Source organism: Colias croceus, chromosome 1 (assembly GCF_905220415.1).
Source record: "Colias croceus chromosome 1, ilColCroc2.1".
Taxonomy (NCBI): Eukaryota; Metazoa; Arthropoda; class Insecta; order Lepidoptera; family Pieridae; genus Colias; species Colias croceus.
In genome coordinates, this window is record NC_059537.1 from 13,152,528 (window position 1) to 13,440,885 (window position 288,358).

At 34.4% G+C, this 288,358-nt stretch overlaps 30 protein-coding genes, 3 long non-coding RNA genes and 2 other non-coding genes across 43 annotated transcripts in view; 21 read left to right on the forward strand and 14 right to left on the reverse strand.

The window, feature by feature from the left end:
* The first annotated feature begins 17,578 nt into the window (after positions 1-17,578).
* On the forward strand, positions 17,579-19,228 carry LOC123701150. The gene is made up of 3 exons (XM_045648565.1): positions 17,579-17,770; positions 18,153-18,416; positions 18,973-19,228. Exons 1-3 carry the CDS (start codon positions 17,666-17,668, stop codon positions 19,087-19,089), a joined length of 486 nt encoding a protein of 161 aa, XP_045504521.1. The 5' UTR covers positions 17,579-17,665; the 3' UTR covers positions 19,090-19,228.
* Positions 19,229-19,644: 416 nt separating this feature from the next.
* On the forward strand, positions 19,645-20,436 carry LOC123701225. The gene is made up of 2 exons (XM_045648666.1): positions 19,645-19,904; positions 20,144-20,436. Exons 1-2 carry the CDS (start codon positions 19,777-19,779, stop codon positions 20,406-20,408), a joined length of 393 nt encoding a protein of 130 aa, XP_045504622.1. The 5' UTR covers positions 19,645-19,776; the 3' UTR covers positions 20,409-20,436.
* Positions 20,437-20,521: 85 nt separating this feature from the next.
* Positions 20,522-21,412, reverse strand: LOC123701053 (pre-rRNA-processing protein esf2-like). Its single transcript, XM_045648496.1, has 2 exons — positions 21,044-21,412; positions 20,522-20,963 (listed from the first exon to the last, which is right to left on the reverse strand). Exons 1-2 carry the CDS (start codon positions 21,276-21,278, stop codon positions 20,617-20,619), a joined length of 582 nt encoding a protein of 193 aa, XP_045504452.1. The 5' UTR covers positions 21,279-21,412; the 3' UTR covers positions 20,522-20,616.
* Positions 21,413-22,161: 749 nt separating this feature from the next.
* LOC123700983 (replication termination factor 2) lies at positions 22,162-25,937 on the forward strand. The gene is made up of 4 exons (XM_045648415.1): positions 22,162-22,392; positions 22,466-22,645; positions 22,959-23,168; positions 25,232-25,937. Exons 1-4 carry the CDS (start codon positions 22,324-22,326, stop codon positions 25,730-25,732), a joined length of 960 nt encoding a protein of 319 aa, XP_045504371.1. The 5' UTR covers positions 22,162-22,323; the 3' UTR covers positions 25,733-25,937.
* Positions 25,938-25,940: 3 nt separating this feature from the next.
* Positions 25,941-45,928, reverse strand: LOC123700900 (protein pigeon). Its single transcript, XM_045648305.1, has 14 exons — positions 45,721-45,928; positions 45,217-45,633; positions 44,929-45,068; positions 43,602-43,733; positions 41,406-41,579; positions 40,759-40,936; positions 40,109-40,413; positions 39,630-39,806; positions 37,448-37,660; positions 36,484-36,633; positions 34,405-34,601; positions 33,446-33,660; positions 31,786-31,992; positions 25,941-27,225 (listed from the first exon to the last, which is right to left on the reverse strand). Exons 1-14 carry the CDS (start codon positions 45,779-45,781, stop codon positions 27,077-27,079), a joined length of 2,715 nt encoding a protein of 904 aa, XP_045504261.1. The 5' UTR covers positions 45,782-45,928; the 3' UTR covers positions 25,941-27,076.
* Positions 45,929-46,480: 552 nt separating this feature from the next.
* LOC123694855 (G1/S-specific cyclin-E) lies at positions 46,481-62,414 on the forward strand. Of its 2 annotated transcripts, none has more exons than XM_045640456.1 (9): positions 46,481-46,692; positions 47,462-47,510; positions 47,585-47,651; positions 47,721-47,998; positions 48,495-48,696; positions 54,000-54,111; positions 54,496-54,927; positions 57,672-57,877; positions 58,908-62,414. In XM_045640456.1, the coding sequence occupies exons 2-9, from the start codon at positions 47,497-47,499 to the stop codon at positions 59,073-59,075; spliced, it is 1,479 nt and encodes a 492-aa protein (XP_045496412.1). In that variant the 5' UTR covers positions 46,481-46,692; positions 47,462-47,496; the 3' UTR covers positions 59,076-62,414. The 2 variants fall into 2 exon arrangements, with proteins under 2 accessions (XP_045496412.1, XP_045496418.1); XM_045640462.1 differs by lacking the exon at positions 46,481-46,692 and adding an exon at positions 46,912-47,255.
* Positions 62,415-68,414: 6,000 nt separating this feature from the next.
* Positions 68,415-84,755, reverse strand: LOC123706188 (structural maintenance of chromosomes protein 6). Its single transcript, XM_045655358.1, has 19 exons — positions 84,695-84,755; positions 83,388-83,663; positions 83,146-83,304; positions 82,472-82,713; positions 81,408-81,658; positions 80,649-80,846; positions 80,021-80,214; positions 79,092-79,229; positions 78,663-78,790; positions 78,279-78,474; positions 77,044-77,209; positions 75,833-76,052; positions 75,110-75,280; positions 74,081-74,268; positions 73,711-73,879; positions 72,638-72,748; positions 71,780-72,016; positions 71,201-71,334; positions 68,415-68,531 (listed from the first exon to the last, which is right to left on the reverse strand). The coding sequence occupies exons 2-19, from the start codon at positions 83,602-83,604 to the stop codon at positions 68,510-68,512; spliced, it is 3,141 nt and encodes a 1,046-aa protein (XP_045511314.1). The 5' UTR covers positions 83,605-83,663; positions 84,695-84,755; the 3' UTR covers positions 68,415-68,509.
* Positions 74,589-74,661, forward strand: Trnaf-gaa. Its single transcript has one exon. It is a non-coding gene; the product is annotated as a tRNA-Phe (tRNA).
* A 422-nt stretch (positions 84,756-85,177) lies between the features above and the next one.
* LOC123706198 (COP9 signalosome complex subunit 2) lies at positions 85,178-91,175 on the forward strand. 2 transcript variants are annotated; one of them, XM_045655376.1, is made up of 8 exons: positions 85,178-85,401; positions 85,740-85,934; positions 86,373-86,498; positions 87,025-87,189; positions 87,580-87,754; positions 88,287-88,425; positions 88,635-88,967; positions 90,144-91,175. In XM_045655376.1, exons 1-8 carry the CDS (start codon positions 85,348-85,350, stop codon positions 90,286-90,288), a joined length of 1,332 nt encoding a protein of 443 aa, XP_045511332.1. In that variant the 5' UTR covers positions 85,178-85,347; the 3' UTR covers positions 90,289-91,175. The 2 variants fall into 2 exon arrangements, with proteins under 2 accessions (XP_045511332.1, XP_045511324.1); XM_045655368.1 differs by having other exon boundaries at positions 85,180-85,401; positions 87,022-87,189.
* Positions 91,176-92,484: 1,309 nt separating this feature from the next.
* Positions 92,485-94,003, forward strand: LOC123706212. The gene is made up of 2 exons (XR_006753384.1): positions 92,485-92,682; positions 93,545-94,003. It is a non-coding gene; the product is annotated as an uncharacterized LOC123706212 (long non-coding RNA).
* A 1,351-nt stretch (positions 94,004-95,354) lies between these two features.
* On the reverse strand, positions 95,355-100,747 carry LOC123706218 (arrestin domain-containing protein 4). Its single transcript, XM_045655393.1, has 6 exons — positions 100,203-100,747; positions 99,656-99,772; positions 98,347-98,564; positions 96,979-97,161; positions 96,020-96,202; positions 95,355-95,642 (listed from the first exon to the last, which is right to left on the reverse strand). The coding sequence occupies exons 1-6, from the start codon at positions 100,321-100,323 to the stop codon at positions 95,475-95,477; spliced, it is 990 nt and encodes a 329-aa protein (XP_045511349.1). The 5' UTR covers positions 100,324-100,747; the 3' UTR covers positions 95,355-95,474.
* An 885-nt stretch (positions 100,748-101,632) lies between these two features.
* LOC123706226 lies at positions 101,633-102,423 on the forward strand. The gene is made up of 2 exons (XR_006753385.1): positions 101,633-101,941; positions 102,327-102,423. It is a non-coding gene; the product is annotated as an uncharacterized LOC123706226 (long non-coding RNA).
* Positions 102,424-105,081: 2,658 nt separating this feature from the next.
* On the forward strand, positions 105,082-110,668 carry LOC123706233 (tubulin gamma-2 chain-like). The gene is made up of 10 exons (XM_045655412.1): positions 105,082-105,238; positions 105,310-105,512; positions 105,766-105,912; positions 106,197-106,333; positions 106,780-106,974; positions 107,277-107,397; positions 107,635-107,766; positions 108,841-109,023; positions 109,527-110,001; positions 110,275-110,668. The coding sequence occupies exons 1-9, from the start codon at positions 105,190-105,192 to the stop codon at positions 109,725-109,727; spliced, it is 1,368 nt and encodes a 455-aa protein (XP_045511368.1). The 5' UTR covers positions 105,082-105,189; the 3' UTR covers positions 109,728-110,001; positions 110,275-110,668.
* LOC123706240 (alpha-endosulfine) lies at positions 110,663-114,347 on the reverse strand. Of its 2 annotated transcripts, none has more exons than XM_045655432.1 (4): positions 114,249-114,347; positions 113,670-113,717; positions 112,433-112,549; positions 110,663-112,237 (listed from the first exon to the last, which is right to left on the reverse strand). In XM_045655432.1, the coding sequence occupies exons 2-4, from the start codon at positions 113,706-113,708 to the stop codon at positions 112,046-112,048; spliced, it is 348 nt and encodes a 115-aa protein (XP_045511388.1). In that variant the 5' UTR covers positions 113,709-113,717; positions 114,249-114,347; the 3' UTR covers positions 110,663-112,045. The 2 variants fall into 2 exon arrangements, with proteins under 2 accessions (XP_045511388.1, XP_045511380.1); XM_045655424.1 differs by having other exon boundaries at positions 114,134-114,325.
* A 1,456-nt stretch (positions 114,348-115,803) lies between these two features.
* LOC123706256 (ribonucleoside-diphosphate reductase subunit M2) lies at positions 115,804-120,635 on the forward strand. The gene is made up of 6 exons (XM_045655442.1): positions 115,804-115,988; positions 116,059-116,283; positions 116,456-116,691; positions 116,967-117,195; positions 119,259-119,477; positions 120,161-120,635. Exons 1-6 carry the CDS (start codon positions 115,929-115,931, stop codon positions 120,311-120,313), a joined length of 1,122 nt encoding a protein of 373 aa, XP_045511398.1. The 5' UTR covers positions 115,804-115,928; the 3' UTR covers positions 120,314-120,635.
* Positions 120,636-122,259: 1,624 nt separating this feature from the next.
* LOC123706267 (dolichyl-diphosphooligosaccharide--protein glycosyltransferase subunit 2) lies at positions 122,260-129,058 on the reverse strand. The gene is made up of 10 exons (XM_045655453.1): positions 128,900-129,058; positions 128,379-128,557; positions 128,017-128,285; positions 127,465-127,626; positions 126,961-127,108; positions 126,188-126,624; positions 125,285-125,432; positions 123,610-123,754; positions 122,786-123,016; positions 122,260-122,436 (listed from the first exon to the last, which is right to left on the reverse strand). Exons 1-10 carry the CDS (start codon positions 128,910-128,912, stop codon positions 122,297-122,299), a joined length of 1,872 nt encoding a protein of 623 aa, XP_045511409.1. The 5' UTR covers positions 128,913-129,058; the 3' UTR covers positions 122,260-122,296.
* A 298-nt stretch (positions 129,059-129,356) lies between these two features.
* LOC123706275 (ATP synthase subunit g, mitochondrial) lies at positions 129,357-129,979 on the forward strand. Its single transcript, XM_045655466.1, has 2 exons — positions 129,357-129,526; positions 129,664-129,979. The coding sequence occupies exons 1-2, from the start codon at positions 129,487-129,489 to the stop codon at positions 129,921-129,923; spliced, it is 300 nt and encodes a 99-aa protein (XP_045511422.1). The 5' UTR covers positions 129,357-129,486; the 3' UTR covers positions 129,924-129,979.
* A 285-nt stretch (positions 129,980-130,264) lies between these two features.
* Positions 130,265-132,660, reverse strand: LOC123706282 (28S ribosomal protein S29, mitochondrial). Its single transcript, XM_045655478.1, has 8 exons — positions 132,530-132,660; positions 132,174-132,387; positions 131,849-131,941; positions 131,549-131,694; positions 131,147-131,307; positions 130,835-130,976; positions 130,580-130,672; positions 130,265-130,491 (listed from the first exon to the last, which is right to left on the reverse strand). Exons 1-8 carry the CDS (start codon positions 132,605-132,607, stop codon positions 130,303-130,305), a joined length of 1,116 nt encoding a protein of 371 aa, XP_045511434.1. The 5' UTR covers positions 132,608-132,660; the 3' UTR covers positions 130,265-130,302.
* A 670-nt stretch (positions 132,661-133,330) lies between these two features.
* Positions 133,331-159,466, reverse strand: LOC123706292 (neuroblastoma-amplified sequence-like). 2 transcript variants are annotated; one of them, XM_045655490.1, is made up of 41 exons: positions 159,302-159,466; positions 159,118-159,215; positions 158,870-159,003; positions 158,361-158,494; positions 157,750-157,844; positions 157,260-157,437; positions 156,555-156,710; positions 155,290-155,514; positions 154,711-154,815; positions 154,518-154,604; positions 154,070-154,264; positions 153,706-153,831; positions 153,305-153,428; positions 152,693-152,832; positions 152,123-152,436; positions 151,596-151,905; positions 148,623-148,778; positions 147,508-147,644; positions 146,916-147,110; positions 146,389-146,491; positions 145,649-145,848; positions 145,129-145,241; positions 144,835-144,967; positions 144,126-144,374; positions 143,128-143,236; positions 142,949-143,049; positions 142,609-142,838; positions 141,656-141,912; positions 141,157-141,344; positions 140,046-140,210; positions 139,492-139,652; positions 138,724-138,911; positions 138,011-138,147; positions 137,583-137,672; positions 136,923-137,045; positions 135,723-135,899; positions 135,261-135,508; positions 134,789-134,918; positions 134,077-134,194; positions 133,752-133,874; positions 133,331-133,677 (listed from the first exon to the last, which is right to left on the reverse strand). In XM_045655490.1, exons 1-41 carry the CDS (start codon positions 159,371-159,373, stop codon positions 133,378-133,380), a joined length of 6,624 nt encoding a protein of 2,207 aa, XP_045511446.1. In that variant the 5' UTR covers positions 159,374-159,466; the 3' UTR covers positions 133,331-133,377. The 2 variants fall into 2 exon arrangements, with proteins under 2 accessions (XP_045511446.1, XP_045511453.1); XM_045655497.1 differs by lacking the exon at positions 158,870-159,003 and having other exon boundaries at positions 159,302-159,318.
* Trnaf-gaa lies at positions 140,789-140,861 on the forward strand. Its single transcript has one exon. It is a non-coding gene; the product is annotated as a tRNA-Phe (tRNA).
* Positions 159,467-160,888: 1,422 nt separating the features above from the next.
* LOC123690831 (unconventional prefoldin RPB5 interactor 1) lies at positions 160,889-162,883 on the forward strand. Its single transcript, XM_045634912.1, has 4 exons — positions 160,889-161,003; positions 161,074-161,317; positions 161,496-162,120; positions 162,381-162,883. The coding sequence occupies exons 1-4, from the start codon at positions 160,974-160,976 to the stop codon at positions 162,829-162,831; spliced, it is 1,350 nt and encodes a 449-aa protein (XP_045490868.1). The 5' UTR covers positions 160,889-160,973; the 3' UTR covers positions 162,832-162,883.
* A 593-nt stretch (positions 162,884-163,476) lies between these two features.
* LOC123696838 (28S ribosomal protein S11, mitochondrial) lies at positions 163,477-165,090 on the forward strand. The gene is made up of 4 exons (XM_045643220.1): positions 163,477-163,756; positions 163,869-164,100; positions 164,496-164,561; positions 164,917-165,090. Exons 1-4 carry the CDS (start codon positions 163,587-163,589, stop codon positions 165,022-165,024), a joined length of 576 nt encoding a protein of 191 aa, XP_045499176.1. The 5' UTR covers positions 163,477-163,586; the 3' UTR covers positions 165,025-165,090.
* Positions 165,086-167,066, reverse strand: LOC123696759 (proline-rich protein PRCC). The gene is made up of 6 exons (XM_045643128.1): positions 166,811-167,066; positions 166,531-166,727; positions 166,407-166,460; positions 165,865-166,332; positions 165,426-165,641; positions 165,086-165,223 (listed from the first exon to the last, which is right to left on the reverse strand). The coding sequence occupies exons 1-6, from the start codon at positions 166,914-166,916 to the stop codon at positions 165,137-165,139; spliced, it is 1,128 nt and encodes a 375-aa protein (XP_045499084.1). The 5' UTR covers positions 166,917-167,066; the 3' UTR covers positions 165,086-165,136.
* A 541-nt stretch (positions 167,067-167,607) lies between these two features.
* Positions 167,608-171,044, reverse strand: LOC123696938. The gene is made up of 2 exons (XR_006752153.1): positions 170,684-171,044; positions 167,608-167,790 (listed from the first exon to the last, which is right to left on the reverse strand). It is a non-coding gene; the product is annotated as an uncharacterized LOC123696938 (long non-coding RNA).
* Positions 171,045-171,718: 674 nt separating this feature from the next.
* LOC123696829 (coiled-coil domain-containing protein 124) lies at positions 171,719-174,072 on the forward strand. The gene is made up of 5 exons (XM_045643208.1): positions 171,719-171,838; positions 172,209-172,392; positions 172,620-172,799; positions 173,143-173,249; positions 173,655-174,072. Exons 2-5 carry the CDS (start codon positions 172,234-172,236, stop codon positions 173,836-173,838), a joined length of 630 nt encoding a protein of 209 aa, XP_045499164.1. The 5' UTR covers positions 171,719-171,838; positions 172,209-172,233; the 3' UTR covers positions 173,839-174,072.
* Positions 174,006-176,986, reverse strand: LOC123696734 (2-(3-amino-3-carboxypropyl)histidine synthase subunit 2). Of its 2 annotated transcripts, none has more exons than XM_045643106.1 (6): positions 176,696-176,986; positions 176,499-176,611; positions 176,252-176,430; positions 175,705-175,914; positions 175,021-175,280; positions 174,006-174,520 (listed from the first exon to the last, which is right to left on the reverse strand). In XM_045643106.1, exons 1-6 carry the CDS (start codon positions 176,837-176,839, stop codon positions 174,089-174,091), a joined length of 1,338 nt encoding a protein of 445 aa, XP_045499062.1. In that variant the 5' UTR covers positions 176,840-176,986; the 3' UTR covers positions 174,006-174,088. The 2 variants fall into 2 exon arrangements, with proteins under 2 accessions (XP_045499062.1, XP_045499054.1); XM_045643098.1 differs by having other exon boundaries at positions 176,210-176,430; positions 176,696-176,984.
* A 640-nt stretch (positions 176,987-177,626) lies between these two features.
* Positions 177,627-179,209, reverse strand: LOC123696848 (14 kDa phosphohistidine phosphatase-like). 2 transcript variants are annotated; one of them, XM_045643228.1, is made up of 3 exons: positions 179,030-179,209; positions 178,304-178,491; positions 177,627-178,075 (listed from the first exon to the last, which is right to left on the reverse strand). In XM_045643228.1, the coding sequence occupies exons 1-3, from the start codon at positions 179,106-179,108 to the stop codon at positions 177,881-177,883; spliced, it is 462 nt and encodes a 153-aa protein (XP_045499184.1). In that variant the 5' UTR covers positions 179,109-179,209; the 3' UTR covers positions 177,627-177,880. The 2 variants fall into 2 exon arrangements, with proteins under 2 accessions (XP_045499184.1, XP_045499191.1); XM_045643235.1 differs by having other exon boundaries at positions 178,304-178,508; positions 178,974-179,063.
* Positions 179,210-179,994: 785 nt separating this feature from the next.
* On the forward strand, positions 179,995-184,500 carry LOC123696780 (uncharacterized protein C19orf47). The gene is made up of 6 exons (XM_045643149.1): positions 179,995-180,034; positions 180,259-180,430; positions 180,589-180,710; positions 181,125-181,221; positions 182,111-182,196; positions 182,665-184,500. The coding sequence occupies exons 1-6, from the start codon at positions 179,995-179,997 to the stop codon at positions 183,174-183,176; spliced, it is 1,029 nt and encodes a 342-aa protein (XP_045499105.1). The 3' UTR covers positions 183,177-184,500.
* Positions 184,501-188,804: 4,304 nt separating this feature from the next.
* LOC123696667 (transcription factor mef2A-like) lies at positions 188,805-192,044 on the forward strand. Its single transcript, XM_045643016.1, has 2 exons — positions 188,805-188,885; positions 189,125-192,044. The coding sequence occupies exons 1-2, from the start codon at positions 188,874-188,876 to the stop codon at positions 191,972-191,974; spliced, it is 2,862 nt and encodes a 953-aa protein (XP_045498972.1). The 5' UTR covers positions 188,805-188,873; the 3' UTR covers positions 191,975-192,044.
* A 649-nt stretch (positions 192,045-192,693) lies between these two features.
* LOC123696689 (insulin-like growth factor-binding protein complex acid labile subunit) lies at positions 192,694-220,250 on the reverse strand. 2 transcript variants are annotated; one of them, XM_045643049.1, is made up of 3 exons: positions 220,234-220,250; positions 195,730-196,187; positions 192,694-194,780 (listed from the first exon to the last, which is right to left on the reverse strand). In XM_045643049.1, exons 2-3 carry the CDS (start codon positions 196,110-196,112, stop codon positions 192,929-192,931), a joined length of 2,235 nt encoding a protein of 744 aa, XP_045499005.1. In that variant the 5' UTR covers positions 196,113-196,187; positions 220,234-220,250; the 3' UTR covers positions 192,694-192,928. The 2 variants fall into 2 exon arrangements, with proteins under 2 accessions (XP_045499005.1, XP_045498999.1); XM_045643043.1 differs by lacking the exon at positions 220,234-220,250 and adding an exon at positions 202,259-202,342.
* Positions 205,103-206,367, reverse strand: LOC123706025. The gene is made up of 3 exons (XM_045655154.1): positions 206,258-206,367; positions 205,910-206,169; positions 205,103-205,536 (listed from the first exon to the last, which is right to left on the reverse strand). The coding sequence occupies exons 1-3, from the start codon at positions 206,365-206,367 to the stop codon at positions 205,103-205,105; spliced, it is 804 nt and encodes a 267-aa protein (XP_045511110.1).
* Positions 206,916-211,675, forward strand: LOC123706031. Its single transcript, XM_045655159.1, has 7 exons — positions 206,916-207,241; positions 207,337-207,622; positions 207,902-207,982; positions 208,855-209,535; positions 209,865-210,111; positions 210,367-210,555; positions 210,849-211,675. Exons 1-7 carry the CDS (start codon positions 207,135-207,137, stop codon positions 211,673-211,675), a joined length of 2,418 nt encoding a protein of 805 aa, XP_045511115.1. The 5' UTR covers positions 206,916-207,134.
* Positions 213,251-218,326, forward strand: LOC123696791 (immunoglobulin-binding protein 1). Of its 2 annotated transcripts, XR_006752126.1 has the most exons (8): positions 213,251-213,569; positions 213,867-214,075; positions 214,539-214,659; positions 215,019-215,244; positions 216,886-217,039; positions 217,538-217,619; positions 217,967-218,182; positions 218,213-218,326. XR_006752126.1 is itself a non-coding variant. In XM_045643161.1 (7 exons), the coding sequence occupies exons 1-7, from the start codon at positions 213,447-213,449 to the stop codon at positions 218,075-218,077; spliced, it is 1,026 nt and encodes a 341-aa protein (XP_045499117.1). In that variant the 5' UTR covers positions 213,251-213,446; the 3' UTR covers positions 218,078-218,326. The 2 variants fall into 2 exon arrangements, 1 of the variants encoding a protein (XP_045499117.1); XM_045643161.1 differs by having other exon boundaries at positions 217,967-218,326.
* Positions 220,251-249,693: 29,443 nt separating the features above from the next.
* LOC123696702 (rho GTPase-activating protein conundrum) overlaps positions 249,694-288,358 on the forward strand; it is a 69,639-nt gene continuing 30,974 nt past the window's right edge. The window contains exons 1-2 of the mRNA XM_045643059.1: positions 249,694-250,039; positions 269,047-269,191. Of these exons, the coding sequence (XP_045499015.1) occupies positions 250,028-250,039; positions 269,047-269,191 (157 nt within the window). The 5' untranslated portion in view covers positions 249,694-250,027. The remainder of the gene's footprint in view (positions 250,040-269,046; positions 269,192-288,358) is intronic.
* Positions 260,486-262,238, forward strand: LOC123696724. Its single transcript, XM_045643087.1, has one exon. It carries the CDS (start codon positions 260,558-260,560, stop codon positions 262,016-262,018), a length of 1,461 nt encoding a protein of 486 aa, XP_045499043.1. The 5' UTR covers positions 260,486-260,557; the 3' UTR covers positions 262,019-262,238.

A 288,358-nucleotide genomic window follows, 5' to 3' on the forward strand; every position in this document is an offset into this window, starting at 1 on the left:
CACTGATTGCTGCTTTTGCCAAACGATCAGCCTCCTCATTCCCTGCTAAGCCAATATGGGAAGGTATCCACTGTAGTTTTACATTTATACTATTCTCAATTGCCTTAATAAACTTGCTTATAATAACGTATGCAATAGGATAGCCTCTAAAAGTCCCATTCAAACAATGTAATAAATGTTGTATACCGCTTTTGCTATCACTTATTATTACAACACTATCTTGTGCCTTATAATTATATAAAATATTGGATAAAGCAGCTGATATAGCAAACAACTCCAGAGTCATAATACAAACAGGCGACGAATTTTTATAACAATCTTCTACTTTAGAAGTAACATCGATATAAGCACAACCAGAGGGCAGCCCGGTGCCCTTTGATCCATCCGTAAATATTTTAAAACAATGACTATACTTAATATCAATTTCACGAACAACTTCATTTTTTAAAACCAACAAATTATAATTTTTTTTTGAATCCCGTATACAATCCAAGTAATCACATATATATTCTTTAATATTTACACCAGGGACCCAATTTTTAAACCGAAACAATTCTAAAGTGTGAGAGGTAAAAAGCCTCTCATCTTTAATTTCTATGTAAGTTGACGCCAACAGTGGCTGCTTTTTTCTAGACCAATAATTATTCGTACAAAGAGCACCGAGCTTGTCCAAAAGAATAGTAGCGGGATTATTACAAAAAGATTTGGCTTTAAGATAATATTTGTAAGCTAAATATTTGCGACGTATAGCTAGCGGAGGTATACAAATTTCACTCTCCATTACGTGCACTGGCGTGGATTTAATAAAGCCACCAATTATTCTTAACGCTTGATTTTGTATTTTATCAAGTTTAGAAACATGACATTGTGCACTGTTGTCGTATAAAAAGCTCCCAAAATCAATTCTACTCCTAATGATACTTATATATAGCCTTCTTAAGTGCTTAGGATGAGCTCCCCATCCGCTACCAGCTAAGACTTTCAAAATATTGATGAATTTTTGAGTTTTTCCGCAGACTTCATTTATGTGCCTACCCCAACGTAAAGAGCGATCCAACCAAACACCCAAATATCTAATATTTTCATTATATTTTAAATCTAAATTATTGATTTTAAGAGTTATATTATGTTGTCTTCGTCCCCTGCTAAATAGACAAAAATTAGTTTTATCTACCGATACCTGTAAACCTATATCATAAAGTAAAGATACTAAAGTATTTAATGCATTTTGAATATCCTGAACGCTATTATTAATAACGGGATTACTCGAATATATTACAAAATCGTCAGCGTACTGACCTATTCCTACACTAATGGTTTTACTAATCTCAGCAGTAACCAAATTAAAAAGAAGAGGAGATATTGGATCGCCTTGGCACAAACCGTTAGACGCCCATCTAACCAAAAGATTACTTCTACTACTACTATTACTATCATCATTACAGGAATCAGAATTATTAATTATAAGATGTCTCTCAATTAAAAACTCTCAAAAATAATTGCACATTTTATAACCCACATTCAAAAGGTCTAATTTTTTAACTACGGCTTCCGTAAGAACATTGTTATACGCCCCTTCTACATCAATGAAACAAGCCAACGTCGGTATATTTTTAGTAAGGCCAATCTGAATTGACGAGACAAGGCAAGCTACTGAGTCTAGACAAGAACGTGATTTTCTAAACCCTGTTGTATGAACAGACAAAATACCATTTCTTTCCACATACCATTCTAATCTTTTACCAATCATATTATGAAATATCTTACATATATACACGATATTAAGGAAATAGGCCTCAATTTGACTTCACTACTTAAATTTGAATTTAACTTAGGTATAGGTACAATTTTTATATCCCTCCATTGTTTAGGAATATAGCCAGTATCGAATATATCGTTAAAAATTTTAAGCAAATGGCGTTTACCTATTTTCGGAAGATTAAATATCATAGAATAAGTAATACTATCATTTCCTGGACATGTGTCTTTCTTTTTGAGGCACACCTCTAACTCTTCTAAACTGAAAGATGAATCAAGTAAATTATTTACCGATGATAATTCTGGCTTACGTGCTTTGACAAAATCAGGAGCTAATTTACATAATAATTCTTGTAAATCACGAGTCGGAGCCCTAAATCGGGAATTCCGACTACCTTTGATCCATTTAATTTTATGCCACATATCTGATAACGTAGTACTTTCGTTAATAGAATCGCAAAATTTCTGCCAATCAATAGACCTAGCTTTTCTTAATTCAGATTTAAATAATTCATTTTTACTTTCCAATATTGTAAGATTATGTGGAGTCGGATTTCGTCGAAATATGCCTAGAGCTAATCTACGTTGGGCAACTAAATGAGAAAGAGATGGGTTCCAGTATGACTTAGGCTTGAATTTATTCTCTGGGTCAATGCTTACTTTTACAAATGGAATATGTTTGTCAGCAGCTTCATTGATCATTTCAACAAATCTATCGTAAGCAGCTTGAATACTTTCAAATTCTATACTATATTCTAGTAACGAGAGTTCAAGAGTCCTAGAAAAATCTGCCCAATTAGCTTTTTTAAAATTTCTCTTTTTGACAAAGTGGCTTACATCCTCAAAATTTACAGAAACTTTAATTATCATGTGGTCACTACCGAGATTTTCATTCATTACACCCCACGTAAAATTTGCAATAACGTCAGACGTAACAAATGTAATATCCGGAGAAGTCTCTTGTACAAGGTTATTAACCAATTTAACTCTTGTTGCGGTTCCTGTATTCATAGCAATAAAGTCATTATGTAGTGAAGCGTCTAACACCTGAGTACCCCTAACATCACTTTTAGAAGACCAATTTGTATGATGCGCGTTAAAGTCTCCGGCTATTATGGTTTTATATCTATACAAAGAAAAAAGTTCATCCCAATCTGATTGAGTTGTTCTAACTGATGACGGACAATAAATGGAAACTATATTTTTAAGAAATTTACAATTTAGTACTTTTACGGCTACTGCTTCTATTCCAGGATTATTAATGTTAACATGATTTACTTCAGTTATGATTGATTTGTGAATTAAAATTGCGACCCCCCCGTATGAATCAATTCTATCCTTTCTATGCATATTATAATTAGTCATATTTATATTTATTTCCTCATTCAACCAAGTCTCGCTTAAGATGGCTATATGTATCTTATTCTGTATTAACAAACATTCTAACTCTAGCAATTTTGGTTTGATGCTTTGCGAATTCCACTGGACTATGTTAATGAAGCGCTGCTTAACAGGAACGCTATCCATGACCGAAAATAGATAGAAGATTAGAGAAGAATTCTCCCCTTCTAAATAAATCCGCTACCAATGGGTAGCACTCCTCAAACATTACGCTTAACACGTCCGTGAATTTCTCGCTCAGCATTTTTCTTGATAAAATAATGTCTCTTAATCTATTAAGTAACCTAATAAAACTAAAGTTATGCTTCTCTCTGGGTTCATCATCTTCTCCATTACACTCACTTATTTCCTGATCTACAGTTACCTCTCTATCATCACGGTTTTTCTTGGGTTTATTTTTCACTTTTTTTCTAACTTCTTGTCCCTCTTTCACTGAAATGTTCTCCGACTCCTTATTTGAAAATTGATCGTTTGTGTATCCCTTATCTATATGTTTTTTATTCTGGTTTAATACCGCTCCACTGTAAGTTCCAACATTCCTATCGACACCCATATCATTCGGTATACTTATACTTGTATTCTCCACTATTGTATTCTGACTTCCTAAAGATTCTGTTTTCATCTTCTCTGTATACAACATCAATGCTTTTTTATATGAACAGTTCTCCGCGCTCATTATACATCTTAACTCTTTTTCTTTTTTAAATTCCGGACATTTACTTCTTTCAATCGCCATATGTGGACCGCCACAATTTACACATTTGAAAAATTTTGTGTCACAATTCTCGTGGTTAAGACCACACTTAGGGCACACACTTTTTTTATGTGGACATAATTTTTTCAAATGACTAAAGCGCCAGCAATTCGCACACTGCGAGACTGGGAATGTATACGGTTCCACTATAAAACAACAACCGTATGCAGAAACATAAGGCGGTATAGCGGTACTCTTAAAACAAATGCGAATAGTTTCACTGTCAACCCATTTTTTTTTTTTTTTTTTTTTTTTTTAACGTGAGGAAATTCTTCATGAATACCGGCTGCTTCGGGGGCAGCAGCACGGTTATGTCAGACTTCTACTGACTAAAACCTCACGGTGGCCTACTTTCGCGCAGGTAAAGAGGGGATCCCGGGATCTCCGGTGGGAACGCTCACGGTACCCCTCGCGCGCCTGCCATTGGCAATCCACTCGCATGTAGTCGCGGACTACCCTACGCGCATGCCTAACACTACGACAGACTGCAGCCACAACGGTCTGTCGCCCTCCTCACGTTGCCTATTGAATGTGAGCAGCCCCCGCCGCACACACTCTGCAACGATAAAGGCAAGAGCTCGTCGGGTCTATGAAGTGACCCGACGTCCCCTGCGGCGTGCTCTGCGACGCACGGGATTCCTACGTTCCCGGTCGCGCTCAGCACTTTCTTTCTGTGACATCACTGCATCACAGAAAGACAGCACTGCCATCCACACGTCCTCTCTTTCACACATGGCACCAACTACGATCGGAAGTGAAAGGTCTGATCCAACCATAGCACGTAGTGCATCGCGTTCCGCTGTCCACGCTGGACACGACTCTAAGGTGTGCTGAGCCGTGTCCTCCTCACAGTCACAATGGTGACAAGCAGCATTTGGCCGTTTTCCTATTCGACACAGATACTTACCGAAGCAACCATGCCCCGTCAGAATCTGTGTCGTGCGGAATGAGAGCGAGCCGTGGCGCCTAGTCATCCATTCCTGAAATACAGGCAAAATGGCATGGATAGACATCATGCCATATTGCGCGTTCGCTAGCCGTCTGGCCCATGCCTCCGTTGCCTGTCTTCGGAGTCTGGCCCTACGCCTGTCCATGTCTCTTGGAGATATGCTCCGATGCATGCCTACTTCTTCTCGCCAGTGGAACATGGTTGAAAGAATCTCCGCTTCCAAGTCCCAGGGGAGACATCTAGCAAGTAAGCAGGCTGCGTCATAAGAGACTGTACGGTATGCCCGGGCGACTCTGATCGCCATCATCCTCTGAGGCTTACGTAAGAGGCTGATATTTCGGCTCGTCAGCGAATCAGCCCAGACAGGAGCTCCATAAAGAGCCATCGACCGCACAATCCCCTCATACAGCTTGCGACATGATTCATTCGGTCCCCTAATATTCGGCAGTAAACCACTGAGAGCGCCCGCTACTCTAAGAAGTTTGGGCGCCAGACACTTAAAATGCGGATAGAAGGTCCATTTGCCATCCAACATGAGTCCCAGATACCTCATCGACGGCTGGATGGCAATGGACACACCTCCCACATTTAAACAAGACCCAGGTGGAGGACCTCGTCGTGAACCACGGAAACATATGGCTTCCGATTTAGATGGAGCAACCTCTAGACCTATTTGACGGATCCGTGCGATTACCTGGGCTGTTCCAGTCTCAGCCAGCAAGACTGCCTCAGCAAAAGTCTTCGCTCCAGCAGTTATCAGAGTGTCGTCGGCATAACATGTCACCTCAGTCCCCTCGACATTGGTACCTCGCAGCACCCAATCATAACCAATGTTCCACAGAAGTGGTCCCAAAACCGACCCCTGTGGAACACCACATGTGATTGCTCGGCGCTGCCAGCCAAGCCTCCCAGGATATTCAACCCACCTCTCAGATAAGTACGATTTCACGATATGGCACAGGTAAGGAGGCACCCCGTGAAACCGTAATGCTTCCCTGATCGTAGCCCAGGGAAGGGTGTTGAATGCGTTTGCTATATCCAAAGACACCGCGATGACGAACTTGCCACGGCGAACTGCTTGCTCCACTATATTCTTAACACGCAATATTGCGTGGAGAGTCGAGCGCCGCCTCCTGAAACCAAACTGGCAGTCGGCTAGATCGGGACCAACACCCTCCAAGTGTTGAACCAGCCGACCAGCAATTACTCGCTCGAAAAGCTTGCTTACTTCGTCCAATAAGACTATTGGCCTATATGCCGAAGGAGAGTCCATTGGACGGCCTTCTTTTCGTAGCAACACAAGCCTTCCTATCTTCCATTGGCGTGGGAAAGTACCGTCAAGAAGACATTGAGTAAAGAGTTTCTTCAGTCTTCCACCCAACCAATCCATTGTCATTACCAGTACTCTTCCGGGTACACCGTCAGGACCAGGGGCTGTATTCTTACCCCGAAGTCGTATCAGTGCCTTATGAAACTCTGTTTCCGTAACAGTTGGCACATCGGTAAGATGTTGCGCTGACAACGGCTGAGCCATTACAGGCGGCACAACTGCAGCATCCCCGATTGGAAACAGGGTCCCCACTACTCTGTCCAGGAACTCAGGCTCCAACGTCCTCGTCAATGGTGGACCCCTGGGGCGCAACTTGCACAGCGCCAACCTGTACGGCCTGCCCCATGGATCCCTGGAAAGAGATTCTAAGAAATCTTCCCGGGCTTTTGCCTTTGCCCTCTCAATGGCTCTCTTCAATTCGTTAATCGCCTCGCGATATTCTGCATAGCGCTGATTCTCCAACTCCCTATCACGGAAGCGGCGTCGACGTAACCGGCTGTATCGGCGCCTGGCCCTAACGCAGGCGCTACGCAGTGTTGACTGTCAACCCATATCCCTTCACTATTTTGACGACGTAAACGCCGCAAAGAGGCTATCTCACTCTCACATACAAAAATCTTTTGTAACTCTTCTATACTTGTGTCTAAATCTATTTGCCTCACTATACCATAACAAAATTTCAGCTCATCAGTTCTATAACATCTCCAATCTCTTTTAATTAACTCTTCGCATTGTATTAAGAAGTCAGCATTCTCTTTATCTCCAAAAGCAATCGATACTTTATAATTACTTTTAAATTTAATTCTTACAATATTCTTAATGTTCAAGTCCCTTAACAATTTTGCGAAAGCGATTTGTTTAGGAAGTTGATCTTTTGACGTCAAAGTAACCTCATATATTATATCCGAACTTTGAGAATGAATCGAACTATTGTTCGTTGCCTGGTTGTCGTTTACTGCATTTCTTTTCGACTGCTTCTTAATTAACCGCTTCGATTTTCTATTTACCTCAATAAAATCATCATTGTCTAAATCACTATAATCTCTCACCCGTTTACGATGTATTGATTCATCAGAAGACATAACCGCAGACATAGGGTGTAAACCAAATAGTTCGCCACCCGATTCTTCGTTAAAAACACCGCCGCATGGATCGATCGCACACGCATTGTCAGACATTTTAAACGAGTAACGACGTTAAGCGCCTGCGCGTAAACAACACGTACAGCTCACACGGCTGGCGCCGAGCGACTGTACTAATTACCTTATGAATAGTGATTACTTAGCACTTAATTATAATAATTTCAAAAGGAATTTTTTTGTTATAATGTATTGGATGAACATAATATGTATATCATTATCATAATATAATGTCTTCATTCCACATATTGATGAAAATTTTTTCTTAAAGAACCTTAATTTTTTTTATTTACGGTAATAGCTTTCCTTCCAATCGTTACCTGATAAATAGTGTTATTATTTAATGTGTATATAATCTCAAAAACCTTTATTTTTATGATTATTTATACTAATATCATAAAGAGGAAAGGTTTGTATGTATGTATGTAAGGTTTTCACGCATAAACTACTGAACCGATTACAATGAAATTTAGCACATATATAGAGGGTAACTTGGATTAACACATAGGATAGGTTTTATCGCGGAAATTCCACGGGAATGGGAACTATGCGGGTTTTCCTTTGAAAAGGCGGGCGAAGCCGCAGGCGGAAATCTAGTATATTATATACGAACACGTGTGATTTTTTTAAACAACAGTAATTTTTTAACCTTGTTAATCACTTTTCTTTACAATTACAGTTAATTCTTGTAAATTAATTTACCTATATTTAAGTCGTGACCACAAATGGTTGTGAGACCGCAACCAGCCTCTGAGTAATTAAGGTCCTAGCCTGGTTTATTATTTCTCTTAATAATACTCTTGAAAGATTGAAAATTGTTATTTTAAATGATATTACTACTGGCATTGAGAGGTTAACAGAAGACCATCATTGGTGCCAAATTTTACGACTCTATGATATACTAATTTTACTTTTTTTGTTAGTATACCTGTTTATATTTTAACAATTTTATCATATTAAATACAGAAATACCTAATAATATTAACAAATTAAATGCATGGATGCTATACAAAAAGCTAAAATATGAACAACTAGCGGTCCGCCCCGGCTTCGCCCGTGGTACATTTTTACGTTTTCTCTCCATAAGAACCATCCTCGTACTTCAAGAAATGTAATAAAAAAAGAATTGACGAAATCGGTTCAGTTGTTCTCGAGTTATGCGCTTACCAACACATTTTGCGATTCATTTTTATCTTTTAATATATATAAATCTCGTGTCACAATTGCAATGTTTGTCCTCAATGGACTCCTAAACCACTTAACCGATTATAATAAAATTCGCACACTATGTGCAGTTCGATCTAACTTGAGAGATAGGATAGTTTAAACATGTAGGTACCACGGGCGAAGCCGGGGCGGATCACTAGTATTATATAGATATTGAGTAAGAGGCCTGCGATTGTCAAACGTCTAATTAATGTTATTTCAGAAATTTTCTTGGGAAATACGAGGTTCGTAGAAATGAACTTCGTATTTCACATTCAACATTAGAAGGTAAATGGTTCTCTTTGATAGTGAAACATTTATCTTATGCCTTTACTAAAATAATAGTTATGATATATTTGTATTCAATATACAATTTTCTCTCCGATAATTCGAAGTGGTTTGCAAAGTTATTAGATGGTCAGTATCAAGTATATTCACTGTCTTTTTGACAATCAAATAGAGTTAAGTAAAGGTTTTATTAAAAAAACAATAACTCTTTTCTCCTTTATCCTCCTTCCTTACATAACAACAAACATTTTTACATTGATCTATTTTGTCTTTTTCTACATCTAATACAGCGAATATTCATAATGTCATGGTATTCAATAAATCAAATAAAAGTTTGAGCACCTCTATCTCCAAAATACGTTACCTGTACGAGCCCATTTACGCTAAGTCCAACTTTATACCATAACACATTAATTGCCGCGATCTCAGTTTTTTTTTTTCAACTTTTTTATCGAACGAGCACCTGTGCCCAAACGGACCCACGATGATTTCGATGACTGGTTACTTTTTGGACAAATAAAAGCAACTACCTCTTCACCAATACATTTTATACTTTACAACATACAGTTAAGGTTAATTTTCAAATGGTTGCTATAGACAGGCTGTGTTTTTTTAATGTCTTCTTTTTAGATAGAGGGTGAGAAGATGAGTTTACTGACAAGCCAAAAGCAAGCAGGTAGAAAATCGATTGTTGATTCCCGCCAAGAATAATAATAAGAAATCTGCAGACGAACGTTACAAAGATGTTTTTATGCCATCATAAATAGAATTGATATCGCCATAAATCTATCAAGATACTTGTAGGGACTAGTATGTATTAAGGTTTTTTATAATGTTTTTCACAAGGTATACATTGTACGATCTGTGAGGAAAAAGAAGCAATATATATTATACTAGATTTCCGCCCGCGGCTTCGCCCGCGTTTTCAAAGGAAAACCCGCATAGTTCCCGTTCCCGTGGGATTTCCGGGATAAAACCTATCCTATGTGTTATTCTGATGTATAAGCTATATTGTGGTAAAGTTTCATTCAAATCCATTCAGTAGTTTTTACGTGAAAGAGTAACAAACATCCATACATCCATACATCCATACCTACTTACAAATTTTCGCCTTTATAATATTAGTAGGATATCACATGCTTTTTTTCATTTGTTATTTTACACGTATTCTCACGGATATTAAAATTGATTGATAGTTAATTTAAATGATTTACTTTTATAATTCCAAAATAAAGCTGTTTAAACTTAGTCACTATAAATAACCCTATAATAACCCGGAACTGTGTCCATGATATGTCAGTCAAAAGGTTTACAATGCTAATCAAAGATAATTTTATCAAAGGACATATTATTTAAATGAAAATATTCCTTTAATACCCCTTTTAGTTATAAAGAGACGTTTTTTACTTAATGCCCTCATTCTATACTATAAAATATATTAATGTAGTAGTTAACGTAGGTATAACTAACGTAACGTATCAATAACCTTGATATGTTTATAATATTTTTCTGTTAAATCTATATTCCACTTCTTTCACGTAATTATATTAAATATTTAAAAGAAATTAATATAATTTTCATGTAAAATCAACAAACATAATCTAACACATATCATTTTTTGTTTAAATTTAAATCTTTCTTCATAATAAAAAATATTAATCATCCCCAGTTTTAATAAAAAAAATTCATATTCATAGTATAGAAAGGAACGACACCGAGTCTACGAGTATAACACTTGATATATAGGACATCGCAGTCTAGCTTAACTCAGATACCAACCCACGAACGTAGAAAATTACTGGTATTAAATGAAAATCGCTCGAAATTGCACCGGTGTTCGCATAAATTGCAATTAGCCGTGATCCACTGACGCCTGCAGAGAACACGAAATTAATTTTATTACATATTATAGTGAAATATCGATACCACCAAAATTACTTTATCTTACCCCTTGTGTATCGATAAATTTACTCTCAGTAATTGCTTTTTCCGGGAATTATAAGTGGATAGATAAAGATAGTAATTTCATTTTTGATGCAATTCTGTAGTATACGATACATAAAGCTGCGTTCTGTACAGATTGTTAAATACATAACTTTTATTTATGGTATATTTAAGATAGCACTATATATAATCAATATGAGATTTATGGTTTATCTGTGCTTTTATCCAAGCTATTTTATGGAAGTAGTTAGCTTGGGAGCAACAACTTTATTTTCGACATCTATACATATAATAAATCTGTAGAAGGGTCAATTCTGTACATTGAAAATATTGAAAAAATAAATAGCAGGGGGTGTTACTGGATCGATACCAAACCCAAATATGTGATTAAAAAAATTTTTGTCTGTCTGTCTGTCTGTCTGTCTGTCTGTCTGTCTGTCTGTATGTGAAGGCATCACGTGAAAAGTAGCGGTTCGATTTCGATGAAACTTGGTATAATATTTTATACCTTATTATCCTGGGCGTAAAATAGGATACTTTTTATCCTGGAAAAATACGTAGAAAAAAATTAATCTTAATTTTTCAGTTTTATCCATAGACGTTGTTCCGTAGAACCGCGAACACACGTTGCGTATTATTATAGGCCTAGCCGTATTTGGGAATTGGGTCCAATAGATATTTATAAGATTTTATTGTCAGAGGTACCTACTCAAAGTGGAGAAATAAACCATCCACGCGAAGACCAACATCCGCGCGGACGGAGTCGCGGGCGGAAGCTAGTATTAAATAAAATAACAGTTATATTCCAATCAATATAACAATGTTGATATTCACTTAGAACGTTTTTTCCATTGGCGAAAACCACATGATAGTCAGTGTGATTATTTCATAAGACTTAGGCAGATTCTTATGTTTGTACCAAATAAACTCCATAACCGAAATTATGATAAGTAATTCTTTCATAAGCAGAAATATACATTATTCGTGAGTAATGTTAAATTTATTTTTTTATAGAAATTAAATTACTTTCTGTTAAAACAAGACTTCACTCATCGTGAATCAACCCAGGTAGAGTCGGGACGTGTTTCTAGTACCTATAACACACACGTATGATGAATTTAACAATATAAGCTAATAGGTTTTGTCTTAAGATAAGCTCAGGGGAGCGATAGTCAATATGAATTATGAAGTTCTTGGCTCCTAATAGTTATTAGCAGCTTAGGCTTAAGTCTATACTTGTGGCCCGGAATAGTTGGCCGTTTAGCCTAATCTCTGTCTGTGATAATACGGAATTAGTCGGAACTTTGTTTTAGCCTAATTGATGTCTATTTTGGGTATACAGTGATTCCCATATACCTACTTATATGATAATATTATATGAAAACTTTTACTTTAGTAGGTAGAGTTTATTTACAGTTTTTAAATCTTACAATTAACTCTTTTAAACATTTAATTTGATAACACTGTGTGCTTTCACATTCTGTTCTAAATGTTATACCTTCTTTTGATTTTATACCAAAGTAAAAGGTTGCGTCAAAAAATCTATGGCTAAATAATTTTTTCTCATAATAACCTTCAAATAAAATCGTTCACAATAATTTCCCACTAAGTTCCCACTACGTTATTACTTTCGCAGTGAGCATTTATGGGAATAAATTGGCGTCCAAAATAAAGAGTTAATTTAAATATTAACTACTGATGTTTAACTAACTCACTAAACAGGGACACGCCATGTTAATCGAATGAATAATTGTTTCGTTAACGATATCTAGTCGAATTTCCTTGATCACATCATATGAAAACAGCTCTTATGTACATAAGTTTAAGTATTAATATCGCCTGGGCTGTATATAATGGCTCTACATTGACAGTATCGAGTTTGCTCTTAGCAATGGCTCGGGCTATGGGTGCCGCGTGCGCGATCCAGCTCGCCTATAAAATGCATTTCTTTTCTGGAAATTTATTTTATTATTTATTTTTATAAACTTTGTTTGTATGTACCTAAATAACTTTTCAAAATAACCTTGAATTTTTTAAATTCTAATAAATATAACTTAAAATTTAAAACTTAAAGAAAAAATGTGTGCGTGTACTAGTGTACACACGTAAGAAGTGAAACTTCTTTATGACATTATTTAAAAAAAAATACTACAATATGCAACTTCACAGAAATACGTCGCATCACGCGTGGTAGGGATAAGAAAAAGATGGCGCGTAACGGAAAAATGTTACGCGTAACGAAAAAATGTTACACTGATTTTTTTTCCAACCCCGATAAAGAAGTTTCACTTCAAAATACAGTAGAACAAAAATAATTATAACATTCACCTCATGATAATTTCAAGCTCATGTTATGTCACTAAAAAATTCAGTAATTGTAGATCAATGTGAAATGATATTCATTTATTTATTATTTATTTATTTCATAGATATTAGAGAGGTATATAATCCAATATGATAATTCACTCAAACAAAAAAAAAATGTGATTTGGAAAGCTGTTTGGAATAGTTGATAATTCACAAGTTTTACCTCTTTTGACTGACAGTTACTTCAAGTTATAATGAAATACGTATTAAATACTACCTAATACACATGACATAATGTACTAATTCCCTTTTATTTACATTTTCTGCGTTCCCTCAAAACGACAAACAACCAACTCGAGACAAAATATTTTCCCTCCAAAACGATAAAATAAGTACAAAACGCTAGCTGGAACGCGCACCGATCAGACAGAAGAAAGTCTGGCAAGATGATAGCGGGAGGCTGCGACCGACCGGACCGGTTATGCTAAACCCCATTGTGGTCAGTTTTTGTAGCGACGCCCGTCCCCCGCTCGAACCCTTCACGTGCTCCGCGATCGATTTGCCAAAATTTAACTTTAATTTTATCAATTGAGAACGGAACTTATCGCGCCAAACTTTAATTTCATCAATTGAGAACAGAACTTAAAGCGATTGTAATGCATTATGATAATGTAGATTTTTATGAAATGCAATTTTTTTTATAGGGGTTTTTTTATGATTAAATTTGTGGTTATAACCTAACGGCTAACCGATTCATTGAATTACATAGTCTAGGAATATTTTAACGTAATATTTTGTTTTCATTTCAATACCAAACATTATATTAAGTGTAAATGATTCTTTATCTTAAAAGTTACCTATAGTTTCATTCCAAAAACTTATACCTACTTCAACACGTTCGTAGATATTGTAAAATTTTTGACAAAGGTTATAATTATACAGTTATTGTCTATTATCTACAGTATTGCCTATATTATCTACTTGCTTTTTAATTCTTTCGTAAACGTTTTTTTTATATATTTAAGTTAACACCTTGTCGTCACAACTTTTGTTCACAATTCTGATAAACATTAGCTTAAATTAATTTGAGCTTGAAATTAATAGTATTTTCTATATAAATCATCACAATGTAGTAGAGGATTTCAACCACAGATTTCAACCATTTTATCAACAAAGTACCTAGTTGACAAAAAGATAATAACAAATTATACATAACTAGCTGCTCCGCGCGGTTTCACCCCCGTGGCTCCACTCCTGTTGCCCGTAGCGTGATGAAATATAGCCTATAACCTTCCTCGATATATGGGCTATCTAATACCGAAAGAATTTTTCAAATCGAACCAGTTGTTCACGAGATCAAACAGACAGACAAACAAACAACCAAACAAACAAACTCTTCAGCTAGTTACGGCCCTGCCTTCATACAAAACTGCTGAATACGCCATTCGCACGGGAATAGAATGTGGGTGCGATTTCCCTTAGTTAGCATCCAAGCTTACGTCTTTATAATTATTATAATGTATAAATTCATTCTTTGACTCCGGTCTGCATCGTGCAGACATGGGTGTAAAAGTCTCACTTTAGTAATTAAATGTAGTTTCTAAGTATATCTGAGTTTCTTTTGGGCCCTCCGGCTGCGGGACATGTAATTGGCGCAGTCGGTAGGATCCTCAAAAAACGTGGCATAGATAGTAGCCTTGCTATCGCTACGGAGCTGAGGATCCAGAATCTACGGTTTCTGCGGCCTGGAGGTTAAATCAAACATCGATCCCGAAAAGTAACCAGATTGGTAAGTACATAGAATAGTTCTGTGTTGCTTCCTTTTACTAGTTTATACCTATTTTTTAGTCCTAGTTTCCTTTCCAAGATTTTCCATCCGTGAAAGTCTAATTCCCGAGAGCACTACATTGAGTTAGGCTGTTCGTGGACTAGTTTTAGATGATAGTAGAGATTTACTTTAAAATTAATTATATTATTAACTAGATTAGATACTTATTAACTAGACTATAAAGTTATATAATTACTACTGAAGGTAGTGAATAGCTTAATTTCTTAATCAATGATAAATTGAATAAAATTACCTAATTTCATGACTTACATTTCGCTTCATGATTCAGTAGTAATCACCATAGAGGCAAAACATACATTTTATATAAAAAAATATATAATAATTCTACTTAAGATTTTATTCGCGGTTCATAGGAGGCCTTAGGTTCAAGAATTCAATGTATCCGATTTCAATTGAAAAAAAACGTTTAAAAACTGTGATAAATAAATTTTTCATTTAGTTTAATTTAATTTCATCATTAGAATTTATGTACGAAGAATTAAATGCATCTTATTTAAAGAATAAAAATAATTTTAATAATTAGTAACAAATATAGAAAAGAATTTAATTCGAAACCCGTTAGAAGTTTACCTTTAACACAAAATTATTCTAAAATGTGTGAAATGAATATGCACGAATTATATCCACCTGAGTACGGCCCTGACTTTTATTCCGAGAATTATTTGTATTAAAATTATAGTGAATCGCCTTATCGGTATATACTATACAATACATATGATCCGAACTTTACACACTATGCTTTACTGACTGTGAAGATTAGGAGCGATCATTATAGGTATTACAGGTATTATTTTGGATTAAGTAGGTACAATGATGTTATAAAATATATCAATTTCATTTAAGCTTTTCAAAAAAATCAGCATTCAGTTTATATATTATCATCTAGTGATTTTTCAAAGGCCATCATAGTATTCTTTCTCAGATAGTGGAAAATCAATAGAAAATTAATTTCATATTAATTCAATTCTTTAAAAAAAAATTAAATGACAATTATTACATATGTTAAGTTAGTTAATCATCATTCAATGTAAGTTATGGAAACAGTTAGGGAGATGATTAAGAAATTAGGTAACATTTATAATTAGAATAAAATATAAGAATTAATAGATAGGGAATATTATAATATACTTAAGCCTGGATACTACTTTTCAAATAAGCAAATTGTAAATAATTTTTAAATTTCCATTAGTTTCTACAGATATTCTTGATTTATTTCATTTAGCTATTTTTCCAAATAAGAATAGGCAGGCCCTCATCCCTTCCTATCCCTATAAAGCAACTAACAGTAACTCATTCTTGTACATAGAGGCTGAATGCCCGAAGTATAATACATTACTTACTATATTTACCACGCTCATTTAAAATCTCACTATAAATGCAACAAGAGGACTTCATGATACTCCAAGGTACATTCTTATTAACTATACCTACTGGATGTATGTTCGAGTCGGAGAATTTTAACATCTATAATGTAAATGACAAAATTAAGGATCAGCCACTGACTGAAGATACGCAGTGCATATATCAAGGACATTAGAAATAAATATACAAGATACGCAATTCTCAACTCAGTTAATTTGGAAGAAACCCCTATCGCTATAGAAAAGGATCCTGCAATATATCAAACAACTATCCCTATATACATAATTCTGGTTGGTGCAGTCTTAATTTTGGCCATTTGGTACACGATGTGACGCAGATCGACACATACTTTATAGAGGACCACAGATGAGCAGATGAGGAAGCAGATGAGCCCCAGCTTCCAGCAACATTTTTTCACAATATTCAAAAATGGTCGCTGAACTTCGGCGGGAGGAGTTACGGCCCTGCCTTCATACAAAACTGCTGAATACGCCATTCGCACGGGAATAGAATGTGGGTGCGATTTCCCTTAGTTAGCATCCAAGCTTACGTCTTTATAATTATTATAATGTATAAATTCATTCTTTGACTCCGGTCTGCATCGTGCAGACATGGGTGTAAAAGTCTCACTTTAGTAATTAAATGTAGTTTCTAAGTATATCTGAGTTTCTTTTGGGCCCTCCGGCTGCGGGACATGTAATTAGCTTAATAATATTAATATAGATATAAATTATCCTCGCTTTATTGTTACTTAATAATATGCTTTGCTGATGTTATATTTTTAAATATCGCTAAAAGTGATGAATATATTCAAATCGTTAAAAAAATAACTAGCCGCTTGTGCCGTTTCCATCCGCGTTGACCCAGGATAAAAAATAAAACAAAATTTAGCCACATAGGCTGCTTACTAATAATATAGTGGAAAAATATTAATATCGATCCAGTATTATTAGAATGGGGGCCTTTTCTATATAAAAATTAAAAAAAAGGTCTTTCCTCTTCGTAATATTAGTGTAGATTGCAGTTAGGTTTACAACGCCATCTATTCTTATATGAACGTACTACTATGATAAAGGAAAATTTATAAAATTAAAATTCATACAAATGCACTCGTAGCACGTAAGTAATATAAATATTCTTTCACGATTGCAAAGTTTATGTTAATGATAATTTACTAATTGATAATAGCATTACCAGACATGTCTAAAATACCCTTGATATTTATACCCGTGTGTGTACCCCTTAATCATAGACAACAATATTTTCTTCAGTACTCAGAAATGTCAAAAATTTATCCTTCATCCCTAATTCCGTGTCAATAATGTCTTTTTGACGCGATTTGCCGATTATTTATCCGAAATTTTTGCTTTTTTTAATTATGGGAGGTTCGCAAAGTACTCGAAAACTGAGTGTAGATAACGATAATGCTATACAAGTGTCCCAAGAAGCATTAGATCGAATACAAGCTCAATTATCCGCAAAAGTAAATATTTAAGTGAATTACATAATTTAAATCAATGTCAAGTGTAATATACAAAATATAAATCATTTTCCACTATCGCACATTTAAATTTATCGATATAATTTTTGTCACATAATTGGTGAAGCATTGGGTAAAGCAAATTTGACCCTCTCGTGATCACACAAATAGATGTTAAAATCGACGGTGATATCATAAAAAATTACATGTTTATGAATACGGCTGTGTAAAAAAGCATATGATTATTTATCGTGATAATCTTATCTATTATAAGTAATCAAATCATTCAATTTGCATAGACAGAAGGAAATATTTGCAAATAGTCAATGTTTATTTTGTTATAACTTAATGCAATTTATTCATTGAACATTTTTTAACGTTCCAGCAACCGGAGCCAGCACCCCAACCTACCCCGCAGTATGCCCCTCCACCCCCAAACTACGATTCTAGTAGGCGGCAAGAAGCAGCTGCCGAGGAAGCTTACTGGGCTCGTAGAATCGAAAACTTAAAACGAGCACATGAAAAAATTAACAGCGGTATGATTGTTGAGTATCAAAAGACATTGAAGGAAGCAAATGAGCTATTTGAATTGGTTCAAGCTGATAAAATTGCTAACAAACTGCCTCCGTGCCAGGAAGAGAAAGCTAAGGTATTTATTTTGTATTTATCTGTCCGTCTGAGAAGTGAGAAATGATATAATACAGTGCAGTATACAGTTCATGGGAAAATAATTCTGTTGGATAAAAAACTTAACATCTAATTTTGTAAAAGATAACCTTCCACATAAATGAGAGTTCAAAGTACAATATTTTGTAGTTGTATTATTCAAGACATTTATCATATCATACAATTAACCCATTGAGCACCGAGCGGCCCGATCGGCCCGATCGGGCCACGACACAATAGATTTTCTATTGTGTCTGTGATTCCGGGGGCTGAGTTATTAATATAAATTCAAATATTAATTAGCAATTAAATATAACTTCTTGCAATTCTTTATCTCAATATTCTTATTAAACCCTAATAATTAATGTGCATGATTTAATTAGATTACATACTGCCTAGATTTAGTATTAAAAAAAATCAATTATTCTTAAATTTTAAACAAGCTCTGGGAGTAGTTATATGTATTGGTATAAATAATGTATGTATAAATTGTTAGTTTTACATTTTTGTTCTATTTTTATAACAATTATATATTTCAGGTACTTGAATGCTACAGTACAAATCCCGACAAATCACTCTTGTGTTCAGTGCTCGTAAGTGAATTTAATGACTGTGTATGCAAGAGCAGAATCGCGGCGGTTACAGCAAGTTCTTGAACAACTGTACATATTTAATAATTTATAGAAACAAATGGATCCATGCAATAAGTACCATGATCAGTGTTTAATGTTTGGGCAACACGCTCTGAGTAGTTATATTGCTATTATTGATGTATGAATAAACTGTTAATTTATAGATTTTGTTTTATTTTTTAGTGGGAACTGAAGATGTTGGTTTTTAATGTTTATGCGAATGCGATATCTCAGTAGATGGAGTAAATGGATAATGACTTTCAAGAAAACAAAGTTAGTTAGTTATGCATGTATTGTTATAGAATTGTTCATATTCATGTCAGGTTATACTGTTTACTTATTAATCAACATAAGTATGGATTTATAAATATAATATGTAATTTACTCATTTTCTAAAGAATGAGGTCACCTAAAATAAAATTTGTGTTATGACTTATGAATACATTACCTAGGTTTTACTGATGATTAATCTATTGCAAGCAGATGAACTCATCCTTTCCTGTTTTTTTTTTTTTTTTATAGACTTAACAATTCAAAACATAAAACTTTTTATCCATGGCACTAGAAATCATAGTGACATCAGATATGACTTCATAGTTCATATCACAGCTTCATATTAGCTTCCTGTAATGTTTCCATAGCAACAGTGCTACCAATGTAATCAAAATAAATTTTGCCTTTCCTTGGCATATCCATATTTAATAAATCTCAATGGCTCATAAAGAAGAGAAACCTCCAGAAGAACAGAAACGTAGAGTCCCTCTGTACCCAGGATATCCGGAATTAGCCCGCTCTGATGTCAGCATTTATCCAAGTTATACAAAACTAGGTTTGGCATAGTAAGTAATAAAAATTCTTGTAAATTATGATGTTTTTGCGTACCTACTTGATAATAATTAAGAAATTATTTCTCTTCCATATTATGCAATTTATTTAATTCTATGTTTAATTATTGTATTAAGTACTATCTTTCATATAGAAGTATGAATAAATAACTAGAGATATTTGCAGGAGCTTGAATTAATAATAATATTATAGTCATTTCTTTAATATCTAAACTAAATTATAATTTTTTTAGCCGCGTCGTTTGCCGCCATCGATACCACTGGGCGAAAGTTGCACAGCGCAAACAATTCATGAAAGAACTACACAGCTTTGAGAAGCTCCAATCTAATGCCCTGGATGGTGTGAGGGTTCACAGAGAGTTCTCTCAAGGTATACTCTCCCATAAGATACCGCCAAGGCGCTATATAAACAAACTTACTCCTGACCCACTTACTATGAAGCAAAGGATGAGAGTGGAAGAAATTATAAGTGGTAGAGTTAATTATGGCAAAAAATAGTTCCGTCAGTTTTTTGAAAGTACATAGGTATGTACCTTCATCTATTATTTAACAAAACATGTGATCTAGAGTATAATTAACTAGATTACTGTGACATAATTAATAAAATAAAATTGTTACTTTATGTGTTTTATTATTTAACAAACAAAGTATGTACAAAAGTTCCCTAGGTATTAAGTTTTGAAACTTGGGAAAAGTTAACAAATATTTATTCCGTAGCACTATTTTCTGCAGCTTTCCTCTTCTTCATTTTCTTACTTTTCTCGACATTACTCTGTAAGTAGTGCGCCTCCTTCTTAGCTTGTGATATTTCAGCTCTAAGTCTCTGTTTCATTGCCGCCTTCTCATACGCCAGTCTTTCACTTAAATGAATCCATTTGAATCTTGGAATGTATTTAATGTTCCATATCATATCATAGTACCGGGATTTTTTTCTTGTACCGATTTTAGTATTGTTCAAACTTGCCGCGACAGCCTTAGCTATTTTTTTCCTTTTAAATTCCACCCAGCCCTCTGTGAACTGATTGGGAACACGTTTTCGTTTCTCTCCAGGTTCTAGAACAAGGAAAGTGTAAGAATTAAATATGTACGGAGATAATAATAATAAACATGTCGCCTAACCTCAAAATACTCACTTGCACTGGATTGTAAGTAAATCCTACCAACTTCGCCAAATTCGGTAAATATTTCTCTAATTTTTGCAACGTTCATATATGGAGGTATGGTAGAAAGATAAATAATTCCACGTTTCCTTTTCTTCTTTAAAGAATTACTATTTGTATCAGAACCTACTGTGCTGTCCAGACTATTTTCATTGTTAACATATTCAGAACCATTCTCTGGCACTCTATCAATATCTTCGGATGGCATGATTTATAATTTTTTCAACTTTGATTACTAAATAATATAGAACAAATCCAGAATTATTATTATAATAATTTACTAATTTCGAAATTAAATTTAAAAACACACCACCACATGACTTTGACAGCCGATCAATCACACTTCACAGATTATTAAGGAAGTTGGAGTTCTACGTACATTTGCCACACAGAGTACGTAATCAACATACCTTTTTTTTTTTAAATATTTAATGGCAATCAACCTGTGCAATCAACATACCGATCAATGGTCCCGTCCGATTAGTGCCCTTCTGGCCTCCTCCACTCAAGCGACAGTCCAAGCCGAGGTTCGAGATCCCCGTCAAGGGGGGACGCCCTTGTGCATGTCGCTACCAGGGTGAACCTTCAGTTCACCCCCGCGTCCGCGTTAAAATGTAGAAGCTCTTCTGGCTAACATTGAGAAACACCTTACAAAAAAAAAAAAAAAAAACCGATCAATGGTTACCTACTGTCCTGTTATGTCGCAAACGTACAACAATTAATAGGCCGCCTGTCCATCTGCAAGAAAACTTCTGCAAGAAATATCCGACAGTCTGTCTGATAGCAGCTTGCAAGTCTAATTACTCTAATTCCGTGTTTCCACCTGCAAGTAGACTTGCAAGTTGCTGTCAGACAGACTGTCGGACATTTCTTGTGGAAGTTTTCTTGCAGATAGAAACGCGGCCTTACTCAGATTCCTTATAATTTTTGTCCTGCGACCGTCAAATAAATTTTCCGCTAGATACATATTATAGAGTAGAATAAATTATCTTAGTCTATATGCACTTTTATCTATCTGTGTTCAATGCTTATGTCAAGTTGACATTGTCAAGCTCGTGTCAAATGTGTCATTTGACAGTTGACACTATTATTGTCACATATTGTATTGCTTCGTTGCTGAATGTTGTGGATTTGTGAAATTATTGTATTTTCTATTAATTAATGCGTTTGCGTTGTTGCTTATTATTGATATCATACCAACCAGTCCTCAATACCGATCAGTCTCTACATTTTTGTAATTTGTTGCTTAAATAATGGGTTGTGATGGTGGTACTATTCCTCGTCGTGATGAACTTGTGAGATTAAAAAAGAAACCAGAACAGGTAGGAGCATTTTAAACGATGTATTTTCACACTATTTACATTGGACATATTTATTGTTTTATTTCTTTTTCAGAAAGATAAAGATGCTGAACGATCGTTCAAATGGCGTAACTGTGCATTATCTCAACAACCCTTACAAGAACCTGTTGTTGCTTGTGGCCTTGGACGTTTGTACAGTAAGAGCTCAGTGTTGGAAGCTTTACTAGATAAGGAATCCAAGCCAGAGTCCATCAACCATATTAAGAATCTGAAGGTAATATTATACAGCTTGAAACAAAACTTCCTGAATGATGTTTCAGTGTTAAACAGTAATAACAATTATTTACTGCTTTATATTCTTTTTTTTTTGAAATATTTGTGCCTTTTTTAATTACGTTATCATCACAATTAAAATACCTATCAAATAAAATGCAATAGGCCAATCACAAGTACGGCTTATTACATGTCTTTACTTCTTCTTTAGGTTCTTGCATTCATTAGCAAGATAAACAAAAATATTTTAGTCTCCTCACACAACAGTTTTTTTTTTTCCTTTTATCTTTTATATTAATATGTTTACATTGCAGGATATCAAAGACTTGAAACTCACAAAGAACCCAGCATACAAGAAGACAGAACACACAGATGGGGCTGTCGGTGAAGGCAGTGCACCCTACATCTGTCCCATCAGTGGTCTGGAAATGACCGGAAAGTTCCGGTTCATTTTCCTGTGGAGTTGTGGTTGTGTGCTTGCTGAGAGAGCTTTGAAAGAAGTTCGACAGAATTTGTGCCATATGGTAAGATTTGCATAGTGTTAAATTTATAAAAGTTCACTTCTACTTGAGAAGTTTTGATCAAAAGTTTAAAAGAAGTAAATTTTTTTTCAAAGTTTCAAAACTTATATTGAAACATTGAGTTTATCTACAAAAGATTATCTCTATATAGCTATTACATTTATACATCTTTAAGTATTAATCATAACTATCTTTTACTTTATTTTGCAATATAAACCCAATAGCTGGGTCCACACCGGACGATCCACCGCGATCCGATCGCGCGCGGCAGGCGCGCGATCCAAAGATGCGGGCGGTGTGGACGTGCCGCGCGCGATCTATGCACGCGTTTTGCCGCGCGCGATCCCTACCTCGTGCGATCCGTTAGCGGGCGGTTTTTGTACCCGCTTCAAAGGTGCCTCAGTTGCGTGATGTGCGCGGTGTGGACGGTTGTGTTTTGGTTCGCGCGATCCACCTCACCTCAGAAAGTCATGGATATCTCGGAAAGTCGCCGTCTGATATCGTTGTACAAAAAATTTCCATGTTTATGGGATCCCAAGGATTCGAATTACACAAATAGAGGTGTCAGGGATGACGCATGGCGTCATATTTCTTGCGAAATGGGGAAGTCGGTCGAAAATCTGAAGAAAATATAATTTGTATCATTCTTTCTTAGCTTGTTATCCAATAATTAACACAATATCTCAAATTGATTAGCATTCATTCTTGCAAAATTGTGTTCCACTTCATCTGAAACTAACTCTGCGTACAGCTGAGTCCCAGATTCCTTTCGATTTTTGTAAAGTTGTTTCACCCAAAACCGTCGATTTCTTTTTTTTTGATTTTTTTCGCAAACATTTCAGTATAATAAAAGTTACTGCTGCAACGGCAAGACGCCGCCGTTGTACGTGTGACTCCATATCGTACAAGAGTTAGACTGGCTGAATCACGGATCGCCTTAGGATCACTTGGAGCGCATATTTTGGATCGCAAGTTTTTAAAGTGGATCGGCCTAACATGATCCACGATCCATGCTCCGCGATCCTGGATCGCGGATCGCGGGATCACTGGATCGTCCGGTGTGGACCCAGCTATTATGAACCATACATAGTATAGGTAAACCAGAATCTGATGGCAATTAGGGAAATCAAAATTTTGAGTGTACAACCCTAGGGAAAATGGACTGAACGATCTTGATACTGCTTATTTTTTAGTTTGTTCTCAATATCATTAGTCACATTACATAAGTGGACAATACTGTACTTAATAATGAGATATCCACTTAATATTATGTAGGTACATACTTACATGTATAATGCATATTACTTTTATACAGGTAAAACATATTATTATTTACACATACCTATATTTGTATGTTCATTATCATTATGCCATGTGAAAATATCGATGTTATATCGATAGAAAACTAGACTGCTTATAATTTTTTATAAAATAAAATAAAAATAAAATAAAACTATGTTTATTTTCGTAAGTATATAACAGATACACACATTATAAAATTGACTTGGACAGCTTGGACTTGACGAATAGCCGTATTGGAAACTCCTGTAATAAGTTTTCATAAAATTATATTCCAATCAACAAACAATATTATAGTTACCTACATATAATATTTTTTAATTGAAAGTATCAAAGCGCGTAAGTCCAATTTACCAATAAAATCTTCTAAATTGAAAATTGTGATGTGTTTGAACCTTCTTCATCAAATATTTTTCTATACACATTATAAACAACACCTCGTGCTTGTGATCACAGCGGCTTTTTCGACATTTTCTAAGATTTTTTAGACAAAATCCTAAAAATTATTTATCAACTGCAAAAAAGACAAATAATTTGACAACCAATTTGATAGTTGTCAAATAAGTTGCCACATGAAAATCTTTTATTTCTTAAATATAAATATGCCATCAGATTCTGGTAGACCTTTACACACATTATTCAACAAACCCATGTTCAACAACAAAGTTCTTCAATTAATTAATATAGTTAATTAATCATACCACAACTCATTATCTCATAAACTTATTTCCTTATTTGTATAAACAAAATTAAATTTTATTTTACAGTGCCAGCAGCCATTCACAGAAAATGATGTTGTTGTCTTAAATGGAACAGATGAAGATTTAGAGAAGCTGAAAGAGAAAATGGCTATCCGTGTTGCTAGTAGAAAGACTAAGAAATCCAAAGCCGATAAGGTAGAAATCAAGACAGAACCAGCTGAAGCTTCCTCATCCAAAACAAAGGAACCTGAACCTTGCAGTAGTGAAGTTAAAAGTGAAGATTGCAAACCTGGTAGTAGTCAAGTTAAGAAAGAAACAGAAACAATACCTTTGTCTTTACCAAAATTCAATCCAAATAAACAAGCCAGAGGACACTTTGGGTCCTCCAAAAGGGCATTTGCAAATGGTCTGCAGGAAGACCCATCTTATAAGAAGGCAAAGAAAGATTACAGTATAGCCAAAGATCCACAGACTAGTGAAGTGTACAAATCGCTATTTACTTCTCATAAAAGTGATCAGGAACAGAAGAGAGCTCATTGGGTTACATATAACCCATTTTATAACTAAATTCCAATAGATCAATTCAGAGATAATCTGAGTACAACAGTGTACACTTATTTTTATTTTCCTGTTAGAATTTTTGAATAAATTCTCATTTTAAAGATGTTATATATTTCCACCACTGTTGTCAATGACAAGATAAAAAATACAATACAATTGATAATGAAATAGGAACCTTAAAATTATGAATTAAATAAAAACTACAACACAGTATCATTTTTTTATTTTATCAATAAATATTGCAATCACAATGGAATGTTAAAAATTAAATCTACAATAATTATAATTTAAACATCAGTATATAATAAATTATTTGTGCTGACACAAACTATTAAGACAAATTATGGTTAACATTGACCTTAATTTTGTATTCACTAATGTTAAGGTAAAAATGCATTTATCCTAAAACTAATCACGCAGTAAAAAAACTTGCGCATTGCACTTTGTTGAAACAAAAAAAAACAACATTAACCTTTTGGCTTTAGTCTTTATGAAATTAATAGTACTGGGTCACGAGTGGCCGAGTTGGTCAAGCATTTGCCCCGGAATGGCGCGAAAGGATGCGGGTTCGAGTCCCGCCTCGTGATCGAATTTTTTATATTAGTTATAAATTTATATAAATTAATAGTAGTCAAATTAACGCTTAAAAATAATACCAGCATGAAAAATACTGCACTTTTTTTTTAATTGTGTTAACCTTTGTATGTTTGTATGGCCGCCACATTTCTCATAAATGCAATATGTTAACATATTGCATGCTATAATACTTATAAGATCTGTAATAATACTTTTTAATTTTGATTCTGTCACCTTGATTTGCAGATTAAGTGGGAATACTATTACCTCACGAGAAATTTTTAAAGTGCATTGTTGTGCCAATAAATGATATTATATTTGTTTTATGAAATATATAAAACATTTTTTTTTAATTAAACCATTTTATTGTGAAAAAAATTCCTTAACTTCCTATAAATAGTTTAAAAGAGATCAATAGCCTAATTCTAAAACTTTGAACTTTAAAAATTATATTAAGTAAGGGCTAAAAATCACTTAGTACTAAGATTGCAATAAGTTAAAATATTTTCAAAAATTACTACATTTACTTTTTACCTTACCGTAACATAGTTACAACATTTTAAAATTAAAATAAATAATTTTTTGACATTAAAATCATAGATAACAGAGTAAACTACTAAAATAACTTTTGTACAGCAAAATAAAATTAACAATAAACAATACTTCTTATGTAACAATAATGGATTCAAATGAAAAAAATCGTAAATAGTTAAAATACAGATTATTTATCTGAATGTAAAATAGTACAGATAAAACAACAATACTGACTGCAATCTAAACAGTTACGTCTTGCTGCACAGACGCTAAAGTGGCCTCTATGATCAGATTAAAGTCCAATTCGTTGAGGCTCGCTTTGGCTGTGAGGAGATCCAGGAATGTATCTAATGGAGATAGACGTTCACCTGATGGAAGAGCTGCTATACCTGTGAAGTGAGATAGACAGTTAATACAAAGATAAATAACAATAATAATAGACAAGTTGTTCTAATTGTTATAGTCTTTTTAGGGTTCCGAGCCACAAAAGGAAAAATCAAAATGATCCTATAAGAGTGCTTTTCCATTTGGTCCAATAATGTGCGAGGATGTGTACCGAGGAATGCGTTTGTAAATAAATAACCAATACTATCGCTTCAAACGCTAAATGAAGCGATATAATTGGTTTTTATTTACCCTTATAGGATCGTTTCGATATTCAAATATTGTAGAGTAAGATCCCAGAGCGATAAGACATAACTTATTTTCTAAAAGATGAAACTTTAAGTTCTCAGTAGTGTCTCATGTACTTTGTATACCTGCGTGTTTGTGAAGTTTGCCCAGTGACACCTGGGCAGGTACCAGGTGAGAAAGGTGACTAAAAATAAGAGTTACTTTACTTAAATTTAGATGGCTGATTTTTAGATATATTTTATAGAATATCATTCACTTTTCATGGACCAAAACTTTTGTCAGACGCTTTAAAGCTCCATCCATCCATCCATCCATCCATTCAGCCCGGATAAGTCCACTGTTGGACGTAGGCCTCCCCCATACTGTGCCACAGTTGCCGATCTTTGGCTTTGCTTAACCATCTGCGCCCAGCTGTCTTAACTATATCATCCGTCCATCTAGTGGGAGGGCGTCCAACAGTGCGCCGTCCGGTTCTTGGTCGCCATTCAAGGACCTGTATTCCCCAACGAGCATCGGTCCTGCGGGCTATGTGGCCTGCCCACTGCCATTTTAGTTTGGAGATTCTGAGAGCAATGTCAGTTACCTTCGTTCGTCTGCGAATTTCCGTATTGCGGATCTTGTCGCGCAGCGAAATTCCGAGCATTGCTCTCTCCATAGCTCGTTGGGTCACTCTTAATTTATTTATCAGGCCCTTTGTAAACGACCATGTCTCTGCGCCATATGTTATAACTGGCAACACACACTGGTTGTATACTTTTGTTTTTAGGCATTGCGGTATGTTTGACGAGAAGATCGTGCGTAGCTTCCCGTAAGCTGCCCATCCTAGTTGGATTCGGCGGTTTATCTCCTTCTCGAAATTGGATTTACCTAGCTGGATCGTTTGTCCCAGGTATATATATTCCTTGACAATTTCGAGTTCACAGCATCCCAGAGAGACAGGTTTAGCTTCGATGTGGGCATTGAACATAATCTTTGTTTTATCCATATTCATCTTTAGGCCTACCTGTTGAGATACTTTATGGAGGTCTTCTAGCATTTTCTTCAGGTCATCAAGAGATTCCGCCATGAGAACTATATCGTCTGCAAACCGAAGATGAGAGAGATATCGCCCATTGATGTTTATCCCTGATTCTTTCCAATCCAGAAGCTTGAAGATGTCTTCTAAGGTGGCAGTGAAGAGCTTGGGTGAGATCACGTCTCCTTGTCGTACGCCTTTTCGTATAGGGATTGATTTTGTGTTCTGGTCTTGGAGACGGACTGTCATATTGGCCTTGTTATATAATCCTCTCAGTACTTCGATATACCTACTATCTATTCTGCATCGTTGAAGAGCCTGAAGTACAGCCCAGGTTTCCACCGAATCAAACGCTTTCTCGTAGTCCACGAATGCTAAACAGAGCGGCAGATTATACTCTTCGTACTTCTGTATAATCTGCCGCAGCGTGTGGATATGATCCATGGTACTAAATGATTTGCGGAAACCGGCTTGCTCGGGAGGCTGGGAGTCATCCAATTTTCGTGTTATGCGGTTTGTCAAAATTCTGGAAAAAAGCTTGTATATGTGGCTCAAAAGTGAGATAGGTCTATAATTTTTTAGGAGTGTCTTATCACCCTTCTTGAAAAACAACACTACGCTTTTGCTCCACGACTCTGGTGGGGTAGCGTTCAGGATAACGGAATTGAATAACCTTTGTAGGACTTGTAGTATTGGTTTTCCACCAGCTTTAAGTAGTTCAGTTGTAATACCGTCTTCCCCTGGGGCTTTGTTGTTTTTCATTTGTTTGAGAGCTGATCTAATTTCATACAAGCTAACATCTGGGATATCATCGGTATGATGGCGAGTAAGCTTGGCTCTTTTATCTTTTTCATTCGTTGGCGGCTGGACCTGTGAAGCATATAGATTGCTGTAATATCTTTCGATTACTCCTAGCATCTCTGACTTGGACGAGACAAGAACATTGCTTTCGGTCTTCAGCTGAGTCATCTGGCTATGTCCGATGCGGAGATCCCTTGCAAATACTTTGGAGCCTTTATTTCGCTCAATTGTATCTTGTATGTGGATCGTGTTAGCTTTCCTAATATCATATCTCAGTGACTTGGAGTCTGGAGATCTGCTTGTTAAGTTGTGAGTAATGTTCTTTGTCCGTCGACGTTTGTAACCTCATTTGGCGACGTTCTTCCATGAGTTTTAGAGTTGCTTCCGAGATCTTTTGGTTTTTAGTTTTGCGGGGCGCCTTGAAATGCGTCAAACCAGCTGAATATATAGTTTTTACTATGGAGTCATTTAGGTCGTCGACAGAATCAAGGTCTTGTAGCGCTTCGAATTTATTATGAAGTTCGAGCTGAAAGCTTTCTTGTTTTTGGAAACTTGGATTTAAACGACGAAAAGTGGGTCTGACTAGTTGCGATCTTTCCATCCGAACATTGATATTTAACGTTCCTCTAACCAAACGATGATCGCTACCAGTTTTAAGCCTACTAATCACTGAGACGTTGTTAAATATATGTCGTTTGGTGGAAAGAATAAAATCAATTTCGTTCTTAATAGATCCGTCTGGACTAATCCAGGTCCACTTTCGTTGCTTCGGTTTTTTAAAGAATGAGTTCATCAGGTACAGGCCCTCTCTCTCCATAAAATCCAAAAGCATTTGTCCTCTGGGGTTCCTGACTCCCGTTCCAAAAAGTCCAATCCTTGTCTCGCCTGCATTCTTTGTGCCCACTTTCGCATTGAAATCGCCCATGATCACAGTATAATGTGTTTTAGCAAATTTAATGGCTTTAGCGATATCTTCATACATGGATTCTACTTCTTCATCTGGATAAGCTGTCGTCGGTGCATATACTTGTATTACTTTCAGGGAATACCGTTTGGTCATTTTGAGTGTAAGATATGCTACCCTAGCCGACACGCTTCCTATCTCAGAAATATTGTTCGCAAGCGACTTATTAACAAGGAATCCAATCCCTCCTTGGGACTTTTGGTCACCCTCACGATGGTAGAATAAGTTTCCAGATTTAAGAATCAATGTGTCCTCTCCCTCTCTTCGGACCTCCGACAATCCAATAATATCCCATTTCAAACCGCTTATTTCTTCTTCCAGTTCGTATATTTTCTCGTCATTCCGCAGAGTACGTGTGTTATAACTTATACGTTGCCAGGTCAAGTCGTCGTCGTTGATAGCCGTATCTCTTCCGGAGATTCTTAGCACCCCCTGCCCCGCCGTGACCATGGCCGCTATCGTAGCCAGGAATAGCGGGGCTGCCGGGTACTGGGGGCCGGGGGTTTAGAGTTGTACTTGTCATGGTTTTTATTTTTGATTCACATTATGGGGGGAATTTGCCATAATCACCACGCTTGACAGGCGTGTTGGTGATCGCAGTATGGTGGTATGATTCTCAAGAGGCGCTGCTGCCCGCCTCTCGGTAGAGGTCCCTTAGTCGGCTTTTACGACATCCACGGGAAGAGATGGAGTAGTGCTATTCGTGAGCGGCACTACACGCCATAAATAGCTCATATAAAGCTCCACCAAAAATAAAATATAAACTTTACTTATTTTTTAATGTCTGATTTTTTAATATGTTATCAACATAACTATTACAAAATTATATTTAATCAGTCAGACAAATTGGAATGACCAAAAATCCACTAAATCTTGATTATAATAATGATATTCTATAAAATATATCTAAAAATCAGCCATCTAAATTTAAGTAAAGTAACTCTTATTTTTAGTCACCTTTCTCACCTGGTACCTGCCCAGGTGTCACTGGGCAAACTTCAAAAACACGCAGGTATACAAAGTACATGAGACACTACTGAGAACTTAAAGTTTCATCTTTTAGAAAATAAGTTATGTCTTATCGCTCTGGGATCTTGGACTATTGAAATATGGTGCGAAGCAACGTCTTAAAACACAGATAAGGGAAAAATTGTGAAAAGGGTAAATTTACAGCTACAACATATAAAAAAAGGTTTATACGGACCCTCTGTGCTTGAATTCGACTCGCACTTGACCACTTTTCTTTCAAAATAGTTTTTAAGGTTTCTTGGTTATACAACTTTATTGGTGTGTTAAATAAATAAATCTATACGAATATTATAAAGGTGAAGAGTTAGTTTGTTTGAACGCGCTAATCTCAGGAACTACTGTTCCGATTTGAAAAATTCTTTCGGTGTTAGATACCTAGCTCATTTATCGAGGCTATCCTATAGCTTATCATCACGCTAAGACCAACAGGATCGGAGCAATGCGGGTAAAACCGCGGGGCACAGCTAGTTAACAAATAAAGTTATTTTCATTTCTCCAATAACTTACCAGTATCCTTAATAGGTCGATGCGGGTGATGGTCCCGCGCAGGCGCAGTGACTCCACTCAATAGCGCAGCCGCATGGTCTCTCGCACGCAGCACAAGTGCAGCTTTGTTCGGCCAAGACGCTAGTGCCCTACGACCACGCCCCTCCCCCACTAGTTGTATCAGACGCAGCTTGTTGTTCACTGTGCATGTGCTGTCGTCGTCTTTACCTATGTAGTTGTTTTAATAGAGATGACATAGCTGTTTTAAATCATAGTTTTAATTTTTTTGCTTGGAAATCGAGTTTTCATCTGGTGATTGCTACTTTCTATCTATACATATAATAAATCTGTAGAAGGGTATATTCTGTACATTGAAAATATTGAAAAAATAAATAGCAGGGGGTGTTACTGGATCGATACCAAACCCAAATATGTGATTAAAAAAATTTTTGTCTGTCTGTCTGTCTGTCTGTCTGTCTGTCTGTCTGTATGTGAAGGCATCACGTGAAAACTAGCGGTTCGATTTCGATGAAACTTGGTATAATTATACCTTATTATCCTGGGCGTAAAATAGGATACTTTTTATCCTGGAAAAATACGTAGAAAAAAATTAATCTTAATTTTTCAGTTTTATCCATAGACGTTGTTCCGTAGAACCGCGAACACACGTTGCGTATTATTATAGGCCTAGCCGTATTTGGGAATTGGGTCCAATAGGTATTTATAAGATGTTATTGACAGAGGTACTCAAAATGGAGAAATAACCATCCACGCGAAGACCGACATCCGCGCGGACGGAGTCGCGGGCGGAAGCTAGTATGTAATATGCGTGAAATGAATGAAACACAAAAAGCGTCCTGTGTTGAGACACTTCATAATAATTGTCTGCACACTGTTATCTTTTCAAACATCACCACAGAATACATAATAGTAGCTAAACGCTACAGAACGGACACTCTCCGCCTCCCGCCAAAATTAAACACTTACCTCACCCCGCACGATCAGACATGTTATGGTACCCATTTCCCCGCAAGGACGATACCAACGACGTCTTAGACGAAACGCAACGAAGATTGACAACATTAATCAAATTGACATAAAGTAATTTTATTATTTTGGATTTGTGATTATCGTTTTTCGTAGAAAATGGTTAAATATTGTGCTGTTTACGGATGTATTTCATCAGAAAAACGCGAATTTTTTTTTACGCTAGTCACAAATGTGCCAACCATAAAGCGTTAACACACACATTTGCAGTCTCTACAGTGTGACTGTCAAAACAATCATTTTGTATGGAGTGTCCGGGGTGTGACATCACCATAAGATATATGTTAGATGCATATGCGTGTAATGTCACACTGACAGATATAATTATAACTTTTAGACCATATCACAAAAACATTCTAAGTTTAAAATTACTGTTTTCATCATAAAAAAAAGAGTGTGTGTACTTATGTACACGCGTTAGAAGTTATACTTCTTTGGCGTATGGAAAAAGAAATACTAGAATATACAACTTGAACATAGTTATCAATTTTCATACCACCTAGAACTAACTTCATGCTGTTAAATTTAGGTGTCGGTGTGCGCGCGCATCGTAAAAATTCACTCTCATCATTTTTCTCCATCGCGCCAAAAGAAGTATAACTTCAACAACCATAACATAAACTATCATACTCACTGGCAATAATAGCCTTCAGCACGTCAATCTGCAACTCAAACACGTTCCGATGTACGTACTGCGCGAACGCATGGAACCGTAGCGTCTTATATCCGAGATACGTGAAGAACGAACTGAAGCCCTGCGGCAGTGGGAACGCGAGCGAGTCCGTAGACACGTAGTACTGTTCTAGCAGCTTGAAGAGAATCAACGCGTGACTCGGTTCTAGCTCATCTCTGTATGGATATAAAAAAGTAAATGGGTACCTAGGGTGAAAATTTTGTACTTTTCAATGGTTTTTTTATTGATCTGAGAATAAAATTTGGTTAAAGGGAGGTATTGTTTTTTTAGCATAGACAAATGAGCATTATTTAAAATTGATGAATAGTTATCACAACAACACAAAACGAAATAACTTGTACAGAATAAATAAATAAATATTTCTGGACAATTTTCACACACGGCACAGTCTGATCCCATACTAAGCTTTCGCTTGTGTTATGGAAACCAGATGGCTGATAAACATACATATATAATTTTAAATAAATACTTATATAGATAATTAACACCCAGACACAGAGCATACATCTATGTTCATCACACAAATATTTGCCCCGGGTGGGAATCGAACCCACGACCCGAAGAAAGAATGATTTCTAGTTCGATAGAATTCATTACACATGGTTTTTTTTTCAATCTGATTGGATACTTATGTTATAATACGGACACTGACATTAAGATTTGCCTTACACTAATATGAAACAAAAAAAAAACTGCAAAAAAACACGCACACCGTGAACAAAATCAAAACCAAACAAAACAATAACCTCCTCCTTTTTTTGAAGTCGGTTAAAAATGAAAATGAATGACAGCTGAAACAAAAAACTTAGCGAAACCAAATAACCAACAAAACCAAGCGACCAAAAAAAAAACAACAAATGAAAATGAAAACCCAAAACAACAGATCACACAAATCATACACGTATGCAAAACCGCGCGGTTGGTGCGGAAGCGGTATCGCAGCTGCCGCTTTCAGCGCTGCACGGCAGAGCGCTCTAGACGCGTCCAGTTGTGCAGCGGCCCAGCGGGTTGCGAGCGCGTGGATTCCGCTTTCAAGCGCTCCAGCGCTGCCGTTGTTGCTTTCGCGCATCAGGTGCACGCTTACGGCGCGTAAATTCTAAATTTTAATTTAAACAATGGAATGACAGTTATTTTTTTTTTTCACTTTAATGTAACGAAATGATTATTCTTGCTATAAACATACAAAAAACAGTTTATTAGGCTGGTTGCAGAGCTTGACCGACCATCAGTGCGTACGTCAGTCGCGCTTGTCATATGTATGGAAATTCATGACACCGTTCATAGCTATAACGACCATACGCACGCGTATTAGTGTCATAGTCATAAACACAGACTAATAATAATATACTACGTATACAAGTCATAAACAGAGGCGGCTCGCCCTAAGGAGCGCTGGTGCAGTGAACTCCCATAAATAATTATAATAAAATCATACTCCTTAATTTCATTATTAATATTAATTATTACTATTTAAAATCAATCGTAATCGTAAAAAACTACTGGCAATACCAATGAATATATCCATCATTCCATCATTCCATACACCTGTAGTTATAATACTATAATAATAACGCGCGTAGCGGAGCGCTGATGATTGCGCTCCAATGAAAAAATATTTAGTACATTTTCTAATACGAAATCCAATAGGAGTGAAAGAGATAGTTTTGTCAGAGTCCTGCGCGTGAAACAGAAGATTTTCTATGAAAAAATAGCAAAATTCGGAGCGCCGCTCCCGCAAACGTTGCCGGTTCGTTTTTACCGCGCGCCACAAGACAGCGATTGCGCGCGAGGTTGCCACTCAAACTATATAAACAAACACTCTAGTCAACTTGCACGCGCGCGAATGTATATTCGGGAATTTTCTTATTAAAATCATAAGATACGTGTTGACTGTTGAAATAGCCTGTAGTTATCAGTATTACTTGTGAGTGTTAAAATGGACAATTATAATGGGGCGTTCATTAAAAAGTGTGTTAAAACGTTACAAATTCGGCTTGAATTGAAAGCTAAGGGACCGCCACGGCCTGGACTTGACCTTACGCAAAAATGTACGACAAAAACGAAAACATATACGCGTGTGTTTAAATCCGAATAATATGTGAAAACACCGTGGTTGTGTGGTTGTGATGAACATGAAAGCAACAAAATATTTTGTTTTCCGTGTCTTTTATTTGAAGCGGGCGCGGCCGGCGGAGGTGAGAGTGCTTGGACTGAAACGGGCGTTGACGACTTAGCTCATCTTTCAATCAAGATGAAAAAACATTCACAATCTCGGTAGGTACCATTTCAATGAACTGCAATTGGCGTCTATCGAACGACAAGACATTCGTAAAGCAGATTCCGCGTACCGAAAGTCAATACGCGAGTTCAATGACCGTGTCGATAAAAACAGACATATTTTACGAAGGCTATTAGATTGTGTCAAGTTATAGATATTATTGCACACCAAAAAGAAAGACGTACCTATGCATTTCCTTTATAAGTAATTTTTTAATTACTTAAACCATGTAGGTATTTTCAGTGTTTTATTTCAAGTGAACACCCATAAAATTTTGTCACGAGCCGCCTCTGGTCATAAACATTGTTGATGCGTATCGTCAGGACCGACGGTACTCACTGATGGTCGGTCAAGTTCTGCAACCAGCCTTAGAATATAATATAATACAAGATATTCTGTCGATTTCTCTGCAGACTGCACGTAAACTAGAATTATAATAATGTTAGTATGTAACGCAACAGCAACAACCCAGACGAAGAACTACACCGAGAAACGTGGTTATAATTCGATTATAAACATTCATACCACGTTTCACTTTTTTGTACCCATACATTCTAATAACAAAGTAACTCACAAAATACCATCCAACTACTTTTATAAAAAATTTACATTTTGATGACGTCATAAAGACAATTATTGAGTAGCGTAAAATTAGTCTTTTTTTAAATTATCAATTTTATCATATAAGTTAATAACTCACAGCAGCTATAACATGCTCCTGCTTGCTGGCCGTGCACACGTCCAGCTCGACGAAGGGGAAGGCGTCCTGCGCCGCGAACGACGCGCGGCGCGGGGCCAGCGGGGCCGCAGTGGGGGACAGCGGCGTGCTGCTGCGGGACAGCGCTTCCGGCTGTGGATGCGTATTAGTGAACTTGGAATATGTAAACGAGTAGCACGTGTAAGGGCATGAATTTGGCAAGTTCGCACCGAGAAAGATGGATCCCCACAGAAAATCGGTGTGAAATATGACGACGTGAACATTACGTGACAGCAACGCGACGTGAAGCCTGTGAATATTACTACAGTTCTCGCGAGTGAGTGTGTGAATGAGTGAGTGAGTGTGGACTAGCGTCCGTATACTTTTCTTCCTTCTTTGCAGTCAATTCGTTTCTCTATCTCTTACCCCTTTGAAATTCACTTCAATAAATTTTCATTGGTGGTGGTGGTCGCTTACCACTACGCGACTCACCAGCTCAGTTACCCGCTATAAAATAAAAAGTAGGTATTTACAGTACTAATCATTCCAGAATATTATAATTTAAAATCTACAATTACAAAAAAATTGGTTGCCTGTAAAGTCGGTATACGGGCGAAAGTTTTACGTGACAACGACTTTTTATGTCTGTCTCTCTCGCTCTTAGGCGGGCTAACCATGCCCGAGTGGAAGGGACGCGTGCCTCTCACTCGCTCTCATTGTGAGCGCATAACGTGAGCGGAGCGTAACGCAGTTTCTTGAAGTGTCACCCGGCAAACCAATTTATAAGACGTTGTCACGTCAAAAAAACGACGTGTGGCACTCGAGGACTGCCGCGGTAAAGCTATTGCATGCTATGCCTTCAAGCCACACTTCCACCCGTCGGAGTGGGGAGCGTGAGGTTTTTTCGTTACGGTATTTCTTGATTCGCTGTCCCCGCGCTGGCGCGCACTGGCGCGGCGCAGCTCACCTGGTAGCAGTGCAGGCTCACACGCAGGCGCTCCAGCACGGCGGCGGGCTGCAGGCGCGCGCGCGGCGCGGCCAGCGCGCACAGCGCGGCCCACAGGCGCGTCCACGCGTCCTCCGCGAACTGGCTCACGCGCTGGCGCGGCGACAGCACCACGGCCGCCACCGCGCTGCGCCACAGCGCCGCCTGCGACACCGACACGCACACCGCGCCCGCCTGCACAGGACACATGCATAAAAAATAAAAATGTGTGCGTGTACTAGAGTACACACGTAAGAAGTGAAACTTCTTTATGTCCTTATTTTTCAAAAAATAATTTACTATATACAATATTACAGAAATACGTTAGTCACACGCTCGTCGCTTCGCTCCTCGCTACCTATTTAAATATTTACACCGGCCGCTGCTGCAACTCGCTCGCTTCGCTCGCTCGGCTCGTGCGGTAGTTCAAAAGTTAATCTAAGATGCTCGTCGCTTCGCTCCTCGCTACCTTTTTGAATATTTACGCCGGCCACTGCCGCGACTCGCTCGCTTCGCTCACTCGGCTCGTGCGGTAGTTCAAAAGTTAATCTAAGATGCTCGTCGCTTCGCTCCTCGCTACCTTTTTGAATATTTACGCCGGCCACTGCCGCGACTCGCTCGCTTCGCTCACTCGGCTCGTGCGGTAGTTCAAAAGTTAACCTTTAGATGCTCGTCGCTTCGCTCCTCAATACCTATTTAAATATTTACACCGGCCGCTGCTGCAACTCGCTCGCTTCGTTCGCTCGGCTCGTGCGGTAGTTCAAAATATTAACCTAAGATGCTCATCGCTTCGCTCCTCACTACCTATTTAAATATTTACCGGCCGCTGCTGCAACACGCTCGCTCCGCTCGTGCATTAGTTCAAAAGTTAACCTAAAACGCTCGTCGCTATAGGGATAAGAAAAAAATGGCGCGTAACGGGAAAATGTCACGCGTAACGAAAAAATGTTACACTAATTTTTTTCCAACCCCGATAAAAAACTTTCACTTCAATAATTTATCAATTTACAAAAAATATATGTATATACAGTAGAACCACTATAAGTCGAATACCAAGGGAGACGCCAAAAAATTCGAGTTATAGAGTTTTAAGGATTTCGACTTAGGCGGATTTTGATTGGACGTAAAGAGTTTGAGGTTTATTCTTATAAATTTTGAATTCACAAAATTATAATTGAACACCTGACACCAATCAAGCAAACACGTGTTTACGTGAGTCACAGATTTATTATCGTATACTCCTAAAATGTTTTCTAATCCCTCAGCCCCCGGAATCATAGATACAATAGAAAATCTATTGTGTCGCGGTCGGATCCGGCAAGGCTCGGTCAATGGGCTAAGAAACAATAGTGTACTTACATTGTCGGCACGTTCTTAAAGTCGGTAACTTATTTTTGTTTGAACAATAGAGGTAATAAATTCCTAATGATCAAGTTGTAAAGGTTGTAAAATAAAAAAAAATATGGCGCGTAATGCAAAAACGTTACACTAAATTTTTGTCTAGCCCCGATAAAGAAGTTTCACTTCAAAAAGACGTGAGACCGGAGTTACTAAACTGACTTGCTTTCAGAGAAACACGCGCACGCTAAACGGCTTACAACTAGCAAAAAGTGTCGTTACAACTTTTTGTCTTAACGTTTTACGTCTCGCCCCCTTTCACAACGCGCGATAAGAAACTTCGTTCCAATAAACAATGTTACTGAATACTGACGCAGCTACGGTATGAGGCGTGCGCCCACGAAGAGGGCGATATGACACAGGGCTTTGTTTTGCTATAACATGCATTCGCACTTCAACCGTACCACTCTACGTACTTTAAATTGTCTCTCAATTTTATAATTGGAAAAATATACATTTGAAAAAATAATAATATCTTTTATTTCAAAAATTTAGTAATTCATTACCATACATCCCGGTCCTTTAAAAAAGGCATAATAAAAAAATTTGTTGTTTGTAAAGTAGGTTTACGATCGAGATGTTTACGTGATAACGTCTTATTCGTGGCAGCGCTCGAGATGAGACGGGAGATCGGTCCGTCTCTCTCTCGTTTTACCTGCGGTCGCGCTCGTGAGGTTTTGGTGTGACACAAGTTTCTGAACATGTCACCCGACTAAAACGATTTTAAAAACGTTATCACGTTAAAAAAGAAAACAATTATACTCACCTTAACATCACCAAACTTCAAGTGCAAAGTGAACGGCAGCCAGTTCATAAGAGTAGCGGCGGCGGCGGGCAGCGAGCGGCGCGTCACTGCGTATGTAGTGCCTACTAAATACTCCTGCATTACTTTTTGTAGACCGCCTAGACCGTCATTTTGGTTCACGCAGAGCCAGGATATTAGCTAGAAAATCGTTTTTGTAAAATTAGTTTCACAAGTGAAAAAAGATAAATGTTACCTGTTTTATGTAAAAGACAGGAGCAAACAAATAAAAAATTACGAAACAACAATATTAAATATTTATTTTTTGATTGTCGATCGTGTATGGATTCATCATTCCAAAAAAAAATATTCTAAAGTGTCAAATATTTACATTATTCTAGAACCAAATCAAAGTTCGAAAAAATAATATTTATAATACCGACATGATACAATTTATCCCTCACAAAAATAAAAACATAAAATCTCACTAAATTAACACTTACATCTTCCGCCAGATCCGTGTTGCCCTCATGCTGCACTAAATAATGCAGGACACCCAATCTATTCTCCACCACCGTATCGCTCTTGAACGTAGCAGCCAAGTCCTTCTCCGCTACGTTCATAGTAACAATATCTAAAGTGTTCAAGTCCACCATAGTGTGTGGCCCCCAGCCCACAAGTGGGGCAAGACTGGGCCCACTCTCTGTACTCTCTGAGGGCATGACTATGTGGCAGCATGGTTCGTGGTGTGGGCTTATGTCGATTAGGTGCGTGAACAGCATTGGTATGTGTACGAGCAAGTGGTTCTCTGTGAAGAGAATGTTTTCATCAATACTAATGTAACTAAACTGAAAGGATAGTTTGTTAGTTTGGACAGGCAAATCTCTGGAACTATTACAGTAGGCATTTTTTTAATAGTGTCAATTGCAATAAGTGGAATGACACTTCTGAAATTTAAAAATATAAATTGCAGAAAGATTAAGAAAAAAAATTACGTCTCGAGTTAAAAAAATTCATATGTTACAGATGTTTTCAAGCTTTTCATAATGATATCGTATGAAACATATAAAATACTTATTTACTTTTATACATAGAGAAGAAGAGAATTCCTTAAAAATATGACACATTTCAATATTATTATTTTTTCACTTACCAGCATACAATGTATACGAAGGTCGTAAAGACTTGGCCAAAGACCAGGGCAGATCAGGCACCACATTGTGCACCACGCAACCGTGGTGTAATAGCGTCACAGAGTATGCGAAGTTCACACCCGAGTCTTTCAGATCCACGTCATCCAGCACAAGAGAACTAGTCGAGTCGTCTAGTGGCTGGAAATAATAGCTACATTAAAATATTAAATTAAAACTACCGGAAATGAAATATTAACCAATTCTTTCAAAATTTATTGATTTAACGTTTTTAACTATGTATTTTAATTGACCAATACGTCAATTACAAAGTTGAAAACGTTAAAGCAAAAGGCGCAATTCCGATCCTGAAACAATTATAATATGAAACAAAAAATTAACACACACGAAACAGAAATATAGCAAATCGAATCGAATCACTTTTGGCTCTTTTGTAATTAAGTTAATTAAACCTTGTAAAGTTAAAGATGTAAAACGCACAGCAGTACCCGCTGGTTAGAGATAATATTCAACTCGAAACTATCGTTTTTTGGTCCATGCCATGACTATATAGTCATGTACTTGCAGAGGTACAGCCTTATCTGTATACGACCTGCAAACTGACGCAACGAGACAGGGGAATATTTAGCTGTAAAGTTCACACTCATACCTTGTAAAGATAATGATGACAAACGCACAGCATCCCTCGCTGATCGCAAATGATATATAGGTCGAGGCTACAGTCATGTACCCGTAAAGGTACAGGGTCATCTTCATACGACCCGCAGGCAGACGCCGCGCCATGCGCTCCCGGCATGTGCGGCAGAGACAGGGGAATGTTAAGCTGAAAAGTTTTTTTTTATTTCATAAAATAAAATAAAATATTTTTTACCCATTGAAACGAATGATGGTAACAATCGTTCGGCAGTTAAGTAGTACATAATTATGTATTGCTAAATATTATTAATGCTAAAGTGAAGAAGTATATTTAATAACTTGAGTTCAGTGGAATAATTTCACGACCAAAGTACAACAACAACAGTTAGATATATCATATACCTTAAACAACATATTGATGAAAATTCTCACCCACGATTGGAATACATACATATATTTTGGAAATTGGACTGAATAAAATATTATGACGAGGTCAATGGGAGGCGCAGGCGCAGGTGAACTCATCGTCATGCCATAATCTTTCAAATAATTCAAATATGATCGGATAAATCACGCTGTCCGAAATATTAGCAAGGGTAATACAAGAGTGGATGTATTTTTAGAGCCTAGGACAAAAAAAAATCCCTTGTCCAAATAAATAACTCTTTCTTACTCTCTCTTTTATAATAAATGTAATTGCTAAAAATTCCAAAATGCACGTTTAAGTATTTTTTTTTTTGTTTAATGAAAAAAAAAAATTATGAATATGCTAAATTGGATCGCTCGGAACTTCGGAAGGTTTAATCGTCCTTCAATTCATTTTCGCAAAAATGATGTCACCTGATATTAAATAAATATTTTTATAGGTGGCACTATTAGTATATAATTAATGACGTCATAAAGAATACCGTTAATAACGTATTTAATTAATTAACCGATTAAACAAATAATTATCATGATCGTGACTTTGAAAAAAATATGTTCATATTAAAATGAGTCAGTTTATAATTACTCTGCATACAGTAATTTTAGTTTTTACGCAAACACGTTTGCATTAGAATTCTACAATATCAGATATCACAAAAAACTTGTCAAAGTATTCTAAACAAAACAGTCATAAGGTGATGCGTTGGGTTCTGGTATAATTTTTTATTTCTTATTTTATAGACATTATATTTATTTTATAAGTAGAAAGAAACGATATAATAGGATTATCATAAATAATTTACAATGACAATTATGTATTTGCGATAGTAAATAATGTTTTATTGGAATTTGACAAAATGTGTTCTTTAGGAAAAGTTGTTCAGTTTTATGGGCTCATTACGTGTATTATGGGGATTTTGTTGCATTCTGTATCCGTTACAAATATGATAATTCATATAAATACACAAATACCATAACAAAAAAGTTTGTCAATAAACAATTTAAAATAATTAATTTTATTTTATTTTTTACTGACTCTACCATATGTCAGTGTCAGCTTTGAACGCCATTGAAGATTCGTTTCTTTATTGAAACGCGTTTTACCTACCTACTTCTATGCCTACGTGACTCCATCTTCTAAGAACAGTTCTACATTATAATTCCTGAAAAACTACAGAACCCGCAACGGATAAGAACTGTCTAGTACAAACATCTACCCAACATCAAAATCAACATAATATATGGAGCTGATTCTAACGCTCTCATTTTTTATTATAACGCATCATTTATCACAAAACGTGAATGACATTGTCTACTCATCTCAGTCTTTAAAGTATGTATTCAAATGTATTCCGTCTGCCTGAGATTATAATATCAACTTGAAACAATTTTATTTTTTTAGGAAAATTTCATCAATTCTGTTTACGGGCATGATAATTATGGGCTTTCATGGGCCTCTCAAGATTAAATAATATCTTTCATATATTTGGCCTTGCCAGAGTAAATAAAATTAGTAAATTACGCTATTATTCATTAGTTTTAAGAAAATTATGTCTATGACGTAGGTAGTTCATAACACACACACACACACACATTTAAGATTTACACAAATACATTTAAGGAACATCAATAATTTTCTGGTAATGGTGAAAATGAATATAATACACACACAGGGAATAAGGGATATATTATTATGTGCAAAACTACTTGAATATTTTACACAAAAAATTCTGAAGTTCTAGGGTTATTGCAAAACAAAGGCTATTAGAATTATTTTTCTTACCACAGTCTCATGAGGCAAATCAGCGTGAAACTGTAATGCTGATAGTGTTGGCGTCAGTTCAGTTGGAGATTTCTCTTCTTCGTCCTCAGCAAAGCTTTGAGTTGGCGCTCGATAGTGGATGTAGAATAGAACCTATAAAAAACGTAGAATGCTTTTAATGTAAATAAAAATAAAGCCTTTTTCACTCAGGCATATGAATTATCTAAAAAAAACTAGCTGATGAATACTCATGTAAAGTACATATATCTCACAAGTTTAAGAAAAGACAAAATAAAAATGTTGATTATTTTTTGAAAATTAATAAATCCATCACAAAAATATTATTCATAAATGATAATGGATTCCTAATGATAAGTTGAAAAGGTAATAATGACCTGCCAATGATATGTCAACAAGTATAGTACATAACTAACACAACTGTATTGAATGTTAATGTTTAATTATTTTTAAAATATTTTTTTCGGCATTAACACTTTCTTTAGCCATTAATATTTAGCCAAATTTATGCAATCACTCTTTTAGTTTGTAAAAAGTTTTACGAAACTGGTGTAAAAATAACACGAAGAATTTTGATTTTGTTAATATTTTAATTATTTATTTTATTTTATTATAATCTAAAAAATAAAGTAAGTATACAAATACATATTTATGATTGACTGCTCACAAGATGTCAACATCAATATAATTCTCATAATTTAATTATATCCAGGAAGCATACAATTAGAAGTAAATAAGGTCGTTATGAAGACATTGTAGGTATTTAATTAATTTATTGCATTCAAGGATAACAGCTTCAGACATCCACAATTTGAAAACTTGATATATTAAATAATTATAAAAGCAAAGAGCTATAATATATTTTTATATATATATATATAGATTAGTATAGTCAGATATTAATTCTTCCTGTTGAGTTTAAATTTTTGCAATCATTAATTGATGTTCTACCAGTGTTTGAATAAAATAAACATAAAAAATACATCAAATCTACTTCAATATCAATATATTGGTATTCAAATGTAAAACTATATGTTTGATAAAGTTAGAAGGAAAGATTCTGGATTTACTTTGTTATTGGTACTTTATTATTATTTTTATGACCACCATAATAACCTATCCATACTGATTCTATTATAATTTAACTAGCTGTGCTCTGCGGTTGCACCCGCATTGCATGATTATATATATATAAATTATAAATGGGCTATTTAACACGGAAAGAATTTTTCAAAACGGACAAGTAGTTCCTGAGATTAGCGCGTTCAAACAAACTCTCCAGCTTTATAAATTATAATATTAGTATAGATTAAATGTATACCATACTTACTTGATTGACACAATCCCATTGGGCCCAAGAAAAAACATGAACAATTGTCTCTGGCTCCGGATAAATACCATCGAAACCCCACTTGTCTGTGCCATCATCACATTCATTTAGAAACATTGGTGTCCTGTATATTTTAATACCTAAAAACATATTAATATAAAAATGTGTAATAGATTGAAAACTGAATACCTAGGTACAGTTTTATATAGCTAAATTACTCACTATAATTTATATACGAGAGAATTAAAATACTTGGATTTAAAGGTTTGTTACACATTAAAAACTTACATTCTAAATGCTTGAACAATATGAATCTGTCATTTCTTATGCCAGGACTGTACTTATTGCTCTTTCCATACACATATTGCACCATTATTTGTTTCGTGGATTGTTCTTCTACCTCTTCAGGTCCAGTCACCTTGTCAGGAAGGATTGCAACCAGATATGGTCGATAAATGGGCTCTTCATTCGCAACTGTAGGAATGTCTTTGACCACATAAACAACCAAACTATGCGACGAATTTACAGAAGCCTGTATTATGTTTAGTTTCTCCTCAAAGGTATAAAGGGTCTTCAAACTTTTTGTCTTATTCGTATACACGCCTATATTTAATACGTCTTTGCTTTCGCGTGTCGATATCCATGTCAAAATTTGTGACCCATCTTGTTCTTGGCCCACTAGACGCCACTCGCGAGCTGTTACTTCTGGAATTGTGTGTTTGAAGTGATTAATAACTCAGAATAAGTTGTTTTTGCCGACAAAAATGGGTAAACATTGAAACAGTAACATACCTTCATCGCTTTGTGATTGTAAGACACCGCAAAGCTTTACGGCTAAATTATGAGAAGTCATTATTACAATGTTTGAGAAAATTATCTCACTTCACTTCACAGTATTATTATAACGATAACCGTAAGTATTTAATAATACTTCATAATCAGAACCTTTTCTCGTCAACAGATATCGACTTTTCCTGACTTAATTTTCTATCAGCTGGTGCCCAGCTGTGCATTGGAGTGAAGATAGTTGCAGCAGTACAGCCAACATAAAAACAAAACAAAATTATAACAAGCAGTCGACACCATTGCCAATCGCATTAATCGACCAATCACAAAACTTTATTTGGCTGTAGAATTATTTTTCATTCTACGGAATTATTATCTGTAATATAAACCTTGTACGAACAAATTTATTTAAAATTTCACACAATAAGAAACATTATAACATTTTGAAGAGAATATACAAAATATACTAATAAAATTCAAAATAAATGTTTAAAAAATATTTTTTACTGAATTGTTCGTAACATTTGTTATATTTTTGAAAACCTTAACCTTAATTCACTCTAAAATATATAGAGCATTTTTATTTATAAAATAAACCAAATATTTTTTAACTATTTTCAGTAAATATAAAATGAACGAAAATTTAAAAAAACGGAACGTACTCATCTTGACATACATTTTCAGAAGAAACAAACATGAAGTTAGGTAACGGTTAGCTTGTAGAAGACCAAAGTTTTACCGCGACATTTTCGCGCGGAAAGCCGGGCGTTATCGATCCGTGGAAAGCTTAAAAATAGGAATTTAGTGTGAGAAATTGCATTATATCTATCATTTCTTCAAATATTTTATCAAGGTTTAGTTAAGGTGTTAAAAAACAATACAAAAAGTTGTGATTTTGTGATATAAGTAATAGCATCAACAGGTAGTGCACAAGGAAATCTTAGTTTATGGAATTTCATACAATTTGTGAATGACCAGGTATGTTATTACATTAGAATTAGAATCTTCAGGATATAGTTTATCATTTAGTGCAAGCAAAGAATTATAATTTTTAGCCTTTGATGCATAATTAGGTTATAAATCTGAGGCGGGTGATTTATCAAGCCAATTATGCTTGAGACATTTACGCATATCTTGGTGTAAATTTGCGTTTTTAAATGGTATTAAATTACTAGTAGGTACTCCTATGATCAGATATTGTCATGTACGTTCTATTTTTATCAATTTCCATAAGTGGATGGCTACAGAAACCCAAGCTAGCGACGTGTCTAATGGCGCTGACGGGAGGATTTCGCGCGCGATTGTGACGGATTCGTGGCATTTTTTACGCCAGCTGATTCATAAGATTTCACATTTTGGTGATCTTAAATTCACAATCAAGTATCGTAGTGACTATAAAACACAAAATATATTGAATTTTAATCGTAAATATGCATTTAAATGACTCTTGAAAAAAATTCTCCCGCCAACCTGCAGGGGGCACGCTGCCCGTACACCCTCGTAGAGCTCTCATTTTTCTTGTGATTTCGTCGATATTTTAGGTAATGGGTTTTTCTGTTATATGCGTAGTATAGTATAGTTCAACAATAATTAGCGATATGTCCTCAATTTCGGTTGTCAACTGACATAACCCTATTTTTAATTTGATCATGACATGCGGTAAATTTTGACCTATTATTTCAAGATGTACATATTATTACCTTACATACTATTAGAAGATTAATAATGTATGATATTTTTTACGCAGTGGAAGCATTTCCAGTTCTATAATCGCCCTCTACAATGGCTCAGGCAGGGTATGTACACCTGACTATATTTTTGCACTTTTTGACCTTGATGTGCATTGTTTACTTATCACAAATACTTGCAGTTCCTCCTGTGAAACCGGTGATAAGAGATTGAACCTGAAGAGGAAGAGAAACTCCACAGATGATGAGGTATAATTTATATCTCTCTCATGTTTATATGATAGGAATACATTTTAGTAATATGTTGATAACTTATAGGTTGAGAACATGCCCCCAGCGAAGATTTCACAAAAATTAGAAGATGAATTACATGATCAGGCAGCTCATAATGTAGTTGTTGAATCATCATCTTGCTCCAGTGATGATGAAGTGTACACAAGCAGTGAACAACCAAGGAGTGTTTATACAGACATAGATTATAATGCAGATAGTTTTCTAAGCCCACCGAGTATACCTGAACTACCAAACTGTGTTCTTAGTCCCTTGGAAAATGTGGTGAGAGGTGACTCTACACCACACTCTAACAAAAGGCCCAGGTATCTATTCTTCTTATTACAATCAATATTTAAGAATAACATGAGAAATTTAAATAACTATACCTTGAAATAGCAATTTATGAATGTATCAAAAATTTCTAATAATAGTAGATAACATACAACAACATTTTAATTGTAACTTAAGAAGTTTGATAATGTCATGACCTATTTAAGAACCTGTTGATAAACTTTGCCACTTTCAAAGTGCTTTGGCATAGCATATACCTAACTAATAAAATAGTGACTATATGAATCACTTCATAATACATTATATTATACTCTAACAAAACAATAACATATACATTTACCTAGTGGATATCTAACTTATAAAATACTGACTGTTGTTGCTGTATCCCTTCATTTATTGTACATTATATACTCGTTTAAAAACAAATACATTTTTTTATCTAGTGGATCTTATTACTTTATATACTAGATTAAAAACAACTTCGCATATATTTATGAACCTAATTGTTAACCACATATAATTTTGTAGCACCACTAAGCCCCAATGCCCATCGCCTCCCAAACGCAAGTGTCCCCTCCCCGGGCTGTCCTGGGCAGACCCAGCGGATGTGTGGCGGAGTATGTGTGAATGTGATGCTCTGTCCAGCATGAAGAAGAACCCCAATATGTTTGATAATCACCCCAATTTGCAACCGAGAATGAGAGCCATTTTATTGGACTGGTTGAACGAGGTAAGTTTAGTTTTAAATTGTTATTGGATTTGTTTTAAATTTTAATTCATTTGGATAACAATTTAAAATAAGAGACAGTTAATGTTAAATATGTATTGAATAGTTGTTTGAAATTAACTTTCCTGTAGCAGGATTTTAGTGCATTTGCTTGGTTATTAGCTTTTAAGATTTTTTCAAAGAATAGTCAGCTGATAATATATAATTAAATAATTTTAATTATTATGCAGTGCAGTTTCTAATTTCTATGTTTACAATATATTTAATTAGGTAATTGTTTTGCAAACAAAAATGTCTAGTGTTTATAAAAAACATATTTTTCTGCAAATCCCAAATTATATACATATTAAGAACATTTACTTTAAAAATATCATTTTTCATGCTGCATTTCCCAGAAATGATAAGGTAAGTCATACATTAACAAGTTTTGCAAATGCACAAAACATTATCTATCAAATCACAAATGTATACCAAGCCTTATCTAGATGTCTTTGGAATATCTAGATTTCATACATTTCCCAATTAAAATAGGTTCTTATCTATAGAATCTCAGGTGGGTGTCCTACAGATAAAAAAAACTCCAGAATTCGTCACACAGTACATTTTATTTATAGCACTGAAAATAGAAAAACTTTACGTGACGCTAAATACGACGAAAGTGGGTTCTTAGCATTTCTATACAATTATCGCAATTACGCATTCAAAGCAAATTTATTTGGCGCGCGTATTTTTAATCTACACCTGGAATATTTAATTTCGTATTAGAAATTTTGAAATGTTTTCGAAAATTATGCCTTCTTTAAAAAAATACGTAGTTAGAATGCTATAAGAATGTGCATAGTAAGAGAGTTCGTTTGAACACATTTAGTAAGTTAGATATGCATAAAACGCATACTTTAACTAACTAACAAACCACAGAGTTTTTTGAAAAACCTCATCATATGTTATTTTCTGAGGTCAGTCGTATTTTATTGCCAAAAATCCAAAACTAAAGTAAATAGTTTTTTTAATGGCCGTATCTCGATAACCTGATTCAGCACGCCACTAGGACATCGTAGCACCCTGTAGAACAATATATTAAGAAAAAAGAATAACCAGGAGACATTGTAAAATAAATTTTGGGACGGTTTCATGCAATAATTGTAGGATACCCGCGGGCGATGACCCCTTTTTGCGGCGTTCAATGACCTCAAGCACAAGATGGTTTTACGTATGCTATTGTACCTATTTGCAATCTTTTATTTCTATTTCATCTGCTCGAACTATTTCTTGTGACGTTTCTCAAGTTAGAGAAATGATTTAACGATAATTGCTGCATCATTCCCTCGTTTTACTTTTGACGGTTCGCAATCGTGAGGCACGGTGGTGACCTCTTGAATTAAATAATATCGCACTTTTAAAGACCATAAAATATTGTGTAGTGTTCTTGATAGGTTCTTGGATGCAGAATTTGTCACGGATCAGAACTCGATTCATTAACCATCATTAATAAAGGCGAAAAAACGGTTTCTTGGTAGAAGAAATGCGCGAAAATTATTAATTAAACTGAATTTATTCGTACCTATTTAGTTTATTAACCACTCTCATCATCCTTTTTTAACCACTTTGACTAAGACTAGATAACTTATTGTGCAGAAAACTTATTATAATAAGGCGAAATCGCAAAATATTATACCAAATATATTTCGTACTAGCTTCCGCCCGCGACTCCGTCCGCGCGGAAAAATTAAGAAAAATAAAGATTCATTTTTTTCTACGTATTTTTCCGGGATAAAAAGTATCCTATTTTATGCCCAGGATAATAAGGTACAATTATACCAAGTTTCATCAAAATCGAACCGTTAGTTTTTACGTGATGCCTTCACATACAGACAGACAGACAGAAAGACAGACAGACAGACAAAAAATTTTTAATCACATATTTGGGTTTGGTATCGATCCAGTAACACCCCCTGCTATTTATTTTATCAATATTTTCAATGTACAGAATTGACCCTTCTACAGATTTATTATATGTATAGATGATATAAGAATGGTACTTACGTCATTAATTAATTACATACGTACTTCAAATTTGGTGTAAACATTGATGATGTCTTGACATGATTTTGTGTGCTAGCTTAGCAAATACGAATTAAGATCAACTTCGTAAGTGCAATGTACCTGCAATGCAATGTTTTTAAGAATTGATTCATACGTCCTCATTAGAAATTACTGAATAGTAATTACATAATATTGACAATCATACTGCTGATAATTTAATATTAAAATTTAAAATTAATTCGATATTTTGTTTATTTTTGTTTAACTGACGAAAATTATGTATAAAAACTGCCGTTTCATACCTATACGAATTTTGAGTAAGTAAAGTTTATAATTTTCCATGAATTTTTCATTTTATTGCATCTCAATAGGTGAAAAGGTGCAGGAAAACACCGTGAGGAAACGGACATGTCGAAGAAATAAAAGTTTGACGACATGTGACATCCGTCAACCCGCACTTAGCCAGCGTGGTGGATTTATGACCTTACCCTTAAAGGCCCGTGTTCCTGAAGTAGGAACATTTATGGGCTGATGATAATGAAGTGCAATGAGATTAAAATACTTTGCAAGACTAAAGTTGCTCTATTAATTTCAATTGAATGAGCTACTAATCTAATGAGCCGTTGAAAGAAACCCAGCAGATATATTTGTACAGGGGTGAAAATTATTACGGTTCCCTTGTTGTTATGATAATAGAATTAGAATTTGACTGGTATAGCAACGTGATATACGCTGCAACGTTTTTCTGTGTTATATTTCGTGTTCCATGCTCGGTTAAGATTTTCGTGATATTTCTGGTATAGTCACGAAGAATCGAAATAGTTAACTTTTATAATTGATAAAACGTAGTGAGAACGTTGTTGTTCCCTGCGAAGGTTCTCTGTTTAAAAATAAAGCTCCATATTCACACGAATAATAACTCGATCAACTCACTCGAATCAATAAGCTTTAAAGTAAGGGACAAGAAATAATATCGTCGGTAGTTCATTAACGCTCATTTTAATTATATTAAGAAAATTCGTGAACCGTAGCATACTCAGGGTGGTCACCCCTCTTACTAGATATAGATCTTACGGAATAGCATATGTTTAACGTACTAATAATTCTTAAAAATGTCATAAATTTTCCCAAATAATACTGATCTACATAATCAAAAGATAATTTACGAGTATAATCTTTGTTTATCTTTAAAATTTACTGCCACACTATAGCTGTAATTTTGTTTACATTCATCGCAACAGATTACGAACGCCACCTTGCGTGGCAACTTTCATCCGGTTTCGAACAATGGGGTGGTAGAGCAAGGGTTGATATGTAAACGCATTTATGTCGTCCCTACACAATGCAGCATGACATGCGTTACGTGGTGTCTTGCAAACCACGTGCAGCTAGCTAGATTAGTGAAGCTTTCTAGTTTTATATCCTGAAAGTTAGACTGACGCAGCATGATCCTTTAGATCGGTTGCTGTCATCCAAAAGCCTAGAGCATTTTTTTATCTTATGAATTTAAATAAGGCTGGACGCGAAATGTATAAAAATGCATAATTTTATATTTTTAAATGCTCATGCCAATTCACGTAAACGCTTGTCACGCTTGCATTACCGTCTAGGGACCACTTTAGAGTCGATATAAAATAAAAGTTTAAAGTGAGGCGACGTTTAAATGTGTGATATGAAATTCACGCCTCCCGGCGCCGCCGGCGGGCCCCTCAATTTGAATAAAATTTAGATTCCCTTCGGTTACACTTGAAAACAGTAACGTATTGGGACATATTGTGCGCGATGAATTATTCGGTTTATGAATTTTAGCTTTCTGTTTTCTTACTGGAAATTTTGGCATCATAGTTTAAACAATCGCTTCATAGTTACTGACTACAAACTATAACCGCAATAACCATATTTATTAGCGAAAAATTAGAGATATAAAATTTATAAAATTAAATATCTGTGAACAAACAGGGCTTACAAAACTGAAAGCTTTCGTGTGTTGGCCTAACTTTCAAATTTTACGCATTTGAACGTTATATTATTATTTGATGAAATCCTACTCGAGGGACCAATATAAAAGGTTCGCATTTATTGCTATTGTCCCATACAACTTATATGCAATTATCTATTTACTATTGTTTATAATTAAAATCGTCAGTAAATTTCGCCAATCGCCTCATTGCTTGAAACGTAAAACTTTGACCTTGACGTTATTTATGGATTACCTGCCACTATCAACATAATTCGCTAACACTTCGTCGATAATAGTTCCACATGTCGTTCGAATTAAAATAAATTTATTTTAAACGTTCAATAAAATCTGAAGAATAGTATATAACGATGCTGAGAATATATTGTACACACAATCAAAATTATTTATTTCGATTTAGACCCCAAAGAGAATCGAACTTATATGCAACTTTTTATTATGAAATTGAACTGTTCTATAATTCTGATGTATTTAATACACAACAGCTATGAAAAACACGGGTAATAATATAATTTTTAATAGACTTTTAAAATCATTAACTTCAAAAAGACTAGTAAGTATAGTATTGTAATTGAATTAAATACAAGTGTGAAATTGCGGTTCGAAAGCGTGTGAGCGGACAAATGTGCGGTTTCCTTTATCGGTATATAAATATACAACTTTATCTCGTTGCTAGTTTTTACAACTGATGTAAATAACTAAATTACAATAAAATGTCTATGTTGATATGACCCATTTTCTACAGTAGAAGCGCGAGCTACGATTGTAGCAGCGTAGCCGAGATTTCGTAGCAAATACCTTAAACTTATACAAATATAATATTTTGATATTTACGTCTTATATACTTGCAATAAATAAAAAATATTTTCATGTTTGTAACATACTCTTTTACATTAGCGTATTTTAAATTCTATTTCAATAACAGTAACTGACAAGAAGATGATTAGCTTGTTGGGATATCCTAACTCTGTAGTAAGTGCTGCTACAAACACTGCTATAACCACGTACTTTGTAATGAGTACCTACCTACTGTTTATTATGTACAGATCATAATTGTGCACGTGATTTTCACACATAAATTTCCACACACACACACAAATAAAGTTTGTATTATTCAACCTTAATACCAAACATCAGGCCCAAATCATCTTTTAGGTTTAACTACTGGCCAATCCAGTAGACTGGTAGAAATAGCCTTAGCCCCAAAAATATCTTTAGGAAACTGTTCCTCAACGAATAAATAAGGTATGTTATAGATAATTAAAACTTTTATTTTGCTCTATAGGTATGTGAAGTATACAAACTGCATAGAGAAACGTTTCACCTGACCGTGGACTACGTCGACCGATACCTGTCCAACACTGACGATGTGCAGAAGGGCTGCTTGCAGCTTATCGGTGAGAACCTGTTTTTATGTACTATTTAAGAATATAGTCAATAACTATAGGTTATATTTTTAACTTTCTGTTAACACGACTGCCAAAAAATTGGCGTAATCATTCCAAGTGGCATTGTTTTTTGTATTTCGACGTAATATTTGGTATTGAATGATACTTCAGAGTTCTATTAATGACCTCGACTTAGTTAAAATTGGCAGCCATTGTTTCTTTTTATAATTAAATTATATTCGTTTTTATAAAATTATAGTTTGACTTACTAAAATGTTCATGGTTAATAATTTTTAGGTATATAAAACAACTTAATTCCTCTGTATATTATTAAAGAAGCATACAACACTTTTAAGTGTTTATAGAATTTCTAGAAAAATTTAATTATTTCAGGTATAACATGCCTCTTCATAGCAGCAAAAGTGGAAGAGGTATACCCGCCTAAGATCGGTGAATTCGCGTACGTAACCGATGGCGCATGTACCACAGACGAGATCCTTTTAGAAGAGCAACTAATCCTGAAAGTTCTATCCTGGAGTATAACACCCATAACGATAAACAGCTGGTTGAACATATACATGCAATTGGCCAGTGAGGGTAGAAGTGCAAAAAGAAGACTGCTCGGTGAAAGGGATGTGGGAGCGAATGCGTTAAGAGGATATACGTTCGTGTTTCCCCAATATTCGTCGCTGGAGTTCGTGGTGTGTGGCCAGTTGGTGGATCTTGCCGTGTTACATGTTGACGTGAACCAGTTCGCGTATAGTGCGGTCGCGGCCGCGGCTATAGCGCACGCGTTTAATAAGGATCTGGCTATGCGCGTGTCGGGTGAGTTGAATTTTTATTATGTTTATAATTTATCGGAAAGGTATATTATTTGTAAGGGATGAATACTATGTTAATTATGTATCGCTCAGTATTGCTCCTTTGGAAAGAGCAATTTGGTTGTACATTTTCGGCATTTTTATAAATCTATACGGATGATTCAAACGCAAAAAATATGTGTTTTATTCAGTTAGATTATTGTAATTAGTTTTTAACCGACTTCAAAAAAGGAGGAGGAGGAGGTTCTCAATTCGACCGTATATATTTTTTTTTTCTTAATTTTTGTTGATGCTTGATGATGATATTGTTTTGGTTGGACGTAGGTACGTCATTAAAAATTGTTCTTTGTAAGTATAGTCAAATCGTCCTTTGTTGCTGATTGTTAAAAATTGACTTATGATTGAAATAAGGCTCTCAAAATTGACCTCTAATATGTGCATAGTGACCTATAGCTGTTGGACGTATAAACCTAATTTGTAGAAACGAATTGTTCGATAAGGAGCAAATTTAGCAATTAGCATTCGCATTCTAAAAATTATGTATTAAAAGTATAGTATAAATAAGCACTGTAGTACTATCGTCTAGTTCATTGGTATAGTTATAAATTTATCATATAAATTAATTAATGTATTAGCTTTCATCCCGCATCTTGATTTGCGTATTTATGCACGATAACAGTTTTACAATAAAAGCTACTATTTCTCCGATAACTTACTATTTTCTCTCTCTCTGGAGCGCAACCTACCTTAATATGAATTGGCTTGACAACAACAACATGATGAATTCCACATGAATTCATGAAGATACATATATAGAAAATAATTTTCTCATTTTAAATAAAATATCCGAATAACTAGTTGTTTCTTGTTATGTTATTTTAACATGGTCAAGTTATGTGGTCCACCTACTCCTTTTCTTGCAAAAACTCAAGCCACAAATATTGTCCAGGCTACAGCTGGGAAGCCCTGTCCCCCAACTAAATGTGGCTTAACCCGTTTGTCTACAGGTTTTAAATAATAAACGCTAAAACATTGTCCAGGCTACAGCTGGGAAGCGCTATCACCCAGCTACACGTTTACCCGTTTGTCTACAACCTTTTTTCAATAATAAACGCTATAATATTGTCCAGGCTACAGCTGGGAAGCCCTATCACCCAGCTACACATATACCCGTTTGTCTACCAGCTTTTTTTTAAATAATAAACGCTATAACATTGTCCAGGCTACAGCTGGGAAGCGCTATCACCCAGCTACACGTTTATCCGTTTGTCTACAACCTTTTTTCAATAATAAACGCTATAATATTGTCCATGCTACAGCTGGGAAGCCCTACCCAGCTACACGTTTACCCGTTTGTCTACAAGCTTTTTTTAAATAATAAACTCTATATTGTCCAGGCTACAGCTGGGAAGCGTTATCACCCAGCTACACGTTTACCCGTTTGTCTACAACCTTTTTTCAAAAATAAACGCTATAACATTGTCCAGGCTACAGCTGGGAAGCCCTATCTCCCAGCTACACGTTTACCCGTTTGTCTACAAACTTTTTTCAATAATAAACGCTATAACATTGTCCAGGCTACAGCTGGGAAGCCCTATCACCCAGCTACACGGTTACCCGTTTGTCTACAACCTTTTTTCAAAAATAAACGCTAAAACATTGTCCAGGCTACAGCTGGGAAGCTCTATCTCCCAGCTACACGTATACCCGTTTGTCTACAAGCTTTTTTTTAAATAATAAACGCTATATAACATTGTCCAGGCTACAGCTGGGAAGCCCTATCCCCAGCTACACGTGGCTTTACCCGTTTGTCTACAGGTTTTTTTTTAAATAATAATAAGTATTAATATCGTACAGGCTACAGCTGGGAATCCCTACCCAGTTACACGTTTACCCGTTTGTCTACAAGCTTTTTTCAATAATAAACGCTAATATTGTCCAGGCTACAGCTGGGAAGCGCTATCCCCCAGCTACACGTTTACCCGTTTGTCTACAAACTTTTTTCAATAATAAACGCTATAACATTGTCCAGGCTACAGCTGGGAAGCCCTATCACCCAGCTACACGGTTACCCGTTTGTCTACAACCTTTTTTCAAAAATAAACGCTATAACATTGTCCAGGCTACAGCTGGGAAGCTCTATCTCCCAGCTACACGTATACCCGTTTGTCTACAAGCTTTTTTTTAAATAATAAACGCTATATAACATTGTCCAGGCTACAGCTGGGAAGCCCTATCCCCAGCTACACGTGGCTTTACCCGTTTGTCTACAGGTTTTTTTTTAAATAATAATAAGTATTAATATCGTACAGGCTACAGCTGGGAATCCCTACCCAGTTACACGTTTACCCGTTTGTCTACAAGCTTTTTTCAATAATAAACGCTAATATTGTCCAGGCTACAGCTGGGAAGCGCTATCCCCCAGCTACACGTTTACCCGTTTGTCTACAAACTTTTTTCAATAATAAACGCTATAACATTGTCCAGGCTACAGCTGGGAAGCGCTATCCCCCAGCTACACGTTTACCCGTTTGTCTACAAACTTTTTTCAATAATAAACTCTATATTGTCCAGGCTACAGCTGGGAAGCGCTATCCCCCAGCTACACGTTTACCCGTTTGTCTACAAACTTTTTTCAATAATAAACTCTATATTGTCCAGGCTACAGCTGGGAAGCGCTATCCCCCAGCTACACGTTTACCCGTTTGTCTACAAACTTTTTTCAATAATAAACTCTATATTGTCCAGGCTACAGCTGGGAAGCGCTATCCCCCAGCTACGCGTGGCTGCAGCCGTTCGCGCTTGTAGTGCAGCGGGCGGGCGGGGTGCGCGTGGTGCGCGGCGCGGACGGCGAGCACGTGCAGCGCGCCGCCGGCCTGCAGCTCATCTGCCCCGACCTCAACCTGGACGAGAGCCACCGCATACAGGCGCACAACGTCACGCTGGACATGTTTGTGAGTAGCTAGAACATATACTAATATTATAAAGCTGAACAGTTTATTTGTTTGAACGCGCTAATCTCGGGAACTACTGGTCCGATTTGAAAAATTCTTTCGCTGTTATGTAGCCCACTAGGTTTCCGCCCGCGGCTTCGCCCGCGCAGTCAAAGAAAAACCTTCATAGTTCCCGTTCCCGTGGGATTTCCGGGATTGCGTGATTTTCCCGGGATAAAAAGTATCCTATGTCCTTCCTCGGGTATCAAAAAATATCCATACCAAATTTAATGAAAATTAGTTCAGTAAATTACTGATTGAGTAACAGACAGACAGAGTTACTTTCGCATTTATAATATTAGTATGGATTTATCGAGGAAAGTTATAGGCTATGTGTCATCACGTTATGACCAACAGGGGTGGAGCTACGGGGGTGAAACCGCGCGGAGCAGCTAGTAAATTTATAAAATTCGATCACGAGGCGGGTCTCGTCGAACCCGCATCCGTTCGCGCCATTCCGGGGCGGATGCCTGACCAACTCGGACACTCGTGACCACGAGGGTCCATTTTTTCTATTCTTTATAAATTTATATTTATAAATCATTTGAATGCCATAAAACCATAATTATTAATTAAACTAGAACATTCATTTATTCAACTAAATAAAAATACTAAATAATTTAACTCCCGTTTGGAACCCGACAATTATGTGCTCATATGATACTCTATTACTCTCGTATATCGTATAACGCAGCATAGCGACGATTCTAAAGACATTCATTTCATTTGCCGGGGAACTTGCACAGCTTACATAAAAATTATAAAAAAGAACGGTATTTTTTTTCCATTTAAAAGCAAAACATTCAGGTTCATTTAGATTCCGAAAAAAGTGAATGTGTGTGGCCAGCTTGGTTCGAAAACAAAACATTGCGCCCGACATAAGAATAATAATATGTACCATACATTGATTTGTATTATCAAACAATGTACATACTTTGCCCTCGGAATTTCTTAAAAAGTAAATAATGTTTAACACCACATTTATTCCCAGGATAAAGTCTACGAGCTGATGCTAGAGAGCAGCAGCCAGGACTCCGCCCCGCAGCACGTGTACCCGCCCACGCCGCCGCAGTCCGACCACAAGAGCCCTAAGACCCCCTCCGCTACACCCTCCACAAGACTGTCTCCGCTACCTGAAATGAGGCTCGGAGAAGTCTGATGAAGCCAGTGAAAGTGACTAGTGTTGTGAATAAACTGTAGATTATTGTGTTTATAGTGATGGGACAGTTAGAACTGTGAAGTATAATAATGATAAAAAATGATGGTCATATACTATAGTATAACGATGTTAAATGTGGAAACTGTACCATAACTTTTATTGGTTAAATTGATAGAATACACAGGTATTCAGTAAGGGAAAGACTGACCTAAGTGATGCATGTCACTGATAACTGTAAAGTGATATGTAATGTCTGATTTGTGTAAACTCGTTTCTCCTAAAGGTTGGCGATTATATTTTTTGAGATAGATGAACTACTATTAGAAATGAACCCAGACAACTAGAATGGGTTCATTTCAAATTATAGTACGATTCAAACTTAATGGCGGCTCGGAACATCGTACGATCCGATGCGCACAAAACAATTTTAGGTATTAGCGGGACATTAAGTGACCAGAGCACGTATCACGATACACGTATCTCCAGCTTACGTCAATCTCACACATTCATAATCGATTCTATTAAACTTTACGCTCACAGAAAGCCACTTGTCTAGGGGGGCTGTGCGCACCCGCACTCGCACCTGCACCTAACTTCCGAACCGCCATTAAGTTTGAATCGAACTGTAATAAACATTTTATTCTAAGGTAATCAAGACTTAATGCTATGCATTACAGGAATGTGATAATGAATTCAAATGGAGTTAATGATTTAAGAGTACTTTAAACTCAATAAAAAATCCATATGTTACTAGGAAAAAATAAACATTAACTGTTTATAAAAATTAATTGAAGCTGTCTTAGAAAATCTTTATCTACTACTTTTGCTCTGAGAAAGGCTGAGAAAGGAAACAAGGTATAAGTGAATAAATCTAATACAATGTCTTCAAGTTATGGCACTAACATTGTTTATAAAGAAAAGTTTTTACATCTTTCTCATCATCAAACCATTAGAATTTACATAAAGTTTTTTTTTTTTTTTTTGCTACCATTATTGCATGCAGAAAAAATGAAATGTTTATTTAAATAAAAAACATTTTTCGGTATGAAATCGTAAAAAAATAAATAAATGAATTTTTCCTTTTCGTAAGGCTAACATTTAAAATCATCTAGGAAGGCATATTAAAATATTATTTTCAGCTAGCAATTTATTGTTGTAAAAACAAAATTAAATGTTGAAGATATTAGGGCTAATAGACGGCCTAGTTGAAGAAATTTTCGGTATTTTAAAGGAAATATAAAAATTTATTTAAATAACGGTAAATCAGAACTTGCTCACGATTAAAATTTCAAAATTAACTTATGCTAGATGCTTTGTCCAAAACTGAATATGTGTGTATTTATTTTTCAATTTTTTTTTTATGGAAATGGTACCTAAATTTGTAAATAGCCAAAGCATAATACCTTAATATATTATATTATGTAATTACAAAACTACTTATAATTGTAAATATTAGTTTAAACTTCTTTCTTTGTCAATAACAGGAACATCTGTCTCCTATCACATATGTTATGTGAAGCACTAATTTATTATATAAACTTATCAATATAAAATTTGTTAACATAAGTAAATGATTTATCCAGATTAAAAAAATATTACTTGAAATAAAATATAATTTGGTACAGAATTTCAGTAAAAAACGACCTCATATTACTAACTTTATACTAAAGTGTGGTTTGGCAAATTAATATACTAAAATACTAATGCCTGATTGTGCATGTTACTAACACATATTATGAGGTCGGTCAAATTATAAAAAATACTTTCGAAAAAATTAATTCAACTGAAAAAATTATAGTTTAATAATAGGTTCGTGTACAAAAATTAATCTCGACGTAAGATTCATTAATCTTTCTTACATTCCAATTTCATATTCACAAATTGCAAATATATTTTTATAAAACAGATCATAGTAATAAGAATCAATGCAACTACTTACTTGCATGCCTTTTATTAAGAAATAATAAAAAATCATTTATGGTTTATTACATCAAGCCCTCCTTTTTCCAATGCAATGTTAACATTATTAGCCAAAGACTTCTGGATAAGAGCTTTAACCAGATGTTAAATTAGTAGCGAAATATTTATCGTAAATTAATTCAAATTTATATAAATTATCTCGGTAATAGACTAAGTAGGTCCAAATTATAATTGAAATAATATTTCGATTAACATGGAAAATAATATCTATAAAATTAAATAAGAAGCTTATATACTGATTATTTTTAATTTGTTTAAATTCCATGAAACAAATCACATCATTTTCGTATTTTAAGTCGCTTATTGCTTTATTATTTATACAATTTTCTAACTGTATATATTTCTAAATGTTAACTTTCAATAGCACTGATGCTATGTTGAATAGAACTGACTTAATGTTATTTTGACTCACTTAAAATTAGTGAACAACTTGTTATAGAAATGTGTTATAATTTAAAAAATGTTCAGTACATAGCATGTATTTGAAACGTTGTATGCTTACAAAACTGCATGTTCTTTATTTAATTTACTTAATAATTGATGTTACATAAAAAATAAAATCAGTTGTACAACTGAGAAAAATAGAAATTGAGTTTGTAGTTCAAGTTTGAACAATTATCCGGGTATTGGGGTTCTATCGGACGCACAGAATATATTATTTTATTATTTATATGACATACTTGTTTCGAGTGATTCTTATGTAAAACTGACATCTGTATATTTTAGAGCGAAAAATGCAGAATTATCACAATTTAGCAAAATTTGCGGTGCCGATAGATGCTCATTTAGTAAATAAAAATTGTAGGAATAAGTCCAACGATTACGCTTATAACCCAAGGCGGGCTCGCCTTATAAATAAGACTTAGATTGTTAATATATAAAAATTTAACCATATTCATAGCGAATAGGAATAAGTTATTTTATATCAATTTATTTGTAACTTTGTCTCTGGACTTTGGTCACTGGCGTTCACGAGCGATTGTATAGCGGCGATTTGAAATGCTTCCAATAAAATCTACTAATACTTGAATAAAAAAACCTTTATGCAAATAAGATGCATATAATGTTCCTATTAACATTTCCAGCAATTTTTTAAAAGCCTTTTCGCACACGTAAATTCCTCAAGACACATTTTTTTTTGTACATAGAACTGACTAAATTTTTCAATAAGTTTACGTGTGTGAAAGGCCCTAGTGTAAGGCGCCGTCATACAAACGCTCGCAGTTTTGCCAAAGCGTGTGTGATCTCATAGTGGAAGTGTTTGTATAGTGCAATAGTACATCGTTCCACTCGTTTTGATGTAATTTTGAATGGCGAATAGTATTAAATAAATGGTGTTGATGATCTTTTTCAATCAAACGACAGTGTTTTATTTTAAAAACAATACCTATATTAAAACGATACAAAATACTAAATTACAATGTAATATCACTGGTGCTTGATGGCAGCTATTCATAACTGGTATTCACTGGCGTGGGTTCGCCATTCTGTAACAAAAAACAATCCCATTAGGCTGCAGTTAGACGACGAGCGCGGTCACCGCGCGGCCGCCGCGCGGCGACCGCGCGGTGGCTGTTCAGTTATAGCAAATTTATGTTACGTTCAACTGGAAATGGTCCGGGTTCGCAGTGGCGTGGCTGAGCGCGCGGCCGCCGCGCGGTCACCGTACTTTCGCCGCGCGGTAACATTCCATGTCATATAAACGCGCCCTTAGTCACACTATTTTCCTTACAAACTTATGAAATCAAGATATTAATATAATGAAATGCTGGACAGTGAAGATTGCAGTGAATGGCTTGCGAAACTATTGAACCAAATTATTTTACGATGAGAAATATCTTTCATCACCGAATAGGCTTTATTAATAAACTAGATTTCCGCCCGCGGCTTCGCCCACGTTTGCAAAGGAAAACCCGCATAGTTCCCGTTCCCGTGGGATTTCCGGGATAAAAACTATCCTATGTGTTAATCCAAGTTACCCTCTATATGTGTGCTAAATTTCATTGTAATCGGTTCAGTAGTTTTTACGTGAAAGAGTAACAAACATCCATACTTATAAACTTTCGCCTTTATAATATTAGTAGGAAGTGTCTCAGGCCAGATCTCAAGCGAACAGGTTTTATTATATCTAATAGCACAGACTAATAATAATATACTACGTATACAACTAATAGCTTAAAATTATAAAACTTAAGCTAAATAATAAATTGACATTTGATCCACTCCTCTCAATTGAAATCTCAGTATAATATTTTATACTAGCTTCCGCCCGCGACTCCGTCCGCGCGGAAAAAGTAAGAAATATTAAGATTTATTTTTTTTTACGTATTTTTCCGGGGTAAAAAGTATCCTATTTTATGCCCAGGATAATAAGGTAATACCAAGTTTCATCGAAATCGAACCGTTAGTTTTCACGTGATGCCTTCACATACAGACAGACAGACAAAAAATTTTTTAATCACATATTTGGGTTTGGTATCGATGCAGTAACACCCCCTGCTATTTATTTTTTCAATATTTTCAATGTACAGAATTGACCCTTCTACAGATTTATTATATGTACTAGCTTCCGCCCGCGACTCCGTCCGCGCGGATGTCGGTCTTCGCGTGGATGGTTTATTTCTCCATTTTGAGTAACTCTGATAATGACATCTTATAAATATCTATTGGACCCAAATACGGCTAGGCCTATAATAATACGAAACGTGTGTTCGCGGTTCTATAACAGAACCAAGAAGCTTATATCTTATACACTGGAGATTGCACTATGACCATTAACTTGTCACAAGAAAATATAACCTTGAATGACGTCAGTGTTGTTTTTTGTCTCTTTCTGTGGGTGACCACACTGGTTTGTATATTCAGGATTTTTCGAAATAGAAAAAACTAAAAATCATGGTCTTTAAATAATAACGACATATATTTTTAACAGTATTTATATTATAATATTACTGGACATACTGTATTGGTAGAGAATGATAGTTTTAAATAACTTTTGGATACAATAAGCTTGGATATGAACCGATATATTATAGCATTATAATCCTTTGTAAATAGAGGAAAGTTGTGTTTTGCATCAGATGCTATTTACCAAATTGTAAAGCTACTCAGATCTTCTTTTTAAACGCGTTGCCTCGACGGGTCAACTTCAAGCCAAAAACATCAAAGTAAAACTGTTTATAGCAGCCTTGCAAAAATTTCAGATAACTTTACAAAGTTTATTTTTCAAAAGGTATTTTTTCTGGGTCGTAATCCTCAGTAATTTTACCCTTGATGGGCACATATATTTCTTTTTATTTTACTTTTTGGAAAGCTGAAATACCTAAAACAAAAAATATGAGGTAAGTTAAAAAAGTCTAAATTTCAATGTAAAAACGAACAATCTTATAACTACATGTGAGTGCAATACCGATGTCGAGTGTTGTTTCATTACTAGTAAAAATCTTGAAAATGGTGTTCTAAATTTCATCATAATATTGTTATTACAATATATTCTCTTCACTATCCATATAAACTCGTCATCATGGTTACCTTACTTGTTAATTTTGTTTATTGAAAACTTGTTGAAAAATGATAAAGTATTAGGAAAATAACAAATTTAACATGACTGCTTTCTAAAATGATGCAAAATTTTACAATTTTTGCCATTGAAATGATTCTAAACAGGTAAATGCAGGAGTATTGAGGAATATTGTAAATAACGTAAATATACACTTGCCTGTGAAATTCTATGCCAGAATTTGGTGTCCAAACACTTCTGCAATTTTTCACAATGCAATACATTATTTATATTCGGAAAATATTTATTAAATACGCAACAATATTAACTTAAATATTCGAAGCGACGCAATTTTTTTGACACTTATGCCATATTTTCAAAGTGAGAGTTGCTACAATTTTATTATGGTAACTACCCATAATCAGGGAGTATCGCTTTTTAATAATTGGTCCAGATACTTATTTCATTTAGCATAAATAATAATTGTCTCATCCAACAATGCTTCTGAATGACGTTGTTGGCAATTTATCAACAAACTCATGTACAAAAACTAACCTTTTGCACAGAATATTACGGCATACATAGTAGCCTTGGGAAAACTTCGTATTAACAGTGGCAATACCAAGTTAGATGTGAAAGTGATAAAACACAACAATTTTCTTGTTACACGTCAAATGTTCATACCGAAATCTCCAGTGTATAAGATATAAGCTTCTTGAACAGAACAGACGTTCTGTAGAACCGCGAACACACGAACACGTCCATAGACATGGACGTCTATGGATAAAACTGAAAAATTAAGATTAATTTTTTTCTACGTATTTTTTCAGGATAAAAAGTATCCTATTTTACGCCCAGGATAATAAGGTATAATTATACCAAGTTTCATCGAAATCGAACCGTTAGTTTTCACGTGATGCCTGAACATACAGAGACAGACAAAAATTTTTTTAAGCACATATTTGGGTTTGGTATCGATCCAGTAACACCCCCTGGTATTTATGTTTTCAATATTTTCAATGTACAGAATTGACCCTTCTACAGATTTATTATATGTATAGATATAGATTTATTTCTTAGAATCGTAAGTTCCTTCTTTAGCTACCGGTCCAGATAAGTTTATGACTGATATGATCATTACACATAAAATGAAAATTGAAGTGATCAGTCGTCTGAGCGACAGGATGAAAGAGACAGGTTCGAATTCCGCCTCATACTCTGAGTTTTCTACTCTCAAAATTTTAAAATAAAAGCAAAACCCATCAATATAATATTATGCATTCAAATGACGCTATAAAACCGTTAACAAAATCCAAATCTCTATACATATAAAAATGAATCCCTATTTTCCTTGGTCACTGCATCACGCGTGAACGAATAAACCGATTTCGATACTTCTTATTTTGGTGTTCGTTTGGGTTTGGTATCGATCCAGTAACACCCCCTGGTATTTATTTTTTCAATACTTTCAATGTACAGAATTGACCCTTCTACAGATTTATTATATGTATAGATATAGATTTATTTGGAGTTTGCTTAAAAATAAATGAGTAAACTTAACGACTAGGTACTTAAAATTCACGGGTAGTAGTACTAGATCCCACAGCAGGATCAGTGCGTTCATAGTTGATGAAACAAAAATTTTATGGATATTTATAATTAAGAGAATATATTATATAATCTTAGATTACAAAATAAAGTACAGATGGAGCATGACAACCGCCCGTCGCCCTTGTCAAAGAAAATACGAAATCAAAAACAAATACGTCGCTGCACCAGTGCTATAGCGCATATAGTGTCATGCAATACGTCAAAAAGGGTTTGCAATTTTAGTAAAAAAAATGCCGTCTTGTGATAATAAAACGCTGTAAAATTTGTTCCCGAAAACAAAAAAAAAGATAAAACATCGTTTCACAGGTTTTCTGTAGATTATTTGGCTGATTTATTTCTTTAATACGAATAATAATTTTACAGATATGAAGGAATACAAAACTTCAACGTATGTTGCCAGTATTTTGAAAATGAATTTGCCATTTTTATTGGTAAAACGGTAAAATGGTTAAAAGATCTTCAGGGTAATGCTGTTGGATTTTTCGATCGTGAATGTGATTATTTGTATAGTGCACTAAAGGTTCATGATAATTATTAGATTATTTTAATAAGCATAATACATTATTTTGTTACTTTTATAAAGCTTAAAAACGTCATAGTCGTTTTCGCTAGCGATTCAATTTATGTGAACTCCATGATGGATATGATGAAAATAAAATGTCCCGTATTCTCGACTAAAAACTACCGCTATTCGTATTCATATATTATGAAAAATAAAAAATAGTATAATTATTATAGTTAATATTGAAACTTTTTTTATGTAATTTATTTAATAAAAAATTGAATACAATTTTTTTGTCCATATATAACTTTAGTAGGCAGGTACTTTATGTAATAAAAGAATTTAAATAAAAATTAAAACTTGACTTCTCATTTATGTATATAGCCTACGTCACTACCGCCACTAACATAATAATTCAGGTCATTGCAATGAAACCTCACAACTCAAAATCGGTCCAATGGTTTATACTGCAGGGCGTGTCAAAGAAATATTATACATACATCCATAAACTCGAAAAACATAACCCTCTTTTTTGCGTAGTCGGGGAAAAATTTGGGAAATTTTTCAATATCTGGCAACATTACACGCACACAAAAGCACCGTGTACGTACAGTGCAGCGGCGAAATGACAGCACACATAGCTTTATTGAAAATGACGATAAATTATTCGGTTTAGTTCGGCAACGCTCCATCTGTCTTTTATTTTGTAATCTAAGTATATAATATTATATCGACTAGGTTGACAGTCAAAATTTGGCATCAAGCATGTTTAATTAAATTTTTTCTAATCAATTTTTGTGAAAAAATTTCGTTCACTTGTTTTTTATATAAAATGTAGTCTACATCACGGCAAATGATATAAAGATTCAAAAAATTCACGGTTGCCGCTTTTCACCTGGCTGCCTGGTGCAAACAGGTGTGATTTCGATTCATTTATACGTTCATAACGCATATTTATGAATCATATATCAAATTAAATCTAATTTTTTTCTATTAATTAAGTATCATAATTATATATCCTAATTTTTATTATTCATTTATTATAATCCTAATTAAATCCAGCCGCTAATAAGGGTTGCCAAAGATGGTGAATATTTAAGGTTATCTCTATCGTCTATCGGGCACAGCTACTTAGTTATATTTATAAAATACTAGCGGTCCGCCCCGGCTTCGCCCGTGGTACATATTAACGTTTTCTCTACATAAGAACCATCCTCGTACTTCAAGGAATATAATAAAAAAAGAATTATCGAAATCGGTTCAGCCGTTCTCGAGTTATGGAATTACAACGAAAAGTGGCATTGATTTTTATATATTAGATATGCACACGTATATGTGATGTGCAATTATTGTATTAGGACGATTTAAAATTCTTCCTTTAAAATCTACTAATACTTGAAATAAGAAGCGTACAATGTTCCTATTAACCACAGAACAGTAAAAACTGTTAACATTACCTACCAGCAATTTTTTAAAGGACTTTTCACACACGTACATATCTCGAGACACATTTTTTTTTGTACATAGAACTTGACAAAATTTTTCCATAAGTTTACGTGTGTGAAAGGCTCTAGTGTAAGGCGCCGTCATACAAACGCTCGTAGTTTTGCCAAAGCGTGTGTGATCTTATAGTGGAAGTGTTTGTATAGTGCAATAGTACATCGTTCCACTCAGTTTGATGTAATTTTGAATGGCAAATAGTATTAAATAAATGGTGTTGATGATCTTTTTCAATCAAACGACTGTGTTTTATTTTAAAAACAATATATTTAAAACGATACAAAATACAAAATTACAATGTAATATCACTGGTGCTTGATGGCAACTATTCATAACTGGGATTCACGGGCGTGGGTTCGCCATTCTGTAACAAAAAACATCCCATTAGTCATTCCCATCCCAGTAGTCTATTTTCCTTAGAAACATAATCTATAACGAGATATTATGATATACAGGACAGTGAAAAATCTGCTTGAAAAATAAGCTCCCGAAACGATTGAACCAATTTGAAAAATTATTTTACTATTAGCATATCTGAATCATCTCCGAGTAAAATAGATAAAAAATGTATCTGGTCACAGCTAGAGCGAATATCTATTACGAAGTATCTCATTAAAGCTTAATTAAAAGAGCAACTATGGAGTTTCTTGCCGATTCTTCTCCATAGATACTGCTTTCCGAATCGGTGGTAAATGATAAAAATATGTATTGACGTTTCAAAAGTGCTTCTCGAAGAAGTCTAATTGAATAAATAAATGTTTGAGTTTGAGTTTGAGTTTGACCCTCCCTCTCTATTGAATACTAAATACAACATGTAAATTTCATACATATACTTATAAAAATTTGTATTTTTTAAGTTCTAATCTAGATGGAGTAGTAAGTTTCTTTGGCTACTGGTCCTAGTACGGGAGCTAGCAACGTTTAAAAAAAAGTCATTTTAGTATAGTTGGGTTTTTGATATACTGTTTCTCTTGCTATTTCGGTTAGAGTCCGGGCTGTCTGGCTGGCCGCAGTGGTTGCGTTTATTAGTGCGCATCTTATCTGCACAGGAAAATATCCTTAATTTAAAGTCATTTTTTAACGCGTAATTTTTAATCTTTTGCCTTTAGATAGATCCATCAGACATAATTTTTTTATTGCAAGACGTTTTTTTCGTTGTAAAATAGGTGCCATACGCAATTTTTATTTCAATATAACTAAAATGTCATCGAAATAAGTGAAATTACATCAACATGAGTCCGCTTAAAAGGTAAGTAATAACTTTATTATTTATATTATATTATCCTTTTTTAATACTTATATTGAATAATTAGTAAACTAATATTTTTAATAGATGGTTTCATATTTATTACACTTTTGGGTATAAATATGAATTTGATGATATTTGTATTTTCTAGTGTTTGATTTTACGCGAGTATTATACATTTTGAAATTTAAAGACTTGGGAAAATAATACAATGAATAAATCGCGTTTAAAATCCGTTAAAAAGTCTTTAATTTCTTGATGAAATTTGGTTTTTATCAAGTTTACATTAACGTCCTATTTGAGGTTCGTTGGGAAAAAGGAGGCGATATGGTAGATTGTTGCAAAAAACTGTAAATAGTAAAATGAATATTATATATAGTATAAGTAACACAGTGATTACTTATCCTTCACTGGGACTCATGTTGATGGAATTTCACTTATTTCGATGATATTTTAATTATATTGAAATAAAAATTGCGTCTGGCACCTATTTAACAACGAAAAAAACGTCTTGCAATAAAAAATGTATGTCTAATGGATCTATCTAAAGGCAAAAGATTAAAAATTACGCGTTAAAAAATGACTTTAAATTAAGGATATTTTCCTGTGCAGATAAGATGCGCACTATTAAACGCAACCACTGCGGCCAGCCAGACAGCCCGGACTGTAACCGAAATAGCAAGAGGAACAGCATATCAAAGAACCAACTATACTAAAATGCTCACTTGTCAACGTTGCTACCTCCTAGAATATCCAGATATGTTTGTGGCAGTGTACAATATTTTATTAGCATATATAATATTAGAAATTGAAAAAAAAGGAATGATCATTGATCAGTCGTCTGAAGGACACGACGAAAATGCAGGCTCGAATCCCGCCTCATTGTCAAATTTTCTACTTTTTTTTTTAAATATACGCAAATCCCAATATATGCATCCTTATCAATAAAATCAAAAGCTAGTACTGTACATATTAAGATACTATAAAATTTAAAATCTATAAGAATATTATAAAGATGAAGAGTTTGTTTGAACGCGCAAATCTCGGGAACTACTGGTCCGATTTGAAAAATTATTTCGGTGTTAGATAGCTCATTCATCGAGGAAGGCCATAGGCTATATATCATCTCGCTAAGACCAATAGGAGCGGAGCACTGCGAGTTATAATACTGCCGGCGTTAGGGGGGGGCGAGGGGGCGATGGCCCAGGGCGACAAATTCTGGGGGGCGCCAAGGTCTGAAGTTGCCTCTCCTGGTACAAACCTTTAGAACACCTCAAGTGGGCGCCACAATATTTTCGCCCGGGGTGTCAGTGGCCCTTACACCGGCACTGGCTTATAAATATAGGTATACGTACACGTGTATAGTGATGTGCGGGCTGGCGGTGACCGCGGACGTGTCCTGCGGCGTGAGGAACACGAACTGGCGGTTCGTCTCCATATGTATATCTCAATGGTATACGTACACGTGTATAGTGATGTGCGGGCTGGCGGTGACCGCGGACGTGTCCTGCGGCGTGAGGAACACGAACTGGCGGTTCGTCTCCATATGTATATCTCAATGGTATACTTACACGTGTATAGTGATGTGCGGGCTGGCGGTGACCGCGGACGTGTCCTGCGGCGTGAGGAACACGAACTGGCGGTTCGTCTCCATATGTATATCTCAATGGTATACTTACACGTGTATAGTGATGTGCGGGCTGGCGGTGACCGCGGACGTGTCCTGCGGCGTGAGGAACACGAACTGGCGGTTCGTCTCCATATGTATATCTCAATGGTATACTTACACGTGTATAGTGATGTGCGGGCTGGCGGTGACCGCGGACGTGTCCTGCGGCGTGAGGAACACGAACTGTCGGTTCTTGTTCTTGAGCGCGTGGTCGATCAGCAGGTCCATCACTATGCGACGGTTCACGTTGTCCTGGTGGAGTTTTGGAAATAAATGTATAATTTGTATTGTTATTTTATTTATTCTTTGTGTATATTAGACATTAGTATAATAAATGTATAATTTGTACTATGCTGTTTTAATTATTCCTTGTATATCAGTAATTACAAACTCAATATACATGAATGCATTACACAAGATAGACATTGGAAAAAAATAGTAATAGTCTTGTAGTTTCTATGTAAACTTTGTCCACAAAAAGATAAATATGCAGCCTAAATTACTTTAAAAAACTTAAAGCTTTTAGTTTGTTAAAAGTTTGGAACTAAAAAATTTAACTTTGTACTAATTTCTGATCAAATTGATAAAATAATTTTTATAACACAGTTACTATGATGCACAACATTGACGTAACACCTTTTTTTTAGCAAAATTTGTTGACAAATTTTTTCCATACAAAAAAAACCACCCAACTCACCATAAACACATCAAACTCGTCCATAAAGTAGAACGGCAGCTCCACGCAGTCCCACAGCGCCATCATGAAGGCCACAGTGGAGTAGGAGCGCTCGCCCCCCGACAGCGACGACGTGGAGGAGGCCGCGCCCCCCGCCCCGCTCCCCCGCGAGCTAGCCCCGCCCCCCGTGCCGCCCCGCTCACGGCCCGCGCATACGATTTGCAGTGTGCCACGCGCGTTGTCTATTTCTATGCGACCCTAGTACACAAAATTGGAAAGTTCAATTATTCCACGTTAATAGAGCCACAAAAATGTCGATTCCTATGCGATATAATAACATTGGAATCTAGTCCCACTCCCCCCTAGATGTTAAAGTGACGAGGTGGAGCCGTGGAGGACAGGGCGGCTGCACTAGCCCTGCCCCCGGTGGCGCCCCGCTCACGCCAGCACATAGTATTCCAGTTCATATAAAAGAAACTCAAGAATTCAAAATAAGATCGCACGAATTTGGAAATTTGCATTGTATGAAGTCATTGTGTGTTTACATTTTCGCGCCATGATAACACATTTAAAATTTAAAACTACAAAAATGGGACATAAAAATTTAAAAATTCTATAGAAAGTACAAAAAAATGTGTGCGTGTACTAGTGTACACACGTAAGAAATGAAACTTCTTTATGACCTTATTTTTCAAAAAATAATTTACTATATGCAACTTTACAGAAATACGTCGAATCACGCATGGTAGGGATAAGAAAAAGATGGCGCGTAACGGAGAAATGTCACGCGTAATGAAAAAATGTTACACTACATTTTTTTCCAACCCCGATAAGGAAGTTACACTTCAAAAATTAATTTTATTTCGTTTTCTTACTCACCGAATATTCTCTGAGAGTCAATATCGACTGGAAGCAGTACTGCACGCGCTTCGCGATGAACGTCTGCACTTGCTGGCAGAATTTCAAATGCTTGTTTGATGTGGCTTCAATCTGTTGATGATTTATTTTGTTAAATTTTATTCCCTTTGAAATTTTTCAGAACGCGTCACGGCTTTTCTGAAGAAATGCCATAATGCGTTTTATATGAAAAATTTACATGTAGCGTTTCTTTTATTGTCACAACGTGTTGTAAGCGTTTTCTTTGAGGCCATAACAGGAATTCCGCGATATGAATCTGTTATTGCAACCACAACGCGTAGTAAGCTATTTTTTCGTTCAATGGGAGTTTTCTGTCTTTGAGCGTAACCATTTTCATGTAAACACGTGCGGCTGAGCTCCACGTTCGACATAAAACTAGCACGCACACACATTCGCACGCACGCACACACATTCGTACGCACGCACACACACACATACACACACACGTGCAGCAGCCGCTCCGCCACCTGCGCGCGGCTCAGCCCCACACACACACACACACACTCACGTCCGCAATGAGCGCGCTGAGGCGCTGCAGCGCGAGGCGCGCGCGCCGGTAGCCGCGCTCCACGTGCAGCAGCCGCTCCGCCACCTGCGCGCGGCTCAGCCCCACACACACACACACACACACACACTCACGTCCGCAATGAGCGCGCTGAGGCGCTGCAGCGCGAGGCGCGCGCGCCGGTAGCCGCGCTCCACGTGCAGCAGCCGCTCCGCCACCTGCGCGCGGCTCAGCCCCACACACACACACACACACACACACTCACGTCCGCAATGAGCGCGCTGAGGCGCTGCAGCGCGAGGCGCGCGCGCCGGTAGCCGCGCTCCACGTGCAGCAGCCGCTCCGCCACCTGCGCGCGGCTCAGCCCCACACACACACACACACACACACACTCACGTCCGCAATGAGCGCGCTGAGGCGCTGCAGCGCGAGGCGCGCGCGCCGGTAGCCGCGCTCCACGTGCAGCAGCCGCTCCGCCACCTGCGCGCGGCTCAGCCCCACACACACACACACACACACACACACTCACGTCCGCAATGAGCGCGCTGAGGCGCTGCAGCGCGAGGCGCGCGCGCCGGTAGCCGCGCTCCACGTGCAGCAGCCGCTCCGCCACCTGCGCGCGGCTCAGCCCCACGCTCGACATCGAGCTCAGCTTCAGCTGCGTCTTCTTCAGCTCGCTCGTCACCGTCGCCTTGTCCCTGCATATAATCAAACTCGAGTCACACAAACGATACAAAAAATTCACATATCTTCACTATAACTAAATATAAGAACTTAAACACGCTCACAAATACGCGCACGCACACACATATACGCTCACACACCGGCCTACACGCGCATACACATATGCACACGTAACGCGCCCGTACCCGCCCACACTCACACACACGCACACCCACCTCGGGTTGTCCACCCTGGCGCAGAGCATGAGCGCCTCCTGCACCTTCTGCTGCACGAGCGCCTGCTTCTCGGCGAGGATCTGCTCCACGCTGCGCAGCTTGCCCTCGCCCTCGCGCAGCCGCTGCTCCAGGTTCACACGCTCGGTAGCGCCTTGCTCCACTTTCAGTTGCTCTTGCTCTATCTCCTCCTGTCGGGGTGTATAGAGGTAGAGTGGTTGTTGTTTTATATTTAACGCGAATATCACTATTTTTTTTTGTTTAAAAAATATAATGGATAATGCGTGTTTTATTCATTTCATCCGTTATAAGGTATCAAATTTGCAATTACTTTTTTGCAAAATAAGGATCAAGAAATCGGGGAACATAAGTACTTAAAAAATATTCCTGCTGATAGCTACAGCGCCTCAGCGCGCTCATTCCAACGAATAGATAACCTCCTTTTTTTAATCAGTTAAATATTCTGAATTCAACGTTGAACGCGACTTGTTATTTTGATATAACCTTCACCGCCGAAATAGCTCAGTTGGGAGAGCGTTAGACTGAAGATCTAAAGGTCCCTGGTTCGATCCCGGGTTTCGGCAATAACTTTCTTTTTTTATTGCGGAATATTTTTGAACAACTTTTATCATAATTGGAAATTTATATTCCAGTTAATTAGTACAAAAAAACTGAGGTACATAAATCTATAATATAAAAATGAATCCCAAAATACGTTGGTAAGCGCATAACTTGAGAACGGCTGAACCGATTTCGTTAATTCTTTTTTTATTATATTCCTTGAAGTACGAGGATGGTTCTTATGTAGAGAAAACGTAAATATGTAGGTACCACGGGCGAAGCCGGGGCGGACTGCTAGTTAATTATATTTTTTCGTTTTTCACCTCCCTATGTTTCTGACTAAGTTTTATAACCAAATGATTACTTCTAAGGTTTATAGTGTACTTAGTTTTTTATATTTAAATATTAAAACAAAACAAAAAAATGTGGAACGAACTATTTCAACTGCTTACAGTAATAATATATACTCACACTAAGCCCTCTGCAATTAACAGCGAGTTTCGCAATCTGTGCCTTAATCTTTCGAATATTTTCTTCAATTTCGTCCACTCTCTCTTTACATTTGTTCTCTTCCGCTGTCTGACTCTCCACTTGCTGAGCTAGTGATTGTACTTTTTCTTTGGTAATATTTAATTCGTCCACCTAAATAAATAAATATTTTTTTTAATCTATACTAATATTATAAAGCTAAAGAGTTTGTTTGTTTGAACGCGCTAATCTCGGGAACTACTTGTCCGATTTGAAAAATTCTTTCAGTGTTAGATAGCTCATTTATCGTGGAAGGCTATATAATATCATCACGCTAAGACCAACAGGAGTGGAGCAATGTGGGTGAAACCGCGGAGCACAGCTAGTAAAACATAAGTTTTATTTTTATGAGCACTAACAAGGAAATTCAGCGATTAAAATTATAAAATTTAACTCTCATTTCATTAATGAGCTATGGGAATTTTGTGTGAAATTTTTAATTGTAAAAAAAAATATCCAACTTTACCGAAAATAAAATACGTGTGTCACTCGGGGACTGCCGCGGTAAAGCTATTGCATGCTATGCCTTCAAGCCACACCTCCGCCCGTCGGAGTGGGGGAGCGTGAGGTTTTTTCGTTACGGAATTTCTCGATTCGGTCCCCGCGCTCAAGGCCCGCGATAGAAGCTATGCAATAGCTTTAAAAAAATAATTTTGAATAACTAACCAGCACAGCATAATGCGGCGCTTGCTGCTGATCCAGCGCTGAAGCCGCTTCCCTCGCCTCCTCCTCCTTCCTGTGCAAGTTGACGAGCAGCGCTTGAAGCGCTTTAGCCGCGCTGCGTTCCGCGTCACGTGCTTGTGCCGCCTCTGAGTTGAGCCTTTCCGCTTCTGCTTCTAGTGAGCGGAGTGTAGCTTCCGCTTCTGCTATTTCTGCTTCCACTTGCCTGTATTGTAGTAAATAATATATTATGTTCATTGAATAAATGTCAAATCTATACTAATATTATAAAGCTGAAGAGTTTAGTTGTTTGAATGCGCAAATCTCGGGAACTACTGGTCCGATTTGAAAAATTATTTCAGTGTTAGATAGCCAAACCAATAAGAGCGGAGCAATGCGGGTAAAACCGCGGGACACAGCTATTGTTGATATGTTCAGGATATTTCAAATAACTAAAGTATTTTTTCCTGGTAGGGTCGAACGTTACTTGCGTGTGAAAAAGTATGTGAGGTGGGTGTGGAGTGGGTAAGACACGGGCAGCAATCGATATAATATGTATAAGCATTAGCTAGATTTTGATCTCGCGAGTCAGAAGAAGACGTTTGCAGAGCGCGTCATCTCAAAAATAAAACCGGCCAAGTGCGAGTCGGACTCGCGCACGAAGAGTTCCGTACTGTGGCGTACCCTTAATATTTTACTTTTTTTAATTTTTAGTATAATATGTTGTTATAGCGGTAACGGACATACATCATTTGTGAAAATTTCAGCTTTCTAGCTATCACGGTTTATGAGATGCAGCCTGGAGACAGACAGACAGACAACGAAGTCTCAGTAATAGGGTCCCGATTTACCCTTTGGGTACGGAACCCGGTAGGACTAAAGCAAAGGGGGCGCAGGACTTAAAAAAAATTTGATGGAGTTGGTGTCATTATAACACCTATTTATTATTGCTTTATCGTAAATATTACGCTAAAATAAGCATGTTTTATAGGAACAATTTTTCTCTCTAATCAATAGTTACGTTAGATTAGGTTTAGGTTAGGTTAGGTTAGGTTAGGTTAATCTACAGCTTACGTCAATCTCATACATTAGATAAACGTATCTACAGCTTACGTCAATCTCATACATTCGTAGTCTATTCTATTGAACGCTACGCTAACAGAAAGCCACTTGGCTAGGGGGGCAGGAACCCTAATGAATGAAATGATTGGATTTACTTCTTGCGCTGCGCAGTGCTGAGGTGCAGGTAGCGCGGGCTCCTCGCGGCCCCGCCGTAGCAGCGGTAGCCGGGCGCCGGGTGGTACTCCGTGCCGTCCACCGTCACCACCTTCGCGCACTGCTCCGGCACGTTCTCCACCGTGTCCGACAGGCGGATCGCGTCCTCTGAAATAAATAAAAAAATTGCTTGTCTGTAAACTCGGTTCACTGACGATAGTTGACCGATTAGGCCACATGGAACGCCTCAGAGCGAGGTAACGCTACATGAGTCATGTTTTTTCGTGCGTGCAGCCGGCTTTATCGAATTATAAGACGTTGTCACGTCAAAAGACGATGTGTGTCACTCGGGGACTGGGGCGGTTGCGCTATTGCATGCTATGCCTTCAAGCCACACCTCCGCCCGTCGGAGTGGGGAGCGTGAGGTTTTTTCGTTACGGAATTTCTCGATTCGATCCCCGCGCTCAACGCCCGCGATAGAAGCTATGCAATAGCTTAAAATATATAAGGTCGAATTGAGATCCTCCTCCTTTATTTGAAGTCGGTTAAAAAGCATTACATGAAGGTACCGCAAGAGAAAAAAAGTCTTCTAACCTAACACAGGAATCATGATTTTAGTGTCATAATGAGCGGCAGCTGGCAGCTCCATAATAATTCGTTATAGTATCGTCCTAACCACTTCGATTTTGATTTTCACGACTTGCTACGATTAATTAAAAATAGAAATTAAATAAAGTGCACGGACGCGTCTCCCCGAAGCAGTCCGCGCGGAGAGCTCCGCATACATGTTCGCGTGGGCATGCGTCATGCGGACGGTTGCAAGGTTATCCGCGCGGACGGTCGTCCGTACCTACCCGTCCGCATTACTCTAAAACGCTCCCTAGCCCTAGGCCGGTTGCAGACTTGACCGACCATCAGTGCGTACGTCAGTCGCGCTTGTCATATGTATGGAAATTCATAAAACCGTTCATAGCTAGACCGACCATACACACGCGTATTTCCATACATATGACGTACGCACTGATGGTCGGTGAAGCTCTGCAACCGGCCTAAATTTAATACCGACCGATCTGACGGTCCGCGTGACACTAAAACCAGCTAAAAACAATTTCCAAAAACTGCAATAATGTAAATTGTATCCGATCATAAAAAAGCTTCAATGATAATCCCAATCCAACATACTCCAACACAGTTTCCCTAAAAAAAATCCTATTTTAATTCCAACCAATTTTCTCACCATGCTCCGGCACCAACAGGATCTTCTCCAATCCTATATTATCTATGAGATAATTGGCCACAACAGTGTCGGATATATCGAGGGCTTCCAACGCGGAACAATATCCAGCCGCGCGAACTGTGTTGCGTCGCACATCGTGCACTTTTGGTAGAAACTTGCTGCATGTTACCGCTGGCTTTGGATTCTTGCCGTATACCTAAAAAAAAAAAGGTGAGTAAACTTGACAGAACAATAAATAATAATGGATGGAAACTTCTTTTGTATTTAAATACATCGTATGTTTTCTCTTTTCATTTTTTTGGAAAACAATAAAAAATCTTTGAAAGCATGCGAAAATTTTAATGAAAAAAAAAACAATTAAAAATAAAAATGAATTCTGGATACCTTGCCCATAATGGTGAACAGTTTTCTCGAATCTTCAGGCGAATTAACGCAAAAAGTTTGAAGTGATCCGCCAATAATGTGCTCCAGAGCACCACCCCATTTTTTATCCTTGACTTTTAAGTAGTGTCCTAAAAAAGAAATAAGTTATTGAGTGTTTAACTTTAATTATGATTTGAACATTTTACTACTGGATTTAATTAAAATGGTCTAAATAAACATTGTAAACGATATGTTTGTAAAGTGCTTTAATCATCTTATCTAATATATCAAACTCAAAAATTTATTTATTCAATTAGACTTCTTATAAAAGCAAGTTTGAATCGTTATATCATTTTTTTAATTTACCACCGATTCGGAAAGCAGTATCTATGGAGAAGAACCGGCAAGAAACTCCATAGTTGTATATTCTACATGTTCCAGTGTACCCACCTACAGGCCCCCGTGGTGGAGCGCTAAAGTCCCCGCAGGTCTTCAACTTGTGGCACAGCTCCACCATGTTGCTCCCGTACACGGCTAACGAGTCACCGCCGCGCGACTGCAGCTCGCGGAGTTGCTGCTTCAGTTGTTCTATCGTAATATTGTGGGTTAGCCTCGAAGGACCAATTTGTATGAATAATATTATATAAAAAACGCATAGCGTTACTTGTATTAATTTCATACACATACTTGTAAAGTTGACCTATTAGGAATATGCATAGCGTTGTTAGCGTGTTAGTACAACAAAATAAAAAGATTTAAGATATCGCAAGAAAAATGCTGCATTGTAGAAAAAACACATATACAAAGTAACTCTGTCTGTCTGTCTGTTACGCTTTCCCGCTTAAACCTCTCAACTGATTTTGATGAAATTTGGCACAGACCATCTTTAGACCCTGAGAAAGAACATAGGCTACCTTTTATCAAAACATCACGCGGGTGAAGCCGCGGGCGAAAGCTAGTACTTTATAATTTTTTTTTTTTTTAATAGGTCCACCAAACTGGACATAGCACTACAAAAATAATAGATATGGTTATTCTATGATACATCACAAGTAATAGGTGCTAGACCTTCTAGAGGTGAACACAGCCTGCAATAATGTACGCGAATACATATAATTTAGAAAAATAACATTATGGAACAATTTAAATACAATATTTATGTAATTTTGGAAACTAATTTTGATTTTATATACCTTTCTATATAAATCACGATATTTGTATAAAATTAAGAAGAATATTGATCGCAGGAACATTTTTTATGAACCATAAAGTGTATGCATGAAAATATTTTAACAATTTAGAAAGATAAAAATTAAAAAAATAGAGCTTTTACTAAAATCTATTTTTTTATGATCAGAGCCCAACTCATCCCCACTCACTAAGTTTATCCCTCTGCTGCTGTGCCCTGCCCACAGCGCGATCAGCCAATGGCTGCGCGTGCGCCGCATTAGCTCGTGCTTGTGACGTATCATTCTGTTGCGTCTCGTATCTCGCACGAGCTGTTTTGGCCGCTTCTTCTGCGGCTTGCGCGTGCGCTTCTAACTCCGCGCGTTGAGAGGCCGCGCTGCCTGATCTTGGTGTGAAATGGTAGAATATTAGGATAGTAGTAATTAACGTACACAAAAGAACTTTTATTTAAAAAAAATATTAATTTATAGTTATACAACAAATAGCTGCTTGCACCGGATTGAAATTATAAAACCTCTCTGGTTCATATATGGAAAAAAACCTTTTTTCTTTATAATATTATGAAGTGTTGGGGGTTGGGGTAAATTATTATAAGATATGAGATTGAGATATATTAAGATATTTATTATTAATTCACTGTTATCCGACTGCGAACTGACTAGTTATGTTAAAATAATTAATTATTTTAACATGAGGAAATACAATAAAGAAAAATAATTTAATATACTTGTAGAATTTCGGATAGAGCGAAAATTAACTTTCGTAGTATTAAATGTAGTACGACACATGTTTAAAGAAATCATCACAATAAAAACTCACTGTATATTCTGTATCTCTCGCTCCAAATCCGTGACCTTCCTGTTCTCCCTGGCCAGCAACTCGTTCAGCTTGTGACTCGCCCGCTGCGTGTTGCGGTGTGCGCCCTGCGCCTCTCGCAACGCATCCTCGAGCTCCCGTAGCTCTGTTTCTAGCGCACACTTTTCTTTGTTCTTTTCCTTGAGACTTTTCTTTAATGAACTGAAAGATTTTGGGAATTGATTTTTTATTCGCTTTTTTATAAAATGCATAAAAGATGTATTTTGGTTTGGAGAAAGCTCAAGACTAATAAGCTCAAAACTTATATGTACATAAAATACAATACAACATTAAATATACAATAAAAATATAAAATGACACCAATAAGAAGTAAAATACTTATTATTTACATGACTGACTGTCAATGGGTCAACTGATAACAGTTACAGCGGAAGTTGTATTAAAAATTCACAAATTGTTGGATTGTAGATAATAATTAAATATAATGTAATTATTTTGTCTTTTGCAGGCAAAATAGATACAACTAGCTGTGCCCTGTGGTTTTACCTACAGTGCTCCACTCTTTTTAGAGTGATGATATAGCCTATAGCCTTCCTCAATAAATGGGCTATCTAACACTGAAAGAATTTTTCAAATCAGACCATGAGAGAGCGCGTCTTTTCCTGAGATTAGCGCGTTCAAACAAACAAACTCTTCAGCTTTATAATATTAGTATAGATTATCTTGTCTTTTGCAGGCAAAATAGATACAATTTAAACTTACTCTATAGCAGATGTATTACTTCCATAATTCTCTTCCATATTCTTCAACTTTTCCACAAGTTTCTCACATTTAATCCTTTGTTTTTCACATTCTTTTTGTATGGTTGCAGTTTCGTGCTCAAACTCGGCTATTTCACTCCAGTAGTATTCATTTTGTAGGGCTTGTTTCTGTATTTCAATTTCATCTCTGGACTGCATTTGGTCATGTATATTCTTCCATTTTTTGTATTCTTTTTCTAGTTCTTGACAAGCCTGAAAACATATATGGGTTACTAGGTTTTCGCCTGCGGCTTCGCCCGCTCAGTCAAAGAAAAACCCGCATAGTTCCCGTTCCCGTGGTATTTCCGGGATTGCGTCATTTTCCCGGGATAAAACGTAGCCTATGTCCTTTGTCAGGTATCAAAATATCTCCATACTAAATTTCATGAAAATTGGTTCAGTAGTTTTAAGGTGTGATTGACAGACAGACAGACAGAGTTACTTTCGCATTTATAATATTAGTAAGTGTGGATTTCATATACATGGTATTTCCTTGAAGAGGGAAAAAATGTTTTGGACATATTTGGAATTGTTTTAAAAGTGTTTTGGAACTACAAGTGTATTTTCCTTTACTTTTCCTGTTTGCAATAGCTTTGCTACAGATAAAGTACAGTATGGCCGGTTGCAGAGCTTCACCGACCATCAGTGCGTACATCAGTCGTGCTTGTCATATGTATGGAAATTCGTGTGCGTATGGTCGGTCTAGCTATGAACGGTTTTATGAATTTCCATACATATGACAAGCGCGACTGACGTACGCACTGATGGTCGGTCAAGCTCTGCAACCAGCCTAAAGGTATGAATTGTACGTTTTGTTCCAGCTTTTTTTTTTTTTTTTTTTTTTTTTTGGCAATAGGGAAGCGCTTGACCACAATCTCGCCTGATGTTAAGCTGAGATGCGGTCTAAGATGGAACGCGCTTCCCTAGAAGGTACCTGTTCACTCTACGCTTGAAGCTATTTATGTTTCATATGCAGGAATAAATACTTGTGTGTAAAGTGTGTAAAATTAATTTGATGTCTCTTACCTCATTTTTTCTGTTCCAAATAGCAACAGCCTTTTTACAGTTTTCCAATGCCTTGACATAATTAGTTTCTGTTTGATCAAAATTAGTCGCTTTCCTAAACAGCATATACTTTTTCTTCGCATCAGACGCATGGAAACTTCTTGCATCATCTTGATTCAAGACCGAGATTGGATTATTCACTTGGATATCATGCGTTAAAATAATTGCATTCACTTCTTCAAATTTTGTTGAGATAATCTCACCTAAAATAGTTTAATAATATAATTAGGAATAAGGTATTATTGTTTCTTATAAGATTAATGAAACTAAAATGTAGTTGTGCTTACTACATCTCAAATTATAAAAGAAATTGTAAATTCTATCAAGGTATGATATTCAAAACTATGTATTAGCATATAAATGTAAAATGGACTGAAAACTTCAAAATACATATTTATAACTAGCTTACCGCCCGCGGATTCGCCCGCTTTGTCTAAAACCTAATAAATTATATACTTAAACCTTCCTCTTGAATAACTCTACCTATTAAAAAAACCCCATCAAAATCCGTTGCATAGTTTTAAATATTTAAGCATACAAAGGAACTAGGGACAGAGAAAGCAACTTTGTTTTATACTATGTAGGGATATGCAAAATAAATGTTTATATAACAACACTAGGAAAAAGTGTCATACCTGTTGCTGATTTAACCTTATAACTGGATCCACCGGAAGCATTGATATTTCTTACTATTGTAATATAATCACCATAAACATCATGCTTATAAGCTCTTGGACTGCTATTTCTGATTTTAATCTCAATTGTTGCTGAATTAGCACCTTTTTTAATAAATGCTGCAAAACATATCAGAACACAAATAAACAAATATGTCATGAATATTCATAAAAATTCTGAAATAACAATGAATGTCTCTTACAATGAAGATTGCTTCCCCTATTCGTAGCAGCAGCTCTGCCTCCTAAACCAACTATGAGAGCTGTTAAAATAGCACTTTTCCCGCTACCGTTCCTTCCAACTATAAAGTTAACATTTCTATTAAAACTTATTTCTAAATTATCGTGACAAAAAAAGTTCCGCACATGTACACTATGGATGGATCCATCAATCTCTTCATAAGCATCGTCTACTTCCATGATTAATAAGTAAAACTGATGTGCATATTAAATACGACACATTTTCCGCGTATTCGTAATAGCGGCAGTACACATGGGGCCAAGGCGTTGGGCCAACGTGTTGGGAAAAAATGAAGGATATCAAGATTCCTGTTCACACATTGGCGTACTGATCATTCTGCATTGGCGCTTCAAAGATGGACGTAGTCCGTAGAAGTTCTTGCAGCCGCGGCAATTTATTTATACAGTGCGTTTAATAATTAATTATTACGTACATGTGCACCAATAACTCTTGAGTGTACTCTGCCGTCTGCGATGATACCATTTTCCAATCTCTATTTTCCTTTTTTTTATTTCTGTATAAATGAAACATTATTAAAAAATATGTTTAGATTTTTTCAAATGTTTAAAATGTGTACCTACATTTTACATTTAATTTAATTTTAACTACCTATAAAACGAAACTTTAAAGATTACGGACGGATGTATTGATTGGTGATATTTGATAATATTATTTATGTAATAAAGCACATTTTGATCAAAATCATGCTCATTGTATATTGTTATTTAATTTTTAAGAACAAGTAACTGTTTCATACTATTTTACTCATTTTTAATATATTCATTTTTTTATCGCAAATGTATGAAAGTGAGTTATGAAAAACATCTAGAATAATATAATACTTAAATAGAAAATAAAACATCTAATTTATTGAGTCATATGGTTTTTATTTTTGTGTAGTTCATGCAGTGGATTCCAAATTATTCCTTCATGTCGATACAATTCTACGAATTGTAAAACCTCATTGCTTGTCCACATCGGCGCCGCCATCGCTATCGGAACATGGAAACGTAAATTTCATTGACGCGCAACGATACTGTCTCCACTGACGAGTAACAATAAACTGAACAAGACACCAACGTGTGAACGCTGTTTGCGGAGCGCGCCAAGATCCTTTGAAGTGTGCACAAAAAACCGACAACATTCGGTTGGCCTGCCAATATTGGCGCCAACTAGGTTAATGAAGCCAACATACCGCCAAGTAGCTCTCTACACGTTGGCCCAACCCATTGGCCCAACACGTTGGCCCCATGTGTACTGCCACCATAAAACGCCGAAAAAAATTGTTGTTTAAATTTAACTGACATTTGACACCCATTGACCATTGTAGACATTGACATTGACACTACAGAGTAAATTGACACTAAGGTCTTCGACACACTAGACGGAAATGTATCGTATTTGGTCACGGAACAGTAAAAACAAAATAAAAACAAATAGTTGTTGTTGTTTTTTTTACTGTTTTGTGTATTTGGTAATAATATATTATTTATATCGGCGTTTCGTCGTGGATCTTCCAATTGAAGCATACATAAACTTAGCGGGCACACTACACGGAACAAAAATGTTTCGCGTAATTGCATTTATTATTTGCATTTCATTGTGCATTATATTTAAATGAATTGGACAACGCGTCTTCATTATAGAATAATTTTTTGCCTTATAATAAGTTATCTGTAACAGTCGTAACAACGTGCTGTACCCGCTGTACCTCAGTGCTGTACTCTGCTGTACTATATTACTTGCTCTGTGGCTGCTGTCAACGTCATATTTTTGGCATTTTTGCTACATTGAGCCAACGTTTTCGAAAAGAAGACAATGCAATAAAAACAATCAATTATCTGCCAACCTTTAATTAGAGCCTGTTTTATAAATTGAATTTGTAAAAGTACTATCCCTGCTGTAAGCAGTTCAACGATAAAATGTCTGATAACGATGATGATTATATGTGCGAAGAAGAAGAAGATTATGGCCTGGTACGATATTATTTCGCATTTTTCAATGTTAATACACTCAGATAAGTTGAATATAACGTAATTGTTGTAAATTTGATCTTTACTTATCAGTATGCATTAATAGTTTTATGTTTTAAACATATAAATCACATGAGTATCAGAATCGTGGGTATCCATCCACCTGGATCCGTACGAATTTGATTCATGCCGGTTGGAAGAACTGATTCCTGAATCTGATACTTCTTATCAATACTCTACATTACATCTTATTTTGACTCTATCTTATATTGTTTGAGCTATTTTCTTTATACAAATACATTTATTGTGAATATGGATTCATATTGTATTTAAAATTTTAGGAGTATTCTGAAGACAGTAATTCAGAGCCAGATGTGGACCTTGAGAACCAGTACTATAACAGCAAAGCATTAAAGGAAGATGAGCCAGCAGCTGCTCTACTCAGTTTTCAAAAAGTGCTGGAGCTTGAAGGTGGTGATAAAGGAGAATGGGGCTTCAAAGCACTTAAACAAATGATCAAGATTAACTTTAAACTGGTACTTTACTTACTTAATTATCTTTAACTAGCTTTCCACCCGCAGCTTCTCCCGCGCAGTCAAAGAAAAACCTGCATAGTTCCTGTTCCCGTGGTATTTCCGGGATAAAACCTATCCTATTTCCAGGGGTCAAAAGTAGCCTATGTCCTTTTAAAATATCAAAATATCTCTATACCAAATTTCATGCAAATTGGTTCAGTAGTTAAGGCGTGATTGAGTAACAGACAGACAGACAGAGTTACTTTCGCATTTATAATATTAGTATGGATTGTATCTGGGAAAGCTTTTTGACTTTTATCTTACAAGAATGCTTGGGTCAAGCTTTTGTATTGTGAAATATCACCAACCGTTCTCTACCTAAGATAATAAGAAGTTTTTCCTTAAATTATGTGTTATAGAAACTATTATATTATTGAGTAAATAACTTCTTCATTTTAGGGCAACTTCACGGAAATGATGACGAGGTATAAGCAACTATTAACATATATTAAAAGTGCTGTTACGAGGAACCACTCAGAGAAGTCCATTAATTCCATCCTGGATTACATATCAACATCTAGAAATGTAAGTTTATAAAAAACATTGAAATTAATTAATCTAAATTTAATTATTTGCTTTTACTATCAATAAACATTATTTCTGTCAATTCTAATTGGACATTTTACAATCTATCTTCGTTACATTTTCAATTTTGTGATGAATTGATTTATTGTAATGTTATAATGTAATTCTTTGTGATTTTTTCAAATTCAAAATTCAAATTCATTTATTGATTACTTGAACACATACATTAGATGTTTTATATTACAAACTAGCTTAACGCCCATTGCTTCGCCCGCTTTGTCTAAAACCAAATAAATTATATACTAAAATCTTCCTCTTGATTCACTCTATGTATTACAAAAAAACGCATCAAAATCCGTTGCGTAGTTTGAAAGATTTAAGCATACAAAGGGACATAGGTCAGAGAAAGTGACTTTGTTTTATACTATGTAGTTAAGTATTGCATAACAGTGTTCGGCATGTAAACTGGCATGCAATCCATTATCCATTACATTATTTTGTTTGAAATTTTTATAATTCCCAGATGGAGCTCCTTCAAGACTTCTATGAAACTACATTAGAAGCACTGAAAGACGCTAAGAATGACAGGCTGTGGTTCAAAACTAACACTAAATTAGGAAAGCTCTACTACGATAGGGGAGATTTTAATAAATTAGCAAAGATACTGAAGCAGTTGCATCAGAGCTGTCAGGTATATTTCTCAATATTTTTAAGCTGGATATTAGGTACTAATTTCGACAAACATTTACTATTTATTTTAATTTATATTTACTTTTTACTTACTATTATAAAAAAGAGTGTATGCCGAGCATACGTGTCAGAAGTGAAACTTCTTTGGCAAGTTTCAGAGATACCAAATCGTCGCCTTACTCTATGACGTGTCGGTATTGCCATGGCGTGACCTTGAAATTTGACTCTCAATGTGCCTAAATAAGTTTTACTTCAAAATGTAAATCATGTTCTAACCAAGGTGAAATAATAATATGTAATTTACCATATTTATTATCATTCAATAATACAAATATTTTGTTGAAACATTTATGTCATTTGCCTTTTATTAAAATTACTTTATTATTTTTAGACGGATGATGGCGAAGATGACCTCAAAAAAGGCACACAATTGCTAGAAATCTATGCTCTAGAAATTCAAATGTACACCGCACAAAAGAATAATAAGAAATTAAAAGCATTGTATGAACAATCACTTCATATTAAATCAGCAATACCACATCCTCTAATTATGGGTGTTATCAGAGGTAAGAACAAGTTTATCTTTTTGTGAAGTTGAATCATTATATAACATGTAGAGTTGTGCTCACACTGCTGCATTGATATACTGAGTCTTCGTTTTGGAAAAAATTGAGATTATTTATTAAAAAGACACCAGAATCGTGCAAATGCATTGACAAAAATGTTTTTTATTTATAATTTCTTATTAGTATTTTAACAAAGCCGCATATATGATACATAATAATAAAGATTTCAGGACAATTTTCACACAAGGCACAATCTGATCCCATACTAAGCTTTTGCTTGTGTTATGAAAACCAGATGGCTGATAAACATACATAAAATTTTAAATAAATATAAAATTTTATACAGATAATTAACACCCAGACACAGAGCAAACATCTATGTTCATCACACAAATATTTGTGATGAACATAGATGTTTTTTGCCCCGGATGGGAATCAAACCCACAATCTCTGGCTTGGAAGGTAGGGACACTACCAACAGGGTCAGTGATGATGTATTTATTTTTGTTATATTATTCCTTGTAATTTCCAGAATGCGGAGGCAAAATGCACTTACGAGAGGGAGAGTTTGAGAAGGCGCACACAGACTTCTTTGAAGCTTTCAAAAATTACGATGAGTCTGGTAGTCCACGGAGGACAACTTGTTTGAAATACCTGGTTTTGGCTAATATGTGAGTGAAAATTTTGTAATACTTTATCTCTATTTGAAATTCATTGATAATCTATTTGAATTGGATTTTAATTTTAAATAAATTTTAATTTTATTTTACCCAATTTTTTGGGAAATTTTTGTTTTCCTCTCTAAATACATAAAACTATGTTTAACATAGGTTCAGGTTTATAAAATTTTATCAAATTATTATTATATTTTTCTTTTTAGGCTAATGAAATCAGGAATAAACCCATTTGACTCCCAAGAAGCAAAACCATACAAAAACGATCCAGAAATCTTAGCAATGACAAACTTAGTTATGGCGTACCAAAATAATGATATTAACGAATTTGAATCAATTCTCAAGCACAATAGAAACAATATTATGGACGACCCCTTTATTAGAGAACATATTGAAGATTTGTTAAGAAATATAAGGACACAAGTTCTCATCAAACTAATTGGCCCTTACACTAGAATTCATATTCCATTTATATCGAAAGAATTGAACATCGACGAGAAGGAAGTGGAGAATCTTCTTGTCACCTGTATACTTGATAAGTATGTACACTATAATTTATAGTAATTTGGTTATACAACTTTTGAATGACTTTTTGCATTTTTATTATTGTACTAGCTTCCGCCCGCGACTCCGTTCGCGCGGATGTCGGATGTGTGTGTTATTTCTCCATTTTGAGTAACTCTGACAATGACATCTTATAAATATCTATTGGACCCAAATACGGCTAGGCCTACCTATAATAATACGCAACGTGTGTTCGCGGTTCTACAGAACAACGTCTATGGATAAAACTGAAAAATTAAAAAAAAAAATTCTATGTATTTTTCCGGGATAAAAAGTATCCTATTTTACGCCCAGGATAATAAGGTATAATTATACCAAGTTTCATCGAAATCGAACCGTTAGTTTTTACGTGATGCCTTCACATACAGACAGACAGACAGACAGACAGACAAAAATTTATTTAATCACATATTTGGGTTTGGTATCGATCCAGTAACGGCCCCTGCTATTTATTTTTTCAATATTTTCAATGTACAGAATTGACCCTTCTACAGATTTATTATATGTATAGATACAACTTTTCAATTAATTTGTTTGCTAAAGAGATCACATCTCATATCGTATTCCTAAGTGATTTTTGACACAATTTTATAAAATTACTGTTTTGTGGCATTTACTTATCTCTAAATTAGTCGAAACAGAATATTTCATTGCTTTGTTTTATTTATCTCAAATTAAGAAAAGCGACAGCAGAATAGAAGTAACAATCCACACTCAGACTAATAAATGTAAACCTATGTACTAATGTATGTTTCCTTTTCGTTTTGTATATTTGTAATTCTTATTAAATATTATATTATATTTATGGTACACTAGCGGTGTCCTGTCCATCCTGCGGAAAAGTATGTCGATCCCGCATTGGATTGTTCGGACACCAAAAGCATTGCTCAGGCATAGCACCATAAACCGTCTGTAATAGACGTACAGGCCAACGACACTAGCGGTCCGCCCCGGGTTCGCCCGTGGTCCATATTTTGCAATAAAATGTAGCCTATGTTCTTTCTCAGGGTCAAAATATCTGTGCCGAATTTCATCAAAATCGTTCCAGTAGTTTATGAGCCTATTCATTACAATCAAACAAACAAAGTTTTCCTCTATATAATATTAGTGTAGATAAAATTATTTAATAAATGAATAAATTTTGATTCCAGCACGATATCCGGTCGCATAGACCAAGTGAACGCGGTGCTAGAGCTAGCGGGCGGTGCGCAGGGCGCGGCGCGCTACTCCGCGCTCGACAAGTGGACCTCGCAGCTCGCGGGCCTGCACCAAGCGCTCGCCAACAAGATGGCCTGACCGCTGCGACCCTGAGCCAACGAGCTGTAGCCATACGAAGACTCCATACAAAACGCTTCCAAACGAACATCGACCGGCATGAACAAGACTGTTAAACTATTGAGCCCCCAGCGGCCCGATCAATCCACGACACAATAGATTTTCTATTGTGTCTGTGATTCCAGGGGCTGAGTTATTACACGGTTGTCCGCTAGCAGTTTAGTTATACGTGTTTGTGATCTGTTTCAAAAGCCGTCCCTAGACGGTCATGTAACATGATGTTACTTGCTTATATGTATGAATAATCGTTTTAAGAAGTCCCTTGGTGGTCATGCAGCATGATATTACGTGCGTCGGTTAAAAAAATGCAAGATTTTATGTTTTTAGTTACTGATGTAGTATGACAGTTTACGTAAAAGTATGTCATGCTTGCATTGCCGTGTAGGGACTGCTTTCGAAACGGTTCACTCCTACAAGCATACGCATTGACGAGACTCCTATAGGTAAAGCGGATGACCATTTGAAAGTGTTGTTGATGAATCTGTATGTTTGTGTGAGTGAGCCGTTTCAAACGTTTAATAGGGAGTTTCGCTTCGTATTCTGTTGTTATAGTGCTCGTTCAAGACTGGCAATAGTGTGGGGGGATTTGAGGGCATAGGTCTCTCCCCCTCTGAGGTCGAATGAATTACAAATTAATATATTGCCCAAATGAAGTTATGAAAATTTCTCCAGCTTCCTTGCTTTCATAAAATCAATAATAAAATTGTACAGCTCAATGTAAAAAACGATTAATACTAATAAAATTGTTATTGTTCAGTTCTTAAATGATATGAAAACGTTTTCATATGCATGTTTAATGTATGCCAATCATTGAGGATACTGCTCTGTAATAAAGTCTTTCGAGATTATAATTTATTTTTAATTAATTATCCTTACTTCCTCATCCTTGACAACTTTCTAATGAATACTCTAACGATTCTAAGACGACACTATCTGACTCAGAATCGTAATGATTTAGAAATTAAAAAAGAGCGTGTGTGCCGACGCCGAGCACGTGTGCGTTACCCAGGCAAAATGTTTTGCTTTAGAGAGATGAGACTTAAACAAATAATTAGTGTATCATGAGGAGCAATTTGTTTACTAATAGCAAAATTTGTTTGAATTGTAGTTTTTAAGTTATTTAAGAAAAACAAATTTTGCTGGAGTAACGTTTGAAACGTTACCCAGGCAAAATCGTCTTTCAAAAATTAGTTTCAGCACGGAACCAAATACATGAATAGATAGCTTTTGTTGAGTAGTAAATGTTTATAAATAGCAAAATTTGTGTGTGGTATAGTTCTTTAGTTATTTAAGATTTTGCTGCGGTAACGTTTTGGGATTTCCCAGATCTCGAAAACGGCTCAACGCAGAAGTTTGAAAAAAATACCAATAAAAGACCTTAATTTGTTTAAATTTGTTTAATCATTAGTTTTTGATTTGGTTGACGTAAACCAATGTAATTAAATGCTTTCAAAAATCAGAAGAAGCGGGTTTACATGTAAACCAATACACTTATAACCAAATAAACAGCTGTAAAAAATACCCGTGGTTCGACGCTTGTTTACAGCACAGTTACAGCAGACATTTTAGATTTCATACTTTACACGTTAAGAAGATAAAAACAAATTTGATTTATTTTAGACTGGTCGTACTTTAGCGATCGAATACGCAGTTCCCATAACATTAAGAAACATGGCATACTTTAAACAAATTAAAATGATTCATGAAAATTCTTTCCTGTTAATTTCAGCCTTGAATTACGGCTCTAATGAAAGTTATCTCAAAAACAAGAATATGTCAGCAATTCTCTAATAAGCCGACCAAATTGAAAAGGTCACGTAAAAGCGACTGCACCGTACGTACGGGTAATCTTCGCAAATTAGCAGCTTGGTAACCGATGTTTTGTACAGTTAAGCAGAAAAACGTTATTCGTGAAGCCGATTTTTTAATATTTTTTAAGTGCAGTACCATATTACACAATTATTACTAGTTAATAAAAGTGTAATATCATAGTGTATAATTTATAGTGTGATTTAAAACAATACAAACATATATACATGTAGCTATATTTTTAGTACTTAATTTGTTGTTTCTGTTAAACCAAATGTTTTATTTTGATACCACAACGCAAAGCCACGCTAAAAACGTTTTAACGTTCTTGATGCTAGTCAAGCAGCGCGCATCGCTGTGTGCAATGCAACGCAACAGCTATATGCCTTGTCTTACTTACTCTTTAGCTGTGAGTAGTTGAGTACGCTCTATCTATGGGTACGCTAGCTCCGACCGAACCAATGAAACAATCAGTCGTGAACCAAGTGTTTTGGAGAGAAGTGCTTGTGGTTTATGTGTGTGTGTACGACGACGTCTTTGAACGATGTGAGTATTAAATGTTTTTATTTTACAGTACAGTTGTGTTTCAGTATGAAGTAAAAATAATTAAAAATCATTAAAAAATAAACGATTTATTTTCAAAATTAAAATAAATTAAAATATTCAAGTTAGACCATAGGAAACGTTATATTCCAATTAGACCTTTTACCCTTACCCTTTTCTATTAAGTATTACACTTAATAATACGACTTAGGTACGAATCTGTGATTATGAGTGATATTAGTAGTTATTAATGATAAAAACTGTACTGTTTCCTATATTTTTAAATAGGTACATAAGTGTAAAAGTTGTTTATTTTTTATATAATTGTTGGAAGATTTTTATTATATTGTTGTTTTCTCATTTAAAAGTTTTGTGATTATATACATTTTTTATAGAATATGCTCGAAACCGTCCCTCATAAGGGCAAGAAATATAGGCAAGCCGATAATACATATTTTGTAAAAAAAAACATTAAATGTGCTTTGCACATTACACACACAACGCCGACTCAATTCCAACTCAAGTCACACTGTGGTATTGAAATATGAGCTTTATGTCGTGTTACTTAGAGTGGATATTTCAACATTAAGTTAAAAGAAGGTTACGACGCTTTGACAATGATTGGTTCACGGGTTATCCACCTGTGGCAGTCACATGTAATGTTAAAATATTCACTCTAAGTAACACGTAACAAAACTCAAAAATGTTGATGCTAAGGCAAAGCAATACATATAATTTGTATGAGACTGATTTTTTAAATAAAAATAATGAATCTTAACCATTTTATTATTTTAACTAACCTGACCAGAAAACTTTTGTATTCAACTGTACTAACAAAACATCTATATTATCCTGTTCATTTCAGATGGTTGCGCTTATGTATGGTGCGGTCGCTTTTATGTGACCTTTTCAATTTGGTCGGCTCATTAGAGAATTGCTGACATAATCTTGTTTTTGAGATAACTTTCATTAGAGCCGTAATTCAAAGCTGCAATTAACAGGAAGGAATTTTCAGGAATCATTTTAATTTGTTTAAAGTATGCCATGTTTCTTAATGTTATGGGAACTGCGTATTTGATCGCTAAAGTACGACCAGTCTAAAATAAATCAAATTTGTTTTTATCTTCTTAATGTGTAAAGTATGAAATCTAATATTTCTGATGTAAACAAGCGTCGAACCACGGGTATTTTTTACAGCTGTTTATTTGGTTATAAGTGTATTGGTTTACATGTAAACCCGCTTCTTCTGATTTTTGAAACCATTTAATTACATTGGTTTACGTCAACCAAATCAAAAACTAATGATTAAACAAATTTAAACAAATTGAGGTCTTTTATTGGTATTTTTTTCAAACTTCTGCGTTGAGCCGTTTTCGAGATCTGGGAAATCCCAAAACGTTACCGCAGCAAAATCTTAAATAACTAAAGAACTATACCACACACAAATTTTGCTATTTATAAACATTTACTACTCAACAAAAGCTATCTATTCATGTATTTGGTTCCGTGCTGAAACTAATTTTTGAAAGACGATTTTGCCTGGGTAACGTTTCAAACGTTACTCCAGCAAAATTTGTTTTTCTTAAATAACTTAAAAACTACAATTCAAACAAATTTTGCTATTAGTAAACAAATTGCTCCTCATGATACACTAATTATTTGTTTAAGTCTCATCTCTCTAAAGCAAAACATTTTGCCTGGGTAACGCACACGCCGAGCACACGTGTCTAAAATGTACTTCTTCTATATTAATTGAAGGTACCGAAATTTCGAAAACTTGGTCGACGGAAACATGATTTGGTTCATATTATAAAGGTGTAAATAAAACACAATATTACATTGCTATATTTATTATTGTATACATTTCTTAAAAGTATGAAAAAAAGTTAAGTAACAATAATATAATTCATTTCAATAAAGAATTGGAATGCAAAAGCAACCCTGATATTAATTATCCAATAAGAATAACATAGCTACAGGCTATTAGCACCTATACAGTAGATATAAGCCAATATCAAATACATCTTTATTGAAAAAATAAAAGAATACTACATTAAAATGGACGGATTGTCATATCACAGGTTAATATTAAAATCATTAAAAACCTATTAAATTCTATAAAATACGCAATCGATACAATAGTACATCTAAAAATATCCCTAAATTCTCATTTAATGTAAATGTTTAATGGCACAAGTTATTAGATTAGTGTGTATATAAAGAGTTAATTTTTTGACGTTGTGTAAAATTGATATGTAAAGACTGAACACAACAATGTTATAATTATACAAATATAGCAGCATTAACATTTACATTTCAAATTTGTATAGAATAATAATCACAAATTTTCAATAGCAATATGCAATTCGTGTATTTGAAGGTAGATTGAAAAAAAAATGTGTGCGTGTAGTGTACACACGTAAGAAGTGAAACTTCTTTATGACCTTATTTTTCAAAAAATAATTTACTACATATATGCAACTTTACAGAAATACGTCGAATCACGCGTGGTAGGGATAAGAAAAAGATGGCGCGTAACGGAAAAATATCACGCGTAACGCAAAAATGTTACACTAAATTTTTTCCAACCTCGATAAAAAAGTTTCACTTCATTAAGTAATTTTCGATCAATTAATACCTATTCAAATACAATTCAATTCGGTACATACGCACTGCGTATATTTACAAAAATGCGCATACAGAGTTCGAAAATCGAACACCATTCAATTTTTTTTCTTTTTTTTTTTTTAATTCGTTCTGTCAAAAGCTATTCGAACTCCTTGTATATGTCATGTCTAATGCGTCTGTTTCTCATGTAACCACGGTCTGAATATCGGCAGTGTGCTCGGATAGTGCGTGGGCGGGTGCGTCTCGTCGTCGTCGTCGCGGAACGGATACGTACCTAGCAGTATTGGCAGTTGGAGCTTCACTTCCTTTTCCAGACTCTTCGGTTCGATTACGAACTGTGTGAAATAAAATATTGATAGAATTAAAATAGATGTTATTTTATTGGTATCAACAGTCTGCATTATCGGAGTAGTAAGTAAATTACCGGCAAAATGATTTTCTTGGAAGAAAATGTCTGCGGGCTGCGTCCTAAACTCAAAATACAATTTCTGTATTGGAACTTAAAGACATAATTTTTTAAAGATTTCCACAAGGGACGTCGGTAAAAGCCACATAGAAATCCATCAAATAAGAGTTCATTTTAACGCGCTTAAAAAAGCTTAATACGATTTATGTCGTTTATTTAGAACCATTGTTGATTGACGCTTCATTCGTATGGATAGTAAGGTACCTTTAGGACACGAAACCCTATATAAAGTACTGATGCACTCACAAACACGTCGTACTGCACGGAGATGAGGTGGCACCCGCGCAGGTTGGTGGGCGGCAGCGGCGGCACGTACAGCAGCTCGCGCCAGCGGTCGGCGCCGCCCGCGCGGCACTTGCCGTGCGCCAGCCGCGCCAGCGACCGCACCTCGCGCGCCGCCACGCGCCCGTGCGCCGTGTACTGGATCGTCTGCGACACAACAACGTACGTTATAGTCCGGGAGCCAGCAACAGATTTTCATGACCAAGTTCCTCTCAAGCGGTAATTAGTAAAATGCATCAAAGTATAGTATTATGAAGCCTCGTGAACGTCAGCTGGCGCTCGGTTTGGGGGATGAGCGGTTGTAACCTCCTGAAGTATAATACACCATGTTGTAACCAGCTGATTATTTTTTTTCGTTGAGATATTGGGTTAGCTACAATTTGACAAATTTTAGCTGAGAGGAAATGAATGAATGTATTTTTTTTTACTACGTGCGTGGGAGGCTACAACCGCTCACCCCTCAATCGTGCGCCAGCTGACGTTCACGAGGCTTTATAATACTATACTCTGATGAGTCTGACGAATTATCTCTCGAGAGGAAATAATTAACCAAATTTGCACCTGGCTCCCGGACTATTACATTTTTATACGTCCGTTTCAAAAAGTTATTTGCCTCATCCAACTTATACACCCATAATACGGCATAAAAATTATAATTTTAATAAAATCTCGATACTCTGAACTAGTTGATTGATTGATAGAGATCATGAGATGAAATAAATAGATAAAGTTTTAAAGTATTATAATGAAGCCTATCGCTGTTTCAGATGTTACACAAATTATTTAACTAACTCTATTTTAATAAAATGCGACAATAACTACCAAAAGATAGTAAACACTTTTCCAACACATAATAGAAACTGGAAAAAAAATTTACTCGTAAATAAGTCCACCAAACAAATTGACAAACTATCCTAAGTTACCTCGGTAAGCGACGCTCTCGTGCACTTTAGAGCGGTTCGCGAATTGTTCGCAATGTGCGCGGTGAGCGCGATGCTCTGGCCGGGCACGTACGCGCCGCGGTCGAGCGACACGCGGCAGCTCACCGAACCTCCACCCACGCACCCCACGCCGAGCTTGTGCTCGACGTTTAGCTCGAATTCTTGCTGCAATTTGAGGAAAACATTGTTTTGGGAATATCTGCTGCAAGAAACAGATATGTTTACAAGACTTCCATTGCACCTAGACATGGACTTCCTTAAAATTAACGAACACGGCAGCTAACCGAGCCGCTTCCCATGCACACCACTCCACCCCAATTACAAATTAATTCTGGGAAAAGTCACAGGAAGAACTGATATTGATATCTGTTATAGGACTTCCAATTCTACTAATCAGGGACGTAATCTTAAATTAAAATGGAAGCAATTTTTTTTTTAATTTATATCAGGTTAATTAATTTGCACGATTTAAGTACCTATTCTATAATAGTTATAGTAGATACATCATACACGCCGCAACGCGCGCGTTGGAATTCGGGTGAAATAAATTAGCTTGCAGCATTTTTCAACTATGTAATTTTAATTAATTACTCGTATTAATACACGCACTAAAAATTCCGAAGAGGCACTGTCGATATTACTTAAAGTCTAGTATACTGTATAGTTATTAGTATTGGAATCAATTTACAATGGAATCACAGTAATTAGTATTAGCTGTGTTAAAGCCACACCACGGTTCATTGGCATCATTATTATTTCATGAGAGCATTGAAAATTCTACTTTCAAAAATGAAATATATTGTATTATTTATTGGCTCTTTATGCTCAATAAAAATCTTTAAAAACCCAAACTATTGAATAGCTCTTAACAAAAAAATGACAATCAATTCAATCATGTCTAGACGCTATTAATAACAATAGAATGGTGACTAAGAACGTTGCTTAGTGCAATAACGACTGAACGTACTAAGGCTTAAATGACATGCAACACAGAGTCAAATGACTTTCACTGTTTCCTCAAGCAGGTGTGCATTAATGTTATATAATCAGCATAATGTTCAGTGGAATAGCTTCCTTGAAACTCTGAAAGCAATAAAAAGTATGCAAAAAATGTTTTGGAGAATGCACGTCGGGCGACTAGCTACTATACTATATCTGAGGTAGGCTTTTCGATGAACATAATAATAACATAACATAACGTAAACATTATGTTAATGTGTTAAATCAAACACTAACAACATCTATCTAATAATAATATCTATGATATAAGCTTAATACCTATAAGATACCGAAGGCACAACACAACACTTATTAAAATCCCTCATATAAAAAAGCAACATTTATACTCACTGAAAGCACAGGCGGCTCCAAATTAAGATCAATCGGGTTCATAACAATGAACACTTGCTGGTTCTTGTGCGTCAAGCCGTTGGGTTCCCGCAGCGCTGCCTTACAGTAGTACTGGACCCAGCCGTGAGTTCCGAGAAATGTGGACGGTAAGCCCATTGGTAGGCCTAATTTGAAGGGAAAGCTGTGGATGCCTGGCGACAGGACTGATGCGCTGTGACCTATTCGAATGGAGTTTAAATATGTAATATGTTTCAGAATATTGTACGCTCAAAGATCGAAGCGCCCATTGAACGAAAAATTAGCTTACAAGTTACAACACGTCGTGGGCACAAAGATCCACAACGCGAAGTGCGTTTTATGCCCGAAATCTAACATGCCGCGTTGTAACAATCATTGAAAGAACACGGCGAAATCGTGTCGTGTCGACCTAGCGTTCGTTGGATCGTGAACATTTTCATGAGAGCCATAACACAAATTTAGCGTTGTGCAGTGTTTTACTGTGACCACAATGTGTTCTGCGCTATTTGCTATTTTCGCTTTTATGTGATAACGATTTTCTAGCAGAACAATGAATACCTACAACAACTGCAATGTAATAATTTTATTTTAACTTCCTGAAATAGTATACAGTTGCATGTCCTTCATGGAATTGCAATGGTATTGTTCTCGATACAAATTTTAATCTACTATTATAATTCCTTGCCATCCATACTAAATGTAAAAATCAGTTCAGACAGACAATGTTTCATACTTCTTGGAACAATTACAAAATAATGTGCTTGAATAATAGAGGAAAAGTATCATATACTAGTGTTATTATAAAATGCTTCATGAAATAACTCCCTCTAAGATCATTAAACCACTGAGCATAACATATTATGTACAGTTATGAATAATGTTTGAAATTTTTCAGTTCTCAGGAAAATATGTCTTATTAAAATTTATTTGCTTATTGTTCTCACATAATGTTCACACATAATATAATTCATAAATGTGAACAAGAAATCAAAAGTAAATTAATGCCCATTTTGCTTTCCAGATTTAATTCTCTAGCATTATTGTTAGATATTATCTAGCGTTATACTACCAATAGTATCTTATTTTATTATTAAAATTTACCAATTTTTTTCTGATTTGTGTTGATAAAAATACAATAACAATTTCCCTGTCGATTTCTTAAATCTGATTGTCTGTTACCTACATAATTATATAACCATTAATAACTAGTGATTATTATTTATTATACAATCTTAGTTAGTAGTCATTAACTTTTATATAAAAGAGTTATATTTTTATAAATAAATATTACCAGGTTCTCCCAAAAGTCTCATTCTGAAGTCTATGTAGTTCTCTTTATCAAAGAGCCTCTCGTGCCGACCAGACCCCACCCTAACCACACCTTCGCCAATTACATGGAAGTGGAGCCCTGGAAGTAAAATTGTTTTCATGTAAATCAATTATATATCTGCATATAGACATATATTATAATTTTCTTGCCTTAACTAATCTCATAAATAGGTTACTTTTAATACTTTGTTAAAACAAACTAAATTAAAGTTTTAAACATCATCACAAACTTTTTCTTTTCTTATAAGAATCCTTTTACAAAAAACTATCTAAGTAGTAATTATTTAACGTACTACATATTCTAGCATATTGAGCCCATAAGTTAATTATATTTTATGGCCAATCTCTAAACTAGTTAGCCTTCTTCCGCCCACATTACAAGAGTTGAAAGAAGTTTAGCAAAATCAATTATAATTATTTTCTATACCCTATTAAAGTTATCTACTATATACACACACATTTAAAAATGATAATTTGAATGTAGTGTCATTAATTATTAGTTTTCTTACCCAAAACAGGAGTGTCATCTTGCAATTCCATTAGCACCTTTCCTGATAAGAACTGACCAGGAAAATATAACAAAGAAGTATTATCAAACACTATCAAAAACTTTAACAATTTTCTCGGCATTTTTACGTTTTATAATTATAAGCTCACAGAAAGTTTAATTCACTTATTTATTTTATTAATATTAATTGTATAAATGCATTACAATGCTTTGTATAATAACACTATCGTTTTTAAGAAGTATTTGTTAAGAAACACTTTTTAGGAGAAACTTAAATTATTATCTCATGCACGTACGATGACATTATTTAAATTAAACATCTCAAGTCCACTTGTAGGTGGGAATTGAGAAACACTGAGTGAATAGTGAAGGCCAACCAAATACCAATTCTTATGTAAATTACTCGAAGAAGTATGGTTTTTGAAATTCTTTAATATTTTATTGTAGTAATTTCGATTAAGAACGACTATATCGGCACTTCACTTAAATATAAAAAAAAGTTTATAAAACTTTTAATAAACTTCGAAGAGACTCGCAAGTCGCGAACTTGTTTAACTCGTCAATGTCAGATGTCACGGTGACTTTTTTGACTTGAATGCAGAATGACATAGTCACACCCCGCAGACGTCAGACTCCAAAATAAACTCAGAAAAAAAATCAGCGTATTAGAGCAAGTAATGGCGTACCATAAAGTATAATATACTAGCGGTCCGCCCCGGCTTCGCCCGTGGTACATTTTTACGTTTTCTCTCCATAAGAACCATCCTCGTACTTGAAGAAATGTAATAAAAAAGAATTAACGAAATCGGTTCAGTTGTTCTCGAGTTATGCGCTTACCAACACATTTTGCGATTCATTTTTATTTTATAGATTTAAGTGGCGTACGATAGAAATCAGAAGCTGCTGCATCATGCGCCGGTTGAAACTGAAAGTAGCTAGAGTTAAATGAAGACGTGAAGGGTTATCGTTAATAAAACAATAATTTTAATCAGATACTATTCTCAAGCTGTTAGCTGATGCAGCTTGTACAACAAATTATTTAGGCAGCTTGTCATTTTAAATCACATTTTAAATATGTCTAGATTTATGAAGAATTGATATAAAAATGTACTAAAACTTGATGCGCAAACTTCTCACACCACTACTTTACTTTTTGGCCAAGAAGTTTGCCGGGCGCACTTGCTCTGAGCCGTTGGTTTAATGCTCTAAGGCTGTTTTCCAATTACAGAGCATAATGCGACTCAGTGGCGCACAATGTCGAATTATGCTGATGCTTAATTGGAACATGAAACGCACCAGCAAGTTGCGCTAAGTTCAGTGTTGAAAAAAAAATATTCATAGAGTTAGCAATAACCTCATTATTTTAAGTAATTTGGATTTTGATTATTTCATTAACATTTTTTTCAATGTTTGTACCTTCATCCATACTTACAGTGCGACATAAAAGAGATGAAATTAATTAATTTGGAACTAATTTTTTTTCATTATCTGGCAACCCTGAATTATCAATGCAGCTGTCAAGTTGAATAAAAATTTGTTGTTTATTTGGTGAAGTTGAGATAAAATTGTTATTTTAAACAAGAAATTTACTAAAAAAAGGAGAAATCATGAAAAAGGTTAAACGTAGCGGTGTCCGTGATGCCATATATAAAGTTTTCATTCGGTGTTTCTCATAATTTCAAGCTGAAAAACGAGAAAAATATTTGGAAAACGTTTACAGACGTACAGCAGATTATACCGGTGAGATTCTATTTATTTTTGCTCAGTATTATGTAAAATAGAATATTCCATTAGTGACGAGTGTTTAATGTACGTATCTATGGCGATTATTACGTTTTTGAAATTTAATTTGAGGTTATTTGTATGTAAACAAAAACTAGTTTTTATAGTGCGACCAGCACAATTTGAGTCAAGAAGTTATATCCAATCCAACCAGCCTTAAATAGCATAGTGATAACTATTTTCATACAGCTATCTATGAATCCTTACTTGCTACTTACTAGAGTGGACGCAGGGATCCAAAGTGAGTCTTGGCCTCCGACATAAAAAAAAATAGTTTTAAGCTACTAAATAAATATGTTAAATGTACTATTTGATTTTATTCATCTTAATTCGTTTGTTATAGGGGTTTCTGAAAGCACAGTACGCAGGATAGTGGAGCAAGGGAGTAAAAATGAAGGAGAATATCTACAAAAAATAAATAAAAATATGTAGTTTTCAAATCACCTTGTTTTTTTTACCTGACGGACCCAGAAGGAGCGTAATGTGTTTGAGCCTTAGGTTTGAGCTGTATGTATGTATGTTTGTTTGTTCGTATGTTTGATTCTATGTGCGCCTCTGCAGTCTAAATGGCTTGACCGATTTCTATAAACTAATTCCAAATACATTTAAGTAAAATTTGACCTAGGTAGGTCATTTAAAATACTAATGTATTTTTGTCTTAAATTTACACGATGATGAATGAAACAACTTTAAATCGCGGTATTTATTACTTTTTATTTTTTTGATTTTTATTCTATAGTATCAAGATTGCTTGCGTCGCAGTATCAGTGTTGCTATATGAGCGGCGCCCTCATTTTTTGTCATCTCTTTTGTGTCGCACTGTATATTTATTTTTTACACAATTTTAATTAACTTTGATTATTTCGAAAAAACTACAATGAAACGAAAGCTTTAAATTTTTTTCCAACAATTAATAATTACTAACGATAAATCGATTGCACGCATCAATTCACGCGCTGCATTACTTTTGAGTGCTCGATTGTGCGAAGCGTTGCTGTCTCACAGGTTGCTGTAGTTGGAACATTAATGCGCTCTAGTCTGTGGCTCTAGTGCTGTAATTGGAAAATACCTAAGAGCAATAAACCTATAGAGTACTTGTATCGAGCGTATACAATTTACATATATTTGTTTCTCTCTATCTAAAGAAAACGTCGTATGAAAGAATGAGACAGCTATAGACAACAAGCTACGTTTCAACATAGTCATGGCACCATTTTTACTATAGGTACGTATTTAGATAGATAGAAGGTGATAGTGATGGGATGTGCTTCAATCGATAAAATCGTGAATGTATTTTGCATTTACGGTTTCATGAAATAATAAATAATAAAAAAACAAAACTTATAATTAATTTCAGTTGAATACATTATTTGTTTAATCCTACGTATATAATAAATGCGAAATTATGTGAGAAGGGATGTTACTCTTTCACTGCGGAACCGATTACAATGAAATTTTGTACATACACACATAGGTTAGGTTTTATCCCGGAAATCCCACGTGAACGGGAACTGTGCAGGATTTTCTTTAAAAACGCGGGCGGAAAGTTAGTACATTATAAAAGAAATTTTAAAACTTGAAATGTAATTTAAAATAAAGAAGGAAATGATGATAAAGTTAAAGGAGTGAGGAGAAAGGCACAGTCAGCATGAAGGAATCATGCAGCATTTTAACAAGTTAATAAAAGGACAGTCTTAGTGAAAACATTTTCCTAACATCCTACTAATAAAGCGAAAGTTTGTGAGGATGAATGTTTGTTACTCTTTCACGCGAATACTACTAAACCGATTACAATGAAATTTGGAAAAATTACTTTTGATCCCGTAAATCCAACAGGAATGGGAACTATGCGGGTTTTTCTTTGAAAACGCATGTATATTAAGTATGTATTTCAATAGTAGTTTCTCATCTATGAGAACTGTCATTTAATCAACCGTTTAATTTTCACATAGTTACACATTTAAAGTAACTTATGTGTAAAAAATGTCAAAATAAAAATTCACTCTCTTTAATCAAATGTATTTATTATCTAACTACAGGAACAAAAAAAACGTAAGCGTAAGATTGCACAATTCTTCTAGAGTATCCATCTTGATAACACGCAGGCTCGAAATGCAGTGAACACAATATAACAAATTGTGGCGGCGTCCAATCAACTCATGTCTCATGTTTTATACCCATTTTTTATTTAGCTCTGGAAATCTAAAACAAAATGAATTCATTAATAATCTGAAAGAGAAATTAATAAACAAAAAACGAAAACTAAAACACATAACGCAAATAAAACAACCACGTGGCCGTTTTATTTTCCTGCGGTAAAAAATTTACATCTATTATTTGCAACAACAACTACATAATATAAATCTGATATAAGAAACAAAATAAATAAATCAACGTTAATATGAAATAGATTTTTTGTCATAAATCGATAATATACGCTAGATGTGTTACAACACTACGGTGGTAAACAAAATGCCAAACGTGATATTATTGTGACATTTTTTAAAAATTATTTCATTATTCTATATAACACAACCCCATAAAGTGGGTAAATGTTACAGTTACAACATAAAATTACAAAAAAGCGCTTGATAAAACCTTCAAATAGGTTTAAAACATAAATATTTATCAATTTGCTGAAAATCACTTACCGATGGAAAGATATTTGCACATTGTTTTTATCCAAAACTCCCATTCGACTAGTGATAGCCGGTTGATAAACATACAATAGTTATTTTAGCACACTGACAAATAAAAAGAAGCACTGTACACTTTATATTTTCTAAATATTTCGTTAAAAACACTTGACACACTGAGCCCACCAGCTGGTTGGAAAACAAACTGACTGCCGGCGCGCTACGTTTGAAGACAGTGCAGATACTCTATCGCTATCTCAATCTGGCTTATGCTGTTATTGACTAAGAGTAAGTAGATTAGAAAATATGTATTTTGTTCTGTCTCAATATAAGAACTCTATAGGTTTATTGCTCTTAGGAAAATACGGTAAGTCTGTGCCTGTGCTCTGTGCGCAGTAGTTATGATGTCAAAGCGACATTGACACACGAACTTATGTTTTGAATTTTGACGGCACTTCATGACATATATTGGAATTAATCTGGAATTAATGTTTGACGGTTAATTTGTTTACTTGTGTTTTTCGTTTTGTCGTTAAAAATTCTGCGATACAAATATTATATACCATCACAATGCCGAGTGAAATGATAACGCTTCAGCTTGGCCAATGCGGCAATCAAAGTAATATTATATTTTTATTTGCGAATGTTCGTTTCGCTCCAATGTGTTCAAATTTGAAATTTTATTTGCAGTCGGTTTCGAGTTTTGGAAGCAACTATGTATAGAACACGGTATATCCCCGGAAGGCATATTGGAAGAGTTTGCTTCGGCTGGTTCTGATCGTAAAGATGTATTCTTCTACCAAGCTGACGACGACCACTACATACCCAGAGCAGTACTTTTGGATCTGGAACCTCGTGTTATCCATACTATTATGAATTCACCGTATGCTAAGGTATGCTATCAATTAAACTAATACTGCATCACTGCCATGCAAATCTTTGATATAAAATTGACGAGGATCTGATTGATCAACACTTTATGTTTGTGTCGAGTTCTTTATTTAACTTTATATAAAACTGATTGGTGATACAATAAAAAGACTTATTTTCAAGACAGAAGAAACAGAATCCTGTACAAAATCAAATCACTGAATTTTATTAATAATTCTGATTCTGATGTATAGATATTATACACATTTATTTCAGTTATACAATCCAGAAAATGTATACCTATCAAAGCATGGTGGTGGAGCTGGTAACAACTGGGCATCTGGATATGCTCAAGGAGAGAAGCTGAATGAAGAAGTGTTTGATATTATCAATAGAGAGGCAGATGGCAGTGATAATTTAGAGGTATAATGACTAAAGCAAATATCTGAGTATAATTTAAAAAACCAACAATTTTTAAATATATGTATAAAAATACATGACATGGACATAATACCAAACAAATCACAAGCTCTGCAAAAATATTAACTCTTCCCGCAATTTATAAACTTAACATACAATCTTGCACGCCAGTTTCATTATGATAGATTAACTTAAAACATAAAATTACATAAAAATAAAAATACATTAAATTTTAGATGGTTTTCCTGCCTGCAAAATGTCTCATATAGAAATGTCTTCTTCAACAGGGCTTTGTATTATGTCACTCAATAGCTGGTGGCACAGGGTCTGGAATGGGATCAAATATATTGGAGCATCTCTCAGACAGATTTCCCAAGAAACTAGTCCAAACATACAGTGTCTTCCCAAATTTGGATGAAATAAGGTATAATAAATTGCATTCAATTAAATATTGTAGCTAGTTTAAAGTTGATAAATTTACCAAAATAACAATTTTTCCACTATTTATTAAAACTATTTTCTAAATATAAAAAAATGTGTATGTGTACTAGTGTACACACGTAAGAAGTGAAACTTCTTTATGACCTTATTTTTCAAAATATAATTTACTATATGCAACTTTACAGAAATATGTCGAATCACGCGTGGTAGGGATAAGAAAAAGATGGCGCATAAAGGAAAAATGTCATGCGTAACGAAAAAATTTTACACTAAATTTTTTTCCAACCCCGATAAAGAAGTTTCACTTCAAATATTGTAGAGATTTAATATTACAATGTATATACCTTGACTGAAAATGATATTTTTTCATGATATCATGTGAACTATAAAAAAATATTGTCTATAAAATTTAAAAAAAAATTATTCCAGTGATGTAGTAGTACAGCCATACAACTCACTCCTCACGCTCAAGAGGCTAACAGAGAGCGCAGATTGTGTGATGGTACTGGACAACACTGCGCTCAATCGTATCGCTAGTGACCGATTGCATATACAGAACCCGTCTTTTGCACAAATAAACACTCTTGTATCTACGATTATGAGCGCCAGCACAGCTACGTTGAGGTATGTTGTAATAGCATTTTATATTTAAGGCTTAGACTTAGTCTTTATTTGGCACCTAAAAATAGATATAGTAAAAAAGCATTGTAACATGATATGCTGTACAACATTTTTATTTTTTTTCTAAAAAGGTTAAATTTAAAAGTTCTTATCTTTGTGTTTAAAAAAAAATGTAAATCTATCTGTATACAACTTCTCAACATTGTCCGTCAATGCTTTACGAAAACCATATTTATTATTATAAGAAGAACACCTCTCCACATATATTAAAAAATTACCAATTCAAATTTCATTGTTTTTTTCAGGTATCCATCATACATGAACAATGATCTGATCAGTCTAGTCGCGCCTCTGATTCCGACACCGAGACTGCACTTCTTAATGACTGGCTACACTCCACTGTCTGCAGACCATGAACTGAACACTGTAAGTTGATATCAAAAACATGTGTTTTTTTTTCTATTTGAAAAAATAGTAATTAAAATGTCGATATAGTCTTTTATAATAAGAGTTCAAGTTAAAGTTCTACTGTTCTTTGTATTAGTAAGAAGTAAAAAAAAATTAGAAGTACATTTAAATGTCCCCAAGAGCAACTAAAAAACTATCAAATATATATTTAAGGTACTTAATTAAACAGAAAAATAATTTTATTTCTCTCATTAGGCGCCGAAAATCCGCAAAACCACAGTCCTAGATGTGATGCAGCGCCTCCTCCAGCCCAAGAACATGATGGTGTCCCTCAGTCCTGACCGCGCTAATCAACACTGCTATATCTCTATTTTAAACATCATTCAGGTATTATTTGCAAATTACCTATGTCTTTTTTTTTAATCGGATCTTTCTTTGGATAAAAAATAACTTGCGAAACTGACTTTTAATCTTAAACAGTTATATCCACAGTATTACAATATTATTTCCTACAGTAAGGAAACGCCTTTGATGTCGCGCGATGCCGCCGCCAGCGTAGGTACTTACGCTGCCACACGAAAATACGCTAGGGTTGCAACAAATGGGAAATAAAAAAATTGTGATTATTAATATTATGATGAAATCATTTATTCATATGTACATTCAAAATAATTGCGATTATTAAATCTGATGTAATTATTTGTTCATAAATATATAATTACAGATATTGCACTGCTAAATATTATTTACGTGGACACTTTATTTTTGGATGTTCTTAATTGTACATTATACCATTTAACTAAGTATTGCATGCGCATTGGGATGTACAATACAATCTGATTAAAAAATAATGAGGACAACATATACATAGCTTTGATTTTAATTCAACAGATACAATTAATACAATCTTTCTGAAATATTGTTTCCTTCTGGAATTTCAATGTAGATTTACATCCGAAAACGGAACAGTTTTTGCGCGCCATAATAGAATATGTTAGTACCTATGTATAATAAAATTATTACACATAAAATACGACTGCGTCGTCCTTTCGCGATAGTTAATGCAAACTCAGCGTGATTGCATTAAGCGGCCCGCGTCGCCCGACCCCCCGCCATTTCCCCTCCGTTTCTCTGCACAAGTACATTCGTCGCCATACTGTAGAAAATATGGTAATACTGTGGTTATATCACTTATACTTAACATCTAGGTCTAATGTGTCAATATGGTTTTAAAACTTCAAAACTTTAAAACTTTAAAACTTCTAGGTCTAATTGGCCAAAATCGCTTATGGGTCTCATTTAGTTGTTGGTTTTAAGGTAAACTAGTCATAATCACTTAAAAAAACTCTTAGGACAATTTTTCCAATATCATTTAAAATAGGTTGAAGCTGACTGAGGGGGGCCTTTGCCCAGTAGTGGGATAGTTATGGCTGATAATAATAACTATTTAAAATATCGCAGGGTGAAGTGGACCCGTCGCAAGTGCACAAGTCCCTTCAACGGATCCGTGAACGCAAGCTAGCGTCGTTCATCCCGTGGGGCCCCGCATCCATACAAGTGGCACTGTCTCGCCGCTCGCCCTACGTCACCTCCTCGCACAAGGTCTCCGGCCTGCTGCTAGCCAACCACACTAATATATCTTCCGTGAGTTACTTGTTTAGTAGTTTAAACCCATTGAGCCCCGAGCAGCCTGATCGGGCCACGACACAATAGATTTTCTATTGTGTCTGTGATTCCGGGGGCTAAGTTATTACACTATTTTTAATTTATTAGTTTGTTCAACTAAGAATAGGTCGGTTATGTGTGAAATGTAATTTTTTCAATTTTATTTTGAAATCCTTTTTGCATTTGAATAATGGTTTATTTTCCTGACTCGGTCGTATGATTTATAAATTAATTTTAATATAATTTCGGAAACTGTTGTAAATATAAATTGCTGTACCGCTTTTATTTACAAATTCATACTATTTATTAATTTATAATGTTAATTTTATGAATTTCACATATATTTATTCTGTATGTGCCAAGAAAAAAACAAATGATGTCTTAATATGGCGCAAATTCGATCCTATTCTTAGTTGTATCGGATAATAATTTTAATACTTTTTTTAAGTATCTCATAATAATACAACTGTTATATCCCGCAGCTGTTCGACCGGTGCCTGCAGCAGTTCGACAAGCTGCGCAAGCGCGAGGCGTTCATCGACGTGTTCCGCAAGGAGCCGATGTTCAAGGATTCGCTGGAGGAGTTCGACGAGTCGCGCGCGGTGGTGGACGAGCTCGTGCGCGAGTACCAGGCGGCCGCCACGCCGGACTACGTGCACTGGAACCCGGGTGAGTGCACGTAGTGTGTGTTGCACGTACAGCCCATGTTCGAGCACTCGCTGGAGGAGTTCGACGAGTCGCGCGCGGTGGTGGACGAGCTCGTGCGCGAGTACCAGGCGGCCGCCACGCCGGACTACGTGCACTGGAACCCGGGTGAGTGCACGTAGTGTGTGTTGCACGTACAGCCCATGTTCGAGCACTCGCTGGAGGAGTTCGACGAGTCGCGCGCGGTGGTGGACGAGCTCGTGCGCGAGTACCAGGCGGCCGCCACGCCGGACTACGTGCACTGGAACCCGGGTGAGTGCACGTAGTGTGTGTTGCACGTACAGCCCATGTTCGAGGCCTGTGAAGGCTCGAACATGGGCTAGTGTGTGTTCATAGACAAAGACCGAGTTGGCTGGCTACAGTAGTATGATGAGTAGATAAAATGTAAATGAGTAGAAACAAAGCTTCTTAAGAATGAGCAAAATTCTTACCTATTTCGACAGGGTTGTTCGTTATTTCCTTGTCATATTATGGTAAATAAGCATTTCATAGTGAAAATATTTGAAATATGTATTTTCTTTACAGAGAGCAGTCAGATATAATATTGACTTCTGAAGCCAAGGACACAAAGCTTCCATGAAGGCATTCCAAAGGAGACTGATGCCGAAGTATTCTCAGTTGTGAAGAAGTGCCATTGTGTTGTTTATTATTCTCGAATTTGTTAACCCCGCTCTCGCCTGTAGTTGTAAAAAATAAGTATTTTATTGCCATTAGTTGTGTTATTCACTAACATGACACTAGTTTTTAATTAAAGCATATCAATTTATTAAGGCTTAGGTTTAGGACAACCTTAAAAACAAGTAATGGATCCCTAAAAAATAAGTATTAAAGATCTGGACATTTTAAATGTACATAACTTCATGTGAATATTTATGTTATGTTATGATTTGGATCACAAAATAAAAGCCATAAATTTTTACCAAGTATTTATTTTTTAAGTCTTCATAAGTCTAAATCTCAACATTCCTTTCATCTCCTGTGCCAAGTGATAGCATCCAATCCTGATACATAACACACTAGTGATGCACTTTGTTTCAAAATTCTACCGCTGTGATATTGTCATTTTCGAAACAAATAGCTAGGTGCGAAACATTAGCTAACTGAATTTATCAAAAACTTAACTTGGTACAATTAATTAGAAGTAAAAATTACAATTCTTTAGGCTTAGTACCTCATTTCACAGCATTTGTGTTCAACAACTGTATCAAAACATATAACAATTTTTTTCACAGCAGACCTTAAATCCAATTCTTGTCAATATCACTACATTTCTCACTATTGTTACACTAAACATTTGAAGCATTCTGTAAAACATGATGATACATGATACGTCTAAGAGCTAGCGCGCAAGAGCAACTATTGTCTCTGCAACTATTTAGTCTCTCCCATCAACTCTATGGGAGTTGCGTCGCTACGTGCGCGCACTTTCTTACTAGCCCATAGAGTTGATGGGAGAGACAAAATAGTTGCGGAGACAAAAGTTGCTCTTGCGCGCTAGCTCTAAGCTTACAAGTTCACAATCCATATTTTCTAGTCTACAATATTTTTCCCATTATACATGTTGATATATTAATATATACTATTAACTACAAAAACTGTTAATGGTAAAAATAATATAGTGATGTTTAAGAACCTATAGGATATGACATGGTATCAGTAGCATTAAAAATTAGAGCAATATTGTAACATGAAACTTTAGATATAAAACCATGGTTATTTCTAAACATTTGTTATAGGGCATAAAATATACTAACACTAGTTGATATAATATGCAGGAGGAACAAAATATTTGCAGCACAATAATCACTCATTCACTCATGCAATGTTTTAACCTAATTTTTATACATAAATATAACAGTTGTTCTTATAAAAATTTGTTTTATTACCAACATCACAATATATAAGAACCCAAAAATACAATTAGTGCAATGTGTTTGGCAACTAATGTTGGAAAAAATGTGCCAACATCCAAAGCGTAAGGTAAGAAATTATGGTCTTCAATGTAAACCAATAAATGTAAGTTGGCCCTAAGAAACTATTCATCAAAATATGAGATTTTTGAAAATTTATTAAAATCATTGAGTTCCAAAAAATTTAAAAAATTATTAAATTGAAAATACAATTAAGTGTAAGGATATTAAAATGTAGTATGATACATTGCATTAACAAAATTTCAGATAATAATTCTAGTAATAAAAATTATAATAATGAAAAAACAGTGCGACCGACCACAACATAGTTACAATGCAAGTTACACATTATCTATGAGGCCACGGTTTTTAGTCTGCTGGCAAGGCTAGGAGGTCTGGCTAGATTGCTGGAATTTTGGCTGGATGATGGACGTCTTCCGCAGCGGCACAGTGTCTGGGGTTGGAATGGCGTCCCCAGTGGGCAATTTGGCCGGAGCTGCAGGAGCTTTGAAAGGCGCCGCTAAGTTCGCAGGCCTTTGTTTCGCCATTTGATAGTCACCGGAGTCAAAAAACTTTTGCTGAAATAAAATATTTGCAGGTATTAAAATGGGCCACTCAATATAGGCTATATGTTAGATTAAATCAGCTAATTGTATCCATTTGAATGTAGATTTATTAACTAGTTAAGAAATTAAATTATATGCACATTAATTATAATTATATTATAAAATATGAATATGATAAGATAACAAATTAAAATGTATATTACTTACTCCTTTAGCAAGTCTCTTCTGAAGGAAAGCTGAATGCCCTCCAGGCCCCCTTCCTAGCATGGCATTGGGAAACTTAGCTTTAAGTTTTGCTTCTTCCAATTTTTCCAATTCTTTCGGCTAATAACAAAAAAAAATAAGTATGAGAATAGAAGATCAATGATCATAGAAGGGTTTAATCTGTTTCACAAAAATTTTCCATCTTCCACTCCTTTAATAAAAGAAAATAGTTTGGAAAATCCAAAAGTGCACGCCTCATAATCTCATCCTTTACAATAAAATTGATTATTTATAAAGAGTACACTATAAATATAAAAAAGAAATAAAATAAAACAGTTGGAAAAGTAAAGAAAGCGGTACCGTAACAATTGAGATATTTTTCTTGTGGCCCCACCTAGATGTGAAACTGCGCAGGTTTATGGGACTGACTACCAACTTATTTTTTTAAACCTTGGCTTATAGTATAAACTATAAAGAATCGAATTTATAATGGTGAATTTTGAGTACACTATAAATATAAAAAAAAATAAATAAAATAAAGAATATATATAGATAAATACTAAAATTATGGAGAACAGTCGATATTTTTTTTTTTGTTTATTTAATAATAATTAAACCACATCGAATCAGACCCTGAAAAATGAAAGGGTTCTATTCCTGAGCATACTCAAGCGTAAGAGAAAAAAAAGACTCGATTAGTAAAGTATTTCGGTCGCTATCGTGTTAACAAGAAAATCCTCCGCACATACAGACACACGGACGTCCAAGACAGAACTTTTTTAAACTGTTTTTTAACTAGTTTAAATAACAAAAATGACATCAAAAATATCATGAATGTTAAAAATAGTGTTTTTTTCTTAATATGTGTGTGTATGTATTATCTTACAAGTGCAATGTATGATACATAAAGACATTTTAAGTTTGAAAAATCAGATGTTTTGCGCGAAGTGACAGTAGTACTCACCTCAACGCTTCGCTTATGAGGCGTGCAATAACTACTGTACTTACTATAAATTTAGTGAATAGTTTTATAAGCTACTAGCTGCTCCGCGCGGTTTCACCCCCGTGGCTCCACTTCTGTTACCCGTAGCGTGAGGAAATATAGCCTATAACCTTCCTCAATAAATGGGCTATCTAACACCGAAAGAATTTTTCAAATCGGACCAGTAGTTCTCGAGATTAGTGCGTTCAAACAAACAAACAAACTCTTCAGCTTTATAATATTAGTATAGATACTCACATCCTTTGGTGGATCGTTCTGGTCTGGAGAATCACTCATTGTGACAAGCTGAAAAATAAAGGGAGTATGATAATGATTCGAAATTTATCGAAACTTCGAAGGAATCAACGTTATAGCGAAAAGTATACAGAATTGAATAGAACTCAGACCAAAAACATAGAATGGTCGAAAGAGTGTTCAGAAAATCATGAATATTGAAACAGAAATGTGTAAATATATGTTTTTTACAAATTTAAGCCGCGACCTTGATAACTTCCGAAATACAGACAAAAACACCGAATGGACAAAAGATTGTTGTTTACCCTCGGTTCTGGATATATATGATCAAGCAAATCTAAGTTTAGTATACAATACACACATCGCAAACACTTAAATTTTATTAAAACAATCTAAAAATAAAAAGCAACGCACGCGTGATGGTAAATAAAAGAAAAATCACGATGTTATCGTGCTAAGTTGTTTACCTTGATGGGCCAGAAGATTTAGACACCAAAAAGGAAATAATACATTCATACAATAAGAAAAATTGAGATAAGCAGTAAAACTTAGATAAGAAGAATAACAATTAGAATCAATTACCAACAAATCAAAATTATCATGAAAATCGTTCGCTCGTGATTCAACTGTACAGTAAAACAAAAAAATGGCGTTTCATAACACTCTTGCCATATATAAAAATGTGTAATAATTCCCGTTTTAAAATACATAATATTAGACATCTAGATTTTTAAATATTTGATACCTACATACGCTTTAATGTTAAGCATTGTTTTATTTTTGTAAATAACATAAAATGTAAACAGAATTTAAATTGTTGTACTTACAGTAATTTTGGTAAATGACTATTCTGTGAGGAAGATGAGCAGTGAGCAATCGTCAGTCGTTAAATGATGCCTCTGTGAATGATGCGTTAATCGTTATTTATTATTCAAAGCTGAAAGTCGCAGCCTGTGGCAGCCACAGGTCGCAGCCGTGAGCCAACTTGTTTATGCTGTTAAACTAATAGCCTAGTAGCCTCTCTATCACGTTCAGGCCATATTATGTTAATTAACACCTAATATGTCCAAATAGCAAGATGATTATCAATGCGAATAACGAATGTAACGCATATTATGAAAACATTGCACTCACTATTCGCATTGAGGTACCCTTACTGCTCTGTGGAGGTACCCGTATTCGCGATATAAGATACTGTCTATTTTAGAAAATGTACACAAACAAATGGTTTGCGACTAAACTCAAATCAAGTCAGTTTTACAAATAATATTTACTTCTCCTCCTAGTTAACTTCAAGATATCTATCTATAAATAAAATTAATCGTATTCAATCAAACGACGCGGTGTGTATTTTTGAATTAAGTATTTATCTATTTTTCACCATATAACATTTAACTCTGACGCTAAAATCCACCTTTCACTAGAGTCAGGCATTGTAAAAAGTGACATTTATTAAAGCTATTTTTTCCGTGGTGAAACAAGCACAGAAACAACTCATTCCAATGGAAGTTTCATCGCCACAGGTGGAAACACGGAAACTTATCTTAAACTTATAGACTACATAAACTCTGTGTTATATACTTAAAAGACTTGTATTTCTTAGGCTCGATGATAATAAAAAAGAAACTTAAATGCTTATGATTGGTCTTACAAATAACCAATAGAAATATATTATTAATTGGCGGGAACTAATAATAACAATAACACGCTTTACGGAATTCAATAAATGTGCGAAATTTATTAAACAATATGCAAAAAACTATTTTGAACAATAATTTTTGCAATGATTTAAAAATATTTTACATTTGTTACAAACAATACAATAGATACAATTTCCCGCCCAAAAAAGGTAAACGACCGCAAAAGATTATAAGAAATGGTAAACTTAGTTCAGAAACATTTACTATACATTTTTTGATAGTGAAAAAATATTAAAATTACATTCAAATAATATTTGAGCGAATTGACTTTTACTTTATAAACCGTTATTTTTATTTATATTAGTATATTTTTGTTTAATGTTTTAATAATCGGTTATATTGATCAATATTACAATCAAAAGTCATAAATTCGTGTAAAATTCTGAACGTTACTTTGTTCCCGCCAAATTTGTATAAATGAAATGTGTCATCTCGTTTGTTTTCACGACCGCTGGTTGGAAATAGCGCGCATTTGCAAGGAGATTCTCGTTTAGTATAGCTGCTGTACTGTTCCAAGTAACATATTTCTTTATTTGAACAACTAAAGCTTATAAATTTCACAATGTCTTACATAGACGGCAAAGAAAACCTTAATAATGGATTAAACAACGTGCATATCAAGGTAGGTTTTAAAATATAAAGTTTTAACCTAGTTTTAAAAGACTAGGTCTTTATTCATGATTTATCTTTAGTCCCCAGTGAAGAACGTTCTATCAGAGCGCAGCAATAATAAGACTGAAGAGAAAATGGAAGTTGAAAAGGTGTCAAATGTTGAGTTTGACCCTCAGCTCGAACCCCTGCTGCGAGACAATCCTCGACGTTTCGTCATTTTCCCTATTCAGTACCCGGATATCTGGAAGATGTACAAAAAGGCAGAAGCTTCATTCTGGACAGTCGAAGAAGTGGATTTATCAAAGGTTTGATATTTCATAATTCATACATTTGTTTACATCACGATCAAATCAAAAAACATCATATTATGTACCTATCTAGATAAAATATTTTTTTATTTGAAGTGTTATGTACTCTAACACCATTTGTTGTTCTTTCATTACATTAGGAATTAGTATTGATTTAAATATATTACAGGATTTATCAGACTGGGAGAGTCTAAAGGACTGTGAGAGGCATTTCATAAAACATGTCTTGGCATTTTTTGCTGCATCTGATGGAATTGTGAATGAGAATCTTGTTGAACGCTTCTCTCAAGAAGTGCAAGTGACAGAAGCTAGATTTTTTTATGGCTTTCAAATTGCAATGGAAAATGTACATTCTGAAATGTATTCACTTCTCATTGAGACATACATCAGAGACCCAAAGGAAAGGTATGATTTGTTTTGTTCATAATGTTTTTGATTTAATTAAAGAAATCTATAATATAAAAATGAATCCCAAAATGTGTTGGTAAGCGCATAACTTGAGAACGGCTGAACCAATTTCGTTAATTCTTTTTTTATTATATTCCTTGAAGTACGAGGATGGTTCTTATGTAGAGAAAACGTAAATATGTACCACGGGCGAAGCCGGGGCGGACTGCTAGTAAAATATAAAAATAGCTTGTCTAAATACATTTTATTCAAGATTTTCACTTATTTAACAGGGACTTCTTGTTCAATGCAATTGAAACACTCCCCTGTGTAAAGAAGAAGGCAGACTGGGCACTGCAGTGGATCGGGAGCAAAACTGCCACATTTGGTGAAAGAATTATTGCATTTGCTGCTGTAGAAGGGATATTCTTTTCTGGAAGCTTTGCTTCCATCTTCTGGCTGAAAAAGCGAGGTCTCATGCCTGGACTTACATTCAGTAATGAACTGATCTCTAGAGATGAGGTTTGTATGATTAATATTAATTTAAATTATTTATTTTTTTGTATATCAGTATTAATGATTCCATTATTGTTAGAAAACACAAGGTACAATGATAGGTACAAAATTAATTCTTAAATAGATGTGAATCTATTTTTGGATCAATTTTGTCTTGATATTTCTTTTCATGAAAGTAACCTACTTCTAAATTCAGGTCATCTTAATAGATTGTAGGGTTGCAAAGTTCAATGGAATATGTGCTATATGTGCTATTGTGATATCTTTAAAATGTAACTAAATAATAATTAAAATTATCTGTATATTATTAATACTAATAATCCTATTCTATGAACTTGTGAATATATAACATTTGTATAATTTACTTGTAAAATTTGATAATTAACATAAAAGGATGTATGCCTCCACCCTTTTACAGTTGGTCACACCTGGCTTCACTAACTCATTATAAACATCTGGCTTACAGTTGTTAGTGATAAAACTGTTTACTTTAACGTTTTTTTATGAATATAACATGCTATCAACTTTTTAGTTTTTACTGCATTTTAAATACTTATATGTAGGTACCTACTAACATCTTATTAACAAACTAGCTTTCCGCCAGCGGCCTCGCCCGCGTTTTCAAAGAAAAACCCGCATAGTTCCCGTTCCCGTGGGATTTCCGGGATAAAACCTAGCCTATGTTGCTCAGTGAAGATGCAGCTTTCTAATGGTGAAAGAATTTTTAAAATCGGTCCAGTAGTTTATGCATGAAAACCTTACATACATACATACATAATTACAAACCTTTCCTCTTTATAATATTTGTATAGAAAACATGGTGTAATTTTCGAAAAGTAATGGTATTAGCTTATTTCCCTTATCTTTGCATGCTATCATGCATGTACAATTTAATTTAAATGAAAGCTGGTGATGTTAATCAATAATGTTATCAGTATCTAATGTATTTCAAAGTAATTTCCTATTTTCACTATAAATTACTATATCTTATATTTTGTTCATAATACATAAACTCAAACATTTATTCATTATAGAAGCATTTTTGTATTGTCATAACATAGTTTTATCAATTATTTTTTTAAAATAACCATAATCATTGAAGTAGTTATGCATTTTAATCTAGATTTATCCAGATGCATGTTTACAAAACACTTGTTTTTTTCAGTCACATTCTTAAAAAAATGGATTTGCATATAGAAATTATTTAAGATATAGCAATGATTATATAGTTATAGATAGACTAACAGTTCCTGGATTTTCCTGTTTCAATATTACAGATCAATATAGAGTAATTGATACAATGCACTACTCAAGTGTGACACAAGAGAGTAAACAGTCTCATTGAACACCAATAACATCCTACACCTCATAATTTGCATCAACAATCCTCACTGTACCTTATTCTGTATTCTTATTTATAATTCTTTAAATTTATTTCCTAGTCACCATGGATTATAATTTGTGTGATATAATATATTCAACTAGCTTTCCGTCCACGTGTTTTAATGCAATTCACATGGGAATAAGATTTTTCTCTCCGGAAAATAATAATTATAATATAATGACTACTTTTCCCGCCAGGGCTTCGCCCTCGTTTTCAAAGAAAAACCCGCATATTTCCCGTTCCTGTGGGATTTCCTCGACAATTGTTTAGCCTATTCATATTCTGGGTCTTCAGCTACCTTCTTACCTTATTCCATTGTAAGCGGTTCAGTAGTTTTTACGTCAAAGAATAACAAACATCTGGACAATTTTGCATTTAAAATATAAGTAATATTAGTAAAGATTTAATATTCCCCTAACTAGGTCTTTACAAGATATTTAATTTATTTATAGCCTTTATTGCCAATATTACAGATTACATTTTTACTTATTAACTAAAATGAAATTGTTTTGTGGGTGTTAGCGTGTCCTTGCGATACAAAAGCCTATTCCACTCGCCACATTCTGTCGCCTTCCGTTGCCAGAGCGGGCCCGCTACTCTCCTTATCTCATCTGACCACCTTTCTCTTTAAGCATCAGCAACAAGGTGCTTATTTCCACTTAAATAATCTTTATATTGTCCTCAGGGCCTCCACACAGACTTCGCGTGTCTCATGTTCAAGCACCTAGTACAGAAGCCCAGCAGAGAACGTGTGCTACACATAGTGTGTGAAGCGGTATCCATTGAACAGGAGTTCCTCACAGATGCACTGCCTGTGCGCCTGCTGGGCATGAACTGTGAGCTGATGTCGCAGTATATCGAGTTTGTGGCTGATAGACTGTTGGTGGAGCTTATTGGAGAGAAGGTAACTATCATAATAACCTAAGTATTTATTTAAAATTATGTATGTTTATAAACCATTTGGTTTCCATAACACAAGCAAAAGTTTGTGTGGGATCAGATTGTGTGAAAAATGTCCTGAAATACATATTTATTTATTTATATATTATTGAAATAAAAGGTGGTTAACCTCTTGGCAATGTCCCTGATAAACCAAAGCTAAAGCTCTCATGATCAGGTTCAATTTTAATAGTATGGTAGCTATAAGCATTGATATTATATTATGATAAATACAGGCACATGTTCATTCATGTGTTGGATTCAAGGTTACGCGCTCTATGCACGTGATTGCATGTTTCCCTGGTTAATCATTTCTAAATTATTCTGCATCATAATATGCGCTTTGAACCCTTCTAATCAATAAAAAAAAAAACAAAACACAAAAAAGTGCGTGTGTACCGAGCACACGTGTCAGAAGTGAAACTTCTTTGGCAAGACCAAAATCATCGCCCTACCGCATATCGTGACGGTATTGCTATGACGTGACCTAAAATTTTTACTCTCAAGTCGCCTAAAGAAGTTTAACTTCATCAAAAAATTCTACACACTCCATTTGGTATCCATATAAAAAACTTCGAATATTATTCATTTTTTAACTTGGTTCAAATTTGCAAAGAAGTTTATTCTAACAATTTTTATATTTTGCAGCATTACAACACAAAGAATCCATTTGACTTCATGAACCTCATCTCCTTGGAGGGCAAGACAAACTTCTTCGAGAAGAAAGTCGGCGAGTACCAGAAGTGGGGTGTCATGGCCAACCCTATGGACAATGTCTTTACATTAGACGCTGAATTTTGATGCGATCTTTATAAGATCTAGTACAGTATTAGAGACAAGATATTCCTTACGCAGAAATTACCAGTCGATCTGGTATAGCACGAATCAATAATATAAGCTTAGATGTATATTTATATTGACTTTAAGAACTATAGACTTAATTGTGTACCTACTTTATATATTATTAAGAACATAGATTGTAAGACGAATCGTATCTCAAACAGTGCTTTGAAGTGATTGTGTTAGTTTTAACTTTTAAGGAAAGAGAATGTTATATGAAGTGTGACTAATGATTTTGTGATATATTGTAATATGGATTTTTAATAAAAATATTACACAATAACACTATTATTTTTATTTCTTTAAAACCTGCCTAAACAATGTTTCCGATTGTACCGGAAAAAAAAAGTATGTTAAGAGAATTTTCAAAACTATCTCAATTTTCTATAAAGCCCTAAGCTACTTGTAATATTTCACCCGCTTATTTACCGTTCGCATGGATTTTTTCCCAATAAAAGTACCTCGGTACCTATTTTTTTAGGATCTCCGACACTATTGATACCAAATTTCTTTTGAATCGGCCCTGAGGCCTGAGTGGTGATTTTAAATTACTACTTATATAAAATTTGTATATACATTATACTAAAGAACTCGAAATCTAAACTAAAAACTGTCAATAATTGATAAAAAACTGAATTACCTACCTAAATCACAGAATAATAACTAGTAGCTAGCCTAAACGTAAAGTATATAGTGTACAGAATACACGCATAGTGCCATAGTTCAATAAAATTCTGAAGGTTCATAAACGCACGATGCACCTGTGTTCATCAAAAAATATTAATATGATTAATTAATTAATTATAATCCTTTGCGTTGTCAGTCTGACACCAAGTCCCGCAGTGTACTGTATAGTGCCAAGTAGCAGCGAACGGCAAATCGACATGAAACGCTTGAGTGCGTAAAAGAACCGCATGATGAAACAGATGCGTGCGCACAGAACATAATATAATATACTCAGGTGCGTTGCGCGCGTTCACAGAGTACCTTTTTATATACAGCGCGCGTTGACACGCAATATGGTGTGTTATGCGGGACATTGTGCCAATCTAATCGCCTCCAACGCAGCGTACAAGGAAAAATGCATGAATTATTTAGAGATAATGATATAATTTGTCGTCTCTGAGCTAGCATATTTTATGACCAATTCCTGATAAAATGAATTCGATCTGATTGACGAAATTAGGACTGCTTTGCAGATATGTACTGCTACTGTTTAGCTTCTATTAATTAATTAAAAATGTTTCCAATTATAATAACTTCGGGGTTGAATTGGCTTACTCGGCGAAATAATTTTTCAATTCCCGTAATTTTTAATTTACAAAAAAAAATAGATTTATCCTCTTATTTTTAAAATTAGTTTAGACACATTAAATTCAGGGAAGTTCATAAAAAAAAAACAAGTTTTGTCTTTGTTGTACCTATTTATTAAAATAAAAACATTCACTCATAATATACAAAGAATTCTTGAAGGTTGTGACAAAAATCATATACATAATTAAATACAATAAGAACAATGAACTAGGACCTTAACATAAAAATTAATGATTTTCAAAAGTAAAGTTTTGGTTGAAAATTATGTAGACCTGTAAATATTGATCAACGTGTATTTTTTACTTAACTTTTATAAATAAATCATACTGTATTTTATCGGCAGTTTTAAAATAGATTAACGACATGCCTTATTCTTATGTATCGAAGAGAACGTGGGAAGTGTGAAAACATTAAACAGCTATGAAATATAAAAAGGTGTATTTCCCTTTAATTTGTATTTCAAAAAACTGAACCACTGAACAAATTACTTGGAGATGGAAACAAAACACCCAGTCATAGGCTATGACTCATAGCACGTTAAACTATTGCTCTCAAATATTAAAAAAAAGGAATCCACAGATTAAAACACCATAGACAATGTATAATTTATTAAGCTACATGTACACTACACTAGGCGCGCTTCTTGTCAGCGAGACGGCGCAGCAGGCGGTGGCCCGACAGGAACGTGAGCGCGCCCAGCGGCAGCAGGTAGCGCAGTGTCGCGAACATCGACAGTTGCAGCCAGAACAGCGCGTATAGACCGAGAGATGCTGTAATAAATGTTGTCATTTAGTAATCGGATACATGCACGTGTTTTCTTTAGATTTGTAGAAACATGCAATTCGTTAGAATATTTGGTATTATATTGATTATATGATGATGATTAGTTTCAAAGTGATCAAAACTACCTACATGAAAATATTTATGATTTAAAGCGATTGATGGTGAATAGAAACTAATGATGATATACGTTGATCTAAAAGAAGATTTACTTAGAAATCTAATCAATGGACCTTTATAAAAAGATAAGTTTTTTTTATTTATTTCAGACCTGATTACCATAAATGGTACTTTAATCAAATATCACGTGTTTAACAAGTGGCAGCTAATAATACACACCTCCCAACGCCAAATGGAACACGAGCGCCGCGGGCGTCACGGGGAAGTTTCCAAAGTTGAGTCCCAATCTCGCCCAGAGCACGAGCAGCAGCAGCAGCGGCGCAGCGCACGCAGCCGCGAACACGTCCGACACGAGCCGCGGCGGGCGCGCGTCTGGCGCGCGGAACGTGTGCGCCAGCTCGGGCAGCGCCGCGCGGGGCGGGGCGGGGGGAGATGTACTGCGCTCTATCGCTAGAAAAAAAAAAACGTTGTATATGGGCTTGTTCACACAGCGATATTTTTCCGCGAGGTATGATGTGAAACTTTTTAGGTGCGTTAAAAGTAAAATTTCAAGGATTTGCTCTTGGCACGAGTGTTGGGCACACACGCTCTTTTTATTATTGCGTATTAAATCCCGCAATCAGAATTGTACCAAGTACAGAGTAATTACTTGCGGCGTGATACCTATGTCACCCAACTACCCTCACTTTTTAATAATAATCTTTGTATCTGGTTGTGATTTGTTAACAACTGACTACATTAATTAAGCAGCTATATAAAATAGCATTATGTATTTTTATACTAGTACCGCCCGCGGCTTTGCCCGCTTTCTCTAAAACGATTTGAGATTTAAACTATCCTATCTCTCAAATTGGATCAAACTGCACATGGTGTGCGAATTTTATTATAATCGGTTAAGTGGTTTAGGAGTCCATTGAAGACAAACATTGTGACATGAGATTTATATATATTAAGATTAAGATTAAGATTAGTTCAAGCTATTTATAAGAGAATTCGATTACACTATATATAATATTGATATTGTACAGTGCATAGCCACTCACCAAGAGCGGAGTCCTTCCCGAAGTTGAACGCCACGGTGCCGACGTCCCACCGCAGCGGCGCGGCGGCCGCACTGTCGCCCACCACCACGCTCACTGCGTACGAGCCCGACACACCGCCCACGTGTTTGGCGATTGAGCCCACGTTCTACAATGAGAAATTGAAAAATAGTCCATTAATTATAGGAAGACATGGACACAGTTGACAGATATATACTACGTACATACAGTTAGGAAACTAAGCCCCTGCGATGAAATTATGACGTATAGCTATAGGGCTGTTACCTTTTTGATATTTAACCGACTTCAAAAATGGAGGAGGTTATCAATTCGGCCTGTATATTTCCGTTTGCTTTTTTTCACAGTTGACTTTGTGGTAATTTTGAGATTAAAACCCGTTAAAATTAAAAAATGGTGTAGCCTAAATATAAATTTACAAGAAGAAACAATCTCAATAAAATATATACCTTGTAAAAGTAAATAGGTACGTTTTTTTCAGTGCTATATTTCGAAATCTTGTCTTTTTGGACGCCGAAGGCTATTTTAATGTAGGTACCTACCTAAATTATTTATAATGCTTGATATTTGTATGATACATATAAGTATTCAATAATTATTTTAAACCAGAATTAACAATACTTGTATGTAGGTATACCTACTAAATTATTTTTAAAACGATAAATTAAATTAAATTAAAAAACACAAAATATGCAAAAATAAATTAAAATTATTATTATACGAACATAGAACCTCCTTTTATATAACCTTTTTGTTTTAGGATGAAAAAGAAAATAGTTTGACAGGCTTAGTGCTTGACAAAGTGGTAAAGTCACGTATCGATAAAAATACAATAATTATTATAATATCTATCTTTTTCTTCCCTAATATTTACGTAATTATGCACATAAATTTAAACAAGATTTTTTAAGGTTTCCATTTTTTAGATTTTCGTGCTCTTCTAGATTGCGTAAAAAATAGATGCGGTCTTTAAACAGACTGGACTCCTAATAGGTACTATTTGTAGCTATCATTTTGGTAGAAAATATGTCAACATAATTTAAAACTCATACTGCCATATCTATAGAAATTAAAAAATAGTCTCTTTTTAACTTGTAGTCAGATACGATACAGATATATATTTATTGAAAGGGCTACAAACTGAAACAATCGATATTTATTTAATGTGAAATGACATCACTTTAAACTTTTTTCCATACTATATTCAAAATCTGTGGATGTGTCACCCGCTACTATCGATCCCCCTCAATACCCTCGAAAACACGCTTTATGGGGGGGGGGAGCCATTTCGAACATTTTGTATGAAGTTTCCTTACTGTATGTATCTGTATATTGTGACATGGACGAGGGGAAGAGAGGCCTTTGCCCAGCAGTGGGACAGCCATGGCTGAATAATAATAAAAATAATTATAGTATGTTCCACAGATTAGATATCAACAGATAATCTATATAATCTAACTTGTGTTACAATTTTACGGTGACATATTCATTCATAAATAAAAATATAATAAGAATTTAATTATATGGTGTTGAAGTAAAAACATATTTAACTTATTATTTAAATTATGATAAAATTCAATCGCAAAATACTGAAAAACATTCCAATATAAACAAAGAAGTAATTTAGTTTAAATTAAAACCAAAATCAGTTAACACTTACTAAGTCCACCTTATATGCCTTCATATTATCAGGCTCTGCAACGAACAGTGCCTCAGTGGTGTCGTCGATGGGTGCGATTCTCACAAACGCTTGCTGCACCACAACCGCCTTGTTCCACTTGTCCTTTACCGTGAACTTGAGCGACACCCTGAAGGAAATAATACACATTTTAAAAGTTATTTATATTTTACATTATATTATAGACCCGATTTAACCCACTTTAAATAGACAGATTCTATTCATTCTTATCAAGCAACAGTAACGGTAAATTAATTTAATGATTTTATTTTATTAAAGCATGTTTTACTTTTTTATATATTTATAGACAATCTATACTGTATATAATAAATCTGTAGAAGGGTCAATTCTGTACATTTAAAAAATAAATAGCAGGGGGTGTTACTGGATCGATACCAAACCCAAATATGTGATTAAAAATTTTTTTGTCTGTCTGTCTGTCTGTATGTGAAGGCATCACGTGAAAACTAACGGTTCGATTTCGATGAAACTTGGTATAATTATACCTTATTATCCTGGTCGTAAAATAGGATACTTTTTATCCTGGAAAAATACGTAGAAAAAAATTAATCTTAATTTTTCAGTTTTATCCATAGACGTTGTTCGGTAGAACCGCGAACACACGTTGAGTATTATGTATTATAGGCCTAGCCGCATTTGGGTCCAATAGATATTTATAAGATGTCATTGTCAGAGTTACTCAAAATGGAGAAATAAATCATCCACGTGAAGACCGACATCCACGGACGGAGTCGCGGGCGGAAGCTAGTAAAGAATATATTATACAAAGATGATGATAAACTATGATATTTTAACAAATTGGATAGATTCTTGAGTAGCACTCAATCAAATAACATACACATAGAAAGCATAAATTCAACTCACTTCTGCAAATGATCAGCCTGCAGCACATCAGTCAACTTATTGGGGTATGTCAGTGTTGTCAATTTCGGGCTAGTAGTACCGTCCACATCACCGATACCAACTTCCAAGCTGTTCACTTGAATTTCTCCCAACACCGCTACGACAAAGTTCGCCGATTTAGATCCAGTTGCAAGGGAGATCTTGTACATGCCATATTGAGTCTTAATCTTGCTCAAGTTAAGGACGAAAGTCGTCGGATCGTTGGCTTTCTGCGTGAGCGGTTGTTTGGATAGGACAACTACGTCATCAGCGAGTCTGGTTCCTGATTGGGCGACAACTTCTTCCGGCTTGAGGTAGGGGATCGGTCTCGCGATCAGATCAGTGACGGAGAACTCAATTGTGTCTATTTCTGATGTGATGTACTTTCTGTCTTTGAAGGACACACTGATTGGAGTTGGCTGGGGAATATAACATGATTGATTTACGTCTTAATGCAATGTGGGATGTTTTATTGAATACACTTATAATAAAGGTGGTATACATATACATTTTATCATACAATGGAATATTGTATTGTTATTTAGCTTATCACATAAATAAAATCACAAGCAGCATAATTATAATATTATAGAAATAAAATCAATATTACTGAATACCAATGATATTATAATAAAAAATAAGATTCAGAATATTTTCTTTTTTGATCCTTATACTTATTTAAAGACTAAATTATAAGGCAGTAATATAATTGAAAACCTTGCCCCTAAATAATTCAAAAACAAACAAACACACACCTGATCATCAGCAATAGCGTACGCAGCTTCCAACAGTAAAGCAGCGGCTCTAGGTGTAGTAGCGGAGCGGCGCGACACGAGGTATGCTGCGAACTTGTGTCTCTGCTCGTCAGATAGCGGGGACGACTTCTTGAGCGATTTGAATGTTCTGTGGGGTGATATAATGGTTATTCAAAAGTATGTACTAATGTCATTATAGTATTATATTAACCACAATTATGAAAAACAACAGTAGTTTCAACTTTGCTAATCAATATTTTTTTTTTGGTTTATTTAAATAAAAGTTTTTTTTAATTCTATTCTATTCTACAAGCTTCATAATTTCAAAAGGCTTCATTGTAAATTTGTTATTAAAAGTTCAGCAGTTTCAGTCCATGTTTAAGTAACATAAATTAAATAAAATAACTTTGTAACAAAATGTAATGTAATACAGCAACTTCTACGACATCCACAAATTAGGAAATAATTTAATTAATTAGGAATTAGGTAATAAACCTTTTTTACCTTAGAATAGTAGTCAGCAGGAAGGAAGTGACAGGCAGGCCTCCCTCAAACTGCAGACTCTTTCCATCACTCTCATCAGCTGATAGCAAGATGCCCTCAGAATGCTGAGCGGTCCACGCACCACATCCCATGTGTTCACAAAGGGCAAATACATAGCCATAGCTGGGGGATGGAAATACAATTTATAAATATTTTATATAAACAAAAAAATTGAAGACCTCATTGTCAATTTAACAAGCTCTTGTTGTAAGCAAGCAAAGTATATATTTATAAGTATAAGGAAAGCATATTATATCATCTTATAAATTAACTTCATATACCTCACTTCTGGATATTGTATGAATTTTAAATGTTATTCTCAAACAATATTTAGGGTACTTTTAGGCATCAGTTTGTATTGTATTATCAAAGTTTAATAAATTGCTGACAAAGATTTACCCGTTGATACTGTATCTATGCAATTTTTCTGAAGTAGACAGTATACAAAGAAGACAGGGTTTATAATTACTATGTACCTAATAGTTAATTGATAACAATAAACAATTTACTTACTTAATTGGTGTGTCATCTTTCTTCAATAATTGAATAAGATTCTTCAGTGCATCTTCTTTATCATAGATGGTAGCTTTCTTATATACTTTCATAGAATAAACTGCATGATATAACTCAGCAAGAGTGGGATCCTTCTTGTCCAATATCTGAGATGTCCCACTCAACACATTTGGTGTCAGGAAATTTTGGCAGCCAGATAGTTCAGCAGCATTCGTAAGGTAGAAAACTTGTTCAATATTCTTGGGATCATACTGTGCTGATTTTAAATCCTGAAATTAAGAAAAAGGTTTCATTAGTTAGATATTTGGATTTGATAATGTTTACTTTAAATTCATAACACAAAGTACATATATGGTACATACCTGGCAAATATCAGGAATTTTAGCATTGAGTACTTTTAAACCTCTAAGGGAATAGTACACTGAGCTCAATTCTTTGCTTTTTATTCCTTCTTCAAGTATACCTTGCAACCGTTTCACGTCGATTGTACCTTGTAGTATTGCACTGCATAATACTATGGTGCATAATAACACCGACAATTCTGAAAATGTAAACAATGAGTTATTGTGAACACCGTGAGGTCGTAAGTGACATATTATTATTGAAATAGGCTAGATTAGACATAATGTATAAGAAATAACCTTAGATAAAAACAAGCTAGTATAAGCGCCGGCCTATACAGCACCATGACGTGTCCCTAAACATTTACAGGACTTGGATAATGTTGAACTATTATGAAATAGTATAGTGTTTAATTGTGATCCATAACTGTTTTGCTATAAAATACGTGTTGTTTATCATTTAAACATAATAAAATCATCAATGAAACAAAACCCGGAGAAAATGTAAATAGCGTTTTTTGACAGCGATGATGATAACTTACCCCTAAAAAACATATTTTTATATTAGAATCACAATGTGCTTGATTGATTATTTAATTATTTATTCAATATAACTAATAAATCTTAATTTAAAATCTCTTCATATCAATAAATGCTGCCGGTACCACCTTCGCAATTTGACGTAAAACGACGACGTAGCATTCAATGTTGCTATTTCTTAAATTTTCGGATTCTCACTTGGTTAAATCTAAATGAAGAAAATTGTTTGGATGCTACTCTTGTAAATCTATCCAGTCATTGAATAAAATAAAAACAAAATTCTAGACAAATTTTAGAAAATAAAGTTTTCTTTTGAATAAAAATAATGAGATTCCCGCGGATCAATCTTTCCTTCTTTTTCTCAAGTGGCAATCAATCTTTCTGCGTATATCTGTATAGATAGGTATAGATTAAAAAAAGCATTGACATTGAATACCTAATATATAGGTAGTTATCTGTGACATTGAAGTTTGACATTTACTAAAGTCTAAAATTGCGATTTTAGTCCATTCCAAAATCAAAAAGGGCTCGCTTTCGAGACACAAAATCTAGAGTTCTTTTGTTTCAATTAACATAATATCTCGAAAATATGGCTGGCGCAGTAGCTAAAATACCGTCGTTGATTAACAGTACGTAAAATGTTTATAAAGTAGTCAATAAATTTAAGTTATGTAATATTATGTCGCAGGTTATATTGCCTACTGGAATTTTAATCTACTCACTTTATTTTTGAATTATTTCAATTTTTGGCATATTTACCTTGCAGCGGCGATTGCTGACTTCAGGCCCAAGTTTGCCATTTTCATGAAGTACGCTAAGGTCGAACTGGCTCCTCCCAAGCCCAGCGAGATTCCACAGATCCGGGCTGGAATAGCCAAACTGTTGTCAAGTGCCAAGTCTGGTGCATGGAAGCAACAAACTGTGAAGCAGGCCACATTAAACACCCTTGTCGGAGCTGAAGTGCTTTTCTGGTTCTATGTCGGAGAATGTATTGGAAAGCGCCACATTGTTGGATACAACGTCTAATTTAATCACACCTAATGCTCTGTAGTTATAATGTTCAATAAAATCGATAAATTATATATATTTGTTTTATTTTTATGTCCTAAAAATATTTAATGAAAGACAATAGATTTACTAGTTATTATTATGTGTGTGTGTGTAACAGTTAAGATGAACACTACTAATGAATTAAAGCTACCTGCATCATAGCTAACCATCATGAAAACCATATTATTGTTTTTTTTAGTTTTTATTATGATAGCCAAATCTTTCATATAGTTATTCTTGTAACTCTTAATTTGTTTCAGCAATGTTCTTTCAATAGGGTAGGTAGTAAAGGACAGAAAATTAAAGAAAAACACTCATAATAATAGACTACTTTATTGACTAGTTAATTCATAATTTACAATGGCGCACACAGTTCCATAAATCTAAAAGGATTGCATGCGCTTGTGAGTTTGAGTTCTGTTTCAGTTTCAGGGGGTCCTCTCAGCCATAACCTGTCCCTGTAGTAGTTGGAGCATGTTAGGAATTCCCTGTCAGTGTAGCGATCAACTCTGATTGGCACAAATGGGTCCAAGTGGTCAAATCCCTGAAAAATATTAACATTGATATATGACATCTAAATAAAGAAAATTTGTGTGTGTCATTTAAAAGTATAAATAAGTTAATAAACAAACCTTTCGAAACAGTAATTGTTTAGGTAAATACGTTCCTCTTTCGCCATCTGGATTGGCAATTGCATCTGCAGTTACCACCATCACTCCATTGCTCTGAAAAATTGTAAATATGTACTACCTACAATAAATACAATTTTTAATTTTAAAAAAATTTATAATGTTATTGGTTACTAACTTTTTCAGTCAGTTTACATAAACTGACTGAAAAAGTCATAAGTGATAAAACCTTTATCCACATAGTGAAATAAACATTACCCAGTCATTTTTAGTGAGCTCCAAAAATGATGTAGTAAGAGTGACTTCTTCAGGTGCCACCTTCTTTTTTGTTGGTGTTTGTAACGGAGTGGTGGGGTTGAAGAAACCATTACACCCATCAATCGCAACAAAGGTCTTGCATCTATATTTTAATAATAATAAAATGAACATAATTGATGAGAATGAATGAGAAATAAATAAATAAGTAATTTCATATTTATTATTTAGCCTGGGGGTTCTCATTTATTTCTTTTTTAATTTTTATCAGTATTAAAATTATGAAAAATATTAAGGAACTTCATAGGAACTTACACTTTTTGATTTGACAGCTGCTTAACCTCATGTACAATGGCATCAACAACATCACAAGCATATTTGACTCTCGTTATCCCATGCTCAACCAGCTCTAATAGAGGCGCTCCAGCTTCAGTCTTCTCACGTTTACTCCAGACATACTCTTTCGTTACTTTTAACTAAAAGTGTAAAAGGAAAATTAATTAAATAGGTAGGTACATTGTATTTGTTTTCTTTTTTTATTGTGTTTAAATCAAAATAGATAACAGATTTTTAACGGAATTTATTTTGTTATATTACTTATACCGAGATTTCAAACACTAACTGTAAGATAGATAATAATATAATGAAGAAATAACATTTAAAATCTGTTTAAGCATTTAATTTAATTTCTGAAAATACCTAGAAACCAAATTTTACCTCAGGTGTTTTCAGTAAGTGTTGGTTCTGTGTCTTGAAATGCAACAACCAGGCAGCTGCGTCAAGCGGCAGATCAACAAAACCCTCACGAGTGGTTGAGTTCGACATTTCCTTGGTACGGGGCACACGTCGTAGCCAGTCAGATACTATACAAAATGAAAAAAAAAAAAATCAACACACTTTACCAAGTAGGCCATCACAATAACATTATAATAACATGAATATCTGTATAAATCATTTATTATACCATTTGTTTAAATAAAATAAAGTTTTAACAGTTTTGAATTTACAAATACATACCCCAAGGAACATGTACAATCAGATATCCTTCTTCAAATGCATAGTGAAGCAGATGTGCAATGGTCATTGACTTTCCTGTTCCTTCCTCACCATCTTAAGTTATTTAGTTAAGGGAATTGGATAATTCTTATAAAATAATAAACATAGCATGCACATGACAATTTTTTTGATACTGGACTACTTTTAAAAAAGTGTTGTATAGAACAGAATTGAACAGACAAACATAAATTAACTACAAATTAACTTAAACTTAGTTCACATTTTCACACATTTATCTAGAAAACTTAAAAGAATCCTGTGAAACAACCTTATTGAAAAAGGATACATAATACGTATCTAATAGCAGGCTTGTTGAAATCAGAAGCTCTAATACATTCAATTATATCCAAACTTGGTTGACGGACCATTATTGATGTTTCAGCAAATGTTTTTGTTTGCTTCTTGAAAGACTTTGGTAGTCCTCCATGGCCGTATAATTGTTTGCACAAATCTTTGTCAACTGTGTAAAATAAGCCGATTTGATTTTCATTGTGCTGTGTCTGGAAAAATAGAAATTGACATAGAATAATACGCTATACTATACTTAAGTTTTTACAAACAATTGTTGTACCAAGAGTATGTTCATATTATTATATTCAAATATTGCATAAAGTTTGTAAAATTCGTAGCCCTAATACTTACAGGTGATGCCTCATTTGTTCTAAATGTAACAGCTTGACTGTACCGACGACATACATAACGTATGTTGCGGGAAAGCATTTTAATGATTGTATAAATACTACTATATATTTAATTTATATCGTTTCTCTTAATTTTTTTATGAATTAGATTATAAACAATCACAACAGGAACTTAACCTATAAAGTCATGTGACAGTGACATCTATGTCATAATAAAAGACAGATGACAGCATAGAGTATACAAACTAGAGCGTGTGTAATGTAGGTAATAAATTATTAGTCGCCGTTGTCCGGCGTCTCAGCTGTAATATCGAGCTTTATGGCAACAACTGCTGGATAAAGATTTCCAGACCTGCATTTGAAAAGGAAAACACGGTCGCACTCTTAGTCTTGGTTGGTGTTACGTAGTTTACCCAGATTTAATTTATTTATGTGCAAGAAAGACAATACCTATGGATGATTTTCTATAATGATCCTCCATTATTACTAACTTTTGTGCTTATGCCGAGTTATTCCACACTAAGAAAAACTATTAACATGGCTGGCTTATTCCCAAACGTTGAAATTGGAACAATAATAACGCCAGCATCTCCATAAAATATATTTTTAGTATGTTTAGATAACGATTATAGATATCGTTTTAAAAGATTATTGTAATATTGAAGAATATATTGTTGTATGATTAATGATCATTAATTTTGAATGTTTCATTAATAGGGGTTTAAGTCATAGTAAATTACATCTCGCAAGGAATTTGTCAAGGATAAAAATAAAACACGTCTGTCGTCTTGCTGCAGAGATAATTTAATAACTTAATAATATACAATTTGCGCGAATAAATATATTGATTTACTTAAATACATTTTTAAAATATAGTACAGATTGAGAGAAACCACGTAATGGTGTAGGTACACCCATATACATTAACTTGAGATGTCCTGCTTCCGCTATGAAGTTGGCTTTGTTCAATTCATCCACTGCTCTATTCACAGTGTAGGAGCACGTTGGCTCGCCACTCGACACCTCACTACCAAGAATGTAATTAATAATAGACGAATAAAGAGGACTAGATACTAATTTAATAAACAATCCTTGATCTAGGACTTCCTTGATCAGGTCTTCTTCAATTTCTTCATTCTGAATTGTTTCCTGAAAAAAAAAGAATTAAATTATTTGAATCGTAAATTTGATTAATTGGGTTTTTAATATTTATATTAAAGTACCTTGTGATCAGCAAGCAGTTTACACAACATATCCTCGTAGTTGTCACACTTGCTCATCAACAGAACCCAGACGGCGTTCATCACCGCCCTTCCCTCTATATCGGTAAGTAAGTATTGCACTTCCTGAAAATATTAAAAACATTATTTTGAACTTTACTAGAAACTACTGTCTATGACGTGACTGACGGTCAGTGAACAAATAAATAATATTTACTTAAACCAGAAACAAAAAAGTAATTAAATATTGTTTAGCGGACAGACACACAGATGTTTATCTGCTCCACTTCACGCGCCACGTAAAGTACGAAAAATATATAATAAAAACCTGTTCAGTAAGCACGGGCCTCCTCAGCAGCATTTTGATGAGGACCAAGTTCTCCGCGTGACCGCTCGACTCGAGCAGCATGTGGCGAATGTATTCGCAGTGCAGGCTGTGCGATGTACTGCAATCGAAACGAAGCATTAAAATAGTGTGTGGAGGAAGAAAGGTGGAATTCCACCATCGAAAAAGGGAGGATCTTCGACCAGTGTACTCGAAGGGCCGACCGATATGCCTCCGATTCATTAATCGGAGGCATGCCGGAAAGTTATAAATTATAATATGCTTTGTTGCAAAAACATTTTGCTTGCGCAATTCATAGTGAAGTGTAGGTTAGCGTAGCGTAGTGTACTGTAGCGTAGTGTAGTGTAGCGTAGCGTAATGTAGTGTAGCGTAGTGCAGTTTAACGTAGCGTCGTGTAGCATAGTGTAGCGTAGCGTAGTGTAGTGTAGTGTAGCGAAGCGTAGTATAGCGTAGCGTAGTAAAGAGTAGCGTCGTTTAGTGTAGTGTAGCGAAGTGTAGTATAGCATAGCGTAGGTAGCGTAGTGTAGCGCAGCGTCGTGTAGCGAAGCGTAGTATATCGTAGCGTAATATAGCGTAGAGTCGTAAAGCGTAGCGTAATATAGCGTAGCGTCGTATAGCGTAGCGTAATATAGCTTAGCGTAATGTAGCGTAGCGTAGCGTAGTAAAGTGTGTAGTATAGTGTGTGCGCACTCACGTGGCGCAGGGCGTGTGCGGCCAGCAATGCAGCGCGTCGGCGAGCGCGCGGCGCCGCGCCCACGTGTCGCTGCGCGGGACCAGCGCGCGGAACACTTGCGATCTGCCCTCTTCAGATAGCACCATGTCCTCTGTTACACGAAACATAGTTATTTCGTTATGAGAGGTGTGGGACACCCGGATGGAACGAAGTTACTAAAATAACTGGCTTGAGAGAGAGAAAAAGACCCACAGAAAAACATGCGAACGCCACACGGCTTACAACTATAGCAAAAAATGTCGTTACACACTTTTGGTTTTAATTCCATATAGCCCCCTTTTACAACGCACGATAAGGAACTTCGTACCAAAAAGTTAATCATTAATCGCGTGAAAGAAACAGCGTGAATAGACTGAACCGTATGTGCCCACCACGGGTTCAAAATATTTCTCCCCTCAACCAGCTCCCCCCCCCCTCTCCCCAAAACACTTACCATTTAACCCAGCCACGTACTCATCGTCCGCCCACTCCGTCTTGAACAAATCCACAGTGGAATCGGCTACCGTCATTAAGTCAGCGCCCTGTGGCCTCGCACCAGCTAGAGCCAACAAGCCGAGCCGCTTGTGAGGCGCTAGACCACGCTCGCTCGCCACTTGTAGCACTTTCTCTACAAGATCTTCTGGGAATTTGATGCCCTCCTTGTGATATTGCGTCATGCGGGTCACGAGCGTTTGGGTGGACCTGGAAATTATGGGTTTATTTAGTTTTATTTAGTTTGTATGGAATAGGAAAATACGAATTCCCAATAATGCGCATATTATGTGCAAATAATTTTGCGATAACAGCTGATTTCAAAAGACAAGATAATTAAGCAATTTAAAGACAGAATAAAAAAAAATTGGCAGTAGCTGGCTGGCTATCAGTAGCCCCCCCTCTACAAACTGTCCCCACTCACTCCACATCGTGCAGCAGCTGGTCAGCGGCGAAGTGGAACAGCTGCGGCAGGTCGAGCCGCAGGTTGAGGCAGTGCAGCAGCGAGTCCAGCGCGCTGGCTCGCAGCACCGGGCTCAGCAAAAGCTGGCTGACTATCGGCAGTACTTTGTCCACGTCGCCGTGAGTCATTTCCAGCTCGCTGCAGAAATCAAATATTGATTAGTAATTCCAGTCATATCAAGTATGTACATATGCACGTGCTGCAATAATCATTTAGTATGCATGCATGATGGGTGTAGCGTCTCAGGGAGCATCATAATTATATACAACAGCATCTCTGCAGGCGTGCGTGCGACGTTGCCTCTTTACGAGCGCGCAGTTTCTGCTCTTAGTAGATACAGTTGTTCGTGTGTGGCCCTCGAGTTCACGCGCCTGTATAACGAAGCGGCAACGTCGCACACACGTTATACGCAACCGGTTCTAGCAAACATTACAACTGCTGCGTGCAATCACCACGTTACACCACACATCAAGCGTGCAGCGCACTTTAAGGTTATTTTGAATGCTGTTAAACAAATTTTCACTTTTTGTGTACTTGCAACATTAATCTTATTGTATCAAGCGGTTATGCATTTTTCAACTTTACATGTACTCTGTGACTTATATGCTTACTTTTAAAGTAATTAAGTGCTTTTAAAAAAAATATGTACGTGTACTAGTGTACACACGTAAGACCTTATTTTTCCAAAAAATAATTTACTATACGCAACTTTACAGAAATACGTCGAATCACGCGTGGTAGGGATAAGAAGAAGATGGCGCGTACGGCGTAACGGAAAAATGTCACGCGTATCGAAAAAATGTTACACTAAATTTTTTTCCAACCCCGATAAAGAACAACAGATAAAGAAGAACATCTGGACAGCTGGCGATCAACAACAGTTCGCTTTAAAAGAAGCTTTTTGCCTCGTGCTACGGAAATTTGGAATCTGCTCCCGCCGGCAGTGTTTCCAATGAGTTACGATTTGGGGACCTTTAAGAAAAGAGCGTACACCCACCTTAAAGGCCGGCAACACGCCATACCCCTGGTATTGTGGGTGCAAGTGGGCGACGATGTTCACTTAACATCAGATGACCCGTCTGCTCGTTTGCCTGCTATTAACATTAAAAAAAAAAAAAAAAGAAGTTTCACTTCAACAAAACAACATAATATTACACTTACGTCCACAATTGTGGTGGGGGATCGCAAGCTTGACGAATATTTTGTACCGCCTCCGAGTGGAAGTTCTCCAGGAACCGCGCCCATCGGCTCAGCTCTTGGCCCACGCTTGACCACGCTGCTGACCTGACACGATTAGAATATATTTAATTAAATATTAAATAAATATAGGAAATTAATTACGTATTTATCTCTATATATATAAAACTCAAAGGTGACTGATATAGTGAATAGTGATCTATCAACGCACAGCCCAAACCACTGGAAGGATCGGGCAGAAATTTGGCATGCAGGTAGATGTTAGGACAGAGGCGTCCCCTAAGAAAGGATTTTGATCAAATCTACCCCCAAGGGGATAAAACAGGGGATGGAAATTTGTATTTATCTTTTCCACGCAGGCGAAGCTGCGGGCAACAGCTAGTTTTAAATATAAATTAATAACACAAATACTCAACATGCAATAGAAAATTTATAATAAAATGACATATAAGAGATAAATCATAATTCACTATTCTTTCAAATCACATATCAGATCTAACATTAAATACTGTCAATAATTCAGGTCAAATCGCCATACTACTCAAAACTCGCATTTGTGCAGTCCTCAGTATCTATCTGTAGATTATTTACCCGGGGTTGACAGTATTTATCTGTATTATTTACCCGGGGTTGATCTTGGCGTCATTTTCGTGTTCGAGCTGGCAGTAGTCCGCCGCTTGTGCTACCATTAGCTGTCGAGTGGAGCCGCCCACACTGAAAGTTTTATAATTTTATGTACTTATAATTGTAGATACATACATAATACAAACAAATTGTAGATTTTTACTGAAAAATTTTTTCCAATTTTTTTTAAACAGATATTTTTTTTTAATTTTTTAATTATTTTAACATACTTAGTATGTTAAAATAATTTGTGACAAATAACGATATTATTGCACTTTGTAAATATTTTTGTTTATTTTTCGTATCCTCTTTAGTTACAACAAAAAGGACACTGTTGACAAACAGTTGAAATTTACTGGCTTTAAATTTATACTACATTTTTTTTTAAATAAAATAATCATATTAGACTAATTTAAAAAGTAGATTACCGTTCTATAGCTTCTTGCGAGAAGCACGTATTCTCAACGAAGGTAAGTATATCCTCTTTGGACAGCTTGTTGAAGTAGCTCACGCACTCGCGGTACTGCTGCATCCATTTCTTGTTGTTCGCTGATGATTGTGGCACCTGGCACAAATGTAATATATTGTTAACTAGCTTTCCGCCTGCGGCTTCGCCCGCGTTTTCAATGAAAATCCCGCATAGTTCCCATTCCCGTGGGATTTCCGGGATTGCTTCATTTTCCCGGGATAAAAAGTAACCTATGTCCTTTCTCGGGTATCAAAATATCTTCATACCAAATATCATGAATATTGGTTCAGTAGTTTAGGCGTGATTGAGTAACAGACAGACAGAGTTACTTTCGCATTTATAATATTAGTATGGATTTGATGTACTAATTTGGGTAAAGAATAACATTTTAATGCAGCAGAACAGGACACTATCCTAAGTAAAATTAGAAAGTATCTAAGGTTAAACTGAAAGGTTCATAATAAGAGAGGAGAAATACGAGAATAAGATTCTAACTCTTTTCCAATGAAATCAGTCAGAAAACCAATCAATTTGAGCCCTCGGTCAGCTGTCTACAATTCAGCAGCTTCACAGATTAGCTCAAAATAGTATTTAGCGCGTAATATAACGTACACCAGGGCGAATATACGAAGATTTCCATTTCTTAATAGAGGTAATCCACAACAAACTCACGTCAAAGAAGAACTTGGTGAGCCAGCGCGTGTATATCGTATTGACGGGCACCGGGATGCGGAAGGAAGGTGGCAAAGTGCGCAGGAACTTGGTTAACAGCGCTACGTTTTCTGGCTTGATGATGGATAATATATGGGCCATGAAGCGCTCTTCTGATGGCTGTTCCAAGAGCAGTTTGTAGTCCAGATCTGGGGGGTTTATTAATCGTGTGTAAGTTTGTCGGTCTGCACTAGAGGTAGGATGAAGAAGGATTTAGAAGCGGCAGAATTTTTTCAAATTTTGCAAATATTTATGATAAACTAGCTGTGCCGCGCGGTTTCACCCGCGTGGCTCCGCTCCTGTTGTCCTATATTACTCGTGGATAATGTAGCTTTCGAATGGTGAAGGAATTTTTAAAATCGGTCCAGTAGTTTATGAGCCTATTCATTACAATCAAACAAACAAACAAAGTTTTCCTCTTTATAATATTAGTGTAGATTAAAGTAAAAAAAATAACTATAGTGTTATGAATTTAATTATGATACATTTTGTATTACGTTGGAATGCATCTATGCACTTTTCTAATAGCAAAAACAAAAAAAATCTATTCTGGTTTTACACAATTGCCTGTGTATGTGTGAACGTGAGTTATAGGCCAGGTTATCCTTATTTTTGTTATTCTTTTTTGTGTTTGTAAATGTAAAGAAAATAATAGTATGTAGGAAAGCGTTTTTAAATTGTATCACAAAGTGTATTTTAAATGTTATTACAAATGATGTGGTATCTCACCAGGCGAAGCAGCTTTAGCCTTCTTCAATAGCTTGATATGTTCAGTAGCCGTCAATCCGTACACCGGCGGCTTCTCATCCACTTTGTTCAGTAGAGAGAAGAAATTTATCAGCGCTGTGTAGTTTGTGCCCTCTACCTCTGGCCATAGGACTTCAAGAGTGCTGTTTGATGGTAATAATATTTGTGTTCAAATATCTATTCGTATTAAAATCTTATTAAAATACTTTATAAGTTTAGTTTTCATTTTAATGATTGTAATGATATTTGTTAAATTTTCTCCACACTGAATATTGAAATAACTAAAACATCCGACTCTACATAAAAAAGTAAAATAAATTATTGAATTTAAGTTGCATAAAATAAATGTTCTCATTTTCGAAGTGAAACTTCTTTAGGTGCCTTGAGAGTAGAATTTCAAGGTCAACGTCATTGCGTCACGGCAATTGCTATCTTTGAATCTTGCAAAAGAGGTTTCACTTCTGACACGTGTGCTCGGCACGCACGCTCTTTTTTATTTCGTTTTTTTTTGTGTGAAGTAATTCCTTGATATTTACCGCGCATGCGCATTTGGGCTGCGCGCGATATCCTCAATAGCCTCCGGCGCGATGTGCGACAGCGTCCTGTCCGAGGCCACGTGGTACAGCCACACGTCCAGCAGATCCAGCCCGTACTTGAGAGCCAGCGAGCAGGCCATTCTTGCGTGCTCTTTTGAGTTCGCTCTGGTAGATCAGAATATGTTATGTATCAAAAAATCATAATTGCAATTGGCTAAACAATAGATGATATTGTTCGGGATGGGGGTAGTTTGATATGGAAATTGAATTAATGTAAAGATATGAATCTTATGATTTATATCTATAAAGGGATTGATCCAAAAGATTGTTCAGTATCAAAAGAATGGGAAGAAAAAAACTGGTATGTATGGCAAACTAAATAAAACACCAAAACGTATAAGATATTAATTATATATCAGCATTTCTTTTCTTGAAAATGTTGGCAGAATTAATTCATTTATATTTTGTGTTTGTACAGGTATATCTCAGTTTTTCTCAAATTAAAAAGTACAATATACTTAATAGGTGAAGGTAAGACATTAATAGCTTTGAAAAGAAGTGAAATAATTTTAGTCCCGTTTTATGGGCACTCCACACAATGGGCCCTAATGTCTATGATCGGCCGTCATTTTAGATGTCTAATCATAATCGGCGTACTGAGATCGACGATCATTTGTTGGGCCAACGCTGCCTATCGTGTGGAGGGGCCATTACGATTACTTTTTTCAAAAGAAAGTGTATTCGCCGAAATAGCTCAGTTGGGAGAGCGTTAGACTGAAGATCTAAAGGTCCCTGGTTCGATCCCGGGTTTCGGCAATCTTTTTGTTTTTTGAAATTTAATCAGAAAAGTTTAGTATAAACATATTTTCTATAGATGCATAACAACTCAATTTTATGCACAGCATCACGTCAGCGTTTTTTAGTGTTTGCAATAATGAAGATAAAAATCCCGCGGGTATTGGTTGAAATCCTACGTTGTGTTTGTGACTACTGTCAGTAATAATGGATGGCTAATAGGAAATGTAAATTGATTGAAAATCAAATAGGAGAAGCCGTTTAAAAAACGATCACAATTAGCAAACATTTTATAAAAAAAAGCACTGTAACTCACTTGGCCAGCCGGTATATGACCTGTTGTCGGTAGTCGCTGTCCGCGTTGAACAGGAGCGCGTCGACGCTGACGCCGAGCGCGCGCACTGCGGTCAGCTCGCGCAGCGCCGCCAGCTGCGCCAGGCACCGCACGATCGCGCGCACTTGCGCCTCCGTGCCGTTGTTGTCCTTTAGCGTTGTTATCGCCATCTTTGTTTACGTAAATAAATATTTTTTGCTATAAAACTCGATTGTTCACATCACACATCGCAATTTTGGCTATAAAACACAGATATTCAAATCACGTGTTGAAATTATCAAAATGACCATTATAAACGCTGAATTAATCATCATTAGTGTATACTAGCCAGTCATATACGTTTAATTAGCGAATAATGCTATAAAATCATACCATTTACTTTTTTTTTCTCTACTTTATAATTGTAAATTATTCAATCTGTCACAAAATATTTCATGCTTTCTAATATATTTGCAAATTGCAATAATATTAAGCCGTTTACCTCAGCAGGTCTCGCGAGGTACACATTATCGCGCAATGTGGGCGCATTACACCGCAGCAGCTGCGCGTACAGGCTCGCACTGAGCGCCGGCACCGAGTGGCCCACACTCGCCACGACCCCGTCACCCCCTGAACCCACAACCCCCTCCCCCACCTCCGACCCCTCAACCCCCAAACCCCTCGGCGTGCCGGCTAGCAAGCACGCCACGCTGAGCGCCGTGTCCTTGTATAGGAGGTCCTCCGCGACCTTTTGTACCACTGGTGGAGAGAATTTTAAAGTTGTAATCGATTTAGTTTAGAAAACACAAATACTTCTAACTTTAAAAGCGATATAAAATGACGCATTGATTATTCACTTACTTTTTTAAATAACAATTCTTTATTTTAATACAAAAGGAACTATTGAATAATTACAATTTGAATAAACATATTGGGCTGAAAGAATACAAATTATATCATCTCCTCGTCATAACAACATTACATTATTACATACATACAAACATTACATATTTCATTGTCAGATATAAAAAAATCTATACAGAATATACAATACTCAAAGTAAACACGAGATAATAAGCAGAATTAAAAGTCCGCTACGTTATAGATTTTTTATTATCTGAATAGAACCGATATTAAATATTTTTTTAAATCAGGAAGTTAATATACATGGCACTGCATGACAATTTTTGGCGTAAAAAGTATTATTAGTACTTTCTTACATACAATAATACAGTTGCATTGCAGGACATATTATAATAAGCATTTATATAACAGTTATTTAAATATACAAAACCCCGTACTGATTTGATATCATAAATTCAACTTTCATGAGGATTTGAAATTACAAGTTATTTTTTTATGAATGTGTATTCGCAATTCACATATAGAATATAATTTTCAAAAAAAAATCGCACTCCAACGTCCGTTTCTAACCAGCTAAACCAAAACCAATACCTTCGGTCTCATTCTCTCCCGCAACTCGATCGTCTTCCAGACAGCTCTGAATGTAGTACCGCTTGAGGCGCGAGTGCGGCGAGTCGCGTGCGACTTGCGAGTCGATCGAGAACTTGTCGTAGCGGTAGAAGTTGTTCGTCACTTCGAGCTGCGGGTACAGGCTCGAGTAGAACTCTTGGCAGTGCACTTTCTGTTGGATCAAGTCCGCTTCCGTTTCCGGTGTGCGTTCCCTGAAGGTTAATAAGTTCGAATTTAACAATAATGACATTTAAATAAATAATGTAAAAAGCAGTTTGCAATTAGACTGAAAGTATATGTATCAGTTTTTTTTTTATCTTACCCAGCAACAAATTTATTTTGAATAGTGTCCACTAGGTAATTGAGCAATGGCTTCTTTTCAGACTGCGCTGGTGTCAGGATATCTTTCCTCTCTGTAACGGGCTGAAAACAATAAATATATTTGAAGATTTCCCATTCAAAAAGTAAAATTAAACTTTCATTAATAGATAATTTACACACCGTGCTAACTGCATCAGAGAATTCGTCATCCGTAGAGGGCCAGCGGTACCCATGTCGGTAGTCAGGTTGGACTGGCTTCGGTTGTAGACTCTCGAGCTCTAATTTTAATCTGAAAATCAAAATGAATTAAATGGTTTGTAGCAGTACGTTTTATAGGAGAATTTCTAATGGGCGGTCCCAATATCGTATCTATCTTCGGTTTGACATACTAAAGATAGTAAATGCTATCTATCTTTTGTTTTGGCGTCCCAATAACAGCCAGTAATGGCCGTTCCCAATATCTTTTCTATCTTACGATAGATAGAACCTTACTAGCTATCGGAGATAGCTGATATCTATAACCGTAGTTTGAATATTGGGAACGGCCAGCACACCGTAGCGTAGCGTAGTGCGGCATGTGGAGGGGCAGCTCTAGCACACCAGCTACATGTGCTGTGCGAGACCGCAACATGCGCTCGACATAGTGAAGTAGAGTAAAAATGTGTGCGTGTACTAGTGTACACACGTAAGAAGTGAAACTTCTTTATGACCTTATTTTTCAAAAAATAATTTACTATATGCAACTTTACAAAAATACGTCGAATCACGCGTGGTAGGGATAAGAAAAAGATGGCGCGTAACGGAAAAATGTCACGCGTAACGAAAAAATGTTACACTACATTTTTTTCCAACCCCGATAAAGAAGTTTCACTTCAAAAACGCTCCATACATAGAGTGCAACACCTCCTTCAGTAGGTCTGGCGGGAAGAACGCCAGCGATGTGACTAGTACGACCACGTGTACGTGTGCTCTACATCTATGAAGTATACATACCTAGAGTGCAGCACCTCCTCTAGCTCTTCCGACGGACAGAACGCTAGAGCAGCCGCAAATAAACCAGCCTGCACTTGCGAGGCAGTATGTGGAGGGGCAGCTCTAGCCACACTAGCCAGGACATGTGCTGCGAGACCAGGACAGAACCACTAGAACCACCGCTCTATATAGAGCAGCATACATACCTAGAGTGCAGCACCTCTTCCAGCTCTTCCGACGGGCAGAACGCAAGAGCCGCTGCGAACAGATCAGCCCGCACTTGCGGAGCAGTGTGCGGTGGAGCAGCTCTAGCCACACCAGCCAGGACGTGCGCTGCTTGGGACCAGCGCAGAGCAGCAAGCCGCCGAGCGCCGGACAGAGCTGTAGCCCCGCCCCCCGCCCCGCAACCCGCGCCCAGCGCTTGTTGGCACACTTGCGTGAGCACCATGCCCTCCCTGACAACAATTATTGTATGTCAAATTTTTGATGTTAAATATGCCATATTTTTATTGAATCGGTCTAAACTTAATACATGCAAATATTATAAATACAATGAAATCAATAAATAAAATACATACATACGACATAAACAACAATTTTAGATAAAAATTCTAATATAAATTATTTTACCTGTTCGCGGTTTTTAGTTTTTTATTAAAAAGAATTATGCAAATCAGTTCATAATTCAATAAATCAAATTTTAATTTTACTTAAAAGAATTATGCAAATCAGTTCATAATTCTTTTTAATAAAAAACTAAAAACCGCAACAGCTTTCAAATAATAAAGAATTATCAAAATCAGTTCACCCAGCGAAACGTCTTACAAACCCAAAAAAAAACACAGTTGAATTGAGAATCCCCACCTTTTTTAAAGTTGATGGAAAACAAAAATTTAGATTAATTTGATGTTTTACCTAGCCTCATCATCATCGCCCGCAACTCTTAACATCTTGGCCACTTGCAGTAATTTCTCACTTGCGAGGAACGAGCTCGACTCAGATTTCAGACAATCTTCAATCAACTTCATACGATCTTCGCAGAGGCGAACTGAAAATTGAAATGTTTTAATCCAGTTAATAAACATTTTCTATGCTCAATAATGAAAACAAAATTTGAATTAACTAATAAAATAAAATAGACTCTAATTAGATAACACTTTGTGTACAAATAAATAATCCTTTTGGTAATAATTTTCACACTCAACTCACTTTGAATAGGCAAAAGTTTAATCCTGAACGCATTAAGTATGGGCAGGGCTTCTATCAGATCAATTTCTTCTTCCACTTCAGGATGTCCTCGCTCGATTAAATTTAAACAGGATCTACACAAATAAAAAATTCAATTTACAGAAGAATTCTGTCTTATGAAGTAATAGAAAATATAAGTTACAATTTCTTCCTGGCCCTTATAAAAACACTAAATTATTATTTTGATGAATACTTTTTAACAAAAAAAAAAATCCCAAGAATTGATAACCTCCTTTTGACGTGACAACGTCTTAAATTAGGTTGCGGCTGGGAGTCACTTATGAAAAAGTGTAACGCTCGGTAACGTTACGATGAGTCACCGAAAGAGGCACGCGGGCATGGTTAGCCCGCCTAAGAGCGAGAGAGACAGACATAAAAAGTCGTTGTCACGTAAAACTTTCGCCCGTATACCGACTTTACAGGCAACCAATTTTTTTGAAGTCAGTTTAATAGAAACAACAACAATTATTAGCACTCTCACCTAGCCAATTGCAGGGAAGGGTCTGTAAGCGAAGACGCCGAGTTAAAATACTCCCTAGCGGCTTCAAGCACTAACTTGACCGTATTCTCATAATCTATCACGTGGGAACCATAGCGCATGTGTGGATTGCAAGTTAGTACATCTGCAGCCATGCGGATGCTGTCCATGTCACCTGATGTTAGGAGGGCTGATGCGTAGATCTAGAACATTCCAGAAAATATAGGTTAGGTTAGGTTAGGTTAGCGGTTCGCCCAGGCTTCGCCCGTTGTACCTACATGTTTACGTTTTTTTTCATAAAAACTATCCTATCTCTCAAGTTGGATCGAACTGCACATGGAGTGCGAATTTTATTATAATCGGTTAAGTGGTTAAGGAGTCCATTGAGGACAAACATTGTGACACAAGATTTATATATTATGTATATTAAGATATTCTTACGTTGATGCATTTTGGATTATTTTAGAAAGAAAAATGTTGAGTTCGAGCTAAAAAAAATGGTTCGATAGTTTGTGCTTGCCCATCCAATTATAAAAAATAAAATGCACTGATTTCACTACATTAAATGACCAGCATTTCGAAACATGATATAAAAAGAAGTGGAACTAAAGGAGAATTATTATTTTTTATAATCTAATAATGGCAAATTTAACTGACTGACATAGAATGTTAATATTGTTAATTGAGTTATAATTTTAACAACTAAACGAGTTGCATGCTAGAAATAAAAGAGATAAACTTACTTCGTGACACTCCTCGCGAGTGATACAATCGAATATTGTATGCTGCAGATCCAACATGTCCTTGAGAATGCTATTCCATTCACGTTGTTTTGCTTTTTCGCTCCTGAAAATAATAATAGCACCGTCATGTTGACTGTACGTAATTCATGTTTTTGGTTTTGTTCAATATGAAAGTCAAATATATGACGGACTGTAGCAGCTCGTAAGTTGTGGAGCGCGCGCGGAGCAAAAAAATGTCTATGCCGCCGTTCGTAATTGGAATTCCCAACGCTTACCATACAATATACACATATGCGGATCCAGTGTACGATCAGACGCGCCAATTTCCTTGGATACGGCTGCCGTTCGAAATTCAAAAACCTCACATTACTAACACACGTGCATAACAAAAGATCGCGAGCGCGTGACGCACCAATCTTCATGGAAACCGCCGCGTTTCAAATCCAAAAAGTCCCGACATACACGTGCGGCTACACGACGCACTAATCTCCATGGCAACAGCCGCGTTCCAAATTCAAAACACATACACGTGCGGCTCGACGTCGTGCGAGCGGGCGAGGCGCGCGAGCAGGCGCACGCAGTGGGCGCGCTCGGGCAGCACGTCGCGCAGCTCGCGCGGCGCCACCGCCACGCCGCGCCACGTCAGCTTGCTGCACCCGGCCACTATGCGCTCCAGCTCCGACACGCGCTGCACCACGTAGTTCGACGGGACCGCGCCGTCGCTGCAAAATAAAAACAAAAAATACGTGTGGCACTCGGGGACTTCCGCGGTAAAGCTATTGCATGCTATGCCTTCAAGCCACACCTCCGCCTGTCGGAGTGGGGAGCGTGAGGTTTTTTCTTTACGGAATTTCTCGATTCGGTCCCCACGCTCAAGGCTCGCGATAGAAGCTATGCAATAGCTTAAAATCGGACCAAAATACCTATTAACGTGGATAAAAAGTATGGCAAAATCTTCTGTTGCAAGAAGCGTGCTTCTGCTGCGTGAAAGAATCGAAAAAAATCGAATTCGAACGTACTTTTTATATTTTGAAACTGCATACAAATACAATAAAAATAATCCGACAACAACTAAGCCTCGTACGACGATAAATATTTCGCAGGATACATTAAACTCACCTCTCCTTCAGCATGCAGTGCAGCAGATCGCACGCCATGCTGAGCTGGTGCGTGTGCGCGTGCGCGAGAATGCACCGCTCCGCCAGCTCTAGAAGCATGTCTCTTTCAAGCGCAAACTCGCGCTTGTTGCGGAATACCTGTTTCCAATGAGGGGATTGAATTTTTCCAATTCGCTTTACAAATATAGTAAACTGCATTTTTAACGAAAATTTTTAACTTTAATATTGTTGTTGTATTAATTTTTTAGCATAGATTAAGTAAGTTAAACGAAAGTTTTCCAGAAAATAAAAATGCACCTTATCAATTTCTCATAATTTTTAACCCGTTTAACACGTATTCGCTAGTGTATATTTTATCATTTAAATAAATAAATTATGAAATTGATGTCCCGATTTAATTTGTCTGAAAAACTTTTGTTATCATAGGCCTCTATAGTCTATTGTCTCACTATTTGGTTTGATCTTTCAGTTTTAATAATATTAAATCATTTCCATTATCGACTTTTGTTTATCGATACTTTCCTCACTAGTAGAATAATCCCAAACGATGTAAGTTTTGCAGGAACGTAAAGTCAGATTGAAATAATTTCTCGTACCTAAATGTTTAGAATTGTTATAATTCCAACGGAATGTCATCATAATGGCATAAAACTATTTAAAAAGTAATAAATGCCCTTAATAGACGCCTCCAACAAGTTTCTAATTTAATGGTGTCGCCATTACAAGGTTTTGTCTTGGGAATAACTGTCAATGTCACATGGATCATGTTTCGCCGTGCCGACTATAGGTACATTTTTATACCGTGAAATTTACCTAATATTATAATATACGATGATGCTATAGAACAGGGAGGTTACCCTAATGTCTTATATTGCTATTCTCTCCAGTAAGGGTAAGTGATGGTATTAAGCGACCTATAAAGCGCTGTCATTTATCCACACTAGAAATAATACTCCATTACGATGTCATGGCACGGAGACCAGGCGTTTTTTAATTCATTTAATTCATTTATAAGCCATTAAACACGGTACACAAAGAAGTTACAATTCACTTTTTCAGCAGGTTGAGCCTTCATTAACAGCATGCAAATTATTTTCTTCAATCATATACACTCACCTCAAGCACAAGTGTTAGGTCGTCCTCACTAAGCTTCTCCAGGAAGTTGATCAGGTTGGATACAGCAAGTCCCTCCTGGCGCAAGATCGACTCGTGCCGCTTGAGGAACGGCATCACGAAGTTGCGCAGGTCCGCTAGGAACGTCTCTGTTGTCGACTGGAAAATAAAAACTTATGTTAATCACGAGATTTAGTGTATTGGCAATAAAAATATTTGCAGGACAAATATTTCGGGACAATTTTCACACACGGCACGATCTGATCCCATACTAAGCTTTCGCTTGTGTTATGGAGACCAGATGGCTGATAAACATACATATATAATTTTAAATAAATACTTATATACAGGGTGTCCCAAAAAGTAGTGATGAACGGAAGCTGGGAGGTAGAGGACCTAGAGGGCTATCCGAATCACCCCCATGTATGTTATGCGATTTTTCGTATTTTCGGAGTTATGACATTTTTTTCAATTTTTCATCTATCGCCGAGTACGATGAGATTTTTAACCGACTTCAAAAAAAAGGAGGAGGTTATCAATTCGGCCGGTATATTTTTTTTATTTTTTTTTTTTTTTTATGTATGTACACCGATTACTCCGAGGTTTCTGAACCGATTTACGTGATTCTTTTTTTGTTCGATGCGGGATGGTGTCGAATTGGTCCCATAAAAATTTTATTCGGCTAGGCCTAGTAGTTTTTATTTTATGAGCATTTTTGTCTGTACTCGATGACTTAATTTCAATGTAGCAAGTAACTTTAATTCACTTCCCGGTAACCGATTGAGCTGAAATTTTGTATACGAATGTAAATTGGATAGCGATGAAACATTATCATGACATGGAGCTGATCTGATGATGGAATCGGAAGGTGGCCATAGGAACTCAGTAATATATTGACTCAACTTTATCGAGTTTGGGCTCGTTTGATTCGTGTTGAAAAATACACTAAAAAGTATTAAATAAAAATAACTGCGTTAAAAACAACCGACTTCAAAAACGGAAAAGTAAGAAATAAAAAAGATTTGATATTATTAATTACTACATATTATTTTTATGTGCTATTTATTAAATAGGTTTGAAGTCGGTGCCAAACACTAAGCACTTAGTATTAAGCCCATGCACCGACATCAAACCTTTTTAGTAAATAGCACATAAAAATAATATGTAGTAATTAATAATATCAAATCTTTTTTATTTCTTACTTTTCCGTTTTTGAAGTCGGTTGTTTTTAACGCAGTTATTTTTATTATTTATGGTGACGTGAATTATTGCGCTAGATGCTTGATTTTTTTTGTGTGCTAAGCTGAAAAATAGGCCAAATCAGTATGGTAACATTTACTATCGTTAGATCTTCGAATGGAATAAAAAAAAGAATTAAATGCCAAGAAAGATAAAATTACCCATTATGTTCACCACTTCAAGGGCCCGTTAAAAAATAAAATCACATAAAAAAAGTTTTCCATTTGGCTTTTAAAAACTTACTCTATCTATCAGGTAACTACCCTAAAAATTTCATTTTATTATTCAGAAAGCTTCAATCGAAAAATTGAAATCTAAATGTGGTAAGTGCAAAAATTGAATTAACATGATGGTTAATAAAAACAAATTAAAATAACCCGGAAATTCATAGTAGCAAAAGAAACCATTAAAAATGATAAAAGGGCATTCAGACATTTTAAAAAACAAATTTTTACGGTGATGTCTCACTTGCACTGAGCAACAGCGGGGTCATTTTAAAAATTTCTGGTAATTAAACACCTATTTATTGGTTTTAATTTGTTTTTATTAATCATCATGTTAATTCAATTTTTGCACTTACCACATTTAGATTTCAATTTTTCGATTGAAGCCTTCTGAATAATAAAATGAAATTTTTAGGGTAGCTACCTGATGAATACAGCAAGTTTTTAAAAGCCAAATGGAAAACTTCTTTTATGTGATTTTATTTTTTTACGGGCCCTTGAAGTGGTGAACATACTGGGTAATTTTATCTTTCTTGGCATTTAATTCTTTTTTTTATTCCATTCAAAGATCTAACGATAGTAAATGTTACCATACTGATTTGGCCTATTTTTCAGCTTAGCACACAAAAAAAATCAAACATCTAGCGCAATAATTCACGTCACCATAAATAAAAATCTCATCGTACTCGGCGATTGATGAAAAATTGAAAAAAATGTCATAACTCCGAAAATACGAAAAATCGCATAACATACATGGGGGTGATTCGGATAGCCCTCTAGGTCCTCTACCTCCCAGCTTCCGTTCATCACTACTTTTTGGGACACCCTGTAGATAATTAACACCCAGACACAGAGCAAACATCTATGTTCATCACACAAATATTTGCCCCGGGTGGAGATCGAACCCACGACCTCTGGCTTTGAAGACAGGGCCACTACAAACCAAGCCAACCGGCCAGTCCAGTCAGTAAAAAGATTTTTCTTTCTTGCGAATGTTTTATAATTTTAATGTTACGTCGTTAAAAGCAACTCATAATAAAAATTCGATTATAAAGCGGAATGGAAACTTGTGCCTTTCGCCTTACCATGCCTACAGATAGTGTTCCTATAACTTTATAGTAATTATTTCGGTTTTTTTTTGTCTTGAAAATGAGGAATAAGATTGATTTTTTTAAAACAAAATTTCGAGTTTGAATCCTCTCTTGTGAAATTGATTATACGTTTCAAAAGTAAACAATTTTGCCGTACCTACTTCAAATTTAAAGTGAAGCGAAAAAAAATATCTTTAACTCTTATGACATTTATAGTTTTCAACTTACACAGGCTTTAGTTTCCCCAAAATTTTAAATTTATTAATTTAAACTTTTTCAATAAAGATTTTTATACTTTATACTTATACTTATTTAACCCATTGAGCCCCAAGCGGCCCGATCGGTCCAAGACACAATAGATTATCTAATGTGTCTGTGGTTCCGGGGCCTGAGTTATTAAAAAACATGAAAAATAAACTCACAAATTTCGTCAACAACTTGCAAACATCCAGCACATCCATTTTCTCCAGATCAGCCAGCGTCACATTTTCCACATTGAGCTCATACAGAAGCGTGGCCAGGGTCAGTAAATGGAACAGTATAGTCTCCATGCCCTTGGCCCTGCCCCCTACAGTGGCGATAGTGATAAGTGTAAGTGCATGAGAGGCTAGACCACTGCGCTCTTCGATTTCACGCGCACGTCGTTGGTACCATTCTGAGATATCCTCTTCCGATAGAGTGTTTTCGGATTCGGGTGTCATGTCTTCTGACCAATTCGAATTCCAGATTGGTCTAAGAAAATACACATAGCAAAGTTTAATGTTCGGATTGCACTAAATATTTCAAAAAAATAATGCGTATAAGATAATTTTACTCTAACATTTAAAAATTGTAAATCACATTTTAAATCAAGTCATTTTTTTTATTGGAGGTCAATTAGGCATAATAATATTTTGGGTACATGATTCAAATTGAAGTTTAGTTAAAAAGTTTGAATAATCAAAATTACCTGAAAATCTCTTTCCTGCACCAATCATGCTCATGCTCAGATGGCTTTATTTTAATCGGCGATTTCTTTTCGAACCAAACTATAGGTTCCTTAGTTGGCAATAAATGCTGATAATTCATTGGATTAGCTGACTCTGGTATCTTGTCCAATACAGCCAATTGCATGGACAAGCTCTTTATATACGGCCATAGACAAGTGAGAGCTTCTATGCGACCTTCTTTCGCAATTTCCAACGCGCTATAAACTAGGCTGTTGCTACGAAGTCTATGGTATTCGTCTTTTATGTACGTAGACTTTTCGCATTGGAGGATTGCCTGAAAGAAATATACAAAATTAATGAAAAGTTTTTTTTATTGAATTTTATACTAGAGTTTAAGCAAAAACAGTCAAAATTAATAAAAAATAGCGCGTGTGCCGAGTACACATGTCAGAAGTGAAACTTCTTTGGCAATTCAAATATACCAAAATCGTCGCCTTACTCCATGACGTGAAGGTATTGCCAGGACGTGACCTTGAAATTTTACCCGTGCCTAAAGACACTTTAACTTCAAAAATCATATATTATTATACCTCATATAGGTTAAGTCTCTCCTTATAGAATATCATCACATGCCGACAACGCAACAGTTCACTGGTGTAGGTATTCAGATCCTCCAAGGTGATATCATCAGGCGCCTTCCATTCGTCTTCCGGTAGGTCTTTGTTTATTTCTGTGATAACATTACAAAATTAATAATCGCTCATTTATGTTTGACCTCTCTACAAACTACTCAATTAATACAAATTCAAAAAAAGACAGGATTACTTGAAGTAACGAAATTTAGTATTTAGTGTTTCAACGCTTAAGGAATTAGTTGATCTATTGAAGCATTGCTACAGAATATATTATATAAAAATGAACTTAGGGTTTATTTAACTAGACAGGAAAGGATGTACAATTGTACAGGGAATATAAATGTGTGAGTGAATAATTGAGACGTATATGTGTATGAATAATCATTTACGGTCTTACTAATAAAATGTTACCCATTCGCTATGCAATGGATTAGTTATTGCAATAACCTGTCTTGTTTTTATGATTGACGTTTCATGTGAGCAAGAGCAGGACACAGCTATGGTAGAAAATGGTAGAAATTTATCCATTGTTTAACTTTTTAGTAGTAAGGCCGTTATTCTACAAACCATCCAAGATATCAGTAGCTGTGAGTTGCAACCCAAAGTCCAAAAGAGCGCGGGCCGCAGGAAGACTCTCCGGAATTCGATCCACACACTGATGTACTACCCAGATTTTTTTCGACACTTTGCTCTGAAAGAACAGAAATAAATTTTAAATGTATTTTCGATCAATAAGTTTGGAAAGGGTACAAAACATTTGATTTGGATTTTTTGTATATTATCTGTCCATGAGACTGGGCCAGATAAAGTACTGGGTAAAGAAGTAGCATTAAATAAATTATAAAAAAAATATTTTTATTAAAGAGTTTAAAAAAGTGAATTTAGAAATTGAAAATTCAGATTTCGTGTCATTTTACGGGTAGTTTATTGTGAAAGACCTATGAATTATATTAAAAAAATGTAATTACCAAATAATTCTGTATAGCGTCAGTAGAAACCGGATTCTTTCTCCATTGCTGTTGATACACTAGATCACTGTCCAACCCAAACGCTTCTGCGAGGGTAAGAGCTTCAGAATATTTGCCGCTCTCAATCTAAAAATGGTAAAGTTAGTTAGAACGCAATTGAAAATTTATGGGAATAAATTAATTTATTTTCAGAGCAAGGATAATCTGTAAAGGTCCATTAGGAAAATATAACTGAATCATTTATGACAAAAATTCATTAAACCTAGTTTAACTTAAATTTTTAGCCAAATAGCTGAAAAAGAGTATTATCTTATGACTACCTTCAATAATTTAAAAAATACATAAATTTTTCTTATGAATCTACCTTTCTAGAAAACAATTCCGTCGGTGTGGTGCTCTTAACCCCCAGTAACCTATACACGCGAGAGGCAATGGTGATCTTCTTGGGTTTCGGTTGGAATGTCTCCATATCCGTGATCGCGTATAGCACAGACTTGAAGAGCTCCTTGCCCGATTCTAGCATTGAATCGTCTTCGGCTTCCGATTTCACAACTGCCATCTGTTAAAAATATTTGAATTTTAGTATAAATAAGGATGCTAAAAATATGGACAGCGTGAAATATGAAGTGCGAGTCGGTCTCATGACACTAAGGGTTCTGTGATATGCAGAATTTAAAAAAACATTAAACAAAAAGTTAAGTTTAAGGAATTCTACAACATTTTTTTTACCCACCATAATTTTTCTTTACCTTCCTTAATACAAAATTATAATTTACCATTGAAAATTTCTAACATTTTTATTTGAAACTTACCGATTCATCACTACGGGTCTTATTAGCGGGTACTACGTTGGACTCACACTCTAGCGCTACAAAAGCTCCATCGTGAGCACATCGCACCTAAAAACATAAGAAAAAATATTGCCCCATATGAAATAATCCAAATATTTATTTTCGTTTATTATTATTTTTATTAATGCAGAAATATAGCAAACTAGAAGTTTACCTGAGGAGCGCCTTGAAAGAACTCAGGTTTTTTACCCAAAATATTAATCATGTCCTCAATCCCGCATACTGACACCGCTCCACTGAATCGGGACACTATAATTTCCTGGAACACCAAAATGACTATGAATTTATTATTTAATGAAGAGTTAATTAATTGTAATTAAGCTATTGCATAGCTTCTATCGCGGCCTTGAGCGCGGGGACGGAATCGAGAAATTCCGTAACGAAAACACCTCACGCTCCCCACTCCGACGGGTGGAAGTGTGGCTTGAAGGTATAGCATGCAATAGCTTTACCGCGGCAGTCCCCGAGTGCCACACGTCTTATTTTTTTGTAATACAATAATTGTTTTTAAATATCTTGATTTTGTATTGTCTTTGGCGGCAATATCCTCCGCGCGTTTTGCCTGCCTATTGTTTTATTTATAAAGAGCATATGCTGAGCAGTCAAACTCTGTCAAACACGCAGATATATTTTAGTTTCAAGTTTTTTTTCTTGTTTCCATATACGTTTACTACAAGGATGATGTGGTATATACAAGCATAAATACTTGTTTTTTTTCCATCTGTCAAAATACCTTATCACTCCACCAATCTACATCAGCAGGATAGTATAACGTCTGGTCTTTGGCGATGGGCTCCTTGACCAGTGGGTTTTGCAGGTCGAACTCCGCTTGTTCGACCAGCTTGTGCCTGTAGTCTCCACGAAGTAGTGGTAATCTCCATATGGAGACATCACCATTGCAATGGATGCAGGCGAGCTTGCTGCTGTCTGGTGATGGCACCATGCGGACTATGAAGTTCTGAAATGGAATATTTATGCACATTTACATTGTAATACTTAAAAAGAATACAAATATTAATGTTTCCGTCTGTCTTGTTCGGATTAAAATCTAATTAGATCTAAATGACGCACAGTTTTCTTCAGAAAAGGGGGGGGGGGGATTTTTTAAGATGATCGGGCGTAAATAAACTTTTATACTAGAAGATTTTTTTTGTCAATGAATAAAAAAAATTACGCTTTTTGTAATATTGTTACGTCTAATTTCTTTATTCTTATCATACCAAACAACAGCAATATTTTACTAACTGTTTTGCACGCCTCATAAGCGAAGCGTTGAGGTGGGTACTACTGTCACTTCGCGCAAAACATCTGATTTTTCAAACTTAAAATGTCTTTATGTATCATACATTGCACTTGTAAGATAATACATACACACACATATTAAGAAAAAACACTATTTTTAACGTTCATGATATTTTTGATGTCATTTTTGTTATTTAAACTAGTTAAAAAACAGTTTAAAAAAGTTCTGTCTTGGACGTCCGTGTGTCTGTATGTGCGGATCCTTTTTCTTGTTAACACGATAGCGACCGAAATACTTTACTAATCGAATCTTTTTTTTTCTCTTACGCTTGAGTATGCTCAGGAATAGAACCCTTTCATTTTTCAGGGTCTGATTCGATGTGGTTTAATTGTTATTAAATAAACAAAAAAATATCGACTTTTTTTTTTTTTATAGTGTACTCAAAATTCACCATTATAAACTCGATTCTTTATACTATAAGCCAAGGTTTAAAAAAATAAGTTGGTAGTCAGTCCCTTAAACCTGCGCAGTTTCACATCTAGGTGGGGCCACAAGAAAAATAGCTCAATTATTACGGTACCGCTTTCTTTACTTTTCCAAATGTTTTATTTTATTTCATTTTTATATTTATAGTCACGTACTCTTTATAAATAATCAATTTTATTGTAAAGGATGAGATTATGAGGCGTGCACTTTTGGATTTTCCAAACTATTTTACTTACTAACTGTTGTGTCTTGTGTGTGTTACAACTTACCATGTTCTTGGAATAAACAAAGGGTATATAGAGCTTATAGCGTTCATTGGCCAGCTTTGCCTCCAGCTCATCAGAAACTACAGATAACTTGTAGAATGGCTCGTCATTTAGGATGCGCCATGCCGTCAGGCCGGCGCATAAGGGTGAACTCGCTTCCTGTAATTTATAATATTATTTATTTTAAATGCTACCATATCTACATACATTTCTAAATTCTATAAATAACTCGTTTTTTATACAAATAACTTTATAAAAAATAAAAAAAATTTTAGACTTAGAACAATTCAATTGCATTTTCTGATATACATTGTTAAAAATAACGGAATATAACTATACAATACATACTCTCTTTATTCGAACTGATTAACAATGCGTCAGTTAATTTTTAACTATTTATAAGTAACCAATGAGAATAAAATGTGTGCGTGTACAAGTGTACACACGTAAGAAGTGAAACTTCTTTATGACCTTATTTTTCAAAAAATAATTTACAACTTTACAGAAATACGTCGAATCACGCGTGGTACGGACGAGAAAAAGATGGCGCGTAACGGAAAAATGTCACGCGTAACGAATAAATGTTATGAATGAAAATGAAAAAATGTTACTGAATTTTTTTCCGACCCCGACCCGTTTCACTTCAAACAAAAACATCGAGCGCATAATAAGACAATCTATGGATGAAATTTTTTTTTTAATATTTACCTTATAAACAGCCTGAGGTACACCAGCGACATACAAAGTTCCATGCGGACCACAATACGCAGCTGCCGACACGCCGCCCGCGAACTGAAAAGTGTGGTGCAGCTTGTAGCCCTCCGTCTGCGACACTAGGAAGCCGCGCAACTTGCCGTCGTATGTGATTACTAGCACTTCCCATGACCTGGTAAAACATGAATAATATACACTATGGTTAATAACCCTCTTTATAAAAAGAAATATAAGTGAATGTTGGTAGTCTCACGGAATTAAGAATCGGATTTCCTTGAGTTTTGTTTCTTTATAAAGTCTGTAATTAACAAAACAATTGGTGCAGCTTAACACTTAGCAAGTTAGATTTTCTATACGAATCTAATTATTGTAACCTCATTGAGAAATAAATTATTTTTAGCTATAAAAAATAGCAATAGATTATGATGATAATGAAAATTTATATAAAAATAAAAATTCAAGTTTGTATTTGATAAATTCGTACCATTTAGTATCCTTAACCCGAAGGGGCATGAATATTATTTCAGATACAGCATGAGTGTTGTCTATGCACTCCAAGCCTCCAGGACGAGAACAATCCTACAAATATTCAACAATTAAAGGAACATAAACACATACTATTATGAGATTAATATGGAGAATAAATCAGATAAAGACTACTTAAGCAAATGGATGTTAAAATATAAAATACTAGCTTTCCGCCGGCGGCTCCGCCCGCGGTTTCAAAGAAAAACTCGCATAGTTCCCGTTTCCGTGGAATTTCCGGGATAAAACCTATCCTATATTACTCGTGGATGATGTAGCTTTCGAATGGTGAAAGAATTTTTAAAATCGGTCCAGTAGTTTATGAGCCTATTCATTACAATCAAACAAACATACAAACAAACAAACAAACAAAGTTTTCCTCTTTATAGTTTATAATATAAAATATAATATTAGTGTAGATAGCAAAAGAGATACCAAGTTAGCTATAGTGACTAATTCATATTTAGTAATTTTGTATAATAAATACATATAATAGATACAATTTTCTAAAATGTTTCATAGTAATAACAAAGATCTCAAATAAAAATATAAATATAATTCAGTACTTACAATTGGAATGTTGAATAAATTTGAAGCAGTGAGATCAAAGAAACTAACAACGCCATTGCCATATGCAATCACTAAAAATGAACAGTCGGGACTCCAAACGACTTTCCTCCATTGAGCATATGGATCTCTGGAAACTAAAATGATACATGAGCAAAATAAATAGTATTAATATAGCATTTTAAATCACTAAAATGAGTCAGTAACTAAAGTATACAAAAGGAACTAAACTTCCACTTCATGCATATGGAATATATTGTTATATTAAACTAGTGGTCCGCCCCGGCTTCGCCCGTGGTACATCTTTACGTTTTCTCTCCATAAGAACCATCCTCGTACTTCAAGAAATGTAATAAAAAAAGAATTAACGAAATCGGTTCAGTTGTTCTCGAGTTATGCGCTTACCAACACATTTTGCGATTCATTTTTATATATAAGATTATTACCATTTCTAATGAAGATTTGCTTATTAGAAATTTTAATTGTTGAATATGGGCATATTGAATAGCTACCTGTTGTTCTTGCTGCAATTGTTGCATAGTCAGAGCGCTTGGTTCTGATCTCTAATATATTGTCAGTTAGTACTGCAACTACTTTTCCTTCGTCTCCTAAAGCAATATGCCATTTCTGTTGTTTTTCTGTGTGTCTGAACATTGAACAAATAACATTGTAAAAACATTGAAATTTAAAACGACAAGATAATACTATTTGTCAGTTTTTAAGTAATTTTATAATGCAAATAATTGTTATAATAACTTACGCAGTAACACTATCTATAAGACTCTTTTTTGGACCGAAAAATTTAAGCCATTTCCACAAGGCTGATATATTTTCCGGAAATATATTGTCAGATTTTTGCTGAAATGTAGAATAGGAAATTACATTATGAATTTATTAAAAAACACAACACCATATAAAAATCAATAATGTGCAAAATAACTTACTAAATACTCTGGTTCTGGCTTCCATTCGGAGAAAACGTATAGTTCATGCAGGATAGTATTCTTCTCGGTCATTTTTGTACTAGATTTTTATTAACTTTTTCCGTATTTTTATTCACAAAACAGAAATAAAACGTATGTTTTCATTAATACGCCTCCGACAGCTGATGTTGTCTGAAAACAGGTGTCAATGTCATCCAATCTCTGTTGGCAATATCAATATTTTAAGATCAGGAATTGCCACAAAAGACGAAGAATAATATTATTATTTTATGGACTACATAATAATATTATGACTTAAATACCGACGATGCTATTCTATTGAAAGAAGTGCTACTTGGTATGTAATGAGGCCTGAGGTCGAGTAAAAATGATGAATTTTAACTGTGTAGATTGTTATTTTACGAAAAAGCTATTTCTGAACGTTATTATTTTGCAACTTCAAAAATGTCAAAGTGACCCAAGAAGCATCTACCCCCTTGTCTGTTATAAAATCTTTAGAAGAACGATGTCAAAAAAATCGCATCTGTGGACCCCGCTCCTGGAGCTTGATTATACCGTGACGTACCTTCTGTCGTATTTTTTACAATTGTATATCGTAAACTATATCTTTCCTACTCAAACTAACACAAAATATCAACAGAAGAACAAGGATGGCATACATCCACATGTTTACATAACAAAAACGTAGCTACGAGCGTCTCTAGCGCTTTAAAAAGTTACCGTCCAACGTCTCGATTTCGCGCGCATCGCTGACAGCGTCATTGGAATTGCTCTTAGGGTTTAGTCATCGATTTTAGGAATGTTTTACAAAGGTTTCATATGTCTTTTATTGTTTTAACGATTCGTAAATGAACACTATGCTTTATCATGACATCTGTCATCAAATAAATGTAACAGAATTCATCCTGTCAGGTATCCAAAGTTCAAGAGGTACTTTTTTCAAGTGCTTTTTTTGTTGTTTCATTTCTCGTAACATAAAAACTTCTTACAGCCAAAACTCTTTTGTAGTCAAGTATAAGAACCGAACTTTAATAAAAGTTAATAACCTAAGCCACTTGGATTGAAGAATAATTAACGGTCCCTATTTTTTGCCCGGCGCTCGGCCGCTCGGAATGGCTAATGTTTTTGTAAGCCTTGTATTTTAAAAAAAATGTATAGGAATGAATGGTTTTTATTATTTAATGAGTTTGTATATGTATTATTGTAAATACAATAAAACCTTTTTGTATGAATAATTATTTATTTATTTATTTTTAACGAGTTTTGTACAATGAACTAAAAAAAATTGCTCACCCTGATTTCAAGCTAGAATTACTTATTTATTGCAAAGTAATTTATGACTAAGATATCTTTTATATATTAGCTTGTTTCATAACGATTCGAACGATATTAGTTATACAAAGTAGCTCCCTACAAAATTTTAGAGATATCGTCATTGTTTATAACTCGCACGGTTTCGCGCTGACCACGCAGAATGGCCTTCACAGATGCGCGAAACCGTGCAAAATGGCCGCCACAGCTGAAGGGTTGAAGTGACCCTAATACACTAATATACTTGCTCTGTGAAAGTGACGGTCATTTGTCAAAACTCAAATATCATTTTCAAAATTTCAAATATATTTTATTACACCTTTTTTCAATTTCTTTGTAATTTTTTTTATTTATAATTACCATGAATTTTCTCGATAATGTATTCAAACAAGTATGTGCTAATAATATTATATCGGCTATTTATCACTTTATCAGGTTATAACTCCTTGTTTTTGTTTCAGAGTTTAGCAGAAAATGAACGAAATTTAACATTTTGGCAAGACTATTTGAATAACCTTAAGTCTTTGGATTTTAGTACATTTAGTGATAAGTTAAAAGTGCCTATTTTAGTGCCCATTGGTAATAAAATATTATTTAGAGGAGCTCTCAAACATACAAATGAAGTTACAGTTGCTCTTGGAGCTGATTATTTTGCTAAGTGCTCAATAAAACAAGCTGAAATATTACGACAACATAGAATAAAAGGTACTCAAAAACTTAAATTATTACCTCATATTTATACCATTAAAATATTTACCGTTTTAGTGTAGAACCAATTATCTAAACTGCAAATTTCTACTTAAGGCTATAAGTATAAATATTAAAAATGAAGCCAATTCTTGGACTAGTTCATTGAATTACATTGTTATTAATTATTTCACAGATGCTCAGGCAAAAGTAGATCTGTACACAAAGGAGAAAGAATATTTAGAAAATCAGTTAACATTTAATATAAGTAATGTATATGAACAACCTGGACAAGACATCATTGAGACTTGTACAGAAGATGAAGACAAATTATGGAGGGAAAAGCATAGAGAAAGAGTCAGGCAATACAATCAGAGTGAGGAAAAGAAAAAAGAGAAGATTGAAAGTGAAATGACTGATGAGGAATTGTGGAATAGATTAGAGGAACTGGAATTACAAGAAGAATTGGAAGCTGAATATAGGAGCATGACAAACAGAAACGACTCAGACTCAGATGGAAATGAATCATTTATAGTGAAAGATGAAGAAGCCATCACCTTTCCACAAAGTACAAAACAAACTGAGCAACAGAAGGAAAATAAAGAAGTTAGTAGAAATATTAAAAGTGATACCAATAGAGAGGTTGACACAAAATCAAAGGTAGATTTATTAAAACAGGTTATAGATAGGCAAAAAGATTTAGAAGTTAAACTTATAGAATTGAAGAATAAGGAGAGAGGTAGATGTCAAACAGAACAAGATTTAATAGGAAAATTGGATGAAATGGAACAACTTGATGAGCTGGAAGATGAAATGGAAAGGTACTTTAATCAGGTTTATATTATGCCAAATCTTTTCTTTAATAATACATCTAAATAAGCTTGTTTTAACCCATTGACCACCGAGCGGCCCAATGAGACCACGACACAATAGATTTTCTATTGTGTCTGTGATTCCGGGGGCTGATGGGTTGATATGCAATTACAAATACAGTTAATACCAATATTCTTTTGTTCACAAAATTTCATATTTATAATTAAAGACGAAAGAAGATTTTATTTACAATTTTAATATTTTTCAGATTAGATGATATTCTAAATGAAGATTCAGATGATACTGAAATATCTGAAATATCCGAAGAAAGATCAACATCAACATCTCTGAAGAAAAGTGTTTCATTTGCTGATGAAGATAACAGTGAAACATTAGAAATAACATTTAAACATTCAGATGTAGAACCAAATACAGAACCGTACATTCCTGATAAGGGAATAACCAAACCAAGTGATATATATGAAGCATATTCTAATTTATTTACTGATGGAACAACTTCTATATTAAGAAAATCTAAGTATGACAATGATAAATCAGAAACAATTGCTCCAGAAATAACAAATGTACAACCAGAGGAGGAATTGAGGCATACTATTGTTGTAAAGGATGTTATAGAAAAGGCAGAATGTAATGAAAAATCTAATAATCCGTCAAGACCAGTCAGTTTGTTTAAAAAGAGAAGGCAACAAAAACCATAGTTGCATGATTGTAACAATTTGTTATAATGAAATACATATATAAACAAAATCAGCACTTTTCTTCTTAAAAAATTTCAGTGATTACCATTTGTATGTATTCAAGACTAGTTTAAACTTTAAATGGTAAGTTCAAAAGGTATGTAACATCATGCAAATGAAAAAGTTAGCTGTTATTATTGATATTCAAATGCTTTCTGTTGCATAGATGAAAACAACATAACAATCTGCGTGGAATATTTGAGTTTGAGTAAAAAAATTAAATGGGAAAGAAATAAAACAATAGTAGTGGATATTTATTGAAAAAGCAACAAAAATATAATATCGGTAACATAAAACTAGGTATCTTGTGACTTGTGAGTTAAATCTTGTGTAAATATGTGTTCTTTATTTTTTATTATTATGATTTTAAATTATTAGTGTATATATAGTGTAATGTAATACAAGTAAGTATACATTATACTCTTTGGTGGTGTAATCCATTTGATTTGTGATTTGATTCAAGACCACAAAAGCCACAAAAAGCCAAAGCGCTCAATGTTCAATGTGGCGCTCAAAATTTAAAATTAACTGTCATGATTGAAATTTACAACTGACAAGTGACAACACATGCAGCTTGTTGTGCTAGTTGGGAAGTATGATAGCTGTCAGATCCATTAACTTCTAGGTTAGGACAATTATTTTTAATCGGATAAATTTCTAAAAACAATTATTATTTAATTGTTGTATGATAACTTATGTGGTGATTTAGTCCTAAAATGTTAAACGCAATCAGAAATAGCTTACGCGTCTCTGTTGGTAGCTTCGTTCGACCGTTTCAAACTGCAGCTCCTTTAGCTAAAGAAAAATTTGATCACAAACGAATTCCTGCAGATGATGAAGGAGTACAAGGCGAAAAGATTATAGATTTAGATGCCGTGTTAAAACAGTAAGCAAAAATCTTCATCTTTTCAATTCTAGTGCCATTCAACCTTAGCCCACATATGAATGGGATATTGTTCTTGGTAATCTTTTCAAATTTGTTTGATGATTATTTTCAGGAAAAGGAACTTATTTCCAACATTGGAATCAGACAATGAGCTACACGATGGAGTGCTGTACAAAGATCTTCCAATTTGTAATATAAGAGTATCACATAACAACACTATATTCACAATTACAAATGCTGATGGCACAGTGAAACTTATTAGGTCTTGCGGTATGGAAGGTTTTAAAAACACAAAAAAAGGGACAAATATAGCTGCTCAAACAACAGCTATAGCCATTGGCACTGTAAGTATTCTCATGACATTCCTAAAAATATTAAGATATTTTTTTATTCAACGATTTCTCTTATATTAATGATCTTAATATATATTATAAAGGCGAAAGTTTGTAAGTATGGATATATGGATGTTTGTTACTCTTTCACGTAAAAACTACTGAACCGATTACAATGAAATTTAGCACAAATATAGAGGGTAACTTGGATTAACACATAGGATAGTTTTTATCCCGGAAATCCCACGGGAACGGGAACTATGCGGGTTTTCCTTTGCCAACGCGGGCGAAGCCGCGGGCGGAAATCTAGTTTAAAATAAATGTAAAATATTTTTAAAGTAATTTCCCATATTAATTTATTAGTTAAATGCAGCATGTTACTTAATATTGTCTTTTCATTTTTGTAGAGAGCTATTGATAAAGGATTTAGAACCATAAGAGTGAGGGTGCAAGGTCTTGGACCAGGGAGATTGGTGAGTATACCTCTGTTGTTCTTTGGATTGGAATGATAAATAAAAAAAAATATTTTTTAATTTATTTATCATTCCAATTTATTTAAAACTGAAATGAATGAAATGAAATAAATTTATTTGTCCATTTTATGTTTTACAATTAATGTATGACAGTGGATCCCAAACTAAGTGAAATACTTGTGTCTTGGGACCCTGAGTTGTCTGCTGTCAGATCACTTTGGATTTTTCATGTTTTAGTTGTTCAATATTTCATCATTATTTTTTTATCTATCTAGCTATAATCTGTTAATCTAACTCTTAAGATTTATTATTAATTCTGATTTTGATCATATTAATTTTCATTGAACTATTCCAGTCTGCTGTGAAAGGGTTAACAATGGCTGGTCTTCAAGTTGTATCAGTTACTGATGCTACACATGTTTCATGGAACCCACCAAGACCAAGAAAAGCTAGGAGATTGTAGAATACACCAATCATTTTTCTTATAAGCAACTAGGAATATATTTAGTGAATAAAAATGTTAATGTAATGTAATGTTTAATTTATTTACAAACAGGTTACATATTATTATCTACTTAAAAACCATATTTTGATTGTGTCTGTCTCTTTGTCATCCTGTTATTTGCCCATTGGTTCTGAAGTTCAGCTTCATTTGCTTTAGCCTGAAAATAAATAAAAAAGAAAATATATATTTGTAACTATAATTTAAAAAAATGCTGTCTATGCTTCCTTAATGGACGAGCATACTAAATTCTAGGTCAAAGAAAAAAAAAAACTTCCAAAGTTTTACACAAAATGTACAAAAATAACAATAATACATTCTTTGTTGATACAAACTTCACCAAAACCTAATTTAGAACTTACTTGATGTGCCAAATATGTGATCTGGTGTTTCCGTTTCTGCTGACTGGTCGGTTCGTTGCCACGTTTCTTACTGTGTGATTGCCGTTTCGTAGTATCGTCCATCAGACCCCTGAGCAACATTTCCCTTGCATCCTTGAGAACCTCTTGTTGGTTGATATCCACAATTTGAATCTCTTCCCGCTTGCGCTTTCCTCTCGTGCCACATAATTTTAATATCTACAAAAAATGAAATGACTGTAGATTACAATATTTTTGTGAAAATATTAGTTAACAAATACTTTGTGTGAATTTTTGGCCTAATAAATAAAGGAAAAACATGAGCAATAATTGCTTTTAAAATCAACAGCAAATACATGTTATGTTACGTTTTAACGTTATTTTTAAAATAAGTTTCATTATATCTGTCACTTTAAGCCATTAAACTATTTTTTATACTTACAGCTTCGTCATCCAGCACAGCTTCATTATTTGTAACATTACTGTCTTCTACATTTTGATAAGCATCAGGATTAACATTATATTCAGGTTCTACACATTCGGGTTCCAACTCCACAGGTTCTTCCTTTTTGAAATAAGACTCAATACTTCTCGGTTCCTTTTTACTTGATGACTGTGTTTCAGTACTGACGTCAATGTCCAAAGGCTCATCTGCAGGGGGCAATTCCACTGTCTTATGAATTGAGAAAAAGTCATTTTCTATATCATCATCGCTATCATCAGAGTAGTCTGCTAATAACAAATTCTTTGTTTCCACTTTAGCTTTTTTCATGGGAGATGGCAGTGGACCTTTTTTCTTAACCGATGCAGTTTGTGGTTTTTTCGTAACTGAATGTGGTATTAACATTTTGGATGATGTGCTAGTTCCATTTTTAGGCTGTGGTAACATACTAAGTAATCCTGATTTTTTCTGTAATAAAGCTTATTGATATGAATAGGAGCACAAAGGCAGAAATTCATAACAGCTATCATAATCCCACTTACCCCATTTGCTGGTTTTGGTCTCACACTTGGAACTGTATCTTCAACATCTTTAAACTGGAAAATATGACAAGGAATTTATATTATTTTTTAATTTTTATATAACAGGCAATTTACATGTACTTACATCGTTCAAAGAGGGTACTGTAATTCTTGACTTGGGTTTTACAACTTCACTTATTGTTGCCTTTTTATGAAGAAATTCATCATCTTCCTCATTGACTACAATTTTCTGAGTAGTAGGTTTTGGCAGTTGATTAAAGAGATTCTGTTCATCGTTGGGATCGTTTTGTTCAACAGTGTTTGATTCTTTTGGTGGCAAGCCTACAATGAGAACATGAATGTAAATTTTACTCAAAATAGTTCAAGAAATGATATAAAATGAATGATGTCCAATTATATTTTACCTTTCAAAGCTTGATTTAAAGAAGTAACAGGTGTAACAACGTGGGTTTCATTTTCATCATCTTCATAATCACTTCCATCACTATTGTCGTAAGCAACCAATGCCATTTTTTTGTATTTTTATAAATCAATAATGTGTAAGTTACGTTGACGGATTAGAATATGATACAATATGATGCCTTTTTTCAGCAATTAAACACTTTTATTTGTATTTACAATACTATTTTGTATTTACAAAATAAAATCATATAATGTAAACGTCAGTGTCAAAAATCGAATGGAATTGACGCACGTAGAAAAATCTTTCGTAAATGCAAAAGTTACAAATAGATACGAGGTCAATCGTCTCAATTCATGCTATATTATATTGGATGGATTTAATCACAGATTTAATATGAGTTCATGTATTGAATATAATATTATACGTGTAAGTACTGAAGTAATATGTGGCTGTTTTCCAATTACAAGAGCATAATGCGACTCAGTGGCGCACAATGCCGAATTATGCTGATGCTTAATTGGAACGTGAAACGCACCAGCGTTGCGCTAAGTTCAGTGTTGAAAAAAAAATATTCATAGAGGCTGTTTTCCAAATACAGAGTATAATGCGACGCAGTGGCGCACAATGCCGAATTATGCTGATGCCGTAGACTGAGAAACTAATAGACAAAGGTACTCTGTAACCGCGACTGAGACAAAGATAGTTTGTCAATGTATAAGTTGAATGTTGCCACAGTATCCGAGCTCCCGGATGTTTTGGAAAGGGTAAATATTTTTAGGAGCAATTAAATAAAACCAGTTATGAGATTTTTCTTTTGTCTTTATAGTCAATTTAGTAGATACAAAAAATATAAGCAGATTGATTATTGATGACGAAACACATTTCTTACTTTTTCATTGGCTTGTTCATATTTTACAATATTTTGTGAGAATCCAATCTTTTCTACCACTTCGATCCATTAATTACGTAGGTCTGGATCATCTGGAAACAAATCGATAAACATAGGTTAATAATAATTAATGCTCGCAGGTAGTTCAGGTTCTCTAAAATTATAAGTGTAATTTTATGTCAATCACAATTATTACTATGAGAAATAATAAATTAAAATATGTTTTCGATGCCGAAGTTTTCCCGAAACACTGGGTTATTATGGGATTTCATATTCATTTACTTTCGAGTTTCGCCATATTGTCAAATCAATATTTTTTTTTTGATGATCGGGGTATTATTTTACCCGACACTGGCAACACTTACTTGTTGATGTTTATAGGTTATTGAATGTAAAAATCGATATTACGCTAATATTTTCCTTGTTTTAACGCGACTTTTTTTTTTTTTTTTTTTTTTTTTTTTTTTTTTTTTTTTTTTTTTTTATAGGTCCACCAAACTGGACATAGCACTACAAAAATAATACACAAGTAATAGGTGCTAGACCTTCTAGAGGTGAACACAGCCTGCAATAATGTACGCGAATACATATAATTACATTATTACAATATTAACATAATTTAGAAAAATAACATTATGGAACAATTTAAATACAATATTTATGTAATTTTGGAAACTAATTTTTTAAATGAATTTAGGGATGCGCTAAATATATCGACGTTATTACATACTATTTCGTTGTAAGCTGTACACATGCGGTGCAATGACGAGTGTTGAGCGTAGTTTGTACGACAAAAGGGAAGACTAAACGTTTTCATGTTAGTGGGACGGCTGAATGGCCTTGGTACATGTATGCTAATTTTTCCCAATAATTGAGAATTATCTATTTTACCATTTATAATTTTGTATAGAAACACGATATCAGAAAGGGTCCGTCTGCTTTCAAGCGATTTCATTTTAAAATGCATAAGTCTAGAAGAATAAGACGTTAGGTTACGGCAAAGGTTGTGAGCGAAAGTTAGGTGGTACAGGAATTGTTTCTGTATCCGTTCCAACCGCTGTATGTGTACGGCATAAGTAGGATTCCACACAGGGCTACAGTATTCGAGGAGAGATCGTACGTAGTAATTAAAAAGCAATACTGGTACTTCAGAGTCATTAAAGAATTTGGTCTGTCTAATGATGAATCCCGAAAGGCGTGCGGCCCTTGTTGCTACCGAGTCTATGTGCTCGCGAAAGTCGACTTTTCTGTCCACCACAACACCGAGATCGCGGATGTTCGTGACTTCACCGATTGGAATGTTATCAATAGAGTAAGTTACATGAAGTGGATTTCGTTTCCTTGTGAATTTCATATGATAACACTTAGATACGTTAAGGAACATGTTATTTTTTGCGCACCATAATGTAATGCTGTTGATATCGTTTTGTAATGCTAAAGTATCTTCATGGTTTTTTATTACCCTATACAATTTGAGATCGTCGGCGAACATTTGGTACTTAGACGTAATGTTGGCACCTAGGTCGTTAACGTATAGTAGAAAAAAGAGAGGACCGAGGTGAGAGCCTTGAGGTACACCTGAGGGTACTGGTCGAGCGACTGACTTGTAACCTCTGAGTATAACTAATTGGGACCTATTACGAAGATATGATTCGCACCATCTGAGCAGAGAGCCGCAAATACCTGCGTGGTACAACTTTTGGACAAGAAGGCTATGATCAACCATGTCAAATGCCTTGGAGAAATCTGTGTAGATAGCATGAATTTCATTTTGTTTTTCGAGCTCTTCATTGATGTCGCTGACGTATTCCAAAAGGTTAGACATGGTTGAACGCCCTGGAAGAAAACCGTGTTGACAGGGGTCAAACAGAGGTTTGAGATGAAAATAAAATCTATTGTAAATTATGGATTCGAACAGCTTACCCATGGCTGACAGTATTGATATCGGCCTATAATTCTTAACATCACTCTGGTCGCCTTTTTTGTGTATTGGAGTGATGTGGGCAATTTTCCATTTAGTCGGAAAATGGCCGAGGGAGATAGATTTATTGTAGATGTGGTACAGAGGCTTTGTGAGTTGCGCAGAACAAGTTTTTAAGAACAGGGGAGCGATTCCGTCTGGGCCTGGTCCCTTGTTAATGTCTATTTGTTGAAGTGATTTGTAGATTTCAGTTTCAGAGATGTTGCAAGAGCTGAGAGATCCATTGTTAGTGAAAGGTGTCATAGCGAAATCTACTGAATGGGGTGCAAGTTTACTATTGTATATGGAGTGGAAGTATTCGGAAAAGAGATTACAGATATTGTCCCCGCCTTGAACGTTTCGGTCATGAAGATACATTTCATCAGGAATGTCCCTACTATTTGATCTTAAGGATTTTATAAAGGACCAGAAGTATTTTGGGTCTTTTTTTATTTGAGCCTTTGCCTCAGATTTAAGTCTATTGATACATGTCAGTAGCATTTTTTGGCAACGGTCACGTAACATTTGAAAAGTAACCAGGTCCATTGGATTAGAGTATTTTTTGTACCTGTTGTGATACTTTGACTTTTCGTTTAGGCATTTAATTAATGACCGACTGAACCAAAAGGGATAGTTCTTGTTATTTTTTGGTCGTAAGGGCGTGTATTGTGTTATTATGGGAGTTATAATACTATAGAATGTATCAACTGTTTCGTCTACTGTTTGTTTAGATTCAAAATAGCTATCCCAACGTATTTTATCTAATTCCTCTTTGATTTTATTGTAGTCTGCCTTAGAAAAATTGAGGCTAGGAAACTTATTAATTTTGGGTGGTTTGTAATTTTTAAGTTTTATATGTATGTCTAAAGGAGGGTGATGATTATCAATTTTTACAAGGGGGAATGGATTGATCATAACTTGAGATGAGTCTTGTTGACTTGAGAGAGACTTGTTGTTACTTTAGGCTAAAGTATAATTAATCATCACTGAGAAACTATAAATAAGGACAATAAAGTCGTACTTACGCGTGAAAAGACACACCGGCAATTTTCTTCTCACTATCGCTTATACATGCAATAACACGACAACGCACCATTCTATTTACTTCGATGTCTATATTAAGATAATTTCACCGTCTTTTCAATGTACTCGTATCGATTTTTTACTAAATAATATCCAAAATTCGAACACCAAGCACGATGAAGGCACGAACTGTCAAAGTTTGTTTCGCAACTCAAGTTGCGGATCTTGAAAAACAGGTTACACACTAAGGGACAAAAAATTGGGTATTTGTGTCTTTGTCTTATGCATTTGTTATGGTATTTTCGCTCTCTTTCTTGTGTAAGTGAGAAAGGTATCGTCATTGGGTCTATTAGTTACTCTGTCTACGGCTGATGCTTAATTGGAACGTGAAACGCACCAACAGCCAACAGGTTGCGCTAAGTTCAGTGTTAAAAAAAAAATATTCATAGAGTTGCAAGTAGAGTTGCAATAACCCACAGATTAACATTTTTTTCAATGTTTGTACCTTCATCTACTTAATGATCTAAGCCTTCATCCATACGTCTTATTTTTTAACACACTTTGAATTAACTTTGATTATTTCGAAAAAACTACAATGAAACGAAAGCTTTAATTTATAATTACTAACGATAAATCGATTGCACGCATCAATTCACGCGCATTACTTTTAAGAGTGCTCGATTGTGCGAAGCGTTGCTGTAGTTGGAACATTCAACGTTAAGCATTATGCCGCATAATACGCTCTAGTCACATAGTGCTGTAATTGGAAAACACGGTGTGTTTTTCATACGTTATATGCTGCATGAATATGGGGGTCTTCAAGCGTAGATTGAACGGGTACCTATAACTAGGGAGGCGCGTACCATTTTAGGCCATAGCTTTGCATCAGTCGAGATTGTGTTCAAGCCGTAGATAGAGAAACTAATTGTATAACTCTGTCTACGGTTCAAGCTCCCTATCTAGAATAAAAAAAAAAAATGGAACTCGTATTTTTTTAAATTTTTCTTTTTGACTGTACCCTTTGGGCTCTAATTGTCAAATTGTCAATGTCAAATAGAAGAAACAGCTGGAAGGTGGCGAAATATATGTTTTTACGCTCACAACCTAAAACATTAAAATTATTTATAAATCCGAGTCTTATATTTTGTAAATTATTAGTAAGTTTAAAAGTAAACCATTTTCTATTAAATCTGTATCCTTCATCAGTCCTATCCACCTTCTTCAGTCATTAGAATGCTAAAGCACAAGCTCCTAAATAGATATACCTACTCACTCAAATAAAAATATATACTTATTACCATATTTTATAACAGATAATAATATATTTAGTTATAGATAAGATATAATATATTACTTGATCCCACAGACAAACTGCATGTGCAGTTTTGTGGGACTTAGACTTAAGTTATTGTTAGTAATAATTTGTAATAATAATTTCAATAATAAATAAAATAAAATAAATAAATAAATAAATAATTGGTTGCATTTTAAATTCAATTAAATAACAATAATAACAATTTTGTTTAGCTTAAAAGGATTTCAAATTTCCAAAATGCCAAAGAAGTTTGTCGGTGAAAATAGTAAAGCAGTCGCTGCTCGACAACGGAAAGAAAATGCGAAACAAGAAAAGGACCAGAAACTAAAAAAGATGATCGAGGATGCTGAATGGGATGACAATGACGACAAATTGAAGAAAAAGCAGCAGAAAAAGGTAATTCTAATTGGAGATGTTTTATGAGATGTTCTATCTTTTATTACTTTAGTTAATATACAATGCAAGTGAATCTGGGTCACAAAGATATTAAAACAATTTCAGATAGTTTGATTTAAATGTTTTCCTTATTAGAATATTCCTACCTGTTAAAACAATGATGCCTAAAAACAACATTTAAGCTAAGATTATTCATATCAAACTTAATATATATATATTTATTTCAGGAGGAACAAGAGAAAAAACGCCTAGAACAGCTTCAAAAGAAAGCGGAAGCGAAGGCACTTTTGGAGAAAGAGATGGAATCTATTAAGGGCAAAGCTATTCCACCTCCACCAAAGATAACACGGGCACAAATCACTCAAATGAAGGAGAAGACTATTAAGGCTGAACCTGAGAAACCATTGGTAATAATTATTAAAAAATCATCTGAATTTATAGCTTTATGAAAGTGTTGAAAGCAAGATAAAATATGGCTTCTGTGTCGTTAATAGAAAACTTATCAATATCACATCTCTTTAGAAGTAATTGATTGGTTCTCTTTTTTACTTAGTTGTAGCAAATATGCTAATGCAAACAATAACATTTATAATAGTACCTTTGTTGGCCGGTCTAAAATTATCAGATAAAGTGTATACTGGATTTTTTTTTATTGTTGTTATTTGACTATACTTCTTTTCTATCCTATAATTGATTGAATTATAATATATTGTATTTTCTATCCATCCATTATCTTATTTTTACTTTCAGCCTCCTAAAGTTGTTGTTGAGGAGCCTGTTCTTACAGAGAACTTGAACAGGCTACAAATCGATGGGGAATTGGCTCAGTCTGTTGATGAAGCTATTTCAATATTGAGGTATGTTTAAGAAATATTTATTAAAGTGAAACTTTTATTACATCGTCTCAAACTTTTTGGTCTGTGTAGCGCATGTCGCGTGACGCACGATACGTACGATAATTATCGTACAAATACGATAATTTTTAGTTAAATGTCTATAGTGTGAAAAAAAGTTTCACTTTTACCGTGGTTTCATAAAACCACACAAACTTTTTATCAGATATTTTACTCAAAATCAGTCAGTAATTACTGGTTCATTTTGGCAAACAGTATACTTTATCACAAATCTTGATATGAAATGAAATAACTTTGTGTCAAAACTATTAACACAATCTTATAATAACAAGATTCCTCTAATATCTTATAAGATTCATAATAGAATATTCATACTTTAAATTAAATGATCATACAATTTATTTACAGTGATAAGGTAGACATAGATAAACATCCAGAAAAGAGATTGAAAGCAGCTTATACAGCATTTGAGGAGATTAATCTACCCAGGCTTAAAGCGGAGAATCCCTCTCTTAGGCTATCTCAACTGAAGCAAATGCTGAGGAAGGAATGGTTAAAATCCCCTCAAAATCCGCTCAACCAAAAGGTTTAAATATCACCAGAATTCTCAAATGTGGAAGCTAAAGAACCTGAGTCAGTGTTGCTGAAGGAGAAAAAAAAGTGTGTCTACGGTTGCAAATGTTCTTGTTAAGTTTATAATATAAAATGCATGATATATTTGTCACTCTATAACTGCAGTATAAAAAATAAAAGCAGCAATGAAAAATAGAAAAAATAATTTATTGAAAATCTTAAAACATTTATTTGTACGGCATTGTAAATAAAAATAAATGTTTTTAAAATCACTCCGGTTCATTATTGTATTGTAGAGGAATTCCTTTACGGCCCTGTTCGACTGTTTTTACTTCTGTTTCGCCCAATTTTTGTTCTAGACCCTTCCATGATCTGTTTTGCAGATTTTGTCCAATGCTTTCCAGTTCCCAGTTTTGTTTTTCCGCTAATTCATTGCTGCCAGTTGCATTCGTGAGTTTAGTTTCCCTTATCTTCCCAGTGATCAGACTTACATCTGTACCTTCGACAACTTCATTTATATCGCAGTAATGCTTTCTACCTGGTAATAATTGGTCATAATCTGTTATATGTGTCGTGAAATATGGATCCCTGTTAGTGTTAAGAGCCACTTCCAACTCATATGGATATACGAGAGGTTTGTAGAAGTCACGTGAGTTGTAAAGGTCATTTTCTGGACAGGCAATCATAACATAGATGTCAATCTGTAACAATTCAATATTTTGAAAAATAATTAGCAATTAGAATACATAAGTTTATATTTTACTAGCTTTCCCCCTGCGGCATCACCCGCGCAGAAGAAAGAAAAACCCGCATAGTTCCCGTTCCCTTGGGATTTCCGGGATACAACCTATCCTATGTCCTTTCTCGGGTATCAAAATATCTCTATACCAAATTTCATGCAAATTGGTTCAGTAGTTAAGGCGTGATTGAGTAACAGACAGACAGACAGAGTTACTTTCGCATTTATAATATTAGTATTCAATACAAATGTATGGCATTTTATTTCGTGTAATATCACATAGGTAATTTGTTTGTTAATACAATGAATTTATTAGAGGTTTCCTGTTCACTTTTACAATATAAAACTCTTATTTAATATTTTATTTTATTATTAAGGGTATATTCATGTTACACTTTTTTTATATCTGTTGCAAGCAATCTTTTACAAAAATTCAGAAGTAAATTTATGAACTATATCTACCTCAGGGAAGTTAGCCAGTTTTGGTACATTAGGTTTACCAACGGACACAATGTAGCTCTTCTTCCCATTTGCTTTACACAGTTGCTTCATTCTGGTTATAATATCTTTAGTTTCCTCTCCAGCTAGTTTGCATATCAGGATACCAACTACATTAGCATCCTTGCACTTCTCAACTAAATGCCTCCGTCTCTTGAACCAGGCTGTCTCATTTACAATGTCAATTTGATTTGTGGTTGGGTCCAGTATGTACCACTTTTGAGCTAAGGAATAATATACAAATGCAATATAAACATGATGTATTGCTTTTTTGATTACCAATACTTCATTCTTATCAAGTACTAGCGGTCCGCCCCTGCTTCGCCCGTGGTATATATGTATTCACGTTTTCTCTACATAAGAACCATCCTCGTACTTCAAGGAATATAATAAAAAAAGAATTAAAGAAATCGGTTCAGCTGTTCTAAAGTTATGCGCTTACCAACACATTTTGGGATTCATTTTTATATTATAGATCGTTAATTAAAATAAAATTCAATTATTTCTTTAAAAAATAAACTGTTTATATTTTGTAAATTACCATTGTCATGAAAATAAGTGGAGTATTTAGTAGTGCCATACAAATTGTAGGTAGCTCTTCAATATATGCTTTTGATCTTTTTATATTTTATTTATAACTATACATACCTGGTATTGAAACAGAGAAATTAAAGAAAGTCTGTCCTCTGGAACCAATATAGACGCAAATGCAGTCTTTTAGTTTATCACTAGAAAATTCTTCATTATCTTTATTTTTAACAACTCTTCCAAAAAATTTATGGTTTGATTCATTTTTCATATCTATGTAAGCAATGAACCCTGTTGGATAGAGTAGGAACCAATGCTCAGCTAGTTCATCTGAAATCAAGTAATTTTGTATAATTTTATATATTTTGTTATGTAACAACAACTGGGTGTAATGTTTAACTTTATAGTTCACTTGTAGACAATTTTGCACAGAATAAGATAAAAAAAGTTATAGTCATATATTCATTATTGCACACAATTTTTAATTTTACAATACAAGGATGTCAGAAGCAATTGGCAGCTTTATTGCTAAATAGCAAAATTGATATATCTAGGGAATATGCAAAAAAGTAATATTTTTGTTGTTGTTATTTTTTCAAATACCTCCAATAACTGATTATATTACCTTTCAAATGTTCAAAACCACAATCATAGAAAAGGCATATATCAGTTTGTGAAGCCAAGTTGATATCTTGTTTCAGAGTGTTTAATGTTTTGGCCACATCCAAAGGGGTCTCATTCAGCACTAAATATACTGGAATGTTGGATTTACTGAAGCAGGTGTGTCCATAGTGTATTATGGCATCACTTTGTACATGCAAAGCAGCAACAGCATCTACACAACAACTGAAAAAACATATTAGTTTACATACAATTTATGAACAATTTTCATACATCTATTTGGATAATATTACCTTGCATACGATGTATCACCCAATATGTAAAGATCAGCAGTGGTCTCTTTCTTCAATTCCTCATAAATGCTAGCGCTTAATCCGAGTAATTCATCAGGAAATTGTAGGCACACCTGAAGAACAATTTTACATCAATATAATCAATCCAAATTAAAAAACCTTTCATGAGCCTTAATAATGTTGTGCATAGACATTACCTTTGTATAATTATGCTCGTTAATCCATTTACAAGTCTCACTTATGTGGAATTGTGTATTTATGTCTGTAAAATCATTATATATGTTTGGGAGCTCCAATTCTCGCTCTATACACAATTGTGCGTCGGTAGTAAAATTAGACATGATAAATACTTGCACTTATATTTAAAATTTAATTTACGTTTTATTGTACACGATTAAAAACAGCTAGGTAACACAGAGCAAGTAATATAGGAAAGTATTTTTGGACTGGAGAGTTGGAGACATCAGATTTGAGGGATATTTGAGTTGCAATTGGTTGCAACTGACAACTGACAAGTGACATTGACGGTTGACCACAGACATTGACTTTTTTTTTTTTGGTTTTCATGGGACATTGACTTTTATAATTTGACAGCAAATTACGAATGAAGATAAACAAAGACTGCAAAAACAAACAGATAAAATGTAAACATCACAATTTGAGTTGTAGGTAAAACAGTGTGGTACAAAGATTAGAGTATACGAATGAGCTAGATAACTTGTTTATGTATACTACCACATACTACAAAGCATTTTGCATGATTTATTGTTAAATAGTACCTGTCGTATCTCACAGAGCAAGTAATATAGGTTGTAGGTATCTCTACAATTATCTTCTGTGCGCGTTTGTTTACCCTTCTTGGTTTCCCCCATTAACAGATGGATTATAAAGAAAATTTATGAAAAAAAATTAGTCTTCAGGTTAGATTTAAAATACAAGCAAAGTAACGGAGTGGGTTTAATATATAATAAATAATAATATTCATTTAGTACAGTTTTATTTAAGAAATATTCATTAATGAAAAATAATTGTAGTTATATCAGTGGTTTAATTATTTTCTAAAATAATTCATTTGCACATCTCATTTTTTCATATGATTCAGTTTTCATTTTAAATAAAAGTCGTTTCTAAATAAAACTGGTTTATTAAAACATATAAAAAGTTTATAGTTTATTATGGGTGGTTATAATTAACTTTGGGTAGATACACTTCCACAAATACAACAGGGCTGTTTATTTTCATTTACTCGACTGTAAAAGAGAGTTACATTAAGAAGGAACTAGAAAACAGGGTGGTTAGTTCTCAATTAATAAAATAATGAAGGTTGTATGTAGGCATATACATTATCAATATTAAACAGCTTATTTTACATAGTGTAATCTTTAGTACCCTTCATCACTGATAGATATAGTATACTCTGGGTAGGCCCCTTTAACAAGTTTTGCAGCAATTTCATGGTCAGCTTTTCCATAACCTTGTGAATAGCCATAAATGTGAATTTTTTTATTATCTGGATCATGAGATATTCTTCCTCCGCCTAATGGTTCACAATCAAGTGGATTAAGTTTAGCTTGTACCTAAAAGGTTGAAATTAATTTAGAATATTAAAAGAATTATGTAGAAAATTGTTTTGTAATTTTTATAGATGATCAAACTTCGGCTAAATAAATGTTAATGTTGAATTAAGCTATTTAAGCAGAATTTTACTTAATTTTTGTTTTTTAAATAAAATTTGGCAGCATCAATGTGTTTTCAAATATATAACAATAAAACAACACATGTTACCAATATATTTTCAGTTTTACCTCATCATATATATCAGCATGATATTCACATCTTTTATATCCTCTGACTATCGTTATTTCAGGCTCTTGACCATTTTTTCCTTCTTCATAAACTTTTAATAAAATATATTTAAATACACCACTAGGGTCTATGTCGACTAATGGTACACTACTTAATGAAGTCATTCTTCTTATGTGTTGAGAAAATACTAAAAAATATAAATAACTAGCTTCCGCCCGCGACTCCGTCCGCGCGGATGTCGGTCTTTGCGTGGATGGTTTATTTCTCCATTTTGAGTAACTCGGACAATGACATCTTATAAATATCTATTGGACCCAAATACGGCTAGGTCTATAATAATACGCAACGTGTGTTCGCGGTACCTACTGCAGAACAATGTCTATGGATAACTGAAAAATTGAGATTAATTTTTTTTCTACGTATTTTTCCAGGATAAAAAGTATCCTATTTTACGCCCAGGATAATAAGGTATAATTATACCAAGTTTCATCGAAATCGAACCGGTAGTTTTCACGTGATGTCTTCACATACAGACAGACAGACAGACAAAAATTTTTTTAATCACATATTTGGGTTTGGTATCGATCCAGTAACACCCCCTGCTAGTTATTTTTTCAATATTTTCAATGTACAGAATTGACCCTTCTACAGATTTATTATATGTATAGATTATACAAACAGGCTATAAATACCGGTAAGGTTAGTTCAAGTTTTTCTAACTTTACTTTGATAACTCTTTTCAGGCACAAAACCAACTCTCACTACTGGATATACTATTTTAAGCAGCGCGACTGATTTAAACATTCGTCATAAATTAACTTTCTTAAATTGTTATATAGCGAAAGAATTATTTTTTATTCTAAAATTACACAATCTCATTTGATCACCATTTGATAGAAAAAATATCTTTATAGATCCTGTCAAAATTAATGACATTACACTACGCTGAATACGAGGGTTTTGGAAAAGTATGAGCGAATAGTTTAAAATTATGCCTCCTCTACATTACTCGCGAAGTTGAACGAGGTTAGACGAATAGAATAATGTAGAGAGGCACTTCGGCTTACTTCGTCCAACTTTACCTCGCCTCGGCCGACTTCCGTTTGTTGTCGGTTTTTGCGCCCGAGTCAAAGGGCACGAAGTTACCTGAAGTTCGTTCTGAATATGATCGTATGCGCTCCTCGCGAAGTTGAACGAGTGTGTAGTGTAGCACCGCGGACTTCAGTCAACTTCGGCCGAGTACTTCGCCGAGGAACTTCGCGAGTAGTGTGGATCCTCCACAAGTAAGTCGAAGTGCCTCTCTACATTATTCTATTCGTCTAACCTCGTTCAACTTCGCGAGTAGTGTGGAGGAGGCATTAGCGTTATCGGTAATTTTAATGTATACATTATATATACATATTTAAGCTTCAATTCACTGCTAAATTATAACATTCATTCTGTAAATCTGTATTAAATATGGTACAATATTATGATAAAATATTTTTGCTTTTTTCAAATATCCTTGATACAATTATTGTCATTTTATCTCTGATACCTAGTATATACCAAGTATATACAAAAGTACTCTGTGTGAGCCTGTGGTGTGAGCTACAGACTCATACAGACTACAGAGCACTACAGAGCTAATGGTTGTGTGTGAATTAAAAATAAAATTGAAATTTGATACTTTGATTTGATAATTCCAAACATGAATTCGGGAACGAATAAAATGAATTCAAACTTAACAGGTAAGTCACATCAGCACATTTATAACGAATATTTCCTATAATGTTTGTTCTACAGATGTGAAGACTTCATTAATGTATACAACCTACACATCTTTATTTTAACCTTGTATTTTGGTGGTATTTAAATATATTTATTACACATAAATAGATTTATATTACATTTACACTTACATTATATTATTTATATTTACACATAAATAGATTTATGTTCATTTATGTTTAAGGTTTGTGGGTGAACTTTTTCACGGCTGCAGGGATTCCTTCGGAAGTGGCAGCAACATACGCCCTGACCTTTACGGAAAATAGAATACAGAATGATATGCTGCTTGATTTGAACAAAGAATATCTAAGAGACATGGGTATTGTGCGAATGGGGGACATCATAGCTATATTAAGGTGAGGTTTGAGTTTTACTGATGGATTGTCAGGAATTTTAGTTTTTGCATCATACAAAACCTATTGAATATATTTCTATGTAGCTTCTTGATCCTATTTCATAAACATTTTACTTAAAATTGTAGATTAAATGCCTTATTTCTATTATTTATTGCCAGACATGCTAAACAAGTTCACGAGAACAATGCAAGAGATAAAGTTTTGAACACCACTACAGTTACAAACAAGGTCCCTGTGGCTGCAGTGACTGGACGCGCAACGGTCACACAGCCTTCATCCCGTGAGTTATAATTATTTATATTTCCACAGTTCAGTATACATTCTCAATTTTGGTTTGCTTACCTGACAATAAAATGGCAGTCACATCCCTACTTAATATTATAAATGCGAAAGTAACTCTGTCTGTCCGTCTGTTACGCTTTTCTGCTTAAACCTCTCAACCGATTTTGATGAAATTTGGCGCAGACAATCTTTAGACCCTGAGAAAGAACATAGGCTACCTTTTATTTTTTACCAGCGAAATATGTACCACGGGCGAAGCCGGGGCGGACCGCTAGTAAGAAATATATCAAAAAATATCAGCATATAGATATTTAACTTGCAGCTAGAAAATGTATTGTCAGTTAAAAGAACAATTAACTAAAATAAAAATTAAATCATATTTTATTGAACATTACTGTATGTTCTTTTTAAGCTGCCAGTCGTATCCTGGAACATTACACACGCAATCCATCTCGAGACACTTCCCCTGTGACAGTTGTGCAGCAGAAGAGGAAGTCAAACGAAATGGAGTAAGTTAAATATTCTTCCATCTGTTAATACTATAAGTATAAAGGTTTTTTACAATATAATACACTAAATTCTTACTAACAAAGCTGTAGCCTTAGAGAATGTGACAAATTGCCAACAGAGCTGCCAGGTGACGCAGTGACCGTGATGCACAAAATACAGAGGAATAAATAGCTGAGGCAGCAATTTTGTTTTTGTTTTTTGAAGTGAAACTTCTTTATCGGGGTTGGAAAAAAATTTAGTGTTACATTTTTTCGTTACGCGCCATCTTTTTCTTATTAACCGACTTCAAAAAAAAGGAAGAGGTTATCAATTCGGCCGGTATGTTTTTTTTTTTTAATGTATGTACACCGATTTCTCCTAGGTTTCTGAACCGATTTACGTGATTCTTTTTTTGTTCGATGCGGGATGGGGTCGAATTGGTCCCATAAAAATTTTATTCGGATAGGCCTAGTAGTTTTTATTTTATAAGCAAAAAATATATATACCGGCCGAATTGATAACCTAATAATTAATAATATCAAATCTATTTTACTTTTTACTTTTGCGATTTTGAAGTCGGTTGTTTCTAACGCAGTTTTTTTGGAAAATAAGATCATAAAGAAGTTTCACTTCTTGCGTGTGTACACTGTATATACTAAATTGAAAATTGAATTCACAAATTGCAATCAGTGCTGCCAGGTGACATGGTGACCGTGATGCACAAAATACAGACAAATAAATTACTGAGGCAGGAAATATTTTCTTGCTTTTTTTTGGGTTACTAAAGATTTGTAAAAAGTTGTAGAACTAAATATGTAGTAAAGCTGCCTGCAAGAGGTGATGCGCTAATTATCATTAACCCTGTATAATATGTAGTTATCTAACGATTTATTTAAATTTATCTTACAGCCCAGAAACAGACCTGAGTATCAAAAAGGCGAGGCTCATCCGCTTCAGCGCCACAAAGCAGACACAAGCACTACCAACTAAAGAAGGTAAGATATTTTATCTTTCTGTGAAATTTAATTTATAGATTTTTGAGCTTAAAAATCAAGTAGTTAGCAAAATAGTATGTATAAAGGTAATAATAATGAGTTGTGTAAGAAAATGAGTTGTGTTTTTTATCAATTGCTTTTGTGTTTTGACAATATTGTCGAAAATGTCGGAAAACGAACAGTCACACAAGAATGAATGCAATAATTAGACAGTAATTAGAAACTTTTTATGGACATGTAGTGCCAAAGGTTTATATTATTTACACAACAAAATTCACAAAAATGTCTTAACAAGAAACATATGTCTGCAAAGCGAAGGCAGAGCTGATTGTGTCACTTGGTTTGCTAGATTATTATAGAATTAAAAAAGGTAAAGCTTGTGAATAATAAATTATGCCCTTCAATTTATATTTTTCTCTTAAGTTGAGTAATTAAAACTATAAAATATTACTTTATTTTTATTTGCAGCACCACAAAGTAAGACAGTGTTCGCTCGACTCGGAACCTCTAGTCAGTTGGAAAGCAAACCAGTTCAAAAGGAGATGAATAAGCAAGTTTTTTCGCGCCTCGGTACCAAAGATAAACCAGACGTGGTTATACCCGTACAGAAAGACGCGCTAAAATACGAGGGTATTCTGAAAAGTCCGCCCGTAGTGAAAAGAAGTTTCACAGTGACAACAACCAAGAATAATGTCAGGAAAATTGTTGTTGGACGCACAATGCGCGCGGACGAAACACCTGTCAGTGTAAGGGAAAAACTCGCCGTTCCTAAAGCAAAGTCGGTGAAATTCTCCAATCGTGTAGAATACAAAGAAATTGAAACCACCCAGAATCAAGTCAAACCCAAATTCACACCGGTATTTAATAAACCAGAAAGGAGGTTGTCTATCGCAGAAACAAATAATGTTAAAGCAAGGCTTGGTGTTAAAAATGATAAAGTTACCATCACAACTAATATTTTCAAGCGGCTAGGAGTGTGATGAATAAAATTGTAAATATTTTTTTCACAACAAATTTTTTACCGGTCGAGGTGGTGCCTATGGAGAGATAAAAATAAAAGTGAAGATTGCCTGCACCTAAAATAAATGTATCAAATGAAGAACAATTTATATATGAAACCGCCCAAATAAATAATTATGTATACTGTGATATTATACATGACGCATCATGTATTATCTGTATATAGTAGTGATACATAATTAATCTTAGATGGTTGCAAGTAAGAATAGTAAATTGTGAATTGTTTAAAAATTTGAACGGAGAATAGAAAAAAAATGAGTAGACATTTTCTTTGAAATATAACTTAAATAATGGTTCTTAATAATAATAAGTTATCCTTAGTGTGTTTGGAATTTATTTTATAGTATTTATGTATTGTGAAACGTATGATTTAACTTGACATTTACTGTGTTTATAACTTGAAATGGTTGCTAATGAAAATGCATTTCTATTTTTAACATTGTTTAATAGGTAGACTATTTTTTTAAATCTTTTTGGAGTGAAACTTCTTTAGGCGCGTTGAGAGTAAAATTTCTAGGTCTTAAGGAGAGTAAAACTCCATGTCGGTATTAACTATTAACATGAGGTAATACCGACATGGAGTGACGCGACGATTTTGGTATTTTTGAATCGGGCTAAAGAATTTTCACTTCTGCCATCCTCGGCACACACCCTTTATTTTTCTTTACATCTTCCATCTCATTTTGAGGTATATTATTGTATGTATATACCTACTATGTAAGTCGATGCATAAGAACATTGGCTGTATTTTGTTTGTATACTTAATACCTTTGGTATATTTTTTTAATATTATATTTAAGTGACTGTCTGCGTTATATTTGATCTGTATTAAGGTAAGGATGCAAGCAAGGTTACAATATGTAAAACTATAAAATGTGAACATGTTTTCTAAAGTGCCTGTATTGTAATATGGTTGCGATATTTTAAATAAGTCATTTCAAGTAAGCTGAATGTTGAATGAATTCAAGTGTAAAGGAAAATGCTAAGAAAATGTGGAAATTCTGGTCTCTGAATGATTCGAATAGATGGTAAATCCAAAAATACTGTACTACTTTCAATACACTTACTGGAAAAAAGAAAATTGGATATATCAAAATCTATATTTTATTTAATTTATATTTTGGTTGTTATTATTGCGGTATTTTCATTGTCACTGATCGCAACAATATTATGGTAGTACATATATACTAGGGATGTAACGATACATGATTTTGCCGATACGATACCGATACCGATATTTGTAGTAATGTATCGGCGATACCGATACCGATACCGATATTGGTAGAAAAAAAAATAGCTTACCGGCTTGGTAGAAAAAAAAAGTGAATTATTCATAAAAAGTTACCAACATTTAATAGAGACTCAACTGTTAATCGTATTCTTTTAAATAAAAATGCCAAATCATAAAACAACAAAACCATTTATTTTTGTATTATTATTTTACAAAGTCAGTTAAACTTTAAGTAATACACATACAATCAGTACCTAATAAAAGTTTACTATTGGTAGTTTTTTCAGAAAACAAAGTGCGCACGCGCGGGCGGCCTCCCGCATCGTTCATTGGGCACGGTTTTTTGAATTGTTTGGTATCGGTATCGGTTGTTTTATTATCGGCGATACCGATATATCGGCCGATATATCGGTATCGGTATCGTTACATCCCTAATATATACTAAAAAACTATTAGAATAACGAACCGTTCAATTTTTTTTAGTTTAAGCCTCGTGTAAGTTTTTATTGTGTTTTCAAATTGTAAATATTATGTAAGTAGTTTTATAAAGAAATAAAGAAAGTTAAAACATTAATGGTATTTTTTTAGTATCGGAGTTCCTTCCATAAACGTTGATAATATAAATTGATTAATTACAATATTTAAAAGTGTATTTAAAAATAATAATGTTGTGTAATCTTAGGGCGGCCGTACACGGACCGCTTCAAGCAGTTGAGACCGACCGCTTGAAGCCGCGACCGCACGGTGAATTTTTCAAATCGGACCAGTAGTTCCCGAGATTAGCGCGTTCAAACAAATAAACAAACTCTTCAGCTTTATAATATTAGTATAGACTAGCTTTCGCCCGCGACTCCGTCCGCGCGGATGTCGGTCTTCGCGTGGATGGTTTATTTCTCCGTGATGTGTGTTCGCGGTTCTACAGAACAACGTCTATGGATAAAACTGAAAAATTAAGATTATTTTTTTCCTACGTATTTTTCCAGGATAAAAAGTATCCTATTTTACGCCCAGGATAATAAGGTATAATTATACCAAGTTTCATCGAAATCGAACCGTTAGTTTTCACGTGATGTCTTCACATACAGACAGACAAAATTTTTTTAAATCACATATTTGGATTTGGTATCGATCCAGTAACACCTGCTATTTATTTTTTCAATATTTTCAATGTACAGAATTGACCCTTCTACAGATTTATTATATGTAGGTATAGATTAGTTTTTAGACAAAGTGGGCGAAGCCGCGGGCGGATAGCTAGTTTTCATAATAAGTAAGATACACCTACAATAATCAAAATATTTATACCCAACTTATATTCTGCTGAGCTGAACGGATTTTAATTTATTACGTAGTTACTGGTTTAATTTATTAGGGTAAACTCACCTAATTGTGTGACTCACTTAATTCGGAGATACAACGTTTGGACTCTTACACAGCGTTATAGGAGTAAAATCCAATACATTAAAATTAACCCTATATTAGGGTAATAAAGCTTCTTTTCGTGTGCAAATTTTTGTTAAGATCGTGCGAGTGAAATAGTAACAATCACGGGATTTGTCATTGCGCCCGCCATGTTTGACGTTTCACCGGTAGCGTGCGACTATGCTGTCATTATTTAATTAATTTTAAATAGAAAACGTGAGTTTAGGTTCATGATACTTTGACAATTAATTGTTAAAAACATATATTTGTTGATACCGACAAAGGTTTTAGTAATTTTTCATTTGTTTTTGCATAATACCTTATTTCCTGGGTTCAAAAAGTTAACGATTCTCAAGATTGCAACTCAAAACAGTGTCACCGAATTAACCAAGCAAACTTTTATTATTTTCAATTCGTGTATTAATAATTGTCTTCTGTACGTATACGTTAGTAGTTTAAGTCGGAAAATATTTATTTTGACTCAGGTAAAAAAGTAGGATCGCTTTCAAGCATTTTAAAAAAGTCCGTTATTTTTTTTATCACATAACTATGTGAGTTATTTTTTTATTTTAGACAGCATGGAGGAAGACAAAAATAAAAATAGAAAATATAATGAAATAACCCTGACATCCGCAATTCAAAGTATTCTGCAGTCAAAAATGAGTCCGTACACACTACACAGCAAACAATTTATAAAGTCCAATATTGTTTTTTTATTGTTCCCCGCTTTTGATAGTTTCTCGTTGATTAATAAATACAATTATTACTTTCAATATGTTATATTTTTTATTAATTTTATTTTTTTGTTACTTTTGTGTTAAAAAATAATAAATACTCGCATAATTCGGTTATAACAGAATTAGAGAAGTACTATCACCGAATTATAGTGATTGTCACAGAATTAGACAAGTCATCGCGGTTTGATTAAGCTCATTTTACGCTGGGTTAATTCATATGTGTTAAGATTACACTTGCTCCATATGATAAATAGAAGACTGGTTAATGTTCCTATTAAAAATAAAAATAAAATTTATAAAGTTTAACCTGTTTTTTTTTTCATATTCTGTTTTGTCACAGAATTAGATGAGTTGACCCTACGTATGGATTTTTGGCGCCTAATTCTAAAACCTGTAGGTAGATTTGGAAGATATCTTAAAGAAGGTGATAACTAAGAAAAAGTTTACCTAAAATTTATTCAATCGTGATTTTATTGATCAAAAATTACTTACACAATAAAAGAAATATCTATCAATGAACTTTTTTCAAAAAACGCTCATATCGAAGTTCAGACAGATTATGCAACATCATTGTGTGTTGATTCTTTATAATTATTGGAGTGGAAAGCTGTTCAGAGTTAAAGACTAACATTATCACTTTAATTATTTATTGAACAGTTTTAAAAATAATGCGGAAGAAAGGTTCTATTCAACAATTGTAGCGCTCTGTCTGCTGCTTGGTTGGTTCCAATTTCTACTTAATTTTAATTAAGTTTATTTTTTGTTTTTCTCAAACTGTTTACGCAATGTATTCGTAGGTATGGCTTGTAAAAATTAGAAACGTTCCAGACGTTGTGAATAATCCCTCATTCCAACCAACTTTCACTCCTGTACCTAAATTATTAAAGATATTGACCCAATTAATTTTTCTACTTTAAACTTGACAATGGTCAGGTCACTATAATGTGGTATTTAAACCTGATACGAGGACTTTCTTCGGGCGGTGTCTGCGCACATTTGGTCACGGTCAGCGAGCTGGGTTCGCGGTCTAGCGAAAGTCGAGCCTAGTCAGCAAGAGCAGGTCGGGTTACTAAAACTATAAATACAAGTGATAACTGCGTTAAAAACAACCGACTTCAAACTTGCACTTGCAAAATTTACAAATACCTACAGACAAAAATGCTCATAAAATAAAAACTACTGGGCCTATCCGAATAAAATTTTTATGGGACCTCCTCCTTTTTTTTGAAGTCGGTTAAAAACTAGTGGGTCGCCCCGGCTTCGCCCGTGGTACCTACATATTTAAACTATCCTATCTCTCAAGTTGGATCGAACTGCACATGGTGTGCGAATTTTATTATAATCGGTTATGTGGTTTAGGAGTCCATTGAGGACAAACATTGTGACACGAGATTTATATATATAATATATATATAGGCTTACACACCTCATAAAAAAGAAAGAAAAAATAGGCACGAATCTTCCCAACATTTTATTTGACAGCTGCGTAACCAGGCTACACTTCAATTAAGTATAATGTTGATAATGAACTCGCACTCGGTCAGCGTGGTGGATTATGGCCCATAATGGGCAAATGCTGGTGAAGAATGAATTTAAAAAGTTTAAGATTCGAATAAATGAGTAATGAATATAAATTTATAATCTAGGTTTATAATTCTGCTAAAGCCTATGGCCTATTATTTCTTAAGATGCTTACTCAGTAAAAAGATTACTTCTGTAAATCAAAAAGTGAAGCATTTCATAATTTAACGTTTTCAATCTATCTTTCATCATAAAGCACTTGCCATCACAAACTGACCTTCAATAAGATTTCAGTTATACCATAAAATTGATCAAGTTTGCTAATTATTTAAAGATATCCACTTTAAAATATAATTTAAACTTTAAAGTTCATTTTGGTAAAGCACGTGTACTCTAGGATGAAGATAATAAATAAATAAAGTAAGTTACCTAATATAAATGCATACTCAAATATCCTATGTTTTTGTGCCTTGATTTCTTCCTAACAACTATTGGGCATAATTGATCGAATAATAGATACCATTCCCATTTTCGTAAAGTATTAAAAAATATTGATCAATTATTGATGGAAATTCGCAATGAACACCTACACCAACACAATACCATGAAGCTTGAAAATGATATAATGTGCGCGGGAAAAGTAGAATGTTCGCGGTCTACGGTTCAGCAGTATTCGATATAAGTTTGCACGCCGGCCGCGCTGGCGCAGTGCTTCTCTTACCCTCTTGGACGTAAGGTCGCCCGCAATGGGGACGAAGGTAAATTATACTTACCATAAATTAATGAGTATTTTTAAATCCATTAATTTAAAAACGTAGCAGGAGATATTTTTTTTAAGATTGTACACGCAGTTCCCATCTTATTTGTTTCTTTTATTCTTTTGCTGTTCATTTAAAAAAACGAATTATAAATTAATTAATTTCATTTTTAGATAATGTGTGAAAATTTAAATACTTATCGTGATTATCATTAATTATATTTAATATTTTATTTTCAGGCCTTAATCTTATTTGTGTGCTGGATGGTGGGATATGCACAACCTGTGTCTTCAGAGAAAAACGTGAAAAATGCAGGAATCATAGACAATATTAGTGCTGAAAGTGTTTCGCGATTGTACCACAATGCCCCAGCCGGCGTTTACGCTAGTGCCACGCCATACGGAGCGTATTCCTTCCATGTGCCGTCCTTCGTCGCCCCAAAAAGTGCATCCGGGAAAGAGGAAAGTGCCATCGTCCCGATAACGACTAGTTATTTGAAGGACTCGTACGGCAATCCATTTGTCGAGGCACCTCAAGCCACCTACAGATCTACTATTCCACAACAATTTGTGCAAATACAAAGTCTACCTTCACATTTGAGCCAACCTTTAGTTTCACCGACTGTGCAATTTAAACAGTCCACACCTCATTTCTTCTCACCAGGGCAGTACAATGTTCAAAACATACAAAGTGGTCCACCTTCCAATGTCGGTCGATATAACGTGCAACAACCTATTGGATACACTAATGTTCAAAGTTTTGCTCCTAATTCAGTTCTGTACACTCAGTTCCAACCGCAAGCGGCTCATCAGCAACCAAGTAACAATAGAAATATCTATTCGGGTGCTCTTACTGCCAACAATAATTATAAGATAAATGGTGAACCAAAGTTTCAACGATTACAAGAGGTACCCCACGTTGCCTTCTTTTCTAATGAAAGACCGATTGCTAATCAACAAACGGCTCAAAGTGGACAACAATTGCAACAGCTACCGAAACAGACAACAGTAACAACAGTCGTTAATGGCAAAAAAATTGCTTTGAATTTGGTAACTAAACCACCTGTGCCTTTGTTAGATCTTAGTCTCCTTGAACCGTTGACGTTTGCAAATCCATTGGTGCCACAAGTTCAACATTTTTTGCCAAGAATAAATCAAGCAACTTACCATAAGCTGCCTAATCTCAATGTTGAACAAAACAAAAATAATCAAAATGAATTTCTCGTTCAGAACACAAAAACGTACAGTAGCGATGAAAAACCGAAAAATTCTTCGCCAAAAAAGAAACAAAAGAAGGTAATTCAGAAACACCAATCTAATGAAGAAAAAGAAACACCTCCAAAGCCCTCGATATCAGTTAATGGTGTACCCAATGAGAGTCCAGAGTTTTCTTATGAAATTAATTCTCCAAATTACAAAGAAACTTATACAGAAAAGAAAGTCAGCTATAACAAAGAAACTGAATCTGAACCCAAGACCTACAATTACGAAATGAAGACAGACAATAAACCAGTGCATTATAGCTACGCAAAAAATACACAGAAAAAACCAGTTCATGTAAGTTATGAGCATACCGAAGAGAAAGCACCAGTTCAATATAATTACGAAGAACACACGCAAAAAGAGCCGGTGCATTATTCTTATGTGAAAAGTTCAAAGGAACCAGTGAGTCAAGTTCATTACGAAAATAAAAATCAAAATCCAAAACATCTTGTGTATGTGCTTAAACCTGATGAACAAGATCATAGTGACCAAGAACAAAGGGTTCACCATCATCCCAGAGAAAACTCAGGTGAAAATTCAGAAGAATCGTATGAAGACAACAATCAAAAAGAAGAACACGACTCTCATGAGGGACCAAAAAATCATGGGCATCACGTTCACATACATGTTGGATCTCCTAAAAATACTCATCACAATCCCGAACATAGACAAGTTCAGTATTATCATACAAACAATCAAGAAGATCCAAATTTAGGACAACATCATAACACACCTCAGTCTTTTGTACAAGCGCATAAAGATGTCCCAATTCAACATGAGCAACAATATTTCCAGCCCATAGCGCCTGAGTATGAGGAAGATATAAGAATAGTTCCGGAACACAAGCCCCATGAAGCAATAAGAGTTGATCCTAATCAACATATACAAGTAAATAACAATTCTCCACCACGACCCCAAAACCACCCGACTACTTATGATTATCAAGAATCATTATATACATCAGCACCAATAGTAAAAGGTAAGCCTAAACAAGAAACAAGAAATGACGATGACTCTTCAGAAAACACAAACGAGGATAATGACGAAATACTGGCAAACATGTTTAAGGAACAAGAAAAAAATGAAGAAAACTTTGAAAAGAGTTACAAGGATGCTGCGTATGGTTTTGCGGCATATGACGCACCACGAATGGATACTGAAAAAGAAATATACAATCCAGAATCTTACGGTGCCCCACGCTATTATTCTGAATACAATATAGCTAAGAACCCGTTCCAGCAGTATGAGGCCAACGGTGACGAATTTCCGAAATTTTCCCGATTAGATTACAAGGATACAAGAGACAAAATGCAAGAGGATTACTATCTCGACTATGCGGTTAGTAGGCCAGAAAGCCTCCGAGATAGGTTCCGCAATAAGGAAGGATACTATAAGATGTTTAAAAATCAAAGACCTGATCACATTAGCCATGATGATGAAGATGAAAACAAAGAAAATGCAAAATACACTTCGAGGCAACAATACGAATACAATGAACCACAACAAAAACAAAAAGAGCCTTATAGAAAACATAAAACAAATTCAGAAAACCATGAATATGATTATTCCAGTGATCAACCTCGAGATGCCTCCGCGCATGCCACTCGACCTCATTATAGGTATAAAACCAAAACGCAATTCGTAGAACCGCAATTTCAATACGGTTTTGAACCAATATCGATACCTCAACTATTAGATAGTGAATTAGCAGCTATGGCATCGAACGATAACCCTAAAAGTGAAAAACAGGGCGTGAGAAAAAAGATATACAAGGAAAATTTATTTATTAAGAAAACTAGCACAAAAGGTGCAAAGAAAAGTAGTTGATAACGTTTATAATTTATTAGGCCAAAACCAATGTTAGATATAAGTGTTATATTATTATTGTTAAAATAAAAAAAAATAAAATGAAAAAGCCTTTTTATTTGTAACGGAATCGTTGAAGCCTCTTACGCAAGAAATACTTTCCCTGTCAATACATTACGTGAGATTGATCTTTTTTGTAATTCTTTGAAATAGCCGTTTGTAAAAAAAGCTACTCTTAACAAAGTCGCTGACCGTGGTAGTTGTAAAAACATCAATTTGGCATGCTTCTGCGCTCAGTTGTGACAACCTGAGCCAATCTTAGGAAATGTTTCCTAGGATGTTACTCAACAGTTAATTAAAATAATTGTGTACTATAGTATTAAAATATAAAAGTGAATTTTTGGTCCCACTTTATCATGTTTTTAAAATGTTTCATCTAGTTATCAAATAGTATTCTTATTTTCATGATTTTTCTTTGTTGCGAATCTTACATATGCTTCGTAACAGCAGCAGATCAATAAAGGTACAATAAATAAAACACTTTCTTTACTACTTTCTGTACTGTGTATATATTAAATATGCTAACTGGTATGTCTGGTAAATATTTTTACTACGTACAATCCCTTTACTAGAAATCACTCACAAAATCAAGTCTTATTTAACTATGGCTAGGCTATTCACAAAAATCGGAAACTACTTTTCTAACTACATAGTACGAAGTTTAAAAATGAAACGATTTATAAATTTTATTTGGTCTTTATTATAAACAAAATACTGACATAAACTTACACCTAGGAAACTTTACTAACTTACAAGAGGTTCTATGAAAATAGAATTTTAAATTTGACTAGTTGTAATATTATGAAAACCACATTGAAAAACAGTTTCTCAATAAATCACGTCTACTCCTTACAGATATATTATTGAACTATGCAAGAATGGAAACAGTCTATTTACTGATTTTTTGACGCTTTGTTATCTCTGCTTTCTATTATCCTCTGTATCAATTTCTGGAATTTGATTCTTTCGGAATAATCTCCAAGTCATAACCACGGTGGCGGCACCAAGTGTGAAAGCTAATACGGCTAAAATCATCGCGGTGGTGGACATAGCGTAATGATTAGTGTCTGGAAATAAATCAGCAACCAACGCTACGGGCCTCAGAATTTTGACCACAGGCTCACAACCTGATTCTCTGACGTATTTCGCCCATGTTCTATTAGCATATGTGAGTTCTCTAGGTTTGGCAAACGGCCTTCGACCTGGCACTGTTTTATTTGCTGTGATTGTTATGTTCCGAAGTTCATTGTAACGGCAGTACAGATTTCTCTTCTTTTTATTTCCCTTCACTATTATATCTTTTTCAGCGCTCTTGGCTCCGATTAAGACGTCTAAATCGCCTTTAATCATGTTGGCCCAATCCCACATTTCCGCGATTTTGCAATCACATATGAACGGATTTCCGATAAGATTAAGCGAATGGAGCTTTGGATTATTCGAGAATAACTGTGGATCAATTGTTGTCAAATTGTTCTTGCTAAGGTTGATTTTCTCTAAATGGTGTAGTCTTTCCAAAAACGCTAAACTTCCTTCTTCCGACTTTATCTTATTACCGGCCAAGTTCAAATCGGTTATATTTTCTGTATTTTTAAAAGCGTCAGGATTTAATGAGGTTATGTTACTATTACTAAGATCAAGAACAGTCACTTGTGATAATTGTTTTGGGAAGAGCGGACCAGATTCGGGAATAATAAGTGGATTGCCACCGAGTTTCATTTCTCGCAAATCCATGTATGTAAGATTTTTAAAGAAGGCATTTGCGTTCAGCGGCCTCTTTAAACCACAGAACTCTAGCTCCAAAGTAGTAAGTTGTGTTAAATTACCAAAAAGTCCGGCCTCTAGCGACAGCAAGTCATTACCCGATAGAACTAATCGTTTCATAGAAGTCATATGGGAAAAAGTTTCAGGTCCAACATATGACAGATTACTGTATCCCATATTAAGGTACTCCAATTTATCCAGCGGAGCGAGCAATCTCGTAAAGACATTCACCAGGGGATTGCGTGAAATATCTAATTCAATGAGATTTTCAAATACATTAAAATTATCAGGCAAATTTCGAAGGCCGCAGTTGCTTAAAAATAGTTTTTCAAGTTTCGGCAAAGGCGCGAGAGCCTCTTTCAAATCTGGTGCAAAAAGAGGATTGCCTGATAAATAAAGAGATTTCAATCTAGTGGCGTTAGCAAATGCTTCGCCTGAAATAGGTCCTTTAATGTGGCAATTGGACAGATCCAACAATTCCAAGTGATTCACACTATTACCCAATGTAGCAGCGACGTCCAAGTCAAGCAATTTATTATCCGCCAAAATGAGCGTGACCAAATTTGTGCAATTTGAAAACGTATCTTCTGATAAATATGTTATACTTGATTTCCTAAGGTTAAGGTATTCCAATCTCGTTAGACTTCCTAATATTTCTGGCCAATTTGTGTCCGTTAAATAATTTCCTGCTAATTCTAGATTTTTTAAGTTTACAAGTGCAAGAAAAACGTTCTCAGTTAGATTTTTCAGCTTACAATCATTTAATTTTAAGGTTTCCAAGCTTGTGAGGTCATCAAATACAGAATCATCCAGGGAAACCAATGGGTTATTGGAGAGATCGAGAGTTGTTAGTGATGTAATGTTGTCGAAGAATTGTGGATTTATAATGGATATGTTACAGTTACTGATGTCCAAATACTGCAGCGTGCTCGATATTAAAAATGGGCCATCAGTATTACCAAGCGGATTATCTTGAAGCTCCACGTTTAAGAGTCCACGAGAGTCTCTATAAATAAAAATAAGAAAATTAAAATAAATCGAACACAAAGTAATAACATAAAATAGAGAACATAAACCTAAACGCCTAGCAAATATTGTAGGTATTCAAAACATTTGCTGTGACCATAGCCGGACTTAATACGTAGTATGGCTACGGCGACAATAAATTTAATTTAATAATCTCGGTCAACAGCTTACAACACTGTGTACATATTTTGTACCGGCTTCTACCTTTCAATATCATGTTATAGTATTTGGAAATATATCTATTCCGTGATATGTCATAACCCAGTTATACCATATTCTTGTAATTAATAATACCTAAAAAAAATTAAATAAAAAAAAATTAAAGTATTAATTCAAAAAGTAAAGGAACATAAAAACACGCAAAAACAAAAACTCCAAATTAAGAAAGTCTAGCGGCTTGTCAGTGAAGGGACTTAATTCAAGTTAGTCTTGCCATTGCCCATATTTTTTTCAAAATATAAATAATAAAATTCGCATAGCTTATCCAGTAATTCAATCTTCATTCTGTGTTTAAATCATCATCTAATATCGACATCACGAGTAGTAAACAGCAATTGACGCCTGGTTAGCGGCTTGTTTGAATAAATTGCTATCATTTTGTCATCAGATCCATCATTCACTGGCTAAGTGCTAACTGAACAATGGAACGACGTTGATGTGAGAAAATATAACATATCGCAAAGAATAGACAGACTGTTTTTATATCTTATGTGATACAGTATAAGCTATTAGACCATATGGTGAAGTTGAACATTATTGTTCCGCTAAAAGTAGGTGTATACCTAATACAATGACTAGAAGAGATCTAGATAATGGTTCTTAGATGAGGATTTCTTTTTTTTATTAACCTAAACATTGCATTCACACAACAATACAGGCATACAAATGTAGAGCCTAATATGCTCAGCATTAATATAGATAATACTAACAGGAATGCCTCGGGCTCCACATAAGTGATGTTATTGCCGGACAAATCAACATCTATTAGATACTCGAGTCCTTTGAATCCCTGCCGCTCGATTCTTGTCAGTCTATTATTGGCAATTTGCAATCTTCTCATCTTTATATCACTCGGGAACGATTCGAGGCTAGTTATGTTGTTTTCATTCAGATCGAGAATGTAAACGCTCAGACTGAGTTCAGCGTAGGGAACCTCGGTTAAGTTGCTCTCTGAACAGTCGGTCACCCAGTTGATCCTGAAGTAGTGGCAGTCACATTCGTCTGGGCACTCCAGCTCGAAGCTGTCTCCGTTGAAGCCGTGGCCCAGTTTGAGGACCAACAGGCTGAGGAATACGATCACTGTACGGGCCATTCTGTAGTATTTAGCTATAGTCGATAGTATGAGCGGTGCAGTATTTAGTTCTCTAGCTCACCCATATTAATGTATCTGTAAAAGAAAAAAAGGGTCATGTTATACATATGTATGTGAAGATGATAACTTTTATACTTAAACAGTGCAATATTATTAAACGAACATAGATTTATGGGATTTTAAGTACCTATTTTAACCTTTAATTGTAATTAGCTTATAACTTTGTATCGAACCGAAGTGTTAGCAATATTTTCTATACTGTGCAAAATAACAAGTGGTCAAAGATAAATTTTACCGATTTAAACTCAATTTGGTCGTATTCTTTACCTCTGTAGCATGTCGTAGACAAAGAGGAACATTGATTATCGGTTGTTTAGTTATAGAGCGATAATAATGATGGAAACAATGGCATAAACCTGTGAATTAATGAGACCATGTGCATTGTGTTTGTAATGCATATTGCCTATCAGTCAGCGCAACATTTCTGAATCGATTTTGGTTTATTTTAAAAGTAAAAAGGAAAAATTTAATATAAACAAACGAAAATTTTATGTATACTTAACTATGATTTTTTAACTTTTCTATCCATGTTTTTAGTTAGATAATTATAGTAATTCTTAAGGTTTATAAAATGAAAGTCTCTCTTACTGTAGGTATTCTGCCCAAGCCAATTTTATTAATATTACTTAATCGGTATCCGTCTTTTTAATACCTTGTATTCAATTAAATGGAAGTAGATCTAGTAGACCTTTTATTTTCTGTAAGGATTTGACTTAAATATCCTAGTCGCATTAAGAGACTTGTCATAAATAACTAATATTTTGACTATAAAGCGTAGAAGATTGAGATGAAAAGAATCCACTTAATTTATCGAAACAACAAATGCTATCTAAGAAATAAGTATGAGGTGAGTCCACAATATGTGTAATCCGACAAATGGCGGGACAATCGTAATGGCCGCCATCCTGCTGACCGTCTCTAACTGTTTCCCGCCAGAATTTTCCAGAGCCACGCTTAGGTCACGCGTTCACTTGACAATCACATCATATCAATAATCCTCGACTTGTGCTTTGTAAACATTTGGATTAGGTACGTCGAAACCGCGTTGATGTACAGCTTTTTTATCTTTTCATATTGTTAAACATGGAATAAAATAGTATAGAATCCGATCCCTTATCTTCGCGTTTTTATTTAGTAAGTAAGTATTTCGCGAAATGATCGATATTACCAAATTTATTGGTAACATTGTATAAGCTGCTGTATATTTATGTATAATTATTTGCTTAGACTAATGAATACCAGATGATAATAATTATCATAATTAAATTTCAGTTCAGATAAAATAGATATTTAATTACGGATATTTCGGAGTCTTTAAAGTCAAAGTTGGTTGCGTTTCCATATATTATATACAAGGTGAAAGGTAATCCGTTTGACAAATTTAGACAGGAGCTTCTACTCATGAAACTGAACAACTTTTGTTCTACAACTTTGCTGAATTCGTAAAAATAAAATTGGACTTTGTAAGGAAACTTCGCTAATCTGACAGATTTCCATACAAAGTCCAAATTTTTTTCTACGTCGTATAGTTGCGTACGACATTATAAAATCGTTATAACATCGTAATGTTTACATACCTGAATTTGTTTTAAATATTTTTATTCATGAAAAGTTGTCATAATGTAGAGTCTAATTGTCTTTTTCGAATACTTACTTTACTATTTACACGTTTGTTAAAAAGAACAAGAATGAAAGAGGAAATTCATGGTATCGGTATCGTTATTATGAAACTCATTGATTTATTCTTTGTTTATTTTTACTTTTGGTTTTATTATCGTTCGGTTTGCGGTATTTGCATAAGTCGTTGTAAGTATAATAAAATTGATTTGCATTTTTTTGGTTGTAAGTATGATTAAATTATTGTTACGATAACGAGGTCAAAATTGGAAAGAAAATAATATAATTTAAATATAATGTTGATGTCATCACGTTATTTTATTTAATACTAGCTTCCGCCCGCGACTCCGTCCGCGCGGATGTCGGTCTTCGCGTGGATGGTTATTTCTCCATTTTGAGTACCTCTGTCAATAACATCTTATAAATATCTATTGGACCCAATTCCCAAATACGGCTAGGCCTATAATAATACGCAACGTGTGTTCGCGGTTCTACGGAACAACGTCTATGGATAAAACTGAAAAATTAAGATTAATTTTTTTCTACGTATTTTTCCAAGATAAAAAGTATCCTATTTTACGCCCAGGATAATAAAGTATAATTATACCAAGTTTCATCGAAATCGAACCGCTAGTTTTCACGTGATGCCTTCACATACAGACAGACAGACAGACAGACAGACAGACAGACAGACAGACAAAAATTTTTTTAATCACATATTTGGGTTTGGTATCGATCCAGTAACACCCCCTGCTATTTATTTTTTCAATATTTTCAATGTACAGAATTGACCCTTCTACAGATTTATTATATATGTATAGATATCAATTTTATTAACACCTCTATATTAATAGATAGTATACCTATTATCTAATATGTATACCTACCTACCTACCTATATTAATTAAGTTGCAAAAGCAAATAATTGAAGTACTTAATTGAACTAGGTAACTAAGTTTGCTGTTGTAAAAGAAAAAGTACATAATATACCTATATTATTCTCAAGGAACGATCAACGAAGACTATACATATAATAAATCTGTAGAAGGGTCAATTCTGTACATTGAAAATATTGAAAAAATAAATAGCAGGGGGTGTTACTGGATCGATACCAAACCCAAATATGTGATTAAAAAAATTTTTGTCTGTCTGTCTGTCTGTCTGTATGTGAAGGCATCACGTGAAAACTAGCGGTTCGATTTCGATGAAACTTGGTATAATTATTTATACCTTATTATCCTGGGCGTAAAATAGGATACTTTTTATCCTGGAAAAATACGTAGAAAAAAAATAATCTTAATTTTTCAGTTTTATCCATAGTACGTTGTTCCGTAGAACCGCGAACACACGTTGCGTATTATTATAGGCCTAGCCGTATTTGGGAATTGGGTCCAATAGATATTTATAAGATGTTATTGTCAGAGGTACTCAAAATGGATAAATAAACCATCCACGCGAAGACCGACATCCGCGCGGACGGAGTCGCGGGCGGAAGCTAGTAAGTTAATAAATTATTTACTGAAAGGTTATAAAATGTACGATAAAAGAACGCACTATGATGTTGTCTATGGAAAGTAATTTGTTTTTTCCATATAGTATTACATTCGCAGAAGTACTAACACAAACAACGCAGTTTGTTTACTTCGGTGGAATGGGAGTGGCCAATGGTAATCACATTATTAAACTGGGCTAAGCTACACATTGTTGATTGAATTAGAAAATTGGATAAAAAATTAGTATACTAGGTATGTTCCGTTTCATAGTAGTGAAGTCCCATGTCCCCGAGTGGGGTAAGGGCAGATGCATCATAATACATATTATGTTTTACTGATCGAGTTTCTTTATGAACAAGTAGGTGATCAGCCTTCTGTGTCCTACCAGACCGAGACATTTTTGAAGTGAAACTTCTGTATCGGGGTTGGAAAAAAAATTAGTGTAACATTTTTTCGTTACGCGCCATCTCTTTCTTATCCCTACCACGCGTGATTCGACGTAGTTAATTCTGTAAAGTTGCGTATACTTAGTATTTTTTTTTGAAAAATACGGTCATAAAGAAGTTTCACTTCTTACGTGTGTATACTAGTACACGCACACATTTTTTTTTTCGTCTCCACCGGGAATCGAACCCAGGACCCCTCGGTGCTACGGTCACGCTTCAACCATTGTACAAAGGAGGTGGTCATGTTCCGTTTCATACGACTTACGAGCTCTAAAAAATTGATAAAGACAATTTTATAACAACACTAGCTGTCCAAGCAAACATTGTTCTGCCTTTCTCATATAAGAAGGATAAGAAAAATAGATGTTTTCGGTTTTCATGAGAATTTGTTAAGCGGTTTCGAATCAGTTTTAAAACTTGAAACACCACGGCATGAACATTTTATATATTGGATTGTGTATACGAAGGGTAACATCTGTAAACAAAACATTAGAAGAAAACATCAATACAAAAGTTACGTACACGGCGGATTTCGTAAGAGGCAAGAGCAGACCGAACCAGAAAATAGAATTTCATTTTAATATTGAGAGAGATCGATCCTGACCGACCTACGGCCTACGACCTACATATAGTTATGATACTAGAAAAACAAATAAAAACTAAGTATGTACCTACTAGGTAGGTACTCTACAAATGCAATAATATCATGTAATTTATACTTAATTTGTGGTACTTAATGCTGGTACTCGTATACTATTATGATGTGATGAATGTAGAGTTAAGTACATTCGTAGTATATAATATTATCTTTAATATATATAAATCTCGCGTCACAATGTTTGTCCTCAATGGACTCCTAAACCACTTAACCGATTATAATAAAATTCGCACACCATGTGCAGTTCGATCCAGCTTGAGAGATAGGATAGTTTAAACATTTCAAACACGGGCGAAGCCGGGGCGGACCGCTAGTATATTATATAATAGTGCCTAGTACTTGCGTGAGAGATACCTATTTTGAGATACCTAGATAATGGATTGGTTTCCGATATACATTTTTGCTACGTTTCTTTTAAAGAAAGTGGGTAGGTTAAATATAAGGTTTTTTTAAAAATAAGGTTTTTTTATACTTAGCTATAGTTATGATACTAGCTTCCGCCCGCGACTCCGTCCGCGCGGATGTCGGTCTTCGCGTGGATGGTTTATTTCTCCATTTTGAGTAGGTACCTCTGACAATAAAATCTTATAAATATCTATTGGACCCAATTCCCAAATACGGCTAGGCCTATAATAATACGCAACGTGTGTTCGCGGTTCTACGGAACAACGTCTATGGATAAAACTGAAAAATTAAGATTATTTTTTTTCTACGTATTTTTCCAGGATAAAAAGTATCCTATTTTACGCCCAGGATAATAAGGTATAATTATACCAAGTTTCATCGAAATCGAACCGCTAGTTTTCACGTGATGCCTTCACATACAGACAGACAGACAGACAAAAATTTTTTTAATCACATATTTGGGTTTGTATCGATCCAGTAACACCCCCTGATATTTATTTTTTCAATATTTTCAATGTACAGAATTGACCCTTCTACAGATATATTATATGTATAGATATAGTATGATGTATCAAACCTTTTACCAACAAGTAGGTAAAATTTTCTTTGTGCATTATACCTACCTATATCTTAATAAAACAAATTACAAATTGGACACTTTACAAGAACCATAAAGTAAAGACTACACGTAAATTTCATATCATATATATATTATATTATAGACCGTAGCTGTAGGTTCCTATCTCTACAAAGCCTTCCCTTTACGTGAACTTGTCTTACAGGTTTTAAAGATTGCGCACCCGCATGTATTATGTATTACTGTTGTATCATAGTATTGTATTTAACAAGTTATCTAATTTTTATGTCATATCATTGAAATAATATTGACTTGTTTATTCTTATAACGAAAGAATTTCATGACGTCACATTCATTTTAAGTTAATTAAACGATTTGTTATTGAATGGTCTTTGTTTGTGAGACATGAACCTTCTACAAGTGTCTCATTTATCCTTCTCTTCATTATCACCTTAATTACAAATTATTTATTATACAACTATTAATTGCGAAACTAAAAAAACCCGCCACTACAATCAATCAATAACAAATAGAGCCATTTTAATGTTTACTTAATTAATAAAAAGCATCCTCACCCTTTAGGTATCTTATTTGTAAATAAATAATTGCCCCTTTCCCACGAGATACCTATAATTACATTTGAATATATATTTTAAGAAATCCGAGCAGTTGCAGTGCAACAAGTATAAATACAATCATAGTGAAAATCGATTGAGCGAATCACTTAGTTAAATGGAAATACATAAAATGGGAAACCGTGTTATTGCGCCGGTCTTCACCAAAATGAATGAATGAGTAATGCAACGTATTAGACGACGTTGCACTTGGTCCGAGGTCGCAGCTAATCGTCATGTTTTCCGGCCCGCTGCATATATTAAGCAATCACTTACATGAGCTAGCAGCCAAACGATGTACGTGCACTCTTCACGACCGACAATATTGTACTGATATGTTCTGTGGTACTCTGATCTAGCTGCTAGCAAAGAGTATAGAATAAATTTATTTTCCTCATGCATACTGACCCAGCCCTGATACTTGACACTTGTTAGAGCGTTTTCACATTGTCCGGTCCGATATCGGATATCGGACGCCGATAGCCGATATCCGATATCGGAGGCTAAGTAAAATGTATGATTTACGTACCTGTCTTTCACATTGTCCGGTCCGATATCGGATATCGGAGCCAACACCGATATTCCCGTGAACTATCGGACGATAATGTTCAGTGTTACCAGCTCAATTTTCGAAAAGGTAGTATACCAACAGCAAAAAAAGCACTAGTTTGTGTATTTTCAGTCATTTCTAGGCGCTAAATGTAAAAAAAAAATCCTTTCATTTACTTTAAACCTTTTTATTAAGAAAACATTCATTTAAGTATTTAAAGGCATTAAAAATACGATTTATACGGGAGCTATTTTAATATCGTCCTATAATATACGGCAATTGGCTGAACTGAAGTAAACAAAAATATATTGTGTTCTTAAATTCAACCGTATCTTCGAAATATTAGTATCTTTTATCTTTATTTACTCATTCTGCCTCGCTCCTCCTCCTACTCGGACTACTGTTGTGCTGTAAGCTGTTTATTGTATTGTTGTCATTGAGTCACAGATTTAGTGCTTTGTTTTAGCGCCGATATCAAACCTGTATAATAAATAGCACATCTAAATAATATTAAGTAATTAATAATATCAAATCTTTTTTATATTTTACTTTTCCAGCTGTTTTTGAAGTCGGTTTCTTTATTGTAGTTATTTTTACTGTATGTACAACTACGATCTATCAGTTGATTTTTTTTAAATCAAACCCTTTTTATTGAAAAGAAAATTTACAATACGGCAATTTTGTTTAGTTTTCTCTAAAATTTCAGAATTAGAATGCGGCAACCCTTAGACTAAGGATTGGTCTCCGCGCGCGCGCTACGACTAGATACCGCTCCACCTAAAAACAATAGCTCCGTGAGTGCGGCAACTCAGTTCTGTAGTGTGTGTAAGGCAATTTGTAAGGACGCTAGTGTGTGTGAAGAATTGTACTGCCAGCTACATAAATTTTACCCCATAAATGGGAAATGGGCTATCTTGGAAAGAAGTTTGAAAAATATTTTCATTTCATTTTGGCCTTGCCGGGAATCGAACCCATGAACATGTGACTCAAATCCACTTGCGATGCCACTATACTATCACAAAGGTTTTTTAAAAGTAAAAAAGCAGTAATAAAAAAATAACATATGAGTCAGTTAAACAAGGTTAAACAGAAATAAATTATTGTTATTATCATTTTTTTTATAATATGCGTTAGTACCTAATACTCCTAATAGTATTGAAAAAAAAAAACATTATGAATAAAATAAGTTCAAATTAAAAGTGTGTTTTTGGGATATGCAGTACGGCAACACTAAATGGCGTCGTATTTTCGTAAACAACATTTTCAAAGTACAGGTGAAATATCGAATAATACGATTATTCCTGATGTTACGTGATCCCAGTGTCTTTCTTATTATTTGTTGTATTTTTTTTAAACAGTTTTATGGCACAAACAGGCATTTTACTTCAGGTTTTGTCCAAAATCTTTAGAAACTATCGGTACACCCTCTCCACACAATGCTCGTGACACGACTGGCTCGGGTACGCCGATTTCGGCGTACTTTTAGTTGCCGCATTTTTCGAGTACGCCGGCGGTATCTAGTCGTAGCGTGCGCGGAGACCAATCCATAATCTAAGGCGGCGACCCTAAATTTTGTCAAGAACGCGCGGCGACTTTTGAGCTTGTTTACTATTTTGGTTGTCATGGCTATATTATTATTAGTCTGTGGTACTATGTACATTGCGGAATCTGTGACTGTGAATTAGTTTAGTTTAATTTATTTCTGTTTAAATATTTGCACCCCCAGATATTAGGTAGAATGTACATATTAGCACTATAAAATTGTAATAACAGCACCTACATTTGTAAATGTAATTTGAATTTGTATTTGCTAGTTTCGTCGCTTTAATACTGAGTTGAATTTTTTTTTTATTTTATTTGTATAAGAACATAACAGTCATACATGATTTAATATAAAAAAGTTCTAAAATTCACTACGACCACACAACATGTTCTAATAATAAAAAAAGAAAAACAGCATATAAAAAAACAAGCCTCACAATGAAGTTGAATATTGAAACTAGATTCTGACTCTGCAGAGGGTACAAATCCATACTCCGCAGTCAGCAGATTAAACCGGTTTGAAAAACATCAGTTTATTTATTACTATTTATTTCATTTAAAATAAAGTTTATTTTTTGTAACACAAATGCATCCACTGTTTATTTTAATTCCCAATATATCTACTTTTCCAGTTTCTGGCAACACTCATGTTATCGGGACGATATTATCGGATAATGTGAAAGGGCAAATTGTGTCCGATATCGGATATCGGCTATCGGCTTCCGATATCCGATATCGGATCGGATAATGTGAAAACGCTCTAAGTTGCATGATTGCATCTCCCTGTAAATGTTCTGTGGTCGATGCTTTATTGCATTTGCCATGCAGATTGATATTTATGATAGAGATGTTTTGGGGTTATATTTGTCGTTGCAGGGACTTTGAATTTGTGACAAACCTTTATTTGAGCAAACCGTTTAGTATTTACTTGAGGTGTTAACTGATTTTGATGCTCATAGGAAATGGCATTTAAGCTTTTACCGTCAGTGAGCTGTTCAAGTTTATAGCAATGTAGGCTCTTTATGTATTTAGAATAACGGTAAGAAGAAGAAAGAATGTATTGCCCTGGCTTTGGCTATGCTTGAAACGATGTCTTCTTCCGTACCACCGTTCTCTGTCACAACGCTTCCAAGGTAGGTGAATTGGTTCACGCGCTCTACACACTCGGAATCAATACGAAGCGGCTGCGAGCTCGTTTCGCCACACCTCATCTCTTGCGTCTTGCGAGTGTTTACCTTCAGGCCCCTCTTTGTAGCTTCTCGCTGTAGGTCATTAAGCTTGGCTTGCATATCCTCACGGGTGTGACTGAACAGACAGAGATCGTCTGCGTAATCTAAGTCCTCGAGAGTGTCAGTCAAACCCCATTCAATAACGCGGCGGTTGTTGACAGTGGTATCAAGCATAATGCCATCTAAGACAATAAGGAAGAGCAGAGGTGAGAGCAAACATCCTTGACGTACTCCTGCATATACGCGTATGTCATCCGATAACAAGCCATTGTGAGAAACTGTACAGGTGTATTTTTCATACATAGCTCTTATGATATTAATTAATTTCTGAGGTACTCCAATATCCTGCAGACGTGACCAAATACTTGACCAACTCAGCGTATCAAAGGCTTTTTCGAAATCCACAAAGGCTAGATAAATTTCCCTTTGCCATTCTGATGCCTGCTCCAAGATAATAGGTACGTAGAGTGCTAATTTGGTCAGTGCATGAACGATTGGGCCGGAAACCAGCTTGCTCCCTGCGAATCAGGGGTTCGATTGCTTTTGATAGCCTATTAAATATTATCTTGCACAGAATCTTAGATGGTATTGAGAGTAAGGTGATACCTCTCCAATTGTTGCAGTTGCTGAGGTCTCCTTTTTTCGGAACTGTTACAAGCACTCCTTTATTCCAATCTTCTGGTAACTCTTCGCTATTCCACATTTTTTGTATCAAGGGCGTTAGGTATTTGACTGCAGTTTCAATATCTGCTTTCAGCATTTCAGCTGTGATGAGGTCCGCTCCAGGTGCCTTGCCGTTTTTGAGTGACTGGATTACACTTTCTACCTCTCTTTCATTCGGCGGTGCTGCGTTGATATCAAGAGTCCTGATTGGCGGATTACTACTAAGATCAGCAGTTGCAGTGGTAAGTAGTGTTGTTCGAGGCCTGAAAGAGCTCCTCAAATTGTTCTTGCCAGCGTCGCAGCTGTCCTTCAGAAGTCACTACGAATTGGCCTTCCTTATTCTTAAGTGGTCTTTTTGAATAGCTCTTCTTCCCTGATAAACGCATAGTCGCCTGGTACATTTCCCTTATGTTACCACATCTGGCAGCACGTTGCGCCGATTCTGCTATAGTGTCTGCCCACACTCTACGGTCTCTTCTTGTACTGTGGTAGATTTTACGGCGAATGGTTCTTCGTGGGTACTGGCGGTGTTACAGTTCAAGAGTTTTAGGTGGATATCTATCTTTCCTGTCATTTATTAGGTCCCATGTTCTTTGCGATATCCAGTCGTCACGACAATGATTTTTATAACCAAGAACTTTTGAACAGGTTTCTGTATATGCCATTTTAATTCCATTCCATTGAACATCTATGTTATTGTTATCGGGATCAGTCTCTAGACCAGAGAAACGGTTTCGAAGCTCGATTCTGAAATATTATATAGTCATAGGTATCTGGATTTTCTAACTTAGTGCTATCATAGCGTCGAAGTTTCTAGCTTTTACCGTCCTGGTTCTATTCCGATTTGTGGCAATCTTTATTCTTATCTCCGCCACTATAAGGTGATGATCACTATCGATATCAGCGCCGCGGCGGTTGCGTACATCGAGGAGAGATGAACGCAGGGGGAGTCAACTGTATTCGGATTGCTTGGCTCAGTGGGTGGGTTTGATATAGGGCTTCCAGTATCAAAAAACAAATTTAAAAAATCGATTGTAAAATGGCAACATCAACATTTTCAATCAGACGTCAACTGTCAAAGTGTAAAATTTTCAAATCAAACGGTTCAAAACAGTTAATCGCTGCGTGTGTTAATTTGTTTTTGTTGCTGTTTTTCCTGTGAAAAATTATGAAGGACAATAACCGAAAATGTGCAAAATGCAATGCATCCACAGCACAAGATTCAGAAGTAGTCTTACATCGTTTTCCGAAACCAGGACCTTCCAACGAACAGCGGTATGTATAATTGAATCCAAAGTAGAGTATGAATTTCAATCCGTAGTATCATTCGATTGTTGATAAAAAAATTCACCCTGAAATCTTTTTTTCAGGTTGGTAGCATGGGCAAAGTTTTGTTACCCAGAGGAGAACTGGAATTCTGTAGAATTTCAGAGAAGCCTTTATGTAAGCCATAAAATGCTTTGTTCTAAGCATTTTCCCGAAAGTGCATTTGTTCTTGATCATTTACAAAGGAAAAAGCTGCATAGATATTCCATTCCGTCTGAACCTACCACATCAACACACAACTCTCAAGTTGATATTTCCTTTGCTGCAACTGGAGTCAGTCAGGGATGGACTGGAACTTCAAGAGCATCTGATTCAATCAACTCATCTGATGTAAGTTTTATTAATAATTAATAATCTAAATGATTAAATATATTATTAGCATAATTCATAATTCACTTATTCTCCTGGTGGATATCCTTGAGATATCTTGTATTTAATGTTGCTATTAATATCCATCGCAGCTTAAGACAAAGTCTAAGAAAATATTTTTTTTACTTTCTTCTATTAAGGAAGAAACATTTTTGTTCTTTTTAGGCAGCACTTATTATTACATTTTGTCTGTCTTACATTTTTTCTTCCACTAATTCCCATGATTTTGTATTGTTTCAGTATTCACATTTGGAACAGCCTGGAACTTCAAAAGCAACAAGTTCAACTATTGATAGTATACAGACACCAAACTCATCTGGTGTAAGTAAAATGTTTTTTATTCATAGTTTTAGTTTAATGTTCCATACAAAAATCCTTATAAGATCACTTTTGCATCCGTCCGTCGTCACAGCTGTTTTTACACGACTGTCTCAAAAAAGGAGTGTTATGTTTTCAGGGTTCATATATGTGTGTATGTATGTTTGTTTGTTAATATGTATGTGAGTTTATTTATTCCACCGTAACTGTTAAATGCCTGGACAGATTTGTATGTATGTGGTATCGTTGGAATCCTTACATCATCCCGAGTGACACTGGCTATATTTTTTTAAAGAAATCTTTTTGTTGGCAGCATGGCACCAATCACAAATGTAAAAAAAAATCTTTTATTATTACAATACGAGTATCAAATTGAAGGCCTTGATGAGCACATTCCAAAAATAATAAAACTTGTCATTAAAATGTATAAATTAAAATTAAATAATTTAATAAAAATTACGACTGCCTGCCTAATACTAACTAAAAAGTAGAAAAACAAGTTGTATACAAAGCGAAATGTCACTCATTTAATCACTGACTAAACAGGTAAATAAAATTATCAATGCAGTCAACTCTCAGATCAAATAGTGTTTCACAAAATGGTCCCCCGACAGCAATGAGAATTTTATTTCTGTTTAGTCAGGGAGTAAACGAGTGACATTTCGCTTTGTATACAACTTGTTTTTTACTTTTTACTTGGTATTAAGCAGTCGTGTTTTTCATTTTTTTAATTATTTTAATTTATTTCAATAACTACTTACATGCTGAAAATAGACTAATGAAAAAGTGAAAAAATGGCAGTTCTACTGTTTCTAAAATTGTGAATAATAATTTATGTTCATACTTAATTTAGATTCCTCTATTTTTTGTTTTAGGTTAAATCCATTGAAAAAACTACTCGAGAAAAGCGACTCATGAACAAGTGCCGAAGAAACTTACGCAAAATTTGCAGTCTACAAAAACGAATTAAAAAGCTGAAAACACAAAAGATTTTGGAGGCTCTCATTGATGATGATGCAGTACAAGAGTTGTCAACTGACCTGACTAGTTCTTTTGCTGTTTTATTACAAGGGCAATTGTTAAATTGCAAGAGAAAAACAAGAGGACGCCGATGGAATTTGCATCAAAAAATTCTCGCTTTAAGGCTATACAAAAGGTCACCTGCCACTTACAGACTACTACGACGTCTGTTTTGTTTACCATGTCAAACAACACTCAAAAACTTGTTAAATAAGCTTCCTTTAAAACCTGGCATCAACAATCATCTTTTTGATGTTGTGAAAGGAATAGCTGTCAATAACAATCCACTAGACAATGAGTACAGTTTGTTGTTTGATGAAATGTCGATCAGAAAAAATTTGAACTACAATTCAAAATCTGATCAAATTGACGGATTTCAAGATCATGGAGGAGACCATGGGCGAGATCCACAAGTAGCAAGTCATGCTCTAGTATTCATGATTTTATGTATCAGGAAAAAAATTAAACAGCCAGTGGCATATTATTTGTCAGGAGATCATGTTACTGCAGACAGATTAATGATCTTGATCAAAGAGGTATGTTATTGTATTGAAATTATTTTCATGTATTTACATGTTTAACATAATACAGCCAGGAACTGATAAAATTGTATAGTGCTAAAGTTACCGTGGTGTGGTGTTTGTTTATATTATGTAGGTAGTAAAATATACATAGTTTTTTATGAACTGATCATCATCCAGTAATGCATGCATACTTGTGTATGCACTATGTGTGTGAAATACATTGCATACTTGTTTGCTCAGTGTACGCTATGAAAAGATCCTCTACATATCAATCAATATGGATAAAAATTATTGAATTTTCCTACTAAATATTATTAACCAACTAAATTTTCTTATTACAGGTCCTCCATGCTTGTTTTCATGCGGGCATCATAATTGCTGCAACTGTTTGTGATATGGATGGGGTAAATAGAAGAGCACTTACACAACTAGGGGCATCTGTTGAACAACCATATTTTAAATTTGAAGAGCATGAAATTGTTGCTCTATATGATACACCCCATCTTCTCAAATGTTTTAGAAATTTATTTCTAAAATACAACATTAAATGCAGCAGTAATGTTGAATGCAATGGAAGACAAATTGCAGGTAATAATATCTTTAAATTTTATACTTTTCTATGGTATATTACCACCAGGAAATTCTCTTTTTGGAGTTTCATACCTCAAAACGTAAAATTGGAACGCTTAAAGGATCACTTTGATGTCCGTCTGTCCATCTGTCCATCTACGCGTCTGTCTGTCTGTCAAGACCCTTTTTATCTTGTAACATTGAAAAAGTTAGTAGTTGATTTTGACCCACTACTAATGCAGATAAAACTAATATTACTTACGTCTTTTTCAGATATCGCGAAGTGGAATCACATTGAAGAATTTTTTGTATTGGATAACAACAACCCATTTTTCGTGTTTGCGCCTGCCCTAACCAAGAGCCACTTAAGTCCGAATAATAAACAAAAAATGAAAGTGAAATTAGCCGCGCAGGTTTTGAGTCATACAGTGTCCGCTGGAATGTATGCAAAAATTACCCAAGGTATGTTGATATCATATGTTAAAAAATATCAGCTCAAAATCGTCTCCTGCCTATTAATATTCCCATTGCTAGGATTTGACTTTGTGCTTCAAGCTTAAAAATATAGGAGTTCTATAATTTTATTGTCTCATAACTACTTAGTTTTTAACAATACTATCACACAGTCATTTTGATTTTTTTCAAAAGTCAGTTGTTTATTGCAATTATAATTATTATTGTTCATAAAAACTCTTTAACATTATTTTCAAATAATATTACTTACATAAAAAATAAAAATGTTTCTATTTTTACAGGAGAGCTGCCAACAGAAGCACTTGCTACAGTCAACCTACTAAACAAAATCGACCAATTGTTTGACAGCTTAAATGCGGACTCTCCAAGTTTAAAAAGAGGCAAAAAATATTTGAGAAATATTTCAGACCGGAGCCCTCATTTTGCATATTTCAAAGAAATGAAATTATTTTTTAAGAACTGTCAGTTTATTGGTGCAAAGTCGAGGGCTCCGTCACTGGATGGATGGATCCAAACCATGGCGGGAGTAGAAAGAATATGGCGGAATTTAAAGTTAAAATACCCCGAAATTGGGAGTTTATCCACCAGGAGACTGCAACAAGATGCCTTGGAGAATTGTTTTGGGTGTGTCAGGAGTAATTGTGGATCTAATTGCAACCCAACAGTCTCACAATTTGTTGCAGCTTTAAAAACAGGAATCATTTCAAATTTGTCGGCACCAAGCTCAGCAGCAAATTGTGAGACCGATGATGCTATCATTCTTGATAATTTAAATTTATTTTTGACCCACAATGCCAAACTTGACGTAGGCCGTCCATCAGCAGTAAGCAATGAGGCGGATTGTTGCAGTTTATCCATGGATCAAATGGATGAATGGATGGACGAAAATACTGGGGAGATGCAGGCATGCGCCTATGTTTGTGGTTATATAATTAAGAGAATGGAAACAAATTGTGAATCATGCCTACAATCTTTGACCTCCTCTACGGATACTGTGTGCCATTTGTTTTCTATATTTAAAGAATATGAACATGACAAACGATGTCTTAAATATGCAAACATAAAAATGGTTGAATGTGTAGAAAAAAGTGCAACAATCATTGTATGATTATTTAAATAAAAATGCACATAAGAGGAATGTCAAAGATTGCATTAGAGAATTACTGCAAAAAAATATTAATTTTGATTTTCTAGACAGATGTAGGGAACATAAAGAACAAAATGTAACAAATATAATAAATGCAATATTTTACATAAGCATTAACAGATTCTGTAATGTACAAAACAGGATGTTTGCTGAAAGTACTGCGCAAGCTAGCCTACAAAAGAAAATAAATATATTAAAGAACAAATGATAATTGTAATGATGGTAATGAAGGTTTGAGGAAAGCGACGATTTTCTCGAAAACTTCTAATGTACCAATTTTGTTGTTCGAGTACTAATTAGAACACTGCATCCTAATTGCGTAACGAATTATCAATCTGAGTTTGAGTTATCTTGTAACAAATTGCTAATACAGTCTTCATATGTTTGAAAAAAATTTAATTCAGCAAAACATATTAGTTTCAATTTGCAGAGTTGTCTAACTAACAAATTTCGTCTTTTATGGATTCGATGTAAATGGATTGTATTGTATTATATTTATAATTTCTCTTTATTAAAGACATCTTACAAATTACAATTAAAAATATAGTAGTAGTATCGTTTAAGTCTTTGGTATTATATCCAAAATCATCATCATCTGCCTAGCCTTTTTCCCAATTATGTTGGGGTTGGCTTCCAGTCGAACCGGATGCAGCTGAATATGTATTATATCCAAAATATATAATCTATATCTATACTAATATTATAAAGAGGTAAAAGTTGTTTGTATGTAGGGGGTAATCTCCGGAAGTAATGAACCAATTTTTTTTTTTTTCACTGGTAGAAAGTTACATTATTCGTGAGTGCTATAGGCTATAAATTATAAATATATCATGCATGTTTACCGCCCAACGAAGTGGGCACGGGTCATCTAGTCCTTCATAAACAAGCGACGTGTACTGTGTACTGTAATAACGTACTTAAATAAAGTTATATACGTTTAATTCTATGCTTTTATTTAATTTTGTTTTTAAACTTCAAGTAACATGAGCACATTCTAAATAAATTACTGATTCCTATTATTATCGAAAAGACGCTAATAATATGAATTAATAATTTTGTTTTAGAACGAGCTCTTCCTGATAAACACAATAATAATAACCCCGGCACCACACGCTTGCCGTTTTTGCCAAACAGAAGGGGACGACGCTATACCAGAAAGCAAGACGCAAAGAATTCTATCTCTTTTCTTAGTATAGCGCCGTCTCCTTCTGTTTGGCAAACTTGGCAAGCGTGTGGTGCATGCCGGGGAAGAAATTAAAATCACCAAAAACATTTTCAAATTTCGCGCTATGCCTAAGTTGCCAAAGGGTCCCACTGGCGGCGCTAGTAGTCATACTTTTAAACCATCATTTTTGTATGAAGATGACGTTCTTCTCCGCTAGGAGTAATAGTGTTCTGTGGATGAACGCCACTTGGAGCTGATGGCGAGGTGGTCAATCTGATTCTTAGTTGTGCCATCGGGTGAGTTTCTTGTATCCATGGTTATAAATAAATTATTAAAAAAAAATGTCAAATGTCAGCTGTAAATTGTAATCTGTGGCTGTGATTTATAATGTTTGACAGCCGCACGTAAAAATTGCGATTCGCAATTTGCGAAATGCGAATTGAGATTTTATATATAACAAACAAACTAAGATAACAAAATACAGAATCGCAGAAAAACACTGGAAGAATCGAGGAGCAACAAATACTTTTCGTATAACGAGTTATATTTCATTTAAACCTTGAAAAAATGTCGCAAATCGATGCATCATCATCAGATGAAGAATCTTTGAAGAGTATTTATGATACCGCTATGAAATTGTTTAATAAAATTGAAACTGGAAACGAAGCAACTAATAGTGATGCAGCACAGGTAAGTTTGCACACTTATATTGTAATTGCGGAGATAATATTCATTGCATCCTTTCAAAAACAAAAATCTCAATTTGTATTTAAATTAATGCTTATGCAATGAATACAATGTGAAGAGGCTAGTCTGTATCGAATTTTAACCATTGCAATACTATCGTAAAAGCTTTTTCATTCGTTTTTTAATTGTTTTTCAAATATTGACACCATTTTTGGAAAGAAATTGTATTGCTTTTAAGTTCATGCAAATGAATATTGTAATTTATGAAAAGTTCTTAGTTTGATATGAATATTATTTCAGATGACACTTAAAACAACAATATCTAAGTTTGAGAAGGCAACAAACTTAGTTTCTCTCTCAGGAATGTTCAGTAAGAATGAATCATTAGATGAGCTTCCAACAGAAACACTGCAGTACCTACTCTTACCTGCGCTTCTTGGAACATTGACTTTAAAGTTGTGCAATCAACCTAGAAAGGAGATTATAACTGTAGCTGAGATATATTTTAGGTATCTATTTGCAATTTATTAAAGTAAAATTATAAAACACTTTTGTAATGAGTTATCACTACATAGTATAAAACAAAGTCGCTTTCTCTGTCCCTATGTCCCTTTGTATGCTTAAATATTTAAAACTATGCAACGGATTTTGATCCGATTTTTTTTATGGATAAAGTGATTCAAGAGGGAGGTTTTAATATATAATTTGTTGAGTTTAAGACAAAGCGGGCGGAAAGCTAGTTATACTTATAAAAATCTAAGAGAAAGTGTAACTATGTCATATGATTTTACAGGAATATTACATTTAGAAACTATTTCATATCATAATATGATACCTACATTAAATGAAATCATATTTTAAGTATGCAGTTGTAATTTTTCATTGTAATAAGAGTACAGTTAATATTTTGTGAATTTACTTTCGTTTTTTAATTCATTACATAATTTAAAGCATAATATTGTAAAATTTCAGAGATTTTTTACAAAGGTGCAAAGACTATGGCGTGACAGATGTGGAAGTGGCTCAGCCAAGTGCTAATGAAGATAACACTGTGTCGAGGCCACAGAGTGAACAAGCCAAAATTGCTTCAATGGTGAGATATTGTTTCTAGATGTAAAACTAGCTTTTTGTCTGCAACTTCGTCTGTGTAATCAAAAGAATTAATTCCAATCCTGTGGGATTTTCGGGATGAACTATATTATGTGTTTTATCCAAGTTACTTGTTATGCTATTATTATTTTATGATATGTAGCTCATTCTTTGACCAACAAATGTTAAAAATTTAAATCTTATCTTACTATTACATACAAAAATACTGCTTGGACTATGTCTTTGCTAAATTAGTTTTGAAAACAAATTTTCAATATCAGGATACATTTGATGCCTCTTTTTTATAAAAAGATGTATTATTTCAATGCAGAACATTAGTCAGTTATATATTTAAATTCACAGGTACTCACAAGGGAAGCAAAAATAAAGAGGTACAAGGAAATGAAAGAACTAAAAGAGAAATTAGGCACTCTGTCCAAAGCTATGGAGTCACCAAATGTAGATGATCAGACTAAAAGGGAATACTTTACGACGTTATTGTTGAATTACGTGAATCAAGCTGTTGAGGAACTTAGCAGTATTGAGCAGGAGAAGCCGATTTTAGAGTATATGGCTAAACATGCGGGAGGTAAGATCGTGTTAAGGCTGGTTGCAGAGCTTGACCGACCATCAGTGCGTACAGTCGGTCCTGACGATACGCATCAACAATGTGTATGAATATGACACTAATACGCATGACAATACGCGTGCGTATGGTCTATGAGCGGTTTTATGAATTTCCATACATATGACAAGCGCGACTGACGTACGCACTGATGGTCGGTCAAGCTCTGCAACCAGCCTAAATGTATTTTGTTCTTGGATTTTATGTTGGTAATGATTCTCTCCTTTTGGAACTAACCTTTGCATCAGATCCAATTATATATAACTAGCTTACCGCCCGCGGCTTCGCCCGCTTTGCCTAAAACCTAATAAATTATATACTAAAACCTTCATCTTGAATCACTCTATCTATTTAAAAAAACCGCATAAAAATCCGTTGCGTAGTTTTAAAGATTTAAGCATACAAAGGGACATAGGAACAGAGAGAGCTACTTTGTTTTGTACTATGTAGTGAAGACTAGCTGTCACGGCAAACATTGTTCTGTCTTATTCTTATCACTTAGTCCTTAGGGATATGAAAAATAGATGTTGGCTGATTCTCAGATCTACCCAATAGGCACATCAAATTTCATGCGAATTGGCCCAACCGTTTTGGAGGAGTATGGTAATTAATAGACATCGGATTATATGCACTAACAAAGTGCCAAAATATGCATGCAAATATGCACTAAAAAAGGCTGAAATATGCACTAAAAACGACTGATATGCCTAAAATATGCACAATAGAAAATAAAAAAACCTTTATTATTTTATATATTTAAATCAAAGATAGTACAAAAACAGTGAAATTTTCTTGAAATTAAGTATAGTTTTTGTTCCAATAAACAATTAAGCATTTTTACCTAATTTTCGAGCGCAAATTTGTGACGTTTGTCACCCGCGAGCCCAGTGTTGCCACATTAGACCTTTCCAGGCTAAATCTAGCCCTTTTTAAAGTGAAACATTTATTACATCGTCTCAAACTTTTTGGTCTGTGTAGCGCATGTCGCGTGACGCACGATACGTACGATAATTATCGTACAAATACGATAATTTTTAGTTAAATGTCTATAGTGTGAAAAAAAGTTTCACTTTTACCGTGGTTTCATAAAACCACACAACATTTTTTTTTGGAATACAACCCGTGTTTTAAGTTTTTAGTCCCGAAAGGGATCTAGCCCTATTTTGAATGGCTCAAAATTTACTTAAAATGGAGCCCATTTTGTAATTTTTCGCCATTTTACCATGCCAAAATAGGGTTTGTTTACTTGCTGACCGTTCTGATTGGCTAATAAAGGTTAGTCGACCATTCAAAACTCCCGCTACTTAACGAAATATGCACGATTGGGGAAAAAGGCTAAAATATGCACTAACGCCGTAATTAGAGAGTTTTATGCATTTGCATATGCAAATATGCAAATGCATATAATCCGATGTCTAGTAATTAACATTGTGACCAGAAAATTTTCTCTATATAGAGATTGAGAAGATAAAGAAAAATTTGCTAACAATATGTTTTTGTCACATTAAAAGACCCTACACTGAACAATAACATAGGTAGCGAAAATGTATTTTTCAAATCATATGCCGAAAGTCGTGTAGTTATGATTTAATTATTTTTTTCCAGAACTAAAGCCAAGCCAACGCGAGCGAGCACCAGTGCTCAAGCCGGTTATTATAACTCGAGACGCATTACAAAAGGCAGTGTATGGGGCCGGTTACCCATCACTTCCTACGTTCACTGTAGAGGAGTTTTATGATAAACGAGTGCGGGAGGGCACGTGAGTATATTAACCTATAGATTTACTAGGTAAAAAAAGCTATTTCTACTCCGGTAAGAGGGATGAAACGCGAGCACAATGATGATCGACTACATATTTTCAATATTACGTTAGAAAAGACGTAAGAAGCGGGTTCGAATCCCGCCTCGTGAAGGAATATTTTCTATTCTTTTTATAATTTCTCATATTATACTGAAAAAAAAATCATCACTATCGTATAAATTATTTAAATTTATATGTATACGTTTGTTTATCAGCCATCTGGTTTCCATAACACAAGCGAAAGCTTAGTATGGGATAAGATTGTGCCGTGTGAAAATTTTCCTAAACTTTTTCGGGTCTTCAAGCGTAGAGTGAGCATCTTAGACCACATCTCAGCTTAACATCAGGCGAGCTTGAGGTCAAGCGCTTCCCTATTTCCAATAAAAAAAAAAAAAAAACTATTTATTTATTTCTTTATTTAAATGTATGTATATCATAGTATTCTATTGGTTTCAGTTTCCCCGCGGCTTCAAACATCCCACATACAAAGATACAGAGCTCAGAAGCCGATGCAGATGAGGCCGAGGAAGTTAAAAAGGTACATATTGTTCTTTTTTTAGTATCTTTTTTTCTGGCAAAATTTATTTTAAATACTTTACAAAAGTTTAAATAATTTTGATATATACAATGTTTTTGGTATCTCTTTGGTTATTGGTCGCAAAGATGACGATTTTCTATATTGCTCATTTATTTTCGTAGGTGTAAAGAAATACGAAATTAAAATTTACGTTTTTGTAGAACATGTACATAATGAGATAGATATTTATTATGTAGGTATATATTGTATAGGTTGTATTGTATTCATATTTAACATATTCTATATTCCTTTCTTACATGATATTAATCACTTATTGTTTACTATAATAGTATGTGGATATTTTATAGGAGCGACTCGAAGAAGACGATGATCCCGAAGAGTTAGCAAGAAAACGCAACATGGATGAATATAAAGATGACCATCGCAGAGGTTGGGGAAACAGATACAACAGAAGTTAATTGGACCACAGACTGCATAGAATTTTCGAACCACAGATGATATACGACATTTAGACCTGTCAAACCATAGACAGTATAAGAGCTGTCAAATCACAGACTAAATATTGCGCTGAAGATTACCTACTTCTTTTATTGTGAAAAATGTATTTACTAGTCACGCCTTATACTTACTCAATATACTTTGAGTCGGTTATTTGTATTGTACGGTGGATAATTGTAATTCAATGTAATAAATTATATACTGATTTATATGGCTGTTTAATTTGAATTTTATTTCAGTTCACGCTTTTTATAAACCTAATTACATTTTTAATACATATAATATGAGGACTTATAAATAAGTAGATTTAAGACTACATATTTAAAAGTATAGTTAAAAGAATAGTTAAAGTATGTGTCATATAACATTCGTGCACTCACTTGTAAACAGTAAACACGAAAAATTTTTCATATTCGTGCGAATGTGAGTGTCCGGCATAATGTATAGGTAATAAGTGTTATCAGTTAACACTATGCACATACATTAACATTCAAAATATCTAAAATCCTGAAATATCTAAAACTCTTCTTCATCTGAGAGAATTATCTATGCCGTGTTGCCAGTTTCACGTACCACGGCCACATACGCAAGTTTTTTTTTTTTAATAAAGGTTTGTGTAGTTTTATTAAGCGGTGCATTGTATTTAGTACAGCACTGTTTACAGCGTCGATTCAAAAATAATGATAAGGACATATTCGAAGTTTAAAATGCTTATTCAAAATTGTGAGGAAAAAGTTATAGGAAGGTTATAGGTAGCTGAAACCGCCCCAGCTCCTCCATGAATGATTTGATTTAATTTAAATTCTAAGCAGCTACAAAAATAATAAATCTAGTACTAGTTTGACAGCAGAGATTATATCAATGCATACATAATAAAAATTATTAATATTACACATTAATTATTCAATGACCCTGTCAAACCTCTCGTTTCTACAATCTCAAGATCGATGTCTCTATCAAGCAATAGAAAACACACAAGAACAAATTGTCTTTGAAACGAGTAGAAAGTTTTCGCACGAGTTTAACGTTTATTAAAAACTTATATTGCGAAATGTAGCGTGCTTTCATATTATCACATCGCTTGTCACACCTGTCCAGTGTTACATTGGCACAATAAGAGCCATTACATAACTAGTGTGACCATAAAAAGTTTAGATAATTACGAGGAGAAAATTACTAGCTATTACCTATAAAATAATTAGAAGTTTCCTTTTTTGTTTGTTTTGGAACTGCTGCTCTGATGTTGAATATTTTTACAATCGGTTTTCCTTAAACAAGGTTGGGGTTGTGTAGTTTTTGAATCAGGATATACTCCAAAATTTTTAATAGGAACAAGGGAAACTAACATTTATTCAATTTTCAACTGTTTTCTTGAGATCAAAACTAATATTTCCTTTGCATATTTACGAGCTATCAGTTATTTAGCTTGACAAGGTTCAGGTTTCTATCAAAGCCAGAAATCAACCACTATTAGTAAAATCTACGATCACTATCATTGTTAGGTTTGACGCGGCAGGTGTAAGAGAATGATTGTCACTGATCGATCGTCAAGGTTTGGCACTTTCACTGCCCGCGGCGAGCGAAATGGAAAGTGCAGTTTGATGAGGCCCGTCATTACTGTGCTTACGAGATGTGCGGTAATATCGTCATTTGACGTGTCACGGGACGCTTTGCAAAGTTTCCCAAGGGTCAAGGGCCGTAATGACGTTTGTAGATTTATTTGCAAGTGGTAACGACGTTTTGTAGTTAGAATGGTTGGCAGAAGCCGATTTGGTAGATGATGCAAAGAAGAAAGTTTATACCTGTAGAGTGCACTTCGTGTTATCGTTCTTCTCATAAGTCTATGTACTTGTTACTTTCCTAATATGTATGTACTGCTTCAAAATTAACTGTACAGGACCTCCAGATATTTAAGTTAATATTTGTTTCAAGTTTCAGGTCTGTGGCTTGAGCAATTTGTGTTGCTTTTACATTCATACCAATACATTTTACTCTATCTATTTGTAAGTTAAGCTTGTGACTTGTCTGCTAAACTGATTTTATTCATTAGATCATGGACAAATAATTTTTAAAAATATACCCTCAAAAAAGCGAAATATGAAATACTTATACTTACATTTATATGAGAACGATTTAAGTGGTTTTTACAGATTTAATTGAAATTCAACTGCTCTGATTAAGCTAATAAAGCTCTGATTAACCAACATTCATAAATCTATGTATTTATACATAGTACTATGTACCTGTATCACATCAAATTTGCATCAAATTACAGTTGACACAAACTTGACATACGTTTACATACTTTTTTTTTAATTTATACAAACCACGGTGATATATATTATTTGCAATGTTGCCAGCTTATGTATATAGTTTAGCATTCTACAGGGCATTCCATATTGAATTCCTTCTATGTATGACCGCACCATACATGCTGTTTTTATTTATGTCACGCTGTTTACAAATACAATAACTGTTTACCGTATATAGATTAGCAATGTGGACGTGCATAACCTTCAATGTCAATTATTCATTTATTTTATTTTTTAATTGTCTTTATTAATAAACACAGGTGCAAGATAAGAAAGAAAAATAAAAATTATATGTCAAGGGCAGAGTAGGTACCTAGGTACCTGCCTTAAATAGAAAAACAATAAATAGATAAAAAAAATTGTAATATAATAGTTTGATAGAGTTTTACTGAAAACAACAACCTAATTTTATTTGGCGAATTTAATGGTACAGAATATTGACGAGAGTAAATAATATGTACATATGTTCAGTAAGTAACTGATAATAACACTTGCACGTTAATCTACATGATTAGATATATTCTACATCTATAACACTAATGCCGTAGTAAACAGAAATAATAAAATAATAAATAAATAAAAAATAAAATAATAAATAAATAAAAAATAAAATAATAAATAAATAATAAAGTAGTTAATCGTAATTTAGTGACAAGCTATATTTACAAAGCTATATTTTGTTCTATCTTTCCCGCAATGTATACCTACTATTAGTTTCCGCCCGCCCACTTTGTCTAAAACCTAATAAATTATATACTAAAACCTCCCTCTTGAATCCCCTATCTATTAAAAAAACCGCATCAAAATCCGTTACGTAGTTTTAAAGATTTAAGCATGCAAAGGGACATAGGGACATAAGGACAGAGAAAGCGACTTTGTTTTATAGTTTATATATAGGTACTATGTAGTTATGATATGTAGGATGTACAAAAAGTGCAGTTTGATGAGGCCCGTCATTACTGATCTTACGAGATGTGCGGTAGATTTATTTGAGTGGTAACGACGTTTGGCAGTTGAAATGGTTGGAAGCCCAATCTGTATTTATTCATTAATTTAACCAGCGCTATATATAGGGTCTACTCTTGCATTGTATTTATTTATTTATTTATTAATTCTTTATTGCTTGCTATTGAAAGTTACAATAAAACTTAACCTAGGAATACATTCAAACAAATGGCGGTCTTATCGCTATGCAGCGATTTCTTCCAGACAACCAGACGTACGGAGAGAAATTAAATTAAAGGAAAGGAGTAGGGCAGAGCATAAATATATAATATAAAAAATTGTATTGAATTTTAGTACTAAATTTGGTATAGATAAAATTTTTATTCGCATACCGAAACTTTCTTCACACGTACCACACGAGCGAAACCGCGGGCGCCAGCTGGAAAAATATAGATCAATACAGTACAAAAACACTGATCAACAGAGACTGATTTATATACTGATATCATTATTTATGACTAAAACACCAGCACCACATCCTTGATGCAGAATTCCTTTAAAGGGCAAATCATACAACCGATTGACAATGTAAAGGAAGATAAATGTATCGTGATAAATAAATATTAATCGAGTTTACTTTCAATGGCCACCGCATAAGGAATCTCAGTTCCGTTAGAACCAGGTGTTGGTTGAGCGCGGGATTCGCTATAGGGTTGCCAGTTCATTTTAGTTAATTTATTAAATTCCTATTTATTTTGAGATATTAACCAAGACTCATATGTGAGTGTGACGGACGCATGTATCTCATATTTTCATCTCGTATGTTTTTTAAAAGCAAATAGAAAGTGCCTCCATCCTCCATTATGATTCAAATTGAATGTAATTGCACAAAATACATACTAAGTTTATCAAGATTTATATAAATAGGTTAAATTAAGAAACACAAGAATAGATACTAATAACAAGGAATTTCTTTTGACGTCATGGGCAGGAAGCTTGTATGTTGCAAGTACATATACCATATAGTATATACCGAAAGCTAGTTAGTCAGCAATATGGCAGCCCTTTTCGCATGCATGTAGGTCATGTGGTCAGCATATAATGTACCGGGCCCTACCGGTCCAGCAAACCTGACTATCAATGGGTTGCAATGCTAATTTCGTGTTTTGCACGCTTATAGGTTAGCTAACGTTGCTTCTGATTAGCTTATTTGGCCTATCTTTAGTATTATTTATGTTGTTTTCCTTAATTATTGTAAATGTAGCTTCAGTAAAGTGGTTTAGAAATTAAACTATACTATTATTTAATTAGTATCTATGAACACCAGAATTTTTTTAGTAAACATAATCATTCACTTCTTTGTTCTAAAAGTAAACAAACCGATGGGTTCGGCTGGAGCAGCAGTGTGACGCTCTAGGTGTAGAGTTTATCAACATCAATAAAGTGTTCTGAAGTCATAACTGATTTTCTTCATTAAAATCTTCGCTATCAAACAAAATAAAAGAGTGTAGAGTTGTCCTATCAACAGTCCATACAGATTTACACATTCCAGGCTTATTTTCAAATACAATCTAAGTTAAGTTCGAGTCTAGATAACATTAGGTAGGAAACTGCGGAAAGTTCTCATTATATACACAATCTCGTCAAATAGTTCCAACCAGATACGATTTCGGAAGCAAACATAGACGTCCTACAAATTGTATTCACGTACAGCCCACACTATACTACCTATACCTATAATAATATTGAATATCTATCGATATACGGAAGTTTGCGCACGTGTGACGGCCAAGTTAATGACAGGAAGTGGTTTCACCGAGTTCAGATATCTCTCTCTGTAAGGCAAGTGGCAACGTGGCGTCCTATATACAAGGTAGAGAGCTAATTGATCGAGTTTCACCTATTATTTATAGGTACATTGAGAAAATACTATGGGTGTCTATGATGAGGTGTAGAAATGGAATGTCGTTAGCATTTTATGTTGTTAACTTATGAATTTTCCATATAACATTTCTTATTTTAACGTAATTAGATTTGATTACAATGAATTAAATATATGCCTTTTCCTTTTATATTATAAGTTCATTTCTGCAAATCATGTCAGAGTATTTTGAGCATTGTTATAATAAAATTATTTAAATCTATACATAATATAATAATCTATACATATAATAAAACTGTAGAAGGGTCAATTCTGCACATTGAAAATATTGAAAAAATAAATAGCTGGATCGATACTAAACCAAAATATTATGTATACAAAATATTATTCTGTACATTGAAAATATTGAAAAAATAAATTACTGGATCGATACTAAACCAAAATATGTGATTAAAAAAAATTTTGTCTGTCTGTCTGTCTGTATGTGAAGACATCACGTGAAAAGTAACGGTTCGATTTCGATGAAACTTGGTATAATTATACCTTATTATCCTGGGCGTAAAATAGGATACCTTTTATCCTGGAAAATACGCAGAAAAAAAATTATCTTAATTTTTGAGTTTTTTCCATAGATGTTGTTCTGTAGAACCGCGAACACACGTTGCGTAATTATTATAGGCCTAGCCGTATTTGGGTTCAATAGATATTTATAAGATGTCTTTGTCAGAGTTAAAAATGGAGAAATAAACCATCCACGCGAAGACCAATATCCGCGCGGACGGAGTCGCGGGCGGAAGCTAGTATATATAATATAATAATATAATATCTATACATATAATAAATCTGTAGAAGGGTCAATTCTGTACATTGAAAATATTGAAAAAATAACTAGCAGGGGGTGTTACTGGATCGATACCAAACCCAAATATGTGATTAAAAAAATTTTTGTCTGTCTGTCTGTCTGTATGTGAAGACATCACGTGAAAACTACCGGTTCGATTTCGATGAAACTTGGTATAATTATACCTTATTATCCTGGGCGTAAAATAGGATACTTTTTATCCTGGAAAAATACGTAGAAAAAAAATTAATCTCAATTTTTCAGTTATCCATAGACGTTTGTTCTGTAGTAGGTACCGCGAACACACGTTGCGTATTATTATAGACCTAGCCGTATTTGGGTCCAATAGATATTTATAAGATGTAATTGTCCGAGTTACTCAAAATGGAGAAATAAACCATCCACGCAAAGACCGACATCCGCGCGGAAGGAGTCGCGGGCGGAAGCTAGTATTATAATAAATCTGTAGAAGGGTCAATTCTGTACATTGAAAATATTGAAAAAATAAATAGCAGGGGGTGTTACTGGATCGATACCAAACCCAAATATGTGATTAAAAAAATTTTTGTCTGTCTGTCTGTCTGTCTGTCTGTCTGTATGTGAAGGCATCACGTGAAAACTAGCGGTTCGATTTCGATGAAACTTGGTATAATTATACCTTATTATCCTGGGCGTAAAATAGGATACTTTTTATCATGGAAAAATACGTAGAAAAAAATTAATCTTAATTTTTCAGTTTTATCCATAGACGTTGTTCCGTAGAACCGCGAACACACGTTGCGTATTATTATAGGCCTAGCCGTATTTGGGAATTGGGTCCAATAGATATTTATAAGATGTTATTGACAGAGGTACTCAAAATGGAGAAATAACCATCCACGCGAAGACCGACATCCGCGCGGACGGAGTCGCGGGCGGAAGCTAGTAGCAAATAAATTATTGAAACCTCGTGTTTATAACATTGATCAATTTAATTGATTAAATGAAAAACAGAAGGCTTATCGAAATGCTTTGAGTTGAGTGTATCTAAGTTATATTATTGAAGTTTTTATTATCTTAAAACTTGAATGAAAATTTATTCTTTAAAAATGTATAAATTGAACCAATATAATGAAATAAATTTCGCTAACCAGGAGATGCTGCTTAAAATTTAGATAACAAGTCTGGAGACAAGATTACATAGATACTGTATCTCTTATCAATGCTCTTAATATTCTCAAGGTTTCTTCAGTCTTGTACAAATATTGTTTTTAATAACTTGTGTAATTCGTTTTCTGTTTTGTTTCAAATATTGTGGTTTGAAGAGGTAAGTACATCTTGAATTATTTGTTACATTGTGATTCTTTTTGTTAGAAATTAATTAAGTAATATATAAGTATATTATGTAAAGCAGTTGTATATATAACTACGTAAAGAGCGACACAATTTTTACTCTGGTGGTTTATCAAGGAAAAAGTTTGGTTTTAATAAATTAAGAATTAAGGTATCAAAGGTTAAATAAGTTTTTAAATTGCATCAAATAAATAAAATGATTCTACATATTTTGCTGTCACATAATCTAGAGATAAAGATACATATGTACATATTTATCTCTACAACTCATCACGTGTAAATTTAAGAAAAAAGATCCATCTAACATGGAAGCAGGCAAATGCAACTTCAAGGAAGTAGAATACAATGGAAAATATGACTTCTATTGAGGAACTAATTTGCTCTGTGTACGTCATAAATGGTTATCTTTACTAGGTATAACATCGTTATAGACGTTATTTAAATAATGAAGTACTGCGGAAAATGAATTGAGTTTCACTTTCTCCTTTTCTATCTCTCTCTCCCTTAAAGCAAAAATTTTAAGATTCGAAATTTAACTAAGTAGGTAGGTATAATAAGGAATACATTCGGTTAGTTAAAATTTAAATCATTTAAACGTTAGGTTTTTGTAGAGCCTATTAAGAATTTCAGAGTACTGTATATCTTTTATCATATCCTACACGAAATTTGAAAATATATTTATTTTTGCAGTAACAACACTACTAACTACGCCATCATAGCATAGTATGTAAACTGCAAATTGTTATCAAGATCGTCGTAATAGTCAAACATAACAAGTTAAATGTTTATAGCATGTATAATTGTGTGGGCTGCAACGCTTCCTGACCATCAATTGATTTATATTGTACAAGATGGAGAGACAAGACTCGAAAGTGATTAAGATATTAACTGTGGACTGCCGCATTATGATGTTTAATAATAATTATCTCACCTTGCACACTTTTTACTTGAGTTATTATGTAATTGTTGCAAGGTTTATGCTCCATTCTATATCCTAACGAATGGCATATTCTCCCATGTGTGCAAGAGTTTTCCAAATTCCAAGTCATCCACCTACAAATGCATCCACTTTTTTAACCGACTTCAAAAAAAGGAGGAGGTTATCAATTCGGCCGGTATATTTTTTTTTTTTTTTTTTTTTTATGTATGTACACCGATTACTCCGAGGTTTCTGAACCGATTTACGTGATTCTTTTTTTGTTCGATGCGGGATGGTGTCGAATTGGTCCCATAAAAATTTTATTCGGATAGGCCCAGTAGTTTTTATTTTATGAGCATTTTTGTCTGTAGGTATTTGTAAATTTTGCAAGTGCAAGTTTGAAGTCGGTTGTTTTTAACGCAGTTATCACTTGTTATATGACAAACGAGCAGACGAGTCATCTGATGGTAAATGATCATCGTTGCCCACTTGCACTCACAATACCAGGGGTATGGCGAGTGTGTTGCTGGCCTTTAAGGTTACGCTCTTTTCTTGAAGGTCCCCAAGTCGTAACTCATTGGAAACACTGCCCGCGGGAGCTGATTCCAAATTTCGGTAGCACGAGGCAAAAAACTAAATATTATTATAAAAAACGTGAGCCCTAATCAAAAGCCATTGGAGGTGATAGGTAAAGGCATTTATCACATAGGCTCTACATTTTTATCTCTTGAATAAACTCAAGTAGAAGTATGAATGATTATAGTAGGTACCAACTGAATGATAAACGAAGCCGATAACAATACTGAGCGAATTTTAACCACGTAAGTTAATCTCGATTGAAACATGTCTACGCAAAACTTCGTAGCTCGCAGGAAATAAAATAATAGTGTACAATAAGGCATGCTATAACACAGATCAAAATTGCACACTCTATCTAAATAATTCTAATAGCATATTTTCAATTCGCCGTCACCAAGCGTCATCGGCGACTTTTTTGAAATTAAAATTTTAAACAACTCAACCATGTTTATGTAAATCACTACAGCTGAAGAGGCGTAGTAGGTACTACATACTTTCTTTTGTTATTTCCAAGAAGATTCACTCCTAACATTGCTTGAAAACTTTCAACATTTACATTGCATAAGCTATAAAATGAAATATTCAAATTTGCATTTATTTCAGTAAGATAATTCTTTATAAACACATTAAAAATACAAAGGTATAAATGGATCAAAGTATTTGTCACGTGTTATCTTAAACTGTGGAAAACAACTTGAAAATCACGGAAATGTTTTTCCTTATTTACTGACGTGTGAATGAATTATTGTATGTGTGCCTGAGATAAAGTTAAGAGGGGATTTATGTTGTTTTCTACTATTAATAAAGTTTCTAGTGTAACGTTGTACTAACTGCTCTAGGAAAGGGTGATGAACGTGTAAAAGGGTTTAGACGTTGACTAATTTTAATTAAGTGTACTTAATAACTTAACTTACTTAACTTAACTTAACTTACTTAACTTTAGTGATGTTAAACATATAAAAAAATCATTCTTATTTTAATAATTTTTTCCCCGTACTAAGAGCATATTTAAATACTCTAAGTCTCCATACGACTTTCCACGTAAGATATTATTAGATATGAAAAATATGGGAAATAAAGAATTAATTTCCATACGTAGGTATATCTATAATAAGATAGATACAGCACCTGCTAGTGCGTAACATCTAATAGTAAATAAAGCATTATCTCAGCATATTTAACCAAACGGGCGAAAAGGACAATGATGTTTGTTTATGTTATGGATCAAGTGTGAAATTCCGTGAATTATGGATATAACACGTTACATTGAATGGAATAAAGTATAAAATTCGTGGGGTAGGAACTGGATGGGCAGGGCCGGCGTTAGGGGGGGTGGGGTGATGGGGCGATGGCCCAGCGCGACAAATACTGGGGGGCGCCAAGGTCTGAAGTTGGAGTCTCTTGCCTCTCCTGGTGTAACATTATAACGTATAAAACTACATAGAGCACCGATTTATACCCTAGGCCTAGACCCACAAATTTTTAGGTTTCCTTCGTCATTTGTGGAAAAATAGGATTCAGAGCGAAACGTGGCACCAGCTCCATCGACGTATATCATATGGTCATTATCAAAAATGCCTCTACTTCCCAATTGAACCGTAACATACATAAGGACGGCATTGCAAGGTCATCGTGGGAAGCGAGTCTCTCTCACGTGGTGTATGCAAATGTTCGCTTAAAATGTAATCATGCACTAATGCAGTGAAGTTACATCACGACAATAGGACTTTCTTGGTAACTATGGTTACTAAAGGTACTCTATGTGTATGTAAACATTGTAATCCTAGGTACCTAGTGTGTATTTGTAAGTCGTAAGCAAGTGGGAAGTAGAAGAAAATTTCAATATTTTTAACCATATTGAATAATACGTCTCGGTTTTGGAAAATGTAGTAAAAAGAAGAGAGAATCTAAGGAGTCGTAGTTTTAATATTGTTGGTAGTAAACTATTTACAATCATTGAGTCTGTTGGTATTAATAACTGTTTTGAAAATAAAACAGTAATTTACAATTTTCCTTCACATAGGAACAAGTTTTACGTAATGAATGGGAGACTTGAAACGTCTCTACATGCTTTTTATTTCACATAAAGTCATTAAGAGGTAAAATTTCTCAGAAATCCCGGCGACGCTACATTTAACTTCGTGCTGGTTTCCACAACTATATATTTTCCTTGTACTATTAATATTTTCTATTGATTTTATTATCATTGATACCTATTGACATGTTGACTCATAAATTCTTTGACGCATGTGGTTTACTACCCACACCTTTATAGATTAAATGAGATAAATTTACGTGTGATATGAGTTTAACTTAAAGATTTATTGTCTACAAAGAACAAAGTAAAGTGAAGAGGGTCAAAAACAATTGAACGCACTTCACGTCCGACGGTCCGAATGATATTTGGTAGAGGTTCTATAAAATTTTAAGAGGAATAATAAGTTTTCTGGGCTGTCGACGGTTCTATTAACAAGTAATGATGTTATATGTTTTTATTTAATTGATGATTACCTATTGAAACGAACATAAAAATTGCTTGTATTCTTCGCTTTATATGTGAAAAAGTCAAATCTCACAATAAATAGTGCAGTAACAGCGCATTTTGGTTAGCAACGCAAATAATATAACTACAAAAACTGCATTAACTTTTCAAAACACGCATACAAGATAAGTCTAATTGATCAACCGCAAGACGGATGACGAGTCAACTGTGCCTGTGGTCATTGAACCAAGACGTGATTGCTTGCATATTACAGCGTGATCTCAAAGGATTTTAACCGCTCGAAAAAGGACATAATTGAGACTGGTTTTGAAAGAAGGAAAGGACGAGCAATAAACATTTAGGAAAGAAATGAATTGCAGCAATGAAGTAGGTAAATGACTAAAAAATTTAGAACTAACAATTTTACATCGCATGAGTTCTGGTGGAAGCTCTATTTATTCAGGTGAATAGTCTAAATGCGTAAACAATAATTTCCTTTCTCCCGAAAGCCATTCTTGGACGAATGAAATACACGAATTTCATCAGATCCTAAATTCACTTTATCCACTATTATAATAATACTAGATTTCCGCCCGCGGCTTCGCCCGCGTTTGCAAAGGAAAACCCGCATAGTTCCCGTTCCCGTGGGATTTCCGGGATAAAAACTATCCTATGTGTTAATCCAAGTTACCCTCTATATGTGTGCTAAATTTCATTGTAATCGGTTCAGTAGTTTTTACGTGAAAGAGTAACAAACATCCATACATCCATACATCCATACATCCATACATCCATACATCCATACATCCTTACAAACTTTCGCCTTTATAATATATATTAGATGTACCTACTTGGTTAATAAACTAAAAGAGTAAGATTCAGGCTTGATGCCGTTCATTTTTAACCGACTTCAAAAAAAAGGAGGAGGTTATCAATTCGGCCGGTATATTTTTTTTTTTTTTTTTTTTTTTTTATGTATGTACACCGATTACTCCGAGGTTTCTGAACCGATTTACGTGATTCTTTTTTTGTTCGATGCGGGATGGTGTCGAATTGGTCCCATAAAAATTTTATTCGGCTAGGCCTAGTAGTTTTTATTTTATGAGCATTTTTGTCTGTACTCGATGACTTAATTTCAATGTAGCAAGTAACTTTGATTCACTTCCCGGTAACCGATTGAGCTGAAATTTTGTATACGAATGTAAATTGGATAGCGATGAAACATTATCATGACATGGAGCTGATCTGATGATGGAATCGGAAGGTGGCCATAGGAACTCAGTAATATATTGACTCAACTTTATCGAGTTTGGGCTCGTTTGATTCGTGTTGAAAAATACACTAAAAAGTATTAAATAAATCCGTTTTTGAAGTCGGTTGTTTTTAACGCAGTTATTAAAACTCTGTAGATATACAATTGCCTGGTTTATGGACTTTTAGATGTTGTACATTTAATATAGGCATTGGATATTATTAAGAAAGACATGTAGGACTAGTTCCTACAGAAAGAGGTAGAGTTATCCAATACTATAGGGTTTTCCATCCATAGTACTAATTAGTAATTACTAATTAGTAGGTCTTAGTGCAGTAGGCATTGAACATATACTCTAACATGATGGTGTAGGTAGACTGTAACTTGCATGTTGACACTATAACGTTGACCTGTGATGGTTTCCCAAATCGACATTATTATCCAAATATTCAACTAAATTGTTACAAGTAGTACCTGTAAGCATATACAAAGACTACGATTGAAAACACGAGCATGTTTTGCAAAACAATAAGATAAATGCGCATTACAATACAATAGGTAGTGAAAAAATATCAGCCTGTACAACGCAATCCGAGATTCAATCAATGCATGATGTCATTTTGTCTGTCTCTTGTCACAGCAGGAATATCTCGCCCGGTTTGACATACGTTTATTTTTAATGCTAGCGCACTTAAGCTTTGATGGCTTAACTAATGTTTCATTAATATTGATATAAAATGCGTTTATATTGCTTGGAATGAGTAATTAATTTTAATGTTTATAAATTATCATAGGTACTATCTGCTCGCAACAGATTTCCCAGGATAAATAACCATTGATTAAAATGTGATAAGTGTACTAACACGTTTTTATTCCAGCTTGTAGCTTTTATATCCTTACTAGCCGCGCCCTGCGGTTTCACCCGCGTGGCTCGGGGCTCCCCTCCTGTTGGTCTTAGCGTGATGATATAATATAGCCTATGGCCTTCCTCGATAAATGGGCTATCTAACACCGAAATAAGTTTTCAAATCGGACCAGTAGTTCCTGAGATTAGCGCGTTCAAATAAACAAACAAACTCAGCTTTATAATATTAGTATAGATTTGAATGGATTTTTAAAAACTTCAGTAAAGCATCTACCGCAAGGGCTTTTAAAGATTAAATTTAGTAAGCTCATCTCTTAAAAACAAATTTCATAACGAACGTAAAACTGGTATCAACCGGTAATTGAATAACAAACTCGATTTAATAAAGTTACCAGGTTGTGGGATTATGGGACAAGTCCAAATCACAATGACCTGACCTTTACTTGCGCCATCTGTTCGCTAGAGATAGAAGAAATATTATTTATTAGACAGGTAACACAGAGGTGCGTGTCGAAAGGAGTTTTGTAAGTGAAGCGAAATGTTTAAATGTATGTATGTTAATGTTTGCGGGTTTTTGGTTGGAGATCGGTTGAGAATATTGTACATCATGCCTTCTCTTAGTATTGTGTAGTATATAAATTTGTTCTTCACAAAAGAATCTATCTCAAATACCAACTTATGTACTTTAGCATCATTTTTTTATTTAGAACTAGCTTCCGCCCGCGACTCCGTCCGCGCGGATGTCGGTCTTCGCGTGGATGGTTTATTTCTCCATTTTGAGTAAATCTGACAATGTCATCTTATAAATATCTATGCCTAGGCCTAGCCGTATTTGGCTGACCCAAATACGGCTAGGCCTATAATAATACGCAACGTGTGTTCGCGGTTCTACAGAACAACGTCTATGGATAACTGAAAAATTAAGATTATTTTTTTTCTACGTATTTTTCCAGGATAAAAAGTATCCTATTTTACGCCCAGGATAATAAGGTATAATTATACCAAGTTTCATCGAAATCGAACCGGTAGTTTTCACGTGATGTCTTCACATACAGACAGACAGACAGACAGACAGACAGACAGACAGACAATAATTTTTTTAATCACATATTTGGGTTTGGTATCGATCCAGTAACACCCCCTGCTATTTATTTTTTCATTTGACCCTTCTACAGATTTATTATATGTATAGATTAGTAAACTCCGCACATCTAGCCTCTAAACTTCTCATAGCTCATAAATATTTTATTAAAGTATATGGTCGGTTTAAATTGCTGATTCATTTGCATCAATGTTTTTAAATCTTTGGCTTTTTTATCATAATTGATAATAATCATTTTAACTGTCAGATAAGTTAATCAAAACATATGCAAGTGATATGAAACTGGCTTTTCAGGAGTAGAGCGCTACAAAAGTAAATATGTATGTATGTATGATTAACGATGTAGTACTTTATAATACATATATGGATTGATATTATCGTAACATATTATGATCTAATATTTACTTATGTCCATATAATAAACAAGTAGTGGGCGATTTGCGTCATTTACCTATTCATTGTAATGCATTGCATTCCGCCTTATGATAATGTGTTAAATGAGAATATTATATCATGGCGTGATTAATTAAACATGCATTGGCATACTTAATATGTTGTTTGATTACTTGTATATTATATCCATACTAATATTATAAATGCGAAAGTAACTCTGTCTGTCTGTCTGTTACCTACTCAATCACGCCTAAACTACTGAACCAATTTACATGAAATTTGGTATGGAGATATTTTGGTATGGAGAAAGGAGGCTACTTTTTATCTGGGGAAAATGACGCATTCCTGGAAATCCCACGGGAACGGGAACTATGAGGGTATTTCTTTGACTGCGCGGGCGAAGCCGCGGGCGGAAACCTAGTAGTATATAATTTATATTGGATAATGTTTTATATAGTCGAATTAAATACGGATAGACTTGTCAATAGGTTTGATAAGGTAACTGTGAATAAGATGATTAATCTCGTACGATTTTATCTTCTTCTAAATATGGTCACCCAGTTTGTCATCGTATGAGGGTTATCTTTAGATAAATATGTAAGATATTTTGTTCCAAAAACACGAAGGGATTGTAGGTTTTTGTTATAAAAGAAAGATCTGGATTTGTGGATACACAGAAATTCCTGTCTCGGGTTATTAAAAAAAACACAAAATAATTCAAAATTGATGAACTGCTTTAACGTAGAGTAGGAATCTATCAGTTAAAAATTTAAAACAAATTCACTGTACAAATTACAAATAAATGAATAACGAACTCTGTCACTAATCATTGCATATATTACTATAGATTTGAATACACAAGCTCGCATTCGAATAAGTAAAGACAAATTGCCGCCATTTTAACTGAATATAGTATAATGATATTTCCTCTTCATACATTCGTGAAACTGGTGCTAAATTATTATGCAAATATCTATACATATAATAAATCTGTAGAAGGGTCAATTCTGTACATTGAAAATATTGAAAAAATAAATACCAGGGGGTGTTACTGGATCGATACCAAACCCAAATATTTGATTAAAAAAATTTTTGTCTGTCTGTCTGTCTGTCTGTCTGTCTGTATGTGAAGGCATCACGTGAAAACTAACGGTTCGATTTCGATGAAACTTGGTATAATTATATCTTATTATCCTGGGCGTAAAATAGGATACTTTTTATCCTGGAAAAATACGGAGAAAAAAATTAATCTTAATTTTTCAGTTTTATCCATAGACGTTGTTCTGTAGAACCGCGAACACACGTTGTGTATTATTATAGGCCTAGCCTTGGCCTAGCCGCATTTGGGTCCAATAGATATTTATAAGATGTCATTGTCAGAGTTACTCAAAATGGAGAAATAAACCATCCACGCGAAGACCGACATCCGCGCGGACGGAGTCGCGGGCGGAAGCTAGTCGTGAATAAAGGCGTATAATTAAGTCGTGTGGTGTATTTGTTCTCGAGGTTTCCTCGTACGTGATCGTGGAACTAAGTCAGGTCCCTTGTTAATTTGTTAAGGTCTGACAAATAAGTCGAGATGTTTGAATGTGTTTCGTACTGCTTTATTTCGATATTTGCACAAATTACGAGTCAATAGGCTTTTGAGCAAATTCTCTTGTATGCATTGAAAATGAAGACAAGATGTCTTTACTGATGTTTGACTTATCTACACTAATATTATAAAGAGGAAAACTTTGTTTGTTTGTTTGTTTGATTATAATGAGTAGGTTCATAAACTACTGGACCGATTTTAAAAATTCATTCACCATTCGAAAGCTACATTATCCACGAGTAATATAGGCTATATATTATCACGCTAAGACCAACAGGAGCGGAGCCACGCGGGTGAAACCGCGCGGCACAGCTAGTGAGTTATAAACAGCGCTTTAGATTCAGGCTAATGATTATGCAACTAAAAGCACGTGGCGAAAATTAAACTAAATGTAACTGCATTGTTCTTAAAAATAAACATTACATTATCCACTCGCCCTTTTGCTCGCCCTAGCTCTAGGTATCATGGTAGAGCTGAGATAAAAGCTCTATGATGATCTACAAATTCCTACTACCTACTGATTTAATCGATTAAGCAGTTTTCCGTTTATCCATCACAATCAATTTACCCAACGTCCTTATTATTAATGTACATTAAAACATTACAATAGAACGTTGATTTTATAACACGTAATCCAACGAGTCAGTATATGCTGTGTAGTCATGTAGGCGCATATTTAAAGCTGTCCCGTACCATTCAAGTAATGATATAACTTAATGTATTCGCATACCAGTCCAGGAATGGCGCTTGTCATCTAATGGACTACATGATTTGTATAAATAAAACGCTGGGTATTTTCCGTTCATATTGGATTAGCTGTAAGGTTGATTGATGTGAACTGTAGTATAGAACGCTATAGATATAAGCAAAAACTGACCTTAAAATTACTGCTTATTTAAGAATACTAAAGTACGGTGAATTTTGTATCAGAAATAATAAAAAATATTCAATGATCGAAATCACTTAGCGTAAAAAGATCTGCAATAGGTAAATGCTTAATATTTTTACAAGCCAAAATTTTCTGAGAATTTATATTTGCATCAAGTAAGTAATTAATAAATGTGTAATTGTTATTAATTACTCAATTTGTGAATGTTAATTAAATGAATATAACACAATCTTCTAACGTTATCATTACGTGGCCACCGCGCCATTGACCGATATTTTAAATTTATTGTTCGTGTTGCATTTCCTAAAATTATACGAACACTAAATTATACAATATATTTTATTTTGTAACGGTACATTACTTTTAATTTACCAGATGTCAGCGGAATTGAGTTGTAACTTGTAGCCTGTATGTGCGTATATCGTAATTGGGATGATTAAGAAATGGGAAATAGCTTCGTTTATTTTGGTGAAGATTGAGAATAGTTTCGTAATCTAAGTTGTTTTTATCTAAATACTTACATTACTTATGAATTATGATTTCATGTGAAATATTTTCTTACAAACATATGTTTTATTTTAGGCCTCGAAGAAGCCACGAGAATGGCATGCCGACATGACCTCTTGTTTATTTTATGTTCGTGTATCGCGCTAAGTGTATCCTAAATCCTAACAATTATTGTAAATTTGAGAATAAATGTGTGTTTTTATTATTTTACTAGCTTTCCGCCCGCGGCTTCGCCCGCGTTTTAAAAGAAAAACCCGCATAGTTCCCGTTCCCGAGGGATTTCCGGGATAAAACCTATCCTATCTCTCAAGTTGGATCAAACTGCACATGGTGTGTGAATTTTATTATAATCGGTTAAGTGGTTTAGGAGTCCATTGAGGACAAACATTGTGACACGAGATTTATATATATTAAGAGATTACTCAATACCTACGTATCAAGTACTAATCTTCTAATCTATATCTCACAATCCTGCATATTATAATGCTATTTCAAAACTCACAGAAACACTTAAATTTTATCTATCTGCACCAATTCACTAATTGGTTTCCCGTCACATCGCATATGACGAAAACTTTCAAAAGCGTGTGACTTTTGTTAAACAAATTTTATCAATCACTATGTAGTCGTAATATGAACGTAACAACCATATAACAACTGATGTAATTGCATTTCGACATAAGCTACCGTCTGACTGCTAATTGCTCCAACCGTCCCACGTTGTTATGGCCATTTTATAATCTCGCTAATACATTTTTATCAAATGTAATACAAGTTACATACTTACATGGGTCGTTGAGAGTGTGATGGACGGCGTTGTATAATTCTGTTGAAAATTTTGTGGTTCATTGTGATGCATAGTCAGATAACAATAAGACCTCATTTTCATGGTGATAATCAATTTTTGTTAAGAGGATTGTAAATTTTTCATTTATTAAATATTATAAGCCCAGAGTTTTAGCTATGAATGAATATGCTTTTTCTAAGTGAAGATCTTGCATAGATGTCCACGCATGGTCCCCGGGGACCATGGTCGCCTTGGACTCCGCCAAGCCGCTCAATTATTTAGCAGATAACTAGGATTATCTGCTACATAATTGAGCATAGATGCCCACGTAACCATCTACCCATCTACCAATTAAAAATAATTAGGTAATTCGATGTCAAGTAAGAATTACATAACAAACTAATAATTTTGAGATTCAACTCCAACATCTACCTCATTTCAAATGTTTTTCAAAACTCGCAAAACGACTAGTCATTTAAATATGAACTCTATGATGAGCAGTCAAGGTTCGTAATACATTGCAGATGAATGCAGGAAAGGATTTTGGTAATGTACCATTAGTTCACTACGTAACTTCCTTGAATGCGGTCTGAATGCTCTTCAGTTTGAAGACGGTCGTGAGCGAGTAATGCCTGTGAAATTTGATGCCTTGATATTTTAAGGCAATTTACCTGGTCATTAACAAATAAAACTTTGGCCTCATCAGATGGAAATATATGCATTAATATATAATATTTAACAGAGTACATAAACATCGTTATTTTTATATGATAGGTAGGAAATATTAAGGTAAAAGCGAAATAGAATAAGTAATAATTTTGTGGGCAAAGGGAGAGTTAATCCATTACAGACAAAGCGTATTGAATATAAAAAGTGATATTGTAATGCAAACAAATTTTGTGGTTAGTGGTTACCCTGTTAGACAATAAATTCACATTATCTTCATGATTCACTTTCCACAAAATTGTAATCTTCTGTGTTGTTATGGAAAAAATCTTGGTTTAATCTTGATACTAGTTATTTATCGTAATATTTTATACCTACATCACATCTTCAGAATCCTTAAATAATTGAATTTAATAAATAATCAAAATGATTTATATTTTTGATCGCTGGGTAGATAGACCATGGTGGATCTAAAACTCAGGATCTAACCCAACATTTTACAGTCTTATTTCACTAGAATTCCGCCGCGGCTTTGCGCGCGTTTTAAAAGAAAAACCCGCATAGTTCCCGTTCCTGTAGGTTTTCCGGGTAAAAAGTAGCCTATATTCTGTGACTTTACATATCAAATTTCATTGTAATCTGTTCAGTAGTTTTACGTGAATGAATAACAGACATCCATACATCCTCACAAACTTTCGTATTTATAATATTACATAGTAGGACGGGCTAGCGCGCAAGAGCAAATATTTTTGCCTCCGCAACTATTTTGTCTCTCCCATCAACTCTATGGGCTAGTAAGAAAGTGCGCGCACGTAGCGACGCAACTTCCTATAAAGAGTTGACGGGAGAGACAAAATAGTTACGGAGACAAAAGTTGCTCTTGCGCGCTAGTTCTCCCATTACCCAGACCCTTGTCGAAACATAGCCAAGTTTTATTCTTATAATTCCATATTCAATGAAGTGATATTCAGTTAATCTGGGCAACTAACCTTCGTCTAGATTACGGCTATTACAATAATAAATTTGCGGAACAAACAGTCTATTATTGCTTGATTGAATACTTCGATGCCTCCTAAGTATACTGAGTCAACTAACAAATTTAGGTATTTTCATATTTTTATATAAACGAACATGATAAATCGTGTTCTTAACGTTCGTGTTAAAAAAAAATAAAAAAGTACAATAATTACCGAGATAATTTCACGTATACTAAATCAATTTCAACATCAGTTAAAATCGTACATTGTAAACTGATCTAAATAACATTGTACCAGTGTACGCGGGGCGTGAGGGGGGACACAATAAACTTGTATCGATATACAAGTTTATATCGGCTCAGTAGACTATGAATGGCGGCAAGTAAGCACGCAATTTTAGGTAATAATTGTTCTTTAACATGTTAAATTAATAATATTAACAGAATGCAGTCAAACAGGGCGCGAAAATTTTAAAAATTTACACAGGAATCGATGACATTATGATGATTGATGACATGAATTACTGATATTATGGTTATTGTTTTTTATGGCATCAACAGGCAGCAAAGAGAAGCGCTAATGAAATTTCCAGCTGTGTTTTCAAGTTTATAGAAGACACGGTGGGTAATGGTGTCAAAGATTACCGGTTCAGGTCAGACAACTGTGGAGGCCAAAATAAAAACAGAATTGTATCCTTAATGTATTATAATATGTTAGCTATTTCGAAGTTTGTTATAGATATTAGTCATAGCTTTCTATTAGTGGGTCCAAATGAAGGCAACAGTATGCACGTTATAATTGAAAGACAGACGAAAGACAGCTACAGCTTTTAGTTTTGCCAAATCCGATGAAAAGCCATACAAAGTTATTAAAATGTCTCAGGATTTAGTTAAAGACTTTAGAACAAAGCTATGACTTATAAATAACTGGACAACTATCAATGATGGATCAAAAATGCATTGGAATAAAGTAACAGAAGAACTAGTTTAAGGCTGGTGGATTATCCATATAGGCTGATTTGTAAAACGAGATACCAAGATGATGCTTACAAGTGGATAGATTGTGTAAAGATATCAAAAGCTACACGAAATAGAAGAGAGTTAAATATTGACGTAGATAATATTTCTTTAGCTTATCAGATACCCATTCCTATTGACCAAAATAAGCACAAAGATTTGATGGATCTTTGTAAGACACTGGTAATTCCTAAAGAGTATCATTTATTTTGTAATAATTTGATTTCAACGAACTCTAATGCAGCTAACGACAGCGATTCTGACTTATGATTATAGATGACTCTAAATTGTTAAAAGTTATTTTTCTTAAGCATTAGAAATGGCGGTTACGTTATTAAATTATTTCTCTATGATGATGGAACATTGTTAATTTGTTAAATGTTGATTTGTTTTTATTTGTAGCTTTAAGAAAGGCTTACTATGTTATAATAATGAAATTCGTAATAACTTATAGCAAAAAAGAGGAATTTCATTTATTTTTTAATAAATTAATTGATTTCAACTAATTCTAATGGATCTAACGACTTATTTTTAATTTGTTAAACCTTATAACTATATTTTGAGCATTAGAAATTCCTGGATTATTACGTTATTAATTTCTATAATTTTCATTTTTGTTAAACGTAAGTTACCAATTGATATTTTTTTAATTGCGATTTGTTCACGTTGTAGCATTTAGTAAAGCTATTATGTTAAAAAGATATTCCTACTTAATTATGGCGAAAAATACATTGTTATTCTTCAAAATGAGTTGTTATTGGTATCTTATTCATGTTCTTCTTCCTAGCTTTTATTAATCCCACACATCGAAAGGTATTACAAAAAAAATCCTAAAAATAAACCTCAGTAAATTACATTGGTCCAGTATACGTTGAGGTTTCAAATGTTAACATTGCTGATTACTTTCCTAGTATAATGAGTCAAGTGACATAATTTCAGCATTTTATTATTTATTGAGATATAAAAACCCGAAAACAAACAAAAGTCAAATTAAATTAATAAAATGACAATCATTATTTCATGTGATTTTGGTGTAAACGATAGATTTTGATGAACAAAGTACATAAATATAACTGGTAGTTAAACCATTTCACTATTGAGTCCCGCCGGCGTATACCCAGCCATCTACAAAAAATGCCATTTAAAAACAAAAATCAGCAAAATCATTTTATACCAAAGGAAGAGCTTACAATTTTTATTAAAAAAACATTTACTTTGTTTCGAAGTAATAAGATTTCATTAAAATATAAATGATTTGCCTTCAAATCGCTCTCCTGTAAAATTACTAAAATGTCAGTTGACTCATTATACTTAGGAGGCATCGACTTGTTCCGGACGTCACGGTACTTACGATTTACTCAATGTGAATTGAAAAGAATTTTCAAGTTTATTTTATGACGAAATGGCGTTCTTATTTGCGTGTGTGTTTCTTGTTTTTTGTTCGTAGATATTTATTATATTCATTCACTTATCTCTTAAATATTGAGTTACCTTTATAGAAGGAGAGTATGTAACAATCCAAACTAATATTATAAATGCGAAAGTAACTCTGTCTGTCTGTCTGTCTGTTACTCAATCACGCCTTAACTACTGAACCAATTTGCATGAAATTTGGTATAGAGATATTTTGATACCCGAGAAAGGACATAGGCTACTTTTTACCCCGGGAAATAGGATAGGTTTTATCCCGGACATCCCACGGCAACGGGAACTATGCGGGTTTTTCTTTGACTGCGCGGGCGAAGCTGCGGGTGGAAAGCTAGTATAATAATTATACATGTATAAGAAAATGTTAAACGCTTATCTCTAGTCTTTGTTAAGTAATATTATACAACTAGCTTTCCGCCCTTGGCTTCGCTCGCTTTATCTAAAAACTAATAAATTAAATATTAAAACCTTCCTCTTGAATCACTCTATCTATTAAAAAAAACCGCATCAAAATCGGTTGCTTAGTTTTAAAGATTTAAGCATACAAAGGGGTGGACAGAGAAAGCGACTTTGTTTTATACTTTGTAGTGATAGAAAATTTACTCACGTTCAATTTTTACGCAAAATTGGGATTAGGAGCTTCCACAGACTTCTTGCTTGAGACCTTGAGAACTTGAGAAATTATAAACAAAAATAAAACTTTTAGGTTAAGAAATAAGTTACATAGAAATTTACGTAATAATATTCTAAAGTGCACGCCAGCGAAGCGAAACCTAACAGCGAAACACATAAATATATTGTATTTATGATATTTCATAAATCCCATTATGAACTCATAGCTTCCATAAAGCGCAATATCCTAAACAAATCAAAAACAAGTTTCGTTTATAGCGGTCACTATGGCTATTTCGTCAACTAGCACTTCCTATATAAAGCTGTCCCGGCAAACGTTGATGTGTCCGTTGATAACACTCCCGTTGATATGCAAAATGCACAAAATTTAATCGGTCAGGCCGTTTCAAAGGAGTTTAACTTCAAGCACTACGACACGACAATTTTACATATTATATATTCTGCGCAAAACGTAATTTACGTAACTGGTTCGGAAATTAGACCAAAAAGGTGGTATACAAACAAATTGGTCACAAATGGAGGAAGTGCTTGGGTATGCAGAGCCCATCGGCCGCACTTTCAATGCAAATGGCTCGGTAACTGTACTTAACTGTGATGTCAATTGCCAATTCGGATGTGGACTAAGGAGGGCGAATAAGCAGTTGAAATCAAATTTTATTCTGCTCGATTGTGGAATTTTCTTCAATGTTTTACTAATTTTGGTTTGGAATGTTCCGCTATACTGTGACGGTTACGTTGCTTATGCAAAAAGTATTGTTATTCTAGATGAAACATTCAGACCTCACACAGAACATATATAATTTCTGTTTTAAAACTTCAATTTAAAATAAATAAAAAATTCGAGTAGGTATTTTTTTTTATTTCAGGCGGAGGAAGTGAGAACTGTGAAGGAAAAGATTTGCAATCCAGAATAACTATCATAGTTGTTGATATTTTGAGTTGCATTTTGATAAGACAAAGTAATTCTAAAGAAATTTCTCATAATTTTTGTAATTAACATGACTTGCAACTTGACTTAAACAAATAATAGTTTTCATTTTGACTAAACCAAAATGAGAACTATTATTTGAACTGGATCTCTCTGAATCAATCAAAGATTGATTGCCACGACTACACTAAGAAACTACATATTATAATTTATAACATAACACATGATATCAAAAATACAATTAAATAGTTGATAACGAGCACGCAGACAGCCGTGTTCCGTGGCTTTCGACTTTCTCAAGTTTAATATTCCTCGTGCGCTTGAACTCGGCTCGAATTAGCACCTGGCTATTTGATTCTGTCACTTTCTGGATAAATATTTAATGTTTGGCTTCTATTTTTAGGCGGCCAACTGTGGACACAGATAAAAAATGGATTTATGGATTAACCAGACGAAAAGCAATGATTTACTTAATAATGTGGAAAGAGGCGTGTTTCATTTACAAAACGTTTAGTCTGTTTTATGTTCTAAAAGCTATACCTAATGGCTGCCAATGTAGGAGAAGCCATGATTTAGGAACAAACACACAAAGTTGATGTGATATGCAATTATAAAACGTTTTTCTTTCCTCCTTTTTATGTAATATTTCAAATTATTGGTTTTACTTCTTCTTGTATTTCTTCCTACATTAATAAGGTTTTAAGTCTAACTTTATTATTCTTTACAGATACTGCAATGTCGAACTACGTAGCAACAAATCTTCAGCGGAGTAACAGTTTATCGTGGCGGTCAATTAACACTGAATGCGTAAGTTATTTTGTAGATCATTTAGGCTTCATTTAATTCCGACTGATTAAAGATACCCCGCTAAGTAATAGTTTGTTCTATTATCTACTTAAGTTCTTAAGCCGCTTCGGTCAAGGATCAATTATAAGGCTTTACAAGGTTAAGTAGAAAGATCCTTCTACTCAGTTTGAGTTCTGAAACAGAACGTAGGCGGATACTGCTTTAAAATGGGTATTTTTCTTGTCGACACTAAAAAGAAATATAGTCTTGTCTGATAGAAATTACAATAAATTCGATTAGATTATAATGAGTTTACTTACCTTTCCAGAACTCAGGACAAGCCTGTAAAGGGTATCTTCTTGTCCCATGGAAAATACTTGCGCCCTCCATGGATTTAGCTTATCATTGCGTAAATTATCTCCACAAAACAAGCTACCAACATTTTTGGGCACGTCGTTAAAACAAAACAATTATTAAAAATACCAAAGTACCAAAACCAGCGTTACTTGACCCGCACCTGTGACCAATTATTGTTACAGCCATTTAGCTCGTGAACTTTGCGCAACCCATAACGGTCAAGGTGGCGAGCTAGAAGCTAGGTGACCAGGCTTTTGTAGGACTGAAAATTAATTTTAATTGCTTACAATTATGTGTCTACATAACTTTGGTAGTATAATCATGTAAAGTCAAACTAAAATAGCCATGTGATCTTTTTGAAGTGAAACTTTTATATCGGTGTTGGAAAAAAATTTACTGTAACATTTTTTCGTTACGCATGACATTTAAACGTTACGCGCCATCTTTTTCTTATCCCTACCACGCGTGATTCGACGTATTTCTGTAAAGTTGCGTATAGTAAATTATTTTTTGAAAAATAAGGTCATAAAGAAGTTGATTAGCATAGACTCTTAGAGTAAGAAATGAATGTAGATGTGTTCGTTCTCTAATAAATACTTTCACTGTCATGGAGAATATCATAAAATAATTAATGATTATAATTCAATGGAAATTATTTTAATGCTGTGAAAACCGAGAGCGAACACAAGTCCCGAATTCTGACGAAATAATGGAAACCGGTTGTACACAACAATTACATTCATAATGTATGTTTGTATCCAATTTTATGCGATGGTATAACCTACATATTCGATGCAATGCATTTCGAACATTTGTAATCCAACGAACCGTGAATGTTATATTAAGTATATTTTGTTTTCTTAATTTAATTTTTATTGTTTTGCCCTAAATACAATGCAGATTACTCAATAACATTCTTATATTTTACAACAATATTTACAAACATTTCGTTAAATAATTTATATTATCTGTGGCTGAATTTAACACATTACATTTTTAACTTTAAGATTAATTCTGGTTTATAAATGGACGATTTCTCAATTTATGAATGTTTTTAAACTCGTTAAATGTTTTAAAATTCAAACCCAAACATTGATTCATTTCAATTAAAGGTTTTAAAAATAATTTTCTTTTGTTAATACAACGACATCACTCGACTCGATCGTCGATTAACATTGATATTAATCGAAAATGTCTCCTAATTTTAATCGAACATAAAATTAAAAGACAATTATTTACTATATGCAACTTTTAAAATATGTAATTACAAAAAAATATTTTACTATATGCAACTTTACAGAAATAAGACAGAAATACGTCGCATCACGCGTTGTAGGGATAAGAAAAAGATGGCGCGTAACGGAAAAATGTCACACATAACGAAAAAATGTTACAACAAATTTTTTTCCAACCCCCATAAAGAAGTTTCACTTCAAAAATAATAATTGGTTATTGAATAATATAGATTTCTAGTAAATTATGAAATTTTGCAATAATACTTGTCTAGCGAGTGACCAAGTTAACGCTTACTTTTATTTTGCCAGCCAATTAAAAGTAATTGACGCGGTTTTACTTTGGTTTTACTTTCTATCAGAAAGTCACGTTTTTCTTCAATTTGATTTACTGTCACGTCTGTCAGATGAGATAGTTTTGTTTTATGATCTAGCTTTTCCTTGCTTTTCACTAGTTTCTACATGAAATATTTATCGACTGGTATAACTGGCACCTCTGTGATCTTATTGCCAGTTTTTTTCATAATATGTGGATATGGTCTATTAAATGTTATATTGTGGAGGAAGGAAGGTGGAATTCCTCCATCGAAAAAGGGAGGATCCTCGACCAGTCAACTCGACTGGCCGGCCGTGAAGGCCCCAATGGATGATGTCGGAAAGTTGTATATATAGCTCTGTAGCGAAACATTTCGCTTGCGCGATTCAGAGCGAGGTGTCGCTACAATATAGGACAAGTAGATATAGTAATATAGTATAGTATAGTATAAGTAGAAGTAGATAGGAACTAGAATTATTGATTTCGAAATTAATTAGTTGAATATAAAAAAAAAAAATACTGAGACAAAAGCCTTGATAATCGATTATTCAGCATTGAACAGACGATATTTTTTTTGGTCCGAGTTAGGTGTAGGTACAATTTTTATCAATTAATAGAAATTTATTACCTACTGAGGGTTTTAGGAAAGTTTCACACACACTTTCATATATCTAATGATATAATCCATCTAGATTTTAAAATCCATACCTGTACCTGATACAGTATATTGCAAAATATACATTGACCTTCACAGAAATTTTTCATAATGATTCATTAGCCTACCCTATTGTTCTTTACACAGTTCAACAAATGTCCCAAAGGCAATTATTTCAGCTTAATATTCTCAAAACTAACCAAGTCATGTCTCGGCTCCATTCCCCGAGGTGTCAAGGCACGCAGACAATTAAAGGAAACTGTGAATGGAAGGAAATTGCAGATGTCAACAGCATTGTCGGTTGTTACTGTTCTGTTGAATTTGTGAAACCACTTCGTTTAATGGCGTTAATTTTGGCAAGATAATGGTTTACAAGGTCTTTGGTTTTGGGGTTCTCGTTGTCTTTGTCATAGATATTTCTCTAAGATATTTTCAATGAAAGGTTAGCTGCGTCTAAAAAACCGAATATTCCAAAGTTTAGAAAAGCTAACGTTAGGTATTTCAGTTAAAAGTGACGAAAAATAAAACCATGCATGAATCCTGTACCGAAACAAGCCTTGATTAAACTCAAAGAAAAAGTTTTTCCTGCAGTTACATCTGGGTTCATTCGAGGTTAATTTTCAAGCTTCGGTATTGAGGAAAAAATCCTTGTGTTTGCGTTGTAACTTTTGTCTTTTAATAAACACTTTGATGAAATAATATTTGCTGTACAATTAGTGAAAAATGTTTATATGAATCATAATGAATGATGGTTAAATATTTGCGAGTGAAGATAAAGATTAATGATATTTTATCTACACATAATTTTTTTCGATACAAACGTATAAAATAGAAAAAGTTACAATCGAGAAAACGGAACATATTTTACAAATAAAAAATGCTTGATTGTTGTTTTCACAGATTTTTACATAACAAAATGTCCAAAAGATTGCTATCTAGCTTCCGGCAGCAATGGAAAAACATCTTATCGTTTGCAAGTTGCATTTCGGTCATACGTCAAGATTAAAGTGGCAGGTCTATTTATATTTATGGGTTTTATCTGGCTTTAAACACGTGATTCTTTAGTTAACCTGATGCTGTAGAAGTCAGATGCTTCTCCTGAAAACAACTGATCGTCGAATTTTAAACACGTATGAAAAACACTTTTGGAAAGGAAAGAAGAAAAAAATTGACAGATAATTTAATAATAATTATCTGTCAAATCACCAGTAATTAGATTGGTAATTAGCACCTGTGATTAGCACAATACGAACTTACCTATATGATTGTATGTGCACAGATAATCTATACACCGCAACAGAATTCTCAATAAACCGTCTAAATATAGGTACGGTTTCTCAAGTTTTTCCCCGTATTTTCTCATGGCAACTATTTTATATTTATGGGATGAGAGACGCCGCTTTCTATCAATCATTAGAGGGAAACGGAAACGTTGAAGACTCAAGTTTAACTTCCTTTTTGATGTTTCCTTTACTTTTTGTTAAGGTGTTGAGTTATGGCGGGAAAATAGGTTAGGTAATTATCATTGTGATTAGTGTACGGTTTACGTAGTAGACTTACTAATCTTTAGTACCTAAGATGCAGTGTGTGTACACTGCACTTAAGTGTTTTTATGATAATGTTTTGCGTTTTTTGATTGTGTTGTTGTATTAAAGAATTCGTTATTCTGATTGGGTCTGCGGATTGTTAGTTATGTTTCAGCTTTGAGAATTAGTGAAAAGTTATAATATTAGGTACATAAGCTGAATAAATTGTATCTATGAAATGAGAAATATGTAAAAATGTATCAGTAATTGAGATAGAATAGTAGAATAATTGAACATAACCATTAACCATGTGTGTATATGTTTGGCTAAGATGTTTGGTATCAGATAAACTACTAACAAACTTGGTAGGTACAATATATAAATTGCGCAGCCGCAATACGCCATTGCGCGTGTCGATCATTGACTGATTTATGGGAAGGTCATTAGAATTGTAAAAAAAAATAACAAAGAAAAACACCCTACAAATTTATCGGATAATTAAAAATGATGGATATTAAAAAATTAAGCAAATAAATTAAAACAAGCAGTAAATATTATATTCTATGTAAAATCTTAAATTCAATAAATCTTTGTATTTGATTGTATACCACACCCATAAGACCGATATAATTGTATACTTTTATCTTTCTAACTTGAATGGAATTTTAACAATTTTATAACCATAGCAACCGCTAGGTCCTTTACACTTTTGCCGAAAATAATTGATGTTCTTTCTGCGGTATCTTTTATGTAAAAAGTTTTAGTTTTCCCGTTAGTGTGTACAATTAATTTCATCGATTAAGAACATTCCGTTGTAGGTTTAATCGGAAATCGTTCAAGATCATTTCATAATTAGAACTATTATAATGTCGTTATATAATATGCAATTTCTACACATTTTATTATTAGGAACGAAAAGTTGTAGAAACATGTTTATTTTTAGACTTAGATCTATAGGTAAACAATAATCGAATCGTTGATATTTAAAGAATACTTATAATAATTATTTTTAAACAAAATATACTATTTAAGAGAAGCAAATTGAAGATGAGGTGTGAACTGTGGGTGTGAACGTAGTAAATATAGTAAAATAATTTAAATAATAAAGTAAAATAATTTATTTCGGTTAAGAAATCAAAAATACAATATTTTAAATTTAAAAATATTGACGAATGAAATTGTTATCAAAGCAATGAGGTACTAAATTAAACCAATAGATCCATTTCTTACTCTGTAAAAAAATACTTAGGCATTACCTACTTTTAAGTTAAAATACATCGAAATATCGAATAATCAATTAGTTAATTAACAGTATACACAATAGTGACTAAAACTATTTCTTTCCACAAAGTTAATAAAAGTCGATTACAATCTGCTTTTGTTATATTTCGTGATTCATATATTAATTCAAGTGTTATTGCGTACTCTGTACATATTTATTCCATCATCATTGTTTATTACGTTTCGTAATACATTTATTTTGAAATGTTTTTGTTTTAACTAGAACAGTTCATTTTTGGCCTTATCTGGTTGATATTTTTATATCTTTACGGAGATACAATAGGGCTATGTAATTAGAAACGCAGTCTCAATTTTAAAGTCATATTGCAAAACTATGTCTCATAAAATACTGTAGTTTTTGTACTTTTTTACACGATCTAAAGGGATTAATCAAAAGGTTTTATTTATTAACTACCTTTCCGCCCCCGGTTTTGCGCGTGTTTTTAAAGAAAACTCCGCATAGGTACTAGTAGGATGGAATAGTTTCCATTCTTGTAGGATGGAGGATTTCCGTCATTTCTCATGAAATTATTAATTATTCTATTTATAGTACAAATAGAATATGCATTCCGCAGGATTTATGTTTGTATTTCTGGGGATAGGCTACTTTTTAACCGACTTCAAAAAAAGGAGGAGGTTATCAATTCGGCCGGTATGTTTTTTTTATGTATGTACACCGATTAGGTATATCCGAGGTTTCTAAACCGTTTTACGTGATTCTTTTTTTGTTCGATGCGAGATGGTGTCGAATTGGTCCCATAAAAATTTTATTCGGATAGGCCCAGTAGTTTTTATTTTATGGGCATTTTTGCAAGTGCAAGTTTGAAGTCGGTTGTTTTTAACGCAGTTATCACTTGTATCTATCGTCGATTATTCCATTGGGTATGCGCCTGGTAAAATGGTACCTATTTGATAAAAGTTTCCAAGTTGAACTTTTAGAAGTAGGCTTTCATTCTGGAAACTTACCAACTTGGGGATTGTCTGAAGCTGTGTTCGAGCGAGAGGCATGACCGCAACAAACAAGCCTATTCGATTCATTCTCGATTCCATAATATCAGCTCACTTCTCGGCTTATTATCGTTCTCATTCGAGTCAGTGTCGCGCCGACTCTCAACGTGTGTGCGTGTCTCGTCTCGTTCGATTATAAATGTCGTGTAAAACTGAATAAACGTTTTTAGTGTTTGATAATTTATCAAATAACGAATCGCATGTTGTGATACAGTGCGTTCTTTTGGAATTTTTATAAATCAGTCATCGGACGGAAGCATAACGATCAAAACAAAACTGTCATCTATGTTGTTTGAATGGTATCCGATAATTAGTTTGGTAAAAGTGAGTGTGTGTGCTGTGAACACTTTTAAAGCTTAATGTTTAAATCGGAACTCAATTAAGCTTTCGTGGACGTCTTCCCTCAATTTAGAAACACAAATGTTGAAGTTGGTGAGTGGATTCTTATGCCGTATGCTGATTTCCTCAGTTAATGCGTCATCAAACTTGATGTATTGTCGAGTTTTTATGTAGTTTTAATTCATCGTCAATTGTAATTGAAAACGAACATGGTTTAAATATTTATTGATAATGTTAATAACATTTGATAAAGATAAGATAATCGTTCAAATTTCGTAATGCACACACGTTTATTATGTAGATTGTTGGCTGTTCATTTGTTTTTAATCCTGTCAGAATTTGGTTTTAATGACAGTTACCAATTACCATGTCGCTATTGTCAATTAAGTTGGAAAGTAAAGCCGAAGGTGAACGAGAAACTAGGCAAAATTAAGAAACTATGAAAATTATACGATCATTTGAATTTGAGATTATGCGTAAACAAAAGAAGTGGCACCAGGCATAATTGAGTGCCACTTTCTTGGTTTTTGCAAGCATCAGTGCTCGTATAAGTTTTTTAAATTACTTCCATTGTTTTCAAGTTTCAAACAATGCTCCAGAGTATGGAAAGTGAATCGATAGAGTTTCGTTCATGTTGCGTTAAGTGATTTTACATGCATCATTGGATCGCAATTTTTTGCTTGAGGCATTCATTCTTATCTCACTTTTAATTGAGTTTTCGTAGTTGTTTCTTATAGCTGTAACTTTTCATATAGATGAGATTAATATTTTATCGTATTGATATTGTAATGGGGTGGCTATGGACTTAGAATTAGTCTTATCCTCCTTTTACACGCCTTATGACTTCTACATTATTCATCTAAATAAGTTATTGCTTCGTTCATCTCAATTTGTCTTCAAACACTATTGTGTTCCACAATTGTGGATGATCCGAATCAACTGTCGTTTTTTGTAATTACCGCTCTCATAGTGGTTGACCTACAGAACTTGCATTGTCGACTGGAAGCTCAGAAAGGTTCGCATTTCGCATTGTTTCATTATAGGTATGAATTACGACCAAGACTAGGTGCTTTGTCGGTAAATAATGTAGGTATCACTTTTGTTTCCTTGTGCTACTCGTTGTTTATCCTTGTCTAAAAAGAGTGTGATTCATTCGACATTTCCGAATATAGAGACACCAGAAATGTAAAGTCATTATTAGAAGCTGTTCTGTGCATTGGGGACAAAAAATGTCGTCTAAACTTTTTTTAAAGTGAATAAACTTATTTCGGTTCTGGGTAGGTATTCTAAACCCTTGCGGTTGCCTTCATAATATGTACCTAGGTAGGTATGTACTGGTGATAATAATAGATTTTTCATTTCTGACATGCTCATTTATAAGGCGATAAGCGATAAGGCTGCCTATGAACATTGTTAACTTTAATTTACTTTTCGTCATGCGGTAAAAAATAATTAAGTAGTAATACATTTTCATATACCTATTGATTGTGCTTTAAATTAGACAAGAGAAGAATTTGCTAATAAAATATTGTTAATTTTATTACCTACCATTTTCTCCAACGATGCCCCACGGCGGGATGGCCGGTACCGTAGCTAAAAACATAACATGCGTACACTGAACACTTATAAAACTGACTGTCAAGCATATAAAAAATAACGAGTTACGCTTGCAGCTTTCTACAAATCTAGTTTCGACATACCTAAAACGTTTTTATTTTTAGCGATCATCGTTCAACTTTCATGATATAAATGCGCCTCGTAACAGTTGGACGACAATGCATTACGAGTTAAGATGCATGAAAAGAGCCACTTGGCGAAATAAACACGAAATTGCTGGCTTTCTTTCACTCGAGGATTTGTCCCACTTACCCATATATACGTTTATACCAACTTGCGTGTTTCTGCACATATCGCTACATTAATCATGACTGATGATTTTCTCTTGTCATTTTGAAGATTGAACAATGTTTACTTTTTAATTTTATATCAAGCTTAAGATTTAATCAATTGTATCTTGTTTTAAATTAATAGAATTTAAACTCAATAGGTTTTTGGTTAAAATAAACTGTGCATAGCGCCAACTATTTTGACGAAACTAACACATCTGCTTTCAATTGTCAAAATGACAGCGCGGTAAATCCACAGGCACAGATCCAATCAGCCACTGTCACTCCAAAATGCGCATATAAAGCAGCCAATTGCAAAAATTTAATATTTTCTTACATTAAAATGGTTTTGTTCGTATAAACATGACGCCAATTGGATTACACTTGATCCTAGTCTTTACACGGTCACCTTGAACTTAGAAACACTGCCTTGGTTAAATCGTTAACGCCATTATAATTTTAGTATCCATTGTTTTAAGTTCTACAATCGCTTAAACGGATTGTGTTATATGGCTTCGCAATAATTATTAGTTTTATTCACACATGTGAATTTACACCTTCATTTTAAGTTAAAAGGTTCATTTTGCAATGTTTGTTGGTTAAGTGTTTAACACGTCTCGGTTTTTAATGAAACGAAGTTTTATGAATATTGTCGTAAAGTGCAAAAACCAGTAAGATACGTACCCAGTGTTGAAAATTCTAAAATTAATCAATTTCTGGCATTGAAATTTTACCATGGGTACTTACCTAGTACTTACCATGGTAGTCAGTCAATTATTTATAAGCGATTTAATTCTTTTGGGGGAATTGTGGGGTAGCAAATGTCGGACCCCTATTGTTCAAGCTTCCACCATATCGCCTCTCACCTGGGTCGTGGAAACACAGAACATTTTCCCCCAAAATAATGTTTATCCTGGCTTGCGTAACTAGTTATGAAATATCTCATCAATTATTGATTGTCATTTATTTACTCGTCTCATTCGTAGCAGACAAAATATATTATATCATTTGGTTACACAACTAGGAATCTTAAAGAAACGTCACAACATTTTTGTAAAGTCACCGTTTAGATAATTTCTCGATAAACTTATACATATATTGTTGAATTGTATTGTATTGTATTAGCCTGTTGTGTCCCAATGCTGAGCAAAGGATCAAAATCACGATCTTGTGCTATTGTAGACCAGTCTTTATTAAATTGGTCCAGTTCATCCCGCCATCTTTTCTTCGGCCTGCCGCGACGCCTTCTAGCTGTGTTTGGTCTCCACAAAGTCGTTATCTTGGCTCACAGTTCGTCCGGCATGCGACTAATATGCCCTGCCTAGCTCCATCAGCTTTTTGCGCTACATCGGCAATTTTAGTTTTGGAGCGCAGCTCGGTGTTTCGAACACGATCTGTTAATTTAACACCTAGTATGCTTCGCTCCATTGCCCTTTGACAGACCTTCAGTTTGTACTTTTGTTCATTTATGTAAGTAAATAATTATGCATTTTTGCAAAGTGGATGTATTCGTTGTGTGCGCGATGACAGCGCCCCTAGTGGCCGCAACTATTCAGGACTTGTCATCTGTCAAATCATTTCAACTGATGTCAACTAGATGATAAGATATTTTTATGATATTGATTTTCGTCTAGTTTTTTAACGAAATTGAAAAAAATAGTGTAAAAAGTGAGTGTGTATATTATACCTAGCGATTTTCTTCCTGGTGAAAAATAATTTTTTCTCTTCACAGCAGCTATCCATTTTTGTCTTTGCTGTAATGTCCACTTTGATGTTGGAAACGAATTAAACTTGCAGGAACTGTTTTTCCCATTGTTTTTACAATTTACGACACAGCATGTACTATGACCCATATCGCTAATTTTTATGTTTTTACTTAAAATTATAAAGGAAGTTATGAAAATAAAGCAATTTGACACATGACAGCCCAGAATTAATTCACATTTCTGCCACGTCGTGCGCTACGGTCGATTTGCCGTTCCCTACCACCCACTTCGCACATAGCCAATACGTAACTTATCTTATTGCTAGTTGAGTATTGAGATTTAACTGTGTAGGTATCCCATGATTCGATTGTAGATAAGTTAAAACGCGTAATTTAAATATGCCGCAATTGCTATGAGTGTTCGATAATCCCGTTAATACCAATACTAAATGTAGGTATTTGTTTCATATTGGCAAATTAAAGGTCAGCTGTTTTGAATGGCCATTCAAATTGGACTAGGTTTTTTCAATAAAAATTTAAATTAAATTGGTAGGCATCGTAAATTTTGTGGATATTTCAGAATAATAGAAATGTAAATTAAATATTACGACTGGAGGCATTTAAAACATGCATGGTCACGTAGCGTTAATCCATACTAATAGGTATTATAAATGCGAAAGTAACTCTGTCTGTCTGTCTGTCTGTTACTCAATCACGCCTTAACTACTGAACCAATTGGCATGAAATTTGGTATAGAGATATTTTGAAACACGAGGAAGGACATAGGATAGTTTTTATCCCGGAAATCCTACGGGAACGCGTTTTTCTTTGAAAACGCGGGCGAAGCCGCGGGCGGAAAGCTAGTTTACTATAAAGTAACTATTGAATTTCGAAATAGTAAAACATTAAAAAAGACATTTACATAAAATAAAATGAGAAAATGATATCACAGATTAAACACAAAGCCAAGTCTCATAGCAACAGTCTCTACAGTGTGACTGTCAAAACTATAATTTTGTATGGAGTGTCCGGGGTGTGGTATAACATAAAAGTAATGCACAGTGAATTAATTTTTCACCTTACGCCGATGTGAATGTAGCGAAATGGCCAAGCCACATATTTTGACTAAGGTGTAGAGTTTGTGAAGTTAGGCCTTGTAGAGTTAGGGCGTGTAGTGTTAGAAGCTTCGCTCTACATGAGATCTGATAACTTTTTGACAGTGCGAGTCATATGGGCTCGTCTTGGCAACATTTTACATGAAAATGTTTTTGGTGGGATTTCATTTCTTTTTGTAAGTTGTTTGTAACAAAATTTTATAAGTATGTCGATTAAAGTTTTAATTTTTTTTTAACAAGGAGTACCTATACATATATATATCTAGGGGAACCAAGTTTTAGATTATTAGATTAGACCTCTAGCGTCATCAAAATTTAATTTAAAATTACAGTTCTCATACAAACTCCCATCCCCTAGTTTAAGGGGTTGGGGGATGAAAGTTACAAGTTTTATAATTTTTTTGTTGTTTGTGTGCTAATACTAGCTTACATACAAAATTTCAGCTTTCTAGGACATTAGGAAATACCTTAAGAATTTTGATGATCATCAGTGAGTCAGTGACGAAATTAGCGTTTTTTAGATATAAATAAAATCTGAAGTATAAAAGCTAATGTAATTAAAACATAATATGTTCAATAAGTCCGCTATTGACAATATATCCCGAAAATTTTGTTGATCTAGCATAATCCAAACCCAAGTTATGAGGGTTCAAAAAAACGTCGAAGCGCTTCGAGAAAAGGTAGGTAGTTCCCGTGCTTGTTCGCTGGGTCGTCTTGGCGGGGGCACTACCGTGCCCCCAGATGATAAATTATGTAATTTTCGTGTATATTGGAAATCACCTTTCTCCGTGTTCGATGCTCATTCCGGATGTAAAGGTATTCGCCAGAATGTCGGCGTCTGATGTCACTGTGATTCACAAATACGAGTTTTGTTTAAGATTAAAGTCATATATCGTCATGTTTCTTGAAAATCCTTGGAGATGATGCAAAGGATTGTATTTGCATTGATAAATCTTTGTCATTAAAATTTTAAATATGCATGTAATAATATGACTTGACATTATTTACAGTAAGTAGGTACTTAGAGGAAGGAAGGAAACAAGAATATATTTGTTTTAATTAATGAATGAAAACGCTTTATTGTACACCATTTTGGACAATTTAAAAACTTAGCTACATTTACATGTACAGAAGGCGGCCTTATCGCTGACAGCGATCTCTACCAGACAATCCAAAAGACAAGGAAAGTTTATTACTGAGTGAAGTTGGTGTATCCTAAATACAAGCAGTGATAAATACTTATTATATTGCATACATACAAACACAATAATTACATATACACATAAATATATTTTGCCAGAGAACATTGTATATTTTTGTAAAATACCTGAAAAAAAAAACAGTATCTAAGTCGGCCATTCAAAAGTCGGACACTACATTTAAATCAGATCAGTGATATTTATACCAAAGCATATCCTGTTAGAGAGATAAGTTAAAAATGTAAATATTAATCGAAGGGCGCCAGAATCTAATTATTTTATCTAGACTAAAAATAAAATACGTTCACACATTTTATATGAAGAATCAACTGATATCTACTATTTTAGAAATTCTGTAGATTGAGCTTCAGAAGAAGACAAGAGGTAGAATGAATTGATGAATAATTTATATTAATTTAAAGGATTATCGTTTATTTTATAGGATAAGTTAGCAACTTATTATAAAAATTAATAACTAATATTATGAACCTACGTTAGACGCGTCTGAGCTGTCACGTAATAATGACTATTCAAGGGATTCAAGGCAACTTGTTATTTAAAATACATAATGATAAATTGTATATTTAATTTTCATAGTAGTTACCATTACACGAAACATGCATAGATAAGATAGGTAACAAATTTAGGTATCATTATCATATTACAGAAAGATTTTTAATAACGATGTTATGTTTTTAGTTCAAGACTCTAGTGTTGATACAAAGAAAATTAGGTTTATTTTTAATCTGTATGACACAGATTAAAAATAATTTGAATTGTAATGCAATCATCATTGCATTTTATCATCAGCCTGTACATCAAATGTGATAAGATAATAAGTCTGTGTAAATAGGGAGGTGACAAAAACATAACATGGTTTCATACAAACAAGCATTTCAAAATTTAGGAATTTGATAAGAATTGGTAACGGTTGTTCTTGGAATTGTCAGAAAGTATGTATATAAATTTATCTTGTTTGCATAAAGTATGACGTTATTTAGTGTTAATATACCTACACCTAGGATTCGAGGATAACTTTTTCCACCTTTTTGTTAAATACCTACTTTTTTATTAGGATTGATACATATTGTTTCGATTTTTGTAATAATTCATATTTTATTTTAATAAGAAATGTAATATTTGTATCGTTTAAAAGGTGGAATTAAATGTTTTAGAATAAGTAATTTAAAAAATACCTAAGTATTTAATTTTTTAACCCATTGACCACCGAGCGGCCCGATCGGGAATAGACACAATAGATTTTCTATTGTGTCTGTGATTCCGGGGGCAGAGGCTAATTTATTTTTCAATGATTTTGTAATTATCATAATTTTGTAAGTAGGTACTAGGTATTGCTGATTGCAAAAAGTCAAATAATATAAAATAAATTATATACATACCTATTTATTTGCAAAATTGTAATTTATTTTTCAGGGTTATGCATTTGAAATGAACACATACCTAGGTACTTAGGTATTTTACTAATTATATATAAAAAAATACATTTAACCAGCTGACGCTAAATTTAAAAACCGGCCAAGTGCGAGTCGGGCTCGCGCACAAAGGGTTCCGTAGCAGCAAATATAATAAATTACAGTTAAATCAACCTATCTCAAAAACTATAAGAGATACTTTGATCAAACCAAAAATCGTTGAAAGAGTTAATTAGCATGCATCACCTCTATTTTTTTTAGAATTTTATACCCCGTAGTTATAAAAATAGAGGGGGGGGGACATACTTTTTACGACTTTGAGAGCTGATATCTCAAAAACCGTTCACTTTAAGAAAAATGTTTTTTAGAAAACTTTATATCATTTTAAAAGACCTTTCCATTGATACCCCACACGGGTATGTACATCGAAAAAAAAAATTTCATCCCTCAGTTACATGTATGGGGGGCCCCACCCCCAATTCTTTTTTTTACTATTTAGTGTCATATTTTTGTAGCGGTTCATACAACACATATTCCCATCAAATTTCATCACTGTAGTACTTATAGTTTCCGAGTAAATCGGCTGTGACAGACGGACAGACGGACAGACGGACAGACGGACATGACGAAACTATAAGGGTTCCGTTTTTGCCATTTTGGCTACGGAACCCTAACGCTAAATTTAAAAACCGGCCAAGTGCGAGTCGGGCTCGCGCACAAAGGGTTCCGTAGCAGCAAATATAATAAATTACAGTTAAATCAACCTATCTCAAAAACTATAAGAGATACTTTGATCAAACCAAAAATCGTTGAAAGAGTTAATTAGCATGCATCACCTCTATTTTTTTTAGAATTTTATACCCCGTAGTTATAAAAATAGAGGGGGGGGGACATACTTTTTACGACTTTGAGAGCTGATATCTCAAAAACCGTTCACTTTAAGAAAAATGTTTTTTAGAAAACTTTATATCATTTTAAAAGACCTTTCCATTGATACCCCACACGGGTATGTACATCGAAAAAAAAAATTTCATCCCTCAGTTACATGTATGGGGGGCCCCACCCCCAATTCTTTTTTTTACTATTTAGTGTCATATTTTTGTAGCGGTTCATACAACACATATTCCCATCAAATTTCATCACTGTAGTACTTATAGTTTCCGAGTAAATCGGCTGTGACAGACGGACAGACGGACAGACGGACAGACGGACATGACGAAACTATAAGGGTTCCGTTTTTGCCATTTTGGCTACGGAACCCTAAAAAGGCCTATTCGACAACAAATGATAGACCAGGGCACCTGTTTCAAAAGATATGAAAAAAAAAATTACCACCTCGTCAGGTAAAGGTCGACCCTTTTTATCTTTTTCTATAGCAGGTGGGTAAGATGGGATAAAACGCTGCCTATAATTCTTGCATACATTACCATCTTATAACGTTAAGTATGTCAATGTATTGAACATTAGCAGTAATGTACTAAAAACATTGCGTTTGTCTCGAAATAAATTCCACTAGGCTTCTGTTTGCACTATTCTAGACGTGGAAAAGGTCAGTAAACAGGCTTGTGTTTATTTTGAATTGTTTATGCGTACGTGTTGAGAACACGTTGGAAACGCAATATTATAAAACTAAAGGCTTCACGCACTTATTTAAAGTTGAAATAATAATAAATTCTTTCTTATCTGTTCTTTTGATTATTTTAGTTTTTAAGTTACGTACCACCCGATTTACCCAAGTACTTAAGTAAAGCATAAATATATGTAAGGTCAGTAGGGGCAAGTGCGGCTTTGGGGAAAGTGCGGCGAGCATCATTATCCAAAAAATTACCATTGATATTGATAAAATCGCCATCTAGTGACGTGAGGGCTAACAAAATCAGTACCGAGAAAAAAAATTGGGGGCGACACTTGAATGAAAAAGGATTTGACGCCATTTTTATTTTACACTGAGATTTCTCTATGGTTTGAAGTTGACACGTGTTCGTTGTTGTGCTAAAGTTTTGTTTTTTTTTCAAGAAAGGGGCTGATCTAAGAACGTAAGTGTTTTCTTTGAATCCTAATGTTCATATTTACGTAGTTATTTCATTTGTATCTAGCAAAATAAGCTATAATGGCCGGTTTAAAAACCTAACCTCAAATTTTATTGTTTGGGAAAGTGCGGCTACCATGCTTGGGGCAAGCGCGGCACTGCGACGCACTTGCCCCAGGTCAGAGGTTTTCAACCTTCATTTATGATTCATGTATTTTTTAAATTTCCAGACCATGGTACGAAATTACGTAAAAAAGACAAATGGACCGAGTTGGACTCACGAAACTTTAAAACAAGCATTAGCGGCTATCCGAAACGGAACTACAATTTATGCTGCTAGTAGTCAATATAAAATTCCACGAGCAACGTTATTTGATCATATGTCTGGTCGACGAGGACAGAAATCAAATAGCCTGGGAAGGCCAACAGCTCTGACCCCAGATACTGAAAAAACACTTGTCAATCTCATTGGTATTATGGAGAAGAACGGGTTTGGACTATCTCGAAAAGAAGTGGTGGAGCTTGTTGCAGAATATGTTAAACATAACAATATGAAATTACCATTTAAAGACGGAATTCCAGGTTATGACTGGTTTGCTGGTTTTGTTAGTAGACATAATCTATCCATAAAAAAACCACAAGCTGTCGAATATGCCAGAAAACAGGCTGCAGATCCATTTGTGTTGGATGATTATTTCAATATTCTCGAAGAGACTATAAATAAACTACAACTGCAAAATAAACCCCACCGAATATGGAATATTGACGAAACTAGCTACTCAAATGACCCCAAAAAGACTAAAGTTGTGGGTGAACGGGGACATGCGTCGACGAGAACAACTGCCACTACGGGCAAAGAAAACACAACTGTGCTCTTTGCCAGCAACGCTGCAGGAGGAAAAGGACCACCATTCATTATATTTAAAGGCAAGAATGTGTGGAGCGAATGGACATCACCTGAGGCTTACCCAGGAACTCTGTATACAGCTACAGAAAATGGCTGGATAGAAAGCAAGGCTTTTGCTGAATTCTTTTCAAAGAGTTTCATACCAATGCTAGGCACAACAGACGAACCAACTCTGTTAATTTTTGATGGGCACAGCACACATATTCAGTTGGCGGTAATAGAAACAGCGATACAAAACAATGTCACAATCATCAAACTACCTCCCCATACCAGTCATTTGCTACAACCACTCGACTTGTCAGTATTTAAGCCCTTTAAAGACAAATGGGACGACAGAATGATGAAATGGCAAAGATGCAATTACGGCCAAAAGCTATCGAAAAAGGAGTTTTCTATTATTGTTGGGGAAGTTTGGCGCAGCTTAGACCCAAAAATATTGATAAATGGTTTTAAAAAAGGTGGAATATTTCCATTCAATAGAACAGTTGTATCAGAAGATAAATTGGACCAAAGCGCTCTGAAGAGGTGGAAAGAACACAAAAAAAATACTGCCATCGATGTTACATCAACGATTTCAAGCCCCGCAACGTTGTTATCAATATGTTTGAAAAAAATAAACGAGGGCTTGATCACGTGCACTGATGCATCGGTAACCCAACATTGTCATACCCTAACTATTCCCTCCGTTACCTCAAGGGATTTGATTAATAAACCGGAAATGTCAAATAAAACTTCATTCGAAGAATTGCTCTTAAGTACAATAAAAAGACACGAAAGTAAAGTCACAATACAAAAAAAGACAAAAATTTCAAGCGGTGCTGAAGTTATTACACATTTAGATGTCATTAAGAAATTGAAGCAAAAAGAAGACGAAAAAATTAAGAAAGAAGATAAGCTCAAGATGAAACAAACAAAAAACACAGCTATAAAAAAGAATTCTTCGAAAGTAACAGAAAAAACGACCAATTTTATATCTGGGACAAGAGACTCCTTTCCTGATTCTGATAACCCTGGGCCAAGCACTTCAAATCACCAATTATCAATGGTAACATCTAGCTTGAATCAGGAAACAAAAATTCATAATCCGAAAAACATAATTGTTAAATCAAATATACGCATAGACGATTGCAGTAAATTCTTGAAGGATTTAAATAAAGAAACTATGATAAATATTAGTAATAAATCTATACTGCAATTGAAGAAGAAACGGCAAGACACACCTCTCTCGGAAATAACTGCAAATAGTCAAAACAAAGGTGACAGGGTGAAAAAAACTCCAATGAAAAGTAAGGAAAAAAAAGGACTTACAAAACCAAAGAAACAAAAAATTAAAATTAAACACGAATCATCAACAGACGAAAGTGATTTCAGCGTGCACGATGTGTCAGATTATGAAAATGATAATTTTGATGATTATATTAACTCGATACTAGTCAACGATGACTATAATCTTGATTTGGGCGACGAAGAAAATAATGTTGTCGAAGTTCAGCACTATACTCAATCCTCTGCCAAATGCAGTATAAACGATTGGGTTTTGGTCAAGTTCGCTTCAAAGAAAACGATAAAACATTTTGTAGGACAGGTTAAATCAATAAACAATGGAGTGCCAACTATAAAATATGCAAGGAAAATTCATAAAGCCAAAAAAGATTCAATATTCGCTTATCCAATTATTGATGACATATGCGACTTGAAGCACAGCGAAGATATAGTAGCAGTATTACCTGAGCCTGAAATATCTCGACGTGGTCATATAATCTTCAAAATACATTTTGATACATACAATGTGCAGTAGTAAAAAATCTTATAGTCACGAAGTTAGTTTAGGAACATAAAAGACTGAAAACTCTTAGAACAATGTGACTATAAGATATTTTTACTACTATTTTTGAAACCGCCTCAGTATTTTTTCTTAGTTTTTGTGATTTGTTTCATGTTCTTATTTGAATTTATTTTTATAAAATTTTAGCATTAGCATTAGGTACTTACCACGTTCACAACGACCAATGCAATGTACCACATTCAATTAACGATTAGTTAATGATGCCAATAAAATATTAAAAGGTATATTTTGTTCTTTTTTTTCAATCAATCCTGCATAGACGAGTTTTAGGCTGGCTGGTCTAATCTGGCGAGTGATTGCACAGTTTGGATGGAGTTGGGGAAGATCTTTGCCAAGAAGCGGGACAGATATGTTCTGTGGGGACAGCATAATATGTTTAAAATCCTATGGCACTCCTGATATAGAGACAAGTCTAACTACACTTCACACACCAAAATCAGTCAAGCCTTTTAATCTCTAGGAAGGCACAAAAGAACATGCAAATTACATGCACCCCATAACCTTAACCTTCCTTCTTGGGTAGTCGGGTATAAATGTTTAGCACCCCTGTCCTTAGGAAATGTGCCGCACTTGCCCCATTTTACAATGATAAAGAAAGATTTTTTTTTTTTTATATGAACCTTATTTCTAGGAACGAAGAATCGAATATCGTCTTCTGTTATAACGTTTCTCGATCTGATATTCACGTTGAAATTACAGATTATAGTCATTTTCTGGTTTTTTTTACTACTGCCGCTCTTGCCCCGTTTCGTTGGGAAAGTGCGGCTAGGGACAAGATTTTAAAAACTCAATTAAATCTTAAAAATCTGTATCAGATTGCTTGAAATGGCAAGTTCCTTACGGAGATTATTCATCAGGCAATGTAGTACTGAAACAAATTATTTAAAAATTGTTACAGTATCAACGCTGTCTGAGTGCAAAGTGAACTTATAAAATATTGCGCCGCACTTGCCCCAACTGACCTTATATCTCAAAATATTTAACAGAATATAATAAGAAGTGAATTTAAGTACATAGTACGTACAAGTAAGTACATAGTTCAAAACTACGGAAATCCAATTACTCAATGAGACACTAAGGTTTTTTTAACCGACTTCAAAAAAAGGAGGAGGTTATCAATTCGGTCGGTATATATTTTTTTTTTTTTTATGTATTTACACCGATTACTCCGAGGTTTATGAACCGATTTACGTGATTCTTTTTTTGTTCGATGCGGGATGGTGTCGAATTGGTCCCATAAAAATTTTATTCGGATAGGCCCAGTAGTTTTTATTTTATGAGCATTTTTGTCTGTAGGTATTTGTAAATTTTGCAAGTGCAAGTTTGAAGTCGGTTGTTTTTAACGCAGTTATCACTTGTTAGGTTAGGTTTAAGTGAGTAACTTAGCGGTTAGCGAAAATAAAAGATACAAATCACTCGTCTATCAGAAGCCGAATAATAAAAAAATAAATGATACCCTTGCTCTCCTTGCGTAACTTCAGAACACTTATTAATTACTTGTCTAATTATGTATAATGACACAAGTGTGAATCTGGCTAATTAAGCGAAGTTAAAATATAATTAGTATTTTGTTTAACGTGGTTACAAAATCATAAGTTATTTTTTGTTTATGTGTCTGGTTTCTCCCCCACGTTGAGGTCGTTACTCGTTAGGCCAATTTTCTACCTCAAAATGTCATCTTTTATTTATGAACTGTATGTGAAATTGCCTGATTGTTTCTGAGTATAAGCCCAATGACAAATACTAATTACTTTTGAGTATAGGTAGAATAATGATAAGCAGTCGAATTGTAATTTACAATGTTAATTGGAGTGGTTCTTGTAACATAGCATTAGTGCAGAAAAAAACACTCAAGTTTATTATATTTTTAGACTATGATTTATACACTATAATATATATACAACATAAATTATAACTAATTTAATAAAATTAACCTGAATAAATATGCATTGCATTGTTAATAAATTAATCTTAAACGTTAAAAACAATTAACCGTTTAAAAGATCTCCGTGTAAACACTAATTCATTACAACTGTATCATAAATTAAGTCTGAAAATTACAATTTCTCGCGAAATATTAGCCTCAGGAAATACGGAAACAGGTAGATAGTTGAGATAACTCGTATTACACGGTATTACATAATCTTATCATCTTACAAATCAGTTATGAATATGAATACGTTTATATAACTATCGTAGTAAGTAATTGATGTACTTTCCTTTTTGTGCCTAGCTCATTGTTGGGAAATATATCGTTTAGTAAGTGGGCTTACCTATGTACTGTATGGTTGTATTGCCACAGAATAAATAAATATCACCGTATAAAATAGTTTGATAAGTTTTAGACAACGCGGGTGAAGTAGCGGGCTGAAACTAACATAAAATGATGAAACTAGCATACATCAGTATGTATGTAGCATACACAGTAGTCAGTACTACTGTGAGATGTTTTAAAAATAAAAAAAAAAACAAAAAAAACCTTATACTACGTTGTTGAATGGCTCAAGCTAGGTATATAAAAACTTTAACCGTCGCACTTAATTCAGCGCAGATTGTTTAAGTAGGTGTGGTTCCTTATAGATAAACTAAATTAAAACAATAATTGCCTAATTATTATAATTAATGCCAAAACTTGTGATGTTTATTATTAATTAATCTATACTAATATTATAAAGCTGAAGAGTTTGTTTGTTTATTTGTTTGTTTGTTTGTTTGAACGCGCTAATCTCGGGAAGTACTGGACCGATTTGAAAAATTCTTTCGGTGTTTGATAGCCCGTTTATCGAGGAAGGTTATATTCTACGAATAACTACTTATCATCACGCTACGAATAACAGGAGTGGAGCCACGGGGGTGAAACCACGTGGAGCAGCTAGTGTGCTATAAAATATGTACACTTAAGGAAAATAGGTCATTGACGAAACTTTTAGACATATTTTTATTTTGAATGTATTATCTGTATTTGTTGTATTCTAAATGTGTATCAACTATCAAGGATAAATTATTGTTTTGAAACAAATCATTGAAAGCATTATATTATTTGATACAGATACAAAATGCCTTTTACCTTTATTCATATACCTATACTGGTAAAATGTTTACATGAATACAAGAGTTTTTGAGTTAAAGTGTAAATACCAATTTGTACAAACTTTCATTCTTCTAGCATACTTGGGTACTACCTGTGGGTACTACATAACAGTAGTATTTACATGTAAAATTAAGTACAACCTTATACATGATGAATTTAAATTGTCAATGTTACAGGCTCTTGCGCCACGCTATAATGTTCACAAATCACAACAAATAGACTGTGACTTGTTAAGGCTGTGTTGTAATACGATTACGTTTGTATGGTCAGATACACCATAGGACTAATAAATATAGGGCTTGATCGAGTTGTGTTACGAAACAATTTCGCGTAGAAACTATAGGTACCTATTATTATTAGTAGTGGCAATTATAAATGTAAGGGCGCTAAATGCTTTGATTTCGTTTTTCCAAGAAGTCAATTGTTTGTGATTGACTTGGGATTATTCATAAGGCACAAAACAAAAAAGAATTCATTTTGACAAAATTGATTTTAGCGGTTGTATGTTGCATTTAATGCGTTAATGGCTTACCTTAAACCAGTGTTGCTAGTCTTTTAAACAACGTAGGTAATAAGTACCTATATAAAAATATCATGTAGGTACCTATAAATTTATAAAGAATAGAAAAAATCGATCACAAGGCGGGATTCGAATCCGCATCATTTCACGCCAATCCGTAGGTACTTACCTATTATATATATAACTAATATGTACATATAAAGGATTTGGTCCATACGCGTTTTCCCTCCATTGACTAAAAGCTACTTAAAATTCATACTAGCTTTAACTAAAGTATTCATGAATATGTAAGTTATTGTAAAACGCGAGATCTCAGTGGAAATCTTGACATTTGCCTTGAATAGAGGCTTTATATGTAAATGATTCATGGTAGTTTCATTAATATTTGTGGGTTGGTATTAAAGGTTGACAGTTCTTGTATTAAGTATTGTTTAATCCCATGTTACATCTCAGTTATAATTTAGAATCAAGATGGGTTTCACAGACACTATTATATACATAGGGACTAAAGGAAATTTTTCTGAAAATTTCTAATATTCTGAAATATTATTCCGCAAGAAATGAAAAGAAAGGAGATAGAATTAGTTATTAAATTAGACTAAAAATAAAAACTATTTACATTTAACTCAATATAACATGTAGATGGTAGAATGGTGTAATAGCAGACTCAAAAGTCTAAACATAGATGCATTTTCGTAAATCAAGAAAATAATGGATTTAAATCTCAACGGCATAAACAGTTATTCAATATACAAAATGGGCATAAAATATCACAACAGTTAAACATATTCGCCAATTTTCATACATAATAGCGTTAATAAATACCATAAAGTTTCATTGCCATGGAGTTATGTTTGACATTGATAAAAGGTCACTGCCGCATGGCATGAATACCGATATGTTATAAAGAAATCCACACTATATTTAAGTAAATTACTGGTTGAAAGCAATGTCTTTAAATGCGGTACTTTTTAAGTAGTTTGGCGTATACATGCAATCTATAATTACGTTCATGATTTCATTAAATTTTCTTATTTTCATTGGACATGAATATGTCAGAAATCTTAATTAATTGTATTAGTAACCTGAACATTCTCTGTTATTCTGTTCTTAATTATGTGTAAAATATTTGTCTTGACATACTAATTAATTAAATATGCCTTGTTAATTTTTATTTTTTATAAACTGTTAAGGCATAACAGAACATGCAGACAGCAGAAGAACGGTTACAGAGTTTATCATTAAAATTAACTGTAATAAAAGAGATCGGTTAATTCTTCTTTCGTGATTAATTTCACAAACATTCCAAACTACGTAAAAACACATAATGCATTAAACATTCCGTATGGGAAGATTTCTTAATTTCAACATAAATAATTTCTCTGAGATGAAAAAGTAATTTACATTTTTATATGTAATTTTAAAAAGATTCTCAAATAAAGAAATAAACATAATATTTGTCTCTAAAGTAAGTAGTAAAAGTACATTTTGCGAAAAATAAGTTTAACTGGCAATTAAAATAGGTTAATAATTAAACTAGGTTAAATTTTTGCCATGTCATAGATAATTACGCAACTCTAATCAAATAAAGATTATATTCAAAGTGTGTGAAATATTCCGCAATTGACCACACCTAGTTAATTTGAGATGTAGCCTTAAGTCATTAATTTAAACCGAATTAATGCAAGCAATTTATCAAAGGCCTTGTCGATTTTCGCAGATACGTCATTAATGGGGTGTGGCCTTTACTTTGATGATAATATTTTTTGTAAAATATATATGCATTGGCCTTACATAATGTAACACAAGATTGTTTTATATAAAATCGATTTTGTATTAGTGAATACGAATAGCATTCCTTACACTTTAATGTTTTTAATCTTTGACGAAGGAAATATGTGTCTAACCAGAGGTTGAATATTGGCACAGATTTTTTGGTTCTATGACACGATGATCGCAGTTTTATTTAGTCACTAGTTTCCGCCCGCGACTCCGTCCGCGCGGTAAAATTAAGAAAAATTAAGATTTATTTTTTTTCTACGTATTTTTCCGGGATAAAAAGTATCCTATTTTATGCTCAGGATAATAAGGTATAATTATACCAAGTTTCATCGAAATCGAACCGTTAGTTTTCACGTGATGCCTTCACATACAGACAGACAGACAAAAATTTTTTTAATCACATATTTGGGTTTGGTATCGATCCAGTAACACCCCCTGCTATTTATTTTTTCAATATTTTCAATGTACAGAATTGACCCTTCTACAGATTTATTATATGTATAGATTACATATTCTATTTTTAATGATAATGCAAGTTAAACCTCAGTATGTAATTATTTATGGAAACAATGAAACTAATGGATTAAATATGATAATTCTTTTGATCTTTGACTAATTACAGTCTTCATGTAATATTTATATGAGATTATATGGATTATACCTACACATTATATTGGTATAAGATTATTTATTAGTCATAAAACTATTGTTAATACATAGCTTGTGTTTTCAACTTTTAAGTCTGTTATTGGCTTATTGAAAATGTATTAACCATTGATCGGAATTAATTGCCTCTAGAGTTTTCAATTACCCAAAAAAAAAAAATCAAATCGTTATATCTACTAAATTATGCTTTATATATTAATATTTCGTGGTCTTTCTGATTGTTTTTATTGTCGGTGACGATATCTGATTACGTAAATTTCTTTAATGAAACGTAACAAGATTTAATCACTTGTTTGATTGTAGAGATAATATTATCATTTATCTGATATGTTAGCTGTATTGATTAAATGTTATTATTGAAAATACAGCACCCATAAACACTAATTAAAGTTAAGTTTTTGGAAAAGTATTCACTAGAATTAGGTTTAATTATTAGCCCCGTTTTTTAACCTCAATGATAATCTCAAGGATAATCAGATTTGATACTAGTGTTTTGTATGTATAAAGGCTAAGCCTTGCTATCTTACTACTAATCAGGAGATAAAAGATGGAATTCGTTACAACTAGGATGTGGAATTTAAAGAATTAGGACACGGCATCAATATTTGACTTTATTATTTATAAAGCCCCCGTATTCATGGCATTTGTTAAACAACAAACTATGTACATAGTTTATCCAATATGTTGTATACTAGGTAACATTGGAATATCCCCGGAATAGCGGATCCCATAAGCCCTGGAATGGCGGAAGAAATGCGTTCGAATCCCATCTCCCCTCTTTTTCTATTATTTAGACATTATATTTAAACTTTAGCCTTGTATCCAGGGATCTCTCAGTCTGATTGATGTTGTAAATGCCATTCTTCCTCCGCATTTAACTTTCCAATATTCCAGTCATACTTATACTCGTTATGTTTCCAGGAATCCCCTGAAGTCCGGGTGTCGCTACCGGTGCCGCGGGCGCCGGACCCCACCGCCCTGGCGGCGTACTGGGCGGAGTATGAGGACCTCTGCCGGCAGATCAGCACAGCAGCCCAGACTGATGATGATGAGAACCATTATGAAGGTAAGGGATAGTGTGTTCTGTGTGTTGGGAGGTAGGGTTGGTTTTGGAATGGTGCGAGTTTTATGATGACGTTTTTGTAAAATCTTTGGTTTAGAAGTTATTTGTGCGGTGTTGAGCCTTGAAGCACAGGTAATAAAATATAAGTATTAACTCAATAATTTTTATTTAAATTTTAGGTACAAAGATAAGTCTTAAATAAAGACCTTAATTTTATGTAATGCATTTATAAGCTATGAAAATTTTAACTACTTTATATAGCCACTTTGAAACAATTTAAGCATTGAATAACCAAGTATAAATAAATAATAATTAATTCAGCGTTAATCAATAATTAATCACTTTGACAAATTGGCACATAATTTAAACGAAACATTAGTGTTGAAATTATGAAAAGACGCATAAATGTATGCAATTATTTAGCAAGATGACCTTTGTTATAATATTTGAAGGAATTCAAGAAGTTAAGTTAAATTTAAAGTTATTTTTATTTAATTTTTTGCCCATTAAAGTTAAAGTTTTGACACAATATTATAAATTAACAAAATATTTCGACATCTGCTAAATACGTATAATTAAAGTAAGTGTATTTAAAAAATAATATTATATCTACACAACTAATTATTTTATTACGACATAACAAATTATTAGGTAGTTTTAATTGCAAAACATCCGAATGCTCTCATTATACCTACTAACTAATAATTCATATCAGTTTTGTAAGTTCTTGCGTACGTCCGTCAATTGCATCAATGACCAATTTTTTAGATTTTTTTTTCTTATATGTGCACAGGAAACATTAGTCTATATTGCGTTGTAATTATTTGCATATTAACTGTGTTTAGTAATTATGTTTTTAAGTCTAGCTCATACAATCTATTTTTTACACGTCTGTGTGTTGCAAAAAGATATAAAAAATACGTTTTGCGATTTCTCAACTTCTGATGAAAATTTTAGCTAATTCGATAACATAGAAAGTAATATATTGTTCTTCTATTCTTGTAATTATGTGATTGCATCACAGGGATTGCTAAATAACACCATTAATTACATACTCTTAATAAGATATATTTTTTATAGCTTTCAAATAGGAACAATTTCTAAATCTAAATAACAAGTCACAAATTCAACGCATAACTGTAACTAACATTCAACCCTCAAATCGGAAATCGATATTCCTTGGAATCGATTATTCAAAGCGATGCTTTGATTTGTTTATCGGCTTTCGCATCAGCCTTGAGCCCGCATTCCGCTCTACGACAGGTTCTGTCGAGAAAACCGGACGTTTCGGAGAATACTGGCCTTTCCTTGGGCTTTGTTCAAATGTTAGTGGGACACAGATAAAAGGATTGTTAATTTTGAATTGTAAGGCTTTACTAGTAGTAGTATAAGTACTAAAAACTGGAAGCTTGGCAGCCACTGACTAAGCATTTTTCGATGTACAATCGAACATCATTTTTTAAGGACAATCAACGTATATCAAGTATACCTTTGTCTTGAATAACAAACGTTCAGCAGAATAATAATTTAAGAAACTTAAAATGTCATAAGTTGCTACTATGTACCTAGTACCTAATATTAGAGTGCCTACTAACCATGAAGTCAGAAGTGACTACCGTAACACTTGCGCTGCGTTATAAATGTAACGTAACCTTAGATACAAATAATATTTAAGACAATAATTTATTTTGATTTATTATTAACATGTAAATTATAAAACAAAACTTATTTTTTATTCGAGCTTATAAACTATTAACTAGCATGCTTCTAATGTGTTAAATCAAAACACATACGCAATTTCAAATTGTAAATAAAAAAGTGTCAAAATGATATTAACACCTAATTTCATTTACTTTCATGCACTAGTAGGTGACAATCACTTTACAGTTATGTTGAATGTAAACAATGCAATTGAATAGTGATTGTATTATTGACCAATATTTAAAGTTGGCCATTGGCCTAATAATCTCTGGTTTCAATTTGCATTGACAATGGATAACTGGATATACGCTATTATTATAGACCTCTATAATTATAATTGAAATTATATTTTCTGTTTCATAATTGCTCTTTTGAACCAGTAGGTAGGTGATTGTCTTTGCCGACGCACAGTTATGTTTGATTTTACACGTCTTGAGCTATAACCATAACAATAACTATAAAATTTGTCTTATCTATGAAATCTCTAAAATTCTAAATAGTAATCTATGGTTCAAAACTAGTGTTATAAGTGGTCCAATCAATCGCACAGGTTGGTACACAAACACGACGTCAGTTGATCGATTCGCGAAGTGCATCACTACTCGAGCGCAGCGGCCCGTTATCGGGTGGTAACGGGATCCCGTGTGTCCGCGCGTGTGACCTCGGCTTAAGGTCGGATGGTGGTAGCGAAATTTTGTTTTTTTTTTAATTTTATTCAACCGGCCAGTGCTGATTGGAATGAGGTGTTACCTACTAGTTGCCAGTGTTAAAAAAGAACGTAAAATATGTGGTAGCGTTTTTTTTTCGTTTTTGAAATACAGTTTTTCTGTAGCGCAAGATGTTACATTTATTTCGCAGTTTTTGGAAAGATATGAACACTCAAGGAGGTGTAGGTTACAAATATAATTGTATTCAAAACCTCTGAACAGCAATAAAACTGATATGAAAGATGACTTACTCTTACAAGGTTATCCGAAGCATGTGTTTAGAAAGTAGAGTTGCCTCATTAGCCTCCAAGTTATCAGTGATCTGGAATATTGCCTCATTACAGGTCTAAAGACGGCCATTCACTTGTTGTATATGCCTGCTTCTGTTCTAACTTCTAGCTATAGACGTAAAAATAATAATAAAAAAGATACATTGAAAACCTGCCAATAAAGGTATAGATTGTGAAAAAGCTTATTATTTGCATAATTGTTGATATTCGAAAATTTGTGATTTTCAGTAGGTAATCAGGAAAATCTTACACATTCAATTAAAATGAGATTCCATTAGTAGTAGGTAGTAGGTACAAATTCAATTTTGAATTCAAATTAATAAATAATTAAAGAAGTGAGAAGAAGAGTTTTAATTGTTCGAGTGAATACTGACCTTTATGATTTGCCTTCTTGTGTAATGGATATCAAAGTGATGTATGATTACTATTTACTAGGTATTCGCGGAAGAATTCCAACCAATACTCGCGGCCCCATCATTAAAGCGGCTCGACGGAACACAGTGGGGTTTTAGTCGGTAGGAATCCGACGTAACCCACGGCTCCTTCCCCGGGGGCAGTGGGTATCTTTGGAAGATTTCCCCACTATAAAAAAAAGGTTTTTAGGGTTCTTTATATTATGACTTCATGCTGAATGATCTATTTTAAAATTCCAATAAAGAAGCACGATCATATGCTAAGGTTTACCTTTCTTAATATCCAAATCAAAATCCCCATAGATAAAATAAAATCTCTTACAAATCGCATAGTGTGTACACTCCGTAACAAGACTATCTATTCATCGAAGTGTCGATTATATCCAACTTACGCAATCAACATTGTAATAATTTTGATGGCCATTCGTACTGAGCTCGTATACCGATAGTAATAGAGATTAATTACCATACCATGTGATCTTTGAATGACTTTTGGTATGTTGAAATTTCGTAAAATATAAGACGTGCTAGATGTAGCCTGCGGCACAGAGCAAGTAATATAGGAAGAGACGGCACTCAGTACTTCGATTTCGAGCTCACGCACACATAAGCATTCCTTATCTTCCCGTGAATCTTATATACCAACATAGAGAAGTGCACGTCAAAAATGACCCACATTGCTACCAACATTTAAAAATTCACGTTGCTAGTGATGTCCCTTTAAGAGAACAAGTATCGATAAAACTTCGTATCGATATCGATACAATTATCGATGCTCGGTACAGCACTACTAACCCTATTCATAGTTTCATAATTAAATATATAGGAAGGAAAAATAAAACATCAACAATGTAGATCAATAAGTTTATTATGTATAACATTTTTATATAATATTAAAACTCACTATAAACAGCAAAAATGAATAATTTCATTTGAATTTTACTGAATACCTATCTTAATTAGGCATGTACCTACTTATGATGTAGGACTTATTCGGCTTCTATAGTAACTATGTGAATACAACAGCTAGATTCACATTTTATTCTTTTCCTTTGAATATTTAGCGGGATTTCTGTTGGATAATCTCGTTCTAAATTTCGATTCCAATAATATAATATTATGCAATTATGCATGGTTGCCGTTCGATTCGCCATATTGGAATTATACAAGAGCCATTGTTTTCTTTGCTGTTTGCACATAATAAAATCTCCTCTCCAATTGATTCTTCAGGCAGAACATGTATTAGAGAAATTTTCTCATAAATTGTTATGCAATTATTATATAATATCCTCCTATATGAACAGTCATTGGGTTACATATTGCAAATATTGATTCGCAATCACAATCATTTACACATAACACTTTTTTCACTTTTGGCAGAAATAACAACAAATTGGAAGAACAGGCTCAGTTAAATGTATTTGGGATAATTTAATGTACAGTTAGTAGCCGAGTAAATAACAAAATCTACGATAAACGAAGAACAAATTTTATAAACTATCCTCTTGCTCTATCCGAAAACAAACAATAAACGCCATTTTGAATTTAAAATTTCATGCAACCGTACATGCAACAAATCAACATCAAGTTGTCTATGACCATTGACAAGAAATCGAAGGAAGAAAGAAATAATTTATTTATATATCAAGTTAAAACTAAAATATACAAAAATAAGGTTAAAAAAAAGAAGAAATAATAATAAATAATTAAAACTAAATTAATTTTATAACTTATATATTATTAAATCAGAGAGGCCAACATTAGAAATATTTATTTATTTTTTCTAAATGGTGGCTTACTATATTCACGATTGGACAAGTACAATATAATATGAACTCCAACACACATCGATTAAAGTTTAAAATTGCTTGATAATGTAAGGCTAACCAAAACGATGTTCTAAAGTGTCGGCCCACTGGCCTGCGGCTTCACTCGTGGCCTTTGGGCTACTACAGATCCGATCAGTTGTTATGTAGAGGTAAGTTTATTAAAATAAAAGTTAATTCTATATTGAGTCATCGATATGTAAATTGAACATTCATAATATCGTCTATTATTTCTTAACTGCAATTATATTTTAAAAAGGAATTCATTCTGTTTGTGCATACCCATATTTTAAGATAATATTTCGTAGGAATATGTGGTCTACATATTTTTCTTTATAATCGCATTTGTATTGTTTTTGGAATTCATGAATATACCTAATCTGGAAAAATAAAGATTCTCTCATAATATAATGTACCAGGTACCTACATGTTTTATTTAAACTAAATAATGAATATGCATTAGGGTACTTACTTTTTAATGTTCTTCCAACAAATCTTGTCTGCGAGCGATGAAAGCGAACTGTCAACAAAATTTTAATTTATGACCGAGTGTTTATCAGGTGAATGACCGGACTGAAGATACCGCTAGACTTTTGCAATATGTTGCGAATATCGTATGCATTTCGATATATTTATTTTCGTTAATTTTACAATTATGTATTTAGTAAGATTTTTCTATTGGAACTGAGAAAGTTTTATCCTTGCCACTCAAGTTGCTACAGATTGTGTAGATTGTGTAGATCGATAGATCAATAATTATAAATGAGAAATACCAATAATAAGAAGAGTTTTAAGGCAAACCATCTAAACGTAAATAGAAATTCATATTTTGAGAAATAATAATATCGAGATGTACTCTGCATAGAAACTGGAAAATACATCAATAAATACCGAAGGGCGAAGATAGTAATCATGCGGCTATTCACTTAGTTGTGATAATTCTAATCAAGGCATATCATGTCATTGTTGATTATTTTTATAACAATCAATCTCGTATTGATTGTCCATGACGACAAACAGTAAATACCTACACATACACGTCTGTTGAATAGATTGTTTATTAATTATCACATAGCATAGATTTAATTGGATAAGCTAAATGCAGTTACTAACCGTGTCATATAATATGAGATGCAAGATACAATAAAATCATATACATTATGCACTTAAGATGACGTTAAGATAAGTACACTGTCGTATTATTATAATGGAATACGTAGTTAGTGTTACATGCAACCTTATGAGTATTTTAAAATAATCTATTTCATTTAATTATCGATAGATCTCAGTTGATTTGGAATTATCTCCTTTCAATATTTGATAAAACGGTAAATTATTTACTGAATTATGTAATAATTTATTTAGGTAATAACTTACGAAGCAATTTCTTTTTATATAAATTGATGCGCCTGCACTATCTAGTTATGTGTGGTCTGTGGTATATAATTATTTTCAGCATTATATTCTATTTTGTGACTCAGTAGATAAGGAGTTAATTGACTTTTTATACGTATAATGAAGTAACAAGTTTCTAACGAGTGACAGCTATAATTTCGATTGCCATTAGTATACGTAATACTTGCTATCACGTAGAGAATTAAATAGAAAGTTGATAAAAATAGCAAAATAAGAGCTGGACAGTGAAAGGAAAATTAGCAGGTCGATATTGATTCTAGGAGTTTTCATACTATTGGTAAAACTGGTTGGTGTTTAGTAATTTGTTGATAATAATTGATTAGTATTCAGTCTTGGAAGGGTAAGGATTCAGTCTTCAGGAAACGGAGACTATAATACCTACTCCAGTTAAAACTACAAGGACCGACATATTCGCTATTTATTACAAACATTATTTTCACAACTTCAAATATGTTCATTTATAGCTTACCGCCCGCGGCTTCGCCCGCTTTGTCTAAAACCTAATAAATTATATACTAAAACCTTCCTCTTGAATCAGAGATCTATTAAAAAAAACCGCATCAAAATCCGTTGCGTAGTTTTAAAGATTTAAGCATACAAAGGGACCATACGACATATAGGGACATAGGGACAGAGAAAGCGACTTTGTTTTATACTATGTAGTGATTATAGTGTCGATGTCGCTGCGTTATGAAATCTTAAATCTTAAACATATATTTATAATGAAATATATTCTAAAATATTTCGCAAATCAAACAATTTCGTATCAGTAAATATTATCTGATCACCGGTATTTCCTAAGAGCAAAGGTTAAACGCGTAAAACTTGGTTTTAAATAAATATTAGTGGTTATGTAAACATATTTCACAGCTAAGTGGTATATCAATAGAGAACGCATTAATTTTTGCACAACTAGTTTTCTAATTGCGCACAATATTAAAATTCTTAAATTGCAGGTCTGAAGCTTTTTTGTCGTGTTAAAAATTTCTAATAAATGTTACCTATTTTGCGACCATAACCTATGTCCTTTTATATATTAATTACATCTATATTCATCTAAAACCTTTAACGTTTCAGACCTTCAATCGTTACATTATAAAAACACAACAGTAAGGCACGTAACAGTGTGGATAGCTCTGCATTTCAGCTCACGTTACATTCTGACCTCTAGAACCATCTAGAGCCTTCCAGAACATTCCACATCTAATGCACAGATTACCCAAGCATCAAATAATGCTATTCGTGTTATTTAATTATCATCACAAGGGTCAAGTTGAAGGGATCCCGCTAGAGACCGTTACATTCTGTGAGCGCAAAAAATGTCAAACAAAACAAGATTCATAGCATCGCTCCCATTCCGCGCTCATAATGTTTGTTCTTTGAATATATTGCGGCAAATGTAGGAAGTGGTTTTTCTAGTAGATTAAAATATGTAGTCTTCCGCATGCATACATTCTTTCGTTACATACATTCTTCAGAGGTGCCTTTCAGTGCACTTGCAATTTGAAATGGTATACAGAAAAAAGACTACACACAGTATTTGTATATTATGTTATCTGGGCATCTATTAGGTTAGTAATGTGATTAATGATTATGTATCCATATGAATGCTGAACTCCGCAACCAGGTGTCGTGTGTTTGTTTTCACTTTTCATAATATATATAATATCCCGTTCTGCTAATCTTAAATTCCTCTATACTCATACGTTGTCATAAAGTAAAGTAAGTTGTGCATACATTTTGTACCGTATTAGACATAAAACTCAACCTCGCGGTCTTATTACAGTCAAACTATGACTCGCACAAATCATAATTTGTGGCAGTACCCTAAAATTCCAAGGTCAATGATCTCACCAGTCTACAATTATCTGTGGTCACGTCCTGGGCGCAACCTACTTTATTCAAATTGTAGCAATTGTAGCGACTCATTATATGACGCCTCTGCTGTATCATGTTTTTGACAGTGTGGGAGTCGTAACTACGTGGGCCACACTGAAAGTTTTGCGTAACTAATAAATAAAACAATTTATTTGTCTAATATTATATTTACTATTTTTTTAAGTATTCTCCGTTACATTTAAAACACTTTTTCATCCGTTCAAACCATTTCTGGAAACATGAGAACCATTGGTCCGAGGGTATGTTTTCTGCGTGCTGTTTGAAAGCAACCACGGCCTCTTCTGGCCACGTAAATGTCGAACCACTCATTGAATCATAGATTTTTGGGAAAAGGAAGAAATTGCAAGGTGCTAGGTTAGGACTGCGTGCGGCATGAGTCACGTGCTCTAAGTTTTCAGAAGCCAAAAATGACTTTGTTTTGTTCGCGGTGTGCGCCGAAGCACTGTCATGGTGCAACAAGATGCAACTTCTAGGTCGCTTCTCTTATTTTTTCTAAGACATTGGGCAAATAAATAGTGATTTACCACTCGGCATTAACAGTCTTTTGTTACTCAAGTGGGATAGTGCAGACAGGATTCGTCTTAGAGAAAAATAATGCAATCATTTGTTTTCCGACCCTTCTCGCCTGCCTCAATTTGGTTGGTTTGCTGTCACTTTCAAACACCCACAAAGAATATTGGTGTTTTATTTCTGAAATATAACCAAATATTCATATTTCATATCCTGTCATGATATTATACACGGCATTAGAATGTCCGTAATTGTACTTTAATAGCATTTCTTAACACCAATCTACTCGATGTCGTTTTTGTAATGGAGTGAGTTTGGGAGCAATCCAACGGCAACCAAGCTTCCTAATTTTGAAATGTTCATGTAAAATTTTCAGAATTTGGCTCATACTAATCCCCAAATGTCCTCGAATCTCCTAATAAGTGATATGGCAATTTTCTTAAATTAGTTATCTGACGGTAGCCATATTTTCCTCCGTGATCGCAGTTGAGGGTCGACCTTCACGAATGTCATCATAGAGAGAAACACGATCGCGATGAAATTCAGCATATCAATGCCTTACAGTGCTCAAATGAGGTGCTTCCCTCCCAAAAGTATTTTGAAGGCCAGCAGTGCAAGCTTTCGGAGAAAGCGAACTTTTAAAATCATCAAAAATCATCGCCCTAAAATTGTTTCGTGTTAGTTCCGTTTTTGCTACGGACAACCAACTTTAACTTGAGATAAAAAAAAATTGATAAGCGCTACCCGCCAAATTTTTTTTTCATCAACTAATGAGACTTCATGTGTTAAAAAAATATAACATTCGAAATTCAAACATTTATGGATGGCCAGAAACGCAAAACTTTTAGTGTGCACTAGGTATCTTAATGGATCTATGATGGACGTATCTTACCCCGCTTGTCGTATCTGTAATTTAGTCTATGGAAGTTAAGAGCCGACATAGAGAAAATAATTGTTGAAAATAAATGTTCTATGAGTAGGTATAGTTTTAACGACGCAGTGAGATCTATGATCCTCTATTATAGTAAAATCCAAATGAATTTAATTAGTGGTAAAAATGTTAGTCTATGTAGTATGGTAGAGGCGTGAAAACGTAAACGAAGGACAAAGAAAAAGAAGTCTTAAAACGAATAATTTTAATGTAGATAATAGATAGATAAAAATGAAAAGTAATGGTTCAAGTTGTATTTATTCTGAATTAAAAAGACGAAGGTAAACGCCGATAAATGCTCATACCTAAAGGCTAAACCGATTTAAACGCCTCCAAATCAAAATTGTCTATTATAAATTTATTACTTAACACAAAAACTTGTTCTAAACTCAGTTAACATTAGATATTGGACCTTGTTTGCGGAACAAATTTAATTGCCTAGATCACAGTGTCATGATCTAAATTTAAGGTGAATGGGTAATGTAGAACCTTGGTTATATCAAGGTCTTTATTCGAAGTATAGGTTTTTCCTTATTTATAGACATTAAATTACGATGCTATAAAAATGTTAAAGCCTCTTGTTCTACTTTTTAATCTGTTATTAGTAATGTGAAAGTAAGTATTTGTTCAATTTAACCTTAATAGATAAAACAATGAACATTACATAATTCATTTATGCAAGTTTCTGTTCTGAAAAATACCTGAACATTTATCTGACTTATGGCTTGACTTATAAAAAGGGCTTAAAACTTTGCGTGATTTGAATTGTCTAGATTACAATTACGAAAAGTTGTTTCAGGTATTACTTTTACAACTCAGGGTATATCTTCTATGGAAAGGGCGAGTTGCGGACAAAGTAATTAATGAAGAAACTATTTTTATTACTATTTATTAAATGTATATTTTTGAAACCGTCTCTCATATAAATATTCTCTTATCATTTATTTAATTTAATCGTCAATTAAAATTCGATTCGTTATAGACATTATGTAAATTTGTTACGGCAGCCATTAGGAATAAATAAATTAACTTTTGTTTTCACTTTTTAGAATATTTTTATCATCTAGAATGCATCTAACTATGTATTTACTTTCTTTTCGATGTAAATATGGTTCCACCTTGTTTTAAAGTTTCATTAATATTGAGTGGCTGAAATTTGTACATTAAGGAATTTTTGAAATTTTGTAAATTAAAAAAAAATCGAAAATTGGAGCATGCTAATTAGAGATTAGCAATAATCTGCCATATTGCATAGTTTGCCTACACGCCAAAGTAATCCCTACACATATATACACTATATGTGTAGGGATTACTTTGGCGTGTAGGCCTACACACTATATACACTAACGTTGGCGTGTAGGCTATATACACTAACGAAAAAAAAATCATATCATTTGTAAGAGACTCTGAGTAACCCTGAAAAGAATTATCATCAGCGACTTGGCGGGTGAGAGTCATCGATTGTTTGTAAACAATGACGTATTGTGTGTGTTATCTGTGCATCTTGGTGCTACCTGATTTTGTACGCTATTTATTATCTGTTGCCCCTGGATTTTTTTTTATTTCCCGCCAAAAGATGACGTGTATTTTTTAAGCTATTGCATAGCTTCTATCGCGGGCCTTGAGCGCGGGGACCGAATCCAGAAATTCCGTAACGAAAAACCTCATGCTCCCCACTCCGACGGGCGGAGGTGTGGCTTGAAGGCATAGCATGCAATAGCTTTACCGCGGCAGTCCCCGAGTGCCACACGTCGTTTTTTTAATTATAATGAACAAAATGAGAGAGGAGAGAAAATATTAATAATTAGTAACTACATATTATATGAAAAAAAAAAACATTCAGTAGTATTGAAAGTAGAATAAATTGAAAACAGTAAAATGTAAACGGATCACACCTTGATAACACAGTTATTGCGTCTTTTTAAAACGTGTAATTTTACAGTCATGTACCTACTATGCTAAATTCGATGACGTAACAGTAGTATTTATAAGAAAATTAAGAATAATGACTATAAAATTGACTGCAATCTAAACAACCAATAAAAACGTGATTGACATTCCACTTGAATATTGTATGATGCAGATAGCGTAAGAATGTATCATACCAATTAATTGTTATTACGATTGACGTACATTTAAATGTTTAGAATTAATTCTCTTTTTATTAATGTGTTTTTATATTATGGTCTACAGTAAATAAGAATTGCGAGATAATGAAGCAAAAAGACAATTTATTCAAACCTCGTAAACATTGCAATGTTTTATTTCTACACATTTATCGCAAGAATTCGTATACGCAACTGCTTAAAAATACGAATTTCTAAGAAATTATAAGTTTCATAATATCAGATATTATGTTAATGTATTTTTCATAATCTTCGCTTCAAGGCTGTTTGTCAAGGGTGCGATAACCTGATGTTGAAAGTATAAGGATGTCCGGTTGAAATGACTGTCGTTTGCTAATGAGGAGCGGAAGTTAGGCGTATAATGTGCTTGTCAGGATTACACTTTGAGAAAGGGCGAATTACGGAATACATAATTAGTAGTAATAAGGGATGTCGTGGAGTATTTTTAATTCTAGGACATGAGAGCGTAATTTCGTGATGTACTTTTATTAGGTTGCATGGTTGCAATTGATTCGTCGTCTTTATCGTAAAACTAGCAGTCCGCCCCGGCTTCGCCCGTGGTAAAAGGTAGCCTATGTCCTTTCTCAGGTATCAAAATATCTCCATACCAAATTTCATGCAAATTGGTTCAGTAGTTTAGGCGTGATTGAGTAACAGACAGACAGACAGAGTTACTTTCGCATTTATAATATTGTAGTATGGATATTCTCGTACTCAATTATTACTCGTACATAAAAAGACATTAATTAATAAAACACTAATAGCTAGTAGGAGAGTACAGAATATACACTTTTATGACAAAATAAAGATTATCAAGATTCAAGGATTAATTAATTATTATTATTACGCCAACTGTATTCTTTATGACACTGCTATGTTTGATGATATCATCCAGTACCATGTGTTTGTTTTAACATATTTTTATCCAAATATAAGTTTAGGTTAGACGAGTTCGAAGCTAATTCTAAATATTTTATGACTGAACTTTGAAACGATTTACATAATTATATTGTATGAAGAAGATTAAGAATTATATTGTATTATTTATGGTTTTCTTGGAATAATTTGTATTCTATTCAGATGAAGTCGTGATTTAGTGTGGAAATATGATATAGTCGGCTGAATTAATGTGTTGTACTATAATTAATAACGACGTAACTGTTAAATAAATTTTGCTAAAAAGGTAATTGTGAATTGGTTTGTTTGGTTATTCTTAAACATAGAATACGATGTTTGTTAAAGTGAAACTTTTATTACATCGTCTCAAACTTTTTGGTCTGTGTAGCGCATGTCGCGTGACGCACGATACGTACGATAATTATCGTACAAATACGATCATTTTTAGTTAAATCTCTATAGTGTGAAAAAAAGTTTCACTTTTACCGTGGTTTCATAAAACCACACAACATTTTTTTTGTTGTATTGCCTGTTTCTTAATAACATTTTACAATTGGTTACATTTTTGTCTGAAAGTTAGGTACCTATGTAAAATGCATATGCAGCATACCTCATCAAGGTAAAATCTACTAGTTCTTCACTTTTTCTTCATGTTTTGAATAAATAAACTGTAGGGTCTACGTAGATTTATTTATAGTTTTTATTGCTTATATTATGCCTTATGTACTGTTTAAATCCGTGTATTGTATACTTGTAAATATTTTTAACTTGGTGTGGTACATTGAACTGTCAAATTAATAAAAAATAAATATTATAAAACATGTCTACAATCACGTTGCATCGGAAGTCTTTATGCGTACCTATAAAGTAATTACTACTTAAATATCAATGATACTTACGATTATTTAAAATTATGCCACTTTACGGTAATAAGTAGGTAGCTGAGTACATAATAAACAATACATGCGTGACAATTAAGGATTTAAATAGATGTTAAATGTTTATTGATAACAATATATTCCAATAACATATAGATAACAGACAAAGACTTAGCGTGATGATATTATATTATAGCCTGTAGCCTTCCTCGATAAATGGGCCATCTAATGCTGAAATAATTTTCCAAATCGGAGTAGTAGTAGTAGTGCGTTCAAACAAACAAACAAACTCTTCTGTATTACCTACTAGTATAGATTTTCATTATGACAATTAATTAATGTTATTTCGGCAGTATTAATTATTAACTTTAAATATTTTAATACAAATAGAAAAAAGATCAACAAATAATCATTCTTCAGACGTTCCCAGCTCAAGGTATCTATAGACAATGTGGCTCCCACACACATCCACTTTCGCGTGAGAACATAGTCTATTTGACATAGACAATGAACCAATTTTACGAATAAGGCTTTATGCACTAAAAACTATAGATAAACCTGTTAATTTCAGTTAGAAAACTTTGTGATAAGAAACTATTGGAATAAAGAAACAATTATTACTTACTAGAGGTCCGCCCCGGCTTCGCCCATGGTACATATTTCGCAATAAAAGCGCAGGTAGCCTATGTCCTTTCTCGGGTATCAAAATATCTCCATACCAAATTTCATTCAATTTGGTTCAGTAGTTTTAGGCGTGATTGAGTAACAGACAGACAGACAGAGTTACTTTCGCATTTATAATATTAGTATGGATTAGTCTATTAATCCGTAGGTACTAAGCACAAGAGATTAAGTTTATTAATACTCTTAGCACAAAATTTGTTTTAGAACGAAGGACATTTATTAGATAGAACAGGTCACTAACTTTACAATATAAAATTAAAAATAATCTAACTGACATATTTAATAAAGTTTATTCATGTCTCTTCAAATTTGTGAATTAAAATATATTAACGCACTTGAATTGAAATTCATTAACCAATATAATATGGAACAAAAATTTATTCATCAGACGTTCCTATTCGTATATATAACAATCAATCAACTTGCACAATGATGTGACCGCCAATCAAAAGTTCGTTTGTTTGTTTAAATACCTATCACGTCAAACAAACAATGATGAATGTCGTGTTTTGCAATTGTTACAGTGTTAGTGGTTAATGCTCAGTATATGTGTGAGGTCAATTTCTATGATAATTTTTTCTATGGTCAAAAGAAACTGTATTCTGAATGCCTATTAGTAGCGATTGCAGATTCTCTTCCTTAGCGTTTCTGCCATTTGTCTAAGACGGATGTTTTTTTTTAGCTATTATCTGTAATCCAATCCAATACAGGCAGGCGTATTTGACAAGTGAAGATGTATGTAATAAAAAAATTGTTGCTCCCCACAGACACAGACATATTATTATGAGGTTGCTATATATGTTGATTTATATATGTCGTGGTCATATCGTAGATTTGATCATTTCATGATATGAGTGGCCATTTCACGAAATGGTCGCATATCGTGAAATGGCCAATTTAGTTTGGCCACATCATGATGTGGTTTGGGCAGATCAATGATAAGAAATCGTTTCACGATATGGCCAATTAACGCACGGTTTTTTCATGAAATGATCAAAATTATTTGATCATATCGTAAAATAGTTACATTAATCGTTGGTAGAGGCGCTGCAAGCTCTGTGTTTATGTGATAAGATGGCGGCCGCTGGCGAAAATTAAATTATTCGCAGTTAAAAACTTCATAATTCGTTTAATAACAATATTATGAAGAAAGTCATAGCAAAGAATTTACGACGAAGAGGTACGAGTACTATGGAAAATGTGGATATCTTATATGTATTTAAGAAAAAATGCGACTTAAATAAAATATTTTAAGAAACTACTACTATATTATTATAATTGTTTGTTTTTTAAAAAGCGATCCGCTTCTGGCACTCGCCGGCCGCTGCCGCGGCACGCTCGCTTTGCTCGCTCGGCTCGTGCGTTGTTTATCAAAGTGTAACCTAACCTAACCTAACTGTTTTCTATTGCAAAAACGATTCGCTTCTGGCATTCGCCGGCCGCTGCCGCGGCACTAACTTAAATGACATTAAACAAGTTTTTAGAATATAGTTATTCTGAAATTTTTTGATATTTTATGGACTCTTTATATTTTATACGATCTGGCCAAATGTGGATGACCAAATCGTGAAACGTTGACGATTTAACGATCTGATCAAACTATGTTGGCCATTTCACGATATGCGACCATTTCGTGAAATGGCCACTCATATCATGAAATGATCAAATCTACGATATGACCACGACATCTATATAGGTACGTGTAATTTTATAGATTTGAATATTGTAAAAGAAAATAATAAAATATTTCATTCTAGTTTCCTATACGAGGTGCTTTGCCTTAATTATTATCAGTCGTTACTTCGAATTTGTATCGTTTCATGTTTTTCCAAACTATTTCCCATCGACCTTTTTATAGATAACTAGCGGTCCGCCCCGGCTTCGCCCGTGGTACCCGTACATAATATGAAAAATAGATGTTGGCCGATTCTCAGACTTAGCCGATATGCACAGAAAATTTCATGAGAATCGGTCCAACCGTTTCGGAGGAGTATGCAGACTAACATTGTGACACGAGAATTTTATATATAAGATTTTAAAATAATAGTTTTTAGTTCGATTCTGCGATATGTCCCATGTTTTGTTCTTTCAATAAATAAATAATATTAGTTTTACATGATGACAGGCCTTATTTATGATTGCTCTTAAACTCCAAAAAAATAAACTTTTGACCATCAATATTAGAAGAATTACTTGCATTTCCTCGTTCAAAGGTAATCGTGTGAACAGTGAAAGGGCCTATCTATCGCAATAGGGCGTAAGAAAGGTGAACAGCCGTCACGGGTGTGCCCACGGTGAGACAGACAAACAATTATGTGGTATCGATGATTATTTATAGAGGCGATTCCCTTGGTTCTTATGGGAAATGGATGTTCTATTTGGAGTATAGAAAATTGATTTTTAAGGGAATTAGGTTTTGAATTAAATTTTGAGTTTAAGCTCTGCTGTTTTAAGTTAGATATAAAGGAGATTCGATCTATTTATTTATTAGCTTTATATGAACAAGAATCATTTATTCTTAATTTTAAAAGGTCCTCGATGATATTGTAGAATTTACTATAATAATTGACATGAGGGTTGATCTGAATTAATTAATCGAATTACATCTTAATATAAACCCATCAGTGACAAGTACCAACATCAGTTCTTATCAATGGACCTTTTATCTTTTGTTATCGGACATGTTTGTAGTTATTATCAGTAATTAATTTTTCGGCTAAAATAATGAAATGAAAAAAACTGCGCTTATATAGTGAAATGTATTTGAAAACGTTTTTTGGGTTTTCATTGCGTTTGATCTTCTAGTAAATATGTTTTTTGATGAATAGCTATGAATTTAATAATTTCTATCACTATCTGCGTTTGATCAACGTATTAAGGCAGATATGTTTTTGTCGTTTTAATCGACTTCCTAGTATTCATAGCTAGAATGTTATTACCTATGCCTTGATGAAAAATCTTTGGTCTTAGATCTTGTTTCCGTTTAATGATTTCGATTTTAGGTGTATCTATCGTTAAATAAATTTTCTTAATACAAATAATCGATATTCTATACTTTACCGAACATAATTCTAAATGTATCACATGGTTCACGTATCAAGGAAGTGCAGAGCCACGTTCCAGAGGCATGCATCAATATGTAGGATGCGTTCGTTTTTATAAGCAGCCAGTGTTGCCAGTTGCCAGCACGTTGGTATGTAGAATCACAGATAATATAATACCTATGTACTGTGTAGAATATTATGAAATAACTTATTGGTTGCTATGTAGCAGATGATAAGTTAAGAATGTGATTTATAATTTTGTATACCATTTTTGGAGGAGTGCAAAAGTATAGTGTATTCATCTTTTTTCTTCGATATCACGGGATAAATATATAAAAAAATGATATAACTCAAATGGCAATAAAATACAGCACAGGTTTATACGTAGCAGGAGGGCCAGAGTCTATTAAAGTTATACAAAGGTGAAATAGAGATGTTATTTACCTATTATTATTTTTATAACCGTTTTACATAGACCAAGAAATACATAGCCATATAGTACAACAGCAATGTGAAGCACGTGATTCGTTCAAATAAACAGAAAGTACTAAAACTTGAAAATTACAAAACGCAATAGGTAATCAAATGTTTACCACGTAAACTTGACTTGCTTTCAATACCCAGTTACATACGATTGCCAGTTAAAAGTAATCCATTCTGCTCAGGTGCCAACAATATATATTTGGGCTTCTGACCGCGATTGTACAACTGTGCGTCCTTTTTGTGTTTATATTGTTTGATTTGTTTCTTGTACAGTCGTGATGAAAATTCTATAATAAATAAATATAGCCAATTAATAATTAAAAATAATATGCGTTTTGTTTTCTCGTTGGTATTTTAAAATATTGTTCTCCAAAAATTGTTTTTTGTACAGTCGCGGTATAGTCAATTAATAATATCAAATGTTTTGTTCTGTAAGTTTTTTTAAATGTTCGATGATACCTGTATAGTATTTGGTATTTTATTGTTCAGATTCATCGAATAGGTACGTTTCTTCATAATACGTGCAATGGATTTCAAATGAGTCTTTATTATGCTAAGGTCGGATTTCGACCACCGTATTAGCTAAGTTAGTTATAGAATACTTTAATAGGGAATAAAAGTTGTAAAACTAAGTTTATAATTTAATTAAAACGTCATGTATATTTGTGTACCTACTTCAAATGCAGTACTGCCTGTGGTACTGCTCCAAACGCAGAAATAATACTGTATTCCTGTATTTGAAGGTCTTGATTTATATTTATGGTTATGTGGGTTGAAATCAGACTGCCTGTAATATATCAATTAAATTCTCAATTCACTTTGCACAACCAAGTTTCAAAGTCAATATTTTACATGAAATTAAATGTTCAACATTACAGTTAGTTCATTTGCATAATTCAAATTACAATAAACATTTAAACTCGACCGTGAGAACCCAAAACTAATTTCGTTGCATCATGGTCTATAGGTTTAATTACATTTTTAATTAATTATCTAACTTGCCGCTACACACATTGTATTGCATATTTCATAACTAGCTTTTCGCTCGCCGCTTCGCCCGCGTTTTCAAAGAAAAACCCGCATAGTTTCCGTTCCCGTGGGATTTCCGTGATAAAACCTATCCTAGGTATGTGTTAATTCAAGTTACCCTCTATATGTGTACTAAATTTCATTGTAATCGGTTCCGTAGTATTTGCGTGAAAGAGTAACAAACACACACAACACATCCTCAGAAATTTTCGCATATTTATAATATTAGTAGAATATAATTATTGACAGAACTTTAACCATTTGTCCTCTAATGATTTGGACAAACAAAAAGAAATAATTTATCTTCGAAGCACCTACTTAACCTTTCTTGTGAAA

Coding starts and splice junctions, on each gene's coding strand:
- LOC123696689 (XM_045643049.1), bottom strand. CDS start 196,112: ATGGCCCGTACAGTGATCGTATTCCTCAGCCTGTTGGTCCTCAAACTG. Junction 194,781..195,729: donor GTGGAGCCCGAGGCATTCCT/GTTAGTATTATC, acceptor TTTTATTTATAG/AGACTCTCGTGGACTCTTAA.
- LOC123706025 (XM_045655154.1), bottom strand. CDS start 206,367: ATGTACCAGGCGACTATGCGTTTATCAGGGAAGAAGAGCTATTCAAAA. Junction 206,170..206,257: donor GAAGGACAGCTGCGACGCTG/GCAAGAACAATT, acceptor TCCGCCAATCAG/GACTCTTGATATCAACGCAG. Junction 205,537..205,909: donor CAACTGCAACAATTGGAGAG/GTATCACCTTAC, acceptor GCGTATATGCAG/GAGTACGTCAAGGATGTTTG.
- LOC123700900 (XM_045648305.1), bottom strand. CDS start 45,781: ATGACTTCTCATAATTTAGCCGTAAAGCTTTGCGGTGTCTTACAATCA. Junction 37,661..39,629: donor TGAAGTTTGGTGATGTTAAG/GTGAGTATAATT, acceptor TGTCCTGTGCAG/GCGGGCGCGGTGTGCGTGTC. Junction 31,993..33,445: donor GCTGAAGGCTATTATTGCCA/GTGAGTATGATA, acceptor ACAACTACATAG/GTAAAGACGACGACAGCACA.
- LOC123696780 (XM_045643149.1), top strand. CDS start 179,995: ATGAATTCGGGAACGAATAAAATGAATTCAAACTTAACAG. Junction 180,431..180,588: donor GACATCATAGCTATATTAAG/GTGAGGTTTGAG, acceptor ATTTATTGCCAG/ACATGCTAAACAAGTTCACG. Junction 182,197..182,664: donor AGCACTACCAACTAAAGAAG/GTAAGATATTTT, acceptor TTTTATTTGCAG/CACCACAAAGTAAGACAGTG.
- LOC123706267 (XM_045655453.1), bottom strand. Junction 128,286..128,378: donor AAATTCCTGATATTTGCCAG/GTATGTACCATA, acceptor TCTTAATTTCAG/GATTTAAAATCAGCACAGTA. Junction 127,109..127,464: donor CTGCTGACTACTATTCTAAG/GTAAAAAAGGTT, acceptor ATCACCCCACAG/AACATTCAAATCGCTCAAGA.
- LOC123696848 (XM_045643228.1), bottom strand. CDS start 179,108: ATGTTTAAATCAGTCGCGCTGCTTAAAATAGTATATCCAGTAGTGAGA. Junction 178,492..179,029: donor GCCTGAAAAGAGTTATCAAA/GTAAAGTTAGAA, acceptor TATATTTTTTAG/TATTTTCTCAACACATAAGA. Junction 178,076..178,303: donor ATGCTGATATATATGATGAG/GTAAAACTGAAA, acceptor TCAACCTTTTAG/GTACAAGCTAAACTTAATCC.
- LOC123706256 (XM_045655442.1), top strand. CDS start 115,929: ATGTCTTACATAGACGGCAAAGAAAACCTTAATAATGGATTAAACAAC. Junction 115,989..116,058: donor TAAACAACGTGCATATCAAG/GTAGGTTTTAAA, acceptor ATTTATCTTTAG/TCCCCAGTGAAGAACGTTCT. Junction 117,196..119,258: donor AACTGATCTCTAGAGATGAG/GTTTGTATGATT, acceptor TATTGTCCTCAG/GGCCTCCACACAGACTTCGC.
- LOC123696759 (XM_045643128.1), bottom strand. CDS start 166,916: ATGGCATTGGTTGCTTACGACAATAGTGATGGAAGTGATTATGAAGAT. Junction 166,461..166,530: donor CAGTACCCTCTTTGAACGAT/GTAAGTACATGT, acceptor CATATTTTCCAG/TTTAAAGATGTTGAAGATAC. Junction 165,224..165,425: donor TCACATATTTGGCACATCAA/GTAAGTTCTAAA, acceptor ATTTATTTTCAG/GCTAAAGCAAATGAAGCTGA.
- LOC123696734 (XM_045643098.1), bottom strand. CDS start 176,839: ATGTCTAATTTTACTACCGACGCACAATTGTGTATAGAGCGAGAATTG. Junction 176,612..176,695: donor ACGAGCATAATTATACAAAG/GTAATGTCTATG, acceptor ATTGTTCTTCAG/GTGTGCCTACAATTTCCTGA. Junction 175,281..175,704: donor TTTCTCTGTTTCAATACCAG/GTATGTATAGTT, acceptor ATTATTCCTTAG/CTCAAAAGTGGTACATACTG.
- LOC123700983 (XM_045648415.1), top strand. CDS start 22,324: ATGGGTTGTGATGGTGGTACTATTCCTCGTCGTGATGAACTTGTGAGA. Junction 22,393..22,465: donor TAAAAAAGAAACCAGAACAG/GTAGGAGCATTT, acceptor TTTCTTTTTCAG/AAAGATAAAGATGCTGAACG. Junction 22,646..22,958: donor ACCATATTAAGAATCTGAAG/GTAATATTATAC, acceptor TTTACATTGCAG/GATATCAAAGACTTGAAACT.
- LOC123696791 (XM_045643161.1), top strand. CDS start 213,447: ATGTCGCAAATCGATGCATCATCATCAGATGAAGAATCTTTGAAGAGT. Junction 213,570..213,866: donor CTAATAGTGATGCAGCACAG/GTAAGTTTGCAC, acceptor ATATTATTTCAG/ATGACACTTAAAACAACAAT. Junction 217,620..217,966: donor AGGCCGAGGAAGTTAAAAAG/GTACATATTGTT, acceptor GATATTTTATAG/GAGCGACTCGAAGAAGACGA.
- LOC123696724 (XM_045643087.1), top strand. CDS start 260,558: ATGATGAAATGGCAAAGATGCAATTACGGCCAAAAGCTATCGAAAAAG.
- LOC123701225 (XM_045648666.1), top strand. CDS start 19,777: ATGGCTCATAAAGAAGAGAAACCTCCAGAAGAACAGAAACGTAGAGTC. Junction 19,905..20,143: donor ACAAAACTAGGTTTGGCATA/GTAAGTAATAAA, acceptor TAATTTTTTTAG/CCGCGTCGTTTGCCGCCATC.
- LOC123690831 (XM_045634912.1), top strand. CDS start 160,974: ATGAATTTTCTCGATAATGTATTCAAACAA. Junction 161,004..161,073: donor TCGATAATGTATTCAAACAA/GTATGTGCTAAT, acceptor TTTTTGTTTCAG/AGTTTAGCAGAAAATGAACG. Junction 161,318..161,495: donor ACGACAACATAGAATAAAAG/GTACTCAAAAAC, acceptor ATTATTTCACAG/ATGCTCAGGCAAAAGTAGAT.
- LOC123694855 (XM_045640456.1), top strand. Junction 47,999..48,494: donor CACTCTAACAAAAGGCCCAG/GTATCTATTCTT, acceptor ATAATTTTGTAG/CACCACTAAGCCCCAATGCC. Junction 54,112..54,495: donor GGGCTGCTTGCAGCTTATCG/GTGAGAACCTGT, acceptor TAATTATTTCAG/GTATAACATGCCTCTTCATA.
- LOC123706275 (XM_045655466.1), top strand. CDS start 129,487: ATGGCTGGCGCAGTAGCTAAAATACCGTCGTTGATTAACA. Junction 129,527..129,663: donor AATACCGTCGTTGATTAACA/GTACGTAAAATG, acceptor TTTACCTTGCAG/CGGCGATTGCTGACTTCAGG.
- LOC123696829 (XM_045643208.1), top strand. CDS start 172,234: ATGCCAAAGAAGTTTGTCGGTGAAAATAGTAAAGCAGTCGCTGCTCGA. Junction 172,393..172,619: donor AGAAAAAGCAGCAGAAAAAG/GTAATTCTAATT, acceptor TATTTATTTCAG/GAGGAACAAGAGAAAAAACG. Junction 173,250..173,654: donor GAAGCTATTTCAATATTGAG/GTATGTTTAAGA, acceptor ATTTATTTACAG/TGATAAGGTAGACATAGATA.
- LOC123701150 (XM_045648565.1), top strand. CDS start 17,666: ATGGGAGGTTCGCAAAGTACTCGAAAACTGAGTGTAGATAACGATAAT. Junction 17,771..18,152: donor AAGCTCAATTATCCGCAAAA/GTAAATATTTAA, acceptor TTAACGTTCCAG/CAACCGGAGCCAGCACCCCA. Junction 18,417..18,972: donor GCCAGGAAGAGAAAGCTAAG/GTATTTATTTTG, acceptor TATATATTTCAG/GTACTTGAATGCTACAGTAC.
- LOC123706198 (XM_045655368.1), top strand. CDS start 85,348: ATGTCTGATAACGATGATGATTATATGTGCGAAGAAGAAGAAGATTAT. Junction 87,190..87,579: donor AGTTGCATCAGAGCTGTCAG/GTATATTTCTCA, acceptor TATTATTTTTAG/ACGGATGATGGCGAAGATGA. Junction 88,968..90,143: donor GTCACCTGTATACTTGATAA/GTATGTACACTA, acceptor TTTTGATTCCAG/CACGATATCCGGTCGCATAG.
- LOC123706218 (XM_045655393.1), bottom strand. CDS start 100,323: ATGCCGAGAAAATTGTTAAAGTTTTTGATAGTGTTTGATAATACTTCT. Junction 97,162..98,346: donor TGGAGCCGCCTGTGCTTTCA/GTGAGTATAAAT, acceptor CTCAAATTGCAG/CAAGAATTCGAGCTAAACGT. Junction 96,203..96,978: donor CGAGAGCGTCGCTTACCGAG/GTAACTTAGGAT, acceptor GTTGTGTCGCAG/ACGATCCAGTACACGGCGCA.
- LOC123706233 (XM_045655412.1), top strand. CDS start 105,190: ATGCCGAGTGAAATGATAACGCTTCAGCTTGGCCAATGCGGCAATCAA. Junction 105,239..105,309: donor TGGCCAATGCGGCAATCAAA/GTAATATTATAT, acceptor TTTTATTTGCAG/TCGGTTTCGAGTTTTGGAAG. Junction 105,513..105,765: donor TGAATTCACCGTATGCTAAG/GTATGCTATCAA, acceptor CATTTATTTCAG/TTATACAATCCAGAAAATGT.
- LOC123706031 (XM_045655159.1), top strand. CDS start 207,135: ATGAAGGACAATAACCGAAAATGTGCAAAATGCAATGCATCCACAGCA. Junction 207,983..208,854: donor AGACACCAAACTCATCTGGT/GTAAGTAAAATG, acceptor TTTTTGTTTTAG/GTTAAATCCATTGAAAAAAC. Junction 209,536..209,864: donor TAATGATCTTGATCAAAGAG/GTATGTTATTGT, acceptor TTCTTATTACAG/GTCCTCCATGCTTGTTTTCA.
- LOC123706282 (XM_045655478.1), bottom strand. CDS start 132,607: ATGCTTTCCCGCAACATACGTTATGTATGTCGTCGGTACAGTCAAGCT. Junction 131,695..131,848: donor GATTGTACATGTTCCTTGGG/GTATGTATTTGT, acceptor CATTTTGTATAG/TATCTGACTGGCTACGACGT. Junction 130,673..130,834: donor AGCTCACTAAAAATGACTGG/GTAATGTTTATT, acceptor ACAATTTTTCAG/AGCAATGGAGTGATGGTGGT.
- LOC123706292 (XM_045655490.1), bottom strand. CDS start 159,373: ATGACCGAGAAGAATACTATCCTGCATGAACTATACGTTTTCTCCGAA. Junction 147,111..147,507: donor CACTGCATGCTGAAGGAGAG/GTGAGTTTAATG, acceptor TTTATTTTGCAG/CGACGGCGCGGTCCCGTCGA. Junction 134,195..134,788: donor CCGCACACGCCCTGCGCCAC/GTGAGTGCGCAC, acceptor TTTCGATTGCAG/TACATCGCACAGCCTGCACT.
- LOC123706188 (XM_045655358.1), bottom strand. CDS start 83,604: ATGGAAGTAGACGATGCTTATGAAGAGATTGATGGATCCATCCATAGT. Junction 72,749..73,710: donor TCAGCGCGCTCATTGCGGAC/GTGAGTGTGTGT, acceptor AATCATCAACAG/ATTGAAGCCACATCAAACAA. Junction 72,017..72,637: donor TGACTCTCAGAGAATATTCG/GTGAGTAAGAAA, acceptor TTTGTGTACTAG/GGTCGCATAGAAATAGACAA.
- LOC123696838 (XM_045643220.1), top strand. CDS start 163,587: ATGTTAAACGCAATCAGAAATAGCTTACGCGTCTCTGTTGGTAGCTTC. Junction 163,757..163,868: donor TTAGATGCCGTGTTAAAACA/GTAAGCAAAAAT, acceptor GATTATTTTCAG/GAAAAGGAACTTATTTCCAA. Junction 164,562..164,916: donor GTCTTGGACCAGGGAGATTG/GTGAGTATACCT, acceptor GAACTATTCCAG/TCTGCTGTGAAAGGGTTAAC.
- LOC123706240 (XM_045655432.1), bottom strand. CDS start 113,708: ATGAGTGATTCTCCAGACCAGAACGATCCACCAAAGGAT. Junction 112,550..113,669: donor AGAACGATCCACCAAAGGAT/GTGAGTATCTAT, acceptor TTTTGTTATTAG/CCGAAAGAATTGGAAAAATT. Junction 112,238..112,432: donor AGAAGAGACTTGCTAAAGGA/GTAAGTAATATA, acceptor ATTTTATTTCAG/CAAAAGTTTTTTGACTCCGG.
- LOC123701053 (XM_045648496.1), bottom strand. CDS start 21,278: ATGCCATCCGAAGATATTGATAGAGTGCCAGAGAATGGTTCTGAATAT. Junction 20,964..21,043: donor TTACTTACAATCCAGTGCAA/GTGAGTATTTTG, acceptor TCCTTGTTCTAG/AACCTGGAGAGAAACGAAAA.